We start from the raw sequence: 288,358 nt of genomic DNA, 5'->3' as shown, positions 1-288,358 counted from the left end.
TTGCCAACATCCTACTTAAATGTGTAGATCAGAAGCAGACAGAGACATCACAAAAATGATCATACTAGTTATCAGTAATCCATAACAGTAAAATTCCTTTGTTTCTGTCTGGTAGTCTTCTCCCATCCATACTTCCAGGACAGCATTTGCTGGCTCAGCCTCTGTGTTGCCCTGGGAGCTCTTGCTTGTCTGTTTGCACAGCAAAACCACTAAATCCTTTTCTGAGTCACTTTGTGCCTAAAGACCGTCGACCGTTCTGTAAAACTAATCCATATTTTTCATTCTTAATGAAAGGTCTTAATTAACCATCTCACGTGACATTTAGCAGTGATACAGGTGAGGCCAACTTACTAATCAGCCCAGATTTCTGTGCAGTGCTGGTATGTCTTCATCATTACTCATAACTACCAATTTTGGTGTCATTTGCAATGATTTTGTATCTTCTCCTATACCCTTTTAAAGAACTGAATCCTATTAAGCAACAAATCTATGCTAGAAATGTGCCTACTTAATCATTATTTATTATGTATATTCACTTTTTTAGAGATGTATTGCCTAACAGAAGGGAGGAAGAGAGAGAATAACGTATGCTATGCAGTTTTGCATAGAAATAAAATTGACTAGTCCCCAGTGTAAAAGAATGAGCCAATGAAATACACAATGAATAGTAAACTAGACCACAAAATCTCTTTCTTATTAATTAATAGTGCTGGTGGCAAGTTTTTCATCCTGAAGTTAGTTATTCATGTGAACTGCTTCAACAGTAATTATTTCCTATGGCTTTCATCACATGGTTTTCCATGAGAAAGTGAATTGTGTGATTGTGAGTGAGTTTTCCAGATTTACGGACTTTAGTTAATATCATGGAGAAGGGCTGTAAAAATTATGTGGAGATTTGAGAAACAATTGATTTTACTGCAGATCGTTGACTGAAAAGAGACAATGTGACAAGGTAAGAGATGAATTTTAGCTTAAGAAATAACTATCTCACAAGTGGCTAGATTTTAATTGCCTTTCTTAAATGTGATTATTTCCCAGCTGGCTGCTTTCCCCTTTCACTTTTTTTCTAAATTAGAATTATCGGCACGAGAAACGAAATGGACTTTTACATCGTATGTGAAAAACAGGCTCAAGCCTGACTGACTCAAGCCTATTTATGCAATCTTTCTTTAACTGCTGAATCTCATCGGCTTCGATATATGAACAGTAAAAGCTCATTACTTGGTGATATATTAAGTAGAGCGCCTCCTAAATACAACCTTGACACTTGAGAGAAAGGAGTTTTATAGTCCCCCAAGCCACTTGCCTCCTTGCACAATTTGCTTTTCCTTCTTGTGTCTGAGTTTTCAATTTATAAAACAAGAATAATAATCTTACCTTCTTTTATAAAGCGCTTTGAGATCTGCCATGGAAAAGTGCTTTGTCAGAAGCAGAGTTATTATGCAGACTCTCTGCAGCTTCAGTCTTTTCAGAAGGGGGGTTTACTTTGGGTAAGGACACCTGTGTGGAGACAGGTTACTCCGTCCTCTCTATCGGGCAACTTCTGGATGTTCCCGTGCATGTACCTCAGCCCCACAGAGGTCTAGGAGACTGGCTGCAATCTAAAAGATGAACTGAAACAGAGAAACTGCCATTTATTTCCCTTTCCGAAAGATCCAAAGGTGAGAGCGAGGGACTATGACACACTTGCCTTAGTTTTTGTACAAAACCCCCTCCATCTCTAAGCGGCTCCGTTTTCAAATAGCCATTATTATTCACCCGGGGGGAAGGAATGGGTGTGAAGTAGACGAACATCGGAGACTCAAACAATGTCCAGAGAACTTTTACTGCTGGCAGAGTGCAGGGTGGAAAGCAATAAAGATCGAGATCCTCAACTCCTACACCAAGCGTAACTTACCAAGCGATAGCTTCATCATAACCACATAACCCCAAACTCCCTCCCCGTTTCCTGCTGTTCCTACAGCCTCCAGGGTTTCGGTGTGCTTTGGGTTTTCTTTTTTTTTCTGTTTTCTTTTCTTTTTTTTTTTCAGAAACATATATCATAATGTGTTTTCTTTCTTTTTTAATATAAATATCAAAGGAATACTTATCGATGACTGAGGAGGGAGAGCTGCGGTGCAGTCTATTTTTTAACTGGAACATGCACCATGCTGTGACACACTCATCCAGGAGCAGGAGAAGATTGATGGCTAGACATGTGGAGAGAACTGCCACTGATTGAAATCAGACAACTGCAAGCTGTGAGGGAGATCCAGGGGAAACCATTTTAACCACAGTAGTCCAGTCTTAGCACACTTGGACAGGGGCTTTCCTCTGTCTGAAGTCTGCACGGCGGGACACAAAGAAACGAGGCACTACAGTGAGGCCAAAGGCAAAATATGAAACTATGACAACTTGGAAGATATATGTGTACGTCTCTATCTATCTCACCTCTGTAAATTATTTCCTTCACTAACAGATAATAGATCAGAAATTTCATTCCTCAAGTACCAGTCATCTTCTTACACCCTTCAGGTTCTTTTGCAAAGACCAGAAGAAAGGGGGGGGGGGGGGGAAGCTTTCAAGTAGGAAAAATAGAACCGGAACAGTACTAGAAACCTGATTTTCAGAAGTGCTGAGCAGCTGGAGTGTCAAGTACAGTTACCGGGAGCTGGAGCGCTTCACCACTTCTAAAGACATCAGACTCCTGCAGCACAAAATAGCGAAATATTTACTTAATTCCATTTTGGAAACGTATCTTTTATTTGCTGCAAAACAGGGAGAAGCAAAAGAAGTGATGTGGAAGGGAGCATTCTCCAGCACCCATCGCTGGGGCTGCGGGGTTGGGTGTTGGTAGCAATTGCGCAGCCATGCACTTGCACCGAGACATTTTTATTTCATTACGGGTGTCAGTTTACAGCCATTAGCTAAGCAGATTGGCCAGGACCAAAATGCCTCCTTTTTGTGTGCGTGCATGTGTCTTATCGCTAGATCTCGCTTCCATTATTCAAGTCTTTAAAAGAAAAAAAAAAAGAAAAAGGAAGGAAGGAAGGAAGGAAGGAAGGAAGGAAGGAAGGAAGGAAGGAAGGAAGGAAGGAAGGAAGGAAGGAAGGAAGGAAGGAAGGAAGGAAGGAAGGAAGGAAGGAAGGAAGGAAGGAAGGAAGGAGGGAAGGAAGGAAGGAGGGAAGGAAGGAAGGGGAAAAACGGGAAAGAAAAGAGGAGAAAAGAAAGGCTTTAAGTGCACTATGTTTTGTGGCTTGTCTCTGTCCTCTAGCCAGAACAGTCTGAAATAGGTTTTATTGGAAATCATTACTTAAATTCCAGCACTGAGGCGAATATTGATCTCTTGTGCGTAATGGTTACCAGACTGCGGAAAGTAGCAGAGAGGGCTCCAAACGGGCCGACATAATGTCAGTGACAATTCATTTTTTTTACCAGTTAGGATGCTGGTTTAATATCCTGCAAAAGGCACTTAACGCCAGCCCTTTCATAGCATCTGTCCGGCGGCGGCGGCGGGGGGCTGCTGCTGGGGCGGTGGGCTGGCAGGCGTGTTGGAGACCTGCTTGGCCAGGGGCTGCTGGCAGAGCCCCGGCATTCCCCCGGCGCCCCGCACGCGCTCTCCAGCTGTCCCAACTTTCCAAGGCGCTCCTCAATTTTCTAAATATGTGCCACATAAAAATAAAATTTCGGGCAGCGATGCGCTGAGGAGCCCCGTGCCTGCAGAGCATAATTCATTCATAGTGTCCGTAGCCCATTATTCCCACATTCCTCCCGCAGAGCTATCAATTTCATCTCTGGCCAAACTGGAATCTGAATCTTGGGAGCGCAAGCGAAGCAGCGGTGGTGTGGGTATGATGCTTTCATTTTTTTTTTTTCCCCCCACGCTTTCTTGCCTGCCTTTTTTTTTCCCTACCCTGCAAGAAATGTTACACTCATTTTTTGTTCACAGTCATGAGCCGCTTGGAAAGAGCCACGTGAGTAACCCCAGTTTCCCAGATCTGGTAGATTTCAGGGGAATAAAAATTTGCAACTGTCCATTAGATGCTGAACCACACAGAGAAAACTACAATCTTCTTCTTCCCAAAATAAAACTGCCGGTTGCTCGATGCATCTCTCACCCACCAACTCTCATGGGAAAACATGGGAAATCAGTGTTTTGCTAATGAGGTTTCTGCTCATCTCATAAAATGCATGATGATTTCTATAAGTTTCCTTGTGTTTGCCGTTTCAGTAACCGGAGGCACAAAACTTTCCACAGATATCAGTGGTATTTAATTAACATAGCGACTTGGACACCTGCCCCAGTGCCCCAATCAGCTGTGGAGAACGGTTTGTACTGCATTTAATCAAGCCGGCAGCCAGCGCGCTGTGAGAGCACTCAGAAGGGTACCAACTAACTACAGCATAAATTTGGCTTAAATCTCCTAGCGCTTTTCTTCCCTTCTGGGCTGTTTTGAAGCTACCCTCAAAAAGCTGTCAGAGAGAGAGTTGTTGTGCACTGCAACACCAAAACAACAACAAAAGGCTGCTTATATGCAGGAAATTGTGACAGATAAAAAGAGCTTTTAGGGACTAATGAAGGAGCTGGCAAAGCAATGTCATAATGGACTTCAAGTCTGTTATCTCTATCCAGATCTACTATCTGCTTGCTATGTTTACCAAATAAAATCCTTTCTTTTCCCCCCAAAACCAGAACATTCTCAGCTAAAGTTTTTGTACATTTTTTTTTTTAAATAAAACAACAAAAAGTCTTGGTAACTTAAAATAAATATTAAGTGAACAACTATGTTTAACCAGTAATAGGAAAATCAATAGCGGTGGATCTCAGATATTCAGACCCCATCTAGACACATTGCTGGGCAACCAGCTGTGGGTGACCTTGCTTGAGCAGAGGAGTTGGACCAGATGACCTCCAGAGTTGCCTTCCTCCAACATCAATCATTCTATGAGTCTGTGATTCAGATGAAAGATTTGTAAAATTTTATTTAATTGATATTAATGTGGTTGCACAGAACAGCACATTTCTAACAGGAGCACTTAAATGTCAGAGTCAAATGCTAATAATTTGAGATAGACAAAAGGTTATTGTTATTCCTGTTTTACAGTGTGAGAAGCATGTAGAGACCCGGTGTTTGAATTCATCACACCTAATATTAGCTATCTCAAAGTTAGGCGTTTAGTCTAAGACAGAGGTCTAGGCTCTTCTGTAATCACGTCTCTACAAAAATAGCAGAGGTTGCTGGTGTGGCCCATGCCTCTTGCATGGAGTGGACCCTGAGGCAAAGCTCTCTCTTCCTTCATGCTCAGGGTTTGTCTTGGAAGGAGCTTGGGAGAAAATTAACACCTATGCAGAATAGACTATCAGAGACACACAGCTAGAGGAGATTTAGTCCATGAGAATCTAGAAAGGGCAGTGAAATGTCTTCTAGCTGCAGCATGATGAAGGACGGAGTCTAAGCAACTACCTTAGCGCAGAAATCCCCCTTCTAGATGGTACAGTGAGGTGAGATGGCTCTGGGTCCTGATGACTTGCTTAAGAAAGTCAATCTTATAGAAAGTCCAGGGAAGAAATAGAAGTTGAACTACGTTTTCCAAATCCCAGTCTGGCAAGACAAGACTTTTGCTAACAATGATCCTTCACTACAGATCTCTACAGGTTCTTGCTTATCATTTTCCATTGCAGAAATTCAGCAGTTTAACACAGTCTTTCCTGTTTTTCCCTGGATATTTGTAATTTTCTTTCTGAAATCGAGAGGCGTATGGAACATGTAAATGATACAGTAATCTTGTGAAAATTCATATGCAGTTTCCAGGAACAGACATGTTACAGAATCATTACACTATTAACGTCTATCTGTAGACCTCTAAAAATCATTACAGCTTTTAAAGAATTCTAATTAGGCATGTCTGAAGCACCAAATCCAGGTGGATTTTCACCCACTTCCAATAATATGGCCGTTCTGAGCCCTCGCTGAAATAGATCATATCTCTGGAATCTAGCTGTAACGGAGATCAGGTTCTGACTTATCCCATAACCTCCCAAAATAAAGTTAAGTTGCTCTGATGCAGCCTGTTTTAAAGCTCTGTGGGGCTTACAGCTGTGTGCCTGTTAACATACCCTCCAGTCGCTTTCATTCAGTAGTTACGAAACATAGCATTAAAGCAGACAGAAGAGTGATGAGATGGGTCATTCTTCTCTTCTCTTTCCCCTGCAACTATTTTTTGAAGATTTTCTGCATTTCTTTTGTACTGTTATGGTACTTTCCTGCACACACCTGTGGAATAATGCTGTATCATCAGCATCTGCTTCTCACCTGATGCAGTATGAGACCTCAACACAAAGGGAGAAAAAAACCCATTTCTATGCAAATTTTGAACACAGTCGTTCTTTTCTTAACAACTGTCCCAAGATATATATTTTAGGGTGAGCAAAGTGCCCTTTCCATAAAAAGGCCCTGTCATCAATTTATGCAGTATCTGAATCTACATTATATCAACAAATCTCTGCTACTGTTAAATCTTTCTGATGAGCTAAACTAAAGTAATCTGTACATATCACTTCAACGTGGCCAGAGTGAAATGAATTCAATGAAAGAAGCTCTGTGGCTTTGTTTTTCATTCAGATCACATCTCCGAACTCAATGTAAAGAAGTAAAGATTTGGTGGAAATATATAATATAATATAGTACAGCTGCACCAACTTTAAACTTTCAAATTTATGCACCTACTGCCCAGTTTAAAGACAGGACTGTATGTTTATAGTAGCCTTAGATAAGTTAACAGGAAAAATACAAGGGGTTTGTTTCTCAGGCAGCTGATATAAGGACTCATTGTATTATACAGATGCATGTTAATGTATATCACCTACATAATAAGAAGGCTCAGACTCTCCTTAGAAAGTGGTAAATAAAATCCCAAATTATATTGAAGTCAATGAGCTCTTTGGGACCAGGATTTCACCAAATGTATTCCTGATCCTCCCAATTCAATAGATTTCAAACAAAAATGGCAACATAGTCTTATACCTGAAGTCACTCCTTTTTTTAAGCTTGGGTCATTTCAAAATCAAAACCGCTGCTCCTGGGCTTAAAGCTAGGCAAGTTCTAAATACCCTGCTGGTCAGTCACAGTCTGTAATGTAAAGCATGCCCCCACCTAAAAAAATCTGTGAGTACAAATGGAGTTAATCAAGACTCAGTTTGAAAGATTATTATTATTACTACTACTACTATTATATTAATGTTTTTATTATTATTATGACAAAATAATGTGAAATCTGTGTTTTGGGTTCTGTAACCAAGCGCATCTTTATATAGAAGTCCCCTCAGGTAGACAAAATGACATACGGGATTTTTTTTAGAAGCTCATTGTCTGATCTGATTCTGCTGTTGCCTTGCCAAAACTTCAGTTTCTCAATTCACCAAGGATTTTGCACTTTAGAAGAATCTGTAGTGGTTCTTCCAGACCCTCTCCCCAATGCCTTTCCTAGATTTAGAGGGGACACATTTTTAAAGCCCACAGGTATTAAAACTGATGATAAATCTGCAAAGTTATTCTCAAAGAGGCAATGAAAATTCGTAGTATATTCATAGATATTATGAACACACTCATCATTGCTTAATAAAAGCAATTCAAAGCCAGAAAAAAAAATAAATATATTAGTTCCAAATAGTTTTGGTCAGGCCATATAACCACAAATATGATCATAGCTCTTTTTTTTTTTTATAAACAATCCATTATGTTGATATATGACACTCACTGGAGGTGAATCTTAAAAATGAAATCTTCACTGATTAAATCATTCAAAGGAATGAGAGCTTATAAAAATTTTCGTGTCGCAGCAGAACTGCCTAAAAAGTGGCAAAGGCTGCATGATTGTTCACATGTGCCATTCATAGTGCTTTAATGAGGAACTACAAGTGTTTGGAGGTTGTCAAAACACCTGTTTGTGGGTCAGGAATAGACTGGCCAGTCTGGAGACACATGAGCCTTTCCCAAACAATGCTTGCAGGACTAAGAATAGTATAGGGAAATATGTCTGTTCTAACAGTGACTGAGATATGAAACTGCAGGAAAAAAAACCAAACCATGGAACTCATACCCATCTGTATGCTCCTAAAATGGCCTTGTAATACACACAGCTTAAGCAGGGATACATACTGAATCATATCGCGATTGATTTTAGAAAAATGTAGTTAAGAGTAAAGGCAATAACAATGATGATGGTCATCACAAGATCATCATATGCTAATGTTCTTGTTTCTATACTGTATAAGAGATACGTATTGAGCTAACCCCTGGTGCAGAGAGAATGAATGCTCTCATTTAGATCTGTGTGGCCAGCAGGGAAAATGGGCTTGCACTGCTGTGGGAACAGCCTGTTTCACCGGAGGAGCTGAAATATATTCCATGCATCCCTGGGCAAACCAAGACTGGAAATAATGTCAAGGCTACATGTGGAGCTGGTGTCCATGCTATAATCATTCTACCAGGTTAAACTGCACAGCCTGCAGGACTTCACGGTACGTGGGCCACGGTTTTACTCTCAGCTCTGTGACCACACTACTAAAATCCAAAAACCATTAGGAATGACAGCAATTGCAACAGGAGAAACAGTTCCCCAGTGATTCTACTAAAAAGAAAGTCTGTGTAAAGGCAAGTTAATTAGCATTTCCTGAAGATAAGGCTCAAGGAGTGAGAAAAAGATAGTCTCTAAAGGGTAAGTGCTTGAATAGGTAGAAAGAAGCCCGGTGACATAGGACCCATTTTTTTCCGAGAGAAATCAGTAATGATTGTTACAGCTGTAATGTCATCACCCTCCATTACTCCAAAACTATTAACCATTTGATACAAAAAGGTCAAAACAGCTGATAAAATATGACTTTTAGTGTCTCTAAATATCCAGCTTTATTATTGCTTTTTTATTACCACGTGACAACCACTAGCTGAACCTGCAGCACTGTATGTATGAATCTTATGAGCGGAGCACCTCAGATTCCCTTTGCTGGCTGGGTATAAAACTGGCTTAGCAATTTTTTGGAAGATCCATTGGACAGGATCAGACTGTTGGATTTCGCTAATGAAGATTATCAGGATGCAATAACCTATTGGATTTGCTATGGTTTAAAAGCGTTAGCCAGTGAAGTGTGCGGACATGGCAGCTCAGCATGGCAATTTTGCAACATGTTTCTTACGGTTTTGCAAACTAATGAAAAAGGACATTGATGAAGGTTATGCTGATTGCCATTTGCACCTGTCCACCTCCTGGTTTTTCCTTTATACTGCAGATCCATTCAGAATCAACAGCTCCTTTAAATCCAAGAAGAAAAGGAAATAGTGATGAGAAGTTAAAAATTATACAGTTATGAAATTAATATATGAAGGAAACGTTACCTCTTTTAGTCTTCCTAGATGCTGTTCCTTCAGTGTTAAGCACCTTGATGCTTATTTTGACTTGCATGTTTCCAGCGGCTTTTTAAAACACATCATCCCTCTTAAAGTGCAGTGATAGTTCAACAGCGCAAAAGGAATGTTAATGCCATAATTCTATTAAGTTGTACGGGTAGTGTTCAAATTCCTACCACTAATATAATGTCAGGGATTATACATAAGTAATTAACATTGTTACGGGCCTTATTTTCAAAAATAGCTTCTAAATTTGAACCAGTATAGCATGTGCATGCAACTGGTTTCTTGTCTCTGAAGCCGTAAATCCCGGATCCAGAAAATCCATCCACTTCAGCTTCTCTTGGAGGGCACACCTCCAACTAACCCCTGCATTTTCCTATATGTGCACGCTTACACTCATATAAATCTCACTGCAGTTCGGACTTTCTCCTGGCAGAAGAGCAGAGAATGCCGTGCTGAATGACCCGCTCTTTGGAGCCCTTTTCGGTGGGGAAAAAAGAGAACGGAGAAAAAGCCCCTGCACAAAATTCTTGTTGGTCAGAGAGCTCAGCCCAGAGAACTGCTAAAGATGACAGAGATGAATCCAGCCTAAGGTGACCACCTAAGGTGAGACTCAGTATTTGCCAGCTGTAAGAGGCTGGGTGTAATATCTTCTTCATCCCCCCATACAGAAAGAATGAGGGCCACCCTGGCAACCAGCCATATCAATACAACTCACCATTCTCTCACCACCATGACACACAGGAGAGACAATGTGACAGAAAAGTGCCGCAAGAGGAACTGATTTTTGAAACTGCTTTCAAAACATTACTCTTCTGTTTCACTCTCTTCATAGTCCCGGGTCTGAAAAAAGTGCGAAAAAAGTGTGAAAAAAGTGCAAAAAAAGTGCCTATTTCTTTCCCAAAACTGAGGTAGGCTTCTGCATATGTCATACCTGTCAATATAATGAAGCCCAAAGGATGTCAAACGAGTATTGGATCCATTTCTAATATGCCTTCGTTATGTCACACCATGAGGAAAAATGTACCGTGGCCAAGTATCATTAACCTGCTGTGTCCAAATGTTGCTCGTACAACAGCTCTTGAACCTCACAGACAAATGTATCCAGGCCACAGAAACTGACTGCCCCTTTCTGTTCATGGTGTGCCAGCTGTATCACTGAGCTCTTATATTTGGGATAAGGAAGAAGCTTCCTGGAGAGAAAACATTTAGGAGGTGTTATACTACCACTGGGGCTAATATCAGTGTACAAAGGCATGTGGTACTTTGCCACTAACACATTGCCGTAAGCATGCTTCCCATCGCAGCACTTTTGACTACACTTTTAATACACGACACTTTTACCCAGCTTGTGAGATAACACAGAAGGAAACTGTTGCCCACCTTAGCCTTTTTGACCTTTGGCACCGTCATTAAAGTCCTAAAATCTTTTAAAAAATCATGGTCAGTGCTGGGCATACCACTTCAAAAAGGATCTAACAAGTAGACAATGTTTATAAATGGAAAGCAAAGATAAGTATAGATACAGAAACTGTTTTGCATAACAAGAGACTAAAAGTTTATGACTGCTCTAGAGGAATCACACTAAAGATTTACAATGTAATGAATATGGAAGAGAAGTAAACCAGAAAAACCTGTATATCCGTTCTCAAGATGGTACAACACAAGGAGATATGCCGTGAAATTAATAGGTGCTAAAGGAGTAAAGGGCTGATTCTTCTGGCACTAAAATAGAAAGTTATATCATTTTGTTCAGTGGGAATAGAGCTGGTGCTCTATTTCCCTGTTACTCTGAGGGATACCTTGTAAAACATCACTGTGCTTATAGGAAAAGAGCATGTGGTGAAACACACTGTCTTTGCCCCTAATACTTCTTTCACTGAGAAGAACCAAGTGAAGAAATGACAAAGCACCTGCTTTCAGGTATTTTACTTCACAGACTTTGTTTCTTAGAGAAAATTAGATTAATATATTTACCAAAAAAAAAGTGTTTTCCACAACATGACAAAAAAAAAAACCATTGAGATAAAACAGTGAAAATACTGCTTCCTCTGACAAAATTGGCACAAAAAGAGTTATGTAGGAACAAAAGTGTTAAGTGAAAGCGTGCTATCTTTGAAAGGAATACCTGAATGAAACAAAAGTTAATCAATTTTTTTTTAATACAAGTGAAAAAATAAATAGCCTTCAAAAGGGAAATATACAGTTGAGTGAGAAGAGCACAGGTAATTCACACAGTTACATTAGACGAGGTAAAACTTTTATAAAGGGGAAATCCTTTACACTTTAGGGTATGATCTGGGTACTAACTTCTGCTTAAGGTTAGGGAGAAATATCTCCAGTGCATGGTTTATTTTACAGTTAGCATCACAAGACACTTACCTCTTCCTCTACCACATTTCTGGAGCTTTGGAGTCAGAAATCCAAGGTGGTGTGACCTTAGTTACGGGCGGAGTCTCAGATCTGCTGGGAATTAATCATTTGTGGTATGTTCAGGACTGCATACCCTAAAGCAGCTGGTCAGGTCCTTGCCTTGTGTCAATTACTGCTTCATACCAAATTCTGACCAAATTATTCTATGGTTGAATAAAAGGACAGTCCTGCTGTTCCTCCCCTTGTTTCACACAATACTATTTCTAGTTAGGAAACTGGCCTACCTGGAAACTCCTTCTGAAATTGATCTGTTTCTTATTTTGAATGCAGAAAATGGATGCAGTAATTAAAAAGTAGTCCTGAGTGAATTTTCTGTTCTACTTCCCTGTCTTGCCTTTTTCTCTTCAAATATATATAAAGACATGTATATCCATATATCCATATACATGTATACATATATGTATTTAGTGAGAGATCGTTAGAGACAGAAAGAGATAGAGCTGTGTTATAGGAACAAACACTAGGTGAGCACCAGCTACGTGTTCTGAAATCATGCAAATCCTTGTAAATTCCTTTTGCAAACAGATAAAAGAAAGAGAGTGAGCGTCAAAGGCTACGCACACACCTAGAAGAGCAGGGCACATATCATCCTGCTTGTAAAAAGTCTATAGGTTGATGTAAATTTTAAGGTTAGCCTTTTTCCTTTTCCAGATTTCCAGTATCTTGAACTTGAGCTAACAAGTGGAGCTTCTGCTTACATGGACGGAGTTTAATGCTGTCCAGCACAGCCCTCATTGCTGTCTTGCCACCTCTGTGTAAGAAATCATTATCGGCTGCTTCTCAAAGGCTCAAACACAAACACTGTGGCAGTTTCAAGTAAAGCCCTGTGTTCTCCTAGGTTATGTTGCTGCCTCTGCATCGTTAACTCTTTTATAGGATTTAATGGGGAGAAATAAGCCAATATCTATATTTACAAGTCTTGTAAATGGTAGAACTGTATTTTATTGCAGAGAAGCTCTGACTCAAAACCATATTGTTTAAAGAGTTTACTCCATTTGCCAAACAGCCATTTGACAAACACTTTTGGCAAATATTTTTTTCTTCCACCAAATGGTTTCTTCTGCGAGGAATGACAAGCAAATAAGTTGTATATTATTACACAATTACAATTGTATATAATTACACAAACTTAAAGCTACTATCAGAAATTGATACTTGTTTGAGTGCTTGATAAAGACTCAAAAAAGCAACACCAATGAGTACAATCAATCTTAAAAATCATGTTCTGAGCTATGTAAACAGGCATCAAACTGACAAAAAGGAAAGAGGTTCTGTCCCAAATTAACTTTTGATGCAAAGTTTCCTAAGGATTCGTATAAATCATTAATTTTCTTCTCCCTGTCTACTGGTGGGGCAAATAGGAAAATATGAGCAGTCACCAGAGCTGGAGGTGTCCTGAGGAACCAACATGGGCATGTCATCTAGGACCATGAGATTAAGTAGTCAGGTCAAGATCCTGATGAACCATAAAAATGTGCATGTACAAAAGGACCCTTTCTCTCCAGTGAACAGGTCGATCAAAAGCCTGTGGAAATTCGCCTGGCTTCAACAGGCTTGAGAGCAAGTTCTCATGGGCTTCCTAAGATATTGCCTTATAAAGCCTGTCTTGCAGGTGAGACTCTTACAGGAAAGGTACTAGGAGATTTGATCAGCAATGGCTTTCACCAGATTTCCTAGCTGCCAAAATATTCTCGTGTGAAGTGGATTACAGGATTACAGGTTTGAAGAGCTTCCATTGACATCCTTGCCTGCTTCATTATATACTATATACTTCCCATCACATGGGCTCTCAGGAGAGCAAATCACTGTCTTTGGCAACAGCATCATACAGAGAGCCTCTTATGAAATGTGAATTGAGCACAAGCAGTGAGTACTCTCAGAAGCAAGATGGTACATGGCAAATATTTGCATCCTTGCTCTTATGTAAGTCAGAATAGTCTACTCTGTTTTGCTTTTAAGATGTATTCAGTCTTCAAGTCAGAAAAAACACATCAGTTTCTAGCACTGCCCTTCTAGTGGCTTTTAATCATATGGATTTAAAACTTCTTTTTTTGTTGTTTTTAAATGGAATTCTTTACGTTTAATAGCACTACATTTGGAAGAGATTTTTTAGACAGCTGAATTGACATGCAAGTCAAAAAATAGCTCTGTCTGTTTTTAAATGGGCTGCAGGTTGGAGAAAGTACTCCATTGCCTGCCTATGAACAGAGCAGTGAAAGAATAAAAATAAAGTACTTTCTCGGTCAGCTTTGTAAGACGAATCTTGGGGGCTTCCCTGTTGCACACAGCACTGCAGCAGAAGAAGGAATAGACCATCTCTGTGTATTAGAAAGCATTTTTCATCTCATACACCTCTGTCATTTTGGTGCTGTGATTCCAGAAAGTCAGCTAATCTTCTTCTGCATTCACATCAACAGAAATAATTTAAAATAATAATTTGAGGCGTTGGGTTTTTTTTATAATTCATCTCCCTCAAAACTCATTCTGCCTCTCCTTCCGACCACAATAGATGGATAAAGCAGATGTGTCAGTAGTGAGCATTTTTAGCCAAATACCTTGTTGAGTTCAGCCCAGGTGTCTGCCTAACAACGAGCAGAGTGTTCCTTTTAGTGACTTTGGTGTGTTAGAAAAGGATTTACTGTCACCACTTGGCAAGCTTCATAACAAATCCATATAAAATATTATAGCAAATAATAAAGGGACTGTCCTGTATACACCTCGGCTCAAAAGCAGCCATACAAAAGTAAGCTGAATGGCTGAAAAGGGAAGAACCGTTGCAGAGAATAATATTATCTGAGGTTTTTTAAAAACACCAACCAATGTCCACTTGTCACTGACTGTGCAGAAACTGCTTCTTGTGGAGATTGCTGGAAGAGTAAAGTCAAAATGAATGAGAGCTACTGGCAAGAATAGTAGAGAAACAACCGGTGGCTATAGAAATCTGCTTAGGACTCCAGAAAACAAAAGGCTAGCATCTAACAGATTCAAGTAGTCAAATAGAGAGTGAAGAGGAAAGGATGGTTCAGTGCAGAGAGGGAAAGAAGGACTGAAGAGCTGGAGACAGGGAAGAGAAGAATAATCCTGGGTAGTTTATAGCTGAGAGGGGAGCTGTATGCCTAGGGGTATGAGTAGCATCGGGTTTGGCAGACAGGCAAAGACAAACCTGGATACTCGCAAGCAGAAGGCTAACAGAAGACTTTTGTAGATGGTGAATCAATGATATCAACTGGGGAGATTTAGGCAGCGAAGAGCTGGAGGAGGTGACGGAGGGATTCAGCCGTGGCAAGTTTTTATCTGTGAAGACTGAGAAGATAAAACAAGGGGTCTCATATCAGGCACTCAGTGGAATTACAGGAAGATGGGAAAAATACATGAATGGACTCCACTTAAGTACAGTCCTCTGGGCTATTTGATGCCTAAACACTGATTTCCAGAGCCCTGGTATGTTTCGCTTTGAAAAGTGCATGCATTTCTAAATGGGCAAAGTCAAAAATGAAAGCGGAAACTTGTAAAGGAGCAGCTAACTTGAACCTTTCAGGTAAGGGGGACAAACCAAACCGGGAAAAGAGCCTCACCCTTGGAGATGCTGAGGCTCCATCACTGCTGCCCTAAAAGGCACAGTGTCTTTCAGGGTTAGCTTTCTGCCTCCACTGTCGCAGGACAGCGTGGCTCTTTTGTAATTCAGAGCATGACAGGACTCCATCACATATCTAACACAGGGACGCCTCGTTCAGTCTGTGCCGGTGTGACCTGAACTGGCACCGTGATGATTAGTGAGGTTCATATTATTGAACTCCTCAAGTGCACGCTGCAGACTGCAGGGGGTAGGGAGCGTTCGGACTGCACACATCTGTCTATGTGATCAGAACAACCAATCTACTTTTATGAGATTCTTTTAAAACAAAGAAAGATCTTTGTTAGGCCCTGGGGGGCCCTTACCAGCAGCGTGAAGAGTACTTATTAACCATAAAACCATGTTTAAACTGATAATATTCAATACTCCTGCAGGGGAATGAAAATCACCAGGCTCGCCTGGGTAAAGGTAACTCTGTGATACACGACAACAGACAGACACGCACCAGAGACCGTGGCCCAGACTTTCCAGACATGACCGCTACTCCTATTTTGCTAGACTGGCTGCATCAGGAGTGGCCTCCCCATGCAATTTGGGCTAAATTTGAGTTCTGAACATTCAGTCAGTTAATTCCCTGACTTCATGGCTGCAGAACTTCACTAGCGGTATAGCTGATTTCACAATCACTTCCTTATTTCTATGCAGCCTCCACACAGACAATTACAGTTGTGTTGTATCACTAGGGCTGGCCACCTTATGTTGGCTTCCCTGTATATGAGGGGAGGAGGTTTGATCCTCTTCAGCAAATATACTTTTCTTTTTTTCTGTGCTTAGCTTTCAATGTTATCAGCATTGAAACAAAGGACTGAGACATTTTTGAAAGTTACATGAAAAATTCAGGCTTTCCCTCACCAATTTGGGACATCGCTCGCTTTGTTTCTATGTGATCAGAATCTTAGCTTTTAGTTAAGAAAAGAGTAACCTTCCAGAGCAGGGTGGGACATCGGGGAAAATATGGAGAAGAAATGTTGCATTAGGAGCAAAATGGAAACATGATAAAAGGAAGCCAGAAAGGAAATGGGGAACAAGGGATTCAGATGGAATGATTTCCAAAACCTTTCTAAATGCGTGTGTCTTTATGTCAGGCGAGTGTCAGTGTGCTTTGACACCACCCCCACAATTGTCTCTCTGCCACTCAACATTTCACAAGGTGCCTAGGCTAGAAATGCCACAGAGGAGACACTTGTGTCCGTCTCACTCCGCGTTTCCTTTTAAAAGTGATATGAACATGAAGGCATAAACCTGAGTTGGGTTTAGAGGGAAGGAAGGTGAAGCAAGGTGCACAAAATTATTTCACCCGTCCCACTTCATTTCTGATATTCAAGCCTCTTAGACCTCAAGTTCTTGCTCTGGAGGAAGTCTAATTTTAGTCCTACTCAATACATTAAGGACATGAAAAAGAGATTAAAGACATGAAAAAGCACATGATTTATCTGTATAGATAGGAACTAGAGAGAAGCCTCAGTAGCCGTCCACCACAAATCTACATGCATGGTATAACTATGCTTTTTCATACGCTTAGAATCAGAAGCATCATGATATCATTTTACAACATCTGTGAAAGTTTTGTTACAGACAGATCTGCATAAAATGATTCTGTTTAATCTGAAACAAACTTCACTGGTGGGTTGACTCCCATAGTACATTTCTCTGGGAGTTTGAGCCGACTCTGACATTTTGAATTTTCTTTCTTCACTGAGGTCACATGAAGGTAGGCAGGAGATAGCACCTAAAAACTGCCAGTGTGGTAAGGGAAATTATAGTGAAACTTTCCCTGTTGTATAACACTAGCACTGAAGAAGTATAAATGCATGGATATCTGTGAGTCCTCCCTGACAAATAAACGATTTAATCTGTACCACGATAACTAGAGCTTGCTTTTCTGTGAGACCACAATCCATGTCACAGTCAGAGTTGGAAGTGGCATGTACGGGCTTCATAGCTTATCTGCATAGTTTAAAGGGCTATTGAAGATACTTAACATCCTACAGAACATTTTAAAATATTATAGAAATCTGCGCGGAGGTACAGAATAAAATAAAAGTGTTAATACTTAAGACACCTGTTTGTATATGAGGAAGAGTGTCTACACAGTCTGATTATTAAAAAAAAATGCAGTGACTATCAAATATAAAAGTACCTATCATCATAAAATCTAAGGTCAGATATTGAAAAGAAACCACAACAGAGGTCAGGAATGAGTGCCTGAATCCTAAACAGATAAGTCATTGATAGCTACAAAAAATGACTTAAATAACCCTAGGATATCTCATTTAGTTGTCTTTGTGTAACTAGGAGATATCCATTTCAATCTCTGAAATACTGGCTACTTTTATAGCCAATTTCTGCATCAGACTTTCTTCAAAATGTGGACAATGCCTGCTATTGTGCGGTGACAACACAAAGCACACAGGAGGGTGAAGGTGCACTTTTTACGTGTGTAATTGCCAAACAAAGCCAATGGCAGTGAAGCAGCATAAATTAAAGCTATGAAATACCAAGAGTGACAAATACAAGAACTGGGACTGAAGTGAAATCGTCTATTAGTAATCACCATAATTAAAAATAGATTGGTGGTGTAGATTCCTCGGGGGGAGGCTGCTGTGGTTAGAAAAAAAAAGGAATCCCTTCATGCCTAGCTGTGAATGGAGTTCAGTTTGACAATGACTGAAGACTGTCATGTCATTAGCCCTTTATAATCCTAGCCACATGCTTCCTCTTCTAGCTCCATCACAAAAATTGCAAGCAGGATAAGTATTAACTACCTCCTTCCTTCATTCCCGGGTGCTGCAAAGAATTCAGCCTGGGAGCAGCATCCACACTGTATTTTCCTTGAACTGCTGGAGCTGGAAACTGAAATGCATGGACAGGAGATGCCGCCACTGTGGCATCTGCTGTACTGCTCCAGGAAAGACTAGAAGATCCCCTAAAGATTTGTGGGATTTATTTAGAAGAGTTTAGGGCAACCATAAACCCCTCAATCCATGGTGCTGCTGGTAGAAGCTCCACCCAGCAAGCGTTGGGCTGAGCTTCCTCCAGCTGGGGACCTGATTTTGGCTGGGGTCATGGTGGCTTTGGTGCCCCTGTTAGGGTGCAGGACCCTGTTAGTTAGCGGGGTGGGACGCGGTGGCGCTGGGATGGAGGTGCTGGCCCGGCGCCTGGCACCATGGGGAGCTCAAGCTGCCCAGGGTTGACCCTGGACCAGAGCATGGGTGCCATCGGCACAACATCACTCCTCATAGCTGACATTCAGGAGAGAGAAAGGGAACTGGGGAAACGTGTGCTCCTCGGAAATAATGGAGAAGCCAAATGTACCTACACTGCGGAGTTCCTTTTGCATTTCATTTCATTTCAATGAGGCAGAATTCAGGCGAGTCCTCATCATCCCTGGATGTTCCTAAAATCCTTTCCACAGACCTCCCCTTTCCCTCCAGTTAGTCCTGCCTCGCTTGTGTCCACATGACATAAAAACCCACCTTCCCCAGGGGAGCATTTTCAGACACCCAAAAGGTGCTTTCTCTGAGTAAATGCCTAGCATTTGGGTTAAAAATAATGAGGATTAATAATTTTATTCCTAAAGCACTCCCCCTACTGATAGACTCTGAAAGAACTGTACATGTTTAAGTATATGATTTTTTTAAAGTACATATTTAGTGTATATGATAAAATGCAGGAAAATGTAAGAATGGTCACTGAACAAACCTTGATAATCTGTAAGAGAGATAAAATAAGACAAAGAAAAGGGACTGAATCTCAAGAAAAAAAAAAGAACAAAGAACACAGTAGTGATGGATAAATACAGAATAATCATATTAAGAATTTGTTAAGAGATAACAGAAGTTTCTCACATTCCTCAGTTAGGAGAAAAAGGAACCTGTGACTTCAGCGTAGAGCAATCTCAGCAGCTTGGGTCCACTGCTGCTCGCTGCTAACTGCCAGAGATTGGCATTCCCCAAAATGGCAGTGCTTGGTAGAGGATGCTGTATGCAAAGGGCTTAGTGTGTGCTGGGCTAATTCAATGGCTACGAGTCTCAGAGAGGACATTTTAAATGGTGAGTACGATTAGGGAAGTGATCGTCCCCCTGTACTCGGCACTGGTGAGGCCACACCTCGAGTACTGTGTCCAGTTTTGAGCCACTCAGCACAAAAAAGACATTGAGGTTCTGGAGCGTGTCCAGAGAAGGGCAACAAAGCTGGTGAAGGGTCTAGAGCACAAGTCTTATGAGGAGCGGCTGAGGGAGCTGGGGTTGTTCAGCCTGGAGAAAAGGAGGCTGAGGGGAGACCTTATCACTCTCTACAACTACCTGAAAGGAGGCTGTAGCAAGGTGGGGGTCGATTTTTCTCCCAAGCAACAGGCGATGGGACAAGAGGAAATGGCCTCAAGTTGCGCCAGGGGAGGTTTAGACTGGATATTAGGAAAAAGTTTTACACTGAAAGGGTTATCAAGCATTGGAACAGGCTGCCCAGGGAAGTGGTTGAGGCACCATCTCTGGAGCTATTTAAAAGATGGGTAGACATAGTGCTTAGAGATATGTTTTAGATTAGTGATGGTTTTTGTCAGAGTTAGGTTGATGGTTGGACTAGATGATCTGAAAGGTCCCTTCCAACCTAGGCGATTCTATGATTCCGAATGCTGCCAGGGCTCAGACTGTTCCCAGCTCCTAAAAGCCCTTCCCTGCATACTCAAATCAAACTGCAGCTTCTTAGGCAGGCCATGTAAAACAATCCTGTAACGCACTAACGGCCAGAAATGGAGGCTCAAGCAAGCATGGATGTTGACAGCTCTGAAATGCAGGGAAAGGAGTGGAGAGCATGGGAGAGGTGCGGAAGGGGGGCCTTACTGACAATCATGATAAATGTTTGTGGCTTTTCCTTCACACTTGGAAGTGTAACAAACACCAGGCTAAGCATTCACAGGTAGGAATTTGGGCAATCTTTATTTAATGTTAAACTCCATGTGTAATACTATTGTGTGCCTTTATTATTACAATCTGTTCCTACCTCTCCCTCTCCTTGCCCCGGCTCCCCCCAACTCCCAGCGCAGTAAGACATTGAAACCATGGATGCCCCGTTTCTACTGAAACCTTTCTCTCAAATCTTTAGAAACAATCGTGCATTTTTAAAGGGTTGTAAAAATAGTCCTGGTAGTGTTGCTGAAAAATCTGTCCAGCTTTTATTTTCAAAGGAACTATGTTTCATAATATCCAACAGTCCTTCCTGTTTGGTAGCCTTTCCAAAAGATGGAAAAGTGTCATGATGGTAACTCATAGGAAAAAAAATAATAATCAGAAAGCTTTTCCAGGGCATTAACCGGATAATTCTGTCTGCAGATAGCTCTGCGCATGAGCGAGCAATCCCATGGACTGGAGCAGGTCTACACACTTGTGTAAATCGAGGCAGAATCGTTCTGTTTGCAAGATCTGAGCTCTGCCTCAATTCTGAAACAGAGTGAGATTCACATGGTTGTGATTCACATTGAATTTGAGCCTCAAATTTGAACATGCCAGCTTGTCATCAAACTAGCTGCCTTTTCTTTATTTCATTTTTGGCTTTTCCTTTGTCAGTGCAAGCTTCTTATGTTTCAGACATATATACATTTTGTGAGGCAGCTCAGCCTGCTGAGCCAGGATCTTTCATCAAGGAAAGAAAAGTGCGCTGCTTGGTTCTTAGAGAAAGAAGAAAAGTTTGCTTGCTTTTTGGATTACATCCAAACTGTCTGTGACACCTTTAAATACCATACAAATAGTGCAATTGGTCATAAATTAAACTATAAATGGGCTTTAAAATACACATAGTCTGATTAGCATGTGACCCAGTATAGCAGTCAATAACATATCCTTATATGATTCTACAGCTCTAGTGGTCTCTAAGGAATCTGTTCCTGAATCTTCCGTGTTTTTAAAAGTAATGGATTCACTATGTTTTACAGCATAATTCACATTTTGAGTGCAGTATTCCTCCAAATTCTGTCATCATCAAAACTCCTAAAAGCCATGATGCATTTGTTTGATGCTTTTTAGCTTCATTCCTCAGATCTTCAGAGGCAACAACACCTCCACCACCAAAAAAAATCCCCAACCCAAAACTTTGACTCTGTCATTAAGATATTAAAACAAAACAAAATAAAACCCAAATGAGCAATTCATAATTTGTCATAAGAAAACAGGTATGTCCACAGTGATGGGTGGGTAAAAAGAAAGGCAGTTACCCTTTCCAATTCTGGATCACTTCTACCCTTTGTCCTCTCACTATGGGCCAAATGATGTGGCAGACGTTAACCAATTCAGACACCATGCCACACTGTCATGACTGCATGGCTTAAGGACAAGAGTAAGATCTCATTCGACAGTCAGGATTAGAAGCTGAGAAACTTGCTACCATCTGTGATGGCTGTGAGGACACGACCAGTAAAGGAAGCTGTATTTCTACTTCTCTTCTCTATGACAGCCCTGTGGAACTAAGTTTCAATTAAGCGATGTGAACATAATGTGTGGCCTTGCTATATCCCAGAGCTGCAAACTCTGCTAGGAGAGCTGGCCCAGTTTCCTCCAGGTGGGCTTCTCCCCCCTCCCAGATCCATATTGATCATGCAAGATCAGCCCTGGGGACCATTTCAGTGAATAGAAGTCATATATTGGGATTCAAACACACATTTTTCTTCTTAAAATAACTTAAAACTTGAGTGAGGAAAACTGAAAATTCCATCATGAAGTTGCAAACTGCTTTTCTGCAGAACTGCTTCTATTAAATTTGTCCATTTCTCACAATTACAGTAGAAATAAGGAAAAGTTCATGACCATTATGTTTTATTTTATTTTACTTGAAACTTCACGAACATTCTTCATTATCACCAGTACACAGAGAACTAAGTTCTTCTTCAGGGTACACTAACACATTGATGACCATGGAAAAACAGAATAGTCAAGAGCAGAATCTGATCTGTGTGTCTCCTTGTCAACAAAAATAATACAGTAGGTACGCATTAAAACAATAGCACTTCGCTAATTTGATAATATCTATGTGAAATGTCATATGTGGTCAGCATACTCTGAACTATATAAAGTATTTTTATATGCTTAAAGGATAGAACTGCACAAGGTATTTCATGTAGAGTTTTATAGCATACCAATATATCTCATAATACATGTGCCAGAGAATCAGAGGTCTCTTGACTTCATACTATGTGATCTTTTCATTAGATGCTTTTATAATGTGGCAGTGATATTAGAACTTATCTCACCATAGTATAATTCATTGTCTGGCTTGTTTTTCTCAACAGCTTCCTTATGGCTAGGTGATGGTTTGAAAACTTGGGATTACTTCCAAAAAACATACACACAAGACAATTGTTCTAACTGAGAGAAATTTTGTTAAATAAAAAAAAGAATGTTTCTATAAATATATATTAACTCTAGACTCACATAATTTATTTGCATGTAGATTAGTTCAGTTTGTGTGTATTGAATACTGTAGTATACTGGACAAAGTTTCACCCTTTCATATGACTATATTGAAATCAACACAATGGGATAATTGAGAAGAGTTTTCAGCAAGTGGTATCAGCTTAAATTTAATAAAAAAACCACTAGGCTAAATCCAGCCCCCAACTGGATAATCCAAGCTCTTTTTTGCCTTTTTTGTCTCTTTTCTTACTTTTTTCTCCTCTTGTTCCCTTCCCTTCCCTTCCCTTCCCTTCCCTTCCCTTCCCTTCCCTTCCCTTCCCTTCCCTTCCCTTCCCTTCCCTTCCCTTCCCTTCCCTTCCCTTCCCTTCCCTTCCCTTCCCTTCCCTTCCCTTCCCTTCCCTTCCCTTCCCTTCCCTTCCCTTCCTTTTTTTTTCCTGCTACTTTATTGTAAATACCTCACCACCTCTGCAGCACTAGAAATATGACTTTTGGTCTGATGGCACGCAGTTCTATGTAGAGGATGACGATGAACCCTAAACAGTACTTAAACCCTATGCTTAAGAAGGCTGTTAGCGCTGCTAGCAGAAGCACTGTTACTTACGGCTGAGCTATTTGACTCCATCAAATTTAAAAACAATAATGTAAACAAGAGAAGGACTTGAACAGAGGAAGAGTCAGCAAAAAACACAACCACCTCACAACTTCTAACCACAGCCACCAGAGAAAACACAAATAGCAAGTCCATCCTTGGTTTGCCTTGCGTTTTGCTTTGGGAGCTTCACAGACACCAAATTTTGATTGTTCCCAACTAGGAGTATGTATACGTTCTTTTTTTAAGTGTATGGTTAGGATATTTATGGATACCGCTTCCATATCAAGTCATAACAACAAAGATCTTTCTCTGGTATGAAACGCCTGTTTCAGTGAAGAAATGTCAAGTAACACTGGTGATTTTAAAGTCAGATTTGGGATCTTTGCCACAGGTCAAACAGCTTTCACATTTATCAGCATTCCAAATCAACAGACGAAGTACACATTAGCACATCTGTTTAAACCACCAAAACAATTGTTTTGTCTTTTTTTTGCTTGCAGACTGAGGCTCAATGTGCGGTTAAGGCTCTGTGCTTGAACTGTGTCCAAACCTGTAAAATTCAAAAGCCTATCTGACAGTAAACTGAGGAAAGGTTTATAGAGATGAAAAAATAGGACACCATTTTGGTCAAGTTTGTCCTTCAGGAAGCAGAAATCTACGATATACAGCCTGGCATATGGGCTTAAACTATTGTTATTCAGTTACAAGGTTCACAGTTTTGGCACCTCTGTCTCTCATTGTTCCTTCCGAGTTTATAATGTGTAGGTTACAGCCTTTCTTGGTAGGCTCTGGAAGCCCTTTGCTATAAGGAGGCCATTCATCATCGTATCTCTGGGCAGCTTGGGGTCTCTAACTTCAGTACCTAGATGCCCTTAGAGCAAAACAGAGTGCGCCCTGTTAACTATTTAACTGTCATCCAAATGAAACTCATATATTACAGTCTTATAGTAAAAATAAAACAGAACAACACAGTTGTAATTGCTATTTCTACAATAAAATTGTGGCTTATTTATAAGTTGGGATTTTATTGCCTACTGCAATTTATACCCACTTTATCTGGAAGTTCATCGTGGGCAACAAATAACTGCTCACAATTTTTTTCGGTGATTTTTCCATGGAAACATAACTGCATCTTAAAATATGGAAAAGCAATTTATAAGTGAAATGAAAAAAGCTTACACGGAAGATTACACAAAATACATCTGTCTTTTCAAACCATTGAGGTATATAAACAACTCATTAAAAATTGAAAAAGCCAAAGAAAAGGACAAAAGACTTTTTAATGAGAAGACTTTTTGAACAGATATTTTGCTGCTTTTAAAAAGACAGGATGTTACTTCATTCCTAGGAAGACAATCTCAAATGAACAAGGAAAATACCAGAAATTTCAGTGAGCGCTGTCCCTGAGAGGGATTATGTTAAAGCTTAAAAAAAGAAAAAAGGTTGCAAGTAGAGATGTCATTTTAAATAGAATCCAGGCTCTTATTTTTCCATTGCAAAGAGTTTTCTTTTATGTCAAATGAAATTTTAAGATCACCTATGAATTTGCAACTGAACCCTTTACTGCCAAATCTGATTCCAATCCTTAAAAAAATCTGTTTCTGTAATACGGCCAGAAATGCACTAACTTCTCAAAGGTAGCCAGACATATTGGCAAAAAAATATATATGTGGTTAATCAACTAAAACTATGTAGTAGCTTGGGAACAATCAATCAAGTTCCAGAACCTTTAAGGCATGAAGCTGCTGTGAGGATATCTGTGAGTGATAGTAATACTAAAAGCTAATGTACACAGATGTTTTTGAGATGGTCTTGTCTTTATTTTTTATTTTCAAACTGCTTCTACACAAGTATAGGCTTGACTGTTAAACAAAAGTAAACCCACCACAAATAAATTCCAGATAATAATACAAATATAGAGAGACAGTAGGTGTCACTTTGCACCAAGTTAAAATAAGCACTGTCAAAAATGAGGTTTGTGTTCATTCAGTGGTGTTGTCTTGACCTGTACTCATCCACTCCCCCACAAGGACTTGGGGTCTTAAAGATGGACTTGGGCAAAAATGTAGATAACTGCATGCAATACTGGGATTCCGAAACTCCCTCTGAGTTACTGCTTGAGGCATCCTAGCTGGCAACTTGAAAGATGCCTAAGCACTTGAAAACATTTCTCCTGTCTATACACAGAAAATGTCTCATTCTTAATATGCAAAGCTGAGCTGCTCACTTCCACCTTCACACTTAAGCCTGCCTGGCATCCAGGAACCCCTGCTAAATTCCTTGAGGGGCTCATTAAAATACATTGCATAAACTCACCCCTAAGGCACAGCAGTAAGGAACAGTCAACCATAAAACACAGCAGCACTTTCTGTACATCTTTAGAATAGCTGGCGGAGGAGCCCCACCACTCTCACGTTCCCTTTATTCCATAACACTGTGGTCTGAGCGCTGACCAAAGAAATCTGTGACCCAGGTTCAGTTCCTGGCTTTAGCTCACAGGATTTTAACCCCTGTTTCCCACTTCCTAACTTGACTCTTTGTCCATCAGGTTGCTGTCTTCCACCCTGAGAGAGGTTTATGTATGTAGATTACATTAAATTCTTCTTGGGTAAATTAGCAGGTTGAGCACAGGAACGAAGAGAAACACAACAGCAGCATCCATGTGAGGACAATGTCTAATTCACTGTGTGTTCTAATGAAAATTATGGAATTGCCTTTAATCTCCTTTAAAATGCTTTCAGAAATCTCTGATCAAAGCAGATGTAATAGCCCCGTCACATGAAACGGAAGCCCACGTTTTTGTACTTAAACTACCATTGTCCTGTTTAGGTCATCTGAGAATGAAAAAGTGATTGGGTTTTACAGTTTTGCTGTCCTAGATGAAACCAGCTGCTTTTCACATCTAGAATCCTGATTCTGATGGGGACTACTTGCTCTATTGGTGACAAGGACCTCAGAGATGGTCTTGTCTTGAACGAGCACCATCTAGTTATGTTGCGTTTGTTGCTTGGTTTTTTTTTATTGGGATCAATGGGTACTAGACTGAGCCCTGCAGGCAGAGGAACTGAGGATGAACTAAGTATTTTTGTAAGTAATCGGTAAAGAAAGTGTGCCAAATAAATAGCTTTAATTTAGTCCATAAATGTGACAGGTTAGCATCATGGTTAATATGATGATTTTTTAAAATTGGATTAGGATATTTCCAAAGCTATTATGGTCACATAGATCAAGGTGAGAGGTTGGGTTAGACTTAACGCTGAGTGTATTTTGAAAACACAACTTCCAGGAGATAGAACTCAATTGGTCTTTTTCGTGAATTTTTTTTTTGCCGTAGCTCCACTTGTTTCAGAGGTCACAGTTATGAATTTTAAAGATTTTCAGGTGATTTTGGTTCATATTTTCTTGATAAACTTGAATAAAGCAAATCGGATTAGCCTGCCCTATGAGGCGGTTTGTTAGCATTTTCTACAACCACCTACATTCCTATTTACTTAGGGAGCAGTTCTTGTTTTCAGGTATGTAAAAGCATTTTATAACCTTGAATATTTTTTGTCTTTTCTCTTAAAGGTTAACAGCAATTCTCCCACACATAGAACATTTGTGATCCCAAATCATTAACAGAATCTGTGTCTAGACTAAATATTACATTTTAAAGCAAAATATTTTAAAAAACAGCTACTCCTCAATTTACATAGCCAGGCTTAAATTTTAGGGGTTTGTTTCCACTGCAGCAGATGATGATGTCATTGACACCTAAACCAGGACAGAAAAATGCCCGGTTTTAGGTGTCGGTGACATCATAACTAATTCAGGGAGCACATTGCACCCAGAACTCCTAGGCCTGGCAAGAGAAAGAACTGATGGCAAAACACACTCACTTGTGTAAAACTCTAAGATAAAAACTACCCAAGATCTCACAGTGGAGATCTTAAAAACTTTTTTAAAAAAAAGCCAAAAAAAAAAAAAAAGCCCAAGAAGATTTTGCTGTTCACATGCAAGAGAGTTGAAAATATGTGTAAAACGTATGTTTTGGTATTTTGAAGTGGTTTGCTTCTAACAATAGAACTGCATACTCATCACTGGTCATGGGATAAGTAAGTGTGGTTTGGCGATCTGTGTTATGCCAAGACTCAAAGCATTTAATATGAGCTTTGTTTCAGAAGAACGGCAACAGCAAAAGGGAGCTGACATGCAGATGGTGGTGACTTCAGCCTTCTGAAAGTTACATGATCACTTAGTATCTGATGCTTCCAAAAGTCCCTCGTGACATGAAAACGTCTGACCCACTAACCAGCTGTGAGACTTTCCCGGATTTTCATCAGCAGATGTACCTTCACAAGCTCTGGTAGCGCCCAGCAGATAGTAAACTCCCTTCCTGCACAAGTCTTTTGCAGCTCTCACTGGGCTGTGCATCACCTCTTTGTATACCGGCTGACTGGTTTATGTCCGTTGCTAGCTTTGTACAGTGTCTCCTGGGAGGAAAAAACTCAAGGGTTGCTGGTGCATGCAATGGTTAGCTGGGATAGTGTGCCAAGAGGCAAACCAGCAATAACATAAAGCAAAGACGCTGTTTTTTTTACTGCTTTTCCATTAATGCGTCAGCAGGTCTCATCTTTCTTACTATATTGCTATTTAAGATGCTTCCTGATTTATAATCCAAATTCCTCATGTCTTAAGGCTCTGCATGGGTTTAGGCATTTCACTACTCATGGCCTTTGCAGCTCACCATGGCAAGGTCGCATCTTCCCAGCTGGGATGCAGCATAACAGATAAAAATTAAGGACAACAGGCAATTAGTTTCCAAATGCAATGTACATTTTACACAGACTTAAATATCACATGGTTATGGATAGAAATCCAAACAATTACGGATGTCATCCGTCATTGGTCAATCCAGCCTAAACCATGACAATATTATACATATTCTATCCATTAATTAATATATATTCTCTGTTTTGTGTGCACATGCATACATTTGCACACTTGCAGTGCAAATATATATGTTGACATGGGTGGCTGCTGCTTTTCCCGTTCAGTTTTACCCTGTCAGGTCCCACTTCCTATTTGTTATGAGATATAACCTTCTACATGGCCACCGAGCCCTCAAGGGGGCTTGACATCTCTTAATCCAGCCACGTCTTTTGCTCTTGAAGACTCCATGCCCCTCACCCTTACACCTCACAATACCGGAAAATCCTATGGTCACAGCTACAAAGGCCAGAATAGGCAAAGGACAAGAAATTTAGGGTCATCAGAGAAAAGGAAATGAAGAGATCCAAGGTATCTCTCCTACCACTGTCCTGTGTCACCCCTTGAATGTACCCCTTGAATGTTACCTTGTTTTGCATAAGACTCATACTTTGCTTGACAGGAAATTCAGCTGAAAACAGTAGGACTGACAAGACCAGCAACGGTAGGTCATCAGCATGGTCTCACCTTGCTTGCCTTACTCAGGCAAGTAGATACCATGATGTTAATGCATATCAAAAACACATACTTCACATACACAAAGTATTTGCAGGATTGGGTCTCCCAGTGAAGACCCAAGCGCTCCACAACAAGTAAATAGTGAGGAGAGACAGGGAAGGAGAGGAAATGGAAGGAGAGGAATGGAAAAAGAGTGGCAATAACATCAATTGCTGAAGTACCAGTTATGTTTGTGATACCAGGTCTCATCCATCTGTCACTTCATTTAATGGCAGAAGGCGGGGGCAGCCCCTCCATGTCCCGTTCCCTAGTCTGCATATTTCTGTAACCTTTAAAACCACTTCTGCAATTTCTTATAAACATGGATTACCAAACTGGCAACAAACTATAAAAGTAAATGCATTTACAATATGCCCTCTAGATAGCTTTACTGCCACGGAAATAGTTTTGCTGTGACCGTGGGCTGTAGGGGTGTGAGGCTGGGGGAACTACACGCTTTGTAATGATAAAATCCAGCAGATTTTAGCACAACATTTTGCTTGTAACCTACAGCCATCTCACCTGTGAAGTGTGCTTATTAAGTTCCTTTCATGACCACAGGACCCGCAATTTATAAATGCTGCAGGTGCGAAGGCATTGTGTGGCACTTCTAGGTTAGTGAAAGAACATTGTTATTCATGGGTGAAATATTCCATTTATTCAGTGGAAGAGGAGTAATGTGTGTGGGGGTGGAGAGTGCAAAGCTGATGATAGAAAGACATAAATAGAAACAGACATCTACGGAGCACCTCAGCCATTCCATTGTATTGCTGCTTCAAGCGTTTAAATCTCCCAGTAATGGCCGGGTGCTGGGATTTTTCCTCTAGTGATGCCAGCTTGCTGTATCTCCCGTCATGAAACTATTTTTAAAAGTTTACCTGATCTTACTTAATTTTTATGGAGTAACAGTGATGGTGCCAGACCATACTAAACCAGTGGCTGCTTTTAGGTAGAGACACAAGTTCCTGTCGATGCGGATCAGTCCCTGTATCGCCCAGCCTTTTGCTGTGTTTGTACGCAGCGTTTTGCTCTGGTCATCATAGATGTCTATCCCAGAAACAAATGTCCTTCCGAAGTGGGACACTGTGATTTCCTGAAGTTAAAGGCAGGGCTTAAACTATTTAGTAACTTCTTTTTTGGAGGATTTAGAACAATTGCTGTACATTATTGTTACTGGAGAATACACCGTGTCTTACTGTGTCTTCATTCTGTGAACTGTTTTCCGTTAGCTATCCCCATTTTAGTTTTAAAGGGCTGACAAGGATCAATTTGAACACGTTATTTTAATGCAATTAACAGAATTCAGAATTTTGTGATAGTTGAAGTTTTTTTAAAGGATACACTTAGTTAATGATTTTGACTTTGAAGAAAGTTGGATAAACAGTTGACTCTAAGCTAACGCATTAGTGTGACTATAACATTTTATAGCTAACCCCACCGTGATCAGATAACCCAGAAGTTAAGGTAACTACCTGGCAGGAGGTATGATTTCATCCTGTGTTCTCCTAGCAACATCATATTTCGTCCTTGTTCCCTCCATTACAGATGTACTGGTTTCCTTGGATTTCTATATCTCCTATAGATTTTAGTATGATTAGACTGTCAGCTGCTCTTATTCACATAGGAAAACATCCCCAGAAAAGTGTTACACAAGTGATTGAGAGTAGGCTTTATAAATACATTATTTTAGAGCTATACACTTGGAGGTCGGTGGAGGACTTTTGGTGGACAAATGCATTGTTCCTCTTTAAATGAGATACTGACAGTGTCTGTGACGCATCAATACTAAGCTGTTTAGATAGAATATATGAATGTTTGCTGAATTTTTTGTCAGACCAGCAATGTAAAAAATATATTACATACAGCAAAGCATGTAGACACAGTACGGTCAACAGCACTGTTTTGATTATTTTTTAAATTTTACTTAATTCCTCATTTTTCTATTCTAATTTGGCTACAGGTATTGGAGTACCAATTTTTTAGCTCCAAGTGTGCTGCGTTTTTAAATCAACTAGGGAGGGGGGAAGCAAACAGCTGTCCTTGTCCCATTTGCAGCTGTAATAATGGCTGACGTACTGGACTATTGACACACTGCCCCCCCCAAAAAAAAAGGCATGCCAAAGTAGACATAGACAAACACCTAACATGATTTAAGTTCTAAGACAATTTTTTCTTTCGAGAGAAATTCATAAAAGTTATGGGTTAGCACTGAAACTGGTTACAAACTGAGTAACTGTAACACAGAAGATTCCCTTGCTTACATCTCTTTTCATTACTGGCAGCTGCTGAGTAGACAGAAATATTGCTTTCTCATTAAGAACATTTAATGGAGAATATTTTATCCATGTGAAGCTATGAGAAACTTGAGCAACATCTGAATTCACCTAGACCTGAAACTAAAAGGGGACTTTGAGCTGGCCAGGGCACCAGCATATTTTCTGCTAGATCATGAAACCTTTACAATTGTCAGAGCCTCAACACCTCATTCACGAGACAGGGACATGATTAAGTACCGACTCAGGGAGACTAATACCTTCCATCCAGTTACCAGCACAGCCCCCTGCAGCGTTTGCAAGATCCTAAGCATTGGTGGGAGCAAATACTGAAGAGCTTGCAAGATTTCAGCAAATCATCCACAATAGCGGTGAAGTTGGAAGCTAACAGTTATAGTAACAGCAACATCAATGGGACATACATCTGTTTTTTAAGAAAGTTTTTCTGAGCATTACATATATGTTAGAGTACGTTGCAAGCCTGAATCAAAAGACAAGTGGAAGAGAATTTTGGACCCGCGTTTCTTTCAGACACACATTACTTCAGGCATTTGAAGAAAGTGTCGAACAGCTTCCCCACCCACTTTCTCAAAGTGGAGGAGAAATTGCTCTCAAATGTTGGTTATAAACGTGTAATCTGAACTCCAGCCACTCGGCAGGGCTGCAGAAGAATTTACGATGTGCTAAATATTTCCTTTGTTCTTCCCAGTGGTAGCCTGCTGTAGCAATTAGAAAGCAACTGGCTGCACATGTAAACTGTGGCTGTTTTCGAAAGAATTGTTGATAACTGTTAAAAGCCTTCCTAAGCAGGACTTGCTCTGCTAATACTGCAATACTTTATTTTTAAATGTATGTCTACATTAATTCTCTGTATTTTTTCCCTCATCTTCTAATTTAATCATGTCCTCTAGGTACCTTACTACTGGGATAGAATGCAGACACAACTGTCAACCATTGCTGTGATTTAACCATTACTAACCTTAAAATACAGCCTCCTGAATCACTTTCTCTTAATTGAGCAGCTTCCATAAGAACGATGTGTTCATGTAAATGATCCAAGCTACTACAACAACATTTATTTCCATTTCTGCATGAAAATAATACAAAATACAATCCAACATCAGTCCAATTCTCGCTCCCAACAAAGCGAGCAGTATCCTAAGCTGCTGTGCAGCACGCTGAGAGCACAAGGCATCAGACCCCACAGTGGCAAATTTGAAGTAAGCCTGCTACGAAGGAAACTGCAAAGAAATTTGGGAAGACCGCAGGTTTTGCAAATGGGAGAGATGGCTTTAGGAGATGTCCCCCCGCCAACATCCATTGCCATGGCTACAGAGAAGGCAACAAGCAGGGCAAAGCAGACAAACTGGTACAGCTGGCATATGCAGAAGCATGGGCCATGCTGAAGGTGGAGCCCGCTAGCGAGAGGAGGCATCAATAAACAAATGCACTAAGCACTGAAACCGCTGCTCTTACGGGAATGAAAGTTCAGAGTGAAGAATATGTTAGTTATGCTGGGAGCAGCTTTAGCAAGCCTTTTGTGGTCCGTCACCTTCAGCCCATGGCTCAGTGTGCAGGTGCTGGCCAGGAGCCAAGGGCAGCCCAACAACCTTGCTGCCTCTCTTGCCTCTGCAAAAGAGGTTGAGAGCAGCGAGGAAGCCAGAGCGAAAGCTTCCCCCGCGTGCCGGCACCAGGATCCACGGGATCTGGCCTTGGAATTCCTGCAGAGTCCTAACCAATACATCAAAGTCAGCTCTTTGGCACTTGTGTGCTATTGCTTAGCCCCCTGGCTTCCCTAAACCTTGGGAGGGTATGTCACTGTTTCACTCCAAAGCCTGAGGGAAATGCAGTTCCTAGTCAAAAAACAGACACTGTCCATTGGCATGTCAGCAAAACACCACCTCTGGCAGGTGGCCTTCAAGGTAAACCACTGGATGTACAAGTTGAAAGCAAGCTTTCGGATACAGGCTTTGAGGAGAGCACACTCTCCTCTGTAGTGGCCTTCACCCTGTTGCACCACCTGGCAATGTCTGGAATGAAGTTATTTATAGTCTATACAATGAGAAGTCAAGTGAGTTGGACGGTTCAGGGTTTTGGTAATGGGATACAGAGCTTTCTGCTTTGGTCTTGCTGGGTCAGCCCCAGGCCAGGCTGGTGTGATATGTGTGAAATGGGCTTGGTTTGGGCACCCTTCCTTCTGCAGACAAATTAAGGAGGAGGGCAGACTGAACAGTCTTTCTTCACTAGTTTTGAGCCTCACCAGGCAGAATGGAGATACTCTACAGCCAGTGCTTTAACACCTTCCTAAGTCTCTGGTGACACATGTTTTCCAGAGCAGACCCAAACTGTGATGAAGTTAGTGTAATGAATCCCAACTTGTGCTACTGCCTCCTATACTACTACATTGTAAATGTAAGCATGAATGAAGAAACTCTCCGGACTGATACTTGCATTCATAGCTATGTCCATCTGCCACAACAGCAAGTCCTGTTTTTACTCTGTGCCATAGCATTGGCTCTGGTATTTCAAACACAGCCCTACCAGCCATTCTTTCATTCAGGACAGCCACCAGTGCTGCTTCAACTGACCAGCTTCTCATCACTGTTATGAACCTGCATTTCTTTGGTTTTTTAGGGCAAATGAATAACCTCTGAGACCAAATCATCACCCATGCCTGTGTGAATGCTGAATATTCTTGTGGTTTGTCCCTCTTAGGACTGAATGATTCATTGTCCTGAGAATCCAATCCCATAAGGTGCCATCCCCAGCTGCCACGCTACATGGAGAATACTGATGATCCCATCCTTTTGCAATTTTAGTAGTGAAACAAACAAGAACTCACTATTTGCCTCCTTTTGTGTCATCCACCAAATATTGGTATATGTGTCCTGGATTGATTTTAACATTCGGCAATGTTGCTTACTCTTATATATAAAAAGAAAGATACAGCAAGTAACGTGACAGGAAGAAATGAGAAGAGGGAACAAAATTCAATGGGAGCTGAAGAGAAAGGTAGCACTTAGCAGTTACGCTCATAAAGAGTGCACCCAACACAGGGATCCAATGGGATCTACTTTGATGTCATAAGTGTCCATTTATTAACTTGTTTCTTGGAGATGTATGCTTCTGTCTCAGCTTTATATTGCAGCAGCATGGACATCACACACATTCCCTCACTTTTTTTTTTTCTTGCTTTGACCTACTGAGTGGAACACTTTTCTGCAGGCTCTGCCAGTGTAAGAGGATATCACTTGTCTCCTGGACTGTAAGTTTCCATCAGACTGCAGTTGTAAATCTAAACACTAAATTGATTAATTTTTAGCGCTATGTGTTATGGCAGCGCCAATGGGGCCAAAAAAAGATTGACTCATTAGGTACCACAGCCACCTTATAATAGTCCTTGCTGCAAAGAGCTTCCAATCCAAATAGATAAGACAGACCACAGGTGCAAGGGAAAACAGAAGCAAAGTGAAAAAAGATAACACATCTAAATTCCAAAAAGAGCTCAGAGTAACATCGTGACCTCTGAGGATCTATATTTATAACCAAAAATCTAAATAAGTGCCTACATTTGGGCTTTTTTAGCAGGCATACATAAAGTTGTTTGAAAGACATTGGGAATAAAAGAAAATAAGAAAATAAAATCACTATATTTCATGTTATTTATTCCCTCTTCTAAGTAGACTGTCTATGTCTTAGCATTTATATAAGAACCTCCTTATCTAAGGATTTCAAACAATTACCCTTTAGCGGAGCCTCCCCATTCTCACTTTACAGACTGAAGCACAGAAAGTCAAGGGACTGGCTTAGCATTTCCTAACGGATCCAAGCTGAGGCAAAACTCCAGGAGCAAAGATGTGCAGTCTTGACCATTAGCTAGGTGACAGTTGCCTTGCCTTCTACTGACCTATTTAGTATTAGACACCGTTAGGGTCATCAGGCTCAAGACTTAGAGCATGTTGTTGTAGGCTCGGAGGAGCAGGAAGAGTGGATGGAGACAGCGGAAAAAGTCACTGTCACTCAAATAAAAGATAGAGCAGTGGCGAGAGGGCACAGACAGCACGAGTTAACATGACGGCAGTGATTTAACAGTTTGTGCGATGAAAGAAAAATCCTCCCCATTAGCATTTTGAGGCAGCTCTGATCAAACACGGCTGCATTGTATATTTTTAACCCACTGATCATTGCATGTAGAACATTAGGAAGAAGCACTGCAACAATGAAATTAAAGTTAGTACAGTGCTGTTAAATTTCACCCACTTGCACATCAGCTAGAGTGTCAGAAACTTGTGCCATCAGTCTCTGATTATTTTTATACTTTGTTTGACAGACACTTCTGGAAATGTCTTCTTGTTTTACGTCGTCAGCAGAGCTCCCAGGCTAAGTTCCTTACGTATCTTTAAATGCTGCTAAGCTGATTGGCATTTACTTGTACCCCCCTCACTATAAGAATCATGGGGTCTGACTTGGCAAGAATCACATCTTTTTTTTCTTTTTTTTTTTTTGTTTTTTTTTTTTTGTTTTTGAACAGAACAGCTGCCCTCCGAACTTAAGCCCATCTGGTCTTATTTGAAAAATGAAGGGGGAAAAATTAAAATCAGTTCTCACTAATTAGAGGAAAATTGTATGTAAACAATTGAAAGGTCTTTTCATACTTATGGCCTGACATTTCCACAAAGAGCTTAATTGCTTGCATGGGCCTAAAGGGTTATGTTCTTTTTTTAAGTTGCATATGCTCTCTGCCAAATACTAGCTTGGACATGCTGTGAGTGATTTTTGGATCACCAGCAGCTCTTGCTATTTTAGGCTCTGTCACAGCTTGAAGTTGTAATTAATTTTGAGGATCCTGACAATCATAATTATGACAGTCCTGGTTTCTGATAAGGCTCACTTAGTGGGTTTTTTTGGGGGAAACTTTTGGGTTTAGTATTCGGAAAAGAATGTCATACTGCAGACTATCACGCTGCAATAAAGAATAAACACCTGCCGTAGAGTTGGGCAGGAAACACACTTCTTGTCCTGTGAAACTTTTCAAGTTTTCATAAACATTCCCCCCATGTAATCAAGATTCTTTGAAGCTCTATTCATAAAATCAGGTAAAGAAAAATACAGTCAAAAGTGATCCATCATAGAAGTATACTGTTTTGCATGCTTGAGGTGCATATGAGAGACAGTTTCAGTTCCTTTTATGCTGTCCTAGTTATCTGAAAAGTGAACAGCCCTAAAGAATAGGCCACTACTTTTATGATAAGAAACCTTTCCAGCTGGAACTATCTCAGTTTATGTAATAAGTAAATACTAAGTGGAGCAGAACCTTTAGTCGGCATCTTTCTCTGTCCAAGTCAGTGTCTCATAAAGTTGCTCTTTGTTATTCTGGGGTTTCTGGCACTTTCTCTTCCCATCACTTCCTCTCATTGCTCTCTAGTTTTGATTAAGAAATCAAGTTTTCGACTAGAGAGATCCCCAAAATATTGTACTGAACTGGTGTGGTACTATGCAAAGTTTCCATTCCCCTGAATATTTTCCTGTGGGCTAAAAAAATTAAATTTTTGAAAATTTCTCATTTGTCCCTTGAAACTTAAAAAACATTTAATTCTGTTGTTGTAGGTAAAAAAGTGTGATGCTTACGGCGTCCAGTATGGCTTACCTTCCACCTTCACATCATTGAGAATTTGTAATAGCAATAATGGCAGGAGTATTTTCCCTTTCAGGTTTTTAGAGACATTGGACTAAAAATTCACTGGAGTTGGTAGCGAGACAAGTATACAGTGAAAAGAAAATGTTTGCTGAATGTTTTTATTCACTTCTGGTGGCCCTGGGAAATAATAATGTCTCCCTCAACTGTTTTTATGGCCCCTGAAGTGAGAAAAAGCATTCTGCATTCTCCTCACACCCCAAACTAAGCATATGCGTCATGCTGTAGTCACTGTTTTCTGAGATTTATCCTCTCTCTTTAGCAGCTCCCATTAATAGCAGAAGGAATTACACGGTTACAGAATGGAGGATGTCCCTTCTGAAAGAATATTGTTGTGTGTTATTTGTAATACAACACTCAAGGCCAGCTTGTCCCTTACAGATTTTGGCTGATTTAGGGTAGTGCAGGGCCTCACTCAATATAAGTAAGGAAGCAGCTCAAGGAGTTTCCTAGGGCACGTATTCCTAACCCAAGGAGCAACCCGGTTAAATAAGAGAAGACACGCAGTTCTGTGCCATCCCCTGCCCTGGGAATCACGCTGCCCGTGTGTACAGACAGCTCGGCTGGCCCAGTGTCCAAGAAAGGAAGAAAAGTGATGCCTGTCTTCTCGTCTGCTCCAGGGAGATTTCTTCTTTCACTGGGATCAGGAGAAAGCCTTCTCTGTGCTCCCCAGCACAGCAATGGCAATTTTACCTGTATTCATAGCACCCTTTTGCTTTGCCTTAAGAAAGAGGTGCCAGCCTTACCAGTTATGAGATAAAATATAGGTTTACATCACTATTTGTACCATATTTAGAGTTCTTTCAGGGACCCTAGGCCCTAAAACCATGTGAGTTTGAGAGAATCTCTCTCTTTTAATCAATAATGGGAGTTTCTAGCACCTCTTTTTTTGCCAAGAAGAGTCTGACAGTGTAAACTACGTAGGCACTAAATGATAAGGGAAAGAACCTCAAAAGCAAAGGGGCAATAAAAAGATCCCATTACTGGCTATCGTTTTTCTTAAGAGTTTCTAAAGGAACTTTGCAATTTTGGTTGTTTGAATCCAGGTTTTTCAATGCCCAGAATTGGTAATCCTGGCTAAATATTTACTAAATGAGAATTAACACATTTAAATCTACCCATGTTTTATTTGGAATGGGTAGGGGAGAGCTTGGAACTTATTCTCTTTATTCAGTGAAAAACTCAGATCTAAACATGTCCAACTTTCAGATCTAATCATGGATGTAAGAAATTCACAGATAGCACCACAGAGCCACTTTAGAGATACAGCCACATCCATGAAGTAATAGAAGGCTATCTCCACCCCCCAGGACCTCAGTCTGCCCCAGAGATTCTCAATCTCCTGGTCAGTTTTTGCCCAATCCCATGTAAATTGTTTTATTTTAAAATTTCTAAACAGCCAAAAATCTGCTGTTGGATACGCCCACAGCCATTTTTTACAGGACCAAGTAATTTGGTAATTTACTCATTCTTGAAGCTCAGTGGGATTTGCAAATTAGTCGTTGCCTCACTGAGCTCTTAAATGAGCTTTACTCTGGTAGCCAGTTTTCTAATACCCTTAAATATTCAAGCTCTAAACAATTATGGCTGCCAAAGAGGTTAGTAGTGGTTAAAATATTTACGCAACCTCAGTTCTATCCTTTATCTGCCTATCTCAGATGACAAGACTTTTGGCTATCCTGGAATATCTAATTCCCTCCTGTTGAAACAGCTCCAGTCTTTCAAACTAAGTCGTCACTAGTAGTGACTGGAATCCAGGGCTTCCTTCCTTATCTCAGGTGGCCTGTCATCACCTCTGGCTGTACTCACGCTTTCTCTTTCTTTAGACCAGTAAATTAAAATATCTCTTTTTCTCTTCCAGTATAGCATCTGGTCTGTCTGTTGTAACATTTTCCTGAGGATGCAAAGGAAGATGTTGACCTCAGAGTGTTCAAATCATTGAGTGATTAATAAGAAAGAAGGAATGAGATGCACGATACTCATCAGCTCTAAGCCTGTACTTATTGAAATGCCTCTTTAGTTATTCCAGTTTTTTTCACCTGTAATTTTTACGGTGTTCACTTGGTGAAGGAGCAAGTTTCTGAAGTTTCACAGAGGTGCTTCTGGGTCAAGTTCTGGGTACTTGTCTTCTTCTCCTCTTCCTCCCCACAGTTGCCCAGGTCCACTCAGCATAAATGTGGTATCAGCAACTCTTACTTCACTCTGTTTTATTTTGATTTCAGCCTCAAGCTATCCCACTTCAGAAAGCCTAATACACATTCCTAAATCTTTGAGAAGCTTCTAGTTCACTAAATATCACACATTGTGGATCTTCCTTTCATATATGTTTTGTCAAGCCTGCAGATTCTCCCCCACACAGCCTCTGAAAGCGACTGTGCGAAGCCTTTGGGGGCACCTCACCAGTAACAGCGATAGATGTAAGAATCTCCTACACAAACATGGCTCTGAGGGCAAACTTATTGCTCCTCCCAGCATACTGCCAGGTTTTATGATTCCTGCAACACAGGGAGTACCACCAGCTCCTTTGATGAAGTTTTCAGGAAGGATGAAACAACTAATCCTTGCTTGTCAAAAAAGAAAAAAGATACATAAACACCTCACTCCAGGAGGGGAGACTACGAATCCTGCTGCCCTGCAGTGAGTGGAAGGCATCTGTGCCCTAGAAAGTACTGACACCTAAGATACACCACATCCTCAAGGCTCGCCCGGGTCCCTGCTCAGCGTGCTGGCTGCTGTGAATTCCTCCGGGCGCCGAGGCAGGGGGGCACGCTGCGCTGCTGGAGCGAGGTGCCTGCCTTCCACTGCCATGGAAAGAATTACAAGGCCAAAGTCCCTCGTTTGGCTTTGGCCCTAGGATGCTTGAGATTAGGCAGAGCACTGCCCAGTGTTGCCCAAGAACCCTTTGCAGGCTTAGCCTTTAGAGTACAATTTCCCTCCAGATGTGAACGTATAACAGGCGACTTAGGAGGTAACGGCTTAATTGTTCCTTAGCTAGTAACCCTCTGTCCTGATCATTAAAACATTTTATGTACTGTTCAGAGTTTGTACATTGTAGTAGCAATTATACGGAAATAGATAAAATAAAACAGACTGATAAACTTGATTGTTTGTTTTCCCTTAGTTTTCTTTCCAGACCTGCTATAATTGTTTGTAATAACAGAGAGTAACGAAAATGCTGGTTAATAGGGTTCTTGTTAAGGCATGGAGTGGATTCTGCTCATAGCTCACTACTGAACTCCCATGTGTCCTGGGGCAAGTCTCCCAGTGCTTCTGTTCCCCTTTTGTAAAGGGAGAAGAACACTCCATTTTCTACCTATTTCATGCAGGTCTTGTCCTTTAAGAGGTATCGTGTTAGGGATTAATCTTCAGACCTGCCATGAAAATCTTCCTTAGATCATTATCTGATCATTGCAAGTTCTGTTTGGGCTCATAACTTAATTTTACACTGAAAAGCCCACCAGTACTCCTCTGTGGTTGCGTTGCACGTCCAAACCCCAGGTGGTACAGACCCAGGCATTACGCCTTCCCTCCTCATTAGAAGGATTCTGCTAGGTACATCCTACACCCAGTAATTGGTTATCATTTCTGTCTAAATTATGTTCAGGCTACTTGCAAAGTTGTGGAGAGATGCTAGGCAAGTAAATAACATAAAAGCATTAAAACCAATATGTATTTTATTTAAATAAATTTAAGATGCATACATGGTGCCTTCAATAAAACAAAACAAAACTCAAAACCTCAGTTGTATTAAATTTCATTTTCACAGGAATGTAACCAGTCAATAAACCATCAAATTACTATTACCCACTTTATCACAAATGTGCAAGATCTATAGACTTTAAATCCAAAAGGGACAATGAGGGATGATGACCTTAAAAGGACATAAACTATATAATTTCATGTAGTTATAACTCATAATCAAAATAATGTTTTGACTACAGAATCCAGACTTGTTTAGAAAGATGTAAGGAGATGGTGCAGGTATTACTTCTTTATTATTTCTTATTCCCTTACATTTGAAAATATGTGTTTTTCAACTTGAATGGCTTTAAATTTTACCCATTTTTTCTTCCTACTTTTTTTCCTCCTGGATGTAGTAGGTATCTAGTACTTCTTATTTCTCCCTCCCTGTGAAAGTGCCCAGGCACTGACCATTGCCAGTATGAAGCACACCATCAGCAGTCTCCACAAATGCTAAAACCCAGTTGGGTTTTCTGCTTGTGTACCTGGAAGGAGATCTGTTTCCAACTAGTTCAGACTGTACCAAAGCCCAAGGCTCTTGCAGAAAATGCTTTGCATGCGGTCAAGGATAACAAAGCAGTTCTAAGATTTGAAAAGCAAGCAATCGGAAGGGTCAAAAAGCCACGACTAAATAGGAATTAATATCTTGAATTTTATGAATAAGAAAAAATGAAGAGTAAAAAAATATTGCAAAAGAGCCTGTGAGATCATTATTAAGCTCCCTTCTCCATTTATTCCTCCTAGAAATAAATGATGTTGCCCTAACTAATGAAAATTGGTCAAGTATCCTTGAATATTTGGGAAGAAAATGAAAAGCTTATTCCTAACATAAAGCTGACACCAGAAGGCATCCAGTTTGTTCTGTGAAGATGGATCAATTACATGCTTATTTATAGCTTGTGAACTGGGATTACAAAATGTGGGCCCATGACTCCCATGGGCTCCCAGTGCTTGCTGTTGGAGTATTGCGCAACACTCATGTGTAAAGCATGTGGTCGCTACGCTTTCAGGGTAACGCTGCAACTCCTCCCGCGTGGCTGCCTCAAACAGTAAAGGCGTCCAAGCCGTCATAATGGAGCGCTTCAATGTCTCTCACCTTCTGAGAGTTAAAGGTCTAACTCGGCAGTTATTTTATCTGTTTCTCCAACTAGCTTTTTCAACTGCCCCTGGTTTTCTTTCATCTCCTTTAGTTTCCCGCCAATACACATATTTCTTTTGTTGGGCCATATAACAGCTTCTACTTTCTGAATCACCTGTATATCATGTAGTCACAGAGCAGCATGGGAGAACCCCTCTGGCTCCAAGACCCATGTTCCTGACGCTCCTGGCTGGCTTTGAGCTATGATTAGCTTCCTATTTGCACTTGGGGAATAGGGTCATGGAGAAGATGAAAGGCTGTGCTGTAGTAGGGGTGCATTGCTTAGTAAAAGGGGTCTTGACAAAGGCAAATTCCCAAACAGCACCACGGGCCCTTCCCTTTCATGTAACTTGATGTGACAAGGAGTACCTGAAGAAACCCTGAGTGGTGTTTATTTCTCATGTCACCTGATGCTACCTTACTTGGTGCCTAGGCTTTTGACACCCCTGTGGCATTGGGACCAGAGCCAGGGCTCAGCCAGCTAACATTAAGCAATGCCCCTACTAAAGCTGCTGTTTTCCAGGGAGAAAAAAGGTATGAGGTGTCACTGTGTGTTTATAGGAGCACAAATTTGCTGAGCCATGGTTTATCTAATGGAAAGAGAAACTAAATGAACTACTCATTTAGTAGTCCTCACATTACCAAAGGCTGCATACTGACAATTACCAAAATATGTTTAAACATATACACAGCAGCAACTAAAGATATAATAAAAATGCAACTGCTAAATATCACAGAAAGGACATCTGCTTAAAAAAAAAAAGAACTTGGAATATAAACTTCGAATGAGCTTATGCTGTTTTCCAACCTGGGCATGAAAAAAATATATGGTAATGAATGATCTTTGCATTCAGCCATGAAATCCTACACCATCATAGATGTTATTTTAACTCCTTTAGTCAGCTCGGACAATCCTTCTAGAGGGAAAAATGTGAAGGTCATAAAAAAGTGCATACCAGAACATTACATGTAGGTATTTAAAGCTGAATGAACTAAAGGCTTTCCCACTGGATTCATTTACCCTCCAAAGTTGCCCCTCCTAAAAGATGGGTCTGTATGATTAAAATATGGCCAGAATGTTATAGTAAGTCTTCACCATTTTACAGTAGCTAGCTCTAGGGCATATTTCAAGTCCCATTCAAACGAGTCTTTCTATTGACTTTAAGGGTAGATGGATTGAGCCTTTTAACAGCGGTCTTCTGGCCCCATGCGCGCTTATGTAAATCTACACTTATTGGATTAGATGACTTCATGGAGTCTCTTCTAGCATAATTTTTGAGTTTCTTTTGCATTAAGCTGAGGTAGTTTAATTCTCATTACAGCATTTGATTTCTCAAATCTGAAATTTCTGTTATGTAGAGCAAAATTTCATTTGGAAAGTTTTTTATTGGGACAATTTATAAAATCTTAATTCTTCATTGAAATAGTACCGCATGAAACAGAAATTTTATTTCCTATTTGACTCCAGTGCCTGTTTATATTTTGTTTTACAAGTGTATAGCAACTGAATAGTCTGAGCGCCTATAAAAACATTAGATTATCTTTTGATGCCCATAGATACTACCAGTAATGCAAAATATTCAGCCTAAATGTTATATCAAATTCAAGCAAGAAATGTGAATGCAGCCTTAGGCTTGCTTGAATCTCATTTTGAAATTAATAAAGAGTTAAGATAGTGCATTTTAGATTGATATCTTTTAAAAATAATTTAGAAAGACATACAAATTAATTCTTTATCTACATGCTGATGGATTTTTAATCTGCTTTAGATATAATAAATAATACCATTTTATTTCTTTTAAATGTCAAATTGTATTAAGCAGCACAAATTGCATACATCATAGACAACATATGAAGAAAGAGATGATTACATCTCACACGTTCTATACACGGGACCTCACTGTGATATTTAGTGCCCCTGGGTACAATCTGCCATCTAAGACAGTCATATGTTGCCATCAATGGATTTTGACTATACTAGAAATTTAGACAGTGCTAAAGACAGTTTAACTCTCAGTATAAACCAGACTGAGATATTTTCAACAATATATCAAAACCTGGTGTGGAGGTGATCCTTTCCATGAAACCTTTCCTGAGACTAAACAAAGTCCCACCCGGGGAGGGTCTGAGTGCCCCGCAGAAGTGGGCAAAGCCAACCTGTCGGGAGTCAGTCCCGTGTGCTTTGCAGCAGATAGCAGTCATTGCTCGTTGTTTCAGGGGGCCATCTCCTAACGTGCTGAGCTGGAGCTCAATGGCTATATCTGCACAAAACGGCGGCACAGCACAGGCCCAAGCATTGCCCAGCCGTGGCCCAGCATTAGCTGGCTACTTGGCATGGGTTTGACCCATGGTAGCTTGTGCTTGGATTATGTCAGGGCATATTTGGGGAGAACATCATGGTATCCCTAGGACAGCTGCTTTCCCAGTAGCTTCATGAAAACCTGTATTTTCAAAACCATTGGGTTGTAGTGAAATGTCCAGTAGATGCAGATTAACCCGGGGAAGGGACGTCAAAGGGGTTTTATTCTCCTCTCCTGTTAGCGCCAACTGCCTCTGCTTTGTGATGTACTTGCTGTAATACGGCTGTACAGCCCTCCAGTCAGACTAGACCATTGTGGTTGCTGTTCAAAATTATTTTCCTAAACATTTCTGCTCCTATAAAAGTTGAAGAAGTTTCCTGACAGGCTCTGTTTTCAGTAGTAGTAGGAAAATATTCAGAACTGATTACAGTACTTAATTTCTAAAGAAAGAGGGAAGGAAAGACCACATAGATATTTCCTCTTAAATAAGAAGTAGGCAGAACTTGTGATGGGTCCCAGCCAGGTCCTTAATAAAAGGAATGATATCTGTGTTCCCCAGAGGGCTCATGACGCCACTTTGGAGTTTGCAGTCAGCAAGAAGCGGCTCATATTGCACACCGCATGACACTGGAATATGACTAATAAACATCAGGAAGTCCCCAACGGCTGCAAATTTGGCAGCGCTGCCTGAATTGGCCCGTCATGATGTTCATGAACCTTGGGAGCATACTTGGGCCCAGTTTCAAGCGGATAGTAGATCCCTGGGTTTTGATTTAAGGCACCTCACTGTTTAAAAGAACCTGGCAACTGAAATAATAGAGGTGTTGCCCGTGAAGCCTGAGGTGCGCCAGTTTAGCAACAGGGAGCTGAAGCTTGTGCAGTGCCGACCTGTTTTAAATAAATAAGGCCGTTAACATTCCTCGCTAGCATTCATACACACACATTTGTTTAATCTAATTTAAAAATCTGATAAAAATATTCAAACCGCATCTGGGAACTTGTATTCTAGGTCGGCACCACTATTGTAAATTTTCACAGCTAAGTCACCCACTTCCCAAAAAGAGTTTCGAATGGAAATGTTGATAGGCCATTAGCTAAGGACAGTGGTGAGAGTGGCACTGCTACAGTAAGAACCACCACGAGTCAGTTTAACAAATAATAAAACGCTAGTAAACAGATGAGGCTTTAAGCCTATTCATTAGGCTCACTTTCTGATGAGTTAAAACAGATTGCTTATTTCTTGTCCATAAACACCCCCAGGCAGTGGAAATCTGTCACGGATAAGGCTGGTGTGACAAAGTTTGTTTAGTCCTAGAATACAGTAGTCAGAAAAATGCAAGAAACCACATATGGTGACATAGTGCCCCTAAGTCTGTAAAGTCAGAGGGAAATTTTCTGGTTAAAAATTCTGATATGTTATAATAATGTGTGTTATCCTACTAAAAATTAGATATCTGTGGGACCAGTTTAGAACAATGGGACTGCTAAGAATATCATTACTAAAAAAGTGAAACCATTGTCTGAAACGGTCTCCGGCTGGAGGGTTGTGTGGTGGGAAAATATTTTAACGGGTTTTCCTATTAGTGTGATTGTTCTTGAGATGTAACACCGGTATTGAAATACATTGGAATGTTCACCATGTGCGTCTCTCTAATAGATGGTAAGTACTTCATGGTGATTTTATTTTTAAAAAACCCTCTTTCCAATTTTCTCTCTGTATTGAGATTAACAAATTCACGGGCTAGTACAGTGCACACTTACATGACGAATTTATGCTAGAGTGGCAAACATGTGACAGCCCTGGATAGGCAGATCTGGGGAAGAAAGAGAAAGCCATCAGAGTTTACGATACATACCGAGCCAGCAGCCTGCATGGTAGCTCATGGGATCCAAAACCAAGCCTACCCCCTGCCAACAGATCACAGCCAAAGGGTCTTCGCCTGCAAACCCTGATAATTCGTAACTACTCACACGGGAAAGTTATTTGCAGTACTGCTCTGCAAGCAGATAAAATATAGGCAAAATCTGGCAAAAGTAGGAAGTGAAGGGAAGTTAACTGGCACATTTTTATTAGTTCCATTCTTCTGTCACTTGCCTATTGGTCATAGTATATAAGCTCATAGCAAATATATTCCATTAATAGGTTTATTTATACAGCAGTGTGTTTAAACCCAGTTTTACACAGAGTGGATTTTTATACAGATAGTGGATTTCTGTGCAACATAACAAGTATAAGCTATCATTTAGTAGTTTGGGTGTTAATGAATGCTAAGATATTTGCCCTTTACAATACTTTATAGTCCACTACAATAAGATACCTACAATTTTATGGCTAAAGCTTTTTATACTCTTGTATTTTTTCCAGCCCTGTGTTAAATACTTTTTGCTTGAATGGGAATGGCAAAACTCATTGTCTCAGTTGCCTCAGGGGAGATCTTAAATTAAGCTGTTGCCCACTTTTACCACTTGTTCTTCTTGCTAAATCTTACTTAAGTACACTTCCATGTACACTTCCATGTCAGGCAAAGTGGATGTCCTTCTTGAGAAGGAGGTCCTCCTCAAAGTGGTGGTCCCCTTTGAGATGATGAAACTGAGATGTTTCATCATCTTAGTGTCGTGTTTGTAAATGGTCCTCCTCCACTTCACCTGGTAGGGAAGTGTACTGAAGATAGCCCACAATAATGATGGGCTTCAAGTTGTCTCTCGCTCTTTCGATTACAAACATGTCACTCAGATAAGAAGACGAAACTCCTCAGTTCAGCATTGTGCAAACACCACATGTATACTGCAGTTCTGCACTTCTTTGGAGAACACAGAATTTATGCTAAGCTTTGTGTGAGTATAACCTGTTTCTGTCCTACAGTTACATTTGCCTTTGATTTCACTATTCATATAATTCATGGAAGGATCTACAGCTATCTATGTTAATTAAATACATATTGAATTTGCACTATACATATGCTGATGCATCAATGGCATGGCACTTTCACAAGTGTAAATTACAATGTCTTGGCCTAGCTAGCATACAGGTAATTTAGTTTTGCTTACTTAAAGTCCCACTGAGTGAAATTCTGATCTAACAGAAGTCAACGGGATTTCTGCTTTTGATTTTTCACTGGCACAGGACTTCCTATCCTGTGTTTCTAAATGTATACAGTGGTGGGGTTTTAATTCCTTTTTTCAGAGCTGCTGTGTTACACTACTTCCTTTTCTCAGGTGATTGCTGATCAGTGGTTCTGGCTTTTGTTGTTTATTTTCCAACTATTGTGGACTATATGTAGTGGGAAAAAATCGCTATTTAGAGTATCGGTTTCTTCCATAAACTCAGGTTTCACCAGTATTAGGGAGACTTAAAAAATCAGTGTTCCCTGGAATGTATCTAAGATTCCTCTTCCGTGCTGAGACATCCTATTCTCCCTCTGCAAGCACATAGTAATGAAATGGCCAAACGTTGTCTCTAGCACTTGTCTTCATGGTTTCAGTGTTGTTTTCTAATATGGAATCTATCTCTGTTCGCAACTCATAGCAGTTTCATACTTTCTTACTAGAAAGAGAGAAGAGCAATCTACCAGTGGTGAACCTTTGCAACACTAAGGATATGCCTTTGAAGTTTGTTCTCGCAACTCCATCATGGCAAGAACCTTCCCTTAATATAGATGTAGTCCTATGGTGTTAACATACTCTAAGAAGAAAAGGATTTAGGAATAAAGTGGAGATTTAAAAGAAATTCTCTCCTGTGCCAGATTGTGCTATGCTTCTGTAAGACAGTCTAAGGAGACCCACTGAAATCTAGGGGACTGTTCACAGAAAAAGAGATAACGTAGCTCAAGCTGTCTGGCCTGGGTTTTGGTAGAAGATCAGGCTGTCTTGCTGATCAGCATCTCCTCATCTTCCAAATGCACAGTCCACTGTTGCTTTGTAGATCTGGAGCACCCTCTTCTCCAAATAGCTGGCAGAAGATGACTGGCCATCTCAGTATGGTTTTCAGGGCAGTAGCTCACTCCAGAAAAGGCATCAGACCTTTTCAGATCTCCTGACCTTGCCGAACCTTCTGCCAGAAATAGTCCTCCGGCATCCTGGGGACTGGTGAAGGTGGTTGCTGGGGACAGAAAGTATAATGCTGGGCCCTAGTGCAAGGACAACTGTGATATGAGATGAAAGTGATCTAATTTCAGGAGAGCTGTACACCAGGAGGGCCCTGCTTATGCAACATTTTTACCAAGTTACTTAATGGGCGAAGAAGGATATCTAAGAAAAGTTCTTAGCACAGTCATGCCTTTAATCATATGCATTTTTTGTTGATACTCATACTGAAGCTAATAAAAGGCCCACTCTTTCCTATATTGCAGAATTGTTTGAAGAAGTTTAGTATCAAAGCACTTCAAGAGCCAGAGTATAATGTATACTATGCATTCAAGCATTATGTTAAAGAATCTGTCTCTGCCGTTTTGCTTTATCAAATAAATCCTTTGTCTTTGGTTTCATCTTTTTTTTCTGAGGAATAATGTCAAAACATCAAGTTAATAGTGGGTTTATACATACAAAGACAATACCAGAGGCTGTTAAACAGGAGACTTTAGCTAGTATGTGCTCTGCAGGCTTCCACAGTTCTTTGCTGACTGCAAACTTGTATACATTCACAGCTATTTACGCTATCGACAGTGAGCAAGTAACACTTTCAAGTTCTCAGTTGTTTAAAGATGAGATTCACTTTTTACATAAAAATGAAATGTAAGTGAGCAAAATAGTTTTTATTCATATTTAAACAATTCCTGGTGAGTTTACTATTTGTATTTTTTTAATTCTCTGATTTCAAAATAAAGAAGAAAAAAGAAGGAGAAGCACAAGAATTTATAAAAATCTTTTCCAGTTAGACATTTCGGTGCATGGATGAAAATTAAAAGGCTTTTTGTGTTGAAGGGCAAAATAAAAAGATGTGTTGCAGAGATGGAGACAGAAAGAAAACAAAAGGCTGAACAGTCCTAGTAGTAAAGCATCTTTGCTATATTTCATAAAAACAAAATGAAGACTTTTATGGAGGCTGAAAAACACCCTGGACCTTTGGTGTTCAGAAAATTACAAATGATTAATTCACCACATGAAAAATTAGATTAAACCAACAATTAGGTCTGTATGCTTTCAAGAGTTTTTTCCACCTTAAAAATTGTGTGTTGCTGGCTTTAAAAGGCTTTAAAAGGATTTTTAATGAGACTTTTCAAGGCGACTTTAACGGTAGAAAGCTCAGCTTCAGTAAGATTAGAAGATGTACCAAAATATTAAATATTGTACATATAGGAACCAAATATTAAATATTGTACATATAGGAACCAAACATAGCCTTTCTCAGCGCAGTCTACGTGTTAAAAACTAGGATAATTGGATACAAAATTCATTTTTAATCAGAATCAACATCAGTATTGGAGAAAATAAAATAATCTGCTACCAGCAATAATGGGGAGATAGGGACGATGTAACTGAAGACTCCAGCCAAGATTTTCAGCAAAGGCAACAATTTAGACAAGCTTTCCAGCAGGGTGGTAAAGTTATTTTGCTGCAATTCCAGAAGTGTGAGTTTAAATTATGCTGAAGACAATCTTCCAATTAACCAAGGGAAATAGGTACCTCGTCAGTTGGACCGAGGGGCTAGTTCTCACCAGCTCCTACAAAACATCTTGACCATTCAAGCTTTGTGGGCAAGTTGGTAGTGCTTTGAAAAACTAGCAAACAAACCAACCCTACTCATAAATTAACCCAGTGCAGTCATATTTTTACTCCCACTACTTTGTTTCATCCTCTACTCTCTGCAAGTCTCTATATTTTTCCCACAGCAGTGTTAACTGGACCTGTATAAATCTCTGCGATACATATGAAGCTTTGATACGGAAGCTAGGGAAAGACAGCATCCTGTTTAGCATCACTTTAGCTGCCTCTGCAGGATCATCCCATTATCCCTGCGGGGACTTTATTTGCTCACCTTTGCTTTTTCTTTCTTTAAAAACCTTTTCTCAGGACTCATGTAATATGTCACATTGTTCTAATTGATGGGAGCTGACAGGATTCTTTTCAGAGCTTGTCAGTGCTCCTCTTTAATTAGCCAGAAAGACCAGTGCTGAGTGACAGCAGTGTACCCTTCCCACAGGTTCCCCAACCCCAGCTACCACAGGGCATGTGAGAATGGGACCTGAGGCTCGCAATCAATTTCTGGTTTCCGAAAAACATTGTCAGATGATAACCACCATGAGGTCATGAAGCCAGTATTACAGTTGATGCAATTTCTTTTAAAGATAGAGACTTCCAAGGATGCAAACTTACCCTCCTCCTACGTCATTTTAGCATAAACAACACACAGGACGAAACAACCACTAAACCTGTAGACGTTTGAAAGATTCTTTTCTTTTACATATTTGTGCTTTTCTCCTTCCTCTTCTCTTGACTTTTCGCATGTGTGTTTTTTCATATATTTAGGATTTGTGACTTGCCCAAACACTAGGGCAAACACAAGCTTAGGATTCCTGTGGCAGTGGAAGAAGCCTCGCTGACAACATACACCACCTGCTTCGTCTGTAGACAGAGGATTTGTTTACAGCCTCATGCTATGAGGTACCTGGGTAACCAAAGCTCTGTTCCTCTGCAAGCTCTGTCAAACTCTGACGTCGTACGGTTCCCCAAAAAGAATCACTCATGCTTTATTTTCTTGTCTTCTGTAAAATAGTGTTAGAAATACTTACGCACATTACAAGGAATAAACTGTACATCACTGATGTATGAATAAATGCCAGGGAAATCTCAAAAAACTGTTCAGTATTCTTTTAATAGAATATAGCTTCTACAATATGACAATACTAATGGAATTATTTTAAATCGTGAGTGGGAGATGCCAGAATTCAAACTAAAAAAATCTAGAGAAACACAACAGGAAATTAATTGTCAGCTCTCAAGAGACTGAAATAAGACATAAAGAAGGGTGCCTTCATCTTCATTGAAATTCTACTAAATGTGAAGTATTATTAAGCTATCTATTAATCTTATTGAACTGCCTCAAAATTCCAATTTAACTGTAAATATATATATTAAATTTAGAGAATTAAATATAACATGGACAATAAATCTCTCAAGCATTTGTGTACAAACTACAAATGTGGTATTTGCAATACAAATATGATACATATTGAGTCACTTCAAACAGAACATGACCACAAGGGGAAAAAATACGGGCCAGTGTCAACACCTTGTTATCTCAACATTATAAATGTCACCAAACTCAGCTGTTACAAGAGTGTAATTCCTCCTTCCATGGTCATTTCTTGCAGACAATAATACAGGCTGCAACTACTGCAGAACCTCAGAAGACTTCAGACCAAGAACTCCCTCCTACTGAAGATCTTATTTAAGTCTGTTCTTTAGACCAGGTTCTCCAGCATTAAAACCTGTAAGAATTTTAATTGCCAAGTACTTCCCAGAATCAAAATTATAGAGATTATTTTTCCTTACTCTAATTTTCATCAAAATATTAGTGACGTTACAGTTAAAAAAAACAACCCACATTTCTACCTATACAGGCTAAGAAACTTCTTTTCGTGGTTCTTTTTTCTGATGGAGGAAATCTAGCTCCTCTATAGGGAACTCGCTGCACTTATCCTTCCTGGCTGTCACTTGGCTGTATGTTAGGGCAATATTGCTTTGCTTTTCCAGATTGTTCTGCTTGAGAATAATTGCTGAAACAAACCTCATGCTTCCTCCAACTCAAACCTTTCTGGTTTTTAAGAAGTTATTAATTACTTCAGCACTACCTCTCCCTTCCAGAAATCCTGTTTGATGTTACTATTCATTTACAGCACCTAACAGGACAAGTAAGAAGGTTCCTGGATACCTGAGCAAACTACTTCACTTGCCCTCTGTTAATTGTTTCCTCCTGAAACTCCTTCACCATGACAAAACATTTATTTAAACTTTCAAATAGGTGCAAACAAATCTGATACAATATTCCTGTTTTTCTCCTGGCACTATGATATAAATGCCATTAGTGTTCACCTTCAGAAGTGAAGGTACCTGGAAGGAATGTGGGAAAACATCTCTGCCACAGCATGAGGAAGGTGCACTGAACCTGGCAGAGCGAAGAAAGAGCTCCAGCACTGCCCACCTCCCTCCGTATCCGTCAATTCGTCTCTGACTTTGCATAACTAACTGCGTATTTACACAACTAACAGCAAATCTCCTCTTGCTGCCAACTATGGTAAGATCAAGCTTTAACTACTACACTGTTAGAGCAAAGCCATGATACCACATATCTGAGCATCCTAACTGTGATTTATGTTACCTAAGATATGGAACTATTCTTGTTAATTCCTCTTCCTCTCCCCCCGGGTAGATAATATTAAACTCCATCCATAATGGAGTGAAGTTACTTTCAAAGTTGTTGTTGCCTGTTTGCAAAAAAAAAAACACTAAGGAAAATAGATAAACATTAAAAAAAAAAAAAAAGAAAAACATTGGTAACAGGATACAAAAGGATGAGGATTCCTATAAGGATTTTACTATTTGTTTGCAAAGGTTGAGTAAATTGCCTGTAAATTATACAGTCTTCACAAGCTCTGAGCAGTAAAACTGTTATTACACTTCGCACACTATGTACCTCTAATACCCAATCTGAAGTTCATTTATCAACAACCGCTCTTGTATAAACAATCCACGGAGAAACCTGACTTGTTTTCACTTGTTATTGATGATCTTTCAAAACTCAGAAATTGCCTCCTCTTCAATTTCCTACCACTGAATTCTTAGGTAATCACCTCATCAATAGTCCTCAACAAAAATAATTGTTTCCAGAGCAAAACTCTCCCCAGAATTTAGGCCCTTTAAATTGGTCCCTCTCTGTGCTTCAAAAGTGTGAATAATAAAAATATATATATATAAAAAAAAAGCTCATAATGTGTATATGCTTTTATTAAGTCAGAAGTGGAGAAAAGTTTTCCCAGAACAGGATATGGGGCAGGGAAAATGAAACGCAGGTTGCCACCTTTTAGGATATGTATATATTTTTTTTTTGACATGACGTTCAATCTTCAGTTTTGTTTACATAGCAGTACAGGTCATTCAAATGCTAATAAGGTACTCACACTCACAGCCAATCCCAAGTGTAGTCAACTAATGCAAAAGGTGAAGAGGAAGAGAACTTTATGTCTTTTAATGAGGAGGTGTACCACAGGGCAAGGAGCAGAGAGTTACATTAACTGCTTTGTTCTCATCTGTGGTCCACATCCCTCGCGTCCCTTTCCTGCACCCTCTCTTTTTCACTGTAATAGCGAAGATGCTCTGAAACCAGAGCTGAAGTGACCACTTGTAGGTCTCAGAACAATTTAGGAGCTGTGGCAAAACCTACACCATTTGGTTTTAGTTCTTTTAAAAAAATTTAAACTATTTGTTACTAGGAAAAACAGAATATAATGGTAGAAGAGTGAGAAAGGATAGAGGTTCAGGAGAGCACATTTACCTTGATGACCCTCTCTGCCCCCTGTTTTAACCAACTCAGAACTGCTTTGGAGAACATTGTCAAAAATGTCTTTTTCCTGTCCCAAGAACTGCTGTTGCCCAACTTCTAACTAATGGAGAGAAAGATGTGCAGATACCATTGCACCAATACTCAGTCACACACAGCAATCTGTGTGACGAGGTCTTTTCCCCCAAAAATGGAACTGAGAAGGCACGTAAAGTCTACTTGTCCCATTTGGGAAAATCAGTTGACTGCTGCCCAGGCAGCTCTCACAGCTCTGGATGTATCAACATTGTCCAGTTAGCCAAAACAAGGCAATACGGCCTCAAATAGTTTCACATTAGCATCTTCTTACCTTGCTTATAATTCAGGGCAGATGGTTTCAGAAAGTACATCAAACTATTATCTGCTTCTCTACTGAAAGTCTGTTCCATCATGTATGCAGTCCACTGCAATTACAGTAATAACATCCACATGACAGCTACAGATACGCATCAAGGTATGTTCCAGTTAACACTAAAACTGAAGTGCCTCTTTCCACTGACTTCAACTGGTGGATGACCATGCCGGATGAAATTATCTTATTAATATCTTTTGTGCAATTTACACGGGGCTAGCTTGTAAGATCCCTGGGGCAGGGACCGCGCCTGTCTCTGTGTTTACAGGGTGCAATGCGACCTCCAAGCAGAATGTATACGTTATGACTAAACATTAATAACTACATTAATAACTAATAATACATTACATAAATAGGCTGGATCCATTGGAAGAATGCAGAAGCCATGAAAATTAATGATTCTTTCAGAGTACGTTTATTACTTCACAGCCAGAATGGAACAAACTTTCCTCTTGCTGGATGTCTTAAGATTTCAGTGCACAAAGAATGATTTAATAAGGAGCTTGCCCTCAGGATTAACTCACAGCCGGGTACAAAACAGAGCTCTACAACTGCTGTTTTAATGTCCTTAAAGTAACCGAAGCAGTGTATTTCTAATCAGTATCTCTGAGATTCGGGATGAGGTCCTCACAGAAACAAACACCTGAAGAGTCTGGTCAGGGATATCCCAACACAAGATAACATTGCAATACTTTCTGAAAATGAAGGATAATGGTCCCTAAATGCTGTGCCCGGCATTCTGCCTATTACCATACTTACAGTGCTGCAACTAAACCAGCAGCTTAAATCTATATATACATTTGGAGCTGTAATTTACAAGTTCAGAAATGTCTAAAGTCTTTGAGAAGAACATTTTAACAGGGGAAAGGAACTTGTACTTTGAAATAAAACAGGTTTTCTGAAAACACTCTTTGACATAATTTTTTGGAATCCCTGCTTTTCATTTTATAGCTTTTCTGTGTTTCCTTCCTCTACTGCACACCACCTGCAAATAAATGAGTGAAATTGCCTGAGCTTCATTTAATCTTATACTACTAGGAGAATCGAATTCAATCATGCTTCTGGAAGAAACAAAGATATTTTTAGTATGTTAGATTTTTTTAACAGTAATACATAATATCATTTGTAGAGTCATTTGGCAATGACATTTTTACTTTTATAAAAGATGTGAAAAAGCTCACGGCCAATTATTCTTTACTGAATATATGTTATTATATTATAATGCAATACAGGAACAATATGATGATACAGGGTAGTAAAAAGTTCTTGGTGTGAATCTGTATTTGAGTTTATTGCATAACGAGCTCAATCCTGCTGACAAAAACATTGATGAATGCTTTGCCGTTGGTTTCACTGGAAACCTCGACATGTCTGATAGTTGACTTAAACGTGAGTACTCTGACATAGACCACTTCTGATCAGTGACAGTAAAACAGTTATATCATGTCTTTGGTTTGTGCTACCTATAACTGAAAAATATTTTCAAAGTGCTGGGTTTTATGTCTCGCAGAGTTTGAGGATTCTTTAAATAGATTTATAGAAATAGCATGGCGGCCATCTCAAAGTTAATCTGCTGAAGAAAGTTGCAAATGGATATAAATAAGCAGAGAGAAGTCTTAAAAGATGGCCAAAATTCCTAGAAGTAATCAGAAAGTCGGGAAACTACATTTAACGTGAAACTGATAAAAAGCAAATACAAGGGCATTACACTGTGGAGCAGAACTAATGTTCAATGGTACAGATTAAAATGTTCACATTTTTATAAATCATCCAAGGATTGTTCTTTATTTTATTTGTGGTGAAATGAAATTTGAAACAAGGATCTACTGCCAGAATAAACACGGATGGGTGTGGGGCATACCCTCAGCCCTCCCCCAGTGTCAGAGGTTCTCCAGGTGAGGTAACACCAGCCCCGACATCTCCCACCTCCCAACACCCTGACACACTGGCAGGTCTGAGGGTGACTTTCAGGCTGCATCTGCCCTAGTAAATGGCCTCGGGACATCTGCCAGAGAAGGGTTTCTGTAAGGCTAAAGCTCTCATTATCAACCCTCTTTTTCTCCAGCACAGGATGGCTGGACCAGACGAAGCACCCGGAATGGTCCTTGGCCCATACCATGCCCTGAACCATGCCAGAACATTTTTAGGAGAATGCTAACTGGTGAGAGCAAAACCATGCCAAGAAGCAAGCTCACGGATCTGCGTGCTAGCCCTGATCAGTGCAGACACAGTTTTTGTGTCCCACAGTGCCACAAAAGATGTGATTAATCAAAAAAATGTGTATAGCCCAGCATTTTCTCTAGTAGGCTCCATATATTACTTAAATGAAATTTCATGAAACATCCATGAAACATGGAGAAATGGTTATCTTGCTGAAAGCAGAGTGGGTCTCTCCGAGGAAGGAAAAAAAGATCCTGGTGTAATTGTAGGATGCAAATTAAAATTATCAAGCACACCTGCTTGATTTCTGCCTGCACAGCCAGCTGAAAAACACAGGTTTTCCTTTGCACTTAGCCAGCTTTGTTTCAAGCAAGCTTTAAAGGCAAAACTAATTTCAGTGGGACTTTTGCCTGTGTATGGGATGCAGAACAGAGCCCTCTCCTGGTGAGCACTGACGATAATAGAGGACACCCCTGGCACCGCATTTGGCACTGCCCGCAGCACATATCTATGCGATGAAGTATTGAACGTAGGCACTCAAAATAAAATATTAGAAAAGCTCAGCTATTTGGAGCCACGGAACCTTATGATTGAGGTCAGATTTGTTTGGATTAAAAAAAAAATAATAAATGAAACGATGGCATACTTGAAAACTGAAACCGAAAAATAGGTTATATAAGATAGTTAAAGGCACAGTTGGCACTTCATGTTCACAATGACTCGCCAGTTGTAACCTGCTTCTGAACCCACAGCTGAACTCTGCATGTCGAATTACTGAAAAGGGTGGGTCACCTTCTTTTTAAACCTGAAATCTGATAACCAGGGCAAAAGAACCCTCATTCATTCTTTCTTTTTATGACTATAAAGCCATGAAGCACCAACAATAACCTTAAGTTTACAGATCAACAAACTTTGCCTAATTAACACACTTTGGGATTTCATACTTGAACCTGAAAATAAGAAACCAGATTTGAAAGCCCTGCTTTTGTAAAACAAAATTTACAACAAGTACCTAAACTGGATGCGGTATATGGCAAGCACTTCAATAAATCATAATAATGATACGTTGCCAAAATAGAGGCATTAGATTTTCTCAGAATAACTAAGTATAATCCCTTTGCTTATACAACAACACAATCTTATTGTCATTGAGATGCAATGTAAAAGTACATTGGCTTATTTTCAAAATCATTTATAAAGAATCTAAAGCCCATATTGTTTGTAGTAACATACGCAACCACCATTATCTGGAACCATACTACTTATGGCTGTAATTTCATTAGATTTCACAAGGTAAGTAGGGTTGGGTCTATCTTATTTGCATGGAAGACCTCCAAGGAAATTCCAAGTTACTGTATGAACTGGTATTTGTGCAGGGCAACATTCTTCTGCTGACTCAGTATTGAACCAGCATAAAGTATATGATCACAAGTGCTGCCTTTATATAAGAGGTAAAACCAAGGATACCGAGCACTTGCGGTCATTAAACACCCTATGGTAGTTTTTGCAAGTGTAGGAGTGCCTGGCCAAATACCAATCTAGATAATTACATCCTGCCTACTTACATTCCCCTGTTGCTTTAAATGGATAAGGTATTATTCTTCTATTCTTGTGTAAAAGTGGATCCTACAGCCCTTCCTTGGGCTCTGTTAGGACTATTTCTAGCATGACCTTCTCAATGCAGGGCTCTATATGGTCACACAGAGTCATTTATATGACTGTATATTGTACTAGATTTTTGGATTTGCCATCTTCTGAAATCACTTCCACTGAGCTCATTGAAATTTACTTCAGCCCAAAGGCACCGGTTTAACCAAAACAGTCATTTAATTCCTACCTGTGAAAGCCATATGTACAATAAAACACTGTGAAAAATTAGTGTTTGGTTATGAGATCAGTTTCTTCCTTTGGTACATGGGACCCAGGCCAAATGCTCGTTAGTTTTGTGCACGACCCTGATCACTCTCACCGAAACTGAGCGCAAAATAGTAACGTGGTTCAATGACAGCAAGGCCAGACCCTTTAATGGGAGACTTGCCTTGGGTCCGCATCATGTAACAGAGTGTGATTCTCCCATCTCTCCTCAATTTGAAACCTGTAACCTCAAACAAAGATCATGCGTACTCTTTTCAAGTCAGCTGTATCTTACATTTTAAGAGAGGGTGCAACAGATGGTTAAAAGCTTGCTTTCAAGTGATATGTCTATTAAAACAACCCGTGTTACTAAGGGACTGTTCCCTGTAACAGGAATTTGCTTTGCTAAAGTAAAGTGGAAGGAAAACAGACTTCAGAAAACCTTCATTATTGTTTCAAGTACCTCACCTTAGACTGCTGCCATTCACAAAAGTCCTCTCGAAAGGAAGGAGTTGTTAGCACGTGTTCCTACAGAAGGAGCCTGTTAGCAAGATGGGTCCTGGCGTTAGTCTCGACTGTTACTCTGCCGCAGGGTTGTCAATCGCAATTATTTCCTGCAAATCTGAGTTTCTTCCCCCCTGTCAGTTACTCTCTAAACTCTGTTTCAAAATTCACTTCATATTTCTGGCTAGTCCTACACTATGTCAACTTGAAGGCTGGCTTTTGGGGGCTTTTTTAGTTTAAATGTTTTTCTAGCTGTATTTGTGTAGGTCAAAAGAGTTTTCCAAGTCTGTTCTCTTTCTGAGTGGCGACTCTCCCAAGACAGCAAATACAGGGTTTTTATAGACTTGTTTTCATGAAGATTTAGTCATCTTAAGTCTGAAATTATTTAGGAGAAAGATGACCATGTTAGCACAATTTGTTGAATGCAAATTATGAAATTCCAAGGCAGAGAGTTTGAGTAAAGGTATGCTTTAAATAGTATCACCGGATGGCAAAGTAAGCAAATAGAAGGCAGGTAGGAAAGCATTTCATGTGACTTGCTGACCTCAAAAGCTTCTGACATTCAGTACTTCAGAAAACCAAGACTTTTCTCTCACATCTCTCTTCCAGCTATACGGCCCAGCTTTTGCCTCCTCTTTTGAATTTTTGACTTACAGTCTTTGGAGAGTGAAGTTACTTGACAGAAGGAGGGTGATGCAGCTGGTTGAACAAGAGTCACTAACCCAGTGAAATAATACTCAGGAGGCAATACAAGGTGAAGGACAAGAGTGTGAAATGTCACTAGGCCATTAGGGATTTTCTTCTGCTTCCCTGCACTGGGTAGAGCAAAGAGGACCAAAGGCAGAAGCTGAATTTCCAGCAGAAAAGAGCATTCAGTTTCCAAGCAGGAAAGGACTTTGTCTCCATCCACACTGACGAGCCTGAGAGGAAGGAGACAAATGCAACTTATAAAAGGGTACAGCAACAGGTCCTGTCATGTAGCGCTTGAGCGTACTTGATCATTCATATACTCCCAATCTTCCCAAAATGTCAGGATTACTTTACAGCGTTGGTTTATAGTAGAAGAAAGACAAGTAAAAAGTGAAGTGTGGACTTTGGTACCCGTACTCGAGTGGATCAGCCATTAGTCAACACAGGCTGACTTGCGACTCATGCTCTTCAGGGCCCTCTCCTGCTTTGCCCCCACCGCTACCGGCTGTGGATGCCAGGGAGCAGGGAAGGTGAGGGGTCCCGGCCTCGGGCAGGGACACTTTGGGTCCGCGGGGTGATGGGGGGCCGGGGGGGCGGCAGCGCAGGCGTGCCGAGCGGGGCGGCCCGGGGGGCGGCGGGGGGCAGCCCGGTTCCCGCACCCATCAGGGGCCGGTACAGGGCGCAGCCCCGGCGGACAAGTGCAAAGCGGAGCCCCGGGGCTGCGCCGCCTCCTGCGCTCCTCGGCCCTCACCTCCCCGCTCCCAGCACGACCTTTTTGGGAGGGAGGGGGTTACCTTTCCTTAGCAAAGTCCCGTCCCTTGCTAGGGAAACTTTCTCCGTGCCTGTGCGTGAGAGGCAACTAGTTGCACTCGCTGAAGTGCGAGGAGTGTTTGGCTTCTCCCGTACCAGCCTCCTCCTCCTCCATCTGCCCCCCCCCGCCAAGTCTCCCCTCCCGTTTTGCTCCGAGTTGCGCTTTATTTGTGTGTAGAGAAAGGGCGGGGGGGGGGGACGACTTGTAGAGGGGATGTCCTGTTTTTGCCAGAGGAACAGTGCAAAAGGGGAACCTCGGCTCGGAGAAGGGACGAGAATAAATAAATAAGGAGCAGCCCTAAAATAAAGGTAGCGGCATATCCCGGCAGCGAGAAGGTGAGTGTCTCTGACTTCCCCGTCCCCGCGTCTCCCTCCCACCCCTTCTGCTCAGAGGTGGAGGAAACCGGCTCCCTGTCGCATGTGCATGTGTCCGCGGAGATGGGGGGGGGTGTGTATGTGTGTGCTTGTGTTTAGGGCTTATTTAGCATTGTTTTCGTGTTGGTGCGATAACAACAACAAAAAGTTGCTGTAAAACAAACGTGATGGGAAGGAGCGGCGGAGCAGTGCATCGCGGGGCAGAGACGGGATTTCGCCCCCGGCCCCACGCGAGTTTAGTTGCAAAAAAACCCACAGACTGGTCTCCGGTGCGGACGGGGTGACTTTTTGCCCTCCCAGGCGAACTTTCTGCCTCTCTCCAGGTGACAGTCCCCGCTGTTGTGCCCTCACCCCCCTTCGACTAGTGGTTACCGTGGCTGCTGGGGTAAGAAGCTCCGAGAGAGGCGCAAGCCGTGCCGGCTGCTATCGCATTGTTCCCCGCTTGCGCCTCCCGCCCACCTCCGTAGCAGCGGGAATGGGGGGCCCGGGCTGCGCCCCGCCAGCAGCCGGGGGGATGCCGGCCCACCGGGGCGAGGCGGGAGGCAAGGCCGGCCGGGAGGGACGGAGGGAGGGAGGGCTTAGCCGGCCGCCGGGTCGCCCTGCCGCGCCTGGGAGGGCCGGGGCCGGAGCCGGGGCCGGCGGCGGCTCCACCGGAGGCTTGGGAGGAAAGAAGTTTTGTGGCGGCGGGGAGCCCCTCCGGCCAGAGCGGCATTAAAACAGGCGGGGACGGTAGCGAGCCCCTTGCCGAAACACCCGTTTCTGCCGGCAAGGCTGGGGTTTGGGCAGCGCGGGGTGGGGGGTCGTGAGGCAGCTCGGCCGGCACCCGCAGGCACAGGCGGCGGCGGAGGTCGGTTCCGCCGGCCACCCCCGGGCCCCCGCTCTGCCCCGGCAGCGCTCGGGGGTCTTCGCTGCCTTCCCTCCTCCGGGCGGGGCGCCGCCGGCGTGCGGCCTTCGGGGAACCGGAGGATGGGGCAGGCTGCTTCCCGGCCGGCAGCCGCCTTCCCCGGTGTCCGAGGGGAGCCGGGGCAGAGCTGCCCGTTGTTTTTGTTCCTCGCTGTTTCCTCCCCCTGAGGGATCCCTCCTGCCCTTCCCCTCCCCCGCCCCGGCTTGTTTTTCTTGTGGTTTAAAGACAAAACGGGTGCGTTTTCGGGTTGTCCCACCTCGCCCCCGCCGCGGGTCCCCGCTGCGCCGGGGGACGGAGGCGCAGGACAGCCCCGGCGCGGGGGTCCCGCCGCCCTTTCCGCCGGCGATGCGGGGTCCTGTGTTTTGGTTTGAAAGCGTTTCCACGTGGGGAAGCCTCTGTATGTGTGTGTGTACTTGATCCGTGAGGAGGTAACAGGATTCTCCGTGTTCAAACCCAGTGGGCTGTTGGCCATTAATTTGCCTCTCCGGCTGTCATTACAGACACTTCCAAAATCAGATACCCGCGGAAAAACGCCGGCTGGGTTTCACAGGGCTCCGGGCGGCGTTTCTCCCCGAGCCGCGGGGGCTCCGCGCCCTGCCCGGCCGGCGGGGGGGGGGGTGGGGGGGTGGGTTGTGGGGGTGCCCCGGGTCCGCCGCCCGGCACCCACCCGCGGGGGAGCGGCCCCGCCGCGCTTCCCACCGAGAAGCCAGAGCGGGATCCCACGGCCCAGCCGCTGCCAATCAGTAATTGGCATCTAAAGTTTCATTTACATTTATGAAACTGCCGCTGAGAGCCAAGTAGGTACGGTGCTGCCTCCCCGTTATCCCGCGGGCAGGATTTAAAGCGGAGCAGACGGAGGTATACGTTTATCTGGCGAGTAGCGATGTGAAATAGCTGGTATTTGGAAAACTCCTGGGAGGCACGCTGTACCAGACGAGGGAGAGCCTTGGCCGATTCGAGTTTAAGCGTGAAGTCATGCTAGAACAGTAAGAAACCAGTATTTTCGGTTTTCTGAATTTTGTTTTACGCGCTCCACTTGCTGAGACTACAAAGTGTGTCTAAGCTAAACTAATCAACAGTGTAGATTTAGAGTGAAGTATACAAAGCAAGCATCTTTTCTGCATAGTAAATATTTTTTTGGTCTGACCTCAGTGTTTATTTGTTATTTGAAGAGTGTACTTTACGTTAAAGCTCAGCTTATATCATTGTTTCATTTCCTTAACCCTCAAAAGAGCAGTTTCCTGGGTTTGAATTTTTTTCCTAGTAATTCTGAAAATGCTGCAGAACAACAAATGTTTGCATACCTACAACGTGTATCATACTGTGAGTAAAGTGGAAATACAGATTGACGTTTCTCTCTCTTCCCCGTGATTCTTTCTCTATATCTGACATCTAACGTCCGAAACAGCTCTTCTTGCTTTCTTTTGAAAACTCTTATATTTATGTTACCAAATGTAATCAAAATGAATCAAATGTAATAAAAATGAAAGAGGAGTATGTTGACTAATCTTTTATGCATCTTTGTTCACATAATTCATACGCAGTCATAAATTATGTGCGTATATGGTTGTGCTGCTAATAAATTCAGTTGAGGGTTACTCTTGCCGGATTTATATTTATTAATGGCTTCACAACACTTTGCAAAAGAAACTTATTCTGCTGTATAGATAATGCCAATGGGATAGATAAATTCTAAACAAAGAATTTAATGAGTAGGAAACTGGTGGGTTCCCAGTTAACTGCAGTTCCCAGTTAAAATGTTTCAAACAAGGCAACTAGAAATACGGCTATAGATAGTATCCTCCTGCATATTTTTAGCCTCTGATGCAAGCTTTGAGAGCAACTCTTTAAACTTTATGCAACTTTTACCTTTCAGTCCTAGAATTAATCAGTGTTAAACACTGGCATTTGGTATGGGAAAGGTACCTGTCTGTTTCCTTGATGACCCGGTGGTATTACATGATGTTCAATGCAATCTTCCAGTGTTAAAATTCAAACTGCTTTTTTTTCCTCTATTAAATATGAAAGTTAATTCAGAAAGAAGAAAGAAATTCCTGGAATTTCTGTCAAATGCTTTAGGACTCAACTACTAATTTTTTTCTGTGTTATCTTTTTCTTTCTTGAAAGTAGGGATTTTATGAACTCAGGGTAAAACAGGTCTCCCTTTTTATAAGGAGAGTTTATTCAGCATACTTCTATATTGCAGCTGCTGATCATATTTCATAGAGCTGTTAAAGCACTTAAAACCTAAAATTAGGTACTGTCTGGTAGTAAATATTTCAAATCACTCCTTGAAGAAATAAATAGAGAAGTGGGCTTTAAAAAAAAAAAAAAGACGTTTTGAAATACATCATTGAACAGAAGTAATCTTGCTTTACTTTTACTCAAAATAATGCAATTCCAATATAAATCACTGATTTCAACACAGTGTGTTTTTTCCTTAAGTTTTCTTCATCTCCTGCACTTTTATTGTGATTTTCTACTGACTTTATTTGATATCATAACCTGCTACTTTGTTCAAGCTATGTTTACTGCGGCAATGCTTATATTAAGAGGTATCAAATTAGCTTCTAGCATACCTGTACTTCCAGTGAGTATTCTTCTGATACTAAGAACTGAAACATAAGTTCTCTCGCTTCCTGGTATGCGTTTCTGTATGGCTTTTAATTGCAGAAGGTGTACACTTGCTTTTTTCCAGATTTATGATGAGTTAATTTAGAGAGTAGCATTCTTAATTTGTAGTTTTTGTCGTATGGTAGTTTTCTGTTTGTCTTTCAGTTGAACGTGGGAATAGGGTGACTTACTCATTATCATTCATTTTTAGTGTTGTCAGGATTTGCAAGAAGAATGCAAACACGGGGGTACCAGACTAACAGACATCTGTCACGTTTATCAAGTATTTTTAAAGCTTTTTGAAAGTTCGGCACTAAACCAGGTCTGGCAGCAGAAACACTCTGGTTTTTGGTTTTTACTTTGTACTTGAGAATCCAATGTTATTTCTACTGTCTAACGTATCTATAATCTTCTTGCCATTTTGCGTTAGAAAAGCAGTAGTTATGTAGTGCGAGTGAAAGAAGAGTTTTGCTATTTCGTCATCGATTGAGAGGTTTACAAGTAAGCTTTTAATATGTGGTATTAACTTAATATGTGCTGTTTTTCTTTTTTTTTTTTTATTTAAATATTGTGTAAATGTGTGTCCAACTTAACCTTTTCTGTCATTGAAGAGCGCTAATTGATCTTGCTGGCCCTGACATAATAGTATAGTTTGATATTTGAAACCTTTCAGCTTTGGCATGGCCCTTTTAATCACCCCTGAGATTTCAGGGCATGGTTCTACTGAAGGCATAAACTGCTACTCTTTTTAAAATGAAATAAAAATGGTTATTAAAAATAAATTATCTTTTATGGACTTTTAAAGTCAGTAAATGTTTTATCTATCGAAGCCCCAGGCTTTACAATAGACATTAAAAACTTTCTGCTTTACTTGTATGTATTAGGTGACATTTTAGATGTTGCTTTACAGAAATCAGATTTTTATGAAATAATTTTTTTGGCCAAGTCCATACTTCTGTGTTGCAATGTTATTAAATCTGTCATTAAATCAGAAGTGCTTAAAGGAACTTGGATGCACTTTGCAGTGCGAAAGCTCAGATGTGAAGAGTGCTTATCTGTCAAGTAAAGAATAAAATTTACTTGAAAAGGCAATAAAACTTACATTTTTAGTCCAGGTTGTAATACTGCCAGAAGGATTCCTTTTGGGATGCCTGTAATACGGGACCCTGGTGAAAACTATTTTAAAGCAGTTTCTTCTTTTTGTCTCTAAGCCTGAGAAGTGTGTCAAATAGCTGGCCTGCCTTTTGCTTTAATGTTAAACAGTAAAATTACTTTGATGATTGATTATCCTATATCAAAATGCATCACTGGGCAGTCTCATTCACAAGACTGTATACAGGCTAGCTGTCAGACTTTTGAGCACAATGTCAAATGCTAACGGCTGTCTGAGGAATACTAAAGTTTAAGCATTTTATTTTCAATTCGTTTAAAATTTCTTCACGATAAGGGAAGATTATAATGGGGAGTGATTCTCTTCAGAACTTTTGGAGGTCCCTATACCAGCGAGACTAGGATATATTCGGTCTTAAGCTATTAGGCTCAGGTACTGAATGCTAAACTCTGATTTAGACTGCAGTTGCCATGGATTTGAAAAGCAGGATTTTGAAGGTTTTCTGTGCTAAAATTCTTTTGGGGGTCTGTGACCCTTTCCTAGAATTAAAAAAAATAAATAAAATTATGGCAATTTTTCATTAAGCAGCTGTCCATAGAAGTACAGCGTAGTGAGTAATGTTGCAGGACTGTGTGTAGGGCTGTTTAATTGTATGTAATTTAAGTGCTGTCTCTGAAGAGCTGAGTCTGTCTGGGCTGAGTGAATACTGTGTCTTTACACCAGGGTAGCCTCCTATTGTGGCTGAACTATATATACAATTATACTAATTTCGAGCAGCAAATTGTGAAAAGACCTTCCAAGGCAACCTGCAAAATATCCACATGTAGAAGACTAATTTTCATATAGTCGATAACTTTTTACTTACATTTTTAAGTTCATATGTAATAGATTTTTGGCAACGTTAAAATTTATTACTATTGTGACATGACCCAGTATAAGTTGACATTGTCAGCAGTATAAAAAATTACTGCTGCCTTTTTTTTTTTAATTGGGTAGATGCAGCAAGTATGTATTCTGCTCTTGACACGTATATAATTAAACCACAAAACCTACATTAAAATACCATGGAGGGTCTGATTTAGACCACAAAAGTAAAAGAAATACAGAGCTGAGTTTGCAACTTCTCAAATAATTCTCCTGTATGACTATGTGTATGTAACTATTGAAATCAATGCTGGTGCATGAGGTAATTGGAAACTTAGCTTGATGTTTTGTGCCAGATCCTTAGCTGTTGCAAATTGGAGTAGGAATGTTGAAATTACTGGAGTGGTCTCACATTATGCCAGATGAGTATCTAGTCCTCTATTCTTAGTGCAGTCTGTTTTTTGGGGGGGGGTATTGAGGATATTTTATATGTGTGAGATCACATGCACAGAGGAGTGATCCTGCAATACTTAGAAAAAAACAAAGGAAAGTGAAATATAAATCTCCAAATCATATATTCATGTTTTCTTCCACTTTAAGATGTTTTCATACTCCTGTGTTAGAATATATCTTTTTATTTTTTACAGCACTTTATAAATGACCGCAGAAATGCATTCCTAAAAATGATGCCATTAGAAATATTGTTAACTGTCCATGTACTTTTAATTCCTTTCAGGCAACTTTGTTGCTCATAGGAGTGAATATTCGCCTTGGGTTTACTCAGGGACACGTCATGAGCGCCAAGCCTATTCAGTGAAAAGTGTGAAGTCCGTTTCCCTTGTTAAATCCTACTTGGATGTTCCTTTTTATTTACTGTAGTATATTTGCAGAGAATCACAGAAAATGAAGTTCACCTTACTCCCAAGTGAGAGAAGCTACACCAGCCTCTCTACACTCCTGTTTATGCATCCTGACATCATGCTATATGTGAGGTCTTTCTTCCAGCTCTCCTGAGTCTCCCAGCATAGACGTGGTTTCAGAAAACCAGGCACAGCTCAGGCAGTTTATGCACGTTTCTTCTGCCAAGTTCTAGCAATGCAACTCAGCCTCAGCCTCACGTTCCTGTTCTGGTCTTCTTAACGCAGAGAACTGGGGAGCTAGAAACTAATAAGGCCAAATGGTACAGAGGTTTTACAAATGGAATAATTATATTCTGGGAAAGGGTCTCCAAAATAAAAATTTCAGGTTACCCCAAGGCAAGATTTGGAGCTGTGGTAGGTTTTCCAAGTGGAAAGATTAAAGTACTTTTCCACTCAGCCACCTATTTTTATGTTTATTCTAATCTGGTGTGATAGAAGGAGCTCGTGTAATGTTCGTATTAATTTGGTTGAGTTGAGCGCTCTTTCAGGGAAGCAGTTTTTGTGTGCAAAGCACCATCTGAATGCTGAGCTCACTGTGCAGCAGTATGGCTGGGAGTCACCTGCAAGAAGAGGAGTAGGGTCTTTCAGCTAAAATGGCCATTTGGTGTGTTTCGTAGTCATTTCTGGTAGCTGTTTAGCTACGATTCAACTTGTTTTCCAATTTTCTGATTAAACTATAGTCTAATTTCTCAAAGGGCTAGCTGAGTAGTCAGAATTTTTTGCTTAAGACAAATGAAATGGAAGGAGTTCCTCCTTGATAGTTGCGAAACTACTCATCTTTTGGGGGTCTTGCTTAGATCTGCATTGAAGGAAGTCCAGGATTGGAACTGCAGCTCGAGAGGTTGTGTCAGATCAGGACTAAGCCTGCAGCAGTTTGATGGTGAAGTCTGTAGGAAGAGGTCCATCTAAGAGAGTTGGGGTTGTTCAGCCTGGAGAAGAGAAGGCTCCAGGGAGAACTTACAGCAGCCTTCCAGTACCTAAAGGGGGCTACAGGAAAGATGGGGAGGAACTCCTTATCAGGGAGTGTAGCAATAGGATGAGGGGTAATGGTTTTAAACTGAAAGAGGGGAGATTTAGATTATATATTTGGAAGAATTTCATTACTCTGAGGGTGGTGAAACACTGGCACAGGTTGCCCAGAGAAGCTGTGGATGCCCCATCCCTGGAAGTGTTCAAGGCCAGGCTGGATGAGGCTTTGAGCAACCTGATCTAGTGGGAGGTGTCCCTGCCCATGGCAGGGGGGTTGTAACTGGATGATCTTTAAGGTCCCTTCCAACTCTAATCATTCTATGATTCTATGATTTTGCTCTGGTTTTACATAGTTTGCTAGGTGTATTGGTCCATATTAGCAGTAAACTGTGTGTGACCCACTGCTGTGTGTGACCAACTGTATCTGAAGTTCCTACGTCCATCCCTTTTCTGTGGCAGAGGAGGGAAGAGCGCAAAGCTATGTTTTCACATTTGGTGGCAGTGCTTCTTAAGCAGCCTTTTACCCCTCCTCTGCTGGCCACTCGTTTAAGCTGGATCCGTTCCTTGCCGTGGTTCACAAACAGCTGTGCTGGCAACGCGGCAAAGGTCGGAATGAGTGGCAGCACCCGCGCTGCCGAGCCTGGCACCGGCGCTGCAGAAATAGCTGCGGAACCACAGTCTCCGTTACCTAATCTGCCACCTCTATTAACTGAAGTGCAGGGTCAAGTCTGCGGGATAGGTGGAATTTTTCAGAATGAAAACAGTGTCTACAAAAATGATCCCTTGATATTTAACCAAAAGGTTTTGTCGATGTGGTCTTTTTGAACTAAAACTGAAGGCGCTGCAAATGATTTGCAGATATATGAACAGGTTAAAACAATAGCGAAAGTTGTGGTACCTGTGGAGGGTACCACATGATGTTCTCAAAGGAAGGCAGGAGTTCAAAATGGGATACCGGATGATAGAACTTTTCCTGGTCTGTGCAACTGCTGTCCCAAAGCTGGGCTCACAGGGGACAGGCAGAGCGTAACTGCATTAGGAGGAGAACGTCACCGCCGAGGGCTGCAGCACCCATGACGGGCTGCATTCGTCTAACACTATTCCTCGGGAAAATGTGGAATAATTTCTGAAAAGTGGCCATTGCTTAGCTGTCACTGTAGACAAGTGCTCAATTTATGGCAACTATTTTTGATTAGTCTCCACTGTCACAAAGTATTAACTTACATGCTATCACATTCCAAATGCCTTTTGTATGTTGTTCCCATATAACACTGAAGTATGCATGCTATACCACACCGCGGGTTTATGAACACTTAAGCATGCCAAACCAGCAATATTATTTTTTGATGTGAGTACAAGTTTGATTTCTAGAGGTAAGAGTAGTGATGTAATAAAGTTCTGTAAGGGTTTTGAGTTGACGTGAGTTTTTGATTAATAAACTTGAAGGATACCAAATGAACTTGGCGCAAATGAAATGGATTAAACAGGAAACTAAAGCATAGATTTCAAAAGTACTTACTTGTTAATGAGTCTTTAAAGAGGACAGTACTGCAAAGAGTTTTTCAGGGGCTTGTCATCAAATCAAAAACTATTATTTTACCTGTGACACAAAGATTAGTCAGTTGTACAAGAGGTAATACCTTTGAGTAGATCAATTGCTGACATAACAAAAGAGATCTTTCTTCTTACAAAATTTCTTTCTGTTGTAGGACTGTAATGCCAGCAGTACTGCTACTACAAAGACTGAGGGAAGAGTAAATAATGAAGAGAGCAGATTGCTAAGAGTAGTCTGGCTTGTTCAGCAAACTGAGAGGAAGCAGACAGTAGGTGCTCCACTACAAGCCAGCGGTTTATTTAAAAAAAACCCAACCAAACAACTAGAGGCCATAGCAAATGATCAGGATGGTATCAGAGCCAAAAAAAGGAGTAGTTACATTACCTGTGTAGATAGTATGGGTGCAGCTACTACTGAAAAGCTGTGCCCTCTTTTAGCTTTGAAAAGGAAGCTTGAAAAATTGGAGAAGTTTCAGAGATAAGATCAGAGGAGTAATTAAACAATTGGAAAACGTGTCTTCCAGAGGATGAGCAGATGTTGGTTTACCAAAGGAGAACGTAGCATGGTTTGATCACTGCTAATAAATATCTAAATGGGGTAAAGGAAATCTGGTAAAGGATATGTTGTCAAAGCAGTTGTCATAATTAAAATCTGTGAATACCTGTTTTTCGCAGTGACTTTGTGTTGCATGCTTAGTGCGGGCTCTTAGTAAAAGAGCCTCACCTGTGGGATGGGGAACTTTTCCATGAACTTTACGGCATTTCAGTTGCGTGTGGAGGCTGCTGATGGGCCAGGAACCGCGGTGGGTGCAGATAGCTCTTGTGAAGATCAGCAGCATAAAAAAATGTGGACTACAGAGCACTTCTAACATGGGTTTCAGCGTTTTCCTTGCGCTGCCCAAAGGTGGCACATAGGAATTTTGCTATTTTTCATTCGTTGTGTTCTGGTGGTTTCAGTTTAACTTGATAGCTGTGGTGCAGCAGTGTTAGGTTTGATGGGCAATAATTGTCCTTCCGTTGTGCCAGAAACCACTTCATCTGCATGCTGGCACCAGCAGGACTTCCTTCTTCTGGGACAGTTTTGCATTCACATTTTATGTTTCCCGTTGTTCAGTAATTTCTTGAGAATGGAATCCTTTCTCAAACGCAGTATTTAGGGGTTACTGTCAACTTTAATTAAGAAAAAGGTTGCATTTCTCCTGCCAAACCAGAACGAAAGTACCCATGTTTATTTTCGGTGGCTTTATTTTTGTATTTCTTTCTGGCATTTCAAAACGTTCCATTCAAGAACTGTATGTGAAACACTTGCAGTAACAGGAATGGCAGCTGCCGGTCAGGGGTGGGCTGACAGCTGAAAAGGAAGGGCACGAGCTTCCTCCTGCATCAGGGTGTTTCTAGGAATCTTAGAGAGTATTTGGGCTTCTTCAGTAACTATCATTGCGTACTCATACTCATGAATACACTCTTCAAACTGTGGCATGGCTTTTTAAAGCAAATGGGGTGTATAGATACTGTGCTCTCACGGCTTTCTTTTTAACATGTGATTGGATTCTTTGGGTTGATTTATCCAGCCTTGTAAAACTGCTGTTTGCTTTTACTTAGAGGATGTGCTTATTTTTAGGTTCGCCTAAATTCTAAAATGATAAGTAGGGCTTCTGTTTTAGAAATAACCTTTATTATTACCTTATATTATTTTTGTTTCACAAGGTGTCTTGTTTGTTTTGGGTTTTTTTTGGGTTTTTTTTAATGTGTGAAAGGTAAACTTGACATGTCTTTTGGGGAGAGAAAATAATAAATAATTAATATTTTCATGTTGACAGTGTCTCTAAATATTTCAGCTAACCAAGCATAGTCTTTTTCTTTCTGTTTTCAGTGGCTTGTTTATAAAGAACTGACATGTTTTATTTGGTTTGTATTCAGCTATTTTCTACAATAAAGAGAAGGAAAATGTCTCAGAAATTAACGAAAATATGCCATGTAGTAAAAACCAAAATCCTTCCCCCCAAAAAAATCTAGTTGTTCAAAACATTGAAATGGCCAGCTCATAGGAAAATAAAACTAAAATTTTTATTAGAATTCTAAAAGAGCATGCTTCTCTATCTGTGGCATCTTTACATTATTTCTTTTTTTTTTCTTTTTTTTCTTTTTTTTTCCCCCCCTGGGAACCGTCTTTCTTTTTGGTAAGGATTGTATGGGTTTGATCAATCAAGAATTTGAAAAACACTGTGTTTAATTTTTTTTGCAACTCGTTTTCCCTTTATTTTTAGGGGGACACAGTGGGATTCTAGATTAGATTTGTTTACAAATCCAAGCCAGAAACAGTCTCGGCATTTGTTTTATTTATTTCTGGCTGGAATAATCTGTAATTGATTAATCTGGAATGAGTCAGAAGAGGTCTGTGTAGCTGAATGCCTTATCTAAGCGTGAGTGGAGAGGTCTCTCACAGTTGGGAAGCCCCCAAGCATCAGTGGATTCGCAGCTCTGGTTTCAATCTCGGCAATTTCACGGCGTATTGCGCAATGTTAGGATAAGGGAGGATTTGCTGAGGTTATAATTCTGTACGCTGAAATTCTTAAAGCTAATCTTTCTTGTTTGTTGCACAGGTATGGGAGGAGAGTGGTAGGAAGAGGAGGGGAGTCGGTTTTAGACATATTTGGGTACCTGTAAGATTGGGAGCCGGTTTTGCAAGAGAGATAAATGCTACATTGAAGTATTATTTTACCTGAAGTCAGTGAGATACAGTGCTTGCAGTTGTTTACAGTTTTCTAAGAAATCTTTCTGTTTTCCTGTTTTCCCGCTTGTTTTGTTGTATGATGATAATGGGATATCTCTTGTCGCAGACCCCTTCTGTTTCTTACCTGGTGTACATACCTAACCGATGCAGAGACCTCATGATCTGTGTTGCTCTGCTTTTTTGTCTTGCTGCCTGCTTTTGCCTGGTACCAAATGGTTTTGGGGTGGTGCGACTTGTTTCTAAGTTAGAAGTACCCGATGCAGAGTGGGAATATCATCTTAATTTTTCCTGAATAAAATGTCCACAAGTACCACACAAGCAATGCCACCCTTCAGGAAACGCAGTTCAAGGAAGCAAACTGCACTAAACCTACAGATATACAAGTGTTCACCAAAGACCATGCAGAATTTGCAAGACTCTGTGTAACAAATGTATAGTGACTGGCACAAAAGACAATTAGGCTTGAATTCTGTGAGATTTTCAGTGTATTACAGTTTGGTGGCATGAATTGTGTCTGTTTTCGTTGCCATATTTAATGTCTGGCATGAATTCACATGCTCAGAAGGGAAGATGGAAATAACTAATCATGTCCCAGTTATAGGTGTGTAATTTTTCAGGGGAGGGAGAAGGTAAAAGGAAACTAGATAAGCACAGAACTATAAACACCTGATGGGTATTGAAGACCCCTTCCCCGTTCTTAACATACATGATAACCCAGTATGGATAATTCTTTTGTCTCAAGATGTGGAAATGGCTGAGCTGTATTACCAGGAACAAACGCTCTTTCATCTCCAGCAGGGATAACAGGCAGACCCTAGATCTTTGTGAATCTGAGCTTTGGGGTTATCAGTGTCTTGATGATGGAATACCAGGTTTTTATTTTTAATTACTAATTTTTTATTTTTTTTTTTGTGATAATAACATCTGACATTGCACCTTGAAACGTATTCATTTCAGAAGCATGGTCTCTGTATACACTAGAATAGATATTGTATAGCCAGTATATACATTGGAATCTATACTGTATATGCAGTTTAGACATATGCATGTTCTGATGCACATCCATGCCGGGTACTGCGCTGGGATGAGAATGCCGAGTGGATCCTGAAGGGTGCCCTGCGCAGCCCCCTCCGTCTGTCTGGTACGCTCTCACCCGAGTATTTGCTATCAGGGCAAGGGCTCTTGTTATAGAGGGAGCGTCTGGGTCCGTTTGCTTTTCAGCATACCCTGGGAATTCCTCCCGTATTCCATCCCCGTAAAGGAGCAGCGGGACAGGGCGCAGGCAGGAAATTCATCCGTGCTCAGGCGCCCGCGGAAGTTGCGTGAGTTGCCGTATGAGCTCCTAAAGTAATTCCGGCAATTCAAAATATTGATGCAATTCAAAATCGCATCTTCTCTATGTAAGCAATCCCTCTGCGAGTGCCAGCTGCTGCAGGCAGGTGCCGGGCGGGCCACGGAACCCCGCGCGGCTGGTTTCCCGCCAGCAGGGGCCGCTGGCCGTGCTCACGGCCAGGGCGGGCGGCGGGCGCGCCCTGCCTCGCGGCCACGCGCCCAGCGCGCCGGCTGAGGAAGGAGCTCCGCGTTTTGGAGGCCACTAACAGACGGAGAAGTGGGTCCCCGGTGTGCTACGAAGAGTTCCAGGAAACTCTGACGCTTCTCTAAGGGTAAAATTCCCATCCTGAACAAGCTGAGAGTGGACTGAAACCAAACTGATCCGATGAGAGCCGTATCTACCCCGCTCGAAATGATGGCCTGAGGAAGAAAGGAGAGGAGGAAGGGAAAGACGGACATTCCATATTTCCCTGAATTCTCTAGACTGTGGAGCAAGATTTGAGTCTACAATGAAATATGAGTTTTTCAAGAGGCTTATTTCATTCTCCTTCGTATCAGGAGGTGAAGAACAGTTACCTCAGCTAAGCCTAAAGAGGCATGCAAGATTGCCAAGCCACTTCTACTTCCTGCAAGAATCCTTCTGATTAAAAGGAATCCAAAAAGCAAAAATTGAGAGCTAAAAAGAAATTAAAAAACAATCTGCGTGCTTTCTCTTCACCTGCCAGTTTTCCTCAGGAAAGCTGTACGTGTCCCTGACTAGGTCATGCTGTCAGGATGGCTTTGCTTGCCTTTTTAACTGTTTATGATGTTTATGGTATTTAAAATTTGTTAGTCATTTGCTCTCCCTTGAAGTTAGATATAGATGATAATGTTTCTTAGAGTTTTTTCCACTAAAGGAAGATTGTTTTTATTAGGGTTGACACTCCTTTCAAGAAAATACAGCATTTGTCTAAAAAAACACAAAAGCCAATGAGGCTAGAAATGAGTTAATATAAATGCATATAAATTTAAATTAGTTCTAAAATCAGTTAGAAATATATCAAGCAATAGCTTTTCTGAGATTATGTTGAGAGGTGAGTTTTCATTTTGCCGTACAGTATTAGAAAGCTGACATCTTCTTTTTCTGACAAAGCACAGACAGTGATCTCCTGTTTCTAGAAAGCCCTACAATTATTTTTTTATTTTTATTTTAAAAGTGTTAAATTCGTATGTTTTTCTTATTGACTTGCCTGCTAGTAGTTTCACTTGAGTTTTGAAGAAAGCTAGGTTATAAAGCACATCAATCTCATTCCTCAGCTGGGGCATGGATCTTTCTTCTTTTCCAAATATGATACAATTAGGGACTGAGAAAGCAGTATGCTTTTACCACCCAAAGAAGCAGTTTTTTTCCCCTTTTGTCTCCATTGGACAAAGACTGAAGAAGACTTTTACAAACACAAGATACAGTATTGGACTGTAGATACAGGCTAAGTTGAAATTCTAATATATCTGCATTTGGTTTCCTTTACTTTTAATTCAGGTTATATTTTATCTTTTTCACTTGAGACTCCATGTGATATGCATGCAGACAACTAGAAGAAAGTTTTCCTAAGTAAGAAAAGATTGAATGTTATGCGGTGCCCGTTTGTTACTGCCCGTACCCTCTCTCCTGCTCCTTCAAAGAAAAGGGTGTCATGGGAAACAACTAGTATGAAATCATCTAATTTAGTGAGACTGCAGTGCATACGCACTAGTTCCTTGCGCTGATTCTAGAGCAGTTCATTTTCTCATTGCCTGCCTTGCATAACCTTTCATAGTGCCTCAGATGTCACCACTTCTCACTGAACATTTTGACTCTCAACCTGTGGCTGTGGTAGAAATGAGTTCTTCCTTGTGGCTATGAATTAATTGTGTTAACCACAGCAGCATCCTTTCTGTTTATTCTCTAGGCTTCTTATCAGCGTGTTTCAAAACATAAAAAACCAGTATAGTAAATTTGACTGGGATCCTGCAGCCCCCTGTACTGTGCTGCCAGAGCATCACCATGATAGAACCTCAGTAGAAATAGGTGTTCTTCAGATGAAACAGAATAAGGAGAACCTGACAATGTGCCCAAAGGGATTATCATGTCAAAAAAAATTGTTGTGGTAGAAACTGAGGACCCCCCCCCCATAATTTCATTTAAGAAGACCAACTCCTAGTGAATCAAGAGGGGACTTTCTTCCTAAGTTTTTGGGTTGAAGTGAAAGGGAGGAAAATTTTTGTCTGATAGCCAAACTCCTCTTCCAGATGATGGATTCTTCTTGGAACTCCCATCTCTCCATCTGGCTGACTGGAGGGCCTGAAGCAGCCTCTGAAATACTCTTGGGAAACGTCAAGTGTTTTAAGGCTTTTTTTTACCTGTGGATCCCCAGGCTTCGCATTCTGCCTTGAGCTGGTGAAAATTGCAGCACAGGATCTTACTAGAAATCCCATAGAAAATGAAACTGCCTCAGTCAGTTGTTTAATTGTTGCAACCCTAATTTTCTGAAGAAATCATTGCAAGGGGAGCGGTCACATCTTAGATGTCTTACATTTTCAGTCATTTACAAAGCAGTATGCAGCAGATCCTCAAGTAGTTTTTTGTTTGGTGGTTTTTTTTTTTTTTTTTTTAAACTTATGGGTGTATCTCTGGGAGGAAACACATGTTTCTCCTCATGGTCGAGTCCTGGAAGTTGCAGTTTAAATTTGATGAAGTGTTTTATTCCCCCAGATAAAAATAAATAAATAAAAAATTAGATTTAAATGCATTTGTTGATGAGGAAAGTCAGGAATCCTCCTAATTAAGACATTTCTTAGAAAGGTAAAATTTTTATCTGGGAGCATAAAACACTTCATCAGTTTTAAAGCCACATCTGCAAGGACTGGATCAAGAGCAGAAACAGGCATTTTTCTTCATTCTGGCTTGTCTGTGAGTTTAAGACTTTTAACAACAGTTTTAAAAAATATTTAAACCCAGTTAGAAACACTTGCAATATAATAGGGATAAGAGTGCCCTCCCTCCCTCTGTTTTTAATCTGGTTCTCTTGATGGGATAAACTACAAGGTTGAATTGGTAACTGGATTATTGCCTCATAAAACAGCACGAGGTTACTATTATCCTTTAATTTTATATCTTTATTAGGGAGTAATGTTGGTCTTATTTAAATCACTGACTTCTCTAATGGTTTTTCTCCTCTTTTACAAATTTATAAAACTAAACCCTAAAGGATTTGGTCTAAGTGCAATTGGCATAACTGCCATTATAAAAATCATTGTGTTAGCAGTTGGTTATAATCAGCCGCTTTAACTGGCCTCAAAATGTAGCAGGATTTAGCTGTTGGTAGGTAGAATACTGATAAAATATTAATTCTAAATTTTATTTTAAAAAGCTCCATTTCCAGTAAGAGTATTTGAATTTTGAGGCAGTGTGAAGTTGAACAACAGAGCCCTAGAAACTAGTATGATATGGCATGTTTGTGCAAAGGATATATTTAACACATTGTGTATTTCTGCAAAGATTAAACAAGCTTCTCTTTGTCTTGCAATTCAGTAAAGTAAGTTCAAAAAATTATTGAGGGTCAGTCTTTTTTAGAAGGTGACTAATACAAGTGACATATTCAGTGATGTGTTCCAGTGGATACATCCATCTGAATTTTGGGATACAACACACACATTGTGGGTGGGTCATGGGCAGTTCTTAATAGTAAAACTCCTGTTGGACTTACATAGTCAGGATGCATTTAAAATATTGATACGCTTTGTTTTTTAAGGAAAAATGTGACACCCCTCCGTTGATTTCAGTATGCTTTGGTTAGGATCATGATGGATATGGAAAGAAACATGAATACGGGGCTGTCTGTTATGGTATGGCTCCGTAGTTGAGCTGTAGTTGAGTTTCCCACAGAAAGTGATGGATCTGTCATCTTCAGTGACTGACAGACAGAATTAGAGCATTTAATGTTTGAATGAAAGGCAGTCAGTAAACTTAGAAACTAGTCAAACAATTTGTTCGAAATCTTGTGTTTTACTGTCGGGTGCTTGACTGTTTCTTTCCGCAGGCAATCTTACTAATGCAATAACATGCACACTCTTCAAACTCTTAATTAAATTAAAGCAGATTTTGTGTTTAAGTTATTCATGGAATATTTTAGGATCAGTTGTGGAAATTCGCCTTTATGTTTGGAACTGCTGCCTTTGGCAGGGGCTGCCACAGGAAATGCCATGTAGAGCTGCTTTCTCTCAAAATACCCATTGTTCTTGGTAGGCTCCTCTCTGAAATTTGCCTGTAGTGGGTGTTTTAAAGAAGCAGTTTTTTTCCCCTTTTGTCTCCATTGGACAAAGACTGAAGAAGACTTTTACAAACACAAGGGTGCGTGCTCCACATTGACCAAAAAAACATGGGAGGTGGTTACTGTTTTGGTGAAGGCATCATGGGCAAAGTCTTGGATCCCTCTGAGCTCAAAACTGAAGCCATTTTGAAAATCAGGAATTATTTTTAGCTTTCTGATAAGGTGACATAGATGCAACACGACTTGCTTGCAATTGGTCTTTTCCTTCTGTCTCTTCCATCATGGCAAAAATTAATGAAATGCAAATGAAAATCTTTTTGAAACTTAGGGAGGGAAAACAGGGGGGGTGTAATCTTGTGGCAGGAAAAAGGGGAAATAAAGGTGAGGGTGGAGAGAAAGTAGACTGGGGCTGTAAAAGTGCGTGTGTGTATGTTCTGGGAAATACCTAATGCAAAGGAAATTTTGGGTGTTACGTTTTGGGGAGTAAATGGAGGTATGTCAAGTAAGAGGCACTTCAGACTAAGAGAGGAGGTATTCACAGGGCAATGTAAGGCACTGGATGGGGGACATGTGGGTGCAATGGCTTGTAGCTCCGGTTCCTTTCAAATGTTCTGCAAGTGCCAAGGGAGCTACACATTGTTCAACCTCAGGTAAGTAATGGTTACGTTTACGCAGGTTGGAGGTAGCGTGAGGTATAAGTGCTTGCAGGTCAAAAATTAAAACAAAGATGCATAATATGTTTATGTTATTGGGCATACTCCCAGGTAATGGTTTCTTGGGGTGCCTTGTTGATAAACAAATCCAGGTAGTGTTGATAAACAAATCCAGGTTGTTTGGGTTCCTTAATTTATGTGCTTGCATACTCGTATTTTTTTTTCTTTTGAATGTAATACTAGCTTTGATTAATGTTACTATGCTTATTATATATATGAAATAACTCCGGCACTTGTTTTGTTCTAAATTATGCAAATTTGCATAACTCCAAAGTGGATCTTTTCTGAGAATGGAGATTGTAATATAATTGTGTGGCTTTATAGTTAACGTTACCGTAATCATTGTCTGCAGAACTCTTAGAAAATAGAATTTTCTTATTGAACATCTCAATATTTTATGAGAGTGATTCACCTATGAGAGAAGGCACAGACATAGTGGATAATTAGGGTAATGTCTGTCGTTTGGCACTTTGTAGGGAGTTGCTTGTTATAAACCACTTTGTGTATTTTATTTAATCCTAAAGGAATTTAATGGACCTTAGAGAGGGGACTTCATGCTGATAATTGCATAATACCCTTTTTCTGCCAGGCACTTAATGACTAAGAGGTTATCATTAAAAGTGTATTAAGCAGTTTTGTTCAGTGTTCCATAATTGTCTTTCTAATATGTTCTCTCAAGGGTTATCTTTTGTTGTCTACTTAAACAGCTGCCCATATTAAACATTTTAGCTTTTTTATTGTTTTTTTTTCTCAACTGTTTTTTCTTGCAGGAGTGGAAGAGTTATTATTTAAATGTGTTCCTGTTTCTGCTGGTGTGTTTTAGATAGCTTCCCAAAATATTACTGGAGGCGTTGAAACATTTTATATGAAATAGGGCTACACAGAAGTCAATGGGAACTTTGCTGCAGACTTTAGTGGAACCACAGCCTCAGTTTAGGGTGTTCGTTTATTGCAGATTTGCCTGAGAAGTGACGACCATGGAATAACATGTTAATTTTCTCTCTTCTCTTTAATTTAGACTACTGAGCTGTAAATTGAAGGGAAGATAATTTCTGCTTGTGGGGAAAGAAAGGTGAATAACCTCCATGGAAGACTCTCAGGATCTAAGTGAACAGTCAGTAAGTACAAATGTTGCTAAACGGAATGAAATAAATTCAACTCTGTTCATGTTGTGTGTGAAGGGATTTGACTTAGGATTTGAGAATTATAGCAAGATCTGGGGAAAGCTTCTGAACTTTTAGATTCAAAACTTTTCTTAGTTCGTACATGAAATAAGTGGTTTTAATCTTCTTTTTTACCCATTGAAGGTAAAAGATCATAGTACTATAGGATTTTGCAGAACTAGAATTGTTGGAGGGCTGATGGATAGAATTAAGGTACACTGGAAGAATAAAATCTTAAAAACTTGCACAGTGGTACGCCTTGTTCAAATAATTGTATCAAAATGTATATCCATAGTCTGTAGGTTTTTAGCAAAGCAGGAGTTAACAGAAATGCAAACAAGAAATTTCAGATGGTCAGACTGTGTCAGATGACATACATGAGTTGTTTCAGGACTCTCTTGGATTTCAAGGGGACTGTGAGAATTGTCCATGTATCTCCCTGTCCTGTGTCAGAGAGATTCACCTGGTCACTGATGAAGTAGCTGGGAACAACACGGTGGACATTTTTTCTGCTTTTTCCTTTTTAATTTTTCCTTTCCTTTAAGGATGTGGTCTCCAGACTTCCTTACCACCAAGCTGCAGTTCTGAGGAGGCAGCATGCTCCGATCAAATTGAAAGTTGTCTGTGCTTGCCATCCAAAGTATTGGCTTTGTTTTTAACATCTAAATTTGTAGTGGTCACAGTACTGGCAGATTTTGTGAGTACCGTGATCCCCACGAGACTCAGCTTGGGCTCAGTGTACCAAAGATCAATAAAGGGATTTCATATTTCTATTTCTGACATGCTGAAAGAGGTTATCCATGTAATAAACTAGTTTTAATATCTTTTTTTTATAGCAGAGACTTTAGTACGTAACACAATTGCAAGGAACTGAGAAGAGCTTGCATGTATTTTTAAAATGTCAGTAATTTACTTTAATAAGAAGTACTTTGCTCCTGACTGGATAGTTCCTATCGGAGACTTTATCTTGGACTAGAGTTTTATTGCTGATTTAAAATGGTACAGAACTGGAAAGCCTTAACGGTGTCTTAAGTAACCGTGGTGGCACTATTTGGGACAGCTGCACGTATTTATGTATTTAAACTGTTCCCAACCAAAACTTTAGAGCATGTAAAAGCTAGATGGCTTCATAATTTAATAAAGTTTTATAAAGGTCATAAAAGATTAAACATAAGTTCTTCTCTCACAGTCTGTGAAACAATTATTCTGTGCGGTATTCATAGTATGGTTATTAATAGGAAGTAGATGAGCCAGTTTAGCTTAGTACAAAAATGTGTTTTCGTAGTAGTTAAAATGTTCTTGCACCACTGGATGCCTGATAAATGCATACTTTAGTAGCCACTTTACTGCCTTATTGTAGTTAATTACTGTAGTATTTTTCATAGTTACTACATAGCTTTATGAGAACCAGTCTTGCAGATTACAAAGTGAGGTGAAATCTGTGCCTAGGATTTGCTGTCCTTACGCTGTTGTTAGCGTCACAGAAAACTGAGATGCAACACAAGAGTTTATTCTTCTTACTCTTTGCTGAACGGTGTCAGAACTTCAATGTAATGGGTGGGAAGAGGCCCCTTTCATCACTCCCGTCATCCAGGTGTGTACCCAGACTAAGGTCTCGCCCAGGTGTTGGGCACTGTCCTGGGAAAAGGAATAGTGGAGTGAAGCCCATCTGCCTAGAGCAGATACTGGACCTTCATTTCCCCACTCCAAAAGTCTCTTCAGTATTATACCATTGTTAAACTCCTCTCACAGCCAAGTTTTAAAAAATAAGATAGTGTTTCTGGCTTATTCCTTTAAAAGCTACAGGGCAGGACTGTGGGCTAGAGATCCCAGGTAGAAGGGGGCGTTCTCTAGCTGAGGCTTTAGTGGTTTAAGCTCTAGGAAAGTATCAGATGTGTATCCTACAGCCCTTCTGCTTGTCCTGCCCTGGTGTTTTGTGGTGGTTAATGTGTTTTGCACTGGTTAGCCCTAGGCAATTTCTGCTCATCGTGCAGGATTTCTGGTTCTTGATGTGTTCAGGGAGCCTATGTACTTAATTCTGGCTTCAGGATTCCTCTCTGGGAGCTGGGTGCATAAGATTTAGATCATGGAAATTCAAGGAGCCAAAGGATCTAGCCACTGCTGCGAGTGTATTAGATTGTGTGAATAAGCATGAATGCGAGACCTGTGCTCAGACTTGCGCTGGCACCTTGCCCCGAATATTCTAGTCCTTGGTTATTTGAAAGTCTGCCTGTCTCTGCAACCGAGATGGGCTAGAAGGTGCTTGCTGTTGGAGAATGTGTTTGATGGACAGTGGGGTTTTCTGAATAGAGAGATTCCTTTACTGAATTCATTTCCCTGGGTGGTCTAAGAGCCTTTCATCCTTGGGAAAGGAGGCCAGGCACATTTACTTGGGTTAGTTAACAAGGTTAGTTTTCAAGTTTTATTTTAAAAGAAAAGAAATGATGCTAATATCTGCAAGTAGGTCATCTCATGAAGTATGATGAACTATAGTGTAGTTTTTATTGTGACAGTCTTCTCTGTAAGACTGAGATCCCTACTATTGTTCTAACTCGAGTTTTTTGTTTACTCTGTTTTATATTCTTTTAAAATACACTAATAAGAAATGATTGGTTCTATGATTCCTGTCCTTAAACTATATCACAGCCAGGTGAAACCAATATGATCATAGTTATGAGCAGTTCCACAGCATCTCTGTTGCCATACAAGAAATAAACTCTTCCACTTTGGTTTCAGAGCAGTGACTGCATGACCACATGCTGCTTCAGAAATCGAAGTGCACCCCTGTTCTCTGAGCCTCTAAAGAATCGCATTTGACTGAATTGAGCAGCTGCTGTGTTTTCTGAGATGCCAGCTTGATTAGATGTAATAGATACACCATTTATTGCATTATGTTGCTAATTTATTTATTTTCCTTATTTTTATTTGTAGTAAATTCCTTGCCCCGCTACAGTTTTTTTAATCCTTATGCACCAACTGGTTACCAGTCAGTCTCCTTGCCTGCTTGTTGTACCGTGCTGAGCTTTTTCTCAGCCTCTGTGCTGAGAAATCTCTCGTGCTTGTTTTCCTTTGCCTTCTCACCCAGTCTTGTGTGGCAGAGGTGGGGGAATCCAGTCTTAATCTAGATTATACGGTGATGAAAAGAGCCGGAATCAGAGTGGAGTTTATTACACTTCGGTTTTCCTGGCTTTACATGCAACCGCATAAGTAAATAGCTATATTTTGAAAATCAGCAAGAAAATAATGCAAGTTGCTACTTGACACAGGGGAAGGTGGGATCCATCGGGTGCAGTTGAGATCCAGGGAGTTCCTGCAGCTCCTGCAGGGAGTTCCATGCCGGCATGGAGCGGGCTGGGGCTCATCAGTGGTACGGTACCCTCTGGGGACGGGGTGTGTGTATGTGTCCTAAAGAGCTCACGACTCTCTTTTTCTTTCCCAATTCGGATGCAGAATACATCGTGCAGAGGAAGGAAGTTTGTTTATGAGTATTCTGAAAGAAACAGAAGAAAATAGTAGCACGTGTATTTCACAGGTCGAAGAAAATAACCAAACGGTCCTTTTTATATTCTGGTGTGATGTCTGTCACCATGTGCGGGCTGCTATTTATCAAGTAGAAGAATACTTAAAGCCACATAAATTGTTTTTACACGGACAGATGTAGCTAGGTAAAAATGTAATTTTAATAACTGTGATTGCCATAGATTTTATATACACTAAATAAAAAGTAGGAAATATAACGGAACATGCTAGATTTTCTATTACTATTATTGCTATCCTTCAGAATAAATATGCTGATTTCTTACTAAATTCTAACTAGAAATACTCTTTCAAAAGATGCATGTTAAAAAATCTTCTATTTAGTTTTGAAATGGGAGAGAAGGAAACTTTACAGATCTTGTATTTATGAAGAATCTAGCAATTGGGAGGCAAACTTTTTTTTAAGACTGGTCTTGGAGATGCTTAATAAAATGATAAATGTTTAGCACCTAAATAGTCCTCTGTTGTGCCTTGCTATAGCAAGCAAACATAGGAGTTTGAGAACTACAGATGATTTACACTCTTTATCTTCTTCTAGTCATTATTTGCTGTTCAATCTGTATTAGTAGACGAAAAATAATTTGGCTGCTAACTTGCTAGTTTAGGGTTTCAAAGGGCCTTATTAGAAACTGGTGTAATTTCATCCCCTGGCCCTTTTATATAACAGCGTGCATATTTAGATTACTCCATTTTAACCTAGAATTAAACAATAGATTGCAGTGCTGTAGGACAGGACACTAGCAGATGTGAGGCTAAACCTCAATGAACAGGTTTTTCATTTTTGTGACGTTTGGACAATCATCTCCATTGTGCCTTGGGTAAGTTCTTCTTGTTTGTTTTTTTTTTCATCAGATTATACAGACTGTGATATCTGTTACTTGCATTTATGCCCTACTTGCAGCTGGGCAACCTGGCAACCTTTCCGGACAGTGTTGTTTCCCCCGTTTTTGTGTTGTTTTAACATGTGAAGGTGTCAGATGTGATCCCCTCGCAGATCAGTTTTCGGGTGCAGGTACTGCCCTGTCGCTCCAGCCCGGTGCCTGCAGCCCCCACTCCGGGCTGGGCACCCCCCTCGCCCCGGGGACCCCCAGCGCTGGGCTCGGGACAGCGATCCTTTCAATGAAATGAAAACCAGTTTAAACTCTTTTTACCCAGGTTTTAAATGTCAGTCGTGCTTTAGAAGAGTGTTCCGTACTGCGGGGTAGCATGTTGTGGTTCTTATCTCTGCGCTATCAGTATTTGTAGGGGTGTGAATATTGCAGGCAATTCATCCTGTCAAATTGGCGATGCTGGTTGAAAGAGACTTCTGGAAGTTGCCTGGTCTGGCTGCTGGTCATGAAATGTTGGCAGTATGCGCAAATATTTCACTGTTATGAAATCAGTGAACTACATTAAGTATCAGTAAGCGAGCACCTTCTGAAGAAATTACGGGTTTAGCAAGCAAAAAATAGTTGCCTTAATGAGTGACTATTTGCTTTTAACTAAAAACAATCACTGAAGAAAAACGCCATAACTTGAAGTCAGTTGAAGTAAAAGAAAGCCAGCATGTCTTTTCCAAGGTATGTTTCAGAGCATTTTTTGAGAGTTGCTTAGGTATTTTACTACCCCCTTTCTATAGATAGAGAAATTGGCACAGAGAGATGGCTTGCCACAGATGATCTAAAACTATGACCCGCCTTGAATTACAGTTGATCAAGAATAAAGTGTAACACCATAATCCATTGTCTATAATCTAATTGAAAGTATAGAAAATTGACAGGGCTGAATCTGCCACATTCCCACAAGTTTGAGGTAGAAACATCGCTGTTGTTCTCTCCCTGCTGTAAACCTTTACATATGGCATAACAACCTCTGCAAACACATAAATGCTGTTTTTCTATTACTTTGCCCTCTACAGCTTCAGCATTCTGTCATTTCTATACCGTAATCCACCAGTGATAAATTTGAAGGTGCTTTTTCCAAATGACATTAGTAGTTGTGTCTATGTTTTATTTTCCCCATTTACCAAATGGAACAGACCAAATAAGACAAAACTCGGAAGCAGATAATGCATTTTGACACATGGAATAAACTGAGCTGATTCATATGTTTCATGTGTTTCATATGAATCGCATATGATTGGAGAAATACAGTTTGGCATTGGTCAAAGATAACAAATGTTCACTGTTGATATACACATAATAGAAACGTGCATTTCTTTCTGAAATAATTAAAAGTATGATTTCAAAGCACTTTTCTTTAAAAGCTAAATAGACTGTCTCTTCAAAAAAATATCCAAGAGGATGTGACAGAATAACGTTGATGGCTTGTAACCTTGCAAGGCAAGGTGTGAAGAGGGCTGGCAAACAAATGGAAACGTTCCTGTCATCGGCACCGTCACGTCTCCTCTGGTTCAGCTCTCCACCTGTCTCCTGGAAGATGTTACTAAGTCAGTATCAAAGGTTTAAATGGAAAGGCGTTGTATGGGTTGTGTTTAATAACAAGGGGAACCAATAAAAGAAATATGTTCTGTTGTCACATCCCGTCCTTGGAGTGCTGACAAGGACTGACACATAGATACTATATAGTTTGCTATGACTGGTATTCCTGGCTCCAAAGAGGCCCCAGACTGGAACTACAGGGATAAAGCTAGTTGGGAAAATTGCTACTTCCATAAGCTACATGAACCTCCCTCAAGGTAGATACTGCCTTCTGCACAGATGGCTCCAGGGTTCCTGGAGCATGGAATTTTCTATTAACAGTGATGTTATAGCTCTGATGCTATAGCAATATCAGAGGCAACTTCTATTTTGTTATAACAGATAATACCACTAGAAAAAAAAAAAAAGGAAAAACCTTGTAGGTACAAAATCTTCTTTTTGGGGCCTGAAAACTGGGCCAATGTAGATCTTCTTTGGAGCTTCAACAAGGGCTTATTCACCTAAGAAAAGGTTTGTATATATGCATGTATATGTAAGATTTGGAACATATGAGCCAGTCTAATAAAAGATATTGCCTGTCCTTATAAATGATACTTCTTTATGTTAAATCATCAGAATCTGACAGACACATTTCATGCACTGCAGATGGATTTTGCTTGTAAGATATGATACTTGTTCAAGCATTTAAAATGCCAAATTTATAAGTGCTATAATTTTAATCTTAATATTTTATTTTGACTTAGAGTTACTCACAAAATTTCCAAGGATGTCCATGTCAGTCCTATCTGTGAATGCAAAATGAAAATACAATAATTTCTGTAGGACAGTGATTGTACATCAGCTTAGGTTTCTGATTTTGACAGTGTCCAGGTGATGTTAACACATCCAGAAACACTTTCTTCTTCAGTAAAAAGAGGCCAGAGTTTTATAATGCACATAAAATATTTGACAATATGATAGTGAACCAATCTTCTCTAGCCTTTTCATTTCGTGAGGCTAAAAGCCTGGTGCTTTCCTGTCTATTAAATGACTATGTCTATATTTTCACGTGAAAAGTATGGATTACACTGAACATGTATTTGGTTTATTCTCATTTGATTATTGTAAAAAGTCCAGATGTGGCAGTGCGCTGAAGAATGTGAGGGACGTAAGGGATGTGATTAAGCCCACTGAAATCAATGGGATTTCTCATGTGCTTTACGTTAGGCATGTGCTTCAATACTTTTCTGGAAAAGACTTGGAAATACAGTACAAAATAAAAGCACAGAAATATTTTATTAGCAAATACTTCTGAATGATTTGTGGCTATGGTTAATATTTGTTCAGCATCATATAACAGTCATGGTTTCTTTTTTCTCCCTGTAGTAACTTTTCTCTGAGCCCTACCTCAGTATCTGAGTGGTTGACTTGCAAGTCAACTCCTATTAAAAAAGAGAAGAATGACAGGGAGAAGTGTTACATTTTTAAATAATAAAATGACACTGGATGAAGAATCTAATTTCATATTTTATAAAGTATGTCTTAAACACATTGAGCACATGCAGACTCATTAAACCACAGTCACATCCTTGTCCTTTTATATTAGGTTACATCTCTAGCAGCAGGAAAAGTTAAAAGTGTTAAAATGTTATGGCTATAGTGAATGGAAATAGTTTTTGCCATAATATAACTTAAGGCACAGCTTATCCCAGAGGATCCCATTGAAGAAACCATGCAAAACTTGGGTTGCTTATTTTATTATTTATTAATTAGTAAAATAATTTGTTTGAAGATTGGTTGATCCTCCATGCTCCTGAAAGCAACAGGTGATGAACGATGAGAGTATTGTTGCGGTGGCGTGCTCTGCAGCGTGCCAGCGCTTGGGCTTCAGCAGCCATCACGCTTTAGTCCAGGAGGTCCACCGACCCGAACATGGAGCAGCATTGCAGCTGAGAGACAAGAGTTTTGCGTTGGAGTGTTAGTCTTCTAAAGGCACCTTCTAGGTGAGACATTGAATTCGTTTCAGCCAAGACCAGAGCTGACTGAACAAGCCTTTTCTTAAATGTGGCAACAGACCTAGTTTATCATATCTCTCTCTTTCTTTCTGTATCTATGTTAACTGCATGCTGACACTGGTTTCGTGATATTTAAGGCAAAACCAGGCCAGAATGTTGTTGAACAGAGCCACTAATAAGCTGAGTGTTTGTCATTTGTCAACTAACAAGGGCTGAGAAATACTGTGAAAAGGTCTATAGTCCTGTTGTGTTTAAGAACCTGTACCTGAAATTGAAGGGTTTTTTTCAGAAAATTTACTTACACCTACAGTAAAATTTTTCTGTTTCAGTGGAATCAAGAGGTTTTCCCATTTTCCAGGTGCATTGCCTAAAGCAAAAACAAAAAAAAAAGGAGGAAAAAAAATAGCGGGAAAAGGAGTCTAGTGGTTTGCCTGGGTGCCTTTGAATAAGCCTGAGTCTCAAATGCAGTAGGACTTGCTGGTTCACGCACGTCTGTTCCTTTGCTGACACCAGTAGATGACAGAGCTGTACCTGGGCAATACGCAGAGAAGACATTTGTTTCTGTTTCTGAGACTGACAAAAATTCTAATCTGAAAAGATTAATGTGCTTTCCTGTAGCGAAAGAAAAAGCTGTATACAGAGCTCTCAACAATCTTCTGAATTGTCACTGGTATGCATGAGAAAAAACAAATCTTTACAGTAAATAGCAACAGTATGGTAATTATTTTTTTAATCGTTTAACAGGAATAACGATATCAGTGTAACAAGGCCCTACGTATTATGGTATTATATACGTATTACCAATGTAATACTTTACTGTGCTTACTTTGGCTTTCCTGACAAATTCTGAAAGAAGTTTATAAGATACTACTTTCTAGTGACAATTGACATGCTTTTTTAATGCTAGTGGAGAGTATGTGGGGCGTCTGCTTTTGTCCTTGTGAAAACACCTGCTGAGGTTAGAATTCGGTAGCATCAAAAGGAAGAGACTCTGTTGTGAAACAGATTTCAAAGTGACTAAACGTGGTGGTTTTATCCTTGGAATCCTTCAGGCATCCTGCTTGGACTCATTGCTAAGCTCAGGTGTACGCAGGTTGGCATTCTCATCTGTATTTTCAGTGTGCTCTTTGCTCTACATCCAACGAGCAGATGGGGTGCAGGGAAGGTACTTGGGAGAGTGTCTCTGATACAGAGGACCTGGAAGAAAGGTGCGTTTTGATCCCTAATGCTCTGCCTCCCGTCCTCAGCCCTCACAGGCCCTGGTCTGGAAAACACTGGACATAGAATTTTTGAGGCATATATGATATGATTTGATAAGGCAATGCAGAGCTGAAGTGTTAAATCTGAATCACAGATTAAATATAGAGGAATGAATGTTAACTGATCCTGATTTTTGCTTTTTAGTATTTTTCTTTTTTTTTTTTTTTTCTTAAATCAGTGACTAATGGGATTTCTGTTATTAAATATATCTTTTATAGTGCAAATCTTTAGTCATTCCTGATTCTGTGAAACAGTGTTTGGCTTTAAATTTTTAGTCTTTGGTTCTAGGCCACATGAAATTTTTGCTTATGTGATTCAGTCAAAGGATACAAGGGAAGGAGTCAAAGCAAACCTCACATTTCTGAAATGAAAAAGAATGGTTTTCTTGTTGCAGTTAGCAATGCTGTTAAAAAATTAGCCCAGGTTTTCAAGATTCATTTTGTTATGCAGTCATCTTCCTTGTGGGACTGCTCATGGCTTTGTACTGAGATGCTTTGGGGTGGCACCCGAGCATATTGGAGGTTTACATGGTAAACACCCAAAGCTTGGGAACCTCGTGTTGCTGGACACGGCAGTGTAGATGCGAAACTCCTCCTTTAAAAAAGTCCAACTGTGATTGTAGTTCAGAAACCAGCAGCGAGTAACGTGTGCTTAAACTGTTTTTGGGCATTCTTTTCACTGAGTATACATAAATCGGATTTGTGCACTTATCAGCCCAGGTAGGATTATGTGGAGGAAAGAACTTGTTCACTAAATGGTCATCCTCACAGTGGCTCCCAGGCAGTTAGTAAAATCTCTACTTGCTCTTTTTTACCCCCATCGAAAGATTCTTACTGTATTGTTAAAATTCTTCCAGTACCTTGAGTGCAGCATGTTGCTTCCCAGCAGTTCAGGCTGTTACTCCCTCTCCTCCTTTTTAGCTTGTTTTATTTTAGATATGAAGTAAACCTAATAGTGTGACAATTTTTGAAACAATGAGATTAAAATAATTCTGCAATGAAATCTGCAGAGTATTTCCATCCTTTCAGCGGGTTTTGCCATCAGAGGGAGAAATGTGTTCTATAGTTAATGGAATTAGTTTTCTTGTTATCCTATGTTTTACATCAACCATTGTTAATTGCATTTATTTAAACAGGCTGGCAGGTATTGGCCTTGAGGGACCTTGACCCATTATGGGCATCTGAGCACCACCTGCTTACCTGTTAGTCGCCATGGGCCATTCCAGGGTGCATTTAATCTCACTGATTTCAGGAACCAGATTCGCTCAGTCTTCACTGCATTGGACGCAGGAGTTTCTCTTCTCAGGGAAGTACAGCAGATAGCAAGAGGGAACGCTGTGTGCTGTCAGTTCGTTCATGTCTAACTGTCCAGGAGCTTGAATCCAACCACACTTTACCTTTATATACATTTAATCAGTTTCTTGTACACCGAGTCATACATTGAGCTACTGGCTATCATCTTCCATTACGTATCTATTATCTACTTTTCAAGTGATTAATTACTTAGACTAATCTCGAGTGCCAGTCATTAGCACATTCACATATTCAGTTTACGTTAAATAATCTTAAGAGCTGTATGTGTTTATTTCTTTCTCCATACATTCTCTTCTGTGTAGTTGCAGTGGTTCTTGTAGTGGTGCTAGAGCTTTGATGGGCTACAAACATCCAGACATCCTGCACTTTAGTCTGTTATCTCGCTCCTTGTCTGTCATGTTCTCAAATGCGTTGGCCAAGTTAAGTAGTTCTGATAGTGAGTTTTCATGTTTTTTTAGTACTTCATTGTAAAAGTAAGAAATAACTTCTAGCGTCTGTAATGTGTCACCTATATCTAGAAGATTCATAAAAATGAAACTAATTTTATCTGCATTTCCCATAGCTTTGAAGGTGCAAGGGGCCTCATATCATCTGTTTATTATTTCAAATGGAATGCATTCGTATGTTTATTAATAAATGTAGTAAATGACAATTTAAACCATACTCTTCAGGGCATCACAAGAGAAAATCATAGGCTTTCAAGGAGTTGACACCCTACTGAATTTCGCCCATGACTTGCTTTTAAGTCAAGGAATCCAGAGTTTAATTAATTGAAGGAATTTTTTCCATTTTTCTTGCAAGATGCTAAATTTAATCTGGAGATAACTGCAAAATAAAATCGGCAGAAGAAGAAATAGTCTTTGTAGGACCAAGAGCAGTTATGTGATGTGTCACTGGTTGATCGTTCATAAACTGTTCTGTTCTTTCTTGTTAGTACTAGAGTTCAATAGAACGTAATTTTCACAAAAGCAAACACAGACTGATAAGATTTCCCTTAAGAGTCAACATTGGCCTGAACTTTCCAGGTTGAAATTATGTGTAATTTTAATTTGAACAGGGTAGATTTAGCTAACATTTTGAGAGTCTTACCCTGAACTATTTACTGAAAATCTCTAAGTTCTAACTTAAACTGTATTTTAGGTTATGCCTATGGTAGCAGATGTATTACAGTAATAGTAGTACACTTCAGCTGCTTTTCTGATGCTGTTGGATGTCTTCTGTTTTGGACATTAACCTTATAAAGAGCTCTGTTGAAAGTCCTGGTGTTGAGCTGTGATAAGTAAAACTCTGAATAATTGCCTAACAGGTCATCCTGCCAAATATAATAAGGTTTGAAGAAGTGACTTACTCGTCTGCAGTTGATAGATTTGGAAAGTCTACAGACCTGCTTTATATTTTTATCTAAATGCCTGAAAAAAGAGGACTTTGAATTATTTAGAATATTGGTGGTTTACGCATTCAGTAGCCATGCAGCTATAGTTAACTGGTTGATGATTCTTTTTTAGGTCTACAAAATTTGAATACATATTTAGAGCGTGATCCGAACATAATTATTTCTGCGTCAGGCAGCTGTAAAATTGACCAGTTGTTGAAAGTCTATCAGTAGGGTGTCAAGCAGAGCTACTGTGCAAAGAGCTTATGTGAGCACTTAAAAAAGACAGGAGGAAAAAGAGGTGTGTTTAGATTGTACTAATTGCTACTTTTCATCTTCTGTGGTGTATGGGAAATTGTATATTTTGTCAGACAAGGAAATCTTGACGAGGTTTACATGGTAAAATACATAATGATAAAAAGCAGACTATAATGGTGGGTGAGCTTGTACTACATATTCTTTCATGGATGAATGAATTTTTCATGTTGATGAAAAGCCTACTGTGCATCAAAAAGATCTCTGTAAAATCTTATGTCTAAATCTACTTCCATTTATAACTGATCTTGCAATAATACTCGGTCAGTGCTGCAGATATGGCGTGATTGTGGGTCTGCAAATCGTGCTGCAAAATTCACCCAGTTTACCTGTAAGAGTGGGGAGCTAATGAATAACTATAATTATCGCAGGGGCAGTGCTTTATTCTTTGCTGTCTGGGTTCACTTGACGTGACGGGCATTGAAGAGGAAGGATGCCAGCTGGTTGTAAAAGGGCTGGAGCGTGGTTGCTTTAAAATCACCAGCTACAGAAACCCATCTGGCATGTCGTAAGAGCAGGAGCTGACCTACTAGCTGTCCTCCTCCGATTTCCAGCAGTCTCAAGGGACACTCTTGAGGCCCTTGGTGAATACGGGATGCAGCGTCTAACCAGGGACGATGCAGTATTTCAAAACGTCTGAAATTTTCAGATGAGTGCTTCTCAGTGCTCAAACATTATACTCGCTGCGAGCATAGTTTTAGAAAAAGATTAGAGAAAATATCAACATTGACAATCGAGGGTGTATTTTTTAAAAACATTGTGTATAATGAGTACACCATAAAACTCAGCAAAAAGGGAAAAAAAAAAGAAAGAAAAAAAACCAACACAGCTGATAAACCCCACTGGAAATCTCCCCTTTATTATTCTATGGAAATGGACATTTCCCTTTTTGGAGTTTGAAACTTTATTGCCGTTAGTAGTAGCCAGTGTTCTTTCTGCAGACTTTGTCTTCTTCCAAATGAACCATTCCCTGGGTAGTGAGAGGGAGAAAATACGGTAAAGTTTGTTTTTCTTCATGCGTAATATTTTAAGCTGTTGTTCAAATGAAGAGACTCAGTTTGTGAGTTTTGGCTGTGCATGGTTTGCATGGTTTCCTTTCTACATCTATGCAGCACTAGTTACCTGGCCCCTTCAACTCGGAGGATTTAACTGGAGACATCACTGTTTAAGCACGGTAATATTAAAATTCTTACTAGGCAAGGCTGTTCTGTAGCTCTTAGCTAAAATGGGGTTGTTTACAAGGTTGTTTACTGAAATACTGTGACAGCTTTGAATTTCTGTGACTTTTTCTCACCTTCTCTTTTGTAGCACGGCTCTGGTAGCAACGGCACGTGTTAGTTCCTCTAAAGAGCAGGATTGCAGTAGATAGATCAGAAACAATGTCTGAAGTGCAGAAGAATGATGCTAGCATTGACAGTTTCATGTGGAGTATCTTTCTCAACACACAGGAGGTGTGTAAAGTGTTGTCCATACCCCGTTGGTGTATGACAAATATTCTATACGCTGTACTGTTAAGACACAATGTTGTTTCTTCATTAATTACATTGAGGCATAGAACATGGTTAAGTTACATAGGTGAAAGGTGAACCCTTTTCTCTGTTTTATTTAGCATATAAATAAAACCGTACCATCTTTAATACTTTGCTCAGTTCTTTTGAAAGATTTACATTTTCACTGAGGAAATTTTTGATAGAGAGTATGCACAGAAACATGTAGATTATGTGTGATTTTCTTGCCAATTTTTAATGCTGAAAGAGGCAAAAGATGGAAAATAGCATCCATGGGGGAAAAGAGTAACCAAATGTGTAAATGACGATTGTGAGGATACTTTGACCAAGTATCTACAATAACGTAGAAATGTGAGATGCAGCATGGCTGCCTTCTGGGGTGAATAATACAGTCAAAATGTTCAGACACAGCTCTTTGTTGGTTTCGCTAAGCCGCTCTGTTAACTTCTCATGTTTTATACTTTTCAGTGCCGCTGCAGTAACAAAACATCAAAGTGCCATGACTGATAGGACAAGGGGCAATGGTTTTAAACTAGAGCAGGGTAGGTTTAGATTGGACATGAGGAAGAAGTTCTTTACAGTGAGGGTGGTGAAACACTGGAACAGGTTACCCAGAGAGGTGGTGGAGGCCCCGTCCCTGGAGACATTGAAGGCCAGGCCTGATGAGCCTCTGAGCAACCTGATCTAGTTGAAGAAGTCCCTGCTTACTGCAGGGGGGTTGGATTAGATGACGTTTAAAGGTCCCTTCCAACCCAACACATTCTGTGATTCTATGATTTCTACTTGAAAAATGGCTCATGCAACATCCCCTGATGTTTGGAGCTAACCTGGTCTGCTCCCAGTATTCAGCCATCCTTTGCTACTGGTTGCTGGGAGAGAATGGTAGAATCAGTCCCTGCTATTCTGCTGCTGCTCAGTGGTGGCTTTTGAGCTTAATATTAACAAAAATTATTTCAGACAATCAGACCATTATAAAAGTCTTGAAGCTCGTTAGGGGCACAGACATACTAGATTGTGCAGGGAATACCTCCAGCTGCTTCATTTTAGTTGGTTTGGGTTTGGTTTGGTTTTGTTTTTTCTATCCTTCCTTGTAGTTTATAAGACTGTTCTCTCTCAGTGGAGTGTAAATGGTTTCCCTTGAAATTTGTGTTTGGAAAGTGGTCTTTAGGAGATGCCACAGTACGAAGCAGGCAGCAAAGGTTTGTGTGTAAATCTGTCTGTAATAATAAGATTTTTTTATGAAGTTGATGAAGATCTCTGCAGTAATCTTGTCTCTGTTATGACTACTGCTACAGAGATAAGGCCTTTGCATTTAGCTACTAAAGAGGTTACTCTTATGTGAAGACCAGAAACATGTTTCTGCTGTTATCTTCCATTTCTTGGTCTACAGTAAGCTCAGTCCACCTGGGGGAAAAGACTAAGCTGTCTTCTTATCTATAAATGTTAACGTCACTTGGTAAGTTTTCACGTGCGACTTTTCTGCTTTCCCAGACAAAAATGCCTCCATTTAAATTAGGGGAACCCAATGAGTGAATTACCCAAGGCCAAACTAAGGTATGCTTGTGAGTTTGACATCCATGAGCTCCACTGGAACTTGGCTTCATTCCCAGGGCTTCCCGTTTGACATCATATCATACATACTGTGAGGTTATAATGCCCTGTAAGTCATAAACCTAATGATGTCAAATTAAAGGAGAGAAATGGGGAAAAGATTCATCTTAGAAATAAAGAGAAACTGTAGCTGCCTTCCAAATGGAAAGAAAATGGAATAAATCATTCTCTCATTTTGGGAGTTGACAAGACTATTCTGCATTAATAAAAAGTGAATACTAAAAGTGTAATAAAGGTATTGTACCGTGTGTAGTGTTTGGCACTGTTTTCCACTGAAAGGACACATAACTGGATAGGTGCTGTGTGGGTTTGTAACCATCTTTCAGCTTTTTTGTGCTTCTTGTACTTCTCTTAATTGCTTGAAGGAAGCTATTACTTAGACATTATTTTAATGTCAGAGTGTACTAGAACACGAGAGATAACTGCTGTGCTTGCTGTAGCCAGTACCTGTACAAGTGACATGTAATAAAGCAGATGTGCCTTTTTGGTGCAGAGAAATGTAAATCACTGTGGCACAACTAGCATTAAAGGGTTCTGTTGTAGGTGATATAATAAGAAAGTGTGGGAAATACTGTCTCTGCTCCAGCCAACTGTCTTTCTATCCCCATCTACCTTAAAAGAATAGAATAAAGTCATGTACGTAGAAGAAAAAAATTGAATTTCTTTAGTAATGCATTTAGGCTGTTGGGGATGTTGTGTCTTTCTCTTTTTTTTTTTTTTTTTTTTTTTCCTTCCTTCATTCAGTACAAGCTCACTTTGCTTGAAATATATTTGAGTAAATCTTTTGGGAGAAGGCAAAAAATTTTTCCAGAATCTAGTTTATGATGAATAGCAGTCTAAGGTTCATTAGTAGTCTCATTGTACGCCTGCATATCCTGGATCCTGTCTCCAGTCAGTACATTTTGAAAAACATCCAACATCTGTCTTACTACCAAGAGATTTATAGTATAATTCCAGTAGATCATGACATCCATTTTCTGCCCTCATAAAGAATCAAGTCCTTGAATTTTGACATTTAAATACTCTAAAGACTGAGATTTTATTCAAGTGTACAGTCCCCTCTTTTCAAAATTATAGAGAAATAACTAAGTCTTTACATGTATTGAGTATGAGCAAACTGAAAGTTTATAGTTAGGAGGAAATACGTATTAAGTGAGAAGCATAAGTGCTGTTATGCTAGCAGAGGTCTTCTAGTTGTGACAACAGTGGTCGTCATTACGTATATAATTGGCCATATATTATGAACTATTTTACACTGCCTGAGACAGTATTGTACTTTTTAAATCATTAAACTTATAGAATTTAAAACTATCCTACTTGCTATGCAATATATACAATTTGACATGACTGTGTGTTTTTAAAAAGAAATATATACATTTTTCTCCCATCAGTTAAAGATTTCCACCATTCATATTACACTAGACTCCTTTGAATAGTTGTAGTCATCTGCATTAAAATGTTATTACTATATATATTGAATGGAGGACTGAGTGCCTAAGACCAGTATTGCTTTTTGGCTTAAGAGTTATTGCTTCCCTGGGACTTTGGTAATTTGCAAACTCTCTTTAAAGGAAAGAAATCATAGATTAAAATTAGGACCACCACAGTTTTACAGCGGATCCTGCCCTTTCTTGGAGTCATCTATTCCATCTACATGTAATTTAACATTGTTTGCTTTTATGTAAGGGAAGAGCTGGCTTGAGGATTAAAAACTACACTTATTGTATGAAGAAATACATTTTTCACGCTTGCTGTCACTGTAAATATTTTATTGTATAAAATTTAGTGGAAATGATTTTAAGATTTCTTTTTATGAATCAGGTTAAACACCTGTTACATCTCCAGCAAAAAAGTCACTGTTTAAATAATGAAATATGCTAATATTTTAAATATTGAATTTTGATAAGCCAGTAGACATCTGCTAATTTAGCAGAATATTCTTGGCTCCCAAACAGCAGTAAACAAAGAAACAAAATATATGGTAACCAAAACAATCCCTACAGACCTTCCACTGTATTATGCAGTGGGAATAACTGGTGTAGGCACTTTAGGTACTGGTGTTTTGTACTTCGTACTGGAAATGCTTATCATTTGAGCAAATTTAGTCTAAGGATGAGAGAAAATCTGGTGAATTTTTGGAGATTTGATCACATTTGTTCAATTTATAATGGGGTGGTGAGGGTGTGCCCACCACCTATCTCTAAATTCCCATTATGTATGTATATTGGCTATAAGAGAAACTGATACAAAGAATGAGTTATAGAGAATCATATAGAAAAAATAAAATCCAACCCAGCTTCTACAGAGTATTTGTAATTAGTAGGGGTATAGGAGGTAATGGGTTTTGAGGGTTGCGGAGAGAAACAACCCCTGACAGAGTATTCGATTTTCATACTCAAAGAAGAGTAACTCCTGCATCCTTATTCGGCATAATAAAAGCACACAGTAAAGAAACCACTGCATGATTGCATGGGTTTGTGATTTCATATGCAATGCTTTAAAGATCCTTCAGTGATTGTCACACGATGAAAAGCAAAGCCTTCGGAAACTGTAAGTCAGTCTATGATAGCAGTGCATTAATTGGTATGCACAATTTGCTGCCCTCTGCTATTTCTCTCCTACTTATTTGTCATGTTGCTGTGGCTTGAAAAGAACCTTCCTTCCCTCCCTGAAATACCTCTGCAGCCCTGTCAGTACGCTCAGGTTCTACACACCTTTCCATTACGTAGGGTTGGGTTCACCAACAGGTTCTCAGTTCACGAATGCTGCCTATTCAAAGGCTATTCCTTTGGTTTCACTGCATGATGTTATGTTTTAGTAAGTGTAAGTAGAAAATGACCTCTCATTAGCCTGGCTATTTTAACTTTCAAGATTATTTCACAGAATTACATTTAATAACTCTGTAATTGAATTATACAAAAACCTCTGCATTTAGACAGATTGGCTGACTGCAAAATACATTAGTAATGTTGTCAGGGTTTGTGTAGCTTCTGGTTTAAGTCCAAAGTTCAGAGTAGCCGGTACTTTAACTAAAGTTTCTGCTGATTTCTAGTGTTGATAAAAATTGCCAAGGAATGAAACTGCAGTTTTTAATTTCGTTTTCCTATATTAAAATTATAGTTATCTTGCAGTGAGAGAGATTGCAGGTCTAGCCTTTATCTCTTTGATCAAAGCTCTTATGGACAGTGGAGCATTTTTAAACTTTGTGGTTCTCAGTGTAATGTTCTGAATGGTTCTGCTATTAAGTACTTTCATTCAGCTTAGTATTATTTTTAAGTGATAGAAAATTAATGTGGACTAGGTGAAAAAAGTAACTTTTTTTTAGCAAAACAGTTATTTGAAACCAAATACAGGGTCTGGTATTCCCATACATAAGCATAATTACCATTCTTAGGCTTGATTTTCTCCAGTGCAGACCGCAGGGTTGTCCTGCTGGCTGGTAATCACATGCAGATATGACAGCATAGCCAAACTCAGCATTTTTCAGACCTTGCCAGTGGTTCTGCATCCATCTGATCCATGTCTGCCCTCGGTCAGCTTCCTGCTTTGCTCAAAGCAGCCGCTGGGCAACCTTGCTTGCTGGTGGCCACCACCTTTTTCAGCTTCAGATTTCTCTGAAGAGAGCACCATTGAATGGAAGGAAAAATACAAAACTTTTGCTCCGCACAGCTGCTAGTGAAAAAGAAGGAATGACCTTCTTGAAGTCATCTTTCCTGCGCACGATTAACACGTACAGAGCTCTTTCCTTCCCTGCTCACTTTTTTTGCTAACCCTTGACTAGATACGTATCAGTATCTCCAAACCACTGTGACCAACAGCTCTTTGGCCACCTGCCATTTATCCCCATTATATCAATATACTTGAAGCTGCCCGTCTGCTGGAAAATAAAATAACGTGAAAAAAGAATACTCTGCACCTTTTGTAACACTTTCGGCAGTGGACTAGGCATGTGAGATACCGAATGGGTCCTGGGATACGGTTATACTCAGATCTCCTTTCGGCCACACTGCATTTTAGAGTTGAGTATGCCTAGCTGTGTTGTGTTTTAAGCAGTGCATCATATCTTAAAAATACAAAAGTACATAACTGAAAGTTTATGCTAGTTCTCAGTTACTTTTACTCATGCGTTTTATGTCTGTTATACCCATTTCCTATGGTACCATGGACCTGATTCAGAAAAGCATATAAGCATGTGCTTAATTAAGTGCTTTCCTGAATAGGTATGCTTTTCTGAATTGGGGCCCATAAGAATAACTGGTATGTGGGCTGTAATCTCCCACCTGGGACATTCTGGGGGTGGATATTAGAAGACAAACTAGGGTTTTTTTCTGCTATTCCTGCTTTCTGGAAATCTCCTACTACTCTAGATGATTTCAGTTTTTGATAAGCTGCGTTCATCTGTGAGCTGAATTGGGCTTTATATTTATGGTATTCATCACTTAAATCCCTTTGTTTTGAATAAATACAGGTTGTACTTGATAGAAACTATATTTGCATTTCATGTTAGAAAGCTAGATGCCATGGCAGCTGTTAAAGAAATTAAAGAAAGCCTTTTTCTCAATCTGGAAATCACTTTTGTACTCTTCGGTTTTGATATTTAGGGAGGTTTAGTTTTTATTTTTACAACAAAATTAATTTAGTTATTTCAAAGATCATGTGATCAACTGCCCAAAATGTGTTCTTTGGCACAGAACCAGATTCCTGTTCTCTTCTGGAAGTGTTACAGCTGCAATAAATTTGATTTCACCCTTGATAATTTCTATAATGTGTAGTAATAATGTATTGCTGATTTAGTGTTGTTGCCTTCCTACTAAGGAAAAAAAGGGTCACAAATCACAAAATCACAAATTTTAATATATTTATCGCACCTAAGTAGTTGTATATACATAAAATTCAAATACTTTTCAAGACTTGTTTGGTGTCTAGTTTTGGGAGGTTATTCAAATAACATAAACTCCGCCGTTTGCATGTTATTTGTCACTTCTGAGAATTCTGGTAGGTTCCAGTGTTTCCTTTGAGGTCTCTGTTGAGTATTTAGTAGAAAAACGCACAGGAATCAAGAAGCTTTGTCTCTATATTCATGAAACAAAATATTCTTTAAACTTGGCAATGTAATAAAATATTACAAAATACATATATCAAAAAGGATCTTTGGATGAGTGGAAAAAAGTTGGCTTTTTATTTTGGTGAAGTCATTTAAGTTGGTTTTTTTTTAAAGCTGTTCTGTGGTCTTCTGTGGTTATGCTCACTTCATAGTTGTACCGTTTCTTCCAAATTATCTTTTGGTCGCAAAGTTAATAGCCTTTTTAACTATTGAATTGCTCAGACAGACACATCTTAATATTGTAGGCTTGTTTTTCATTTTTTCTTGAAGAATGCTTAATACTTCATAACCTTGCTAAAGCAATTCTTTTAGGAGAGAAACTAGCCCGTGAGCAGAAGGGAAGAATATAAAAAGGAGAGTGACCAGAAACCCACCCCTAGACCCCTGTGTTCTGTGTGATAGTGTGGGACGTTCTCTGTGAACGCTAGTACTCCTTGTTGGTTGAGTGGTGCCATCTCTGTGCTTAGTCTCATTAAAGAACATTTTTGGCAGGTAAGATGGAGTATATCCTTCCCCTAGTTAGCAACTGTTAATGTACAGACACTGCTTTCCAACCCTGTGGAAAACAGGTTTTTCAAAGGGTTGACACAATCACTGGTCTGCCGGCCATGCCCATGTACCACCCCTATGTGGTCACTGACCCTTTCTTTTCATATTTACATTTATCCCCTGCTAGACGTGACTGTTTGGTAGCTCACATACTTGGTACCAAAGAAAAGGCTTTGGATTCCTCCCTTATGATTTTTCTACCTGCTGCCTGTTTTATAGCTTTTCATGAGGTGGTAACTGTAGAGATTAACGTGGTCGTAATGATGGAGATTCCCTACGCAACCTTTAGGTCATGTGGTGCTGTGACGACACTGGAGCAGTAGCCTCATTTTTGTAACCTACATCTCAAGGCACAAGAATTACTGAATATGAAGATGATTGTGAGACATTATGAATGAACAGAACCATGAAAAATAATTATTTCCTTTTGGGACGAAATTTATAACGAGATGGTAACTCTGCTGCTACTACTTCACCCATTTTTTATTACCTGCTTCTGTGACTAGAAAAATAAGGCAAAAGGCATAAAACAAAACTTTCCTCAGCTGCCCATTCAACCCTTTACATTCTATGAAACCAGAACTTTCCTTTGCTTCATCAGCTGCAAAGGAAGATGCTTCTTTTCTTTGTTGTTCAGAGCACATTTTAAATAATTTAATAAGCACAAGTGATTAAGGCATTAAGAATTAAAGTAGCTTTAGAATCAGACTGTGGTAATGGAGAAGCAGTGCCTAAGTTCCCAGCTGAGCGAAAAATGGGAAAAGCCTCACCTATTCACCTAACTCCTGTAAAAGTGGCAAGGGTTTGTTGGAAAGGACCTAACTGAAAACCTAATTTTTAGGGAAAAAAAACTTTCCAAATAACTGTAGTGAATTCAACTTTCAGGCTTACTATTCTGTAAGTTCATCGTTACAAAGTGGCACATGCATATAGCAACATATATTCTACTGAAAGATTCTGAAATAAAAATATTCGTCCTTATTTTTTAAATCTTTGGATTATCAATGTCATCCTAACAGACTTCCAACTCTTCACTAATAATTAAGTTTTTAGATCATTTGTAGAACATTGCTGAATAAATAACAGAAAGACTGCTGGTTTTATTATTCAATGGATGCAAGAAAAAGTGTATTTGAGGAGAAAATAATTACATCAAAATGTAAATGTATTATTGTTTCACTTTGTATCCAATAGATGCTGAGCTATGTTCTGCCTGTAAGATGAAATGTCAAAACTAGTAAATATCTATTAGCTCCTTGGCCTGCTAATGAACTGAGGTAATTTGTACAATTCTATGAGGTTATAATTTATGCTAAGAGAATTTCATTTATTTGCTGAACTGATAAACTTCAGGAAAGTCATTCAAAGCTAGATTGATAAGAAGCTAGTCTAATTTTTAGTGGTGTTCCCATAACTATAAACAGTATAAAATAAAATTAGCTCCAGGAAACCAATCAAAAGCAATTCTAATCAATGTCCTTAGTAGATGGAAAGCTCCTAACACAGGTGAAATAAGCTATTCTTTTTTAAATAGACAGGGGTTTGAGAGCCGAGGGCAAAATTACAGAAGCAAATGCATCCCCTTCCCGCTCCAGTCCTTTTGCTCTTCCCCTTCAGCCTCTGTCCTTTGGAGTTCGTGGGTCTAGCAGTAAATTGGTGGAAAACAGCTGTATATCTCGTTTCTGTAACAGCATTGTTTGATGTCACTGGTGAGTATTGCTCTCTTGCTTCAAAAGGGATAAGGGCAGGGAATGAGTAACAAAGCAAATTTATTCAGGTAAAGCAACCTGAATACTACATCAGCTACTGTTGTCCTCTTCTGACTGGTCCGAGAAGCCACTCTGGTGTGGCATCTAAGGTGTGGCATCTGACCACTAAGATGTGGCATCTCTCTTCCTTTTGATTTTTCTCTTATTAGTATAAAATAGTTTCTCTGCAACAGACAACAGTAATTGCAATTATCTATTTGAAGGTGGAGTAGCTGTGGGCTCTCTAGGTCTTTTCCCTGTGTCTTTGCATATTTTCTGCATATGTTCAGTTGCATTCATTTCTTGGCAGAGAAAATATTTTTTCTATAAGAAAAACATAAGTATAGATGGAATCAAGAGTGAAGGAGGTACATGTGGGAGAAAGCAAACTCAGCCCTTCTCCACCTTCGTTTGGTGACCAGAGCATGATTTCTGACACGCAGTTACACTAATGATGTGCATCCATTTTGATCCAGAATAATAGTAGAATTGACTAAATTAGAATTGCTGCTCATTTAAACTACCAGTACACGTTAGGCAAAACCCACCATTGATATATGCACTCTCAAATCAAAGGGATCAATGCATTTTCCCCTACCTGTACAGCAGTTAAGTTGGAGTGTAAGCATCATTGTGTTTAAAACTCCATGATAATGCCTCAGAATGTCTTCTCAGCTTAGTATAAGGTCATGGGGTTAAATCACCAGAAGGAACACTCTGTAATTCTTCAAGAACATAGGAAGACATAGCACTGAACACCCAATTATACATCCTTTTTTGTTTGTTTTTTTTTTTCCTATTATGCCCGAGGAAAGACAGAGGGAGGGTGTGTAGTCTGGCAAGTACAAAAGAACTTTGCTAAAGGCTTCTTTAAAAAAGAGAAGCAAGAATAGCGTTTAATCTGCTTACTAGTATATTATGTTAAAGGCAACAGTAAGATGCAGAAAATCACTTATCTGTGTGTTCTATATATATACACCTTTATTTTCAACTGCTCTGTAATAGATACTTTTTTTCTGTCTGGGTTTGCTGTCAGCCCAGAATGCCATTTTGTTTTGCCTTGGTTTTTCCCCTTGGAATTACATTTTGTCAGGAAAGGCTACCTCCTGGAAGAACTGGGCATGCCTGCACCATGCAGCGGTGCAAAGTCGGAGGACAGGGTGGTGTCTGTGCTAGTGAACAGACTGGAAGTGTGATGCTGAGCCCAGCCTGGTAAGATGTGTGGAAAGGCAGATAGTGTGGGAAAGTGGAGACACTAAGCAGCAGCTTTAACAACCAGGCAAACGGTTGGGGAAAATCCCAGAAAATTATATGTTATGTTTTTTCTATAAATCTACTAATAAAATTGTCAATAAAAATACTGAAACCATAAGAATGGTTAAGAGGAATATTTTTCCTTTCTCATTTTTCAGAGGAATAGAGCCGTGGAATTCCAGAAAATAAGAACGTATCTGACTTTTTGTCCTTTTTTTTGTGGGTAGTTTTCTCAGCAGAGAAATTCTGATTTTGATAAGGAGGTCCCTATTATACTGCTCAAAAAGTCATGGGTTACAAAGACCGTAGTAATCTTGATGAAGGATTTCAAGTGGGGAGGCTTGCTTTTTGGAAATTCTCCCTAATGGCATTAAAATAGCATGTTACTTTTTATGTATTATTTGGGGTCGTAATTTCCCCAGAAATCATAGAATCATAGAATAGTTTGGGTTGGAAGGGACCTTTAAAGGTCATCTAGTCCAGCATCCCCTGTGATGAGCAGGGACATCTTCAACTAGATCAGGCTGATCACAGATCAAATCAGAGATCAAGATAGAAAAGCAATGAAAGAACGTAGCTTCTATTTTATACTCAAATTTTGAATTGTAGCATGACATTATACTATTTTAACCACATAGCCCACATCCCTTTTAAAAGAATATAAAGCAATTAGCTCTTTGACTATAATTTTTCAGATAATCCACACATGTTTGGAAGCAGAGCAAAGCAGCTATTGAAGGAGATGGGTATTCCTCTTTCCCTCCTGCCCTCTCCGCTGTCTAGTGGAGAGGAGGGATCAGAGGCAGGTAAGTCATTAAGGAAAGGAGATGTGTTTCTTCTGCTAAATCACAGAGTTTTGTCATAAACTGTGGTTTATATGCATGGAAATACTGTTGAATCATCCCTTATATTGTATATATACATACACATACACAGCTAAATTATAGCGGTTCTAAAGTCATTGCAAAATATATTTTTTTGATGATGAGCTATTAAATAACTTAAATAATGTAAGTGAAACCAATGCTTCATGGTAATTAAACCCTACCTGTAGGAAAAGAAGATGTTACCATGTGCAGTGGAACCATGGGACTGACAAGAATAAACAGTGACTTTCTGTCTTTCACAGGTCAGGTGATAGTTTGTTGCTGGAAGCCTAGTCATATGGTGTTGAAGGACTAAGGTATTAATTTTGCAGATGGTAAGAGAGGGTTAGAACAGATTTATAGAACAAAGGTGTTTATTTCTGTAATATTTAAAAATAAATTATATATGAATGCTTTAAAAATTCACGTAGATATTCTGTGAATTAGAACATTACATATATAAGCAGTTTCCTGAATTGCACAGTAATGTAGTCATTTACCTTTTTTTTTTTTTCCAAAAAAAGTGGACCATTTACATATTTTCTACAGTTTGTATAAGGAACAAAGCAGAATCTGTGGTATTTGCAAGAATACCAAAGACGCACCATTCCATGATGCTCCATGGAAATAAAACAAGATAGGAGAGTTGTCATTGTTTCAATAGAAGACATTTCTGGCTTTATGCAAAAGCAGAGATACAATGTCAAGAAGAATTACAGTAAAGAAGAATAAGCGGGGGTTTTGAGGAGTGCAATTTTAGATGTTGACATGTACTACTCCAGTCTCACTCTAGGTACCTGTCCCAATTTTGCATATTGTCCTCAGCACTAAGTTTCTAAACAGTAAAGTAGGTAGTTAAGATATTTGGGGGATATAGAATCATAGAATCATAGAATTGTTGAGGTTGGAAGGGACCTTTAAGATCATCGAGTCCAACCTTTAGCCTACCCTGACAAGAGCCACTTCTAAACCATGTCCCTCAGTGCCCCATCTACCCTTTTTTTAAACACCTCCAGAGATGGTGAATCCACCACCTCCCTGGGCAGCCTATTCCAATGTTTAATAACCCTTTCAGTGAAAAAATGTCTCCTAATATCTAATCTAAACCTCCCCTGACGTAACTTGAACCCGTTTCCCCTCGTCCTATCACTTGTCACCAGGGAGAAGAGGTCAGCCCCCATCTCTCTACAACCTCCTTTCAGGTAGTTGTAGAGGGTGATAAGGTCTCCCCTCAGCCTCCTCTTCTCCAGGCTAAACAACCCCAGCTCCCTCAGTCGTTCTTCATAAGGTTTGTCCTCCAGGCCCCTCACCAGCTTTGTAGCCCTTCTCTGGACACGCTCCAACACCTCAATGTCCCTCTTGTAGCGAGGGGCCCAAAACTGAACGCAGTACTCGAGGTGGGGCCTCACCAGTGCCGAGTACAGGGGGATGATCACTTCCCTAGTCCGGCTCACCACACTATTCCTGATACAGGCTAGGATGCTGTTGGCCTTCTTGGCCACCTGGGCACACTGCTGGCTCATATTCAGCCGGCTGTCAACCAACACTCCCAAGTCCTTTTCTGTCGAGCTGCTTTCAAGCCATTCTGCCCCAATCCTGTAGCGCTGCATGGGGTTGTTGTGACCCAAGTGCAGGACCCGGCACTTGGCCTTGTTGAACCTCATACCATTGGTCTCAGCCCATCGGTCCAGCCTGTCCAGGTCCCTCTGCAGAGCCAACCTACCCTCAAGCAGATCAACACGCCCGCCCAGTTTAGTGTCATCTGCGAACTTACTGAGGGTGCATTCAATCCCTTCATCCAGATCATTGATAAAGATATTAAAGAGAACCGGCCCCAGCACCGAACCCTGGGGGACACCACTTGTGACTGGACACCAACTGGATTTAACTCCATTTACCACCACTCTCTGGGCACGGCCATCCAGCCAGTTTTTTACCCAGCGAAGAGTACACCTGTCCAGGCCATGAGCAGCCAGTTTCTCCAGGAGAATGCTGTGGGAAACAGTGTCAAAAGCTTTGCAAAAATCCAAGTAGATAACATCCACAGCTTTTCCCTCATCCACTAAGTGGGTCACCTTATCATAGAAGGATATTAGGTTTGATAGGCATGACCTGCCCTTCACAAACCCATGCTGACTGGGCCTGATCACCCTGTTCTCCTGCATGTGCCGTGTAATGGTACTGAGGAGGATCTGTTCCATGACCTTCCCAGGCACCGAGGTCAGACTGTATGTGTCCATCTGTGGGGTTTTTTCATTCCTCTGGGACATGGGAATTGAGCACCCTTTATGCTAAATCTTCTGCTGCGTATCAGACAGACCGAGAACTTAAATATGTGTATATCTATTGCAGGCCATTCCTTTAGTCTTTTTATTGGAGAACACCCTCCCAATAATAAAAAAGAAAGGCCAGTCTTGCCTAGGCACCTAACTGGGACAGGTGGCTCATAGTTAGAGAAGCCAAGCCACAGAGTGGTGGATCACTGATCTATCTGGTAAATAGCAGGTTATCAATCAAGCCCATTTTGTCTGCTCAGCATTTCCCACAGAATAGACTATTACAGTACGCTGACTTCTTTAGCATTGCGTTTCTCACTCAATGCATTGTACGTGGAGCCCAAAAAGTAAGTTAGGGCTCAAGATTGTACGTATGTCTAAATACCTGCATCTGTTCTTCTTAATACCTTTGCCCTTGGTACCTGGTTGGTTACAGTTTTGGTAACACTGGTAGCTGTTCAGTGAGATTATCTGGTGATCGAAACGGCCACCAGATTTATCACCCGTAAGTGAAGTGCTGCCTTGTTAGTTACTGAACAGAAACAGGAGCAATGATCTTCCTTCCACTGGGGGCTTTGTTAACAGCGGTCCCGTGGCAGAGTTTGGATGGTCTGAATGGGTCAGGTGCAGCTTCAACATTCAAAGTATTCTGGGTGGTTTCCTTTATTTTAATCCAAAGCATCAGTACTAAAGCTTTTCCATACTGATGGTGAACTTGCATCTTTACTTGGAGCAGTCTCTGGTGTGAACAGAATACTGCTTGGAGTGGGAACTCTGGCTATGCCGCCTTCTCTCTGTCTGATACATTCAAGTATCGTTTGGTGGTCATGAACTGAAGATTGTGGTGCTTTTTGTACACTAAACTGTTTGGGGAAAGCAGTAGTATGCAGCAGATCGAGAGCAGACTGCTGGTCATGCCTTAGGCAAATGTAGCTGCCTAAAAATAGCACGATTAGCCCACAAATGCGCATATTGGCATAGTGCGCTCTTATAATTCAGCTTCATACTTTTTTTCATTTTTCTTGCACTGAAGTCTTCTAAAGAGGTCTTTGAGGTTTTGTGGAATGTAACCTGTCAGTGTAAGATATGGTACACTGGAGAAATATTAGAGAAAATGCCTTTCCACTGTTTTGAGCCTTTTTGTCACAGTATTTTATGTCACTACTTGGCTTCCTCTCTGCTCTTTGTTTTGTTTGCTCTATGGCTTATGAAACACCCTCATTAGCTCTTTCTTTCTGGCCTGTTCTAATAGTGCTAATTCACTAGCGACTGATATTCCACTGCAGGCATTTTTAGTTAGCTACCAAGAGAAAACTTGCATAGCATTATGAAAAGGGTAGTGAGAAGTATGGTACAGCCAGGTTAATCTTCTCCTGCTGCCAGTGACATTTCTTCTTTTCATTCATCTGTCCCCTCTGGTTCTTTTAAGACACTGAATTTGGAAATTCCAAGTATTTTTCTGTAAACCTATCTGAAATAATTTTTTTTGCTGCTGCCTCAGCCACTTTGGGCTATGGGGAAGAAGTTCCTCAAAATACTGATATGTAGGATCCTCACAAGTATTGACACTGGAGTTCTTTTTAACAAATTTGAAGCTGACCTTCTCATCCTTCCTTATGCTATAACCCTCTGTTTATACTTGGAAGTGCCTGTCACACCATATCTGAATTATATTTCAGGTTGTGTGCCGTGCTGTGCAAAAAATTCCTATAATTCCGTTAAATAATATGGCTTTTCAGGTTAGAACTAAAACCTTGTAAATCTGTGTCATCAGCAGCATCTTTTAAAAGATGGCACAAATGGTGACATCTGGGAGCCAATTCATCATTTAATTAAATTATCCTGTAATGAAATCTGCCTTAATGAGATTAATTTTAATTATTAATCAGGAGCTGACATGGGCACAAGGCACCATAAATAATAAATGAAAGCTGTGTCTGCTCTGTTTCTAAGAAAGGACCTACTTTAGAAGAGCAGTGCTTTTCATGAAGCTGTGGTGGGTTTTTTTGTGCTATCACAATTTTTATTTTGTTGAGTTTGGTTTCTGTTTCAAACTTTAAGGCAGAATATTAGTCCTGTTTCTGTTGATGACTAACTCTTGATGTTTTAATATTTCATTTGATTCAGTCATTATATAACCAGTCACCTTAATTATTCCAGAAATAAATTCTGGTTTTGTTTGCATCTATGGTGGTTAATTATCATAAGTATATTTTAGATGTAAGTAATTTAGATATAATTTATTGAGGCTGTGCTCAAAATGTACTTTGGGCTAGTCTGTGCTCTCACACCTATGTTTATATACATACCTGAGCTCACACATGTGCAGCTTCTCCCATGTTCTGCTGTAATGTCCATCTTCATGTGGATTACATTAGCGCTTGTATTATGCATGCTGTTTAGAAGGACTTCTGTTGCTCGGCCATAACAGAAGTCTATCTGGGAAGATGGCTGGCATAGGAGAAATGATCCCTACGGATACCAGCCACAAACGCTCCGTGAGCCTTGTCATAATTCTCTTACAGGAGTGAACGCTTTTGCATTTACTTCCATTAACAAGCAGAACACCACTGTGCTCTCCGTTGCCAAATGCAGACTGGTTCCACAAGGCCAGAGATGATTATTTGCTGCTCACAGAGTGATTATTTCTTTGACCTCCTGGGCTGTGCACGTTACCTGCCATCTGTATTTGTTTTGAAGGAACTGCCATTTGTTTTAGCTCCAGCATTCCATGAATATTTGGTTTCCCTTCATTGTTTCCTGTTGAAAAAACATTTTACTTCAGATAGAATAATAGTACCAAAGTTAGAGCGAGAGCTGTTGATGCTGAGGAGTATCGGTAACAACCTGCCACGTACGGGAGTTCCCGAATTAATGCAATTTTGGTAGGCTACCGTTAGCCTGTTGGCCTGATAGCTCAGCCCATGTTTGGGCCCCATTAGATGAGGGAATGAGTAAGCACGTGAACAGACCCCTCTCTCTAAGTTGATGGAATTCCTTTTTCTGCAGCCACCATGGGCGGGACTCAAGGTCCTTTTCTTGATACATTTCCTATTGTTTTTTACTAGAATCAGAATATTGGAATTTGATGTATCATAATTTTACTAAATTTCGCAGTATATGTGACTATAGTATCTGCTTGGTATGCATAATTCAAAATAAACTTTTAATTTAGTAGGAATCTTAGCCCCCCCAAATTCCTCTTTTATGCAGGGATAAGCAAGACAGTTAAAGGTTCTCATGCCTCACTGTTGTTTTAGAATTCTCTCCAGAGACAGAGGTGTGGCTGACCAGCTCTTCATACGTTTCCAGAAGGCATGCAGTAGTGTTCTTCATAGAACGCTTCTGAGGACATTCAGCAGGCTTAGGAGGAGAGGGTAGGTTCTCACATGGATAAAGTTCTGGTTAGAAGATAGGAAACAAGGAATGAAACAGTCAAAAGGGATTGGATGACATAAAAAAAAATTACTTTGTTTTTTTTAAATAACAGTCCAAAAAGTTAACTTTTAGAGATCCCACTGTTAGCTAATGAAGTTTACTCGTTAGTGTCCCTCAGCTAATGTAGTCCAACAAGTGCTGCAAGGCTGAAGAGTAGTTTGGTCAAGTATCACTGTGTGATTTCTCTGTTCTTACACATTGTTAGTGTCTGCTGAAGGTGGTATATTGAGGCCCATGCATTTTTTGTTATTTTGAACAGATCTTCTTAAGTTCTTAAGAAAAGACTTGCAAATGTCCAAGCACCCATTTGCTGCAGTATGGTCATATATATGGCTCTAATACCAAAACAAAAGGTGTTGGTGCTTCTGCTTTTGTCTTCGGCAGAAATGAATATCCTGATTTCTGCATCAGCATACTAACTTCTTGCTGTCTGAGGTTTGGTTAGAAAATCAAGATGAATTGCTGTAGAAAAGTTTACATTAACTTGGATCATGTCTGAGAAGCTCTTTGAGCTTGGTGCAATGGTGTGATCTCCCAAGGAGGCTGCAGGGAGATCACACATTCTAGGAATGCAGTGTGACCCACTCTGCTAGCACAGGGTGTATTCATCTGGGATCTGCATGTGCCGCCAAACAGAATACCTTGTGCTTTACCAGAGGGGCACATTTCACTTGGTTTTGAGCCACTGATCTCAGTGACGTAACCCCTCCGGTGCCAGCCAGTCAGCCCTTGTGTCACTGTGTTCTGTTAAAATGCAGGATGTTCCACTGTGTGTTAGCAGCCAGGTTGTTTATTCTGTATTTGGTGGGTTCCTCCATACATCTCTGCATTGCAGTGAAACTTCAAGTTGGCTTTGTTCTCCAGGAGCTGATCCAAAATGCACTGACGCTTAGAGGAGTCTTCCAAGTAACTGCTGTAGGCTTTGGAACAAGTTGAGTATTATAATGCAGGCTGGAAACATTTAAAGAAGAGTCACCACTTCACACATGCACACACACTTAGATGTGTTCAAAGGATTTATTATCCAAGGGCTATGGAGAATATTTTGTTCAACAGCTGCACATAAAAATAATACTATCCAGTCAGAAAAGAGAAAACTCACTTCTGGCGTGGTGGCCTGGCAGATGTTGGGAAGTCTGTTTTTGAGGGTGGGTGTGCACCCACACTGGGGTGTGTATGTGTTTGCGAAGTTGTCTGCTGATCCAATTCATATCTAGCTTTCAGGGAGAATTATTGCAAGATTTCAGTGATCTGTGGATTTATTTTAAAAGGTTTAGTTTTCTGTCCAGCTTCTCCCAGATGCATTCAATAGATGACAGATTTGAGGGTAATACTGGCTGGTCTTTATATATTTAACACTCCATCCCATTCTTTCTTCAAGCACACGCTGAGATCTGGACAAATGTTTAATATCATTGTTAAGTTGCAAAATTAAACCTTGGCCAGTTGGACATGATCTACTTGGAAGAGCGCAGCTCTGTAGAACATTCTGGTAGTCTTCTCGGCCAGGACAGGCATAATATTGTGCAGTCCCCTAATTGCCTTGGCATGAAGTCAAAATAACCCCCAGGCCATTAACTTAGCCTTTTTTTAGCTGCTAAGGAGCATCTGCTCCCCACAGTTTGTAGGTGGACTTAAGCCCTGTGCATTTGGACTTGTCCCTGTAGACTTTTTTCCATGTTCCGAAGTCCTGGTTGGCTCCCACTGAGTATAAAATATGCCATTTGAAACCATGTTTTCATTAGGCTTATCGCCCTTGCATACTGATCTGCTTTTGATCTCATTGGGTCTATGTCTGTTCCATAATGGGTTTGTCCACATTTCCTAATGTATAAATGGATAAGGAGATTTTAGGTGAGATATCTAACTTGCCAAGAAATTGGAATTTGTAAGTTCAGCCAATCTAGATTTCCACCCACTTTCTGATGTATACATGTGAATGTAAATTAGTTTCAGTCACTTTAATTTGCATACCAAAGAACCAGAAGAAGGTGTAAGTTACTATAGGAGTGAATAACTAACTTATTAATGTGTGCTCCTTTTAGTTGCATTACCTGTTTAGCCTCTCTCCTGAATGTTCAGTGCATCAGCAACACCTTTATAAGTTCAAACATATTTACTAATTAGAATTTGGAGATACTACATATAAAGATGTAACCTACAATTTGCGAATGAGTGTGGATATAAATTTGCCTGTTTTATTATTCTAGATTCACTCATTTCAGTCTTAAGGCCTGTTCTGCCATCCCAAGAGTCGAGACTAAAAATCAAGCTAACAAGCAGAAAGGCTCCCCAGATTGTTTGGAGCATTGTGGGTCTGGCCTGTGAGATCTGTTGTAGACCTGCTCTTGATTTTAGTGGTGAAAGATCAGACTTCTGGAATAAAAGTCGTCTTGCTCTTGTTTAAGATTTCTTAGAATGCCTTCAAGTCATTCTACTTCCCAAGGTTGTCTGGTTTAAGTCTAAGTGATTTAAAACACCAATTATAATCATGATTTGAACTATTCATCAGGAAAAAAAGGTCTTTATCTTGCTTTTTATGAGTATTTTAAAATTATTTTTTCTTTAGAAACCTTGTCATTGACAGTAACCATGAAATGTGGACTTGTCTTGCATGACACCTGAAAAACAAGCATTAAGGGAAAAAAGGGATTTGAAAAGTAATTTTATGGGCTTACCTTCTGAATCTCAGTTCATGTTTTGTTAAACTAGGGATACCACAGTTGTTACTTTGTAGAAATTTAAATTTGAAAATTTAAATTGTTTGCATCAACTTGCAGTTTGGATGCAAATTAGAATTCCACCAAAATGCAGAAAACCAACATTTAATCTCTCTTATTGAAATAAAACATACTTAAATAAGTTGAATATATAACAAAGATATTTTCATGCAAGTCTAAAGGATTTGTTATACAAAGGAATTATTAATCACAGTTACTAAGTGAACAAGTTGTCATATTGGCAGAGATTTTCAAAGCTGTCTGGATACATAAAGGAGTTGAAAGGTATACAGAAGGATTTTCAGATGTTACAAATGAAATTAATTGCTGACCTCTGAAAAAATGAGTTTGAATTGAGAGTTAGGTTTCTTCTTGTTTAGACACCTTTGAAGTTCTGTGTACCAGAAACCTTCAAAAATTAGTTTAACTAGTAAAGCTCAGCTATTACTGTTTTATTTGCTATATGGATTGGAAATGAGAATATTTCCTGCTTTTTAATATCTTAATTGAATTCCTTTACATTAGAGGTAGAAAAACTGAATTTCCTTTGATAAGAAAACTAAAACTTAAAGTGTCTAGGAAAACTCATTTCTGTGCAGGTGAAAACGAAATATTTATCTGAAAAAATCTGCCAACATTTTATCTATTGTATATTACAATGCAAATGACCTATTTGGGATATGATGATTCAGTAGTTTACTTTCTAATCTTGAGTTATACTTACAAGTTTTTCTTAATATATTTTCTTCCTATATGTATTCTTGTTATACATTTAATAATGACTCAATAACACTATTTAAAAAAATCCTATTTGCTCAATAATTGTAGAAAGTTTTACTGTTAGTATAGAATGGTATAATTCCAAATACCATTCAATAATGCTTAAAAATTCTGTACGTTTAAAACACACAATGGATACAAATTGTTTAAATGGAAAATACATATCCTTTAAAATGTAGCTTCTCTGACAGTTTTCCATATAATGGAAACAAGTCTTTCGGAATGTTTTGGTACCTCCAATTATTTGTGTTAGTCTTTCTAGATGCTATAATAGCACTTTAAAGAATCTGTCTGTCTCTGTAGCAAGACAATTTTGTAGAAAGATAGGCATATTCCTCACACCTTTGGATAGTTTGCATGAGTGATACCAGGCCTCCTTTCCTCCTCAGCACAATCTTCAGTCTTACCCTGGTAGACTTTCAGACCTTCTTCCTAAAGTTGGAGCGGCACTGAATCACATGAATCAGCTCATTTATCAGCTCTTCATAACTTTGTAACTTTCAAATCTTGGACAACTTAAACATTGAGACAAAATCTGAAAGATGCTTCTGGGTAACAGGGTGTATGTCATAATGTTTAGTTAATTTTAATTGTGTTCTATCAAAGTATTTGATCTTTGGGGTTTTTTCTGTGTCACATTACCAGTTCTTTCATGTGGATGAAATTAATTGTATGTCCTTCTGTTTAACCCAATGAGTGTAACCAGTGACTACGAAAAACTTTGAAACAGAACTTTCAAAAACCTGCATAATTTAGTGCCCAAATTCCTGGGTAAATTCTAAGAAGCTTGTAATTTCTATTTTCTGCCTTTTTATCATTATCACAGCTCCCATTTATAGTCATTCTTCTTTTTAATTCCCTTTGACTTGAATTAGCTATCTGAAACTTCTCCAACCTTCAGAAAATGACTTCTGTTAACTTAATTTTCCAGAACAACTCCTCAACTGATTTTTTGAACCCCAGAAATCTAAGAATCTGTGTAGTATTTTGTCATAAAAATAGAGACATAATGAAAAACTCCGTCTTCTGTCTTCAGCTTTAAGGCCCCCCAATTTCATCTTTATCTGTGCTGGTAAGCTAATGAAGTTCATGTGATGAAGACACGGGAAAAGCAAGACAGAGGGTTTATTTCATGCAGTAGCTATATGATCTTTTCACATAGTGTCAAATGGAAGACATTAGTTAATGTTTTCCAAATGCTCGAGGTTAATTGTTCATTCACACATGTTCTTCTGAAACAGTCTGTCAGCTCTTTTTTATATTTTATTTCCTACGTTTTATTGAAATAGTAGATGTGTCAAGCTACTTGTCCCCCCTAGAATTCCTCTTAGAGCTGCTTAGTTTATTCTTAAACTTGGTGTACCTCCAGGTCCTATTTGTGTTCCTTTTCCAATAACCAGCTCTGAGACAATGTGTCCCTCTGAGCTGTAAAACTAACCTAGTATTCTGTGGTTGTCACTCCCTTTTTGTCTATATAGCAAATCTTATTATAGAAACCAGAAGTTTAGATTTTGTTTAACTAAAAAGTAAAGGAACAGCCTCAAGGTTCCCAGTGTTGCGTTTCTTCTTCACTAAAGCAAAATCTTTACACTACAAAATTCTTTGTCTGCTTAAATATTTAAAAAAGGAGAGATCGCACCAGTGCTTCAGGCATCTAAATTTACGTAGTTATTTAGTGAACCAAAATTCAGATTCATCCCACCAAATTGCATGTCCCCATTGAGGAGCCCAAGCTAGAAGTCAGCTGATGAAGAGGCGCTGCCTCTGCAACGGCGAATCGGGTCTTGGTTTGCTGGGTTGCGTGCTGGCAGAGTTTCAGGACTGAAGTGCTCTCCGAAGTGGGCTGTCAGTCTTTATTATTAACTGTTCAGAAAGAATGGGTGAGTAGAGTTGTATTGTAGTTCCCTAAAATGTGAGTAGACCCTTCTGCTCTGCCACTTAGGTAGGTAAGAGCTTTGGTACTCTACAGGACAGCATAAATGACCTCACACAAAATCTTTGTTAAGGTTACCCAGTGGTTGGTTTTGAGTCTATCCCAATCTTCATGTGCTGCCACAGGAGAACACGGAGGGAGGGAGGGATGGAAATCCATGCTCTCCGTTCAGTTCTGTTTGCTCAACCTGCTATGGATTTGGAAGAATTACAGAATTCAGATATGGGAAATGAAAATTAATAAAGACATTAAAAAACCCAACCCTCCTTTATGGACTGTGACATATATAGTTGACAGATGAGTGCAGTAATGCATATGCAATAATGACTAGGATAGAGACTGTAAGTCAAGTGCTGCAATTTAGGGAGTATTAAGAGAAATTGAAATGTATTTCAAACTAATAAAACCGAATATTTATCTACCAACACATAATAAAGATTTGGAATTCATTGCCACTAGAGAACAGGGAGGCTAAAAGCTTAGGTTTTGCATTACTAAGATTATTTCATGAAAAATAAGACCATCTGCAAATATTAAGTAGCTTTATTTTGGTTAAGTATAAATATGTGTATTTCACGCACCAACAATCCATAGAGTATAGAGGTAAAATGGAAGTCCCTGTCCTGGCAGCTTGTTCCATAATTTCATGAGACAGTGGCGGGACTCTTGCATCTGCTTTTTAAACCATCAGTAACATCCTTTTTTATAAATATGTCATTGTGTCCTGTATAACCCAAAGATCTAATCTGGTAATCTAATTCATAGCAGAGACTGAAGGCACAGATAGCATGGTTGATGTCTTCTAAACTGAGCTCTCAGCCAGCTCTGGAATGCAATAGTCACTGGGGAAAAAAAAAACCAAACCCAAACTCTTCCTTCTTCTCCTGCCATTGTCTCTGCTCCCCTCTCAAACAGGCCCTCTTGTCATGAGGACTTCACTTGTGACTCCCTTTCTTTCTACCCTGCCCTTCTGTGCAGGCACAGCTCAGGCGTTTATTTAATTTTTTAAAATACACTGGGGAGGTTGTTTGAAACTTCCTTTTATCCCTCAGTGCTTTTAATATAGCTCTCGGGCACTCACAGCAGGGACAGAAAGCAGAACTGCATTTCCATATAGTAACAGGGTACGAGTTGTCCAGATGTGATTGTCTTGAGGCTAAATCGGCAGAAACCTTGACTACGTGACTTTGCCGGTCAGTAATGCCATGCACCCTGAATATGTGATACAATTTTTCTTGTAGTGAAAAAGCGGTGCTTTGGTATAGCTAGATATTTTAGTTACCAGCTTGCATATTTTCTCTCTGTTGTGCATCTCAATGTATTTAAAATATTCCTTAGTATTTCCTAACATTCTCTTGAACTCATGTTGAAACTGAAGATATTTACAGTGGATTCAATTTGAATGACTATAGGTGTGACCGAATTGTTTAAAATTGCTGAAGCAATATTTTCATGCGCTATAGAGGTTTTTTTATGTAATATCTCAAGGTGTTTGTAGATCTCTAGAAGTACGTGTGAGGAGTAAGTCTCATTTCTAATTGCACATATTACAGCGTGATGTCTTCTTCGTTGAAAACAGTAAGTATTACAAATCCGGAAGAGAAAAAAGACCTGAAATACCTGCCAGAAACTTTTCAACAGTGTTTCAGTTCAGGTTCCATTCGTGTGGTGATTTACATATATGCCTGACTGCACACTGTGAATAATCTTATTAAAGCCAGTGAAACAATTCACATGTGAAGAAATAAGCACATGCATAATTTTTTAATAGGTTATGTTGAATACTCTTATTAGCATTAGAAACCTATATTCTGAAAGAAATACCTTGCTTAAAGGTGTATCTCCAAAACACTTTCTTATAGTCTAAAAATTACCAAAATACTGTTGCGTCTGTCTAAGAGAGAAGAAAAAGGTTTATCTGTACTTATTTTTTAGGGCCAATGACCAGAATCACCACTTTACCTTCAAAGCTGAGAAAAAACACTTAGGCATACTACAAGGAAATACCATTAATGTTTTTTTGTCTGTATTCCATTAGGGTTTGGTGCTTCATTCCCAGTTCAGACAGAAATTTTGTTCACCTGCAAAAGTTACCAAGTTTTCTTTCCAATTCTTTAATTTTATGTGTATTTCAGTTCATTTCTTGCTCCACAGAAAAAGTGTTGAAACTTCTACATTTTAGTCTCAGTCTTGAAAAGGTACTGTTTGGTTACTGGAAATGATCACAAGCCCAGTTGGAGAAGCAGAATACAAAGTTCCCTATTTAGGCCATAATGTAAATTTTTAGAGGTCTGTTTTAGGAAAATAAATTTATAGGTATACAAGAAAAAACATGGGCTTTTAAGATTATTGCCTTTTTTTTATGGTTATCAATTTTGCATTACGGCATAACTAATGTTGCATGAGAGTGACAGAAATCTGATTTTAATAAAGGTTCTAAATCATGTTACGAAATACTGTGATTTGTGATATTTTATTCCTCATCTCTATATGGAAATCTAAGTAGCATGTAAAAGCAACTTACCTACATTTCTGTACTTGTATCCAGAAATAGAGATCACAATGTAAACTAAGTAATTTTTCCAAAAGCTTGTGCTGGTGCTGAGAAATTGGTTACGATGATGGAGGATATTTGCTCTCCAGCACTAGTCACTTGTAAGATGATCCACCTTTGAAGTTGCAGTAAAACCTCTGAAACACTATATTTTTGAGTAGGGTGGTGTTGAAATCTGTATCCTGATCCAAATTTTGCTCTCACTTACAACAGTGCAACCCCATTGACTGTATCGGAATTCCAAGTGTGATGAGAAGAAAACCGGATACAGTGACTTAAAACTTTCTTTATACATAGAAATACTAGGTAAAAAAATACAGCAAGGGACAAATTTTGCTGCTATGTCATGGATAGCTTTAGATTGACACTGCAGTAAAGGAGGCTGTTGTCATAAGTGGACATTAATACCATTGCATTTCCAATTGTGAATCTGCATGTTTGAAAAATACTGGAGGATTCTTGCATATGAAACAATGTAGAATTTTAAGGTGGTTTACAAATTTAAAAAGCTTGTAGAGCTTAGTACAATGATATTTAATACAATGATATTTTGGCAAAACTATCTGTGGAAGCCAAACCCCACATTCTGCTCTTGATTCTTGTGGTGCATTCCACACAAAATTGATGAGCGCCTTTAGAGAACAGAATACGCCCTTACGTTTTTCTCTGTTGCAGAGGACTGAAAACTTAACTTTGGCTTGAGGATGCAACAGGTTAAAGCAAAGGGTGGATATAATAAAATTACAGAGAGGGAGGATTGTATTTTAGTTAAGCAGTAAGCTGTCACTGGAGGAAAAAGGAATAAAAGCCTATAGTGTAGCACAGCAGAAAAAGGAGCAAGCTGCTGAAAGCTGGATAATTTGGGGATATAGAGATGTCACTTCCTCCCTTTGCCAGCCTGTGAAATTCTTTGTAATTCCCAATGGTAAAGCTGCCAACACCAACAAAAGAAAAAATGGAAACTTCCGTGCAAGTCCTCCTTTGATGAGTAGAAGAACATATACATTCAAAGGAACAGATTTATCAGCATCATGTTTGATACAAGCTTTTGGTAAGCGTTATGGAAAAAGGACCGAGATCTCACCCAAATCAAGAAAGCATGTAAGAAATTTAATAAAAAATTATGTATCTAAGGAACCATTTTAGTAACTGATGCGCGCATAAAAAAATGTTACTTTCCTCACAGTTACAGAGTCATCCATAATTTTGGGGGAGAGCTGGCTAAAATATGTTTATTTCTGTGTGATACCTGAGGTTTTTTGTTAGCTATCTGTTATTCTTTTTAGATTAAAGGACTAAGAGATGAATAGTTAGTATGGTTTCGCAATACTTTCAGAGTATTGGTTCTTTATTGGTGGCTTTAAGCATAAATGTACAGAAAGAGCTATAAAAACCTTGTACTAAAAAAAGTAATCTATAAATTTATCTTTTGTCCGTATTTTTAAAAGACCTTTTTAAGAGAGTGTCATATAATTGTCTGAGAATAACTGTTTTCAGTAAAGACAAAGTTAACCAGCCCAGGTAAACTAGGTATCTCTCTGAAATACCCCTAGCCAGAAATGGAGAAGCCCAAGAATTTTCACTGTAATATCCTATATAACTCATGTATACCATTAATTTTTGCTTAAGGCTCCCTTTCAAGGTGTGTATACAGTGAAAAACATTTCTGTATAAAGTGGCTGGCTTCCCTAAATTTATGAAAGGTAAACTTCATTCACTTACAACCAGAGCTTTAATTTAGTTTTGTTTAAGGGAATTATTGTACAGGCAATTACAAAATTACAAATTCTGTAATTTCTTTTTTCTTTTGTAATTTGTTATTTTTAAAAGTTTAAAATTTATCGTGTTGCTTGAAAGTGTATATTTTTAAAACAGGACAATGGAATTTTTCCTACGTACTTACCTATCAGTCTTAGTAAAAGAGGTGACCGCAGTTAAACTGCCGATTTTGTTAATCCCTTAAAGTGATAGCCTAAAAGAGATTCTTTGCTAGAAAAGAGGCGTATATGGATGATCTCTTTCAGGGTGAGTCAGCCATTCCTTAATTCCCACGTCTCCCAAGTCAGAACCTAAACACCATCTTTTCCCTTATGCAAAAAGCACTTCCCCTACCACACTAGGCTTTGCTCCAGGCACAAATAAACAGTGTGGGTCCTAGCCCTGTGCCCAGAAAGGTCAGGATCTGTTGCTGCTGCTCCCATTTTTGCTTGCCCCAGCACAAGGGATGTGCCTTGAAGTGGTTTGCATACCACAGCTTAGGAATCCCTGCCTTGCTTCGTCTGGGGCTTGATATTGCTCTGGCTTTCTGGTGAGGAGATCCGCGGTAATTACGGAGGTGCCAGTCAGCTTGCAAAATAAACAGTAAGTTAAAGCAAGGGTAGAGCCCTTGTTTTTTATGAGAAATCTATCATGCCATTCCTCAAACCATCATTTCTCAGTACGTACAGTCGATTTGCCACGTGTGTAGGGAGGGAGGGGGAAAAGGGAGGAGGGATGGTCCTGGCGCAGAAGCGGAACAAAAGCCGAAACAAGGGCTCAGTACGAGAGTATCGTACCCCTCCGAAAAAATGAGAGCTATAAACGGACAGCGTTTTGTTTACTCAGACTGGATGTTACCTAGGATAGGAGGCTTGGCTCAGAGCAGTCGGATACTCAAATGGTCTTACTGAGTGTCTTTGAACACATAATGGTTAAAATGATTGAAAATGTGGTCTGCTGATCAGAAGTTCAAGTCAAAAACTCCCAACGGTTTGACCTCTTATTTCCCTTGCAGCTTTCAAGGTCTGTTTCAAAAATTTAAACTCCTTTCCAACTTTCACATAACTGTAATTCTCTCCTGTACTTATTTAAATAAACTTTTTATTCGGTCATAAAATAAACCTGGAAGATTATACTAGAGTTGACTCTCTAGAGCCATAAGAAAAACTAGATTTTAAGCTTTCAGTGTTGAGATCATATTTATGCCCAGCACTGAGCACTGACATCTTACTCATCTTGATTGGAGCCCTAGAAAATGTGGTAATAAAACCACATAATAGTTAGTGGGGGCTTGAATTAACACTTCAGATAATTATTTTTACCTTGAATGCTGTCAAAAGATAAGGTGTTATATGACAGCTTCCCTTTAGGAGAAATTATATGAAAACTCTTCTCACAAAGTTTGTACCTTGAACTTGACATGCATTTTGAAAAGTTCAGGATTTATTTCTTTGTTTTAAACCAGAATTAATATCAGAGACACTTAAAATGCCAGGTAAAAATGAGATGTAAATAAGTGCTTTTTGGAGAAAATTTCATTGAAACCAATGGAAGAAATCGAGGTGGAGGTGTTGAGGCAGAAAATACTGTGTTGCCAGTTCAGACAATTTTATTGTTTTTATGGCATTAATGTTTCAAGATAAAGGCTTAATATTTCAAGTTAAAGGCATGAAGATGTATACTTGGATTTTACAGTTCTGTGTAAGACTGCAGAAATAAGCTGGAAAATATTGGTGCTGAGAGAACATAAGGCAAATTAAGAATACCTCAAAACTTTTTTTTAAAAAAGTGATGTTTTAAAGCTCTTTCAGGAGTGTGATTTGTAAATATGTGTAGTTTGTTGCTTTTATTAATTTATGTTTACAATATGTAATTCTCATTTATGTTTATAAACTTTTTCAGTTATTGCTGTTTGAAATTCTGATATACTCAGATGTTGGTTGTTTTTCTTTGAACTTGGAATTTAGCTAGCTTCCATCTGTTTTTCAACATTTTTTTCAAGATTTAATCATACAGCTCTTAGGTTTTGGTAGCAGATTCAATAATGAAAAAAAAGTGCACATCCTGAAATCCAGCTGGCATCCGCTGTTTTGTTGTTGTTGTTGCTGTTTTCTGTATTCGAGAAGTGACCCTCTGCAGGGCTGAGGGGAAAAAGGAGAGGGAAGGTGATGGGGACTGTGATGAAACCACACACTTTCCTCTAAGGACCTGCACGCTGGTGAGTGCCCAAGCAGAATATAACACAGCGTTCAACATTAGTGGTGGCCGGAGAGTCTAATAAATACAGTATCGCATATTGATGGCAGTATTATAATGGTAATGGTTTTATTTGTCTCACTCCTTCGGCTTTACAGACAAGCCATGGAGCAGGTAGGAGGCACTCATGAAGTGAAAGGATGGTTTGTCTTCCCATAAGGTCTATGGGATTGCCAAAGATACAGATCAGGGAAAACAAACAAACCAAACAAAAAATACAAGACAACAAAGCCATCTTAGAGGAGGGGGTGTGTTTGTAAATTTAAATTTAATTTTAAATTTCTTGAAAAAGCAGAGCAGTTTGGATCTGGGAATTTATTCTTTCTGACAGTTTTGTAACTAAAAAGACAAACTAACAAAAAAAACGTAAAAGCAGTTGAGTGAGTTATTTTTTTTGACAAAGCTGCGTTGGTTGGAGGCACCATTATACCATTATCCATTATGTGGATGAAGGTTGATACCCCCAGGGCCTGCCGTGACCCGTCAGAGCCAGTCAGCCACCGGGGAAACACCGAGAGGCCCCAGGGGGAGAGTCAGGGGCTGGCGCGGTCCCCTTGATCAAAGCACCTTCAAACCCTCTTTGAATGCAAGATCAGAGTCCACTGAAATATTTATTTGGCATTGAATTTGATCGCCAGTTATGAAACTCTTGACCAACCCAAAATCTCCCAAGCAGCTCTTTCTCAAAAAGTGTCTCTACTTCTTACACTTTTTTGTCAGTTTTATCACTGTATTGCTTAAAAAACGCTATTGACTCTAAACGTGGAGTGGTTGTGGTGGCACTCAGAATGTATTAGATAAGGTTGCTCAACAGCAACAAAATCTGCTGCTACTGTGTGTTCTTTCCTCTAATGTACCTTGAGAAGTGCTTCATGCCGTGCGATGAAACCAGAAGGAATAGTAAAAAAATAGCGACTGCAAATATGCATTCAAGGGAAGCCTATATTCCCATTAGTATCTTAAAAAGAGATTACCGCTTATATAAATATAGAGCATTTTGCTCCTCTCCAATTTCTCCACCTAGAGGAAAAAGAAAAAAAAAAAAGGTAGAGAAATCTTTCATACCTCCACTACTATTTTTATTAGTCTGCAAAGCTGTTGGTAGAACAGTAACTGTAGCTTATGTGGTCCTGCGTAGTTTGTTTGTGACAATACTTAAAAGGTAAATGCCTGCTGGTAAGTTTTTCTTTTGGGTGTGATATTCTCTGTATTGCAGGCAAACTGAACAACAAGGTATAAAGCAGACTGTAGAACAGGAAAAATAGCGTATGAAGTAATTTTCACTACTGTGGTCCTAAACCAAACACTTTTGGTTGCAGAACTAATGGAGTAATTCACAATATTTAACATTTCATGCTTTCGTATTTTATCAAATGAGTAAAATTTTTATTCACTAATGTCTGCTATTTTCCTTTCTGTCACATTTGTGTCCTTAGGACGGTGGTGCATGAAGAAAAGGGCATGAAGAAAATTCAGATTTATGTGTACGTAGAAAACATCTCCTCTTTGGTAATCTCAGTTTGCAGACAGAGCAGTTCATCAGTCACAGGGATGCTGGGACAGTGGTTTCCCCTGTCAGCCTGAGAAAGGAGCTCATGCTTTAGATGTAGTAATTTTCTCTGATCATCTCTTGACACTACTGCTGTGTACACAGAATTATACTGTAGAATTTTTTTTTATTGCCACTATATGATAAACTCCTTTAAAAGTGTATGGGAGTGTACTTCACCTCCAGGTATCTAGGCCTGAGAAACAATAAAACCATCTTGTTTTACTGAGAAAAGAAGGAAGGCTGATGACGTTTGCTGTGGCAGGATGCAGGAGGACAGAGGTGACGTGGTGGCAGAGGGTGGCAAATGAGTCTGCTCTGGTTTGGAGCTGCTGCGTGAAGACCTCCTGCGTACGGAGGTGTGCAAAGGGGGTGATGGCGTGCTCCTTAACTGCTTGTGGAGTCTAAAACCAGGCTGTTTTTCCTCTGCCTGATGCCTGGTAGAAGATGAGGCAAATTTTGTTCCTCATCTGCTACTGTGACGCCTCTCTGCAGCTCATTGAGCAGTGTCTGAGGATTTGAGCCTTAGAGCTCATAGTTCATGTATGTACCGTGGCTTTCAGTCTTCTCTTGGAAGCATTTTCTGTGATAACTTTTTCCCTTTTTCCTTTGTTTCCCTTTTTTTTGGTGGTGAAAAAACCAATTGCTTGCAAGCAGTCTTGCATTAGCCACCTTCCCCATCTGACGTATTAGTTGTTTCAGCAGCTAAGAATGAGGTTGTGCCCAATGCTAATGTCAAAAACAACATCTGAAAGCTGATTATGCCCTCCCCAGTACTTTATATATGCTCCAGTGGGTTTTCATTGTCAAAGAGGTGGGCCTTTATTATGCCACATAATGCAGTAAAATGAGGATTACTTGGATTTCAGTGCATGAGATAATAGCAGCTGACAGGCACCTGCTTAAGGTAGTATATTGTATTCCTAAACACAAGTATTTTTCAAAAATTAAGTGAGTTTTCATCTGAAAAAACGTTTGTGCTTAAACTTCATAAATAGGTTTAAGTACCAAAAAAGGCATCAGGGAACTTGGATGGATGTATTTATTAGTGGCCCTTACAGTCCTGACAGTCCATTCTAATAATAAAGTGTGGGACCTGTCAAATGATGGCACAAATAACCTAATCTGAACTGACATGGCTTTCTAGCCCAGTTCATCAATCATGTTTTATTAGCTTTAGCAGAGCCAAGCTGCTATCTGTCATTTTGATGCTACAGTGGTGACAAAAGCTGGTGCCGAAAATGTTCTGCAGGTGTAACTTTCACTCAAAGAGCATTTCGGAGCAGCAGTCGAGTTTGCGTTTGCATGGGGAGAGAGTGCCATCTTCAGTTTCACATCTCCACGTGAAACAAGCCTGAACCCTTAATGCTGCCCGATGGCTAAGAAGTGAGGAAAAAAGTATCGGTAGAAATTTAGAAACAGTTCTCAATTCTTATGAGACTTTGGACTTGGGAAGAAAAATGCTAAACACCATGTTCTTGTTCCTGTTTTAAGATATAGTTAATTTAGATATGTCTGTTGTGATGAGTAATTTCCAGTAGAGTAAAGAAAACTAAGGTTGGGCTTTGTCCTTTTGGTTTGCAACGCTATATGAAGGAAATAACAATTGCCAGTTGGATCGCAAACCCTTCGTAACCGGTAGCAGATTGTACGCATAAAACCCGCGAGCTAGGAGTCTGTAGGCTGCTGCCTCTTTACTGTGTTTTGTAAGAGCCATCAGTTCCATGTATTCTTTCAGCCCAGAATTGGCTTGGGGTTTGCACTGGGGTCCTGGCACTTGACCCTTGTTTTTCTTGGCTCTGTGTCATTTTGCAGCAGAGCTCGAGGACACTCCTCATCTCTTGTTTCCAGCATGTTAACATAGTCAAGTAAATACTATCTGGCACAGGCACATGCATTATCCTTTGGGGGAGTATTTGTAAAAGTTTTAAAGTCCAGATCAAACAATGGCATCCATCTTCCTTCCTCCTGAATTTCTTTTATTCGCAAGATGAATGTTGCTGGCAAAATTCTTTCTTTGATCTTTAAAAAGACTTTATTTTGTCAATATTCACAGACAAGGTTCGCGCCCATAAAAATCCGTATTACTTGCAGAATATATGCCCAGGTACATCTTTTCTGTATATTTTAACACTTAATAGGACTTTGCACAATAAGGAGCAGATGTGTCACAGCGACAGCAGGCGAGCAGGGACCAGGAAGGTGGTTTCATTAAAAGAGCCTTGGGATAAATGCAGCACATTAGATACCCACTGAAAGACAGGAGCTGTTGATGGGGTGACCTCTGAATGCAAGTCATCCAACTATAAACAGAAGGGTGTGGAAAGCCATTGGACAGACCCAAGCTTGTTTACTATCCACATCTCCTCTTAGTTAACGTAAGTAACCGGGCTGTGCGAGGCTCCCTGTGACAGTCCAAGGAAGAACAAAGTGTCTTCAGTATTTGCGAGTTTAAAAAATCCCAGCTCACTGGTGCAAGAGTTTTTTGGTCCCGAAAATCTATCTGCGCTCCATAGCTGCTGTACAGTGGAAGTTAATTAGTGCTAAGCATAACAGGTACTAATTTTATTATTTTTTTTCCCTGGAAACTGACTTTGGACAATTGGGGAACTCGTTTCTGTTCTTCGGAGACAACTGAGGTAAGGTTATGATGGATTTTAATTTGCAATATTGATGCAAACGCCGTTTAGTGATAAAATGGGAACTATAAGTGGATATTAGTTGCACAGTCAGCTTCTATTCTGAAAAGGTTTTGTTTTCATTTCTGTAGTAGCAGTTTCGAACTTGTTTTTGGAAAAACGCGTTTGTCCACAGTGGCTCTAGAGGACAGGAATCTAGGTAGGTCATAGGACTGAATCCGTCATGTTCTTTCAGGAGCAGCTTTTTCTTGAGAGAGGAGGTTACTTGTTAAGTGCTGTAAGAAATAAAATGTATCATTCTGTAATATGCTGTGAATGTTATATTTTGTCAGATCTGTGAGCAGTTCGGTGGTGTGTTACTCAATACATTATTGTTAGAGACACTTAAAGGCCAGTATGCTGAGACAGGTGTCTAGACGTAAATTGAGTTCAAATTAATTAGCCCTAAGCTACAAAAACAGTGGATACAAATAAAGTTAATTTAATTTTCTAATACTTCATTTGAGCCCATTTAGGCCATTTCTAAGTTGATTAGACATTGGTTTGGAACAAAAGCCACTGAAGTGCAATTGCGCTAAAGCATCAGTCCTACCCCCTCAAAGTTCGCTTTAACTTTCTCTGTAATGTTATCCGTCAGTTGGCACGAAGAGTTTGTGTTCAAGTCTTACTTCATTGCGAAGTCGTTTCAAACTGTGTGATGCATTTTGCAATTGCACGGGCCGTTTTCGGAGAATAAATGCCGATTAAAACCTTGCTGCTGCAGGCAGTGGGTGCGGGTGTGCTGCTGTTGCACTCAGATGCTTTTCTCTGCCTTGGGCTGCGTGTAGCCAGCGAGTGCAGCGATGCCGCTGTCGTGCCGGGTTCAGAGGGCTGCGATGGGAGCTGGCATACGGATGATTCCTTCTTAAATGTCCCTTTCAGTCAGGGAAACGCATGAGGGGTTTACTCTGGAAGTGCTGCTTTATTATCCTGACGCAGCAAGCGAAGTCCCAGGGACGAAGCAGCGGCCCTGGGTCATCTGTGAACAGCGATGCATTGCTATAGGGGACTGTAATGTGTAGGGAACCTGTTTGGGAGAAAGGTACCGTAAATTATCACAGCCAATGAGTTCTTCGATTTTGTGCCTGGGGTCTGGTGAGCAGCAAGCAGCAGGATCCAGTTACAAGTTTCTTTTCTTGGACTGTTCACTGTTTTCTGAAATGCACTTCAGCTAAACAGCTTTTAACTGTCTCGCTGCCTTTTGAGCCATTATAGTTCCTTTATCTTCTGAAGTAAATCAAATGTAGATTTGAAAAAGTTATATAAGGCAAGTAATATTTTAAACTCATGAATTAAAAATATAGTTCTTGCCAAAGCATTTTTCCAAGGTAATTTTAGATTTATAAAAGTGCTTTGTACAGCTTGTTAAATGGTACAACAAATCAGGCAGCCTCACCCGTGTATGAAGGTGGATAATATCAAGCAAAAGAACCTGAATTTGGCTGTGGGGAAACATCTGTATGTTTGTGTGATCATGCAAGCACGTATACGCATGTTAGAGTGTCCATGCAGGGAAGAGAATTCATCTGTTAGAGAAATTAGAGGTCGAGGTTATTTTCTAAACTTAAATAGATTGTGTTTCGATAAAATGTCTGAGTATACTGTAAAATAGAGGAAGCAAGTGAAAAACTACACTATATACCATCTCTCTCATTCACGTACTTGCCTGTCTTTCTAATCCTTTGTTTTCTGTTGTTTTCTTTGCAAGCTATACTTAAATTTTGTTGAAGTTACATTTACTTTGGGAGAATATAGGAAATAAGTCGCACCTTGTTAAGTTTTAAACTTTGAATTTTAAAATTTATTTAGTAAATGTTACTTACAAGGGATTAAAATTTTAGCATGATATGTCATTTCAGTACCTTTAAACAGGAGAGCATGGCTGTATTACATTTACATATAAAAGGTATGTGAGTAGTTCATAGAATTGAATGCTCTAGCAAATATGCTACTTATTTACCTTTTGTATTTTATGAACTCTATTTTCAATTATACTGCTGGAAAAATAAAAAAAATAAATTTTGTAATAGCTTAACACAAAATATAATATCTTCGTATCATATGTGGTTTATTTCTCTATGCAATATTTAAAGGTTGCCCTGAATTAATACACAATTAAACAGTTATCAGTCGTAAGTAAAGATCTGAAGAAAATGTGAAGATTTCTCAAAAAGCTAATTTTAAAATGAATCCCATTTTAGTCCCAAAAGGATTCATTTAAAAATACATATTGAAGAACCTGGATTGATTTAAAAAGCATGATTATTTTATTGTTTGCGTTGGGTTGAACAGAAAGTGGTAGGCAGTATCCCAAAACAGTAGAATTTATGTATTATTTTAGTTAATTGAAGGTTTGCTTCCTAAATATCAAAGCAAATTTCTCTGTATGTTCTCATAGTAAATCTCTTAACTGTTCTCCAAAATTAATTTCAGGAATATTTAAAGGTCATTAACTGAGCTTTACAATTACATAATTGTGGCTGATCATCTGGTATAACTGAGAATAAAACCTTCGAAGGGTAAAATAATCTGAAGTGATTTCACATAAACAGAGATTCTGTGTGTATTATACATATTCATTTGCACACATGCACAAAAGCATATTCTTGTGTGTTTCCATGAATGTTTGAACAGCTCTTTCTATCAAGGGTGTTCTTCTAGATAAAATTAATTATCTCACGATTAGGTTTTTGCCGTACTTAAAGTATTTGTACTGCTATTCCAGGTGAGTTCTGCATTCAATTAGAGTCACAGCTAAGAACCAAATGTACATGTTGCTCTGAACATTCAAAATGTTAGCTCCACTGAAGCACAGTTTAACTTGATTGATACTTGGATTTTAAAGCAAATAAGGACTAATTTTTGCCTGTGGCTAAAAATCTTTGAAGTTTCATGCCTGTGCCGAGGCTGGATTAGTTAAGCGGTAGGACTGGGGCTGGGACTGTGACCCTGTTGTGCTTGGCAGGTTGTGATAAATGGGGGAATCTTTCTTAACCTCCTGGCCAAAACATTCCAGGATCAGGTTGGGGAGGCAGGAGAGAAGGGAGGAGGGGGTCGAAAGATGCAGGAGACTTGGCACGTTAAAGCCGGAGACAAAGAACACTTGCTTGTTTGTCTCAAACTGGGGAACGCATAGACTCTTGCGGGAGAAAGCACTGCGGATGCGTCGCAATATACTTCATTGTTATTTCTGACCGTTGACCTTGGTAGATGAAATTCCTCCTTCGCTGTGAAGCTGTCTCTTTTTATTTTTGTTTTGAATGCTTTCAGAGTTTACAGAATCTTGGTTGTTACATTTTCCTAAACTAAAGAGGTGCTTGAGATGTTTGTATAAAACCATCCAAAAATACATTGGAAGAACTCCTTATTCCAAGTAATTGCCCGTTGGTTAAGGAATTTACTGGAGGACTGCAAATATAAACAAAATGCTATGAGTTGGGGAAAAAAAAAACCAACCCTAACCAGTTAATTAATTGCTTCTGGAAAGCTAGTTCAACTACTTTGTTTATAGAACATTTTTAAAAGTAAAACATACTTTTAAATATTTAAAAAATATATATTTTAATATAGCGGTATTAATAAAAAATCTGGAAAAATTATTTGGATCTGATAAAGTTGCTTTCTGGGATAAACCAGTCAAATTTACAAACCTGAAAAAAGAGGCAAAATGTGAGCTGAAATATGATCTATCAAGTGGTTCTTTCTTGTGGCATTTTAAGAGCTGTACTGCCTCTGATGTTGTCCCCATTGACTAATAATGAAAAATATATTATTAGATGACGGTTTGAGATTTATTTACGTACTTTATACTGTAAATACAGCTATTCTGGCTAGAGTTAAGAAGTATTGCATAAAGCAAAATGAAAAAAGAATGGTAAATATGTTTAATGTGCTTTCTGATTGTAGCTTTTGTTATTACCAGTATACAAGCAAACATATGTTGTATCCCTGGGTGTAGGTGAAATTAATCATTTATCCTTTTATGATTAATTTCCCTGAATGGCATTTTAACACTATGATATTAATAGGATTTTTAATGAGTGTTGTACTGTAAATGTTCCTGGATTTTACCTGTTCATTAATACTTGAATAATTAAATGTAAATCATATATATAAAAAGCAGTCTCACTAAATAGGATTTTGCGTGTGTGCTACTTACTAGCATTTATTAGAAAGTATTTTGTCTGTGGTTTGCCTCTGATAAATTATTTTTTTCCTACTTTTTCTTTTAAAGAAAAACGACTTATTTCTTAGCAGCATTTTCTTCACTTTTATTGACGTGTTCTAGAGACACTGAAAACTAAACTAACCAGAAACAAACTAAATTTGGTTGCATGATGATACAAATGCATATGAATAGGTCTTTAGGTTATATCCACTTGTTTGTGAGATTTTATATTGCAACATAGTGTGTCATTTTATCTTTCCTCTAACAAATTACTTTTTCACGAGTTAGACAACAGAGGGGCCATAAAGAACTGATTCTTTCATTTTAAGCAGCAAGTAGTTTGAGCTACAAAAAATCTTTTGCATCCTTCCTCTAAAAGAAGTAGGTTGCCAAAGTTTTTGGTTATCTAATGTAGTTTATTAATGTTACAACAGCTGCTAGAAATTATTGCTACAATGCTAAACAAATTAGCTTCAGTAATGAGGAAGAACAGAAATGTATGAAACTGAAGAAAAAGGACAGCTGTTCACTGTAAATGTAAAGGCGATTTCCTTGGTAAATTTCAAGGTGGAATATAATGAGCAATTGCTTATTACCTTCTCCTTCTACTTCCATTTTTTCCCGGTTTTGAACTTCTTTGGTTTTAATTTGCAACATAGTCATTTGTATACATTTTAAGTAGGTGGTTTTAATTAGAATAGCCTCAGTGCATTGTACAAAAAAATATTGGTGTTGTACAATTAGCTCATGACTTCAGCTTGGGCTATGTTCATAGACCAAATAATTTGTTCATGGTCAGATTCATAGATATCATCTGTTGAAAAGTCAGATATTTATGGCTGATTGTCTTCAGTCTACTACCAGGAGAAAAACTACCGTGGAATAAGAGACCAGGAGTTTTTGTTGTTGTTTTTGTTTGGGGTTTTTTGGTTTGTTTTTTTTTTCTTTAATTCTATTTTATTTTAATACTGTTTTAAAGTGGTCTCCATCTAATTCCCACCTTCTACAATGCCTACAGGACTCTGCCAGCTGATAATGGGTAGGCAGGTGCCGAGCTAAAGTCATGTTCATATTACCTGCTCATATTACCTTGTTCATCCTCCCTACAACCTGTCTCCTTGCTCTGTCCACCTGTTGCTTTCTGGCATTAATTGAGCCCCCCATCCTACAAAAGCGTATTCGCACACTTACCTTCTTTATTCTGGATCGTTTCATTGAAGATAATGGGCCTAACCACCTTGATCCTGTTTAGACTTAAGCTTAAATCTTTGTAGGCTTGTTCCAAGCTTGGCAACTCTTAAGCTCAGGGAGTGTTTTGCTGAAGGACCGCACAGAACAGAGCCTCAGTTAGCTGTTGCTGTTACCCTCATTGCTGCTGAAGTGAGGTGAAGGCACCAGTGAACCCCATGCAAGCCTAGGTGGGACTGGGTCATTTTCTGCAGCTACAGCAGTTTGTCATGAACAGCCTGTTTCCATTCCCAGCTCTCGGTACATGTACTCAACACGGAGGTAGTCCTGCCTTTCAGGGTTGTGAAGGAGAGCAGTGAACAACTGCTTATATGATCGACAACGGTTGATTATTTTAGTCAGAAAGGGCAAAATTGTCCTGACAACATCCAGAGCAGGAATTTTCCTTTTTTCTGTCAAACACGCTGGAGTCCAACTGGAGCTGAAGAAGCCAATGTTCTGGAGTGATCCTTGCCTGCAGCGACAGTCAGGCCTCTCCTTTCCTGAGCCTGATCACAGTAAAACTACCCAACGGCAAGTTGCAAGATCATTTAATTGAAGTTGACATTTCAGAGCATGCACACTCTGACTTCAGGTCAGGATGTGGAACTGAATTGCTTTAATAAAGAAGTCAGATGATCTTTTTTGATCTGTGAGTAACGGTCAGTTACATTTTCTCATCGTTTTGGTGCTCTGTGTCACACAACGACACTGTCCACTGAATACAGTCATCTGTCTTGAGAGATGAAGGTGGATCCAGCAGACACAGAAGTGAGTTGAGTCCTTCTTAATAGGTACATGCTAAAAATCATAAGGAAAAGCTGCAGTACAGCACTAGTTTTCCTCTTTTTCTGAAGTACATCTGCTGTGATCAACGTCTCTTCTGATTGTGGGTGACATGCATGTGCTGCACTAGTCACACAGCATGGATTGTGCTGTCAGACACTGCAGGTAATACGCTGATCTGCTACCATTACCTCTGGCTCGTATAGCTATGGCTATGTATGCTTGGGATAAGACCAGCAGTGGAGAGAAGTTGGCCAACAGTGTATCTGCGCAAGAGTAAAATTGGTACTGATGAACAAGTGGCTACACGTAGAAGAGCTTGTATCTACCACGTTGTTTTCAATAGTTCAAGTGTTAACCTAGAAACTGTCTTGTCAATAAACCAAGTTGTCATGTAGCTGAATCCATATACAGTGCTTTCAATGCACCCAAACTATTCCATCCCATTCTGTCAGACCATGATACGAGTCAGGTATTCATTCATTATGAAATGAGATAGACTTCTATGAAGACTTTGGTGCTTGAAAACTAATTAGTACAAAGCTCAAATCAAGTCAGGGTATTGTGAACACATTAGAGCTGTCTTTTTTTTCCACCAAACGACATTTCCTGAACTTTTGAATATAGTTCAAAACCACAATTCTTGTTTTTAAAGTCCCTTTAGCTCTGGGATGAAGAATGCAGCTGACGAGTATGCTCCTCCGAGACAGAGAGGACAGTGAAACTGGTGGTGTTGTAGACATTTCTTCCTGAAGGCTGACCCAGCACCTGGGAGTGAACTCTCAGTGGAGCTCAGAAACTGGACATTATTGACCAAGCCTAGGGCACATCCTTTAACCTTAGCACATAGCAATACTTTTATTACAAATATGGAAGACAAACAACAGAGTACAAGGAGAGAAAAAGGACTTCTCTGCTAAAACAGAATATTTTACATATATGCTTTTCACCATCTGTGATGAGGAGGAGTATTTGACAGATGTGTGATCATGTTGTTTACTGCACTTGGGTATCGGTATGCTTCTAGGTAGAAACCAGGATAGTGAAGAGCAGGAAGGAGGAGATGATCGACAAGGCCATTTGTTTAAATTTCCTCTAAGTGAGGGATGGAAAAGCTGTGACAAGTGTTCTTTGATCTTAAGGCGGAAAGACACATTATTTTCTGGTGAGGCAAAAGACTCGGGAGAGACTGGCCTTTGTTACTCGGGAGGTCAGTATGTAAGCTCTTGGGTGAGCTAAGAGAAAGCTAGGTCCTAATGAGGCACCAGCATCTTCAGAACAGAGGCGCCTTGTGGCAGAGACACTTGACTTGTGGTAGAGAAATCAGCATTAGTAACAGAAATGCACTGTACTGTTGCTCATACAAGATGGTTTCCACATGAAAAGAAAACAGCATGTTTTATTATGCTTTATGGAGCAGTACTATATGCCTTTAGCAAAATAGCTTGAAGTATTTGCATGATGTATTTGCAACATGGCCAAGTTAACACAGCCGTAGGAGCATTAACTTTTGAACTTCCTGACTTTCATGGCTTTAAATTTCAGCTTCAAAGTTGACTTTTTTTTTCTTTGCGTTTTTTGGCCCTGGTTAGTTTTGAAAAGCGGGAGGAAAGAAAATAAGTTCAGGTTTTCTGAGGGGGCACTGAATGTTATGCATATAAGGGGAGATGACTTGCTATTCCTTTGAATATTAAATGATAACTCCAAAGCAGTTTTGATACACCTAGGTTGCTTATGATATTTCTGTGGAGCTGGGGAATCACGAGATTAAATCTAGAAAGCATTGCACAGCGTGGCTCTTTTCCTGCATCTCAGTATGTTTTTCTCCTGAAAAGAGATCAATGGTGTCTGGGAATGCTGAGATTTAAAAAGCAAACACTTAAGACTGATAAAAATGGTGTGATCACAACAAAGCTGGGGGAGATCATGGGACCATATCAGACCTAAAAACAGGACGCATTTTTCCATGTCTAGATTAAGAACAGTAACTTCTAGTTGATTTCCAGTTTGGAAATACCGGGGAGACACCAAGGGTATACTTGCAGATTCAGCTGTGATGACACATTTGAAAAGGCAAAAAAAAGGCCACAGGTTTGTCTTTAGTGTTTTTTTAAATAGAGAAAGAGAGGGAGTGAAAGAGAGAAAAAGACCGTGTGAGAGAAGAAGAAAGAGGACGAGGTATTTCCAGTGCTAGTGCTTTTGCATTTCTTCCTGAATCTGACTTGGACAATAAATGAGCTGCTCCCAGCTCCAGACTGGTGGAGCTTCCCTGCCTTTGCAACTGCTGAATGGGGAGCTAGCTCCTTTTCTTTCTTTTTTTTTTTTTTCTTTCTGGGAAGGGAGCCAGCCTGATGGCCCATCCTCCCAGCAGGGCAGGGGAAAGTGTTCTGTGAGCTCTGAGCTATTAGGTAACCCAGGCTGAAACAAAAAGTGCTATTGTGGTGTGGCATTTGCCCTGCCTGCCCCACCAGTTAAGGGAAGGCATATTTCCTTCTTTCATCTAACACAAACAAACAAAAAGAAAACAAGAATGCCATTTTTTCCCACAGTGCATGTATAAATGCATTTCAAAATGTAGAAGATGGTACTTTATAGGTTGCAATCACTTACCTTATGACTTGACCATCACACCCTCTGATATTTTTTAAAATGTACTTGTGCCAAAGGCAACTTAAAATGTGTTTTAGAAATGTTTGCAGGTATAAAAAAAACTTTAAAGAAGCTTAGAGCTCTGAACTGAGTGAACCCATTAATCAGGCTGCAAAAACAAACACTTAGGAAATCCCTCCACGAGTAAGAAAGTACCAAGGAAGGTAAGTTTTGACCCGAAAGATAGCCTGCGAATGAGAAAATTGAGGAGTTAAGGTTGTCTCAGATTTTATCAATTTATGCTACAAATACACCTTAATGAGTCCTCCTTCTGTAAAACTTTTCAATAGAAACACAGTTTTATATTGGATAAATCTTTCTGATTTAAGTAGCACAAAGGCTCGTGTCAATGCTAAGACTGTGCAGTGCTCCTGAAAGAAACAATCATTATGGTCTCCTTGTAAGTATGAAAAAGACATTTACCTGGATTGATTAAATCCCTATTTACTTTATTTTCTGTGCACTGTGCACACCAGCAAGGTCTCTCGTGTGTGTCACTACTCATCATCCCTGCCTGGTGAAATAAATAGGATCCAGGGGAAACGTAGCGTGGCTTTGCAGAATTTTCGCCTGTCGGTGGGCTGGTTCCTGTAGAAGTTTCATCCACGCTGTTCTCTGTGGAGGTTTATACAGAAAATCTGAAATGTTGTGACAGTGATGAAGGGTGTAATCTCAAAAAGTGGAAGCATTTAGCAAATTAGTGTATGCTTTGTAAGTGATAGCTCCTTCTTAAAATGATTAGAGTCAATGACTGGTTCAAAGAAGCTGAGGCTCTAAAACATGAAACTTTAGCAGGAGGCGTCTCTCTTCATTGCTGTAGTCAGTGTTGCAGACGAAGAGGATTTCATGGAGGATATAATGAAACACACAAGCTGTGTGGGGACAGTGGGCACTCCCTCGCTCTCTGCCAGCACTGTTTGTTCCCCTTCCTCAATGTTTTCCCCGCTACCTGTCCCCTTCAGCAGTCAGTGGAGAGTAGAAACCGTTATTCACAGTTTGGTTGTGAGTCAAAGCTGGTGAACTTTCACCAGGGTAATTTGCTGTCGGGAAGCATGAAGGCAGCAGAAGTGCGCTTGCTCTGCCCGCGCTGCAGACCAGTCAGAAGTGGCATTAGCACAGGCTGAGCAGGCACATACATGTGCTTTGAGATGTCTTTGGGTCTGCAAAGAGTGCTTTTCCCTCCTCATTCTTGTCTCCTTGATGTTAGAGCTTCCATAGCTCCCACCATGCAGAGCTGCTCCAGACCCAAAGCATTGCAGACGCTACTCAGCCCAATTGCACAGCTACCAATTTGGGAGGGGTGCTCAAGACCATATTTGATGCAGTAGATGAGGGAGCTCAGCAGATTCATTGCCAGAATTATTTACTGCTGATGTTGCAACATTTTTCAGCAGTGCTTATTGTAAGTGTTACAAGGGATTTGTCACCTGTGTTGCATTATGAGTTTAATACCATGAGTGCGTGTGCGAGAACACCTCACAGAGCAGGACCAGTTCATGGTTTAACATGTAGTGTAATGAGGTCCAATAAAGTAATGTTAAAAGGATGTTAACGTTGCAAAGGAAAACATCAGAAGCAAGGAAATGCCAGAATTAATATGGTCTGTGGAAATCCAGTCTCTCATGCATTATGGGGCAGCTCTTATTACATGACATACTAGGCTTTCCAAAGGATGTCTCATTTTTTCAGTGTATGTGTAGTTAGATTTTTCTTTTGATGTTCCTCAGCCTATATTTGTTAAACATGAAGCATCCAAAGTCCATACTTACTGTAAAATCATTCATCATGTAAATATTTCTCTTATACATTAAATTAAGAACTTCAGTGTTTAATAAATGCACCTCTTTTTCACAGTGCTCTCGTAGTATCAGACACTTAAAACAGTGTTCATATTTGAAATCTGATGAACCAGGGCAGAGATGAAGACAGAAGCTGCATAAAGTATTGACTGTTTTTTTTCCCCAGCTTGAATCAAATTAGACCTTAATTTTTCTGGATAAACATAACATTTGTACACCATCTTGTAATTTCAAGTATAGTTTCCCAGCTTGGGTCATTAATTAGGTCTGCAGTGCAGCTGGTGTAGCAGAACCAGACTGTAACTCTGGGCAGACTGGTCGCTAAAGACTTTACTAGTGAGTTTCACAGATATTTGATGAATGCTCAGGCTTGTGTTTATGGTGTTAGTCCCAAATCTAATTAGAGGAAAGGAGAGCAAACTGCGCTGTGCTGGCCCGTCCCAGCCAGCCCCAGTACTCTTCCACTGTCCCCACCCCACCCCCTACATCTGCCACAGTTTTTTCACCTAGCTTCTGCTCTCCTCTAGTTTTGCCCCCTGCAGACCCCGTTCTCCTTTTCTCCCCCGGTTTCCATTCCCTCTCCCTGTTCCTGTTTTTCCTCTCTTCCTCCCTGTGTTTGGGCCTACAGGGTTTTTGTGTTTCAGGTTATTGCCCGGGGACCTGCACGGCAGGAGATGGGACTGACAGAGCCAAGAGGGACAGTTTTGCTAATGTTGGTCCCTTTCCTGATGTCAGGCACTCAGGAGCAGTAATCCCAGGTTTTACTCAGCACCAGCATCTCTGAGACTATTCAGTGCAGATAGAGTCTTCAGAAACTCCGGAGCCAGACTAACACAGGAGTCCACTAACGGTGTGAAAACAGGGCTTTTAGAAGCTTATACACTGAAACAACTTTGGGCACCATTTCACGTAGATGTGATTCCCGGGTACCGGTACACCTTGGACTCCCCCCACTTCCAGTTTTGGGATTCTGACTCCAAACTTGCAGGCACTAAAGCTGCTCAGCAGCATACTGGTGTGATTTTAAAAATATGAACGCAAGAGCACGTTTTCTCAAAAATTGCAATTTTAGGATTTTTAGCTGAAACATTTCAAACGTTTTTTAGCAGGCAGCCAGGGTAGGAGATTTCAGCACAGCTTGGCAAAATTCAAAACAAACTGGAACTGATATCTTACTACTCTTGTGAATGATTCTCAACGTGCATGTAACTAAAATGGTGAGAAAACCTGTATAAACAGAGAGGGGGGGAAAAAAGGAAAACAGAGGAGTAAAGAAAAAAGGTTCTTTTTATAGCATTTAGCACATGAGAATGTAAATAAATGTGGTGTTAGTGAAAGTTAATTATTTTGAAAACAGTCAGCAAGGCAGATTAGGAATAAAAACAGTGCAGCTGAAGACAAAGGAAATGATATTTAGTCTTTGATCAGAAGTTTTCACAGTGATTTTCTGTTCACCTTCAAGGGTGGCATAATTTTATGAATAACAAAATGTGTTTTGCCACTTGAGTAGCCCTGAAGAGAAATGGTGTTCATTCCATATGGCCACTTGAAAGAAAATCACATTCGTACTCCTCCTTTAAGAAATAACACTTTTAGTTATTAAATCTTTTCTCTCAAAGAGGGACCCTCAAGATACATAGTGAAATTTACATTTAGTCTCACAAAAGAAGATAAGTCTATATTGTGTGCTTATGCTGCACATTTCCTTAGAGGATGATCATAGACTAACTGCATCATCTATATACCAAGCTGAAAACCTGAAATGTTCTTACTTTTAAAAATATTTTGTTTTCATTGCAATATTCTTGACTATAAAATAGTTTTTTCTTCCGAAGTTTGTTCCATCTCACAGGAGGTGAGTCTTGTTGATAACAATTGGTCCGTGGCTTTTCTGCTACTCCCTTTTAAGGTGTACCAAACTTTGTCTTCTTTTTTTTTTTTTTTTTAATATTCACCACACAGAGCATAATCTTTCAATCATTTCAGTTACTTGGTAATGCAGTTACTTGGTAATGTTGGTCGAAGCAAGATGCAGTAGGAGTGTGAGCAGGGGTAGGACAACTCATCTGTGAGTACCCAGCTATTGCTTAACTGAGAGAAGCAGCACTTCTCATCCCTGCCCAGGAAAACCAGGGCTCTTAATATATTGTGAATCTTAAAAGTGCTGGGATAGTGTTAGTGTATGTTTGAATTATCTTTGGGCTTCTGTGGTAATTGCCCACCAAAGGACCTGCCATCACTTTGCAAACGCGGGGTGTTGGGATGTGCTGGGTGACGGTCAGACTCTCCAGCAACTGCTTAAAGTCGCTGGTTGAACTTTCCTGACCTGGGGAGTGAGATCTGAGCCCCAGTGCAAATGTGACAGACAGTGCTCCTGGTGGCAACCACATGGACGGCAAAGGAATTGGAAAGGAATGTATAAATGCCAGTAAATTTAACAGGATGGAGATAGCAAAAATAGCCTGCAAGTGAGTATATGCGAAAGGGAAGAGGTTTTTAACAAATGAGATGCATTTATATTTGTGATTAATTTTAATTATGTTATGTTATTATATTTTATATTTTATAGTTTTAAATACATTATCTTTTTAATTCTTTGTAATTATATCTTACATGTATAATGAAAATATTCTTTTTCTGGCCCAGTCCCTCTGTAATTCGTTTGAGACAATCTGCTTCTGAATGTACACACTTCCTCTCAACAAAGGGCTGTTTCAGTTTCAGTGTCTTTGAATGATTTTGAATTTATTTTTTGAACAGTTGTCTGTGATGTTGGCACTCAGTACACTAATTTGAATTAATATTTCTCATGTTTGTATATTATCGCACACTGCAGGCATTTTTCTTAGTACTCGATCACGTGCTTGTATCTCAACTCTTTTACCGCATTTCAAATCTAAGGTTACTTTAATAACAACATAGTGTACATAAAACCATAGCAATGATGTTTGCATCTGATTGTTTATGAGATAGTGCCTGTGAGTTGTGGGTTTACATGAGCTTTCGCTGTCTCTCATGCTGAGCCGCTGCACCCCGGCATGTCTCCGTGATACACTGTGACTCCCAAGTCCATGGAATAGCACAGTAGGGACAGTGAAGAAACAATCCAAAAGGAGGAAAATTAGTGGTGATAAAACTGAATAACTGGATAGGTTGAAAAAAGTTTCGTAGTAAAAAATCAAGCAAAACATAATATTTAGAAGATCCTCAGTGTTTGCTATTTTTTTAGTGTTTCAGGTAACGCTTATTACAATAACAAAGGCTGTTTTAAGTTATCATCATGGGGAAATTTTTTTTATTGCTACCGAAAACTGATTTCGAAGAATAACTGTGTATGCAACCATATTGGGTTTTTTCGTATCTAGAACACAAATGAATAAAAATAACCATCTATAGAACCATGCTTGTACTCCCACATCTATGAGTGATGTTACATGGCATTCAGTTGAGGTATTTAGGGAAAATACTTAGCACTAGCCTAATCCTTTTTTTGTTGGAGTTGATGAGTATTTTACCAATGGCTTCAATAGAAGTGAGTCACATTCACAATTTTTTTTGTCCGAAATGCTTCTATAGTAGCAAAAAAGTACAGAGGAATCTCTTGACGCAAGGTATTCCCGAAAACTGTCATTGAACGCTTGCTGGTTGTAATGGGAATGTTCTTTGTATTGTGTCAGTCACATCAAGTGGGTCTGAGTGACCGTGATGTTTCTGTGTGGCTTAAAAAATGGAGTTTTGAAACCTCCCACACAGCCCTGGATTCTGCATTAGCACACAAGCAAGCAAAATGTTTTTTTTTCTGTGATGAAAGTACGAGAAATTTAGGTTACCAGAAGGTGCAATTAAATTTTTGCAGGAAATCCTGAAGATCCCAAAGAGATACCTAGTCTGCAAGAGAACAGTTTTCTATTTTTATTTGAAAGTGATTAACTTTTTTCCCTTCAATTAGCTAACAGCAATGTGTTGCAGAGATTAATACGGAAGTTGAAATAGCTTCTATGTAGTTATATATTGCAATTATGTGTGGAAATGGTGTATGTGTTCTTTGATGCATTAGGAAAACACAGTTAACATACAGTTAGCAGATTCACAAAATGAAAATTAATGTTTGAATTATTTAGCTAACGCTGCGCTTTGCCCCAGAATCTGGTGTTTATTATTGTGAGCTTTAGCAGGAAACAGAAGCAGCATCAATTGGGAAAACATTTCTTTACCGAGCTGAGAACAGTATGGCTTTCTCGTTGCAAAGTGGGGAACCTGGCTCTTAGCTTTCTTTGTTCCTAGTTAGACTACTCCCAAGCTATTTTAGCTGAACGTTTTACGTACTAATGGAGCCTGGGGAAGTGCAGTTGGCAGCTGTTCACGGGATAATAATGAAACACACTGTTTAGTACTGCATACTGCTGCTGTAAAATGCGGGAAGTATTTTATAGCGATCATGGTGAGCAGAGCTGGGTCCACTTTAAGCACTGTAAGTGCGTGAACCGTGGGCGAGGAAGTTGTGTTTCACGTGAGAGTAACTGGTACTCGTTTGCTTTTGCAGGTAAAGAAACCGTGTACAGAGTCAGATGGTTCAGAGCCGCAGAATCCCAGGTACGGTACCGGGGGGGCAAGCACCAACTGCCCGCAGCACGGTTCCCCACTGGGAACCATTCCCAGTGGGATGCGAGGCGGAGCTGTGCTGGGGATATGTAGCATCAGAGCACAAGAGACCTGTTTTGCAGAGAAGGAATGGTTGGATAAATATTAATGGTTTTCACTCTGGAAGACTTTTTTTTCCCTTTTCCCAGTTAAAGATGTGAGCTAGCATCTAGGTTGTCGAGTTTAGATGGTGCCACAACGTCATAATTGCCATTGTCATCCTCAGTTATCACCCTCAATTGCCATAATTTTCATCCTCAATTTAAAGAAAAATAAATCCTATTAATTAGTTTAGGGAAGTCTGTGTAAACAAATGTCACTTTCTTTGTTAATCCTTTTTCTGCATACCTGAGTCTTGAAGTTTACCGATAATATTGTTTATTTGGGAAAATTCACCTTTATCAAACCTTCTTTGTTTTCACTTATACAAAACATGCCACTGTGTTCCTAAGTTGGGAAGGGGCCATATGTTCTTTATAAAGAAACTCTTCCAATTAGCCTTTGCTAATTTCATGTACGTGGAAAAATGGATTTAATTTCCATGTTTTGCACTTATATGGACATGTAAGTGTAATTTTGAGCAGGTGAAGTAGTAATTGTTTTAGGTGTGCCATCAAGTGCACATCTTCTTGCTGATTAGTAATCTGTTGGGCAACAGTGGATGATCTTCAAGTTTTGTGGCTTGAAGTGCTTTTGTCCCTGTCTTGCTTCTGTTTTGAAGACCTATTTCAGTTTCACAAAAACTCAGGAGCTTTCATTGGGAGGGGAGAGCCACAAAACAACCCTGATGTCACACTAATATTGTGATTAAAACGCAGAAAAGCAAAGTAATTCAAGGTTTGCCCCCAGATCCCATCCATAACTATGTCTTTGTGGCACTATTGCGGCAGGATCCTCTGGTGTCACCTGCAATATCCAAGGCCAATATAATACCCGTGGCTTGAGCCGTACTGTGCCCCATCTGAATTTCTCTTATTAGCTTTTCATGTCAGTTATTAATACATCCTTTCATTTAGTTTGGTAAGAACTGAATGTATGTAAGGGAATACAGAATTCAATGTCCAGATACGCTTCCAGTGAAGTCAGTAGCAGTTTTGCCCCAGACCTCAGTGGAGGCATGTTTTGCCCTTCAGTCATGGTGTAATGACTTCTAAATGAAAAATGTATCTGCTGTGCTGCTGCTTTGGATTAAAATTTATTATAAATGTCAAGCTCTTTACAAGTACTTTGACAGCATGGAGAATCCCAACTTAGCAAAACACTTGAGTATGTGCATAGTTTTAAGCGTCTTTCTTGTCCAAATGAGACTGCTATGTCTCAAATCTTTAAAAATTGTGAAGTCCATAGTCTGATGTAGTATCATCACACTATAATATTGCAACAAACCTGAGGACCCAGAATACGAAGTACTGTCATTACCTGTGCACGTCAGGAAATTTCTTATGAGCTGTGGTTAAATCACAGAATCACAGAATGGTAGGGGTTGGAAGGGACCGTTGGAGATCATCTAGTCCGCCCCCCCGACAAAGCAGGTTCACCCACAGCAGGTTGCACAGGAACGCATCCAGGTGGATTTTGAATATTGAAATTCTTCATACCAAGCCTGAGGAACAGGATACTTTTTTTGTCCCAAGTGCAAAGGGAACCCATGTTACAAATAGTCAATCTGGAGGCTACATTTGTCAGTTTCATTTTTTTAAGCTGCATTTTCAAATAAAAATGCTTTTCATTTCGAGCTTCGCGGCAGCACTTTGAGTGTATATCAGATACAGTTGGGATTAATGCTCCTGGCCTGAGTGTGTGCAATGCTCTGTATCCAGCCTGGAGTGGGATTTTTTGGTCAGATCTCGATATGCGGTGCGACTTTGGTCTTGCAGGGGAATCTCTGACTAGACCTTTAGCTGGAGCGGCGCTAGAGGGCACCGCGCGGCACGTAAAACTTTAGAGCCTGGAGCAAGGTAATTCTTCTCTAAACAAGGCTTAAGTGAAAACATTGCACATAAAATGAAACATCAGCATAAAAATGAATGCTGGAGACACGCAGCCTTACAGAATAGCTCCTGGCTTGGGACCTAAGGCCAATATCATTCATTTATTTAGCTAGCTTTATAGTCTGTTGGTTTTGGATTTGAAACTATTACAATAAATGCAGATGGAAAGTGTTTTTACAGTAGGGAAGTAATTAAATTGGGTGTGGGAACTTTGTCAGGAGAATTCTTGGAGTGACATGTGTGTATCAGCAGATTCTTTGTCTTGCTTGGCCTTGGTTTGTCTTTTAGAAAGAAACATTCAAACTGCAGATGTGACTAGTAAATTTTTTTAAGGGAATTTACTAACCTGTGCAGCATATAAAAAAAAAATGCTTTCCAGAAGTGTCCAGCTATACATCCAGTAAAAATCAACCATTGCCAGTATTTATTTATAGAAAATGGTTGTTATTTTGACAGGCAGGTAAACTGCACAGGTGGAGAGGGAACTGTAGTTAAGAATTGAAGTCGTGGTGGTCAGGTGAGTTGTAAACAGCAAAGGAAACATGCATAACTTCAGTATCTCTGTCACAAATTTTGATTCACAAACGACTTTGTCTTACAAATTCTGTCAAAGTTTCTTGGGAGTTATTTTGCCAAATCCCTATGAACTGGTTGTGAATACTTCCTTTTATCCCCAAATGTTTAGATATTATACCTAAATGGTGGTATTATACCTAATCATGGTGGTATTGTGGCAGTATCAATATTATGGCATTCTTTCTTCATAATTTTATAGTAAAAACCAAGTTCCCCCTGGATAGCCATTCAGTCATTCAAAATGCTTACAACTTTCTGGAACTTTTGGTACGTGAGACAGAGGCAGTAATTGGATGGGACTCGCCAACCGTTGTACTAAAGGTCTGGATGAGATGGGAGTAACACACATGGGTGACAACTCCGGCACGCTGGCCCTGTGTCAAATTCACTAGCCAGGTTAGGAAGAGAAGTTCCTGTCTTCAGAGCCTACAAACATACATTGCTCTTAATTTTCTTACATGGTGGGTGTAAGTTAAAAGGGTACCAATCCCAAGTATGCTGAACAGCTCCTACTTTGACTTTAATGTCATACAAAAATCGCTGAAGTGCATGAAAGTTAACTTGTTTGCAGTTATCAACGAGCTTCCTTCTTACATAGATAATCAAATAAGTAATTTTAATAAGGGAGCATTTTGTTGCCTTAAAACTTGTAAGCTACACTTACAGCCTCATACCCCAAGACTTTGCTGTGGAAATGAGTTCAACACTATAATATGTGTGATTCCGAAGTCTGGTAAAATGATAAATACTGAATCCCAGACTTCTGCTCACACTCAGCTACAGCACGTTCAGTTTGGCCATACATCCCAGGGCAGCATCTTTCTTTGAGACAACAGATGTTTGTGAGACAAAACACGTCTGTCACCCCCAAGTTTTCCCTTCCCTTCCCCTTCCCCTTCCCCTTCCCCTTCCCCTTCCCCTTCCCCTTCCCCTTCCCCTTCCCCTTCCCCTTCCCCTTCCCCTTCCCCTTCCCCTTCCCCTTCCCCTTCCCCTTCCCCTTCCCCTTCCCCTTCCCCTTCCCCTTCCCCCCCAGAGATTCCACTGTAAGACCAGTGGAATATTGAGTGTGGTGGGCTGTAAAATGAAATAGGGAGAAGAGAAATGAGGGGAGGGAGAGGAAGTCCCTGCAAATGGAAATTTAGCAGGGTCTGCTGCTGCTTCCTCAGAAAAAAAGGAAATTTTTTTCCATAAGAAAATAATCATGCTTTTTTACTCTCTGGAGAGGATAGAAGAGTCTGCAGAAGAATGAGACGATTTTTCTGACAGCTGAGACATAGTTTCTTTTTCTTCCTGGAAGGGTAAAGGAAAATGGTCATATGTTTCATATACTTTCCCTCTTTAAACCATGATCTTTATATTGTGAAGACAATATCTATGGGGACAAAAGGGACGAGCAGTTTTGTAAGCTTTGGATGAAAGTTAGCTGACAAATTAGCTTGTGAAAATACATAGTAGTGTGAAAAAGACCTTACTTGTATGTTCAAAGAAGGGCAATGGATCTTTATGTTGGTAAATTAAAGCTACACCCTATGGAATAAGCAGCGCTCCGTTCTGATTGCATAATTGTTACTACAAACCTGTGGATCCAATATCTCAGCTATATTAATTCTTCCTGACTTGTCTTTTCCCTTAAATAGGTTTTTTTTTTATATATTTATAAAAGCAAAAGAAAGGGAAAACAAGCTACTCTTAAGCAAATCCTCCCTTTCAAAACTTTATCAGATGCTGTAAGAAGAGTGTAATCCGAGGCATTATAGCTATTACATTAGTACCAGCTAGACAAAGTTCATTCTTGTGTATTACTGAACTACAAATTCACCGATGGTGATCACTGGTAAATACCGAATCATATGCACAGACACAGTTGCCGGATAAACAGGCTGTCCAAAAAAGCACAGAGGGATTTTTTTAATGTGTTTAAAAAAGGTCTCCAATATTTCAATTTAATACGGGTTTCAGTGAGGCTCTTAGCATAGATTGCAGCTGTTCATCAGATGATTGCTGTTCTGTTCTTGCACACCACACTGCTTAAAAGTGCGCCACATAGTAAGATTTAAAAGAGATGAATTCCTGTTTCTGGTTCTTCATCTTAAAAGTCTCTCTTAAAACTTCTGAATGAGAAACGGGCTTTCACATTTTCTCACTGGTCTCATTTTGGTACCTACTCATGGTTTTTCATTGGTCAGGTTATAGAGTGTATGTACGTGTCCAGAGACAATTACTCTCATCAATGTATTCGCAAGTTAATTGATGGTATTGAATGCCAGGGAGAGCTGCCTCAGTTTTCACCTTCAGGTCACTCCACCGAAGTTTGTTTCCTCTGCAGTTTGGGGCACTGTTGTGCATATGATGTTCACTATACTTACTGTACCTGCGCTATGCTAATACTGCATGAGCGCGTTACTGAACAGTGTTTCCATGGCCATCTGTGTATTTAACAAAAAATGAAATGGAAAATAACGTGCATCTTCTGTATCTTATTCTGGACAACGAGATCATCAAAAATGTTTCATTCTCAGCAGTTTGGACTGTGTGAAATACATCTGAGATTTCTCTTTCACTGACTAATTCCCTTAACAAGACCTTCACATCTCAGGATGACGATGGTGGTTGATTCTTTCAGTCAGGTATTGGCTTTATTTTAACACCATGTAGTTGTCCATATTTAGCAGATCTAACATTGTAGCTCCTCAACTCAAATCCAAGCTTTTCAGGTCATCTGACAGATTCTGTGATGAAGCTGTCGTGCCTTTCCATGACTGTTTGTACACAGTTGACCCTCTTCATTCCCGTTCCTAGGAGAGTGAGACCAGTAGTCCAGTGAGACCATTCATTTGCAGTTCAAGAGATGAACAACACAATGTTTATTGTTACATGGTGAAGAGGAGCTTTACAATTGAGCTGCCAAGCAAGAAAAGCCAGCAATAGCTATGGAAATTGTCATTAATGTTTCGGCAATTATAACAGAAAAAAAAAAAATATTGGTTGTGCAGTAAAAATAGGCAAGCTGAGACTACCACACTTTCATATGGGTTGTTTAGCCACATTATGCTCACTCATTTTCTTCTCATCCATGCCTTAAAAGGTTTTTTAGAAGGTAAGGGTCTGTTGTCTGTAAACCAGATGTAGCTTACCTTGGCTAGAGGGTAATTTAAATGCTTTTCTGAGTCAGGAGTAGTGTGCCTCGACTGTATCTCACACTGAATAATCTGCAGATCATAATGGCATGATAAATGGGCATCATTTGTGGAAATGAGATGCTGAGAGGACTCTGATTCAGCCTCTGGAGGTGATATTCATCTCACCCTGAAGCAGATGTGTAACGTAGGTGCTTCCCAGATGATGCCATTTATCTGATCTGCTTTCTATTGACTGTGAAGACAGCTTACTGCATCCCTCTTCTGAGCAACCATGCAGACTCCACCAGCAATCACCTGTTACACGACTGGCTTACTACAAGACCAGCTAGATACATAATATGAGCAAAGGCAATGAAAGCATTTATTTTTATTTTACAGATTCTGCTTTTCTGCAAAACTCTTCCGTTCCAGAAGGGAATACTTGCAATGGTAAAATTATTCCTGAGCTAGGAAAAAACACTTTGTAACTAGCTGCTAGTATTTCTTGTGTTTGGGGGAAACTGTAAAAAGGAACAGGTAGAGCAACACGAATTTGCTATGAAAAGACAGAATAAATAAAGTTGAAATTGAAGGATTGCCATAAGTAATTTTGGGAACTGGAAGAAAAAATCCAATCAGCAGCAGGGACAGTATATGTCTGCCAGAATAGAGCATTCATGTCGGTGAGGGCACTATAGTTATAAACACTTCACCTAGGAGAAATGTTTGGCAGGATCAAGCCCAGACTTCTCCGTCAAGACAGTGGCTGGCAAAAAACATATCACAATTTTCCAATTTTAAAATAACTACGTTGTGGAGTAAGATTTCTCATAAAGGCTACATTCTGGGACAGACAGGCTTAGCTTGCAGTTGAAAGAATGTTTTATACAAATCTGTTACTTATTAAAGGTTCGGTGCACGTATTTAGTCTGTGTGCCACTTAAGCGGTTTGAGTCAATCAAAATAATGTAGTTATTGAGATGACTGTGCAGATACATGTAGCTGAATGACATACAGCATCCACGACAATTGCACGACAGTCGCTACAAGGAGTATGTTGCCTTGCGATGTACGATGTCTTTTCGGGCATGTAGTTTTCAGGCAGTGCAACTCTTTCCTATTTTTAGAGCAGCCTGTGTGGTGTCTCTCTGCCTGCTCTACGCTGATGTTCTCGTTCGTTAACTTTGGAAATTCAGTCTTCTGATTACTCGAGGCCTATTGAAGCTGGTCACTGTCTGCCCATTGGTTTTTGTTGGCTCTGGATCAAGCCGCCAAAGAGTTCTAAAAATATATTGGATATGTTTACAGAAATTACAATAATCTATTTAGAGTGCAAACACATGGTAACTGATGACATCACAGGGAAGTATTTGAATGGTTTATATTAACAGATCCCTATGGCTTTAACAATAAAATTAATGTATTTTTCATATTTTAGGTCTGTTACATGTTCCTGGTTGGGTTTTTGTGGTGTTTTGTTTTTTGTTTTTTTTTTTTTTAATCAGGCATAAAATATTTTCTGTTATATTAGTAATAATTTATCTGGGTGATCCCAAGACAGATCATGTCAGTGTTAAGAATTCCATTAACCTGAATCAGTGGTGGGTCAGGCTTTGGAATAAATGAAAGCAACAAAACCCAAGAAGTTTTGAACACTTCTTGGAAATCTATATCACCTTATTGAAAAAAAAAATAATAGGATAAGCAAGATTTTAACAGAGGTGTTAACAGAAGTAATGTGGAGATTTTGGAGTTACTCTTAAGTGCAAGTACATAGTCTTTTTGTCTAACGTCACATGCTTTGAAAGATAAGAGATTTCTAGTATGGATTCGTGCCACTGGAATGCAAGAACCAACCACTGCTAATGTTTTAAAACCTATTTTAAAGATAGAAAAAAATCTAGTACATCTGGAAGAGAGATAAAGTTCTCTCAGAAAGTGAGAAACATGCTATTCTAACAGGTCTGAGTTTATTGTTATCTGTTGGTAGGAATATGTCCTATTTATGAAATAGAGGAGATAATACAAAATACTGTGCAAATGATGCTGCAATGTGCTAATTTAAATGTAGAGGTTTTATTTTATTTGCTGTCTCCTTAGAAATATGCTGTCATTCCTGTTTGCTTAGGTGTATTTTGAAAATTATTTAAATCCTATTGAATAATGGCTTGAACCACCTATTCCTAAAATATTTCATGACTCCTATTTTTTCCCAGTTTTCACTCACCAAATACACAAATATAGGCATTAAAAAGCAGTTGATACTTTATATATATATATGTTCATTGGATATGACCTTATGTTTTACGTATCTTAAGTAAATGTCCTGAATATTAGGCTGTTATGAAATCTATTCCACTTCGTACAAGTATTACATATTTTTTGGAGTGAGGATTTGAACCAGAATATCCTGTAACCAGCACACATAAATCTAGTCACTTTTGCTATCCCAGATTGACCTGCGAGAAAATTTTCTATCATCTTGAGTAATTCCTAGCTTACGCACTGCTATTACATGAACAATGGCGATAACTCTCAAGATACTGCTATGTCCACATCTCTGTTTTAAAGTCTTCTCATCATTCCTTCTTCCACATGCCCTTCTTCACAGAAAGGAAGTTTTTTTAATGTGAATTTTTGTGGTTAATTGTGAGGAGGACTGGAACCACCCCATATATTTGTATAATTAATTGTTTTGACATAATTGTGGCTTCTGAAGTGCCTTGTGAGTTTTGAGCCTGCTCAAGAGTGCAAGTTCCAGCCATGAAACCACCCTTACACATGCTGAACTACTGTTATCTGCGTTCTGCCATCCTAGGCAATGGGATGGTGAGTCCCCTTCAACCCAAATGCGTGTTAGTGCTCTTTATAAGGTCTGGGATAAGCTGGCAAAAATGAAGCTCTGGAGCTGTGTCAGTAATTAAGTATTATGGCAGTTAAGAACCAAGAAAACCCCTGGCCACTAAAACCAGAAAAGGGACTACTAAGGAACTGAAAAGAAAGCAACAAAAATTTCCAAAATTTCATATATAAGCAGCACACTGAAAACAACTTGCTCATAGTCGTAACTTCCAACCAGGAATGGCAGCCTATAAACAAAAAAGGAAAACGGACAATTTAACAATGTTATAAGCAAAGACTCTTGAAAGCACATTGAAATAATCAGTGTGATCCATTAGTCACCATTTCAGAACAACTTGTTAGGAGCACAGGTACAGCAGTGCACGGTGCAGTTCTTCCATCAGTATCTCCCCTCCCTTTTGTCATCCCTTTTGTACATGGGTGCTGTTGCACCTCATAACTTGGGCTACTATGGCAGCTATTTTTACACCAGGCAGAAACGATAACAATATATGGACTAGAATGGTCTCCAGAGGTCCCTTCCAACCCCTATCATTCTGTGACTCTGTGGTATGTTTTATGGCTTTTACTAGTGGATGAACAGGTGTCACAATGTAACCTATATGCTGATGGCAGCAGTTAGATGCAATTTTGAGTCCATTTGGGAGGCCACTGTTGCTCTCCCCCATCCACTTTCTGTGCCTGGAGCTCCAGGTGGATGGAGGAGGCAGGACCAAAGCCATGCCAGGGGCTTAGCGTGCCCCTGGTTGTTAATCATCGATTTTGGATGGATCAGATACCAGAGCGGGTGAGCGGGCCAGTGTCCTCCCCTCCTGTGTGCGACACAGCTGGCTTCTGTCAGATCAGGTGTGGGCACTGGTAGCCCAACATACAGCCTGAGCTACTACCAGTTGCATACATAGATGGTATTTAAGTTCACTTTTATGTGTGTTCTTCACGCTGCATCATAGACCAGCCAGCATTCATTAGCTCGCTGCGAAGTGCCCTTGGATTGCCAACAGTTCCAAGATGTCAGCCTGGCAGTCAGTGGCCTGGCTGAAATTGATTTCTAATTAAGGTGAATGTATTGCTGCTCTGCAGAGCAGGTGGGCAAGGTCCAAGTGATTGGCCTTTTTTCGGCCAAGAGAGATATCGAGGTGCTGGAGCGAGTGCAGAGGAGGGCAACGAAGCTGGTGAAGGGCCTGGAGAATAAATCTTATGAGGAACGACTGAAGGAGCTGGGACTGTTTAGTTTGAGGAAGAGGAGGCTGAGGGGAGACCTCATCGCTCTCTACAACTACTTGAAAGGACACTGTAGAGAGGTTGGTGCTGGTCTCTTCTCACAGGTAATTAGTGATAGAACAACAGGCAATGGGTTCCAGCTGCAGCAGGGTAGGTTTAGACCGGACATTAGGAAAAAAATTCTGTTCTACAATTCTCTGAGCATTCTTGCACTTCCCTCTCCCTCTCTGTTTTTCCTCCCTACCCACCCCCGCATTTTGACTAGTTTATACTGAATCTGTTGATCTGCTAAGCCACGGTACTTTTTGATATACCTAGTCTTCTCGGATTTCAAAGAGAGGGAGAATGAGTGCATGTATTTCTGTATTAAATAATGTAGTAATCATAATTTAACATTTTTGAATCTTCAGGAAAATATTGGGGTAGGGTAAATACTATTCTTGAGTGAAAGAAAATAACCTAAGATTATGCCTGCAAGTACTTTTACTGAATCCAGTAGTTTCTTAGAACTTTATCCTAAAATTGAACTGAGTTTTGAGCCATAAAATGACAACGTTGGTTCTTCAAGTGCAGCACATGCAATCACAATGAGAAGGAGCTCTGTTTCTTTCTTTCTCCCTCGGTCTATTTTTTGCTCTGTCATATCGCATTACAGCAGTACACAGGAGAACTAATTCAGACTCTGTTCCAGCTTCTTTGACCTCTTGGATACGCCAAATATATTTTACCATTGGTGAGTCTGAACAGTAAAAGTATTTCGTTCCACCTACTTTGCACTTCAAATCCAGTTGAATAGATTCCTAGAAGAATGCAGACATTAAAAAAAATTGGCCAGGACTATTCTGAGATTGGTAGGGGTTACTTCTTAAATGAATCGCTTTTTTCCTCAAATATTTTTAAGTGTAAGTTCTTGCCTAGATATTTCACAACCTGTTCAGACACATTTTAAATACCATCAGTCAGTCTATGTACTCGGTAAGCATTTAACTAATGCTATGCAGTTAGTATGCTGTGCTAGTACTTAGCGTTCCAAAAATCACCTCTTTCCCATCCTACTAGATCCTGGTCAGTCATTAGGAAAAAAAAAAAGAGGAAACAAAAATAGAATGAACCAAAAAAAACCCATATAAAAAGAGACCACATACAAATAAACTAATTGCAAGTTTTCTTTCTGTTTTCTAATATCTGCATCTTTCACATGTGGCATACGTACTTGTTAAAGCTCCCTTCCTTTCAGTATTTCAGACTTGGTGTCTTCTATTTATGTTAAGATACCCTTGTCAGAGAGTGATTCTGTGCCTCAGCTCTCTCCACACACGTCTGAGTCTGAGCACTGGTCGTCTTTGTCCTCCTCTGGGAACAGAAGTCAGAGGATCCAGATGACAACTAGGGAAAGAGACTCCTCCATAAGCAGCATCTGGCTCTTTGGCAGATTTGTCAAGCACTTCTGCTAATGGGTTTGGATTTGCCCAGGGGTCTTTTATGTGGTTACATTGCAGATGGTCTGTCTGTTCTATCTTCTCCTTCTGAATGCTTTTATTTAAAAAAAAAAAAAAAAGGCAAAAAACTTTCATCTGATCCTCAGAATTTACGCACTCCTTTCCAGCTGATAAGGTTCTTTATGAGTCTCATAAGATGCCTGTGCAGGCTCCTTTCTTTTAGAAATCGCAAAGCTTTCCATATATCCAAACGTGTGTCTTGAGCTTTGTTGGCAATTCTGGACTTAGTTCTCCAGTTTAGCTGCCAAGTGTTATAATTTACTGTGATCTGAGTCTGTATTATTGTCAAATTTCTTTGGGAATTACTTTATGTCATTTGTAGAGCAAAGGTAACTTTACCTCCCCTTGAAGCATGAAATATACTTGCCTTCCGCTAGCCTTCCACCTTTGAAAACCTAAGTTCAAATCTGGATTTATTTAAATGTGAAAATGAGTATGATGGTCTCAATCTAATTCGTAGGGGATTCTTGTCTGTCATTTAAGAGGGGCCCAGGACTGACGCAGCGAGTCTGTGGGAAGGTATGTTTGGCAGATTTGGCATACCCAGTGCCCAAATAAATAAAGCAATTCCACGGATCGACTTTTCAGCAGAATTATTTATTGTGTGGCATGAGTGCAGAAGAGGGAAGAGAGGGAGAACGTCCTGTTTGCTGAATTTCATTTTAGTTCTGTTTCAATTTACAATTGAAACTCTGTCACTTTAATTTTTAAGGGGTTTGGGCATTTTATTTGCTTTTCAGTGTAGAAGTAATTGGCAGGTGACTAGACATAAGATCATGTTTTATTCCTGTGTTATTTCAGGCTTATGTCTTATTTTCCTTCTAATTATGTAAATTAAATTAAACAGAAAAAAACCCCTGTGCTCTCAAAGATGCAGTGCTTTTCATGACTTTCTCAAAATAGTACTAGAGAAGCATATTCATCCCCCTTAGCATTTCATTATTATACCGTGTTTCCCAACAGTAATATTTTAAAATGTGCTGAGAAAGAGGAGTAATTGAATTATAAAAAGCAATCATGTTGTTATTAATGTCTCCTGCCTCAGTGCCCTGTCTCGCAAACCTGGTTCTTAAGCACTGGGGAACCTGTGCTAAATGCAGCAAAGTTGCAGCCTTAAGTCTGCACTATGGATGTGCGTGAACTTAAAAACCAGCAACACTGCAGGAGTTTTTTCCTTTCTGCTGTGCTTTTTCCTGATTTCCTGCCCCATCCCTGGAAGTGTTCAAGGCCAGGCTGGATGGCGCTTTGAGCAGCCTGGTCTAGTGGGAGGTGTCCCTGCCCATGGCAGGGGGGTTGGAACTAGAAGATCTTTAAGGTCCCTCCCAACCCAAACCATTCTATGATTCCTCAGGACTTTGACAGAAATGGGTATTTAATGATTTTTAAAGGCTAGGTGCTCTGTCAGAAGTCACAGCGAGGTCAAACCATTTGGTGTAAGCCAGGCTTTTAGCAGAGGGATCTATAAAGGAGGGTTTCCACCGGACAGGCTGGTGTCCGGTGCTGCCGTGCGTGCGCGGGGACAGTGAGGGGCTGGAGCCGTGGCTCTGCCTGTGCCCCGCTCCCACCTCCCTGCCCGGGCAGGCAGGTGTCCCCCGGCCTGGCTGGGGTGTCAGCATGCAGGCTGAGCTGGAACGGGAGGCGTTACAGATTTGTAGCCGGTACTTGCCCCTTCTTGTGGCTCAAGGGGATAATTCGGGGGTGGGGGATTGTGCCCTAGAGTCCTCAACGACACGTCTTTATTGACTCTTAGAAAAATCACCTACTTCACCCCAAATTAAAACGGTGCATAAAAACTGCGTGTATGCTTTAAGTCTCAAATTATAAAATGACTTGGGGAAATCAAACAGCAAAGCGAAATGAAATGTAATCACTTGATATCAATTGTAAAGGTCAGCCAGCGTGAGCACATTTAGCAGGGCATCATTTTCTCTCTTGCTCAGAATAATAGAATTTGTTTTGAATGTCCTTAGTTATTAAAAGTAAATGCAATAATCTCCCTGTTCTTTTAAGTGTACAAGTAACAAGGTCTCCTGGACAAAACGAAAAGGGATGTGTGCAGCACATCTAACATACCTTGCCACCCAGAATGGTTACACCCAGCTACACCTTATTACTTAACAGGAACAATCAGATGCTGAAGCAGTTAAAGCATCAGGCAGTCGGAAAGTTGCATGTATTTGTTTTCTATTCTAAACCTAGCTCGTTGTTGTGACTGCGATTAGAGAACAGAAATAATTGCTTTTGACACAAACTGTTTTGGAGCCAAACATAATGTGCTCCACATGAGGTAAGCTACAGAATATTTGTCTTGGGAGCCAAAGTTCAGATCAGGTTTAACTTTTAAGGGGAACTTCACTGTTAAAAGTGTGATGCGTTAATGTTTCCCATGTTAAGACTGCTTGCCAATAACTCTCTGTATTCTATATTTACAAAAAAAAAAAAAAAAGATTCAGAATGTTTGCATTAAAACGTAAAGTTAGAATGGAGCATGAAAACTACAAGTTTTTGGCAACTCCTGTATTCTGCCCAGTCTGTCATCATAACTCATCCGTTCTGGAGATGGATGAAGTTCTTGCAGGCCCCTGTACTGGTGGCTAAAGAAACTACTTTGAAATGAGGTATGGTCACTCTGATACAGCAAACCTGAAAGAGCTTCTTCTCCCTTGGCTAATCCCTGACGAAGAAGAACCACGTTTCAATAACTACTTTGAAATTTATCAGACATTTCAATTCAGGGTAAGTTAGACACCACCCACGTTCTGCTATCTCGTTATGCAAATGTGAATTCAGTGAAATGTGGCTTCCCCATCCCTGGAGGTGTTCAAGGCCAGGCTGGATGGGGCTTTGAGCAACCTGGTCTGGTGGGAGGTGTCCCTGCCCATGGCAGGGGGGTTGGAACTGGATGATCTTTAAGGTCCTTCCAACTCTAACCACTATATGATTCTATGATTCATACTTACATCATGCAGTCCAGGATCCACTGAAGCCAGCAGCAAAATTCCCATCCTTTCATGCTTGATTTCCCAATTTTCAATGTGTTTAAATATTGTCTTACATGAGTAAAATTGACATTATTATATTGCAGTTAATGATGTTATTACTTTATTGCAATTAATAAATACAGATATGGATCAGACACCAATATCTGGACCCAGGTATCGCAGCTGTCTCATCTTTGGTGGTGGTGGTTATGCGGCAGGTCAAGGGAATGAGTACATTCCCCCTTGCTGAGAGTGTATCTCCATCTACTGCACAGAGAAGCCCAGAATGAGAGGTACCAAAAAGGTATATCAGATCTAAAGGGAAGAGCTCCCCCATTGCAAAAGCAGGTCTCCAGCACGCTAGCACAGGGTTTGAGGAATTAATATCCCTTTTTCTCTGAAAAAGGTAGTTGGAAGATAAGATAGTGATGAAGTTATCCCTAGAAATTCCTTTTTCTCAGGTGTGGGTGAGTACCAGGGATTTGGAGGACCTTCTGTGCTTTGGTGCTTCTTTCTGTCTCAGTCTGCCATTTACATGTGGTTTGGAAGAGGGCATTTCCTCCCATTCAAGAGCGAAGGTGCTAGAGCACCTCCATACTCATTGTCCATAGGAATCAAGGCTTCAAACAGCCCTTACAAAAGTCCTCTCATCATTCCACGTAAAAGCAGACTGTCATGCCATGAGGAACTCTGCCTTGTGTTTCTCCTGAGATGTTTTAAAGTTCTGTGCAGTAAGCAGTGTGGCTTCGAAGGCTGTGTCTTATAAAGGACAGATTAGCAACAGGCTAGTAATTGGCAGAGCTGATCATCTCCACGCTCCTCTGTATATATGAGAAATAGTCTTTGTTGCTCAAATTAGACTTAAAAACACCAAAGAAAGACTTAGTGAGATTCTCCAGTCGTTGGGTTTGTTACCTGTTCCTTACCTGCGACCAGGTCACCTGTCAGAGATGCAGAAAGGACTCTGAAATTCCCAGCAGATTTTTCGGATGGGGCTCTGGACAGTTATTCTGTTCTGCAGGAGTTGTGGCGCAGGAGGGAAGGCCACAGGCTTGCTGCTTGCGTTCCAGCCATCCCCACAGAAGTGTTTGTTATTTGTTTATGACACAGCTCATCATGTTGTAAGAACCACAGAATTTGCAAGTGCCGATCACATCTGGAAGTGATCAGAAGTGGAAAAGGGAGCTGTTGGGTGAACTGCTCTTTGAAAATGTGGCCCTGTGATCCAAAAACCTGCATTTAGGTCTTACGTATCTGTAAACTGGTAGTCTGTATTTCATGTAAGTTGGATACTTGACAGCTCCCCATGGAACTGCAGTGTCATTATCGCTTTTGATTTATGTAAATGCTCACATAATGACTTCAAAATCTACTTTAGTCACCTTTTTTTAAGTAGCCAGTTAAACATGAGTTTAACCTCTGGTGTACCTTCACATATTTTCTGTTGACAGCGGGACCAGGAACCGCGTAACGCAGCCTGTGGTCTGCGTGGCCAAGCTGGTGGCAGTGTGTGAAAGATGCCCCAGCCCGAGCTGTGGCAGGGATCCGTGGTGCCGTTGGGGCCACGCTGGGCACGGGTTTGGTGTGTGCCAGCTGGTGCTAAACCGTGCTCATCTACAGCCCAGGTCCAGGAGGGGCCAGCCTGTATGTGGATTGAGAGAACTGAGCTCCCTACTGTCCTCTCTGCTGTTCCATCAGTGCCAGGTCCTCACCGCTTATTAGTTTAGATGTTTTCTGTCTGGCTTCTGGAGTGGTTTTCTCCAACCAGCTGCCTTTTTCTTTGAGAGGACGGGAAATATCTGTTCAGACACCACATTACTTCTTGCCAGATACTTCCTCCAGCGCCTGGAGCATAGACCCTGAGCTAAAATCGTATCACATCAAACCTGTGGCTGTCACATTAGAAAAGCCCAGAAAAGAGATCTCAAAGGCTGGGATCCAGCTGGCCAGGAGGTGTTGCTCTGTGTAGCTTTGCTTTTTGTGTGTGCATCCATTTATTACATCAGAATATAATAATTTCCTATAAAAAACTATCATTTGCCTTTGTCAAATCAAAGCAGTCCCAAACTGCAGGGTGGAGAGGTGAGCCATATGGGAAAAAAGGCTTCCCATTATCTACCTTTTCAGTGACAGCCTGCCATTTCGCTAGTGTAGATCTGTGTTTTGTAACTCAAGAAATCTCCTGAGCATAGAGAGGGTGAGCTGGAAGTTTATGCTGAGGTAAATTATTTAAGAAGTTCCCCTCCCCTGCCCCCAGTTTGTCTTGATTTTTATCTATTAATTTTAATACTTGTTGGGTTTTGGACAAATGGACTACATGTCTAACAGGAGAATTCAGAAATGGTTCCTAGAAGTTACTCTATGTGTTACCCACAAGTGTCGAAATCCAAATTAATTTTACATTGTCTTTTAATTGTGTCAGGGTAATTATATTCATTCCCAATAAAAGTCAGAAAGCAGTGAGAAAATAATTTAACGTGGATTTGTGGCCAACTGAATTGCACTGGAGTAGACAGTTTTCTGTGGTTTTCTGGAAACCACATTAAATGACATTAAACTGAAATAAAATGTCTCAGTCAATCAGAAACCAGGGAAACCATACAGTTACTGACTTTTAGGCAAATAATAGCTTTCAACAATTATACAGCATGACAATGCAAGCCTTCTAAATTCGTTGCTGTGTTTGGTCATTACCGGAGCAAACCTAACCTTTTCACTTTCATTTTATTCCTCAGGTAGGAAAAGAAAATGTCAGTTTTTCTTTTCTGGCAAAAATAAACTTGAATTTGTAATCAATTATTTTTCACAGCGTTTAGTCATATTTTCTCACTAACCCATGAAGAAGAAATGCATATATCCCTTTCAGTAAAGCAACATCTGCTTATTACTGCAGCAATATCCATATGCTAGATTGACAAAAGCTATGGCCTTTGGCGTTTGCTCATGTGGTGAGAAAAGAGGGAAGCATAGATTTAAGGAAGACAAAAAATGTCTTGACACTTGTCAGGAAGCACAGAGAATCTCAAGGTGGCACAGGGTCAAAAAGGGAGGGTGATAGCAAAAGCTTAACTGGGGAAACGGGGAAGAGGGGCTGGGGAAGAATCTGCAGTGCTGTTAAAAGAAGCATCCTTTCATGCATGCCATTCACTCTGTCTAGCTGTGAATGGCATGAGGAGGCACACCACAATGCTGGCCTTTGTCACCGAGCCTGCTTGCCCACGTTCTCAGCCCAGCCCTCTGCACCAAGTGCAGCCCCGGCACTGACACTGGCTGCCTGTCAGACAGCTCTGTAAAGTAATACTGTCTGCATGATGGTTGTTTTTTTTTCTCCTGGAATTAGAGCTTGAATAACGGCGAGAAAGACAATAGGCATGGAAGCAAAACTGAGAAACAATCACAACCAGTGCCACTTCATGCCCCAAAGGATCAGCTGAGGAGTCCATCCTCTGCAAGATAAGCAGTATTGTTGAGACCCAAAAGGCTATTAAACAAAACAGTCAGTTTTGAGTTTTCCTCAAATTAGTGTCACTTCTTACTAAGAAGGATCCTCATTGCGCTTATTGCGGTCCCTGGGTAGAGGTGATTTCCCTGTGAGCTTGAACTCACGCACTGGGAAGCTGCCTGATGATATTCAAACTTACAATGAATCATCCGTGTTCATAAAAAGTCTACTACAGTACTTACTGTACACTTAGAGTTCCACAAAGCTGGACCTCATGATATTTTTATTATTTATTACCAATGTGGTACTTTTTTATCATGGTAGAAAAACGTTGATGTTTTAATTCTTTGTTTCACTAAGGTGCTCTCCCTTTGACGCCCTTTATCTGAGGCTGGTTGTAGATTGGCAGAGGAGAGGTATTTATTTATTTTTTTAATATCAAGGTGGCATTAGTTTTGCTTCTTTTTCTTACTTTTTTAATATGAAAGTTGACACCCAGCTTACAAAACCATGAGAAATAGAAATTATACAGCTAGAATCCCACCTTCCATCCCCAAATGGTTGCAAAAAGTTTAACGCTTGTTTTCTGGATTGTTAAAAAAAAAGTAATAAAATAAAACTCTGAAGAGCATTTGCTGGTGGTATCCCTATAACATGACATTTTTTACTGCTTCTTAGCACTGTATCAGATCACTTTATAAGTTAAGAAATGAGGCCTCGAGGAGAGTGGGAAGGAGGGCTTGCGAGTGTCCCGCACTAGTATTTGTTTTTAACTCTCTGGCAAGCTCCCAGGACTCGCGTGGTGGAGGGGCATGTTTTTGCGAGATTGTGCCTAGAATAGCAAAAGATCTGCTATTTTGGCCATCATTTCAGCTTGAGAAGATACACAGCGGGGGTGGGTGAGCCTGGGAAAACATGAGAGACAGTCATCTCAATGGAGAGAATTTCTCTCATTGGTTTCGCCGTTTCTTCACTACCTTTTACAGTGGCAAAAGATGACAAAGGCTGCTGTACACAGCATAAAAGCACCTGGAAAAGGAAACATTATTAACCTGTATTTAGGGTTCGTGTTGGAAATGTTACTCATTTTGAGGAGTGTTCTTAGGCTGTGTGTTGTATTACACTATTTGTCGAAGTCTTTGGTGGAAAGATGTTGGAAAGTTTTTTGTTGTGTATTTACACATTTATACACATGTATGTTTGGATATTTAGCACCAAAGAATTATTAAAAGCTTGCATGTTGATGTGTGTTAGTGTACATGTATTTGTATGCATCTGTGTATTCCCTGGAAACCTGTCCGTCACCCAGAATCCCTCTCTTCCCACCTTCTTTCTTACTGCCCACTGTAGTCTTGTAGGGCTGTTAAAGGATTGGTGTAACTTCTTTTTAATTGTGCTATTTACGGTTTGTGTAGGTGCAAGTAAACATGAAAAATCACTGGCTTAACTGTGAACGTAATGTGTAAAATACAGTTTTCTAAAAAAGAAAAAAAAAGTTGGAAAAAACCTCAAGAAATATGATGTAGCTATTGTTATTGATTGTTTTAAACTTCATTGCAGATTCATGTAGATTGTAGTGGACCGATGAGATTTCTGTATGGGCACCCATTCTGATTTCTTTGTTGGAGTGAAAGGCTTGTGTAAGCTAGTTCGGACTGCGTACGGAAGAGAGGTGGGCTTGCTAGTCATGTTCAGAACATGGCTGAATGATGTGGCTAAAAACATTTCTGTGGGAGATGGAAAAAAACCCCACCCGACTTGTCTTCAAAACTGTGTGGTTGGTCAGAGCACTGAGCTGACAGCACTGGGAAACAGATCTAGAGGAGTTTGCACCGCTCTGTTACCCAGCTTTCGTATTGTTCTAAAAGTTAATTTTAAATAAAGGGAAATTCCCTGTTTGGTTTTTTTCCAGAAGCTCCAAGGTAGCTGACATCTTAATTGGGCAAGGCTCCAGGTGTCCGTGAGAAAGTTTGGGATATGCAAGAACTGGGGTTTCAACAGGAGGGATGTAAGAAAAGCAGGGGGGAAACTAACCAGAAAAACCCAGATAACGTGGATTTTTGCCACAGTGAAGTTTAGTAAAGATTCTGGTAAAGAAAATTATGTAGAGAATTTTCCTATCAAAGAATTTTAAAAAGAAAAGTGTTTTGAAATCCTTTTAAAAAAAGTTGTTCTGATTAATTTATAAACTAAATGAAATTATTCAATGTTAAATAGCCTTTAGGTAGTCCATCTTTCAGTTCTCTTTTATTTTGGTTTTTCTGCAAATTCTGCACAGTGAGGAATTGGTATTTTTAAAATGATCTCATTATACTAGGATTTGAAGTACTTTGTTTTCAAATTAGAATATTTATTCTTTTATAAATCTTTGATAAATGATTTCATACTTTCAAACTTGTTAGTAAAAAACTTTGAAATATAGTAAAAGTAGATTATGTAGCAAATAGTTTACATTTTAAGGCATGATCTCTTCAAATAAGAAAATTACCTAAATATGATCTACTCGTAGAATTCATGAATAATCAATGGAATTTTGAGTTGTGCAAGGACATAGCTCTTAGTCCATATTTATAGTAGTTTAATTTGGAATGCAAACAGAGTTATAACAACCCAGGTTTTCTGGAAATAGACTTCAGTTCTGCTGAAGAAAAGCAGTGCACAAATGGGTATGTGAGTGTAATGAGAGAAAAAAAAAAAAACAAAACCAACCAGGACTTTCAAAAATGCAACCCTAGAATCAAGGCCTGAACTTTTTACCTTTAAGTTAATGCAAACAAAAGCTATACAGAAATACAGTGATGCAGCTCGAAATTGGGCAATCATAATTAGCCACACTTAGACCTTCCTAGGCAAGGTTGGGTTATGCTGCTGGGCTGTGCACTTCGGTGGTCTGGGATGCATCACCAGTTCTGTTCGGCTGCCCTTGTAAAGATGGGGGGCGGGGGGAAATTTTTGTCTTTGGATATCGTTCCTTAAGCAGCTTCTGAATATAGGTTAACCCTTGAAAAGTTGTCCCTTCAAACCAGGGAAGGAAATGTGGAAGGCCCAGGATTCATTCTCAGCCATCTTCCTGATACAAACCCGCTTTGATTTGCTGGGGCTGTCCACATCCAGGTTGGAGTTAAAGCCTACAAGGATCTGGGAGGCTGTTCTGTGCAAATGGGATTTTTTAGGGACTTTTCCAGTAAGCCTCTAAAATGATCCACTAAGCACGTGCAAATACCAACTTTCAAAGATTTAAAGTGTAGCCAAAGCAGAATAAAAGACAAATCCGTCTTGCCAGATTTCCGATTTTTGCTGAGGAGCTTGGAAACATGCTATCCTTCTTCAAACAAACAGTCAAGAGAAAATTAAAACATTTTACCAAGTAATCTTGTTCCTCTCAACATTTATCTTTTGATACAATTTAGCATTTTACTTAATTACTCTAAAAAATAGCCTGAGACAATGCAAGAGAGGGAAACGTAAAGCTCAGTTATGTGCCTGGCAGAGAAACAAAAAATGGAAAACAAAGTTATACGATGTAGGTTTTTAAGCAGCTTTAACAATAGGCTTTATTCTGTCTAAATTGAAACACACTGCATTTACTAAAAAACAGTCTTTAATAAATAACTGCATAAACTTAGAAGTATTAATTGGTCCTTCAGAGATCACTCTTTTTTACTTTTTTTTAGTGCAGGAAAGCACATACTGAACCTGAACCTGCTTCTGATTAAGTCAGTGAAAGCAGGACTCTGATAAACATTTAGTTTGACAAAATGAATTCAAGATGTTGGAATTATTTCATCCATTTTATTAAGCATTTTTTCTGAATTCCTCCATTCACTGAAACTGTAAGATTTCAGTAGGTCTGTTACATCTTTCCGAGAATTTTTTAGGCTAAAGGTAAACTAAATGCATCCGTAAAGGTGAATTGAATGACATCTGTTACACAGAAGGTAACGTGCACTTAAATAAATATATCACACAGGGATATATTAAAAATAATCCCTTTACTTGTTCACACAGTGTGGAGCACCCAGGATAAGTATAATGTATACACATGGTTTTGTGAAACTTTTTATTGGATTGGATATCCTTTTTATCCTTAATAGACTACCCATAAGTGCAAGATGTCTTTTACTCACCAAGAGAAAACGTCTATTTGTAAATGTACTACTTTTAAAATAGTATTAATTAATTAACTTGCCATTGCTGGCATGCTGTGGACCAGCATGCCTTTCGCTTTAGAAAACGAATATAAGGCGAATATAATACAGTTCTGCACAAAAAGTTTCATACTTTTCATACGTAAAAGACTACTCCTTTTACGAAGTCAAATTGTTTATGTTCTTTGCCAAGCAAAGGAAAACCAGTGGACTTAGTTTTCTGATTAAGAAAATCTGATTCATTTGAGTGTGAAAAGTGCGTAAGTTGGATACTTCTTAAATACACTAGTCCGGTAAATCAGTGATTTTGCTGATGAAATGTTGCTGAAGCATTTACATGTGTGGCCATGATATATGCCTGTCTGAAAAGAAATTATTGGGATGTTTATGCTAAACAAGAGAAAAAGCACATGTGAACTGTCTAAGCCTATTGTCTAAGCCTGTGAACTGCTTATTAGATATCTCCAGACTGATCATACTTGAAGAGGAAATCATGACACTTAAACTGCTAAGTGAACACGTGGGGAGTATTACACTGTATATGCAATGGAACACACATTGTTTATTTTGTGTAGCATTCTTCTGCTCCCTTAAATACATACAAGATGGAAACTCACAGACTTTTTTTAACCTTTAGCTGCCATCCTTGTACAGAAACTACTAAACAAAAACCAACGGACTAGTAAACCACTTGGGTTCGTTTTATTTCATCTAACACTGATCACATTTCCAGTAGACAGTAAATATAATGCGCTGCTGACAGATGTGTAGAAATGTATATACAATTAGATGAAGAAATCCGGGTCAAGGCAGTTCCAATCTCAGTTTATGCCTTCGCATTTCCTTGAATATGGCTATAAAATTCTTACCTGCTGATGCATGGCCTCCTGCAATATCAGCTTTCCCTTGCTCATCCAGACTGCTGCTGGGGAGGCTGCCCTGCCAGCAGAGTATCGGTGCATCTCAGGCTTCATTGGAGCATTTACTGGAGTAAACGAGATCCTTTGCTTCATGTGCCTTTGGGTGAGGCCTTGGTGCATTTTCCCAGTTGAGCTGTAGCATTTCCTACATTTCCTGGAAGAGATTCAAGACATGAGAGCTCGCAATCTGTGTCTTGGGTTAAATGAATGCAATGAGAGTCAAGCTAAAGCAGCCAGAGAGCACCGGAATTAGGAGCACAAAATGGGAGACACTTTTGTTCTGTGGGTTTTTTTAATTTTCCTTATCTTGGAGAAAAAAAAAAATAGATTCAGAGAGCAGACCCATATTTGATGGGAAGGTGGGGGGGTTTTGTTTGCTTTTTTATTTTTCCCTCTGAGGAGGATGTGTGGAGCACAGAAGATAGGCAATTTCAAAGTGAACCTTGCAATAAATACTTAAGGTGCCGGGTGTTGCCTTAACGGTTTGCCACTGATTTTCCTGGTCAGAATATAAAATACAGGAACAGTTATTCTTACTGAACTATCCTAACTGTTCATCTCTGTCCTTGCCATTTCAGTCTTCTGCAATGTAATTGGGTGTTCACAGCTCTGTAAGACAATCTTTCTGTTGGCCTTTGTAGTATACATATGGTAGATGGTTCTCCTGTTGCAGATGGGCTGGCACCTTTGCTTATACGCAGCAAAAATGTTTCTTTGGGGAAGAAATCTGTGTAATTAATTTATAAATGAAGCAAGGAATAGGCGAGAACACACTGCAAACTGGATTGCAGTTACCGGTCTAACAAGAAATGCTCCTTGTCTGCTTTGTCTGCTTTGTCTGAGAAAGGCAGGTGTGTTGTCTCTGACTGAAAGCCATCCACAGTCCCCCAGTAGAACTGTGACGCTGAAATCCTTTGCGGTCTCAATTCACTTGAAATTTTGCAATTTTCCTAGAAATGACTCAGAAGAAATAAAATGCCAAGTGAGCTAGTACGAATATATGCATTTGTAAGAGTGAAGAATCTTCCAGATGTATGTGAAAGTTCTGTTCATTCACTGGTATGGTCTCTTCCTATGATTTAGTGTGGATGCAGCGACTGCTGGTGGTTGGAATACACATAATGGGAGGCAGAAGTACCTATTCAGATTTTTTGTGTAATGGCTGACTTTTAATTTCTCTGTTTTCTTCTAAGAAATGCATTTATCCATTTATCCCTCCATCTGTCCATCCATATATATGCACTCCCTTATCCACATCTTTTACAAGCTCTTTGAGCAGTTTCATAAGCCTATGTCGTTTACTTCATAGTACGTAAAGGAGAAGTGAAAAGTGCTGGCATTGTTGCTCCCATCAAATTATTAGCTGCTTTCCTAGGTTTGGTAAAAAGCAAAGAAGACCTTAAAGGAACCTGTATTGATTTGTTAATCTGGCTGCATTACAAACTTTCCATGTAAAAAAAAAAAAAAAAAAAAAAAGTTGTTGTAGAAAAAGTAGATTATTATAGATAGTATCAAATGGCCTTTAAATTCTGTCACCTTCTTCTTTAACAGGTCTATGGAAATGCAAGATCTAGCAAGTCCTCATAATCTTGTTGGAAGTAGTGATGCGCCGGGTAGTTCCAAACTGGATAAACCTAATCTCAGTAGCACATCAGTTACAACAAATGGAACAGGAGGTAAGTATAAGACACTGCTGGCACATAGAAAGTTTTGGCTAGCTTTCAGTCTTACACATTTTTGAACATAATTTCAAGGATGAGCATAAACCCATTTATAAACCCAGCAAGAATTATGAAAAAATGACAGTCATACCAGCGTAAATCTACTAATTCCAACAGCACTTCTTTGATTTCCACCCGTTGAAGTGAGGGACAGAACTGTTCGAAGCTGAAACAAGGAAAATCTTGGAATGGTTGATTTGAACAAAGTGTTAAAGGTTTGGTTATACCTGTTGATGATAAGTTGAAATAGTTGGCATTTTCTGCATCATATACTTCATTGCTGAGTACTCGTATACCCTGAGCTACACCCATTTAGATTAATTTAAAAGCTCTGTAAAAAGAAGTGCATCAAAATTAGGCTTAGGTAATTTTTTTTACATGATGAACATGCTAATTCCATTTGTTGGCAGGTAATGAAAGTTTATCATAAAGAGATTTTTAGATTTTCCTCAAAATTTACTGGTTATTATTGCTGCGTCTGTTACTGTAGGGACAGCACTACCATGCAGCTACAACACAGATGTTCCAATGCTTTCAGATAATAGGTTCTGCCATCGCCGAACTGGAGCAGTGGGAGGCAGGGTACCACATTCTGAGATGGAGTCCTCTTCCCATTAGTGCTCATGAGAGCGACACCATGGATATGAGTCAAGCTAGAGTTTCAGCCCTCTTTTTTGGAGTTTATATGTTGTTGTCCATTTTAAGAGTTGGAACCAAGAATTTTTTTTTTGTTTGTTTGTTCTTTATGGCCACAATGTAAAGCATTTTATTCACTTATCCCTATTGTAAAAAAATATGTCAATGTCAATAAAAAGTGTGAGGCCTGTGAGGGTAACAGAGCTCTGCAGAGAAGGGCTGAACCATTAAGGTTCAACCTAGTTGTATTTCAAAATAGAATCCTTATTGTGGCATAAAGAGAAGGGAAAACTTCAAGCATACCATTAAAAGAACACTAATAACTAGATGCCTCTATATTACTCTTGCATAAATAAACCAGTTAAAATAATACTCATAAAAACAGTACCATGCAGTTAAAAGACGTGGCGCCAAGTGCAAAAACACTTACTTGCCTTGAAGATTATTCAGGTACACTAAGCAGACGCTGGGAGAATGAACCGTTGTACCCTTCCTGTTCTCAGGAGACAACATGACTGTGTTAAATACTGCAGACTGGTTGCTGAGTTGCAGTACCCCCTCTTCTGCAACAAGTATGAGAGACCCTGGTACAGTGCATGTGTGTGGTGCTGTGTCTCCGTTGACTGCTGTGTAACATCTCTCTCGGTTTGCTCTGTTCTTTTGTAATGCAGCTTGAACATTTTCATGGGGTTCCCCCTCCCCCCTCCCTTTTTGTTTTCCACCCCTGCTCAAAGGCCTTTCCCACAGACAGAAAACTGGTAGGAAGTTGCAATAAGTAATTATCTTACCAAACTTTGAAAGTCATCAGATGAGCAAGGAGAATTTAACCTACTTGAAATTAGCTTAACCGTCTACATGCTCTGAGAGACTGGGAGACCCCCGTGGTGATCAGCATTGCTGGGAACTGCCAGTAGTCAGCACTGCTGGAAGTCAGGCCAGCGGATTTTCCACAGAATGCCCATTTGTTTTTCTTTTATTTTTAGGTACAACATTGCATGATTACCTGAGCACAAATCAAGGTTGACATTATTGTTGCTACTCCTACTCCTACTTTCATTATTAATTAATTAACGCTTATGTCTAGGGTGCTACTACATGTAACTTGCCACTTTACAAACATTTGGCCAAATTTTCCAAGTTGTTGTTTTCATTTATGAGTTTCCTCTCGTGCATTTTTGTTATGAGTTATAATGAGTAATAATAATTATATATGTGACACTGTTGCAGTACACATGGGATTAATCATAGGTGTAAACATGTGTCACCATGACTCTCTATAAGCCATTACAGAAGTGCTTAAGCTAAGCAGGTTTGGACTAAAGTTAGGAAGACCTCAAAAACTTTCCTTTTAAAAAAACACTCAGAATTAGCTTGCCATTCATATCACATATCCAGAGAGACTTTACTCTCCAAAAAAGTTCAGACTTGAGCACAAAAGATCATTTGCACTAGAATAACTGATTCCATGTGAATGTTCCTGCTCACTTACAAGAATTTCAGTTTAAGGAAGGACTGAGCTAACTGTCTGTCACTCAGTTAACTCTTCAGCATGTTCAGATAAAAGTGGAAGGTAGTAATTTACATACTAATTATCAGTACTGAGGAAATGTAATTTGAAAGTCCTTGCATTAAATCTGGTTTTCCGTAAGCGGTAGAACATTTAGATCTGTGCTTCTAGTTGAGTATATTCCTGGGAAAGTCCTTAAGGCTTGCTAAAAGAAAGAGAAAAATCATTCCAATGACAAGCTGTGTGGCTTATTGTTTTACGTGAGCTTTTAGCCAGACTTGTTTGCTCTGATCGCTATTACACTTGCTTGTCCTGCTTCATGCATAGTAGTAGAATCTCTTGCCCCTAAGACTCTGTGTTAGTTATTAGTCCTTAACATGGAGAGGTTTTTTAGGAAAAAAAGAGGTTGGCAGAGCAGTAGTCATGTTGGTCGGCTAAATCCTTTAATCAAGTAAAGAACTTACATTGTAGAAGCTGTTGCCTGTTGGGAGCTGTGTTCTGAGTTCAGAGAATTAAATTTGGAAGGGATCCCTGGAGGTCAGCTGTGCCAGCCCCTGCTCAGAGCAGAGCCAACTTTGCTGTTAGATCGTGTTGCTCAAGGCAGTGTCTAGTTGAGTGTTGAATGTCTCCAAGGTGGAGGTGCCACAGCCTCTCTGGGCATCTGGGCCTCTCAGGGCCTGACTACTTTCACAGTGAAGAATTTTCCTCTTACATCTAACTGGATTTTTCCCTTGCTCTAGCACAAGGCACTTTTTGAGAAGAGTGTGCCTTTGTTCTTTGTCATCTTTGCACCTTCCCGTTAGATAGCTGCAGGCAGCAATTAGCTGTCCCCTCAGCCTTCTCTTCACAGGACAGAACAAGCCCAGCTTCTTCTGTCTATCCTTGTACACCGTATGTCCCAGCCCCTGACCATCATGGTAGCTCTGCTCTGTTAATACATGCGGTCTTCACCGTTAGCAACACTCAAATGTTTATTTTCAGCTTGAGATTGCTTTTCATTTTATTTTTACACTTTCAATGTGTTAAAAAAAATTAAAACTAATCCACACTTTAAAAAATAGAATATTAAATATATAGTCTTTAAAGCATTCAAAGTGCTGGTTCAAACTCTTAGTCTTTGTGTTACGTCTAAAGCAGTTGCCATAGTATCAGAACCACGCTTCATCTCATATGTGGGAAACATAGGGATGTTTCTGTGCTTTTAATTTTATTTCAGCTGTTCCTGGGTTTTTGATTTGATGTTAGAATTCTTTTTTTTTTTTTAAGTTAGCTTTATTCTTTTTCCCCTCTTGGTTTAATGACATGCAACATAAAGAAAGAAAGGTAATAGTCCAAATGTCTAGCTACACTGAGGAAAGACCTTGATGAATTCCTTTCTGTGATAAAATCTGAACGTAAAAAAGTAGAGCTGTTTAAAATCAAGCACATATAAAAATACTTTCTACATGTATTTTTGAACAAAACACAGTGCCAATGTGATGTTTTTCCTCAAGTTAAGTACATGAGAGAGTTTCTTTTGGTTTAGATCCTTTTCTGCTTGACAGGGAGAGAAAAAGATGGTGACTGTTGGTGCTGATGGAAGTGCACTGCAGCTGGCATTAACCAGAACTAGACCCAACTCTAAAGTAAACAATTCATTACTGAAGTTTTTGTTAAATAAAACAGTTAGGCACATACTGGATTGTCTTTCTGGATGCAATCCTGAGCATAGGTTTGTAGCTCGGTATGGTCAATAGTGGAATACCTTCTTGAATAGAAACAGATAAAGGTACTAAAAAGTAGGTTTTTCCATGTAGGTAAATGTAGATACTCCACAGAGAAGAGAAACATGCATCTTATAAAGTAAAACATGACCAAAGATCTTCAGAGGGGAAAATACAAATCTTTCCAACTTAGTATGATTTTTCATTCTCCTACTGAAGTACATGCAGACATCTGTATATAGTAATCAGAAAAGAAATAAATTTAGTTACTTTTAATTCTTCAGGCAAGAATACATGTTCCACATAATTGAGAGGCCTGAGGTTCAGTGGAGGCAATGGTTTTGTGACAGATGACCCTTACGCTTTTTCTTGATGTATATTTTATTGATCTAACAAAAATAAAATCACGTCTTTCTCATCTAAATAGAGAAATGGGAATGGTTGATTACTCTTATGAATTACTTTGTTAATTTTTTTGTAATATTTGTCACAGCTTTTTTTAAAAAAAATCAGAAGATAATAGCCTGCAAAATGACAAGGGGTGCACAACAGCTTGAAAAAAATGTGGCTAAAATTCTTCCCTGATGATTTCATATTGAATTAATATCCTGCTGTTTGCAGGGAGAATATATGGGTGTGGCAGTTTTATTAAAGAGAAACGATAATGAAAAGAAGTCTACATTTAAAAGACACGCATTCAAATATTTTTTAATTATTTTTTAATCTTGCACCGTAAATGGAAAGACACAACGGTGTAGCTTGTCTAAGAAAGTGCTGCTTGGTTTCCTTAGCATTGGAGCACCGAGGGCGCTCTCCCGGTCACAGAGACAAAGACATCCCGATTTCTCAAATGTCCCCTGCTTGACAGGAGTCCCTTTGAATTCAGCATAGGTCACTTGTGCAATTGTAGACATCAGCAGCACCCCATGTGACTTACCAAAGTAAGACGCCTTAAGCAGTGTGACTGGAAGCGGGGTGTGATGTCGCAGGAGAGGTGACCCGCGCAGGGCCTGCCACAGGCGGCCGTCCTGACAGCTGTGCAGCTGCGGTGAGCTCCTCGTGCTGCTCACGGACACAGGGAGGAGCAGCAGTACGGTTCTGTGGGTGATGTTTCCCGTGAGAAAACCAAACCCTTTATTTAGCTCATCCACTGCCTTTTCATCTACAGACTGTAAGCGGCGTGGTGAGGGCAGCTCAGGCTGTGTTTGGACTGAGTCGCCCTCTGGAAGTACCTCTTTCTCGACTGGACATCAAAGGAGATTATTACGCACCTAATTTATGTGCTTAAGTTAGGTGACTTGAATCTGAGCCGTAGTTTGTAAATACATTGCCAGCTCAGAAATATGAAACTCCCCTCCTCCCCTTACTATTGCCAGTGAAGTCCACCGTGGATGCGGGGGTGTTGACAGATGAGGGCTTTGGTCAGTTTAGCTGATGGCCCTCAGAAGCGTCAGGTAACTAGCTGGCAGAAAATGCCTTTGCTTGGCATATGTTAGACCTGCTGGGGGTGCTCTGCCAGCCTAGCTGTCACAGAAAAGGCTTCTCCACGAATCCCAGACTTGGAATTTCCATACCTGGCGTCCGACCACAGTAGCGGCCCGTACAGGCCCTCATTGCCGCTTCGCTCTGCACCCTCAGGCAGCGACCGGTCCTGTGGTTGCTGATGTGTATGTGATAAATGCTCTCACACACGCACACCTAACTGACCTTCGCAAAGCAATTGTGATATATGTCGATGGTTTCTACATTTGCCAGCCAAATATCTAATAAAAGCTGCAGTGTATTCTGCGCTGCTGTTTCCTACCACATCGATTAGAAGGGTGATTCCCAAACTCCATTACAAAAGTCCATGTGAGATGGTCTGTTCAGGTAACGTATTAAAGTATAAAATCTAGATTGCCTCTGTGGTGCTTTCAGTTATAGCTTGGATGGTAAGAGTGCATGATGATCTGTAAGAAATAATTTGAGTTCAGAGTGGACCCAAATGTATGGTAGCCTCTGAGTTAGAAGCTGACTTGTGGCTGTCGTTTGTGTCCTAATCTAGTTCTTTTGCTTTTTTTTCTTTTAAACTTCTCTCTTCATTTATGGAAAATTGCTTGCTGGTGACCTAGCTCAAAAAGCCCCCCACAGACTCTGTAAAAGGGGAAGGGGAAAGGCAGAATGCTGGCACTGTGAAAGTAATTTGCTGCTATATGAGCATGAAACCATATTATTGTTATTGTTTCACTTGTCAGGCAAAACTATTTTTGTTATGTGCTACATCCCTTGACAGCTAATGTTTCCTTCCTCTCTGCTACTCTTAGGGAATTGTTAGAATCAATTAGATTTAGGTTGAAATCTCCCCAGAAGATATTCCAGTTGCTAAAACCAATAGATGGAGGATTGCACAGATAAAAAGCTATGTAGATGCATGGCGATTCCAGACGGAGCAAGTGTTTATTGTCTCAATACGGTGGTAGAGCGAAGGTAGAAGCTGTTGCACCGCATGCTTGTTCTAGCTGGACTACCCCTAGTGAGACTGGCATGAAGACTCCAGTGTAAATTTAGAAGTAAAATCTCATGTCTACTTATTCTTCTATGTAGTGTCTCTTCTTGCAGTCAAAACAGAGCCCATGAACAGCAGTGAAACAACAACAACAACTGGAGATGGATCGCTTGACACTTTTACTGGGTCAGGTAAAGCCATAATAAGATCACGTATTGTTAGATGCACATTAACGTAGCATTTAATAGCTTTCACTAACAAGCATTGCACTGCATGGAAGCAATCTTTAAAAAACTGCAATAAAGTAACATTTTAATACATAATAATAACAATAGCTTTTTCATTTTTGTAAATTAAAATCTACAATTTTCATGAGCTATGATCCTAAAGAAGCTTTAATGATGCCTAAAATGATTAGTGTATGCAAAAATCTTAGAGTAATAATGTTTTATTATACTGTAGATTTTTCTCAGTCGTGTAGGATCTTAGGCAGAAAAAAATGGATTGTGATGGTAACAGCCATTCTAATATGTAAAATTTAAAATCTTGAGGGTTATATTTCAGTGCTAATCTTTTTATTCCTGTGAGCAATGTGTTAGTTTTAACCGTGACCAGATGCCATAAGCTACTTTATTTTCATGAAAATGAAGTCTGTATTTTAGTTACTGTTCTTCTATCTACTTCTAGAAGAAGTAACTATTCTGTTACTTCTTCTTAAAAAATTCAAACAAACAGCAATTTTTAAGTAGATTCCTATAAATTATTAAAAGGTGACGAACCATGGAAAAGTACAGATTATCTGCCTTCTAATCATTAAGCTGAATCCTGCTAATAATCATATTAACAAGGAGAGGAGGGAGAATAAATTTTGCGTCTGAAAATACCAGTTCAGTGATGGCCTGACTGAAATGTCTCTGAATCGCCACTCCACATTGATAGTACTATTACTTTGGTAGACTTAGGTAGTTAAGCCCTATTTAAAATATTTTGGAAATCACAATGTTTGAGTGGAATGAAAATGTTTTAAAAATTGAGTTTATGTTTCTGGAATTGTTTTTTAGGCATCAGTAAATGCAAATATCCTCTGAAGCCGGTTATTCAGAAAAGTATTTATAACAAATGTATTGCCTGAAGAGAAGGTCTCTTGTGAGATGTAAAGCAAGCGTATAACATTTCTAATTAGAAAAAAATGAAAACATTGCCCTCGTTATGATTATAATGAAAGGAACACCATCAACTTAAAGTCTAACAAGTTCCATAAGAAAAAGTAATGGTCTTGGCTAAAAAGTAGCTTTTCTTTTTTAACTCAGTTGTTATTCTATCCTAAAATTGTGTTAGTAATGACTACGTGTTATAAAACGTCCAACCATATATATATGATTTTGTCATTGCTGGTGAAATTTCATCAGGTTCTGCCATGTATTTAAGACATCTGAGTTGGATTCTATATGTAAAAGATGTCTAAGGCAATATTTTCATGAAGGGGTGCCAAAAATTGCAGCCTCCGGTTCTGATTTAGGTAGCTAAGTAACACCTTGATTTCCCCAGGTGCCACTTACCCGTTAGCTTCCACTGACTTCAAAAGAAGTGTTGCCATCTCCACACTTGGCAGATTTGGAAACAATTGGTGCCTCCAAAAAAAAGGCAGGAATTTGAGCCTTACACAATAATTTTTGTCTGTTAGCCACCTGCAAACTCAAAAGAAATACAAACCTGATTCTCAGTTTAGGCCACAAATTCAAGTATTAAATGAGTGTGGTCATTCACGGTGGGAAATCAATAGTCTGCCTGTCTGGGTGACATGCAGTCTTCATCATCAGAGCAAGACACAGAGCTGCCTTGATAACGCACTGAGCCTTCCATAAAGAGTAAATCCGTTACTTTCACACTTGCCTTTTACTGGCACTTGCAAACTGGACAATTTGGTTGGCTCACTTCTGTGGAAGAAGTGCTAAAGGACAATAAAAACTCACCAAAAAATTATTTCTCTGACTTTTTAACCTAACTGGTTATTTGGGAAGTTTAATGGGTTGCCAAAGACAATAAATACTGACTAGTAGAAAGATGTCATTTCAGACAAACCAGCTGCAATTGAAAATAATGCATAACAAAGCCGAACACTGAACCGTTTGGTTTTTCCTAATAATCAGTTACATAGGTGTGTTATCCCCAACTGTGACAAGGTGATAATGCTAGTACTTTCCCACAGCTTTCAGAGCACCTGTGAGCTCATTTCATGAGGATGCCTAGACATGCAGGCCACTAGCAAGGATATCACCTATTCTGTCTTATACAAGAATAGGTCAGAAGGACTCAAGCATCCTTTGTTGAGTAGGGAAGAATTTAGATATGTTATTGAATATTTTATGAAATGAGACATGGGTGAAAAGAGAACTCCTGGTGCTGAGACCCATTGGAGAGTCTGCCATGCAGAAACCCTCTCCTTCAAATATTCCACCCATTAAAATTGATTTCCGTGCTCCAAGGGCAATCAAAACCTGTGGCATGTGCTGGAGCTGAGCAGAAGGCTGAGCAAGCCCTGTGGGGTGTAAGGTAGCCAGCTCTGTCCCTAATAACCAGCTGTAACACAGAAAGTGATGGTCAGACACAGGAGAGACAGATTAGGCTTCACAGAGAACTTTGACGAACCCCAATCTTTGATTGAGAAGTTGAAAAATAAAGCACGTAGATCTCTTGAATGTAGAGTGACAGTTGCCACAGTGGCCTTGCCCAGGCCATTGGGCTAGCTCCTGCTCAGGGATGCAGCTCACGTGTTGCAGCTCATGCTCAGGGCTACGGTTCCTCCATCCTGCAGACCTGCCCCTGGGAGAAACTGTGTGCCTCTCAGCAAGGGTTAGCCAGGTGGAGAGTCACATTGCGCACCCCTCTTCCTTCTCCTTTTTTCTTCAAAGGGTGACAGTTGGTAATTAATCTCGGTATACTCCATTTGAAGCTTCGTGGTCCCGCAGCAGACCCCCGTGGGGGTGGGTATTCACAGGATGTGGGGAGCTGCACAACAGCCTTGAACTGAGCATTTTCATACTCTGTGAATTTGCTGCAACTGCTGTAGTGTGAGTGCATGCATTCTTGGGTTTATATTGCTTACAATACTGGATTAATTTGAGAACTGTTTAACCTTTTTAATGGAGCAGAGAGAGAGACATTTGAAGTTCTCATCATCCTTTTTACTTAGAATTTATTACACAAAAAGGATATAGAAAAGAATTTCTGAAGGCTATAAAGGCAAAGTTAGGAAACGCCACTGCTGTATAACCTACATTTGGTCCCCTTGTGTGTAGGTATTGTGATCTGTTATTTAAATGAGATCCTTTTAACCTAATGCCTTTGCACAGAATTTTCCAGATGCGTAATGAAAAAAACCCAAAATTTCAGCCTGTGTTAATATACTGAGCCCAACACATGCTATCGGAACAGTTTATGGTCATTCAAATTCTCCACAGCCACCTTGGCCAGTTGAGCTAACAGGGTAACGGGTAAGAGCTGTCTGTCAGATTCTTGTCCCCTCTGTGAATCAACGTTAGTGGGGACTAGAACATGCCCTCAGCACCGTAGTGATACTTGAGAAATCAAGGGTCTTATACCTGCCCTAAAGAGCATTCCTCAAGTAGTGAAGGCTTAGAAATATTTAAGTTTTTCAGAGAAGAAGCAGTTTTGATTTTTTTCCTTAATATAAGTAACATAAAACAGTGTTTAACACCATTTATATAAATGACTATATAAAGTGAAGCAGTTATAAAAACTGTAACAACCTGCCTCCATGATTTCGTCCATTGCTAACAGTCCTCAGAAGTAGGGTTAGGAGGCTATCCAGCAGTGAAAGTTGTTTAAGTTTGATAACCCTTAGAATTACCAATCTGATCTATGAGATACAAGCGTAGTCCAGTCCATAGTCAGTCATAATGTTCTCTTATGGTAGGTCTTATACCCTGTGTTTCTCAAACATCTCACAGTCTAAAAGATAGTGCACAAATCAAAGCCACCAGAGAAAGAGCAAAAGGAACAGACGTTTTAGTTTGAAAGGTACACAATTTACTTTGGGGGCACCTGCATGTTTTTTCTCTCTTCCCTACAACCGATAGTATCATCAGGGAAATTGGGAAAAAAAAAATATTTTCTTGTCTGAATTTATGAAATAAGGAATATACAGAAAGAATAAAAAAGCAGGCAGGACACTTTTTGCTGAAAAACATTAACTTTTGATAGCTCAAGGGTTTTAAATGAACAGTCATTCGTTTTTTGTAGTTTACATCAGGTGTGGTGAAACAGTAAATGTGCTTTAACCAAACTGATTAATCAAATGAGCAAATGATCAGACAAAAAGTGGAGCAGTACAGGCAAAAAAAGATCTGATAAGCTGAAAATGGATCACAAAAGTTCCTTGCCCTGAGAATCACAAAGGTCACTCTGTTAGCTGTTGTTTGTCTTTAGAAAGGTCACAGGGATATGACAGGGATTACTCTTCAAGCCTTAATTAAATGAGAGCATCCTGTAGAGTTCTGTGGACTGGTTCTGTTGATATATACAGCTATAGATCCGTCTGACTCTGGGAACAGCTGTATGCACACCTAGTGGATGACTCTGCGGATTGGGTTTAAAGCACGGAAAGGCATTCTCAACGTCAAAAAAAAAGAATATCCATACAAAATTAAATTCAGCAGATTTCCATCACAGGCAAACCCTCAATATCTTTTCAATCAGCAACTCTTTTATGAAATCTGGTGGCACATGTTCCAACAATTATTATCCAGTTGTTCTTTATTTTCAAGCCATACGCGACTGCACATTTAAAAAAGCAGCTAATTGTTTTTCTTCTACTGTACTTTCCTTTTAAGTCGTACATGTTCTAAATGTGTTTAAACTAGCTTTAAAAATATGAAGTTCTGCGTATGTTCAAAGCAATAGATCTCAAAGACGTTAATTAGGCTTGGTTGTAGAAATAGATCATGTTTCATAAAATAGTTAGGAACCTAAACCAATTTGTCACTTATATAATTCTGAAAGTTCATTTCTCCTACCATTACGAACAACTCAGGAAGAGGGTACACTTTGAAGTACAACTATGATTGATTAGACTGAAGAAATTCCAGTGCTTCGTTGTGTACTACTTTAATCTTTTGAAAAGTGAATGAACAGCAGATGGCCTAATAAAGACACTCTGTGTGTTTGCCCAGTATGGATATGCTCTGAAGGGACTGGTTCAACACTTTAGAGTACATATATTTGGAATACATCTGTCTTAGTCAAGACAGATGGCTAAAGGAAAGAGAAACTTCCAAACACTTGGAATTAATCCAGCGTGAGCACCGCTTCTGAATGAAATTTTAATGGGATATGACTATTGTTCTGTCAGCTTGCTTGGAAGAATGCGGCTGTGAGTAGTAGAGACATACACAATTTTGATGGCTACTGGACAGGACTGTTTATGCTTACTTTGGAAATAGAAACATTGCTGTTAGTGGCTATGTTCTAATTGGCCTGTTGTTAAAGAGTGGTATTCATTTTCTAGTAGTCAGTCTGGTATCTTCCATCACCTAAGCTGACAAAAATTAACCGCACCCACATAAAATGTATTTTTCCTACACAGTATTAAAATTAGACTTGTTAAGATGAGACTTTCAAAGTATTTGCATGTTATTGCAATCCTGTGCAATACCATACATTAAATCACAAGATTCTTTTTAACTACCAATTTTAATACAACTTGCAAATTTGAAAGATCTATGTTGTGTGGATCACAGATAATGTGTGAAATCTATGCCTCTGCGATATACTTAGAAACACGTCAGTCAAGCTAAAAAAGCACAACACACCCATACCAACTAAAGAGTTCTGTACAACGATGAACGATCTGGGAGTTTTTTAATTTTTATATTAATATGTCGCAGTTCAGGTGCCCATCTACTTTGCTGAAACGCTGTCCGTTCCAATCGGCTTCTCTGCTAATGTTGCTTCCTTAGTATTCAGACTGTTTGGCTGCATTGGTCTCATGATGATTCTAACTGCTCTACTCTTGTTTTCTGTTTTGCAGTAATAACAAGTAGTGGCTACAGCCCAAGATCAGCGCACCAGTACTCTCCGCAGCTATATCCCTCCAAGTTAGTGTCTGCACCTCTTCTAGTCTGTTATAGGGAATTGACCTTGGCTGTAGGCAATTCTGTGGTTTGTTGCAAACAAGGGTTCATCAGCAGAAGAAGCAGAGAGAAAGGAAAATACTTAAGCCTCAGCACTGACTCCATTCTAGCGCGCTCTCCAACTTTTTTTTCCGTATGTGGCTGCAGAGTAAGATCCTGTTCTGTGCAGTATTGCTGCACAACAAATACCCTTGAATATCTGCACACAATAGAAGGAAAAAATTCGACTATTAAGTTCTCAGACATCAGCACCTTAACAGTGCTGGCAGTGTGTACAGACATATTCTGAAGAAGACAGTTTATATTTAGAAATCACAATTGCACGTGCGAGATGCATACTGAGGGGTAACCCTGTCACAGACTCTCCCAGCACCAGCATTGCCAAACACTTCCAAACATTCCACAGTCGTGAACCACCCTTTCCGCCTCCTTCTCCAGTATCATAAGATTTAAAAATCAAATAAATTGGATTAGCTTTTAATCTCATATTTTTATTTTTAAGCCAATGGGCGTTGTTAGGAATAGAAAATTTCTTTCACTTTTTTTTTTGAGGAAAACAGACTCTTGGGCAGTCACATGAACCCAGGAGTGGAAACTTTAGGAAAAAGCACCGAAGATGTTATATGAAACTGCTGCGGTTGGCAGGATATTAGTCTGCTTGTGTTACGATCAGCGTTGTGCACGAGAATGCTTGATTCCAGTATGCCATCTATTTGTTTCTGTGTATTTGGTACAACTACCTATGTGACTTCGATACAGAGGAAACATTGAAACTGTAGCAGCTGATTAGGCTTTTTCAAGTTTCTTTAAAAAGTTTGCATTCGTATCATGATAGACAATATTTATTGATAGAGAAAGTAGGTGCCTGAACTAAGAACAGCCCTCATTCCACTTAAAACAGGTTTTGGCAAACTATATCAGATACTTTTGGCCAAATACATTACAAGGTTTAATAGAATTTTTAATCTACTATTATAATTTATTGGCATCTACATTAATGAGTAATCCTTTTCTGATAGTTACTGCTGCCAACTGTACTGAACTAATTAGAAAGAAAAAATAAAAAAAAATTAGAATCTGAAATTTAGTCATGGATTTTAATGGCCAGGTTTCAGTTAGCGTAATTCTGCAGAGTGTGTTTATTCAACTCTTGCTCCATAAAGTCTTATTTGACTTACAAAACAATCCAAGACAAATGTTTCTCTGTATGTTTTTGCAACTCTGGAGGGCAAAAATTTTAACTTGATTTTATTCAATCTCTCTATAAAACCCCAGTATTCATAAATAAAAGACCATTTTTATTTCCATTCTATTTCCCTAGCCCATATTTTCCAAACATTTAAAGCCCATCTGGTTACCAAAGTATTGCCGTCGATATTTTTCATGCTGCTCTCAATGGGCACGATCCATGTCCCGTTGAAGCCAGAGGCTAGATGTCTGTTGAAGCACAACCATACACAGAGGACATAATGTAGTAGCTTTAACATTCACCTCTGTATTTCCTTTATTCTTCTAGTCCGAATTTCCCTCCACTGGATTAAAAAAGCATGAGGGCTTTTCTAATTTAAGCAGGCTGATCTTGGCTCGGAGGGATCAAATCCCGATAAAGCCATATGGCGGTGGCACAGTCCACCCAGAGCTGGGCGCAGTAGCTCGAGAATTAAATTGTAGTGATGGGGCAGCACAAAATATTCACCGTGTCCTGGGGAATGTGAGCCAGAGTGGTTTTCAGCTTATTTCAGTGGGGAATGGAATAAATCCCAGAAGAGGAACAGTTGGCAGAATAATGAACTGCCTTTGGACATCTTTAAACCTTTTTTCTTTACTTTATTGCTTGAATCAACATACAAAGTATTTGTTGCCACAGTAATGCTATTTTTCCTGATATTTAGGCCCTATCCACACATTCTTTCTACACCAGCAGCTCAAACAATGTCTGCCTACGCCGGACAAACCCAGTATTCAGGAATGCAGCAACCAGCGGTCTATACAGCCTACTCACAGACAGGACAGCCGTACAGCTTACCCACTTACGGTATTTGAGCTCTTATTACTTCACCTTACGTAGAAGTTAGAGCAATGCCGACGTGACTGGTTTTTTGCTTTCTTTTTTATTTTCCCGACTGTAAGAAAATATTTTAAAGAATCGGTTGAAAATTAATTTCTTATACAGATTTGGGTGTAATGTTGCCAGGCATCAAGACGGAAAGTGGGCTCTCGCAGACCCAATCACCACTGCAGAGCGGGTGCCTCAGTTACAGCCCCGGGTTTTCCACCCCACAGCCAGGCCAAACACCCTACTCTTACCAGATGCCAGGTAAGTAGCCACCACCATCAGGGCTCACCCCATCCCACTGCTGCCAACGTCCCCCTCTTCCCTCATATTTATGATACATTTTCCATTAATTTTTGTGAACTCCAGCAAGTACGCTTATCACTGACAACTACTTTTAGCTCTGAAATTTAAAGCTAAGTATTGTTTTCCTGTACTGGTAGGCATATATGTATTAATTTTGGTCATCTGTTAATTTAGATCTCTTCATGTAATGCAGTCCCAATTTGCACCTTCAATTTTTTTATGGGGTGAAGTCACATGGCAGGACTGGAAGCATTTGTTCTATTTGTTAAAGGACGCAAGTCGCTTTTCCTTGTTTCCATGTTTCTGAGTATGACACATCTGAGTATGATACTTGTTTCTCATTGAATTAACATAATTTATTAGAATTTCTCCTTATTTCATATTTATTCTTTCATTTATTATTCAATTATTAATTCACTTATTACCCTTTGATCATTGATAACCTGTTTTATTTGGATAATTTTTAAGCTTCATATACAATGGTAAATCTTTTAAATATTACGAATTACCATATGAGTCATCCGATGTTGAAAACAAGGACATGCCTCATTACAGATCGATTAAGAACACCTGGATCATTAAAATACTTGTTGAAATTTTTTTTTTGTTGCACAAGTGAACATCCACTTAAGCATTAGGACTTAGAAATGAAGGCAAAAGGGAAAAACAATATTTGAGGGGAGGTGAGACACTGCAATAAATTGAAAAATGTTTTCTCGATCAGTGTAATGACTTACTGCCAATACCTTCCTTGCATGGTGTGAAGAGGAATGTATGCCTATATGCGTGGAAGTAGCATTTCATTTATTTTAAAGTTTCATTCCAATTTTTTATTGTTTAAACAGAAAATAAAAGTTGTGTAATCTGCTGATTCATCTGTATCTTAACATGGAATACTGTATTTAGAATTTTATTTTGATTCACGAGTAATTTCTCACAGTTAATTGTATTTTTTAATTTTAGGTTCTAGTTTTACACCATCATCCACTATTTATGCAAACAATTCTGTTTCAAATTCTACAAATTTCAGTAGTTCACAACAGGTATGAGTATTAACATATTTGTTTGTCAATTACAAAAGGATGTCATGTTATTTCAATTTAGATCTGTTATGCTGAATTAGATTCACTGTGGTCCAATACGATTTTGTGTGGAAAACAATCAAAATCCCAGTGGAAGCCGAGTTGCATCTTTTGGCACTTAAATACTTCAGCAACCTCCCTGTAGTCTTTTAGTAAATATCCTTGAATTGAAAAATGTTAAATATCCTTAAATTAAAAAAAAATCTAAACTAAACCCCCAAAACTCTTGCAAAAGTCATATGACTGCACACTTAGAAGTACTTAATGGAAAAATCACTCATTACTCTACTTAATTAAGTATTCTGCTGCATTTGCTGTTTTAGGATTATCCATCATACACAGCTTTTGGCCAAAACCAATATGCACAGTATTACTCAGCATCAACGTATGGTGCATATATGACCTCAAACAACACAGCTGATGGCACTTCATCATCATCAACCTACCAGTTACAGGACTCTCTCCCTGGCCTGACTAGTCAACCAGGTACAGAACTACATTCAGGTGAAAACAATTTTTGTATTTTATTCTGTACTTGTATAAAGACAAGATTTCCGTAGCCACCTTCTTTGAATGTTGACATTTTAAGCTCATGCCTTTCAGAAAACTTTACCGTGCAAACCAGCCACAATAAGCTTTTTATTTGTTTTTTTGTTTGCTTATTTAGGAAACCTGTCTAGTTTGTTTGTTAGTTAAATAAAGCTCTAAATAAAGCAGACTGAGATGGTTGTCTGTGGAAAGAGAAGGCCTGAAAAATGTTAAAACAGTCTGGTAGGGATCTGTTAGTACTGAAAACAACCGTACGGAAACAAACCTTTAGTAAATTTTGAAACTAAAATTCAATGAGCTCTCCTGTTACTGGCAGTGGAACATTCCTATATCCACCTACATGTTCTGAAGTATTGCTATGAAGAATTTAAAACAAGGTACTGTTGTTCATTTAATTATGTCTCAATCATGCTAGCAAGAGTACATGGGTTTTATTCAAATGTATACAAGCTGTGCTTGCTAATTCGTTAATTTTGGTAACTAAGGATAGAGCAATCGGTTATTAGCACAAGTCTTTTTTAAAAAATAGCATTGAAGTAGTTGAAGTTGCAAAGAAAAAGTTCTCAGGAGACATCAAGAGACTCAGTTTGCCTGCCCAACTCTGCCCCCTTGTGCACATCCCCTACAGAACAGTATTTTCTTACACAATTGTATTCCTGGGCTAGTGGCAGCTCTTCATTTTTTCTCATTATCCTTATAATCCAGTTCACAGTCATTTACCTGCCCCATTCTATATGTTCTGCAAACACAAATGTTAATATGAATTTCCTTCTTTTTTTTTTTTCCCCATGCCAGATTTCTAAGTTCCTGAACAACTCACCAATGTATTTTCCCCCACTTAATGTAAATGGGACTAAAGTAAAGTTAAGATTATGTATTTGAAATTACGCATAGTATAGTGCAGAGCTACGAAGATCTTGGTGGGCGAGTTTAGGAATTTGCAGTCACAGTCAGATGAGGGTGGTAGCCTTACTGGGTGAAGAGAGCCTGCTTTTTCGTGCTCACTTTCCTATATTGTTTCTATTGTATAGGAAGTTCTTAAAGATCTAGCCACAGTATTATGTCATATATTCATAACCTCGGAAGCCCACTAATGCTGTGTGGAGCATCTATGGGAGAGGTTATCAACTACCAGCCGTCTGGCCCAGGGCTCTTAGAGCAATCGTCTCTTCCGGGGACACGGGCTTCACTCGTGGAGCCTGGGTTGCGCCTGCCTTACCCACTGGACTAACAAATTGGGTTTTGGATTAGGTTCTGAATAGGGGGAAAATGTGCTTTAATCACAAAATCAACTCATTGCATAAATCTTCCTAATTCTCATCCTAACAACTGCAACATCTCACTGAAAAGTATAGTAGAAAAACTAATGTATTATAATAATGACTTTTTACAAAGCATGTGTAATACTGTGTAGAAAAGTATAAGCAAGGCCTCATACTTCATATAAGCTGCTTAAATTTACTAGAAACATTGGAATTTTAGTTGAACGACTTTATATTTTTCCTTGTCAAATGTATTCCTCAAGTTGATCTTTAAAAGAGTGTGTGTGTGTGTATGTGCGCATACGTGCGTTTGTGGTATGGAATCGATATGGGGAGATACGCATTCCGTTAGTTTTTGATCAACATATAAAATGTTATTCAGTAGTCTCAGAATGAAAATTTAGGAAGAAACAGCTAAGAGGTAACTTGAAATCAAGTGAAATTTCAACAGTTGCAGGACATGCATAACAGATGCAAATCATATGTGAAGTATTTGTAAAAGAGTGTGAAGAGTACTCACAAATCATGTTTTGATAATTGTGCATGTCCTGTGTACTTTTCCTTGTTACTTTGTTATTCCTCCATATTCTTATTTGAGAAAATCAGACAGTGTTTCCCCTATTGTCTCTCCCTTGTGTATCCGTGTTTCCTAGAAATGCTGTATAAATGTATCATGTATTACAAACTCCCTTAGTATTGAATAGGATTGACAAAGAAAAAGAATCTTACGTAGCTTGAACAGGTTCAAAAAATATCGAAGGCTTCACATCTATGAAACAGTAAGGATTTTTCTTGTTTGTGGATCGTTTAAGCATATGAACTTGTTTTCCTGTTAGGTAGGTTGTGCATCTGAACTTACAAATCTGCCCACGTAGTCCTTATTTCTGCGAAGTGTTGCATCGATCACGCGACCCTCCACTGAGAGCGCAACACCCACTGTGAGAATACATGGCATGCCTTCTGTGTCACTGTAAAAATAAAATTGCATCGGTGAGGTGCAGTGTCTTGGAGATCACTTTGGATACGGTAGATCATACTGTAATCAGAACAGAATGTGCACTTGCTGTCTAACAGGCCATTATCGCTCGGTCCTTAAGACTTACTCCAACTAAATCCTAAGATTAAACACAGCAAGGCACTTCACTCTTCTGCCATGTCTGCTAGCTATTAATTCAAATAATGAATCAAAGCCTCTAGTACTCTCCCCATATACAGGATTTCTTGTTTTCGTAATAAAGCCCCATCAGATCAAGAGCTAATATCGGTCACAATTTTATTTATTGACCAAGACAGAAAATTAGATGAAAATTGAAATAGACTTTACTCTTTATGCTGCTCGTAACAAGCAATAACACATTACAAGCCAGAAAAAAAAAAAAAGAGGTTTGTAATGTTGAAGACATCTTCTGGATGCTCTTTCTGCTAAGAATACGCAGCAAAAGTCAATCCATCAGGAGAGCATGAAAGGGCTCAAAACTTCACCCATCCCACATCGATGTAAGGCTCAGCACCTTACCTGTCCCATGGACTTCTCTTCTGTGTTTGCACTCTGCCTGCTCTACATTAAGATTTTTCAAATGCACTCGTTACCACAGAGTATCTGTGAGACAAATAGGGGCAATTCATCTCATATTGGGATGTCAGGAGAATCCTTAAGGGATTCTGCCTCAGGAGATGTGTACATTTGAGTATATTCGGTGAGTACATGAGTACTTTTAATCTAGGGTGGATAAAATTCTGTAGAGAGCCTGGGTAAAAGCTTCATGTTTCGGCATCTCACTTTCATATGTCCAGAGTTAGGTGAAGTGAATCACACGTAGGATATTATCTCCAGTTCGGTTACTGGAATGCAGCAGAGCTCGGTCTCTCATAATTTGGTACCCATAGTGAAGTTACCCTTTGGAACTTCTCCAGGAGATGGCATTAGGTCTGTATGCAGACTGTGCCCACACCTCTTTTCTCCTGCTTAAGTGGCACAACGGTGTTTTAACAGGGAGGAGGGAATGTTCACATCAAACTAGAGGTAGGGAACAATGTTTGGGATATGAAAGACCGCCTTCATTTGTAACAGTGGTGCTGTAACTCCCTGTCATCTAACTGGAGCTGCTGCAACGTCTCCACAGGCTGGAAGGCTTCATGCTGGACATGAACCAGCGTATGTGTATGAACGTCTGTGATAAAGTGGTCATTCCATGTTCTGGTTTTAACATTTTCCTCTTGCTTTATTGGATCTCTGATGCTGCTCATAGTTCCAGTGGGAGGAGGCTATGAAGTATATTTATTAGACGTGTGTTGAATATTGGAAAAGCTAAAAAATTTCAAACATTGCAATAAGAATTTTGGTCTATTATGAGCTGCGTAGGAACTCATATGCATGAAGGAATTCTTCACGAGGGTAAGGTTTTCAGTACTCCTTGGTACTAGAATTTCTCACATTCTTTCATGTTAAATGCTGAATTTTTAATAAGTTTTCCTTTTATCAGGATTGACCTAATTTCTAAAGCAAATGGAGGAAAAGAAAATGCAGTTGCTCCTTTACCAACAGCCTGCTGTTAGTAAAAAGCAAATCAAGTAATTAAGCCTACAGTTGTTCGAAAAAACATGCTCTACTGACTTCTGCAGTTCTAAAATAGATGCATACCTTGCATTCAAGTTAGAGACAGCTGCTTATTCTGATTTAGAGATTAGTGTAATGAAATAAAGTTGGCTTTAAATATCCAGAAGTTACAAGGTACAGTGATTAGTTACAGTACCGATTAACAGATAATTATGCAATCATGTACAGCGCTGACCCAAGCAGAAGCCTGGAGCAACTGGTAATGGCTAATGCTAAATGAAAATTGAAGTTATTTACTTCAGTTGTTGGATACTTTCTGAGAAGATTTATAACAGGTTTTTTGGGGTGGGTTTTTTTGGTAGATTAGAGTAAACACAGTCATTGAGAACAGATGTTTTAATAAATTAGTATAGAAATGTGTCTTGATTGTGTTGTAAAATTTTGAAATGTTATAAATATGAAAACTTTTGTGGTAAGAATGGGAACATTCATCTTTACTTATTTAATTTTTGCCTTTTCATTTCTGGGGTTTTCTTTTGGGATATTTTTTCCACTCAGTCAGAAAAATCAAGGAAATTATATTTTTGTACTGAAGTCTTGCACACTCACAACTTCTTTTGAAGCCAGTGTAGATTTTTGCTGCATTAGGATTCTGGCTATGAAGCATCTTTTTGTACATTTGTACATTTACCAAAGTATATTTTGCTGTTCTTCTTATGGGGAAAGAACTAAGAAAATATGACCTTATTGATTGCTGCACTGCCTGCGGTGTCCTTACTGACATCAACACCATGCTGGGAATAGAAATGATTAGTCAACAAGAACTCTCTCTCCGTTCTGAAGGGACAGAGTAAAAACAGCATAGGAACATTATTCATTAGATATTAGTATTGCTGCTCCATTTTTCCATCATTTCTTGGCAAATAAGAGTTTCAGCTGAAACTACTATAGAATGCATATGATCCTTATCCAAATCAGGACAGACCTATCCAAAATGGTATCTGGAATAAATTCTCAAATTGCAGTTCTGGAAATCTCTTCTTAGCTGCTGCCGGAAAGTTTGGCTCTGTTCTGCGTATGCAGAGAAGCACATTGGTTTTGTGACATTGAAGTAGTCACCACCTAGTTTGAGAAAAAAATGGCAGTATCTTCTTCCAGGCAGCAGCAGAATAATTTGAGTACTTTCCCAGGAAGTGAGAGAGGCAGATTTTATTTCCTTCTTTTTCATGGAGGATTCATCACCTTCTATTTGGTGGTACAGGGATGTGGATTCTGCATTGTGAAAATACGTCTTTTTACTTCATATATATATCAGTCATTCAGTCAAATAAACCAGTGTGCCTTGGAGGAGGCAGTGGAACGTAGATATGTCCTTCTCCAGGCAAACGTCCTAACCAATAGGCTCGGAAACTAACTTTCTTCTTGTTCTCCCCTTTCCTTGAATCTTGAATTCTTTCCTCACAATGTCTAGAGCTCCTATTCAGGAATGTGACATTATGGGCTTAAATCTTATTCTTCCAAGAAATACAACAGTATTTTTCCAGTCAAGATGTATAAATATATCTTCCCAGTGTATTTATTTTAACAATCTTCTGTATGTCGTTCACTGGAAGGTATAAATAAGTGATGGAAGAGATTAAGAATTTAACTATTGTGTTACATGACGCATAGACTCTTAATTGAGACTGCAGTCTCTATCTTCTTCTGTTAGATCTCTTAGATCCTGTTAGACTAGATTTGTTTTCTTCTTTGTTGTGGAGGGAGAATGAGGTGAATGACTCATGGAAGATCACAGAAACATTCGATCATTCACATTGGAAAAGACCTCTGCGGGTCTTTTCGTCCAACCTATCATGGACGAGCCAACTTAGATCATGCTGCTTAGCACTGAATTTTGAGTATCTCCAAGGACGGAGAATGCTCAGCCTCTCTGGGAACCTGTCCCAGAGCCTGACCACTCTCACGGTGAAGGATTTTTATCTTTTATTTAACAGGAATATCCCTTGCTGTGATTGCTGTCTGTTGCTTCTTGTCCTTACTCTGTATACCTCGGTGAAGAGTCACTCAGCCTTTCCTCCTATGTGCTCAGCCCCTTAACTGTCTTGGTGACTCTCACCTGGACTAAATCCAGTTTGTCAAAGTCTCGTGTGTTTGGGGGCCCAACACCAGACATTTTTCCAGACATGGTCTTGCAAGTTCATAACAGAGCAGGAACAACACTCTCCTTGATCAGCTGGCCAGTTTCTGTGTTACCTGGTGGACTTTGGTGACTTTAGTGATGCTCCTTTGTAAAAATGAATAATGTTCAGATTCCAGCCCAAAATCAGATACATCATAGGTGATTCTTGCAAAATGTTTGTACCAAGTGTTATTTTCTTCTGCAGCTGTGCCATCCTGAGCACTTTTAACAAATATTACCAAAGTGGCCCAGAAACACACAATTACTTGCAGCACAAGGACTCTCTTGAATCAAACTCTGTAGTAAATGTCAGATCTAAGCTGTACCCTTTCATTCTTTTCACGGAGAAAAATCAAATCATTAATCGGATAGATGATGAAGGAGGGTTTATGTCATTTAGCACTCAGGAACCTAGCCAAACTGCATTTATTGCTAACGATTTTAAAGGGACACTGGAGGTGCTGTGTTATGAAGAATAGGATATTTTCTCAGTACTTTGTATTGGGAAGTTCCACGCCATCCTTCCTGGAGATACCTTCTTCACTCTTACGTAGCTACTCGTTTGTGATCACCTCTAAAGTCCTTTGTTACCAGCAGAGGCAAAGTAGATTAAATGGATAAGTCAGGGATAGGCCTGAGTGTTAAGAACAACTCTGCCATGCCAGATCAAAGGTCCTTCTAGCACACCTTCTCTCTGACAAAGATGGTCAGAATACAAGTATGACTTCACTGTCTTTCTGGTCATAATTGGAATATTGCATTTAACGTTATGACTTTCCTCTGACAATTTATGGGCAGAGGTAAGGTTAAAAAAAAAAAAAAAGTGAACTCTACTAAAGAGCAGGTGACCTAGGAGGAGGAGGAGATGAAGCAGGAAGCTGACCGGCTCTCCTGGTGCGTGGATGAGTGCCAAAGGGTGTTCTGGTAAAAGTAATGCAGGACTTGGAAATAAGTCTAGCTGAACTCCAAACATGGGAAATTAACTAAAAGACATGTAATGATTTGAGAAGTCATTAGCGTGACTTCTAAAATACATCTTCCTTGGATATATTAATATTTTGCATATGCTCATGTGTGTTTGGATATATATGGCTGCACATGTGTATGTGTCATTTTAATTTTTCTCTTATTCTGCTAAGGTTTATAATGTTTCCTTGGTAAAGTCAAAAGTGTATGTGGCATCTGCAGATTCCATCTACATAAGACAAACCACGTTATCACTCATTTTATACAACTTTTTTAGGTGCATCTTGTGGTTGAGTTTTCATAGAGACATGTCTAGGTATGAGGAAGAAAAAAAAACTTTTTTTCTTTAAAAATCCATCACTAATTTTGCCATGAATGGTTGACTTTACAGGGGAGTTTGACACAGTGCAGAGCCCCTCCACACCAATCAAAGATCTTGATGAGAGAACATGTAGGAGTTCTGGGTCAAAGTCTCGGGGTAGAGGGCGGAAGAATAATCCATCACCCCCTCCGGACAGTGACTTGGAGGTATGCCTGCAGTAATTGATGAATGGTAATGTGAAGGTTTCTTCTGATGAAAAGTAAATTCTGAAAACTACAGCTGTGGAAATAGCTTAAAGCATTTTAGAAAACATCATAGACTTGGTCTCACTAACTGAATATAACAGATATTAGTTGCTATTTAACATACGTGTACAACGAGACATTTCTGTATGACAAAATTAGGCAGAATAGGAAATCTTAAATATATTGCTCAGCTTAACTACCATGTATTTACGAATATGGTGTAAATATGCGGGATCATCTGGCCATAGCCTTTCAAATAGTTATGCCCAGGTCTGTCCTTGTGCTTATAAGTAATGTCAGTGGATTTCAATGAGGCAGCTTACATCAGTGAAGTTATGGTGGTGCTTAAGTATGTGCAAGATCAGTGCCTTAGTGAAGAAATATATCTGCCTAATATATGGGGTGATGATTTAAAACACAGGTGATCTCTTAGCAACGGAGTAATTATAGTCTTAGTACTCCCGTGTTAGCAGTGTGCTGCCTTGCAGTGACAAGGAGGAGGAGGAGAAGGAAGCGGAGTGCCTGGGTATGTGTGAAACACGCCAGCTCTGGCATCAGGGGAACGTGCTACCCGCTGGTGCCGTGTGTCCCCTGCTGCCACCAGACCGGCACCAGGAGCGAGCAGCCCTGGCCATCCCCACTGCTCTGCCATCACTGACCAGCTCTGGGGACAGCAGAAGACAAGACTGTTGCTGGGACTTGGCTGGCCACACAATTGCTCCTGGGGTGGCAGGGTGGGCTGCAGTGCCAGGCACTGAATGTAAATGCCATTGCTTTTGTACTGAAATGGTCACACATTTTTTGCTTTTCAAAGGATTTAATCTTTCCAGCAAAAAATGCTCTTGACTTTTTACATTTCAGTTTTCCCTTTTCTCTTATTGTTTACCAACGAAAATGAGCTTAAACCCCTTATCAATAAAAGGAGTTTCTTTCAGCTTTTTTTGTGTCGGAATTACCCATTTTATTCTATAATATTACTTAAATTCTGCATGACATTATATGGGGCATATAGCACTTTACCCAAGGCGTAATTTTAGCTATGCAAGAGAAATAAAGAACCTTGAATCAGTAAGACTTACAGAAAAGTATCTGAGAATGCTGTTTATCCTTAAGTTATCAATTATGTTTGACCTCCATGACGTTTCTGAATTCTGTGTTATGTAGCTGTTTTGAAAACCTTTTTAGGGGACAAATAAGAAATGTCTGAAGAGTTCAAAAGTTACTCTTCTTCTGACTTTTTACCATGCGTGATACCCTGTTCCTATTGTTTTTCAGAGGAAACCTGCTTGCTTAAGCAATTAGTGGAAATTTAGGACTGAGTTGACTTTTAGCCTGCTGGGTGGGATGGTGGTGGGACTTTGATGTTATTTGTTTAACAATACTGTCCCCGCTTCTTTTTTTCAGCGTGTATTTGTTTGGGATTTGGATGAAACAATCATAGTTTTTCATTCACTGCTCACAGGATCCTACGCACAGAAGTATGGCAAGGTAGGTGAGCCATGAGTTCTGCGTTGATTCACTGTGTCAGAGCTATCTGACTTGCACATGTGTGTGTTTTTCACCTTCTGTGTTCATCATGGCTTGGGTGAAGGTAGAGAGAAAGTGTACAGTAAACTTCATTTTGAGAGGGTTAATGTGAAAAAGTCAAGGAGAGAAGTGAGACACAGACCCTAAGCACAATATACGAGGCAAGGCTGAATCAGAGGCTGCAAATGAGGGAAGAGTTTATAGAGGAACACGGATGAATTCCTGAGGTACATTGGAAGAGACATTGCAGGGAGATAATAGAGGTAGTGGGCAAATGGAAATAACCGACTGTTTGGGTGTGTAGAGGAAGAAATAAGAAATAAACTGGAGCAATGGGTGAATTTACAGGGAAACTGATGAATCAGAATGAGCAAGTAAGAGACAGACCTGCTTCAACACCAGCTGCAGATGTTATTCTTTGACTCCCCAGCTTTTCCATTGAATCTTTGGTTCCCTTGGCTGGCTCTGGGGTGAGTAATGCTGGGGAGTGAATCCCTCTCACAAGCAGACAGTTGCATGCATCCTCTCCCTTCTGATGAGATCCAAAAGGAGTTCAGGTCACGGAGCAGCGAGCGGGAAAGCAGGAGGAAGAGCGACGGAGGCAGAGAGAGGCAGTTGCAGCCTGCAGGAGCAGGAGCTCCCCTGGGAGCTCATCCGTGAGTGCTGCTGGGGTGGCAGTGGGCACCCAGGGAATGGTGCTCAGGCAAGGGGAGAAGGCACTGGTGGGAAGTCCAGTGTGTAGCAGCAGGAGCGGACTGCTGTGAGGGGCAGAGCTAAAGGCCTGCATAAAACAAAAAATTAGGGCAAATGTATGGAAGGGGAGAAAATAGAGAGGGAGAATATTGGCATGTACATACCATGTACATACCCTACATACGGATGTAGATTTTCTAGTGTTGTGCCATTCAGGTGTAATTAACGCAAAGAACATAATCATGTCCATACTATGTCAGACAAAGGGTTTGTTTAGCATTAAGTTTCATGCCTCTCTATTCCAGCCAGAATCAGGCGCTCAAGAAAAGCATGTGAGACGCAGTACGTTACAGAAATGCTTTCCACACACACACCCCCCTTCCCAGCCAGTGGGTTAGAAATGTCCAAAGCCTGACCTGTGGGTTATAACTACTGATGGGCCAGTCCTCCGTGTTTTGAGACAGCTGTTTGCGGTCATTAAAAGAGAAAGCTAATATGAAAACTCACAGGCCCAGACAAAAATATGAATTTTTTGAATGCTATGATAATGGTAGTTATTAATGTCTTATAAAAAACAGCCTTGCTTGTTTTGCAGCTTCTCAGTGCCAAGTCAGTGCACGTTTCAGTATTTTGTCAAAAACTCCTCTTCTGCTGTTTTTCAAACACTGTAGTGACAGTGACTTTTTCAGAACCATTTCTAACTTGTAGTTATCAAAACAAGAAAGAGAGAAACCTGGCTGAACATGAACATTTATGTCACTTTTGAGTGTAGCCCATAGACTGCCACAAAACTTGCTGAATTGCCACAGTGGTATAGTCATTCCTTTCGTCCTTTTTTGGCTGTGCCCTTAGGGTGTTTACATCTCATATGCCATCTCACATAATATATGAGTAAAGTCTAAGTCAACTTTAATACAAAGTTTTAAAAATCAGAGCACATTTTGTAGCACACAAACATCTGTGAGTAACTTTGAAAAGTGTCTTAGAGACAGCGACAGAAACGTAGTTCCTCTTGGTTTCTCACTTTGTTATAAGTAAGGATATTTGAAAAAATCCCAGTACCATTGTTCTTAAAGAACATATCTGCTGCCCTAATTGACTCTCCGTACAGCGTCCTTAGAAACAGTATTGGCATATTACAGCCAGTAGTACTGACAGCAAAGTTGGCTTGTATAAACCAAGAGTATCTCAAGGGCAAGTGAAATTAATGTAGTTATACTGCTGAGATCAGCATCAGTAAAAAAATGTCTTGAACAACCATGAAGCAAAAGGAGAGGAATTTTAAAGTAGAATCCTTTTTCTTTTGTACTGATGTGTGGCATCCATACAAGTTCCTTTCCAGAGATGTAGACGTTTTCCCTCCTGCAGTGACTATGTTTGCCATATTTACAGAGAACTCGTTGGGAAAGTAATGAGTAATTGCCAATGAAATCCAAATATATATATTATTGGCTGCAAGGAGGCTAGAGCAGTAGGAAAGGGAATACAGGGAGAGCTAATGATGAGTAGGCTTTAACTTTTGCGTGTCATGGAAGCGTTGCCTAAATTTGAGATGGGATGTATCTAAGCCTAAGTGCCTCAGAGGTTAGCCATGGGAGAAGGGAAAGGTAGCACAGCTGGACCTCAGTCAGCCGCTGGTGCATGCATCTCTTCAGCAGATGTGGCCTTTATCTTTTCTGCATATGATTTTCATCTGTAAACAAGGCCTTAATCCAGACTGAAGTCTGCATTGTTATGAGAATTGAGTTGCTACGAGAATAAATAGTCCATGAATTACGAGGTTCTCAGCAGAAGTCTTGTGAGCACATAGGTCTTTCAAAGGTGTTGAGAGACCTGTATATCTTGAAAAGGTGGTATAAAATTGTTAGTTCACAAAAAAAAGAAAATCAGGGTAGTGTAAAATAATGGTGGTACTAATTGCAGTGATTGCTGTCTGATTTTAAAAAACAAAGGCATGTAATGTTACACAGATGCTTAGCTGAGCATACTGTGTTCATCCATATGTTTATTGTGAGCCCATTGTGTATAACATAATCAGGTTACTCCCAAAAACGAAACAAAAAAAAAAATTCACAGGAAAAGTAGAGTTTTCCCCGTTCCCCCATATTTAAATATTCTAGATGAGATTAGTGAGTCTTAGTGAGTGAACATTGCTTTAAGGGAAGGCAGCTTCTTATACCAAGTGTCCTCACTTCATACTTCCAAGAGGCAAGATGCTGAGTTTAGAGCTGGGGTGAATGTACAGACAGGCAAGAATATTCACCTTCAGTTCTTTTCCATCTACTCCTCGACATGTAAACTTTCATTCCTCTTTTCCAGTAGCTCTTTACCCTATTTCTTGCAGTAACCGGGCAAAAACAAAACATTCAGAAATTAGTCTTTTAATCTTTCTGCTCTGCTGCAATTCGGGCTGTGCAGGGAATGCAGCGAGGGGAGGTGCAGCATGTGGAGGTGGCCGTCAGGCTGTTATGGCCAGGCAGAAGGAGCAGCATATGGGTACAGGAGCACTTGAGAGCTGCAGTGGTACCAGGAGGCAGTTTCTCTTTCAGAAGATTTCTACAGTTTAACAAGTGGTTGGAGTAGGAACAAAAAAGGAAAAGCAAACCAACATCACCATAGGCAATGGAGGCATTTGTTGGCAGAGATCATGTGGGAACCAGTAGGCAAGCTTCAGGTCATATATTTGTCAAGAGAACAACAGATGACTTATGCCTGAGGATTTCTGACGGTGAGAATGGACACTGTCCTTGGTATATACTTGTTCAGCACTTTGCATGGTGTGATAATTATTTGATTTCAGAATTATATAGGGCTGTTAGAATAACCATGTTAAAAACAATACTAGTAATTTGACGAAGGATTTAACTTGTTGTATGCAGGTGTAAGCATCTCATTCAAGACACAGGGCAAATTGCTGCTTCCTGTCTGGGCACCAGTAGAGTATAGCTTTAAACTCCACTGAAGTGGGAGAGATTTGGCCAGAGGTTGGTCAATGCATCACTTACCCAGAGGAGTATTCTGTGGCTTGCTGTTTTCTACCTGTGGGTGTTTCCGTCTGACTTTTGGTGTAGTTATTTTGCTGGGCTGGTCAGAGCTAACATAAAAAGAGAATAAAAACTACCCTACACCTCTGTTAGTTCTCAGGGAAGCCATGGTACCTCCCAGCAGTAAGAAAACCTCTTGTTCAGCTCATTTGCTCATCTACTTCGTACTTCGTAAAACTAATACATGTCTATTTTTAATTATTTACTGCAGTAGCAAATTATGAACATTGGCATTTGAGCTGTTCTATTATGACTTGTGTGGCTGATGATGGTTTTTGCAGCTGAGCAGCAGTTGGCAGATACTGTTTTCTACAATGCTGAGCTCTTAAGTGAGGATTTGTTGATGTGACAGGACATGTGTTAGGAGATGTCATCATCTGTTAAAAGTTTATGAGGTACATTCTTATTCCCTGTGAACAGTGTGTATTCTTTGTTCCATTGCATTCCAGTTATTCTTGCTGATTTAAGACTGATTAAGCTGGAGTTTTATCTATCTCTGAGCATTTATATTTCATTCATTTCTCCCAGGTCAATCCAGAGGGCAAGGATGCACAGATAAATGCTGTGACTCAAGGTGCAACTGGTTAAAATAGAATGAAGGTCCCTTGTGACCTCAGAAGGGGGAGAATGTCATTTCCAAGTGCAAAACTCAAAACAGATCCACATTGTTGATCACATTTGGATATTTTTGATAGCATTGCCAATGACAAAAAGCTGTCGAGGAGGCCACATTAACCTTGTATGCTTCTTTGTAAAGGGCTCAGAAGCTTTTTGTTGCTCAGTCTCTGCTTGTCCAGTCACTAAACAGAAAAACTTTGTTACTATTAGCACCCGTGATGACATTCCCAAATTCACTTATAAATATGCTTTTATCTGCCTGTATTAATAGTGTTTCTCTGATGACCTCCAGTTGTCCTCTCCATTCACTCCTTCATTGTCTGAGACCGCTGAGTCCATTTTCCTACTGCCTTATAGAGAGCGTGGAACAGAAACTCCATATGGAGTACGTGAGTTTTCCTTCACCAGCCACCAGATACATTATTAAGAAGAGATGTATTCTCTTCTTGCGTTGCCACCCACATGAAGCTCTCCTGGGAACAAGTGTCCCCTATGAGAGAGTGAGAGCTGAACTTGCAGCTGAGATTCCTACATAATCTAGGGAAGTGTCTTTAAGCTAAAAATATTGGTACTGTACTTAAGCATTTCCACTTTCTCCAGAGGTCGATTTTGTGTAAGTCTGTTCAGGACAGCCACCCACTGAAAATCTATTCTTACAATATTATTTGTATATTTTGCTTCTTTTTGTGCTTATTTTTAATGCTTCATGTATACAAATTCCTGTCAAAATGAATCTAGCTGACAATCTATTTATCTATTTGTTTTCTGAGATTTTATAAAAAAGCTTGGTGTGTTTGTATTATTTTTCCATGAAGTGAAATTATCTTGAACATCTTGTGTTGAAACCTGGCCTTCCAAGAAAATATTAAGTAGTTTTATTCCACTAATGGGCACTGAGCTTTGGGGGCTTTATTCCAGTCACTTGTCTCTTGGTCAAAACATTTAAATATTGGTCCTCCCATGATATTTTTACCTAGTCTCCCAGGAGGCATTCCAGTGGATGGACCAGTGTAGTGCAGAAGTCCACAGACAGACAGTCTGGCTCCAGTTTAGTGCCTTCATACTAACGTAACTAAAGTCATTTGTATTTTGGTATACAGAAGTGCTGTAGCTGGTCTTGACCCTTTTGCACGCTAATGATATCTGGCTAAAATCAGGCCTCTGAGGGCCAGAGAGTTGTGCTTCTTTATTCTGCAAATTATCTGGGGAAAACTTCCAGATAATTTTTTTCTTTTTATTGTTTCCTCTTTTGTGTATGCTTGTGCAGAGTAGCACAAAATACCATTTTGGCAGAAGTTCAATCTGCCTTCTATTCTGTTTCTCAATTGGCTCTGCTCAAATCCGTATCAGCTGCACATGTTTCTTGCTTTCTTTTCAACACTCAGTTCTTTGTACCACTTGAGTCAGCCTGCTACTTCTGCTTCGAGTTGAAAGACAGTAAAATGATGATTAGGATGTTCCTCCACATTGTGCAAACATTATAAAACCACAGGACCCTGGCAACACTGCTTTCTCAGTCTATTCTTGTATGTGAAGGAATGAACTTAACATGGCAAGAGCTGGAGCATAATGTTTAATTCTTGTTAAACAGTTGCAGTGCAAGTTTTTGCCAATTTATTAAAGGAACAATTGTTCACGTCTTGAGAATTCAATTCCAGTGACTCTTCTTAGCAGAAGTTGTTATGGGGAGATCCCAGGCTGATTTCATGCTAAGCTGAAATGAATTCTCTTTGCTTTATTTTATTTTACATATAGTACTTAGCAATATCCTACATACGCCTTTGTCAAAACAGGAACACAGGAAACCTCATTTTAACAGTAATAAAGTCAGGCATAGTTGGTTACAAAAATACTACTAATAAGAAAATCATAAAAGCTTTGTCACATTTATGTCTTTCAACTATACTAGGCAAGGCAGGAAATTGTGATACATAGTTGGTAGTTTCTGTTAAAATAAATTGGATTATAATGGAATATGTTATAGCAAATTTCCGCATTTAAGTCTGCTTCTACCCAGGAAGGGGAAAAAGGAGGCTGAGAATCAAAAGTCTGAGATTCCAGTCTTGGAAGCACTCCAGTGAATAACTTAACTCACATAAATAATAATGAGTTACCACCTGTGCATAAAGTTATGCACATGCCTTAGTGTTCATAGGATTGAGGTAAAGAAGCATATTGCAAATACTCGTTATAATATTGTATCTAGGAAGAAAAATTTATAATTTACTGTGCACAGAAAAAAACGCTAGAGAAAGGAGAGAGAAACACATGTTTATATGTGATGACATTTTGATAAAAGCATTATGGCTTGATGAGGAATCTCATGAGTCCAGAGTATTTTGATGATTTGTGTTCAAAGTATCTTACATGAGTTTTTGCAAATCTGTTAACGTGTGTTCCTTAATCATCCCCTTGGAAAACTGACCTTTTGCACTTGCTGCTGCCTTCAGCCACGTGACTTTCAGATCCAGTGAACATGATTGCAGAAGGCGTAGGGGATGAAGTTATGTTACTAAGCACTGCATTTGATTTTGACTTCTGAAAGGTAGTCTAGACCAGTTCAAGGGTCAACATAAAAATATTTCCTCTCGCTGCCAGATAATTGGGTCTAACTTTGGATCATTACAATTTCTGGTACACCATTCCCCCCTTCAAGTCTGACTTTCGTATGAGCAAGGGTCAAAATATGTCTATGTTTCAGATTTTACCATTAGTTTTTAAGTGCTTGAGGGCAGAAGCCATCTTTTATTCTGTCGTTGCGAAGCCCTGGAGTAGCGGACGTCTGATCCTGATTGGGAAGCCTTTGATCCTCGTACTAACAAATGATCATTTGAGGTTTTGTGTGATTTTGTTGCCAGATGCTGGTAAACTTTTAGACTTTTAATCTCAGGGTATTTAAGAAAGGATTTCTGAAAACTTGCTAGTGTCAATGAGAGTTTAAATGATGATATATAGATATTTTTTTTTTCTTATTTTAATGAGAGGAGGATCCCATCTATTTTAAAAGTCCATTGCAGTACATTAAGCATAAAAAAATTAACCCCACAAGCTCAGGCAGATGATTAAACAATAAAACTAGTTACAAGGTGTCAGCTGAGCATCAGGAACTGTCCGTGTGCATTCTTATTCCAAAGCAAACGTAAGGTAATGCAAATTGGCTTAATCTATTTCCTACCAAGCCTAGCAAAGTTAAATTCATCATCTCACCTTTACCATACACTAGTTGCTCTCAGAAAAACTGTTACTGCAGATCGGTAGATTTGTGGTATCTTGCTGAGGTGTGGTGATTTGATAGTGTGGAAGCTGCCCTATGAACAGAGGCAACATTTTGAATGAATCTCATCCAGGGACAGGACTCCTGTGTTTCATCAGAAATGATGAGCTCTAGCAAACAAACAAACTTACATATGTTTTTCCATTCGTGTCGACCACCTAAAGAATCATGCCATAGATTTTAGGCACGCTGCAGCACACTTACAAGAACACTTACAGGCACTTTGTTGATTGAATACCTGCAATAAAATCGTAAAGGAGAGCCTGGAAGTTCATTAGTGAGTGCCTGCATGGAAGCATGGTAAAGACTGAGATGGAGAAGGACTAAGCGCAGGGTTTGAGGATACATACTGGAGCAGCAGAAGTGTGGGAAATAAGTGAGATAGGCCTAAGCATAGGCAAGGCAGTGATGTTTTATCCCAAGTGAAACTCAGTTTGGGAAAGCGGCCATAGGTTCTGACTACTTTTTGTATTTTTATAAAGCAGAGACATCAGAAATTGAAAAGGCCTGTTAAATCACTCTTTCTTATCACCGTGTAGGATAATTGCTTACAAAGTAATCATTTGGTAGAGATGACTACCTTTCCTAGTCCAGTTTAGCATGAGCTTGATGAGGACTTCTGTATGCCCAAAAGTTGGGAAGAAAAGCCAACAAATTAGAGGAATTGTGCAGTGGAGTGGGCGTCATGTGGAGTAACTTCATTCCTAACTCTGCTGCTGACTCGGTGCGTTGGGTCAGAAAAATTAATTACTGCTCCACGACTCAGCCTTTTCCTGCCCAAAAATTGACAGGCTTATGTATTTATAAAATACGTAAATACTTATGTATTTTTATTAAAGGCTTAGGGATGAAAAATATTGTGTGTTCTTAATATAATAAATATTGGGTTTTTTACATATAGCTTTTGTGAGAAGTTGCTTCCCTGTTTACCGCCTTCTTTATGCAGGTTTACATATGGCCAACAAGTTTTCCCCTGTCAGTTTAGCCAGGTTAAAAATGCCTTGACTTTAAAAAACCTTGATGTTTTAACATCCCCAGGTCCCCAAATGTTCTCACACAGGTTCAGCAGTCTCTTCTTGTAGTGTTGTGTTAAAATAGCTTAAAATCCTTGAAAGGATTTTAGAGACGTTTCTTGCAGCGTTAATTTTTCAAAACACTTTGTATACAGCAGTTTTTAAAGTAATTCTGATATAACTTAAAGGTATTTAAGTAGTTAACCTTGCTTTCTGTTTTTTAAGGATCCACCAATGGCAGTGACCCTTGGACTGCGAATGGAAGAAATGATCTTTAATCTTGCTGACACACATTTATTTTTTAACGATTTAGAGGTAAGAATCAAAGGAACATAAACACCATTACGCCTGGGGTTTTAACATAGTGGTTTTACTGTGCAGTAGTGTCTGTTGTGTGTGACATATTCTGCCTATTAGACTTTAGGTTTGTCATACTCTAATCAGAGAGAGGTTAGCCAGGTGGCACTGACTTCCTGCGGCACCAGCGTCCTTCCATGAAACTGGATGAGAAAGGGAATCTGCTGCAAACTACCCTTTCCTCTCTTTGTGCTATGGCCATCTTTTCAGGTTCCATTAACTTAGAGCTGTCTGCAGTCATTTCCAGAAGGGGGACATACGTGCCTCCCATTCTTTCTCTTGAAGTTCTCTACATTCGCTTTCAGTGGGTGCCATCATTTGACCACAAAAGACTGTGTTCTTCTCTTCACATACCTGAGTATACTTTTGGCCACAGTCCCCTCCTTTCTTGCTCACAGGTAGAATATTCTTCATGTGCCTCAAAGGCTGCAGCATCAGAGGGCTGGGTCTATGGCAGATATACGTGTCAGGGATGTCTCTTCCCGAGGTAACGAGGAGACCGCATGTTTTATCACGGTGTGCCCAGGGGCGTGCAATTTGGCATTCGGTCAGAAAAAGGAGAGACCTCTTCCTAAGGAGTGGACTGTGGACCACTCACCTGTCGGAAGCACACAGATGGACTGCCACAGGGACAGCAGTCTGGGAAGCAGGCTCGTCAACTGGGCTTCACACACTTTTCATTTCATTCCAGGAGTCTAGATCTGTTAACGTGGAAAGTGACAGTCTTACAACCATGTGTGTCAGGAGACAGGGCATGAAGAACAGTTCTCGAATTAAACTATGGTCTTTTCAGACCTTCACCTGGTCTAAATCAGTTATTTTCTCACTCGGAGTTGATTCCAGAGTTCCCTCCATGGACAGATATTTTGCCACTAATGGCAGTTGGAAGACTTTGAGGTTTTGTTTAAAATGCCAGAGAAAGGTCTCTGGTGAGTGAGTAGAAAAAAATTAGGATAAGTGAGATCTTTTCAGTCACTGGGACGTTGATTTTTCTAGTGTGTGCTCTTCTTTTGTTCCTTTGTTGACTGTAGGCTGTAAGAAAAGCAGAAAGTAGCAGGCTGCGGTTGTCTGTGTTGTCCCTTGCAGACCTCATTTATTGTTAGCTCTTTTCAAGTCAAGAAATTGGAATCTACTTCACCCTATCCCTGAGCTGCACTTACTTCTTCCAGCAGCAGAAATGTAAGAAAGCCCTGGCCATGCCTTCACCAGTCGGTGTTTCACTGCAGTCCTAGTGAGTCAGCACTCGACAATGCAAATGCATTCAGTGAACGTTCTCCTTCTGGTGCCCTGCTCTGGGGATAGTTTCCAAATCAATTTTTCAAAGCATTGCTTAAATTTCTTATTAGCAAACCTTTGCCCCTGTGTGTTCAGATTGCACGTGGCACCCAGTGAACTTTAAGATGTTTGGTAGCATATGCCCAGAGTTCTTCAATCTTGTGCTGAATTCAAGTGGAAGAGTTCAGAAGAATGGAGCTTTGTCCTCTTTCCATACCTCTTTATTCTTATTTATAGCCATGGAATCTTCATTCCTTTCTCTTATTGTTTACTTTCTTTGTAGTCTCAGGTTCAGCTGTCATAGGTGTATCATCACATTTTGTATATTCTCCATAGGGTGGTTTTAATATCCTGTACTCCATCTCATTCCAGAGCTTCAACAGTATTCAGTGTTTAGTTTTAGATAAATCAAAATATACTACCTGGGGCCTGCCTTGGAGAATCTCATAACTCAATCCATTTGATTTGATTAAACCAATTTCTATATGCAATTAAGTATTTTCTAGCCTAGAATGTACCTTTGTTTCAAAACCAACTCTCTTATAAGACTACCAAAATTCCAAACTTCTTATTCTGAAATAAGCTGTATGCACACATTCTAGAATATGCAAGAAGATCAATAATTTTCTGTTGTCTTAGCAAATAAGATATAATTAGATGGCATCCTGCATCAAAGTACCTAGAGGCATCCTTTAATATGCAGATGAATAAATCTGTCTGTTTAAATATGTTTCCAGAGCATATGGCCATTACTGAATGTTACAGTACATCTGCGTGATGACAGTGTAATGAATTCTGACCTGAGGTCTCTCCTCATCTCCCCCTCTCTCCATCTCTCTTTCTCTGTCTTCCTCTCTCCATCCTCCCCCAGGAGAGGGGAGGTGAGTGCTGAGCTGCTGATGGTCATGGCCATCAAGACACAAGACCTTCAGTTCTTACGGAAGGAAGTGATATAGGCCTTTGTTCACTAGACAGGTAACTTATCCTTTCATCTTCTCACTTTATTAATGCTGAGCCGTCAGATCCCATACCTTCTGTCTTGCTTTCATCTTCGTCCCACAATAAACCTCGTGGCTCCAAACATGACAACTGTAACGTACTAATGAACCTGTATTCCTGTAATACTGACTCCAGTCATTACATCCTCTAAACTCTCTTTTTTCCATGTCTTTCTTGGTTGCAAACACCACATACCAGAGTCCAGTAATAATAACCAAGTTATTGAAAGCTATCATATACAAAAATAAAGTTTTCCTTCCTCTATGCAAATCTGTCTCACTACAATGACTGCTGATGCAGAAATTCCGATCTGCTGAGACATTCCCCGCTGACCCAGTAACCCATGTTCTAATCAGCCAAGCTACACTTTTATTTCAGGCTAGGCTGTTCTCCAGCTATTTCATTCTCACTGTATAAATTTTAGTTAGCTTGAGAAGTATCACTTGGGAGGGCAGTTGGTGTTTTGCCATGAAAATAGGAGTCTGGTGCTCTAGAAAGTTCATATGCCTAAACAGTGCTTAGAGATGGGTCTCAGTGCTGTAATAATATCCAGACTAATGCATTCTGATCTCAACCAGGTAAGGAATAAATTGAAGTTTTTCTCCCTATCTCAGTATTAATTTTAAGACAGCTTTAGAAATATTGGTAGGGCATACTATGCAGACAAAAAACCCAATTTCCACAAATTGCAGGGAAGAATTTGAACATGAACCATCCAACTCCGTTATCCCCCTCCACTCCCAGGACAATGAAGAAAAAAGAGTATTTATTTCAAACAAACTGAATTACATTTCCATTTTTATGGTACTCCTACCATATTTTAAATAAGATTTTGTCAGCATTTTTTTCTCATTAGAAATGGAAATGCGAAATAAAAAATAGGATTTAGATAATTCTTAGAACTTGGGAGTCAGGTCAAACTATTTTTAACAGAGACTGAAACATATGCATGAAAAGCTGTGTTCTGCGTAGCCTGAGAAAGCATAGCACTGAATATCCCCTCAGTAATAACATTTTTGTGTTCAGTGTGGTGAGTCAGTGTTTTTACTGGATAATGAAATTACTGTCCATTCCAGGAGGATAATTTTTATGGATGATTTGTTGATTCTGTACTCTCAAATTTTCAGGCTCTAAAAATTGCTGCAGAGAATTGACTGTACTCAGATATAATTTAAATTAGCATTGCTTCAAGCAAAAGCCAGTTATGGTACCTAGATTCCTTTTCCTGTACTCTCAGTAAGAGGAAATACATTTTTTTCTTTCTTAGTTTTGACCTTGCACTGACAGTGAGCCACTATGACTTGAGTGTAGCGAGTACTGTAGCTGATGGGAAAAGTATTTTACCTTAACATTTAAAGTGACAGAGAGCTTGCGTTCTTTCCTTCCTCCCTGCAACTGTTCGGTGTCTTTTACAAGCAAACTCAGATCTGGTGTTGTGCCACCGCTTTCTTGTTTCTTTTGGGAAAAAGTAGAGAACTATCTCAAACCTGCTCAACCCGCCTGCTTTTTCTTTTTTTCCGGACATTTTTTCCACACCGTATAAGTGAATTTGTAAAATGTAAAATTTTAGTTGAATTAGACAAATAAACGAGAAAGCAGAATAAAACAAAGCAAGGAGTGGTGGGCACATGAGTTGGTTGTTGGTCAGCAAATGTGTATTGCCCGTGTCAGATGAGCTGCAGATCTGAGCGGGGAAGAGGAAGAAGGAAAAGGAGGAGGCTGGAAAATGCTGTTGGGTTTGATCCTCTTATGTGGCTGGAAACTTAACAACCTTCTTGCAGGCACAAGGAGCAAGTAATCAGAAAATGGCATGTTCCCCTCATCTCCTGTCCCTGAAGTCAATGAACAAACTGTGAGATAAAAGCATAAAAGTAAACAGCCGAGGCTTTGCCATCCACTTATATTTAACTTAATAATGAAATTATCAGCATAACAGTTATCTGGAATTTTCAAGGCTGCAGCTGAAAGGCTTAACAAAACCCAAACAGCAGCAGACACTCCTCCTTATCCATCCGGGCTTCTGTGTGCCCTCCATTTAATTAGTACACCTTCAAATCCACAGGACTGATTTTTAAAATTTTTAAATTAACTTACGCTTGGACCAGTTCCAGGGAAATCTATAAAGGTGATTATGAAGCCAGATAATGCAAAATACAGAGTTAGAATTTGTCCCAGTGGGGCTTTTTTGTCTTATTTTTGAGTTCCTGTCCTACACTGGGTGGAGTATAGTTGCATTTTTTTTCTGGAGTGTAAATAATAAATAAGGATAAAGAAATGAATCTTCTATTTCAGCTGCCACTTCCCCTTTTCTTTCTCTTTTCATCTGATATTTGCAGCCAAAAGCAGCTTCTTTAAAATATTCTACGGCTCAAGATAATCTCCTCAGACAGAACCAAAAAATTTTGTTTCTCCACTGGGAAGAAGAATGCTTCATTTCTGTTCCTTGCATGAAGTTCTTTCATGCCTGTCTTAATGGATTAAGCCGGATAAGCGGAGTTTGGCCACTTATTCTTTTAGTCTTGACACAGAATTTAAAATTATGATTGCTTGTGTGATGCAATGAAATTATGTATTTGAAAATGAAATCATATGTATTTATTTTATACAAAAATTGCTTCTTTTTTTTTTTAACCATTTACTTCATGTGGGTAAAAGTCTGTTAAGTTTTCATTCAGTGCAAAGCAAACAAAACAGAAAGAAGAAATGGTAATTCCCCAAATTCACACTCTAGGAACTTGAGGCATACACATTTGGAAATCACCCCCCTGTTCAGATTTATTCTTTATCTGGGCACCTTAGCACTGGTGCAAGACTGAGATTGGAAAGTGAGAACTGTGTACTCCTGCATGTCACGGAGAGTCAGAATTAAGTGCTGCTTGTCAGCAACTTTATTTGAAGTGGGTGACTCAGCCAGCTCCTTATTTGAGGCACAGAACTGTGCATTTTGAAAGTTCAGCCTCATATTATCTTAGTGTTGAGATTAAAGTATCTGAAAACATTAGCTGGGGAGTAATTTTTAAGTAGTCCTTGAACTTTGTCATGAATTGTATCAGGATTATATTAACAACAGCTATTTTAAATATTAAAAAAAATACATACAGGAAAGTAAAATCTCTGGATACTGAATTTCAGATGTGTTTTTGGGTTAAGAAGTTAATTCTAGCAACTGCAGAAAACAGTAATACGATGCCTGTTCATATTTACTGTTGCTTGGTGGCATGAGTTATTTATTTGAGCTTCCCCCACATTTTCCTATCTTTCTGCTGTAACCACTGTGCAGAAGAGGATATTTGATAGCTATCCAATTATAAAACCAGCTTGGAGAGGAGTTCAGTTTTCCAGTGTACCTCAGTTCCCTGGAGTTACTTCCATCCCTTCTGAAACCAGGAAACAATGAAATTCTCCAGGACTGCTTGATTATCCAGCCAGTGATTTTCCAGCCAAAGTCATTTGGATAAATCAAGCAAAGAATCTGATAAGCATCCAAACTCCTAGAGACTTAACAGAAATTACGTGCCTCTGGATGTTCCTTGTCTATAGCTTTTAGGAAGTGGGGAAATAAGGTTTAGGTGATTTTGGAATACTGGTGTGCTAGAGAGACTAGAAATTGTTGTGGGTTTTCAATTAAAATAATTTTAATCTAAAATCACACTAAAATTACATGTGCTTTTCTAAAGGCCTATTTTAACTAATAATTTATACAGTGTAGAAGGAGTTGAAGGTTGTATTATTTTAAAGACATTGGTGGTAATAGGAAGCTGTAGGTGTACGTACGCTGCCATCTTCTGGTGCACTTAGTGGCCTGCACCAATCATTTCTCCAACATCTGTACTAAGCATATGGACAGCGTACTCTTTTATAAGATAATTTATCACTTGATTTTTTTTTTTTTCAACAGGAGTGTGATCAAGTTCACATAGATGATGTTTCTTCTGATGATAATGGACAAGACCTAAGGTAAGATAGAGCATTTGTTTCTTTTTTTTTTCTTCAAAGATTAAATAAATTGAGCATTTACAGGAATACATTGTATTTATTTTTACTGTATTTTGGGTGTTTGCAGTACCTACAGTTTTGCAACTGATGGCTTCCATGCAGCTGCAAGTAGTGCAAACCTTTGTCTGCCAACAGGTGTAAGAGGAGGGGTTGACTGGATGAGGAAGCTGGCTTTCCGTTATAGAAGAGTAAAAGAGTTGTATAATACTTACAAGAACAACATAGGAGGTGAGTTTAATTGTCAAAACCAATTTAGAATGCTGATCAGGTTAAAATACATGGCGATGAACTCCCACCTTGGAAGCTGCAGACTGAATGGAAAGTGATGTGACTGGGCCTTGGGCTATTGAAAGCTATGGCGTGCATTGGCAGAGCCAACGTTGTGCTGTTGTGCAGGAGAACCAGAGGTGTGGAAGCAGATGAGGTTCCCATTTAGCTTCCACAGAGCCCCTTTTTCTCCTTCAGACCCAGCTGAGTTATACCTACCTTACTGAGCCACTTACTCTGCCTCAAATATGCTTTTATTCTAGGAAAGAGGTCGTATAGTTTCCACAGCATAAATTGGTTGTGGCTGGCCTATTCCATCCTACGTTTTCATGACGTAGTTGGTAACAACGCAATGTTTGCTAAAATCTCTGCTGGGTACCAGCTAGTCTGTTTTCACCAGTGGGTGCGAGAAAACCTAGCACTGCCATACCACTAGCCCCTTCTGTGGGCTCTGCAGCCTACGCAGTTAATTGTGTCAGCTAGAAATCCAAGTCTCATTTGGGCTTTCTTATTGCTGTTTTCATTCATGGACTCACTCATGTCCATGCCATCAGGCTTGTAGGAAATCAAGCAGCAGAACTGAAAGAATCTGTTCTGGAGAGCCCTGCGTGACTTGCAGAGGCAGACAGCCCTCTTCTGAGGAGGGGAGTATGTCAGCTGAATCCCTCAAGAAGAGCCTGCGAGAACAGGGAGTACTTCCAAGTCTTCAAGCATTGCTACAGCCACAGTTGAGGATGAGATGAGGCCAACCCAACCAGGAAGGAGGCCAAGTGAACACTCTGCCATTCTATAGCATGGGCTTTTTCAATTCATCTGATATTTGTTTCAGAGGAACACGAAATTTAAAGTAAAGCTCACCTGTGGCAAAGCCAGACAGTTCACTTCCTGCAGTCTCTCAAAAATGAGTAACAGTACTACTAAGATGGATAGTGAATTAGTCATTACCTTAATAATTTTCTAAACTATGTAAACTTGAAATATGTATTTTCTCTTAGAAGTTCGGAGTCTTTACTTGCTGCAGGATGAAACAGTAGGAGTAAAGGGTAGTAGTAAATGATGGGCTTTCACTTGCCCTACCTTGCCCTTCATTGGTGTCATGAATGGAGTTTTTATGTATTAAAAATACACAAAACACTATTATCCAAAAGTTTACTGGGTTTTCTTATATCTCCGAATGCATCTAAGGTTCTAAAGCTGTTGCATTTCATAAAACTTTTAACATTAGGAAGAGGTTAAGTCCAAGAGCACAGCACAGGGAAAGACACTAAGAGGAACAATCGTTGCAAAGGCAGAGTGCAGATATGTGGTGCGTTGTATTAACGTTTTTATTCTTTCCCACCAATCCTGCTTCTGAAATATGTTCCATCCTTAGTGGGTGTCCATCCTCTTCATAGCTTTTTAAATAATCTTTTTATCACATGTGTATCTATTTATTTCAAAACAGCTGTTAAAAGGCAACAGAAGGCTAGATCAAAGTAGGAATTTTTAGATTGCTTCATTTCAGATTTTTGAAGGCAGGCATCACCACTTCTTGGGAACGTGGGGTGTGAAAGAGAAGAGGGATACTAAAGGTCATGAAGCCTGCTTCCCTGCTCTTCCAGGACGAAATCTAAATTTAAAATACCTTGGTTCCAAAGAACTCCTGTCTCAACATCCAATAGGCTGGGTATTTTTTAAAATCTGATCATTCACAACCAGAAGGGGATTCTAAGGTGCTTTTAAGGAATAATTTAGATATGAGAACATAAGATGTGCGGCCGTTCAGGGGCTGTAGATGCTATAAAAGGAGCTATCATTGCTAACTACATCAGGACATGAAGAGCAAGCCATTGCCAAACAAATGTATTTCCGTATGTGTAACCTGAGGTTCACCTATATACAGAATCATAAGCAGGGCAGTTTTAAACATCTGCAGATACTGCAGGGCAAGTTTGTTCTAAGGCCTCTTCTTGTGTGAGTGACTCTGCCTATGATCCCGATGGCATGGATCTCCTTGTCACTGCCTCTGATAATGAGAGTGTGAGATATATGTGAGGAGCTGTTTTTAAAAATATGTATTTCTGAGAGGTATGCTTTGAAACGTAGTAAAGTAGCCTGAATAGATGAAAAAAACACAGACAACTAATGATTAATATCTGCGATACTCTCTGACATTTCTTGATATAGTGGAGTGCAAATAAAAACAGAGAGCAATTTGCTGAGCTTTGAAGACAATGGATTTTCTCTTTGATGCTTTTTCAAGTTCTAGTGGCATTTAAAAAAGAAACAATGACTATAAAATCTATACATTCAAGCTAATACAGTATTTAATTTGTTATTTTCTTACTTTTTTACATCGAAGGACTCCTGGGTCCGGCTAAAAGAGATGCATGGTTGCAATTAAGAGCAGAGATTGAAGCTCTGACAGACTCCTGGCTAACAAACGCACTTAAATCATTATCAATTATCAGCACAAGGTATGTATTTGAGTCTACTGTAAAGAAGTTTATTGTTTTGGACCTGTAAGGGATATTTTTTTTACATTTCAGGTTACAATAAATTAGTGCCTTTAAAGAACGGAACAGGTCTAATACGAAACTTGAATAGGACATAGGAAAAATTCCATGGAAAGTGATTTCATTTTCAGAATTTCCAGCGTTTACTAAAGATAGTATGGAGTGACTTCTAAAATGTGATTAATTTCCTTGTGTACATTGAAAGGGCATTGTAGAATTCTGATTATTAAATTTGTTATTAAAATTTCATCAGAAATCCTCAAAAATTCTGGTTTTAAATCATAAAAAAGAACAATGTTAAGCCATCTTGCCTTCTGAACATGTCTGGGAAAAGATAGCATCAGGCAGAAAGCTTATTTCAAATGCAGCAACTTCTGCAATGTGTTTCTCTCTTAACTGTTGTTTATTTGACAGTGTCTGAAGCATCTCAAGAGAAAAAAAGTAAAAAATGTGTGTAAGCCATTGTGTTTATCCCTGCGTTTCTTTCCAAATTGATACTCTTCAAAAAGATACTTGGAAATGAAGGCCAGTTGAGCATTGGTGTATGAGCCTGGAAAACTGTTATCAGTTACTCAGGACTGTTAAATAATAGTCTATAGTCTTGCCTTCAAAGAACTGTACAGCTATAAATCTTCAGAACATTACCTGTACCATACTGACAGGAAACTGAGATACACTAAGGCAGAAATAGTAGCCTAAGATCTTGCTTGGAATTTGTTGAAGAACCAGGAGGAAAAACTCACAACTGTTTGCTGTCAGCTCCGTGTTCACACCGTGGTCACGCTCATGTTCCAGCCTGTCGGTGCCTAAAGTAGCCTGGCTCTGATTTTTCTGTTGTGTAACTGCTCGCACAACTTCTCCAGTCGAGTTTTCCTCCTCACCATTCGATGCCAGCTTATTAACACAATTATTCTTATCTCCCCCTCTTCTCAGAAATATTCTTACTCTTGAAACATGAAGAAAGTGATGTCATTGGGCAGAAATGTGTATTGGCTGTTTAGTTCCTCTCAAGAAAGGAGTAAAAAATGATGGTTTTGCGTTCTTCTAACTCTTTTATTTGGCTGGTAGCTACTGCCAGTTAATGCCAACATGAAATGATGCTTTCAAAGCATTCAAATGCCTATTTTCAGACGTAGTTGGTGATCTTAAATGTCTGCATTTTAGCGGGCCAATCTTCAAGGACCTGTTTTTTATAAACCAGCGTGGAACATTTCCTACAAATCAGGCCTGCATATTTTTTTAAAGGGTTTTGCCAAAAGTTTTATGTGCCTTTTTCTGGAAGTGATGGTGCTGAGCAGCGCTGCTGCGTGAGTGAAAGTAAATGTTGAGGAATCCTGAATATGCTCTCCACAGCTGGTTCACTTCATCAGCATTTGGGTAATGGTTTTAAGCTATTTAAACTTAAACTCTTTCTCTCCTTTTAGGAGTAACTGTGTAAACGTGTTGGTAACAACAACCCAGCTTATCCCAGCACTTGCAAAAGTTCTACTATACAGCTTAGGAGGAGCTTTTCCTATTGAAAATATTTACAGTGCAACCAAAATAGGTAAGAAAATTATTCTTTTGTCCGTTCTGACTACACTGCATTACCAGGTTTTTTTCCCAGTAATGGATGGATTCCAAGCCACTTCCCTGATACTTACAGTGTTAGTTATAAGACTTAGGCATTGCATATGTTCAGATGTGTTTATGTCAATAAATTCCAAGTTCCCGTTATTTTCAATGATGCCTGAAGGAATAAAGGTCCCCATACTGATCATACTGATTAAAAGCCTCAGAAACTCCTAAGTATGGTGCAGAAAAACAAAAAATGTGTGGAAAAGAATGAAGAAAAGTGCTTTGTGAATTCAAATCTAAGCAGAACTTCTGTTAAAATAGTGTGTGTTCTGACCTTCGGCTCTATGTAAGCCAGGCCACCGCTTCACAAGCTTTTTCTGGAAGCATAGTAGCTCAGTGATGGTAATGACAACTGTTACCAACAGAAGCTGTGTTGATGGATGCCACAAGGGCACTTCCCTATTCTGTTGATAACTCTGTACCTCTTGTGTATTACAGTTTGGAAATTCATGGTTTTGGGAAATTGCATCCAAAATTTTCTTGTAAGCCAAGAAAAGTTATCATTCATGTGAAATGGGACGCAGCCTACAATGACTGATAATTTTGGCAGATTTCATGATTTACCATTTATTAATTCAGGAATGCTTAATTTCTATACCTATGACACCTTATATAACATGGATTGTGACACTTAAGTGACAGAAGCATTACAATATGTTTCCTATATTATTTTCACAAGTGAAAATACAGGGCATATTCTAACAATGTCAGGAAAAACTATTATCTCAATCACCCTTAAATTAGCTGTAGCTGTCCTCTAGAGAGAATGCCTCAAATACTTTAAAAACTTAAGTCAAGGAATGAAGTATCCCAAATGCCACATGGTATTGAGCAGCCTCTGGAACGAACATCATCTGCCATACAGCCCGTACGTGTTGGATTCAGTCACTGAAATTGCACTCGGACCAAAGGAAGAAGCATTAAGAAATAGAGCCGACAGCACAGAAGGGGGTGGTGAAGTGGAGCGCAGTCTCCGGAGTCTCTGTCGAAGTAATTCCGCACCAGGAATTCCTTCTGGGAACAGCCTGGCCGCTGTTACACTCCTGTCGGGAGCAGAGCAAACTCTGGGGTACAAGATCTCTCTCTACTTTCCATCTCAGTGATCTCTGAGCACAGGACTGTAACTGCAGCTGTTGCTTGCACACACTGAAATCTGGTCCTCACTCAACAATGAATACACACGCTGCTTTTCCTAATCATAAGCCCTTTTTTGTGGGCCAGTTGAAAAAAGGCAAAAGAAGGGCATAAGAATCGGAGATCTAGAAATCATGAGCTTGTGAGAAGAGACTGAAAAACCTGGGGCGGGGATAGACCTAACGACAAACAAGGTAAAAAGCTATTGCAGAGAGGGAAGAAATAATCTTTATATTGATGGGATACCTCCCAACAGGTGATGATTCTTTGCAATAGGGCACACGGAAAGAATTCATTAAATATGGAGATTGCCTGTGTAAACAGTGAAATCATCATATTCGGACAGTTTTGGGATCGATAGCACAATCATTTGTTGGTAAAACTGAACCTGCAGTACAATGAGAAGAACGGTAGATGACTTTTGCTTGGTCCCTTTCAATCCTGTTTATTGTTGTTACTGGCCTAGCCTGCTTGCGTCCACATTTCTCAAAAAAAGCCAAATGATTCGTGGAAGTCCTCCCAGGAAGGAATTTTATTTTGCTTGTCCATTGCTTTTTGAGCACTTTTTCCCTTGCTACATCATTCATTGTTGCAGATGCTCTAGAATTAATATTTCTGCTTTCCGTGAAAAAATATTACTACAATAATAGGGAAATATTTTAATTCAATTATTCATTCAAGGACCTATTCATTTTTGCAGTGCTGCTAATTCCTTTATCTTAGTGGCTTTCCTGCAACTCTTAAGAGATTTAGTTTTACCTGCAACAGCTTAGTGTCATGAAGGGAATCAATTGTTTCTTACCCGTTTTGTCTCTAAATCCCAAGGCTGGGAATTTTCAAAAAGTAGTAGTAACCATGTCTTACCACTGGAATAATCCTTTGTAGGGCTTCACCATAACTCTTTTGATAGCTTGAATAAACAGTGCATTGTTTTTCAGGCAAAGAGAGCTGTTTTGAGCGTATAGTGTCCAGATTTGGCACTAACATAACTTATGTTGTGATTGGAGATGGCCGAGATGAGGAACATGCAGCTAATCAGGTAACTTCACTCTGAACTCTTATCTCATTTATCTTCCAGGAAAAGAAAGTTGCTTTGAACGAATAATGCAAAGGTTTGGCAGAAAAGTAGTATATGTTGTAATTGGGGATGGTGTAGAAGAAGAACAGGCAGCAAAAAAGGTAACCTGTCTCCTGAAATGTTGGTGTGATACATAGCTACTAATGCAAGCCTTTCTGTTTGCATTTCTGTCAGTGTTGCGCAATGGCAGAATGACAAATAATTTCAGTCCATAGATGCAAGGCAACAAGAGCATGATGAGATCAATACTTAGAGTAAAATGAACCATTTGGATTCTAGCATTTGATTCACTTCAGTTTGGAAAGAAAAAAAAATTCAAAATTATTTTAAAAATACATGAAAACTGATTGCAATAAAAATGTCTGACTAGCTTCAAGCAAATGAAAGATAAGCAGAAGAGATAGAAAGGGCTATGCCATGAAGGTTGGGTGGTGTTTTTCTTTAAATGGTGAAATCAGAGAGGTTTCAAGAGAAGTGTTACAGAGAATGTGGAAAAACATCTAAAGGACTATGCAAATTTTTCACTAACATAGATGAACATCTGTAGTTTACTGGAGCAAATATGATGAATGTATCATTTGCTTCAATAAAGACATACCTGCAAAAGGAAAAAGAACACAACATAGAGATTGTGCACCAAATCTGTGTCTCTGAAAAAGAACTGTTTGTTTAGAAATATTCAATTTACTCATGATAATAATTCAAGTCTGAATTTCACCAGATAAATTTTCTATGTTCAGAAACAGTTCAAATTAGTAATTTGCACCACACTTCCCGGTATAACCCTGGAAGTGTGCAGAAACTGAAAAATTTTGCCTCACAATGTCTGCGTAGGACGAGTGATGTAAATATCATTGTGCTAGGAGTCGCAAAATAAACTGTCCTTTTAGTGTTGTAGCTGGAATGGGAACAAAATGAAAATAACCAAAATGCTCATTCCAAATGGTTCCTTAATATAGGTACAGTACTGGTGATGGGTCTTTTATAGTTTGTGCTAAACAAAGGTGGTTGGATTGTATACTTTCCAGTTTGGCATGCTTTTTTCTTAACGTTGGCTATATTGCATGAATAGATGCAGAATTCAGAGATCAATACAGCAAATAGATCTGAACAGAATATGAAAGTATGGGGTTTTTTTCTATTCTGATTAATTGCTGAAAGGAGAATAGTGCATATATCTGCATCTCTCAAGGACACTGATGCTTTCTGCAACACAAATTTTCTTTTTGGAACCAGAAATGCATGATTTGTTTTTTTCCCCCTAGATGGACAAAAATGTAGTTCAGCTCTGTTGCAGAGTGTTGTGTGTGAAGCCTCTTTTAATGAAAGTCTTGCAGCCCTTGAAATGATCATTCGGTCTTTTGCAAAATGTAATAAGTGGAGCAGAAATGGATTTGCTATTAATGCTCCTTTGTATGGGTTTGCATGCTAACAATAGGCAAGTAACCCTTAGTAAATAACTGTCTTTCTACAAAGAAAGTATTAAGAAGGACTATGTAAGTAAAGTACTCTACCTTCCGTTGTACTATTAAGCTCAGATCTATTTTGGTCTGATTTTTGTCAGTACTTTACTAGCAAAAATCAATCCAGAACCATGGTGGTGTAAAATACGTGGTGATAACCTGACTAGCCTCGTGTGTCATATACCGCCCTGTGTCACAGTGTTCATCTTTCCTGACCTTTTCCCCCCTCTAACAAACACAGCACAACATGCCTTTCTGGAGGATATCCAGTCATTCGGACCTCTTGGCTCTCCATCAAGCACTGGAACTAGAGTATTTGTAACTGTGTTCTAAAGTTGGCGATCCTTTTTTTTTTTTTTTTTATATATATATATATTTCAAGTACACTGAATTTTTATGTGTGATTCAATGCCTCTGGCTTTACACATATGAATTGTCTTAAGAAGGGAAGAAATATGTGGAATTAAAAATTCCAAATTGAAGAATTCAGATTGCTGAATGGAGTTAAAAAGTTAGCGCTACGTAAGGAAGCTCTATGGTCTTATATATGCAACGTTTTTAAACGAATGAGAACTGTGGAGGTTGCTGGTACACACCAAGTGAGCCCTGACAGGAGTGAACAAAGGACTCGAACTGGCAAAGCACCAACATGCGTTTTCCAGCCGACAAGGTGGTGTTCAACAACATTCCTCAAAATGGGATATATTCTCAGCACTGAGGTTTGAACCAGACTTTAGCCTACCTAACCCAGAAAATCTGAATTGGAATGCACTCAGACTGTATAATGACAATCCTGTCTAGACCTGTAATTTGTGTAAATTATTGATGAAAATAATTTACTGTGACTTTATTAGCAGCTGATTTTGGAAGTGGATGCAATTTTTCTTTCTTTTGGGAGGGGCAGGGGAGGGAGAGGGTTATATAATATTGTCTCTTTTATAAGTTTGGCGAACAGAATGTGCATAATGATGTGTTGTGCCTTAAAGAGAAGACTGTGTTCGTGTGTTATAATGTAATTTTGGTTAAAAACTATGTAGATAAACAAAAAAAAAAAAAACTTTGTGATAATTTTTGACATGACCAAATTTGAAATTCAAAGAAATCAAAGAGCAAGGCTGCACCAAAGCATTTAAGTATTTGTTGCAGTAAGCAAAAAAAATAAAGGAAAGTTTGTGTTTTTATTTGGGTTCTGAATAATTCCACTGATTGTTTGAGGAAAGTTAAGAGTACGTTGGGAGGTTGATACTGGGGACCGCTATCTTGAAAGCTAAAAAAAAGTGTTTAACACCCTCATCATCATTTCTTGATTCTCCGACAAGAGAACTAAGAGCCATATTCATGAATTATTTAGTTCACCGAAAGCCATACAGTGAGTGCATCTGCTGTGTATAAAAGAACAAATTCCTACCCAGCAGACAAAGTGTGCAGTTGGCATTATTGGAAGGTAAAAATGTGGAGTTAAGCCCAAACAGGGAATAAAATACAAGTTCATTAGGAATGAAAAATTACTTAAGGAATCTCTCACCAGTGGGATGCACAAATGATGCCACTTTTAGCATATTCAGGATCAACACAAGCTGCTGAAATTGCTGGCAGGGTGACATTGGCCACTTCACCGTTCACTTGGGTAAATCCAACAGCATTTTGGTAGCTTTTCCATTCTGTTCCACAGTAATGTGTCTTCTGGTTTGGGTCAACGTGATTTTCCTCACCCATTTCTGATTGCACAACAATATCACACAGGAGCAACCCTAAATGGTTTTGAATCAGGAATTCCAATAGCCTGTCAGGCATCTGAGGAGAGGGTAAAGAGGGGATTTTTATGAAGAAATACTGAGAAATAGATTACCTTAGTTTTCATCATTTCTATTAAAAATTACGCTCCATACAATGATAATTACCTTGCAAAATTTGAGGATGTTACCTTTCAGCTTTGGAAAATGAGCAAGGTCCGTATTGCGCACAGGGTCCCTAGTGCTCCGCGTGCAGCTTGAGCGCTCTGGAGCAACAGCAAGTGGTTTGTCTCTCACGGCAGAAGAGGGAGATTGCTTTTTGATTTTTAGCACTGTACGTGGAGAAGTTGCCTGTGCTCTGACCGCGTGAAGAGGTGTGTGCAAGAGAAGATGTTAAATGTAAACTCCAGGATGCCTACTCGAGCATGGTAGTCAGCGCTGAGGTGAAGATCTTCCCTCTCTGTGCTGTGAAGCCACCCGATGTCTAGTTACAAGGGAGTGATTTTGGTGATTTAAACTTTGTAGGTTATATGAAAGTTAGTTGGTAGGTGAAAGCCTGGAGCCACTAAAAGTTCAAGGCAAAACTCCTCTATAAATTCATAAAAATGGGATTTCTTTGCTGTGTTGGAATTGGATATACAAGCCACCACACAACAAACTAATGATAATTTGTTATCACCGGGCAGTTTAAAGCCATCGTCACATAAGTCTTGCCACGTATAAAATCATTATACACTAGCTATTTGGGTGATAGATTTGTGTGGCCAAAAGGTAAAAATGATGCTTACTTTCTTTATATTTACAGTATCTGTCTAGTCAGATTTGGCCTGGGAGTACATTTTTCATGAAAAGCTGTAATACAAGCTTTTTGTAGTTTTTCAGGTGGGAAAAAAGTGTTTCTACCGGAATAGGAAAAAAGTTCAAACAAAGCCCTCCTCAAGTTCCAAAATTGCATGAGGATCTCAACGTAAAAGCCTTTATAAAACAAAAAATTGGTATGGTGAACTAGCTTCTTTTTCTTTTTCTTTTCTTTTTTTTTTCTTGGACAAGTCATAGCGTTACTTAAATGCATGAATAGTATTTCTCAAGTTACTTGTTCAGCGTTTTAGTGTTCTTTTCCTAATCGGATGTAAGAACAAAAAATAGCCCAGAAACAACCATTTGTTGTTATAAAAGGTTTGCAGTGCTTTCAATGGAGTTGTGCGTAGTTCTCTGTGGCAGGTATGGCTCAATTAATGCACTGGACTTCTAGAGAGGAGATGGAGGCAAAAGGAGGGAAGTTTTACAGAGCACAACAGAGTTCTGATTTTAACTTGGATTCTGTGTGCTACCGTGGCAGAAGCTAGTTATAAAAATAAATAATCCACAAAAACATACATCCAAAGAAGGAAATTCAAGGATTTAGCTCAAAAGCCTTTGCAATACTGAAATTCTAAAACTAAATTTCAGAGCACAAATGCTCTCTTGCTAAGGAAAAATTGTTATATCTCTTTGAATAAACGTGTATAGTACACGCCTGCCTTGTAGAGAGAAATTACTCTGATACATTTTCCTGCATGAACAATACAGAGGAGGAGATAACCAAGGCAGAGACATAGTCACGCCAGACGGTTCCAGATGAGCCTAAGTAGATTAAACCGAAGGCTGGTCATTTTGACATTCAACAGCGTATTAATCAGAAACTGCCTTCCCTTCAGCCGCTCCTCAACAACCAAGACTGAGCACAGTGTCATGTTTGCAAGTATTTTGGGCAAATGAAGTATAGCGTACAATGCCTTTTGCTGATACTCTAGCGGTTCTCAATCAGTACAGAACTTGAACGTTCATCAGGCGTTCGAGTCGTCAGCTTGCAGAATACAAATACAGTGTGATTGCAGTCACAAAATAGTCACTTAAATAGATATAACTCTCTGCAGTTCAGTATATCAGTAAAAGAGGACAGGAAAAATGAAAAATGATGCTTAGTTTTAGGTGCCTATGGAGTTTGTGGACAAATATATAGGTGGCAGCTAGCTCCCAGATCTGTTTTGCTTAGAATCCGGTGTGAGCAGCAGTGTTTGCGTCTAAAGCAGATGCAGAGTATGTTCCAGTGCACGCGCTGACAAGGGAGACGAGGCCAAACCCAAAGCCTGTGTACAGGCACACTTCATCTTGGGGCAGATGAAATCCTGCAGCCAGTTGGAATTGCAGAGTTTATGGAAAATATGGACTTGGCCCACGATAGCAAGACTGGCTTTTGGCTGTGAGGTTGTATCCAGACCCAGGGTTTCGGTTCAAAAGTCATCTCTGCTTTACAGGACTGACACCAGGCATATGCTCTAAATGAATATGGTATTTAGTATCTCTGAAGAGGAGCTGAAGTGACATGAGCCAGAATCCCAGCAATAGCAGCATTTTGGAGATAGAATTGAAGCCAAGGGTCTCTGTCATGTATTAGCAGATTGGAGTTTATTAGGGCCTTACGTAATTTAAGAAAATGTAAATTAAAATTAAAAGCTTGTAAAATTATGTACATCTTTACTATTTCTCAATAAATACACTTGGAGATGTCATTTTCTGCACTATACCATGTTGTAAGATGCTTGGTTTGTGGTTGAAACCCTCCGTACACAACATCTCTTACAGAAACTGAGTGTGACCTTGGACTCTTTTTAAGTATGTCTGCGCTGCCTTTGTGGTTCGTGCCTGGAGCAGCGCTGTGTCCATGTGGTCTGGTAAAGACTGGCTCAGCTGCACTCTGCTTGCAGAACCTCCCTCTGCTCGGCGCCACGTTCTCCTCACCAAGAACGCTAGGTGCCTTGCTCCAGATGCAGCCTGAGCAACACTGACACCTTTGTTGCGGTGTCCCTGGGGCAAAATACACACCAAACCAATTTGATGGTTTAGACACATAGTATATGCATTGAAATTCCCTTAGCAAATCACTTACTCAAGTCATGCTAACATCCTTCTTACGAACATGGGTTGTTCAGGAGACCGACTGGGCTACTGAAGGGAAGCAGCCATTCCAGTGGAAGCTGAGCCTCGTGAAGCTTTGGAAATGTCTTTGGCAGCAGCGCTTCGTGTCTGAGTGAGGTGCTGACCTTGGTTTGAAGGAGGCAGTCCACCCACAGTCTGGTTGCACAGACTTCAAGGCCAAAGTGGGACTGCAGGGCTGTCAGCGCACACAGGCGTGACATTATGATCTTGGGAACACCGTAGCAAGTGGCAGAGCCTTGGTAACCGCAGCGCTTCAACCGCAAGAGACAGCTCGGAAACGGTATTTTTTTTTCCCAGACGTTAGTTTAAAGCATGTCTGTTACAAAGGTAACTGTTCTGTATGTAAAGATTCCCAACTGATGACAAAGACATCATTTTCTCTAATAAACTGTTCCAATGTTTAATTTTAATGGCTACAGTCTCCCACTGCCCATCATTAGATACGGCAAAATTTATGTCCCATTTGCAACATCATAAAGATGACTATGGCCACCTGGACATCACACGGGATGTTACACAATACCGGAAGCACATATTGACAAGCTAAAACCTTGTAAGATTGTACATCTTTTCAAACGTACTAAAAATTTGTAATAAGTTTACTGGGAACACAGGAATGCAATTTGCAGTGTTTGTGGTGACATGGTAACATTTGCCTTCTACTCCAATTTTAGGAACAAAAAGGAAGATACATCAAAACCAGCGTGGGCAAAATATAAAGCAAGCCCATCTACTGGGCAGACTGACCCATAGCCAACAGAAGTTTTAACGCTGTGTCTCCCAGATAGGTTTGCATGTAACTGTAGAGAAGGGAAGCCAATATTCAGGACCACTTCAGGGGAGTGAGATAAAAGGCAGTCAGAAAATTATTTTCCTCCCCATTATAACTGTGGGAGGTTTCGGAACTTTTCTACATCAGGATAAAAATGAGATATTGGGGACTTTTACTTAAAAAGCTTTGTTTCTCATTGCTTTGTTCTCATTTAGCGTTGTTTCTCATTGCTGAGAAATACAACACTCTAAATGGCTGTCAACTGTGTCCTGCACACGATGCTTCAAAGCATTGAACTATAGTAAAAACATTATCTTGAGAGCAGTTATGGGTTCCTCATTTGGGTGCAGACATACCTCTTCCTCATCAGCTGTATTCATTACTTATAGTTAATACCAAAGGAAAACCAAGCAGAAATTCAGAATGGAATTACTGGTTACGTGCCTCTTCCGTTGTTTGCCGATGTATTATTATCTCTAGGGGATGCACGTGTAGAGTTCACTTATTTGATCCATTTTCTTTTTTCCAAACAAATAATGGATTCGGAAACGTTTTGCAAATGTTTATAAATTTGGGGGGATTGTTTCAGTTGCGAAAAGCCCAGGCAGTAGGAGGAATGCTAAGAAAGCCAAAACATCTCGATAGTTTGTTTTTGCATGTAAGATTCTTTACTAGTTTCATGGCTTGATTTTCCAAGAACTGAGTCTCTGACTTGAAACCACTAATAAAAAATGAAGAAGGATTTTTTTTTTCCAGCTGGGAAGAAAAGAGAGAAAGGGAGAAAACACCAGGAAGGTTCACAAATTCATTTTTAAGTGGACAAGCAAAGAAAATCCTGTGTTGCACAAAGCACCATTTCTCAAATTTGCCAGATGAATTACTCATCAGACATCCATCTAAACATGGGTTATTAGAAACTCACATAAGCACTTCAATAAACATGAAGCAAGGGAGCAGAGAAGCATGAAGGACAGGATTTAAATGAACTATATCATATTGAGGAGTCAGGCAGAGAATGGAGGTTAATTAGACTTGATTTCTGTGCTCTGCTCTCGGTGTCTGGGAAAATGAAGTGCTGCAGAGGAGCGGCAAATGGAAAGTGATTCATGTTTCCTAGGCTACTATACAACCTACTGTGCCCTGCACCAGGAAGCACACGCTTTTTCTACATGAAAAAAAACCCAACTGGAGCTATGTGGAAAATATTAGAAATTGTTGACTCATTGAAACCAAAATGTATTTGGGGACTGCACACACCAGCACTGATGAATGGAACATTTCTAGTCCTGTTTAGAGAAAGAGTGAATCAGGAGCCCACCAGATCTGCCAGAAAAAAAAAGTCTGAGCCATTGCAGGACTCCGGTGGCTGTGGCTCTCAGCTGGCATGTCAAGCCTCTGTTCTTTGCTTTCAGCTTGTCTGGGTTAGGATCTTGGTTTCTAGCTTTCTGACTCAAAAAGGTCCTAGTTTGGTCCAATAGTGAAGAGGAATGTTTCTGAAATCAGAAAAAAAAAAAAAAAGAAAAAGAAAAGGAGGGGGAAAGATAAGGGAAAGATAAGGGAAGAAGAAATGCAAACAAAGAATCTCCCTCCTTACCCAGCACTAAAACCACTATGCCCATTGTGAAGGGGACTGAAAAAAGAAATCTTCCCGGAAAAGATTTAGCAACTGAGAAGCTGTGGTTAGTTGGTCAGTTGGCTGCGGGGGGGTGGAGGGAGCAGACAAGACATGAGAAAAGACCAGCAACCAGAAAGGGCATTTTCCCTGGGCAGTGTGTGTGGATCTCGCCTGTTTTACATCACGGCCTCATTTGTGGTCTTTGTGCTCTGAACTCCCACCCCATACAGCTATCCCCTCCAACCGTCCCACCAGCTCTGGTCCACGGGTTTTTGCAGGCTGAGCTTGTTGCTGCCTTGCTTCTCTCTAGTTTTACACCTTTCTGTGACCTCGTTGCAGCTGCAGCCCTTTGCTGCCTGTGAATTTGCTAGGATCCCAAATAGCCTTTCAAGTGTAGCAGCTCCGTACAGCTTGTTGCAGGAAAAAGAAAGAGGGCTCCAGCGGTGTTATGCTACACGGGCCCCAGCGAGTCCCTGCAGCCCTGCTTCCCTGCCCACGCCGGGTACCGGGGCTGCAGGAGAAGGGGACGCACACATGGCACCAGGCGTAAGCAGCAGCCCAGCCAGATGTGCCGCTCTCCCTTTGGTGGGCAGGGCTGCAGACGCTTCCCTCTGCCACCGCTGACAGCCAGCGTGATGGGGAGCACCCGGCGCTCTTGTAAGAGCGGGCAGGTGGGAGATGCTCTCCTGCAGAGCAGCAGGACGCAAGGCATGCGGAGTTGTCCTTCCAGGGTGGGAGCAGAAGCAGAAAACTGGCAGCAAAGGCTTGCGCACAAAGGTTAAACGTAAGGGTTTTGTGGAAGAAGCACACAGAATGGATGTGTACCTTCGTGGAGTTGTGGGCTGATGCATTGAGTACAGCTTGCTGGGTTAGTGTAAGGAGATCGTGTCTAGTATCGTGAGCCTCCTGGCTAGCTGAGCAAACTCCTGGCACTTAGCAGCAGGACTGCTTTGCATAGGGGATTTTTGGGGGAGGGGTAATGGTGCGTTAACCTTGGCTGGCAGACAAACCCCCACCCAGCTGCTCACTCACTCCTTCCCTCGGTGGGATGGGGGAAATGGGAAGAACGGTACCAAGAAAGCTTGCGGGTGGACATGAAGACAGGGAGATTGCTTAGCAATTGCTGTCACGGGGAAAACAGGCTTCACCTGGAGAAAATTTAATTTATTGCCAATTGAAATAAATATTTAATCACTGCATTGGGAAACAAAAAAGTCAAACATTAAAACAGCAGCTTTCCTCCCCCCATTCCCATGCCCCGCTTCACTCCTTCACTCCCAACTCCTCTACACCTACCCAGACGCACAGGCAGGATGGGGGAGTATCGCGGCTACAGTCAGTCCTCTCTGCTGCTCCTTCCTTCTCATGCTCCTCCTCTGCTCCAGTGTGGGCTCCTCTCCACAGGCCACATTTCCTTCAGGGAATGTCCACCTGCCCCAGCACAGTGTCCTCCACGGGCTGCAGCGTGGACATCTGCTCTGCCATGGAGCTCCTCCTCCTCTCCTCATCTGGCCTTGGCATTGCCTCTGCTGCTTCTCACTCTTTTTTTCCCCTCCTCCTCTGCCTGTGTGGTCTTTTCTGCCCTTTCTTGCACACGCTTTCCCCGAGGCACCGCCACCTTGGCTGCAGGGCTCAGTTGTGCCCTGCGTTGGGTCCACTGGAGCCGACTGGAACTGGCTGTGTCCTTCATGGGGCAGCCCCAGACGCTCCTCACAGAGGCCACCCTACAGCCCCCCTGCTGCCAGCTTCTGGACACCTGCACCCAAAATGGGGTGGGAGGACAGTTGTATCTCAAAAAAACCCAACACAGTATCAAATCTCTAGTTCTGCACGGTTTTCATTAATGGTAAAAGCTCACTAGAAGAGTACAAGTCTTGGCAGGAGGAGAAATACAGACCTAAGTGCAGGCAGATGAGCAAAGACATGGGGTGTTCTTTGCTGCTCAAATTACCCGGAGCCTATGAAGATGCCCCAGCATGTCTTAAACCTGCTGCTGGAGAACTGCCAGATTAGGTCCCAGCAGGTCTAACTCCTGATCTCCGGCTGAGACAGGCATGGCCATACCTTTTTGCCTCCTCCCCATCGCACATGCCTTCTACCCGCAAGCTCCATCCTCATCCCATCTCTGTCCCATCTCCAGCCCCTACCCCAGCCCCATTCCCTTCGTCGCCAGCTTGCAGAGGAGCACTTTGCCTGCCCCAAGACACCAGGCACACCTGAGGTCCCATGGAAATGCCCCTGTGCTCAAGACGCTCCTCATGCCCTGCCCTGCACCACCTCTGGGGCATCAGGATCCAAATGTTTAGCAGAGAACCTAGCAGGCTGTTTGAAAAGTGCCACCTGAGTGCGGTAAGAGCCATCCCAGACATTTGGCAACTGAGCTGTTTGCTTTTAGCAACCCATGAAGGCATGGCAATTCACAGCCTCACGATGTCTGCCACATGCAGACAGTTAAATAAATTAATTCTCCAGGAAATAGTTAGCTGTTATGGTGAAACCTTAGCAACAATCAGCTGCAATTGATTTAATCCATTGCCATTGCAACACACTAATGGGCTAAAAAGATGGTTTTCATTTATTTATCTGTGTATATATATATTCTTTTTCTCCTGGAATAAACATTTGATTTGGTGGGAATGGGCAGTAGTGAACCGGGACTGAAACAGATATCTTCTGAGTGTGGTTTTTAACAATGTACGAATATTCTCTTCCGCCCAGGCAGTGCTGTCCCAGAGATGACAAATGCATCCGTATCGCTCGGTGAAACTTGCTTCAGCATAAAAGCTGTTGCTGCTGGTGGCAGGGTCACTCCTTGTCCTGCGTAGCTCTCTTTGTGCTGCCTCCTTCGGACAGCCCTGACCTGTCACCCTGGGACTGTGCTTTGCACAGGAAAGGTTTCAGATGTGGCTGGGGGTGCTGGTCAAGCTGACAGCTTAGTCCCTCCATACACAGCTCAATGCTGCTGGCAGGGAAGGAGGTAGCAACAGTGAAATGCTATTTTATTCCTGTTTTCGCCACCGGGTGTAGGAGCTGCTGGACTAGCTGTATCCCTATGGTAGTGTATCCCATCCCCTTTATTCAGGAGCCCCGTTCAGGGTGGGCAACATCTTCATGGGCTGTCCCTGCGCGTGCCCCAGAGCAGCTCTCCTGCCACAGCAAGGCTGCATGTCTCCATGCCGGGGAGGTTTGGTGTCTCCGCCTGCATTTGACCAGCGTAGCCCATGAGCAGTCTATAACGCTATCTTTACACGAGTCCATCAGCTTCGAATGCTATATTTCTCACATGAAAAGCTTTTAGTTTGATTTGATTTTATGGTACAAACCATGACTGGAGCATGTATTACACTTCTGCAGCCCACGCAAAGGGGCATTTACCAGAAAACCTTAATGACATCCGTGTCTCACAATCACTCATACCTAAAGCAAAACAAAACAAGGAAAAAGAAAATGGGGGAGGGAGGAGAACGGAGCCAAGTGTGGGGGGCTGCTCTGCTCAAACAGCATATGCACACTGATTTATGAAATGTGATCCTATTCTCAGCAATCACCACAGGCCACTGACACATGGCAGCTGATGGAGGTAAGGTAATTAGCAGAGCCCAACTTCTCCTGTTACTCACTAGGAGCTAAAATGAGGGTTTTATCGCAAGCCCTGAATAGTCTTGATGAAGAACATATTCATATTCAACACTGAACTGCCTGGTGGCCGAAACAGAGGCTGTGTAGCCACCTGCTCCCCACGGCCACTTGTGAGGGGAAAAAGCTGAACCTGCCCAGGTCCCTTCTCAAGGTGGGTGCCCGTCCCACTCACCTGGACCCTCGCCTTGCCCACTGCAACCTCACTTAACCACCACCCTGGTGGGAAGAAGGCAATGGTCTGGGCAGCATCGTCCCTGGTGTCAGCCCCCGGGGAGCAAGGAGTGCAGCTCCCAGTGCTTTACTGATGATCCCCGAGTTGTTTTTGCACCCTTCCTACACTAAGTTGGTTCTCGGTGGAATAGAGGTCCTAGTTGGGGGGAGCCTTTTCACAGACGAAGAAAACCAACACCTAGTTTGGGCCCTCAAGAAGCCAAGAACCGCTCAGCCGAAAGGGTATCCAAGCACTTGCTAGTGGTTTTATTTTTTCACTTTACCTAAATGCTCAGAGTGAGTTCTCTTCTCCAGTTAAACTGCCGTTCCTTAAAAGCAGTTTATTTATAACGGAAAGGCTGACTCAACCTTAACTCTAATAACCAGGAAAACACAACACTAAAATGAAACAACAAATCATTGCTCTGACAGTAATGAGGCGCTTGCTTAGACATTTATCTGTCCTTTTACAGGGCAGTAATTTTATGGTTGAAAAGACTTGTTTTTAAACTTCATGTCCGGGAAGAAATTGCCAAGCCCTGGCCAAAATTGCCTTGTTTAGCAGATGGTAACATTGTACATAATTAACGCATTCATTTTCATTCTTAAAAACTAGTAAATGCAGCTTATTTGAATTTCCTCCTGAAAGCTAAATTTATTAGCTACAAAACATAGAGACTGTGCCAACTCTTTCAAGGAGATTATATCCTGTATTTCCTCTACTTTCTAAACATTTTCCACCAATATCACCTGGGTGGCTCTTCCTCTCTCTATAGGAAGCTTCAGAGCAGGCTACAGCTTTCTCCTGTCCCTTTTATTCCTTCATATGTTTGCATGTAAAGGTTTTTTTCCTTCACCTCCATTTAAATAGCAGGAAGGCCGCCACTTGTTTGCTGAAAATGACTTTAAATTCATCAGCTCTCCCAGACCTAATAAAGTGACATGTTTACAATGTTAAAGGAAATCAGGTGTTTTAATGTTAAATGAAAAAAAACATATTTATGTAGTGTTATAATAATACCGTTTGCCTGGCCTTTCTCAGGCTATTCATCACGCAGCAATCCCCCCACAAGATGCTGTGGAGTCTGCGTGCAGGAATGCCGTGCAATAATAAGCCCAAATTCACCGTAAATAATGGATCGCAGTGGCCTCCCCCTTGCTGCTGGTAGCCGTGGCAGTGAGGCACATGTAGGGAAAGAGCCGCTCCTAACGCGGCGGCGCGGATGGAGCGAAGGAAACCCACTGGCAGGCAGGTACCGCTGCTACAGGCTCCTTGTGCGGCTCAGGCAAATCCCATTCATGCTACTGGTCCCACCACAGAAGTGCTGCTGGGCCCTTTTGTGCTACTGGTCCCTTTCGTGCTGCTGGTCACAGTGCAGAGAGCTGGAATCAGAAAGCCTGGACTCTTGCTGGGCTCCTGGGCCACAGCTGCTGATGCCCTCTTCACTTTGAAGGCCAGCCTCCGGTGCCGCCGCTGAAGCGGGGACAGTGCACATAGGTGGACCATCACATTTTTTCTGGCGTTCAGCGGTGCCGTTCCCAACTCCATGTGCCCTGCTAACTGTTTTGTTACCTAAGTCCACAGTGCTAATTAGCATTACTTCCCCAAGTGATAAGTACCAGCCAAACCGCTTGATGTTCTTCCTTTAAAGGACAGAAACCTGTCCCATCCTGGACAGTGATGTCAGTGATGGATACCTCCAGTTTTACGATGGTTTCTTCTTGAGAAGAAAGTTTTTTAATTTCCTAATCTAGTTTGTAAATTCAGTGGTTATGTATGCACCTCTCAGCAAGAAAACAGGAGAATTCAGTCATTTCCATTAAAACGGATAGCAGCAAAGTCCCTTTGGCGAGTAATGCTTGCCAGGCTGTGGTTTATACACGGTCCCCCAAGCGAGTTCCTACCTCACTGCAGCTGGGCTGAACACGCTGCACTCTGGATGTAGCGCCGCAAGAGAAGTACCTTGTTTAACTCTTACACGTCACTTGTTCCCACACTCTGAAATACACCATCACTCGTCACCACGTTCACAGAGGTCTGCTCAGAGGTGTTAATGGCATGGGCAAGTTTAGCCTTCTCCTGGCACGTTTACTTACTGCTGGGTCCCCGCATGGTTATTCTCACAAAACCCACAGAAAAGAGCAGTCAGGGTAGGCAGGTAGAATCTTAATGGTTGGTTATTTAACAACTAGAATTTTTCCTTTCTTTTCTTCCCATTTGTATTGAATTACCCTAAAAAGGAAATCCTCCAGGTTCCCAACAAGGTGAAGCCCTTCATGGGACTCCCCACCAAGAGACGTGGTGCTCTATTACTGAGCGTGCCTAGGGAGAGAGCTTTCCGGGAGAGACGCATAGCTTGCTTCTTCCCTACTGAATGGAAAGGCGCTATTATTTTGTTCTAACACATGGGTAACTGGGGCACTAAGTGATTTATGGTGGCACAGCATGGCAGGATATGAATCACACGTCCCAGACTAACCTCACCTTTCTGCCCCTACCTGTTGCTAAATCAAATATCTATTCTGCTCTGGCCAAGGACTCATGTGACTTCTTTTATCCTTGGTGAACTTTTCTATTCTGCTCAATGTGCAGAGATCGGCGTAGGTCTATAATAAAAACATGCTGTTTTTTAAGAGGAATTGCTGAAGGAGGTACTGAATTTCTATCTAGTAATTCAACCACTTTCATAGAGACAGGTAGAATATATACCTTTAATTGGTAGCCATCTCTTTTCCCCCCTCCTGCTGAACTACCATCAGATTTTACTCTGTGGTTTTACGCTAGAAAGCATCTGGAGAACATGTGGTCCCTCACTTACTTCAGCTGGCTGTCTTTGCCGAAGGCTATTTCAACCTTCCTTGTAACTCCACTGGTAGTCCTGACCTTAATACCTTTTCTTGCACCTGTAGATAGACCTCAGAGCCAGCAGCTCCTGCATTCAAGTATCGCAAAGCTACAGACACCCAACACTCGAACCGACTGCTGGGGTTAATAAAGGAATCTTGTCTCTGTTATGAAGACTCTGCAATACTGACCTCTGCAGTGATGCAATAGCAGTCATCTCTGCGGTGGCACAATAACACCACAGAACAAAACATCTGGCTGTAGAAAGCAGTCACTGGACCCTATAACAATAGCTCCTTTTAAATGGCTTTAACAGGGTGAGGTCTGTAAAGAAGTGGATGACATTGTTTTGGCATATTTCTGAATTAAAAGAGGGTGAACCTCTTTATCGCTGGTAACCATGGATTTCAATATTGAGATGTATTACAAGAAAAATTTTGTCATGATAAATCATCGCATTATACTCCTAGCCCTGTAACTGGAAATCTTTTTTGCCATTAAACTGTCTTTCTTGACTTTCACAGTAGTAAATTGACAAGCAGTCTCCATGTTGCTTTTATATGGAGAGGCGATGCTTTCAGAGCTTTTGTCATTGTGGATTTCAGGATAACGTAATGAATGGAAGAAGCCGGAACTCTTGTCACACGGTTGGGATTTATTAGAACAGTCAGGAAGAAAACAAAAGTGTTGATATTTGCTTCATTAAAAACAGCAAACTGAATAACAGAGCGTGCAGACTTTGTAACGTGATCATGGCTGATATGCTGCTTTCCTGTTTTTCCACCTTTGTGCTTAATCTGGAGTTTCTCGGTGGTTTTCAGTGTGTAGATTACTTCCCAATGCAGAGCTTTTCTCACAATCCAGCTTACCTTTCCATGGCTGATCACATACCTCCCCTTTCACAGCAGCTCACTGCCATGTAACATTAATGCCTGGTTTGGAAAAGCCATGTTCAGTCATGTATTTTTAGTTTCTTCGGTGTAATAAGGCTGACCAAAGGAAAGAAACTGCCTTGTTCTTTACAGATGTAAGCAGATGCTCCCTCGCCAGCTCTTTGGAGTCTGCTGTGGCCCAGATGTTCAAAGCTTGTCCCACCTCGGGAGTTTTCCTTCTTCAAGGCTCTCTGGATGCTTTCACAAGTGGAATTAATTTCAGTCTTTCTTCCAAAGTTTTTCAGAACCTAGGTAGGTACCATGTGTTTTACGAAAAGCTGTATCAGGTCTTATTAGACCAACTCTCCATCAGGTCTAGCCTGTCTCTGACAGGGACAAGCAGCAGGTATTTCAAGGAAAAAGAAAATCCTTCAGGAAGGATGAAGAGGCTGTGCCCCATCCTGAACAAGTTTCTTCTGGTCTTTCAGCAGTGACTGGTTTAAGCAAGCAGGCTGGCAGCCTGTATAACTATCCCCACTGGTGGAATTGATGGTATTATTTAGTCATCATCTAAACCCCCAGTCGTTTCTGAAACTTGTCATGCTCTTTCCCTCAAAACTTCACTTGGCAGTCAAAATTACAGGTCAGCTATAACTGTTTTGAAAACATATATCTTTCTGTTATGAATTTGATCTCTCAGTTTTATTTGGTATTGCCTGCACAATGTTACGGGGAAGGAAGAATTGTGGAATACAGGGAAAGTGGAATAACAGTAATTATTGTCTATATCTATCAAGTGGACATGGTATGTCAGAAAGGGGTAGTAGTACTTGGCAGTGACACTGTATTTTTTCTGGCCCCTTCTTCCTACTCCCACCTTTCATGGGGTTAATTATCTTGCATACTCTGTAGCGCATAGCTGTGCATTCAGCAAAGATGCCTGGGATAGCTGAAAAAACATTTAGGTATTTCACTGTTTCTCGCCCCTGGAATATCTCTGTTCATACAGTATTTTTACAATTTATTTTGTTGCTAATCCCTAACACACTTTCTAATCTGTTTTGTAACTATTGTGCATTAAAAATTATCCTTCTCCTACTTAATTCTAATCAAGCACAAGCACTTGCATCATTCCAGGATTATTGTTTTCCTTTTAAAAAAAATGCTAACCATTTTTTTCTATTGATACGTGCACTAGCTGCTTCCAGTCAATAGAGAACATTGGATGCAGGGATTTAAACACAATTCCAGCTGTCTGACGATGGCCCTTACAGACTAAGTTTGAGGGATGCCAAGGAATAACCTTTTCACGACGGTTGAGCAAGTTCAGGGGTTGAGGGATTAAAAATCCATTTTGCCTCAGAATTAGTCCACCTTTGGGACTAATGGGACATCTCCCTAGGATGTGGCAATAATGTTTTGGAGGCCATTTGAAGATAAGATTTCGCTGCATGGCCCATTACTGAGAAGTAACTCTCAGTACCTGAGAGAGTTACTTGAGTAAACCTCCTGGAATTGCTATCTCCAAAGCTGACCGTCATCCAATAAACTGAGATCGCACACGTGTAACATTACAGAAGTGTCAGCTCCATAGCATGCTATCTGCGGCGAAGTTTTCTCAGAGTTGTGTAAGCGGTCTTGTGATTTGCTTGAGAGATGAGGGGAGACATGTGCACCGTAACATTTGGCCTCGGCCGGAAGACGATGACTTCAGTGAGGGTCGACAATCCAATAAGTACATTTGTTGTTACAGTACGCCTCTCGGCCAGGCAAACACTTCTGCTGTAAGCCAAACTTATGTCTCAGACGAATCGCATGATTTATCAGCAAAACAGACCGGACCTATTGTTGCCTACAGAAATAACAGAAAGAGCCTTCAGAAATGACAGGAGTGTGGTCCAAAGAGTTTTCACTGCAGTGTGTGGGGCTTTTCCAGCTCTCAACGTGTTAGAACAGGCAGAGATAAACGGGCAGATTGGGATCTCTGTAACTTTATCTCCTCGTGCTTAACAAGGCAACGAATTGGACATAGAGACATTCCCAGGAGACATTCTGTAAGATCTCTGGAGCCAGGACTGGATTTTCAAAGAAGCCAGGAGAAAAACACAGTATTTTCACTGAATGAGTTTCCTTTCTACTGAGGTCATAGCATACTGAGAGCGGGTAATTCAGCTATCTGCAAAATGTTCCTGCACTCTCCCTGGCTTAAAAAAAAGAACCAGCATTCCCATGCCCTTCTTCGTAGAGAGTCTTTGTGCAAAACAGATTGCCAGCAACCTCAAGCACGCTGTGGCCCTGTCTGCTTTTAGATGCCTGATTGAGGTCACAAATTTTCTCTGTATTGATTCATTCTAGGAGAAGCAAGTGAAATGGAACTGGTGGGCCAATCTCATAGGTATCTGATACCCTCAAATTCCTTGGACCTCAGCCATTTAAATAGTAGGCTGTCATAGCATTATTCACAGTAGTTGATGGTCTCCAAAAGGCTTTGCCAGTGCTATTACATCTTTCAGCATACTTCAGTTCAATTGATCGAGAGCATCTGTTGGGCTGAGGAGAGATGTGAGGCTAGATATATCCATCTCTTTCCTGAAAAATAAGGTACTACTGAATGCCTCTCTTCTCCAAAGGTTTCTAGCTATTGTGACTTCTTGAAGTCTTTTCTACTACTCAGCATTTTGGTAAAACTGGTGGAAAGAACAGCAAACCAACGTGGGCTGCATTGGCTGCATTGTTGCAATGGAAATCCTTCCAGAGCTCCTTTAAAAAATTCATAGTTGTTGCCATGCTTTTTCATTGCCCATTTTATCCCAGAATCTGACTGAAACTTACTGGTAATAGCAGAAATCTGAATGTTTTGAAACATAGGTTAGAATCCGTGTTTGTGGGATATAACAAACTTTTTAACAACTGCCTCAATGGAAGACATCCATGCAAGTTTGGGATGAACGTTTTACAGGTCCCTAGGTCCTTTGGCCTCACCACTGTTCAGCCCCTGACACAAACAGGTTGACAAAAATGGCAAGCAGATTACAGCTTTTCATTTTGGAAGTAGAACTGATCTTAATCACATAATGCTCCGGCACGGGATTTTGTGAAATGCTTCACCATCTCAGACACCAAAAAACATTAACAGAAGCACTGACTAATGCACCCATTCGCTTTCTGAGCAGACTAGTAGTCTCAGATAGACACACGTTACTAATGTTGGACAGAAAACGCCAGTTCTTTTTCTCAAAAGTGATTTGGACTGTCTGTGGAAGAGACCTGAAAAGTCTGGGGAGATAAAAAGGACTGATAAAAAAGACAAATACAGAGATAAATTTCCTGCTTTTGAAGACTAATTCTGGGAAGGAAGGAAACACCTTTATATTAACATTTTTTTTGTTGTTAAAGAGAAACTAGAGGCTCCCAGGAACACTCCCGCCTTCACCCTGGGAGTCCCTGGGACCTGGGGGGGTGCAGGGAGGGGATGTGACATGGGATAGGCTAAAGGGAGGAGAGATGCTGAGGGGGACGAAGAGGTTAGGAAGAGTGGCCCCTCCTCACTGCTGAATTGAACTAGGTGCACAAAGAGCTCTGGGGATGAAACTGGGATAGGAGAAGCCTGGAGCAGAGCTGGGACACGGCTGGCGGCAGGTTCAGATCAGGGCTTGAGATCCGTACAGTGGTTATTGCAGCAGCACTCAGCGTAGGAGCTGCTGTGCTGCTGGAAAATAGTTGTCTTCTCCAGCCATGGGCTGCTATTGAGATGGAGAACGCCAGCCTCCCTTTCTGCCTCACATGGAACCCTCTTGGAAAAATATGAGCTATTTCTCCTGTCACTCAGCCCTTGGTAGCAGAGATAAACCATTATGGGTGATGGGTGAATAGCTATGTGATTGGTCTTGCCTGGAATAGTGAAGCCCATGAATATTTACAGTATGCTATTTTTCCACATTTCCCCTTTTTTTATATGCTGATCCCAGGCAGATATTGCTGTGATCGCTGCAACTGTGACTCTCAATACCTGAACTATGGGAAGGTTTCGATGGGAATGTGAAACTTCTGCTGCTCGAGTGTCTATCTGGTTGTTTGTAGCATTTATAACCAGTTGCATTTTGCCCGCTGCAAAAGACAGGAGGTACTGCCTGTGTGCCCACCTGCTTTGCACCACCTTCTCGTTTCTCTGTGCCCTGGGCAGGAGCAACCACTGCCTTCAGCTCACCAGCTGAAGGGAAGTTCCAAAGTTCCCTGCAGTGGTCTGACGAGACCTTGGGGAGACCAGCGTCACCAGCGCAGAGCTCAGGAGGTGTTTCAGCATGGTTTTGGGCCCGTCTAGTGACTAGTAAGCGTAGCAGGCTGGTAAGTGTAAGGAGCAGGGAGCTGAGGGTCCCTGTGCTCCAGCAACCAGCCCTCGTCCCCATCCCGTGGGCAGTGGCAGCAGGGTGAGCAGGCAGCCTGTGGGTTGGAGGAGAGGGAGAGACGCCTTTTTGCGTGGCAAAGCACAGACTGATGACCCCAGCACAGCATGTGCCACAGGCTGGTCCCGCTGCTGTTCCTCAGCCTCCAGCCACCGAGTTTCCCCCCCAGTGCCGCCTTATCAAGCACGGGTTGTACAAACACACAGCTGAGCCTATTTCAGGGGAGAACAAGACGAGGGCTCCCTGTGGCCGTGGTTTCTGCAGGTAGGGCCATGTCTGCTCCAGCTGCTGGTTGAGCCGCGGCACAGCTGGAGGCCGCGGGGCAGCGGTCGGCGGGGAGACACTGCCATCTCCCGACACCGGGCTCCCGGTGGATGGAGCGCTCTGTACCCGCATCTCCTGGCGATGCCACGGTGGGTATAAGGTACCTGGGGCCCCTAGGCTGATTCGTGCTCATGTTCTGGTTACAGGGGGGGTTTGGGGACCTGGCCGCAGGCAACCTAGCAGCCAGCAGTGGGAAGTCATGCTTCAGGCTGCCAAAGCGGTCACGGGCTGATGTAAAAGTGAGCGGAGTGAGCCAGAGGTGATACAGGGAGATAAGCCCAAATGCAGCGGGGAGCTTGGGAGGCACGCAGAAGGTCTGGCAGCTGAAAAGTGAGTAGGCTGTCACAGGCTGTGTCAGGCACCAGTGTTAACAGCAGGGTAGACAGGAACCAGTAAATTGCCCGTGTCTCTTCCCCGTCTGCACCCTCTAACCGCACACCTGGACCGCTTTCCTGAAGGAGGAAGGCATTTAAAAGACGCAATGGCATCCTTTTCTCCTCTAAAACAACCCTAATAGGTACTGGAAATCAGCAGAAATCCACGCACCTTTTCCGTTTAGCTGTTAAAAATATCACTCCCAACCAAGCAAACCAAAGCTTGTAAATATTCTCACTTTTTTTCCAAGTGAATTTGGGGGGGAGAGAGAGGGAGATGCGAAAGCACGTCTGCTTTGCCTGTGCAGGCAGGCTCTGCGCCGGCCGCGGCTCCAGCGCACCGGACCGTCTGCGGGACGCCGGTGGAAGCGCAGTTTGGTGCTCCGCTGAAGGCCAGTAATTCCCAGCCAAAGCACCAGGGGTCATTCCACTCTCTATCTCCACCTTAGCCCAGATTCTAAGGACAAACTAGCGCTAGCAACATCTCTCCCCTTCTCCTCTCCCTTCCGACTGCCTACGATAAACCTGAACTGCAAACAAGGTTGTGTTTAGACAGGAAAGTGGTGGGAATTTTGTCTGAGTAAAGACAGGAGGATCTGTCCCGGTGGAAAGGCTTTTGAGTGGTTTACAGTATTTGCCTGTAATTGTACACATTCCTTGAACAAATCACATCCACTCATTTATTATCCGTGCTAAGCAACGCAGTAGGTCTAGGACACAGGTGTGTCACTCACCCTGTTTCAGGCTAGAGACATCCGCGATGGAATGTAATTTTTCCACCCAGAGATTAGTTATGTTAGTGCAACGTCAGAGGCGACTGGTTTGGGGAGACAGGGAGAGAAGGGAATACACTAGGAAAAATTAGCTGAACAAAATGTTCGCACAAACTTGGAATAAAATTACTTAGAACAGGTGTTTGCTTTCTCCCCTGACATGTACAAAACAGTGATGGATTTTTGGTTTTAATAATAATTCTTATTTAAAATTTAAGTAATTCTGTAGCCGGTGGAAGTTTGATCTAAAAGTCATGGAAAGCAATGAGAACTTTCTCTGGTCTTCGAATCATGCCACATGTGTCAGCTGGATTTATTTGTCACGGGAGTAGTAATGAGGAGTAGATCGTTTGAGGCTAGAATACCTAGCTTTGCTTCTGGTTAAAGCAGGTTGCACATCTAATAAATGCACATCTCCTGTCAACTACTGGGAGTGTTTTCCATGTTCAATGCAAAGTGTCTGAGGCCCCGAATCCCACAGGAACAGAGGTGCAAGTTTAGGGGCAGGTAAAAGCTGTGTGCGTGGTGCACACACACACACACGCACACATGTTGTGTGCCACTTTTCTTTGGCTGAGGATTTCATTTCATACATGAGAAACACAGTACATAGGATTATGTGCTTTGGACAAAAAACTGAGCCCTAAAGCCCAACCATACCCACCAGAAAGTTAACCCCTTCCTTCCTGACCTTCCTCTGCACTCCGCCAGGAAAGGGCAGGTCACTCTTCCATGCATCTTCTTTTTTTCTTTTTTTTCTTTTTTTTTTTTTTTTCCGGGGAGAATGGTTTGGGAAGAGAGAGATCCTCAGTTCCCAATGTATATCAACGCATGAGTTTTGCTGTTTTCACAGCCTTAACATTTATTTTCTGTAACAGACTCTGGTGCCTCAATCCATGTCTGTCCAGCACTTACACAGATAATGTAGCCTGAAACCTTTAATGGATGCCTGAGATTACACCATGTCGGCACTCACTCCCTGGCTCGTCTGAAAGTTTTTCATCATCTTGGCCAAGAGTTTCCATTCTCTTTAGCCCCCAGAAACATCAGGCAACCCCTGTGCAATTTATTGCAGTTTATAGTTTCTCCACATGGACATCACTTCCAAAATATTCATTAGAAAAATTAGTCATTTACAATAAATGTTACATTTTTACAAGAAAATGCAGCGATTATTTATCAAGCATCTGGATTTTTTCAGCACCACTTCATAATGGGGATGAGCCTGAACTGGAACACCTGATCTAAACCCTTTTCTGACTTTTGGAGAATTTCAGATCCAAGTTCTTGAGGGCTGGGATTCTCTTCACTTCGAGCCTTCTACAGCTCTGAGCACATTGTTGGCGCTTAACAAATAAACAATAGTAATCCAAATTTGGACCAGAAATTAATGGCTAGGGTGTATCTGTACTTTATGAAGAATGTATACATCTTCCACCTTACCCATACTACATCAAATGCAATGCCCTTTTTTTCTTTTGTAATTGTAAATGATCGTGATTAGAAAATACAGCCGCCAGCCCACAGCTCCCTGGGTTGTCTGGGAGGGACACCATCGTACATGGTAGCTGTAGCCATAACCCAGAGGTGTGAATTGGGGTGAGGAAGTGGCTTTTGGACAAGCACCACAGGACAACGATGCTTGAACTATGGCAGCACCAGCAGCAAAGGCCACCAGGGCTGGAGCCCAGGCTCTGGCCGGCAGGCACACCTCGCAGGGAAGGAGTGAGCTGCACGTGATGGTGTGAGAGGAACGTGAACTAGTGGCTGTGTCTCATCACAGAAGCTGAACCAATTGCCTCAGTCATTCCCAGCTCACGGAGAGGAGAGAGAAGGTGGCTTACCCAGGCTGGATTTACAGGGATATAGCTTCACATCAGCGCTCCTGTGATAATAAGCACTTCGTATACGGAAAGGGATCTGGGGGAGCTTCCCCTCACGGTTGTCATCTGCCAAAGCCTTCCTGCTAACATCACCTCTGCTTTACATGAGCAGTGGACCTGGGGTTTAGGCCACTGTTTGGAAGTGTTCGGTTTTGTAAGCTAAAAAAAGAATGACTGAAGAGCATCTCACATTGTCCTCCGTTAGGAAGGAGAAGTGCCCATATTTAACAGGGACAGGCCCAAATGCAGCAGTACAGTAGCATTTATTATGATCCGTATTGCTTTGCTCCAAAAGCTATACTATATTTTTCTGTTTTTGGATATTTGGCCTTCTGTGTGCTTCACAGTGGAAATGAAGAAACGGTGAAAACTTCTGGCAGTTTGCAGAGAACAGAAGGAGAGAACATAGATGGAAAAGCGCTCCAGCAGAGGTGGAGTAATGGCAACTGATATGCAAAGGGAAGTCATAGGAAACAATGCAATCTAACTTGTTCCAGCTGCCTGAGCAATCACAGGGACCGTGCCAGATGTAATATAGCTCTGGTTAGCATGAGCTGAAATACGGGATAGCCTCCAAAAACAAGGACAGGGAGAAGAGAAGCAGCAGCTTGTTTGTGAACAAAAGACTAAACTATTTGCTTGCTAAAATACACGCAAAGGAGGTGTCCCCTCCCTTTGCCCCATTTGAAAATCGCATCTCATCTGGGGAAAAGACAAAGGAGGAAAAAAACCCAACCAATTTGTGGTTGTGCTGAATTTGTACGATAAACACTGGAGGCTGTGCTAAATGGGGAGGAGAGCTTGGGGAGGGTTATTTTGGCTGTGCAGCAATTGAGTCCAATGTTTTAACAAACTACTGCTGCTCTGTTTGAGAAACTGCATTTTTAAAATGTGAATCAACCGGCACAATTCACAACAAGAGAGCAGCTCTGAGAGACCCTCCGTTAGGTGTAGGGTACATCGATGGTCAATTCGTCCCATGATGATGCTGTAGGATGGAAGGGCCTGAGTTACCTTGGGACTAGTTACCTGAGGTACAAATGGCCAAGGACTATGGTAACTGCGACCCGCCTGCGTGGCCAAGAAAGAGAACAAACAATCTTATTCTGAACTCCCTTCTACTGACATTTAATCGAAATCTGTCTCGAATCACTTTATACTATGTTCAGTCGTGTCCATGACTGTTGAGTTTACCTTTCTCCCAGGCTATTTAGATGATGAAGGAAACCCAGAAGGACCACGTAGATCAGATTGCCTCATCCGTCCCATCACCTGCTTGCGACTGTTCCCCAACCTGCGAGAGCACGGGCAAAGTGGGCAGGACAGGCAGCAGTTTGAGTGCTTCTCCAGAAGTGTTTTGCAAAAAAGCCCTGCTGTAAGGAAGGATGGGATCATTCTGCTTTGGTTTCCAGAGCCCACTGAGAAATACCTTAAAGATGTCTTTCCATTTTTAACTTGGTTGTGTTGTCCCCATGAGGGTCGGATCCAGCTGTCCAATTTGCTTGAAGTAGCAAAGTAGTCGACCTGTATAATGTGGTTTGAAGGAAATGATGCTGGTTTGGCTCCACTAAATTTCAAAGCGACTTGGCAATGATTGTCATTATTGGTCTTTATTAAAGTGACAACGTAGCAAAAGATAGGAAGCATTATTATCCCCACTTTATGGAAAGAAAGGAAGACACGGGGAACTTAGACAATTTGCTTATTCCAGGGTCTCGGTCCTGCTCAGTTCTTTCTCTGACACAGAAGTCACAGCTCCGAGGAGGGCGGCAGGCGCTGCACTGGTGTGGGTCTGCCGCTCATCACCGTGTCATCATTCTCAGCTAGGAAAACAGGGCAGGACCAGATCGCTCAGCTTTGCAAGACAGTGAAAAAAACCTGAAAAGCAGAGTTAATCCTTCAATGTAACAACAGAGTGGCCTTCAACAGCAAAATCTCTACTCTGTTTGCAGTTTCTGAGCACTGCTGTGGTTATTCTTCCTGCAAATATGATCAATTATCATATACTTGTTAACATTTATAGATGTTGCCACATAATGTAGATATGGCTGTTCCTTCCCCCACAGCCACAGTCTATTTGAGGGATAAAAGCTGTTGCTTTCTTACAATCAAAATGCAATCAGTCTTACGAGTATCAGATCTGCGTTGAGTTCTTGTCACAGAAACGCTTTACATTTATCACCTGGCATGTGCCACCTTCGTGCCCTTTTTCCCAGGGACACCACTTCTGTGGAAATATTAATAAATGACAAATTGCATTTGTGTAATCTTGTGAAATGTTTTGACTACTAAAGTTGTTCCATAGCAGTTCATTAAAGGACACATAAAGTATTTAAGTTTACATTTTATAAAAAGATCAGGAATGCTCTGGCTGATAGCTTTCTTTCTATTGAGCATCTGTTTCCTATTTTTTTAACGGCTTACAGCAGTGGTTGGCCAGTTCTGTACTAATAGTTGATCTTAACTGGATCAAAACATTGTAATTTCTTAACAAAGGTTAGAGAGTGTCCTTCTAACACAGCTTCCTATGGCTGCAACCAGCAACGTCTGTGCATCAACATCTGGTTTCAAAATATTAAAAATGATAAACACTTCCAGATACAATCCATCTGGCCTCCCAAAATTCTACATCTGCATAATTTTGCTTTCCTTTTAAAAACCAAACACAGACTTAGTTTGGCCCTGCTACACTACTGAAGAATCCTCTCCTTCTAAGTGTGGGGCAAAGCCCACAGTCTAATTTTGCTGGAAGCGGCCATCTGTATCTGGCCGACTGTTGTGTCTAACGTTAGCTGTGTTAGTATGTGATAAGCGGAAATTCTTTGCTTGGTTAGCATACGGTATCTGATTGAATCAGAAGGGAGGCTGCAGTGAAGAAATCATGGTGAACTGAAGGAGCAGTGAAGTTTGCAGAGCTGGCTGCGATCGAGGTTTTTGGAAGCTGTTTGCTTGCTGCCCATCTGCATCGTGTCAGTCCCCTCCAAGAGAGCACCAAGGCTGCAGGATGGCTGCCCGGGGCAAATGCAATCACGGCGTGTGATTCCCTGCCTCGCTCCAATGTCTCGGGCTTTCTTCAGCAGCATATTCCTTGGCTCTAACAGGCCTGCAACACTGCAAGGGTCAGAGCAGTGGAAGGGGGACCACCCCTCTCCCTTTTGGCCAGAGATACTTCCTGTGGGATGGCTGCTGCCGCTGTGACTAAACAACACCGAACAACTTCCTCTGGCCTCTCTCCCTTTCCTTTTCATTTTCCATGCCAATTCAAGGAGCTCTGTACTGTCGAGTCCCTGACTGCTTTACCCAGATGGAAAGATGATTTGCATTTCATAGGCATAGAGAAACAGCAAGTCACTCTTACGCAGATAACTCTGTGCAGAGTATGAAATGTCATTGGTTTCATTAGCTTTTAATTAATGATGCTACTTAGTGTTCAACGTTATGTATATAAAGGGGTGCTGAAATTAATAATAACATATGAAAATTAATAGAGGTGTGGGAGGTAAGTATTCCAAGTTCAGTCAAAGTCAGAAGTTCATCTTATCGTTTTTGCGTCCCTCAATGGTCTAATTTGCAACAAAACAGTATTTTTCCCTGAGCTTTTCAAAAACTGAACAGGTTCCAGTAAGCTCTGAAGGCAGGACACTGAACAGGCCTTTCACTACAGATGCAGAGCTCCAGCTTAAAGCTGAAGAGGTAATCAAGATGGGAATTAACACTTCTTTCACTCTTCCAAGATTTTACTGGCTCTAATGAGAACATCTTTATGTTAAAGACAGGAACAGGCAGCAACTTTCAGACTAGGGAAGTCACCGCAAGGATCCATACTAGGACTCAGCTCTTGGTTCATACGTACGTAGTACCCCATGGTCTGTTGCACAATACCCCAACCAAAAATTGACCGAGGATCATGGCCATACCCTGGATGGGATGGCTGATAACAGCAGCCATGAAAATTTGAACCACGAAGATAACAAAACCAATTACAGATATTCATTTCATTATGGGAAAAAAAAAAATCCAATTAGGTCAGCCAGTCTAAATGTTTCATTCCACTCTCATGCTCATTAGTTGCATATACTTCTAAATTTGGTTTGGGACCAACTTTCCTGCATAAACCAGAAAGGGCAAACACCATCCTAACACCATACCTAATCTCTCGTGACTGATGTGGCTGTTGCTAATGTTTCCTGTAGTGATGATGGCTTGCTAGGTGCTGAGAAACAAAAGCACAGTCGGACCACATAGTAAGCTGAGTAAAAGAAAGGTCTATGGTTGGACTAGTTATATACGTTGCTGTTGTTATCTCTTAAATGTAACTGCATCCGTAAGTATGTGCCAAGTGCATCAGCCAGAAGATGCCCTAAAAGGTTTGGGAATGACAAATCAATGATAAAACCCCACGGCAAACTACCAGCAGTTAGTGTCAAACAACGCCCCACTCACCTGCAGCAGACACTAGAAAGCCAAAATGGAGAAGGCAACTCTTCCTTTCCTGAGTGAGATCTGAGGCAGCTCCTTGTTTCACTGTTCACACTGTTCACACTGAGCTTCCTTCCCTTTCCATCCATATTTTGAAAGCAATTCGAGCAAAGCTTACCTTCATTCTGAAAGATGTGACAGTTCGATCTTGATAATAATTCTTTTATTTTCAATCTAAGCAGTCAAAATACTTTGCTCACCAGTGAATGAATTTCTCAGGAAAATATAGGTGGTGTCTTCAATTTGCTAATGACCCTGAGCTGCCAAAGTCACAAAACACAACCATCCCAGCAGTATCCCTGTGCCGCATTTGAGTTTAATTAATTCAATCATTTTTATAGCCAAATAATTTGATCATCATAACCATACATCATTCTTAGGGTGGGAAGTAACATCACCATATGCGTCATCCCTGTTTTTCAACTCCTAAAATGAACATTTTTTTAATGTTAGTCTTCAAAGTCCCTCTTTCCTTCTATCCTCCTCTTCCTTACTTTCATCTCCTCCTCTTCCTTACTTTCATCTCCCCCAAATTCTTTTTGTTTCCCTTTTCTCAAAAAGAACACTGTCCTCCATTGCAAAACCAATACTTTTACTGCGATAAGGGCAAGTGGTTAGACAGAGATGGTCATGACCCTTTTGTTTCACATCGTCAGCTGAGGAAAAAGAGCTCTGAAGATGATCTTAAAGGTCCTTTCCAACCATGAAGATTCTATGATTCTATGTCTGGATTAATTTATTTAAAGTCGTCTGTAAAGGAAATCAGAACCAAATTCTCTGTTTGTTTTGTTGTTTTTTTTTAGGAGGAGGGAGTAGGTGCCCGGCATGCTCTTAAGTTGTGACTGCTGCTCCTGAACACCTGCTATCCTGCCTCAATCCCACTGCTCGGAGGTGCCCAGGGCTCCACTCTCCCTGGCTTGGCTCAGCAGCTATTTCAATGTAAGGGAAATTTCTTTTCCTGAGCAAACCCCCTGTGGGTATGAGAGGCTAGCGAGGAGCGCGGTGGCTCTCGTCAGCCCTGTCGGGGGGGATGCTTAGAGTCCCTGCAAAGGAGATACTGAGGGCTGAAAGTGGGGATCAGGCTGCGAGACGAGCCAGGGTTCAGGATTCAGAAGAAACCAGAATTTTAAGCAGTTATTTAATTATTGGCTCCAGGCTGCAGAGCCTGTCCTCCCAGGCAGAAAGCAAAGGTTTCACCCTGTGATTCCTGAGAAATACCATTGCAGTGGCGAAGCAGTTCTGGCCCTTACTTTAAGACAGTCACTCACGGGAAAGAAAAGATTTGGAGAAGGCATTTCGGGAATCCTAATACTTCTATCTGCTTCAAAATTTAGGTAGAACTATTAAAAATAAAATAAATAAAAGATGAAATTGAATAATGTACTCTTACCCCTAAAGTCTGCCTCATAGATAACTTTATCTATTTGGCATGACTTCAACAAAACATGATTGACCCGCATAGAGGCATATGCCCTGTGTTGAGACAGAGGGAGTACTGCCTGCAGTTACAGACTTACTACCAATTATTTTGCTTGTGCAGACACTTAGATAAAACTGAATTAATTTGAGATTAAGTCTGGCCAACATTATGGTCATGATTTCCCCTGCTGAATAAATTTACTACCATCCATGTTCACCAAGAAAAGGATGTAAAGGCAATATTAGATGTTTTATTTGGTATCAGAGAATAATCAAGTACACTGCATATTTGATTGTATCAACCTTGGAAATAGGAGTCTGAGAGTTATTCATTGAAACAAGACACTGAAACTTTGGCATGATCTCTGGAAGAATAAATGTTATCAACACAGCCTAAATACTTCAAAGAAGCTCTATATGAGGTGTAAATAATTGCACAATTCAATGCAGCAAACAAGCTAAGAAAATAAAATAGCATCAGCAAATAATTTGTTTTTCTTAGGCTCACAAAAAGGAAAAGAACCAAATCAGATGATTTGCTGTTACTTATTCTCTAGATCTTGAAAGGTTTTTTTGCTTTATTAAACAGAAATAGTTAAGTCAGAATCTGGTTTTGTTTCTGTTGAGACTACTAGCAATAGCGTGATTTCCGTAGTAAGGAAGCAAATCCATTTTACCGGAGCAATGCTGTAAGAACTTATCCATGCTCTCTGACGTGTAGATAACATTAGCATTTACTTTTCCTATCTGATAGCCTTGTTTTAGTATGAACTTCTTATTGCTTTGGAAGGTTTCTTGGTCTGACCTCAAGATCCCTGAAGAGTGATGGCTAAAATTATTTCAAATAAGGCTATCTGAAAATAAGAGCAAGCAATAAGAAAATTATACTGGGTTCAAATTCATCTGCTCAAGTGTCCAGGTTCCCACAAATCACTTTTAAATTGTGCAGAAGCATTTAAAAAATAAATAAATTGCCTCTTTAGCTGTAATTTCCACAGTCTGACTTCACTCACACTTTAGTCAATAACTAAAGGCTGGGAGGCAGAATAATATTAATATAGATCAGAAAAAAATATTTCCAAGCGGTAACTCAGAGGAACAGGTTATATATGCAAATATATAATCCAGTTGCTGGGAGACTTTATGGATGCTCACGGGTACAAACACGCAAACCAATATTAGGAACTAAAGGCCTTAGTTGTTCAGTGATGCACTTAATTAAGCTCTTCAGTTCCCATTTAGTAACAGATTTCTGTCCATTCCATTTGTATTACAAGTTCCTTCAATTGTACGAGTTCAGTCATATAATAAAGGAATGTATTTCCTCCTCTGGGTAAATACGTAACCTCTTAGGCATCATTTACACTTGAAAATTAGCTTGGAAAAAATCCAGGTGGGAAACTAAACACAGTAACTATTTCTGTGTAATTCCACATGTAGATATTTTTATTACTCATTATAAGTGTCTGCTTATGGGATTATTCAGGAATTGCTGCTCCAGAAAAACTCTTTAGGTGCAATAGCACATTTGGAAAAGTCCTTCTGATGTATATTCAAGCCACATAAACCAGAAGAGGAGTCAAGACAGGCAGAAGAAATAGCGATGCCCACATTGGCTAGGCTGGCAGAAAATCATTACCAGAGATGTCCAACTCCCAGCCAAGCCTTGATGTTTTAATTCCAAAGGATTTCACTCATTTTTGCAGATTTACTGCAGCAAGCATGTACCAGTGATGAGATCAGAACTCCGATTCCTTGAAACCAGCTCTGCCCTCATCTATTTGCATGTTACCTCTCCTCAGGATAGCTAACAGAGCCAGATGAGAAGGTAAAGTGCTTGTACCTCTGCCGTGGTTTGGGCCGGGCTGGCCACTAAAGTGAACTTTCACCTCTCTCCCCTTCAGAGAAGGAAGAGCATCTCCCTTCAGAGGAGAGGAGAGAGAATGAGAGAAGAGAGAACTTGTGGGTTGAAAAAGAAACTAAACTACTTTAATGAAATATTAATAATAAAAACATAAAAATAAAAAGATAATTTTAATAAGAAAATAATGAAGTATATACAATATACACAAACCCGTAATGAGCTCCCAGGAAGACAGTCACATCACCGGCAGGCACTGGAAAAGTCCCATACTGGACTCAGCAACGGATGGAAACTGGATTCCGGATCTGGATTCAAAAACGCACGGATTGGGATCAAAGGCAGATGAACAGACAGAGTCCTCCTTGGACGCCGGCCATTGAAGAAAGAGGGCTGACCCTTTGATCCCTCAGCTTTATACTGAGCATGATGCAGATGGGATGGAATACCCTGCTGGTCAGTTTTGGGTCACCTGTCCTGTCTGCTCCTCCCTGCAGGTGGGACCCCTCTATGCACTTCTGCTTCTGACCCTGCAACTTGGTACATAACAAAGTTAGCTGACCTTTGTTGTTAGAGCAATAAGTATAAGCAAGAGCCTCTCTGCATAGTTAATACCTTGGTATTAAGTATAAACATCCGACCTTATCTGCTAGAAGCGGACACTCTGAAAAATATGCCGTTAATTTCAGAGAGTTAGTTAGAAGAGGCTTAGCTGAAAAGTGAAATTGTTGAAATGAAAATTGGTTCTGTTTTACCTCAAACCAGGACAACCTCACACACAGAAATTATATTGACCATTCTATTAAAGTAATAAAGGGCTGCAATTTAATCTCACATTTAGAGGCAATTGCTTAGAGAGTTGAGGAGGGAATCCCTTTGCAACACTCAACTGATACCAGTTGCCTCTTGTCTTGTCCAGAGGGAGGGCTGCCTGTTCCTTCCACCCCAAACATTGGAGAATGATCTTGCCTGAGGACAGGACAGCTGAATTAGATCTGCTCTCTGTGGTGTGAAAAGGGTTACTGAGATTTCACGTTGATGAATCTCAATCGTGCACTTGTGGTCAACCCCTGGACCAGACAAATTAATGATCACTTCTGGCCTTAACCACTGGGAAACTATGCAGCTCTCAAAATGCTCCTTTCTTACAGGGCCTGCGAAGGATGGTGTGTTGCACAGTGTCTTCTGCGGCTTGTAGCCATTCCGAAATGCTAACACAGACTTTGGGCTGCCCTGGTAACTGCATTGTCTGCAGACATCTAGGTAACATCTCTTCAGGAGAAGTCCTGAAGAGTTGCAGGACTGTGACAGTTGTGGAGAAACAAGCGTTGAATTGAATGTGTTACAAGATCTTAAAGTAACTACTGGCAGTTAAGGCTTTCAACTTATTGCTGGTCACGTGTACCCTTCTTCTGCCCATTTCAGGCAGGAATTGTAACAGGAACATTTGTGTGTTTGCTTGCCTAAAGACAAAAAACTCTTTGTAAAAATATAAAATCTGGAAACAAGCTGGCTGGTGAGGTCCTAAAATACTGGCTGCAAATCAAACACACGAAAGGTACTGGTGAAGGCCATGTCACACACAAAGAAGAATGCAGTGATATTCAGCTTTGGAACCTTCCTTGGGCTGTGGAAACAAATCAAGCTTCATTTAGTCAAAATATCTTCACAACTAGACAGATTCTGCTTTGTTTTTGTATCTTAATTGTAAGCATCAATGTAAAAGGGCACCAATGACTAAATGAAGCTGTACATTTGCTTTTTGTGCAAAAAGACTATTTTCCTAAGGCCGCATCACTCAACAACACCCTTTACAAATACTATCTCCTCTTAAAAATAAAAAAAGGATCTAATAATATTCATATGGACATTCTTGCTTAAGATGCTACTTGCCCCTACAAAGTACAAAGCGATAGACTTATAAAACCGAGTTGTACAATAAATTGACCTTGACCTCTAAAGGTCAAATTCATCATTAGCTTAACTTCTCTGGAGAACATGCTCACAGCAGCTATTGTTTTTCTTGCTGAGTGCTTGCCTAGGCTGAAACTGTGGCAAATCTTTAGATCTCAATGAGGTGACTCTAGGATTATCACGTAGGTAAATATATGCCCAAAATGTCATCTTTACTCTCCATTAAGAAAGAGTTAAACAAAATGTTTGAATAGAAAGTTTAATAACAAAAGACATTTATGATGTTTACTTAAATTTTCTGGACCATTAAGTCTAAATGACATGAGTTATTGGATGCTATATCTGGCCAAAAAATCTTTTTGACCAGTCTAAGTTTTACTACATGTTGAGCTGCCAGCATCCCTATTGGAAAAAAAATAAAAAACCCCTGTGGTCAAATCCTAGTTTTCTCAGTGAAATCTGGATTCAGAATAGCCATTCATGCCAGAAAGTACCTTTTGAAGTTTACATTAACATGGATATTTATTTATTTTCCCTTTTTAACAATGACAGTGGTTGAGATAAACTGTTTAATTCTAAATAGAAAACACATCTGCTGTTTCTGCATTGTTTGTGGTTGCTGGAGGGGTGACAATTTAAACCAAGTAGCACACATGACATTTTAAGTGAGATGTTGTATGAGGATTTGCAGCTGCTGCACTTTCCTATTTTCCTTTCGCCTGACGGCACTGCTCTGTTGCAGGGCCTGTAAACCTTTCCATCCCCAACACAGCTCTCAGAGGGAAAATTTATACATACCTTTACATACATGCATGTCTACGTGCATACATGTGATATTTTTGATACACTCTTTTTTATTTCTTTTGAGCAGAAGAGCATTTTCTACACTGATCAGGATTTCAGTGGCCAGCACAGCCCTGAGATGATTGAATTAGGCCAGACTTTGCTAATGGCTCAGTGACAAGCAGGCGTCTCAGAGCTCTGAAAGCACCCTGTAGTTGAGTCCTGACCCGCCGGCTTTGGACACCGTGGACCAGTTGGGGATCCAGGGTGTCTGGAGCGCCCCTGAGATGCAGTTTGTTTGGCGCTGGAGAGCCGTGAGGCTGGCCCCGAGCTGGCCCCGTTCTCTCCGGCAACATCCCCGTTATCTCAAGGCTGCTGGACAGTGTTAAACAAACAGAAAGTGCCGTGGGATTGGACTGAGAAAGGTAGTGGGAGGTTAGGAAGGCTGGCCCCGCTCCAGCCAGGGGAGCTGTGAGGATGGACACAAGTGCTGCCCCGGCTCTCCATTAGCATCTCCCCCTCTTTGCAGAGGCTTTAGCGCCAGGCGTTATCTATTCCCCCGCCCCAGGTGAACGCTGGCTCAGTAACTTCAGTAGAGCCCAATCAACTCAGGAGTACCAGCCCTATGTGCAAAGGTGGGCGCCTCTGGACAGCATCCTGCAGTGCTGATGCCTAAGCTCGGGTTAAATTTTTTTTTTTGGGGTGCCTGAAGTGATTTAGTCACAGGGACACACTGCTCCTTTCAGGTTAATCGACTTGGCCCCCAAATAAATGGGGGTTACGTTTCTAAATCATTTTGATAGTTTGGAAATTTTGCCTGCTCAGTAGGCTGAGACAGTGAAACTCCCCGTTTCCTTCACTCTGGTGTTTCTACACTGCTTTAAGCTATAAAAAACCCTGGGGTTTGACAGTGCAGTAGTGCAATCCGCTAACCATAAAAGCAGTGTAGGATGATATTTGACTCCTATATTATGGATGGAGAGACTAAAAAGTGCCTGAGCAGTGTGAAAAGCTTGGGCAAACGTCTGAAGGAGGGACAGGGCCCATGAGCTGCCGGTACACAGCCTCCATGGCATTTCTGCTGATTTTTTCTCTGCAGTTCAAAGGAAGGTGTTGGTATTTTATTTTGCCATAGCTTGCAGAGCAGAGGCTGCCTCTTTCCCGTCTTGGAAAATCCTGCCTTGGATCTGAAGGGGAAGTTGTGACGTTTTCTTCGCCGTGGTGGGATATTGCTGTTCCTCCTCTCCGTCATCCCAGCAAAACAAGAGCTTCTCTTTGGAGCTTATAAAATGCATCAAGTAGAGCAAAGTCGTTTCCCTTGGGAGGGACCAGATTACAACAAACTGCAAATATTAAAGGAAAAAAATTCCAGGGAGGAGCCTTGGCATCGACCTCCAGGTCATCTTCCCCCACAGCCCTCGTTGCATAGCAAAAACTGAACTTTGTCCCGCGCTACTCATGTGCCCAGTCCCGTTTTCAGAAACAAAGCATAAACACACCCAGCCGAGTGCAAGCTTAAGATAAGCGTGCTGCCTCTTACTCTGGTTACCCTTGTGAGAAATTGCTTGTATTTTAAGAGGGAGGATGGGGAAATGGGTTCCCAGATGAGTCCTCGCCGCAGCGGGGCAGGAGGGGAGGAGAGAGGCCAGCGCCAGCACAGAGTGCAGGAGCATCCTCGCCTTCAAGCACCGATAGTGAGACACATGCCGAGGGGATGCACAGGCCTGTGTGCTTTTGCAGGGTCATGGCATGTTTGGGGTTTTTTTTTTGAAATGCTGGCTCCCGTGCAGCAGCCACGGAGAGCAGGGCCATGGTTTTCTGTCAGTTCAGGGAATCACTGGTCTGCTAAAGAAACCACATAACAGCTATTCAACAGATGAACTCAAATAATGCCACAGCACTTGGGTGGCCATATTTATACTGGGCTAGCCAGGAATGTCAGGATTTCAGCATTCACAAAAAATGCACTTCTGGCACAAACTATCTCTGTCATTTCAGCTCCGCTCCTCAGTCTCAAATGATCCATATTGTTAGGAGAGCTTCAGTGTTTGGACTAGCATGTGTCTCCCCGCTCCATAGGTTTCAGGAGTAAGGAAATGAGCTCTTGCCCAGCCATCCTCTTCGGCAGTTCTGCTTTCCTCTAAGTAAGCAATGGCAAACACAAGATGGGAGAGAGACACATCTGAACTCATGCAATCCGTCACAGCGCAGCATCTCCAAGCACAGGCTTTTTACCCTTGGATCTAGCCCATTTCTGTCTGCACAGCCATATTTCAAGGTTTTGTCCTGGGTCACATCTGCCAGCAATCATGTGGAAGAAACATGGAAAAAGAGCAACGCGCATTAGCTCCACTCTCTTCCTCTGCAGCCTTCTCAAACAGACAAACTCCCATGCCGAAGACAACTAGCCTAATCCCCACCCCAGAGAAGTGGCTGGGAAGCTGCCACAAGCTTCAGCGGACTTTGTCCCACAGGATCAGAAAGCTGCAAACCCCACTCACGAACCGCAAACCTCCCTCCTATATCACCGCTTCGTGCTTCAGATCCCTGGGCCTCCTTGGCAGTGCAAGAGCAGATCAGCTGCACCAGTCCTCCCTGTGATTCCAACGGCTCCCAGCAGTATCAGTTTAATTGCACTTGAGCTATACAGCTCATTTATGCTTAAGCACAAAGTGTGGTATACTTTGAAAGCCTCATATTAAGTGCACGTGTGCAATCTACCTGCAGATCAGACATCTCCTGAGAGAAGCATGTTCTTCTGTACATGATTTCTAGGCCAGGAAATCCCAGGTAGGAATATAGGTTATAATATATATAAAACATAGGTTAAAATGGACAAGAAAATTAAAAGAGGAGCGGCATCAGCCGTTCAGAAGCAAAGGTAGATGAGAGTATTCTTGTGGATCTTCCAATCTCAATGCCCTGTCCAGCTGGACTATGGTCCTGGGATTGCTTTGTCAGAATTATTCCACTTCTCTGTGCTGTCCATACTCTAGCACTAAGGGACAAAATAACCAAGGAAGATTTTTTAAAAAATAAATAATTCTAAAATCCTAGTTTAAAAGAACTACAAACTTAAACTTCAATATCGGAATACCAAAATCAAACACTTCCAAGTTAGGATGAATTTAGTCTTTGTAAGCGAAGTTCTACTATCACATAATACCAGCTCCATAAAATAGTACTGATGTTCCCTCCGATCATTTAGGAGCATTAAACATATCTGGAGAAATCTCTCACTGCAAAGTTTTCTAAAGTATTGGAGGACTTCTTCGACTATGTGTGATCAATGAACCACAAAAAACAGCTGGTGCTGACACAGACATATTTTGAAACCTGGAGGCCTGACACACAAAAACACGTCTCTCCAGCCAAGGCAGTGGGCCAGGTGTTTAAGACACAGGATTTGCCAAAGTGCTTGGAGTTGAAACGGGAACAGGACCAGTGAAACATTCAATCCGTTTGCCGTACTCTAGTGTCTCTTTCACAGGTTTTCTGTAAAAAAGCAGGTTGTGGGTTTTTGTCCTTTGATTCAGCAAATTCAGTGCAGAAGAGAGGCTTGCACAATTTCCTTGAACATCTTCCTCAAAACAAGGAACATTATCTTGAAGAAAGCACTAAAGCTTATTGAAAGATTCATACCAAGATGTTATGTTTTATTACTATGTTCCATAAATACACTATGAACAGGAAGCATTGAACACAAGTAATATACAAACAAACAAACAAACAAAAACCCCTCAAAATCCCAGCAATGGGAAACTTATCCCAGCTTTATTCAAGTTAATGGAAACTTTGCCAGACATTTCCAGGGGAATCTACATTTCATTTGTCTCAGGAGGAGTCAGTCCTGAACTACGAAAGATAATTCACTAAACATTGTGGACATGATGAATGACAAATGAAAATCAGGACAACCCATACACTGTTCATTGTCGTGTTTACAGGTGTTATTCTAGAAATAGGGCAGAGCTGGTGGGCAGATGTTAAAAATAGGGACAGAAACACATCGCACACATCAGGAAGTCCCTTAAAAATCAATCCCCAAGAGCATTCAGTGGCTTAACACGCTACCCAGCCCCATTGGCTTCTTCACCTGCCTAATTCAAAGTTGCTCTGAACAGAGCTGCATCACTAGTAATGCATGTGGTATGCGAAGCTGGAAAATTTTGAAACTTTTGAACTGCTACTAAATCTCTGATAATATTTAGATTAAAACCACTTTGAGGTACGGACAATCTCCTGCTGTATTTATGTGGTGCCTAGGAAAACTTGGGAGGGAGTGGAGAGAAGACTGAGGCTACGATGACTTCCCCGGGTCTATTTCAGTGAGAACTTCTGTTTCTATTTCTGTTGCTCCTACATCTAATGAGGGTGACTCAGACTATGCTGAAAAAAGCCTATGAGCAAAACTGGTTATCCATGGCCCTTTTCCATATATAGGTAGGATACTAATATGACCTACATTTTACAAACTCCTCTGAATAAAAAGGTATCAAATAGAGTGGCTGCATTGCACCAGGATTAGCCACAGGAGCTGCCTCCGCGTGCTACTTTTCTTTTCCCAGGGCCCTGTAAATCTGGGCCTAAGCCAGAAGTAACTATTGGCTCTTTGCACTGGATCCACGGTGCTGGTGAGAGCAGAGAAAGCCTTGGACCTTCTTCGTACTGCTGCTCTGGTGTAAGCAGATTTCATGCTGGACTGCAGTCAGTGACCCTGGCATCTTGTCCAGGATCCAAGAAAACTTCAGCTTCCACACTCGCTCTCCCTGGTTTGGTACTGTGAATGTGAATTGCTGCTCCTTGTTACAGAGGGTGGAAAGAGTGGGTGCAATGCAGTCTCAGAAACTCCTCCATGCCTGCTGCTATGTCTCATGAAGAGAGCCTTGCTGAAGGGATGCAGCAGTTATTTGCAGCCCCAAATAAATGAGAGCTCAGGGCACACTATGAAGCAGTCAGTGCTCCTTCGCCCTCAGCCTTTCAGCTTCACACGGAGGGCTACAAGAATTATTCCAATAAATTCAAATGCTTGTAATCTCTTCTCACACTAGTACCTCCTCCTTCAGAGCATGTCTTCTTCTGTGCCAGCGGCATGGACATACAATCCTCAAAGTCACGTCAGTTGTTCTAGTGATTTCATAATTGTCACTGAAGTGGTAATCCCCTCTCTTACAGATGACGAAATGTCTGAGTGGTATTATATGATTGGGAGGATTACAGCATTCAAGAAGTTTGTGAGCCTCAGATTTTCTAAAGCCCTTCAGTTTTACCTATGTCTGCCTCTATCCATTTCAGATGATAGTGCATTTTTAGGCTTGAGATGGGATTCATGGACAGTTGCAGTACTGTTTGATCAGATTATCCCCAGGCCTGTCCACTTGTCCCTTGTTCTGAGTTTTTACACGGTACATTACACTACAGAGACTGTAGAGTCAGTGAGACTCCCAAGGTGCATGCAATTGTTTGGATATTATTTTCTTGGATGTGTGTATGCAATTGGATAGATACAGATCAAAACCCGGTTTTCAATTTGTAGCGATGTAAGGAGGGTGGTTAGCAAAACCTCCACCTTGGACTTACGGAGGGCGGACTTTGCCTTGTTCAGGACACTGGTTGAGAGAGTCCCTTAGGAGACAGTCCTGAAGGGCAAAGGGGTCCAGGAAGGCTGGACGCTCTTCAAGGAGGAAATCTTAAAGGCCCAGGAGTAGGCTGTCCCCAAGTGTCACAAGTCTAAAGGGCGGGGAAAATGGCCAGTCTGGATGAATAAGGAACTTCTGATGGGATTTAGGAATAAAAGGAAGGTTTACCACCTTTGGAAGAAGGGACAGGCAACTCAGGAGGAGTACAGAGATCTCGTTAGGTTATACAGAGAGAAAATTAGGAAGGCAAAAGCCCAGCTGGAGCTCAACTTGGCCACTAACATTAAGGACAACAAAAAAAGCTTTTATAAATACATCAACAAAAAGAAAGCCAGGGAGAATCTCCATCCCTTACTGGATGTGGGGGGAAAAGTTGCAACCAATGACGAGGAGAAGGCTGAGATACTTAATGCCTTCTTTGCCTCCGTCTTCAATGGTCAGACCAGCTATCCCCAGGGTGTTCAGCCTCCTGAGCTGGAAGATAAGGATGGAGAGCAGAACAACCCACCCATAATCCAGGAGGAACTAGTCAATGATCTGCTTCTGCACCTAGACGCACATAAGTCTATGGGGCCGGATGGGATTCACCCAAGAGTACTCAGGGAGCTGGCGGGAGAGCTCACCAAGCCTCCCTCCATCATTTATCAACAGTCCTGGTCAACAGGGCAGGTGCCAGATGACTGGAGGGTGGCTAATATGATGCCCATCTACAAGAAGGGTCAGAAGGAGGATCCGGGGAACTACAGGCCTGTCAGCCTGACCTTGGTGCCAGGAAAGATCATGGAAAGGATCATCTTGAGTGAGCTCTCACGGCAAGTGCAGGGCAGCCAAGGGATCAGGGCCAGCCAGCATGGGTTTAGGAAAGGGAGCTCCTGCTTAACCAACCTGATCTCCTTCTATGACCACGTGACCCGCCTTCTGGATGCGGGGAAGGCTGTGGACTTTGTCTATCTGGACTTTGGTAAGGCCTTTGACAGCGTCCCCCACAGCATTCTCCTGGAGAAGCTGGCGAATCATGGCATAGACAAGTGTACTCTTTGCTGGGTTAAAAACTGGCTGGATGGCCGTGCCCAGAGAGTTGTGATTAATGGGGTGAAATCCTCTTGGCGGCCGGTCACCAGTGGTGTCCCTCAGGGCTCAGTTTTGGGGCCGGTTTTGTTTAATATCTTTATCAATGATCTGGATGAGGGGATTGAGTGCACCCTCAGTAAGTTTGCAGATGACACCAAGCTAGGTGGGAGTGTTGATCCGCTTGAGGGTAGGAAGGCTCTACAGAGGGACCTGGACAGGCTGGATCGATGGGCCAAGGCCAACTGTATGAGGTTTAATAAGGCCAAGTGCCGGGTCCTGCATTTTGGTCACAATAACCCCAAGCAACGCTACAGGCTTGGGGAAGAGTGGCTGGAAAGCTGCCCGGCAGAAAAGGACCTGGGGGTGCTGGTGGACGGCCAGCTTAACATGAGCCAGCAGTGTGCCCAGGTGGCCAAGAAGGCCAACAGCATTCTGGCTTGTATCAGGAATAGCGTGGCCAGCAGGAGCAGGGAAGTGATCGTGCCTCTGTACTCGGCACTGGTGAGGCCTCACCTCGAGTGCTGTGTTCAGTTCTGGGCCCCTCTGTACAAGAGGGACATTGAAGTGCTGGAGCGTGTCCAGAGGAGAGCTACCAGGCTGGTGAGGGGTCTGGAGACCAGGTCGTATGAGGAGAGGCTGAGGGAACTGGGCATGTTTAGCTTGGAGAAGAGGAGGCTGAGGGGAGACCTCATTGCCCTCTACAGCTACCTGAAAGGAGGTTGGAGAGAGGCGGGTGTTGGCCTCTTCTCCCAGGTGAATAAGGACAGGACCAGAAGAAATGGTCTGAAGTTGCGGCAGCGGAAGTTCGGATTAGGTATTAGGAAGAATTACTTTACTGAAAGAGTGGTCAGGCACTGGAACAGCCTGCCCAGGGAGGTGGTTGAGTCACCATCCCTAGAGGTGTTTGAGAAATGTCTAGATGTGGCACTTCAGGGCATGCTCTAGTGGCAGAGATTGTAGGTTGTTTGGTTGGACTCGATGATCTCAAAGGTCCTTTCCAACCATGAAGATTCTGTGATTCTATTCTATGATTCTATGATCTAAGCACTGTCAGGATGATTAAAGGGAAGACAAGACTCTCAATGGTGGAGTTAGCTACCCATCCTTTTTTTGCCTGATCTGAATTACATCATGGCAAAACCAAGAAAATTCCTTCGCACCAAGGTATTTTCTCGGGTAACTGTAGCAATTTTACTGTACAATATACATCTCCAGTAAATGGAAAACATTTGCTCCTGGATGGATGCAGCTGCCAGAGAGAAACAATGATACATGAAGGTCCAGGAGAAGACTTTAAATCCTAACAGAACATGCCCAGGAAATACCAATCAATTCATATGGTAACTGATCATCTTCACCCTTAAAAAATCAAGCTAACAGCTGTGCACTGTCTCTTCTTCCAGAAATGAGTCCAGATCCCTTTTGACCTGGTGTACACTATTCATTTCTATTGTAGATTTTGGCAGTTTGCTTCATACTCTTAATTATACCCTCTGAGCAATGAAAGTCATCCTGAATAGTTTACAGCCCGTGCCTCATCTGCAAGCTGTAACCTCTTTCTTTGGAATTAGCAACAAGTCACACAACTTTTTATTTGAAACAATCCATTCCTTTTCTGGTGTATACTGTACTGTATTTCCTGCAAATTCCTATCCCTTCCAGCTGCAGTAGAACTTCACTCTCCATTGACTTGAGCCCAATGCAGTCATTTACTCCACGGTTCCTAAATTTTTAAGATTTGAAGAAGCAATTGCATCGTCTAGTCTAACTTCCTGTAAAATTAAAGCCATAAAATTTCATTTAGCTACTGCAATGCGAAGCCTAGTACATTGCACTGTCTACAATGTATATTCTTCTATTTTTACTAAAAGTAAATTTGAAATACATCAGTCATGATTGCATTCCTCAGTTTCATATTCCCTATACATGCCTGTAAATGTCTCCACAAGGTATTAAGCAACAAAGCAGCAGACCAAAATGGTCAAATGGCTGCAACCTTTACTGATCAGTTTTCGTCTATCCCTATGCATAATGATTTAATTGTCTCTTGGTTCAGGTTTCAGTAGTGTTTTAGTGCAATGGGTATGCACTTTCTAGAACAGAAAATAAAATAGTTACGTGATAAATACTATTATATTGTCTACAGAGCTTGGACAGGATCTTGCTAAACCTCATTTTCAATAAAAAAGATTCTAGATGGAAGTTATTTTTCTGATTCCTTGGTTAAACAAATTGGTGTTTATCAATGAAAATATTCACCTTCAGATAGCAGAAAGCATATGAAAAGATTCATTTCTTGGGAGTGAAAAAAATTTAAAAATAGTTCCAAAATGGGAAAAAGGTGTATTGCAGTTGCTTCTGAGGACGAGTTTCATGTCTCTCATCTGAGACCTTGCACTGTGAACAGCAGCTACGAGGGTGGCAGCTTCAGGTTCTTGGGCTTACATTACAGACATCACAAGAAATTTCAGAGTGGCTTTTGAAAAGCTGTCTCAATGCGAGATATCTTTTCCTAAAAATGCAGAGCCAGTTTATGTTGAAGACAGACATGAAATACAAGAATGATCACTCTTGTCCTGTATTTAGGTCACAGTTCTCAAGTGTCCAGCTTGAGTGAGAGAAGCAAGTCAGAGGAAAACAGTCAAAAGCAGGTTCTTGTAGAACCTGGTATGTTTGCAATATTTACCATAGAATTAGAACATAAAATATTCTTCATCCTCCTCTATCTCCCACTCCCAGGTTACATGTCCTACTTTTGCCTAAAAACCAAATGCTTAGATATCTGTTGAAGTTTAAGTTTGATTTTAAAAGCAACTTCCATTTTAAATAATTCTCAGGGCTTGATAAAGTTGTCCCACCTAGCTGGAACTAGGTGGCACAACTTTGAGAGGTTTTCTCCAGCACAATTTAATAAACAGAACCACAGCACAAAAAACTGCTTACATCTGTAAGAGAAGTAAACACACCATTCTAGCTGAGGCACCCAGGGGGCTCATGGGATATGATCAAATGAGCGTATTGCACAATCTATTTCTATATCTGAAAGACATGCTTGTCCTAATTTATTTAAGAACTTGGAGCAAGCAGGAAGCATTTTGGTATTGATTGAGGCATAAAAGTCTTTACAATTCTCTATCCAAAGCCGTAGAAATCTGACGCAGGAGTGGCTTAGTCATGCAGTATTAGAACATTTTCTTCCCCAGGGGGAGCATCAAACACAACATAATCCCGTACAAAGATTCTGTAGAACAACCATTTGCAATCCTGTTATTTTTCTTCTTTTCTAGTACTGATATAAATCGGTCCCCCCCCAAATTACTATGTGATTAAAAGAGAAATGTAAAGAATTATGTTGTATTAAATGATTATAGACTGACTCTTGCTCTCTATCCTACTTGTAAGCTCTGTTATGCAACCAAGCGTAGTGACATAAATAGGATATAGGCTCTCTTTATCTTTTTGGAAGAAGTTATAGTGTATTCAAAAGATTTTTGGTATGCGTATTACTTTATCTTCATTATAAAAACAACTTGGATGTGGGCTCTGGGGGAAATTTATAGCCTCTCCATGACACAATTAAATTACAAATGTCTCATTAGAGACTGCCAGTTTACCTCAGATAATGACTCTAACGCATTCATCTCAAAGCTCATTTCCAGACTCTTTTTCTTTTGAACTCGTTATGCTTGAGGATTGTACTAACTTTTATGAATACATTTTTAAGGAGCACTGTCCTTTAGGGCACACCATAAATACTGGTGTGCTTGGAGTAAAAGTTGTTAGAAGTCCAGAGAACAGAATAAGGAGAGAGGCTGCAGAAGGGAAGGATAAAACCAAACAAACTAGCTAAGCCCAGTTATGAAAGCTTTTATCAAGCACATGATCAAGAGAAAGAAGTCTTGAATACACGGATAGTTTATCCATTGCAAACTACAATTAAACCACAATTTCAGATGATGAAACAAGTACAAGAGAATATATTTCCTGTGATTCACTTCACAAAGGAAGTTCGACACCAGTTATTTCCGATACTGGCCAAGCTTTCCAAAATACCCCCTTTGGTTTACGCTTTCTTATATTTTGGCTTTTTGCCTTTGGCATCAATAACCCACTTGATTACGGAAACAGTATATATTAATGAATTGGAAGTTAGCTCTTTTCCCCCAATTCTGACATGATGTAATGAGTCTAAACATCTAACTGAATACTTACATTACTTGTTGGTAATTTTTTTTTTTTTAGTTTTTACAAAATAATACAAAGCTATATTATTCTGTCTTTCATGAATTCCAGAAAATTGATAAATCAGATCAATGCAACCTTTGTATGAGAGCACAAGAAAGAGTTTCTAGTCCTCTTCATGTAAAACATCATTTTTACAAAAACTCATGCCTTGTTTGTAAGGAATGAACTACTGTTCAACATTAAGTATAGGTAACCTACTAAAATTTCGTTCTCTTTAATGACTGCACTGGCGAGGGAAGATCATCCTGAGCTGCTTTGCCTTCATGTCTCTCTCCAAAGGGAACATAACATATCATTTGTGTAGAAAGGAAGAAAGTGGTTCTAGCTTCTGTAGTTCACCTGGCAAGTGGAAGAGGCTCTTTATGTTCTAATGCCTCTGTTCCCTTCCTCCTGGCATCAAAGACTTCAGCCCAGTAGCAGTAAAAAGCTGCAAACACAGAGATGAAAGGTTTTTTCTATTAACTCCAAGAGAGAAAACCTAGCAGTCTGCAAGCATGTAAATGAGCCTTCTGCCTCAGTCTTCCAAACAAGTGGTCCCCCTTTACTTCTGTCATGGTCTCTCACGAGGTACAAACAAACAGAAGAGTGTCTGGCTCTTCTCCTGCCTCTGACTTTCTCTCTTAAACTGGATGATACCATGCACACTTTCTGCTTCGGAAGAATTGGTTGTAGCACAATCTATGTCATCATTCATTTCTTGAAACAGTGATAAATGAACATGAGGAACACTATGTATTTAAAAAATGAGGGCACATACAGTTGTTGAGGTTATGATGTCTCAATTTTGTTTGAAATTTTCCCTGAGTTCATACACTCTTCAGAACTCACAGGTTGGCAATTTTAGTAAAATTTCCTTCTTTCTTTTAACGCCAGGTATCAGTTATTTTCTGAAGAAAGATTAACCATAGCTGTGAAAGAGCAGGCACTGCTTTTTGCAGTGGCTTATGACCTCTATTTTTCATCCATCCTTTCCATTTCCAGGAACGCAACAGGACACAAATGTTCAACCAGTGTGCCAGGAGAGAGCGTCACCATTGCTTAAACTTATCCAGAGTGCACAGATATGAAAACAGAAACTCAGATACTGATACGTGTGAGTGGGGAAATGATTCATGAATAGCTAATATGCAGCACTCCGCTATCCAGTAACTGTTCATTTCTGGTGCACTCAAGCCACATGGCTGTGGAGAAGAGCTGACACATATGAGCATTAAAATCTGAGAAATCAGCAGGCAAACGGAAGGAAACAAAGGTATTCCAGTCTCATAGTCATCTGTGAGCCTGACGCATGAATGCTAGAAGTCAGCAATACTGTATCATTATCTCTTAACAAAAAGATAGCTTTTCCTCCCTTCCCTTACATTTGGTAATTCCAAGGGAGGTTGCATGTGCTATATCAGATTGTGGCTAGTAGTGACAAGTGTGATATAGCAGTAGGCTTTAGTAAGGAAGTTAGGAATGTTTAAAAGTGCTAAGTAAGCCAAAAAGCCATTTAAAATATCCTAAAGGCAAGCTAAGAGAAATGGCCTTTTGGATGCTTCAGAGCAGATGCTCCAAACAGCTAAATATCTAACAGCTCCTTCTTAGGCACTTAGCGGCAAGGCTGGGCTTTCAAGAGTCCTAAGCTCCCCAGCGCAGTCACTGTGATTAGGAGACCAGCCCAGATGGAAGCAGAACTTTAATTTTTCAGCCCTGGATCTCTTTGCAAGTCCAATCCTGAAATCTCAGGGAAATCTTTTCCTGATTTGTTTTGATTAAAAACCCCCACTGTATTTCCTGGAAGTCTGGCAGGCCTCACACTACAACAGTAGATAGCTAACATCCCTACAGATGAGGTCTTTCACTGTAAAGTGAAACCAGGTGAGGTGAGAGCTACCTGAGCTACCTTAATATTGTATTTAAACATTCAGATACAAGCAAAAAAACCCCATCATTTAAGTAAAGGAAAGATTTATACGGCTGTAAGTGAAACCATTCTTCTGGAATGAATATGATCCTAAAGTTTAGAAATCCTCAGGCTATTCTCTAAACAAAGATGTGGGAAACTATTGCTGTTTATATTAAATATTCCCATGTGGATCTTTTGGTCCTTGTGGAATATGAATGGCAATCTCTTGTAAAATCCCTACTGGAGCTGTCAACACTTTTTAGATGAGGCATCCCAGATACAGAGAGGAGTGGAGCATGCATACGGGTGGGACGTACCTGCTTCCTTAGGAATTGCTCACCCCTCTGGTGGCAGACAGGTTTTCTGAGGCTACCCAGATATCAAAGTGAAGTCACTAAAGTGATATTTGACAGGGGAAGAGATGATACACTCTTCCTTACCACCAGCTTTGTGAACCAGGGTCTTCAGCAGAACTAGTCACCATTTAGAGCAGAGGAATATAGACTAAAAGGATGGTCCTGTGCCACAGAGTGACAACAAGCACCATCTCCTACAGTCAGTGCACACACTTGCCAGGCTCCACCTTGAAAGTGCCCAATTTTATCTGCTGTTTTCATGAAAACCTGATCCAGAAAACACCTTCTGCCTTGAAGCCTAAATTAATTCCTGGACTGTTTATAACCATTTCTCATTGTGACGATATTTTCCACCTGTTTAAATTTCTCCTCTTCCTCATATTTCTTCCTCTATTCCTCCTTAGTGTATTTGTGGAAAGTAACCTTGTCCTCCCTCAGGTTTCGTCGTATTGCTGAACCATGCCAAGCTCTTCTGGTCTCTTCTTCTAAGGCAGGATCCCCAGTGGGCCCTTGGGTAGACCTATTTAATGAGCTCTTAATAACTCCGTGAGCTCTTCTCTGGTGTTATCCCCTGTGTGTGAATCTGGTCACAGACAGTCAAAAAAAGATGGGTTCAAAGTACACCAGAGAATCTCCTGCCACTACCTTGGAGAAGGCCAGTCCCTAGCAGAAAGGCTTCAACTGATAAAATGCAAGCTTGCGTTCTCATGGTCAAGACCCCATTACAATTTCCACAGTATTTTTTCATTCTTCTATTATTTCCAGATGATGAGATCTGACTTTATCGCTTATAGCACTTATACAATTAAGTGAGAGGTGAATCAGGGCCAGGTTGTTTGCCAAAAAACAAGTAAAACCCAAACACTTCAGGTCACTGTTTATTTTCACACTCCTCTTGAAGAAATCTCTAGGTCAGCTACACCAAAATTTGACTTCAGGATGCCTTGGATAAGGCTCATGCTCAAGCTACCTTGTTTATACCTCTTTGAATGATTTCTTCAGAAGTATTTGCGTCCAAAGTATACTTACCAGTGAGAATTTAAACAAAAATCAAGATTAAAAAGTTCTCTGCTATTTTCTGTATATGCAGAAATTAAGCAGTATTTATACTGTGCATATCTGGTCACTATATCTGAGATAATAACTTTACTTTACACCTACACAAAAAAAAGTTATTATTTTATAGAGCTACAGTGAAAATGTTGGTCTCTTGAAATCAGTGGCAGAATTCCTACTGAGTTCAAAGGACTAGGATTTCTTCCACAGAGTCTGATTTACTACTTCACTGCATCAGTTGTATGCTAGGGTAACTTTACTGAAATCACTGGAATTCCCTTGGCATGAAAGCAGTGAAATCAGAAAAAAATCTGCGTACAGAGAATCATAATAATTTTTACTGGAATAAAAGGATTAAAATTGAGGGATAACTGTTTCGGTAAACATCAATTAACTGAGATGTTCGCGACTCGGTTGTTAGACAGTTGCATACTGCTATAAAAGCCAAATATAAATACATTTCATATATTCATACCATTTTATAAAACTGGATTCTTTCATAGACAAAACAGGGAAACTGCAGAGACTTACATCACTGCTAAATGAGTTTCTCTTTAAAAAGTGCTCAACTTGTTTTAGACCAAAAGCCAAACTCTACCCCTTGATATACACATGCAAATTCCATTAAAGTAGCTGGAACTGCACATTCATACTTGTGGGAATGATTTGGCTGTTTAAAGGCAATTCTGGGAGCATTGACTGCTAAGGCTGCTCATGAATTTGCCAGTAAAAATGCCTTTTTGTTTTCTTTTGTTGTCAAAAACTGTTGATTTGTCAAAACTAATCATTTCTGCAGGAATATATATAGCGTGTTTAACAATGATCACATTTCTGGTCAAGGAAAAAGAGAAAGTTAATGTCCACAGCACAGCCAAGAAGCACTTATGCCAAACTGAGGGTTGGTGTTCATATTTATGCTTTCCCAGAGCTACTCCTTTCTCTCCTAGTCCGTGATGAATCCCTTGACCAGGATAAGTCATCATGGGGTTGTCACAACAACCCCATGCAGCGCTACAGGATTGGGGCAGAATGGTTTGAAAGCAGCTCGACTGAAAAGGACTTGGGAGTGTTGGTTGACAGCCGGCTGAATATGAGCCAGCAGTGTGCCCAGGTGGCCAAGAAGGCCAACAGCATCCTAGCCTGTATCAGGAATAGTGTGGTGAGCCGGACTAGGGAAGTGATCATCCCCCTGTACTCGGCACTGGTGAGGCCCCACCTCGAGTACTGCGTTCAGTTTTGGGCCCCTCGCTACAGGAGGGACATTGAGGTGTTGGAGCGTGTCCAGAGAAGGGCTACAAAGCTGGTGGGGGGCCTGGAGGACAAACCTTATGAGGAACGACTGAGGGAGCTGGGGTTGTTTAGCCTGGAGAAGAGGAGGCTGAGGGGAGACCTTATCACCCTCTACAACTACCTGAAAGGAGGTTGTAGAGAGATGGGGGCTGACCTCTTCTCCCTGGTGACAAGTGATAGGACGAGGGGAAACGGGTTCAAGTTACGTCAGGGGAGGTTTAGATTAGATATTAGGAGACATTTTTACACTGAAAGGGTTATTAAACATTGGAATAGGCTGCCCAGGGAGGTGGTGGATTCACCATCTCTGGAGGTGTTTAAAAAAAGGGTAGATGGGGCACTGAGGGACATGGTTTAGAAGTGGCTCTTGTCAGGGTAGGCTAAAGGTTGGACTCGATGATCTTAAAGGTCCCTTCCAACCTCAACAATTCTATGATTCTATGATTCTATGATCATCAGTCTCCCTCACTGGAGCTATTTCACACAGTTCTATAAATTCAGTATTAACCGGGCAAAGAGACTGCCTAATGATCACTTCCCCGTCTGGTAGCTTTGTGTTCCTGTCAGAAAAAGCAATTACTTCAACCCCTCCTCCCTTCCAGGGGACTGTCCTCTTAACAGACACTGTTGTTCTTGATTGAACAAGGCATTGGCTTATCCAACGGCTGCCATGAAAGGAGTAGTGGGAAAACTTCTGACTCATCAGAAATGGTCATGAGATGGGATATTTGTTTTCCTGCAAATTCCACCCACCTCATAAAATACTAATGAAATAATACTTGGTTTTGGTTTTACTTTGAAAATGCATATTTTTGTCTATATCAATAATTTTTGAAATGCTTCTTTCCCACCTCTAGTATTTCAGAATGGAATTAATATTTCATTATTAGTAGAGGAGAGGCTGAGGGAGCTGGGCATGTTTAGCTTGGAGAAGAGGAGGCTGAGGGGAGACCTCATTGCCCTCTACAGCTACCTGAAAGGAGGTTGGAGAGAGGCGGGTGTTGGCCTCTTCTCCCAGGTGAATAAGGACAGGACCAGAAGAAATGGTCTGAAGTTGCGGCAGCGGAAGTTCAGATTAGATATTAGGAAGAATTACTTTACTGAAAGAGTGGTCAGGCACTGGAACAGCCTGCCCAGGGAGGTGGTTGAGTCACCATCCCTAGAGGTGTTTAAGAAACGTCTAGATGTGGCACTTCAGGGCACGCTCTAGTGGCAGAGATTGTAGGGGGGCTTTTTTTTGTGTGTGTATGGTTGGACTCGATGATCTCAAAGGTCCTTTCCAACCATGAAGATTCTATGATTCTATGATTAAGCACTTGGCTTTCATGGTACTTGGGGATAAAAAACTAAGCGACAAACTTTTTACATGCATACGTGTAAGACCAATAGCAGAAGAAACACCACGCTTCTACTGTGCAGTTTGCCAAAGCAGCTGACAACTTAGGCAGGGGGAAGAGTTGGGAAGAGGGGAACTTAACACTAATACTGCATATTATGGATGACTTATCTGGCTGGCCTTTGGAAGGCAGCATGATAGAGTAGAACACAAATTGTCAGAAGTTCAGCCAGTGGCTTGGGATCTAAGTCCATCCCCATGCAGGGAGTGAGGCTAAAACAACGACTACATGCCAGTCCTGCCTAGTCCTTTCTGTGGGACTTTTCCAGCATGTGAGCCCCAAGGTGGTGATTTCAAGCCCCCGCAGGTGGGAACCCCCTCGAGAGAAGTGCAGCAGAGGTTGTTATGGGACATGAATATAATTGCACATTGCAATACTTCTTTGGCATGAGAAATAGTGGTGCATCAAACCTGCCTCCCATTTCCCACTTCTGTCAGGCCAGAAAGGAAGTCTTGGGCCCTGTGAGCGGCTTCTGCTGGCTGGCAAACAGAGGGGACAGGGCTTACAACGTGAACAAGCGCAGTGCTAGCTCTTTGCACAGGCTGAATTTCACTCCATGCTATTGGAAGTAGCACTGGTGACTTTTGACCACCATTAACCCGTTTAGCCGTCACTCCTTAACCGGTTTTCAACAAATTCTTACTGCTTGTAAATGAAGTTCAAACAAAACATTTTTCCCCTCTCTATTTTTTTCAACACTTGCTCTGGAGTGATGGAGCTGCTTTTTTGTACTTTGAAGTTCATTTATTCTTCTTTCATTGTGTCTTTCTTTCTCTATCTTTCACCTTCTGCTTGCTTGCTTGCTTGCTTTCCTCCTTTCTTTCTTTCTTTCTTTCCTCCTTTCTTTCTTTTTCTTCTCCTTTTTTCCTTATTTATTTCTTTCTTTATATTTCTTTATGTCTTTTTAGTTTTGACGGTTTCACTTCTAACCGAAGTCCAGAGCCTGTAGGGAAATGCTTTCCCTTCAACTGGGCCTCTTCCTATCTTATCAAATAATAATAGCTTGCACTCCATTAATACCACATAGAGCCTTAGAAACTCTCATAGCTTTTAACCTGTCATGCAGATTAAGACCTCATTAAATTTCATACTACCTTCAGCATGATCGTGTTACCTAATGCTAAAGATTTTGGGGCAACATAATCAGTACTGATACAGAATGAAAGCAGAGGGATCTTTCATCACATGGCTGTTTGTGGCTTCGTTTGCTAGAAAGAGAATTTACTGCCTGGCAAATTCAGTTCAGTCTGGTCTGCGTTTCTGCATGTGCCCTGTCGGGACAAAGCATTCCTTGCGTCTTCCCTCACAAACTGATTGCATGACCTATGCTTCTGAATTTGAATGGACGTGTCCATGCTAATAAATTAAACAGGGATATGTGAGAATCAGTAAAGTGTGTGTGAGTGTGTACATATACAGACATGCATACACACATACATATTTACTTTATAAACAGGTATGGGATGAATGAGCATGAATAGGTACAGCAATAACGTTCACCTACATTTTTTTCTGGCACTTCTCACATGTTTGCAGAAAAAGCTGTTCAGAGAGGAATAACTGGAACAAAAAGGGGGAATACACTCTTCTCCTGCTTCAGTGTTTGCAGCATGATAGCAGCTATAGGTGACTATTTCCAGAGACTGGAAATTTTCGGTGTAAGCGCTGTATACACAGTGTAAAAGACCAGCCCTGCTGCAGGAACTTTACAGTTGAAGCAGGTTAAGCAAGATAAAATGCTGTTACTCCGGTTTTATTGGTAAGAAACAGAAATACCAAATGACTTGTTCTCAGTCATGCAGGAGAGCAGTGACAAACTCCTATCTCAGCTACTAGTCCTGTCTTTGAGCTGTACTGTCCTGGCAACATTTCTAGTCCCCTTTCACAGATACAGAAAATCCCGAGAAAGAGAGAAAAAAAAAAGGGGTCGGTCTTATGCAGCACACGTCCCTCGAGAATATGAGCGTCTCACAAGAGTTTTGCGTTTGCCCTAATAACAAGCCCCTTAACTGAGATGTAACCGACTGCGGATGCGCAGCCGCGGAGCAGAGGCAGAGAGGGCGCGCAGGAGCTGCCCACGGCAGCTGAGGGAGCGCAGAAGTTGAACGCAAGTTTCCCCCGGGTGTGACCTGAAGCTCCAGCATTTGGTTCCCCTTTTCTTGCCAGGATGCTTGGCTAATTACCCAGAAGTCCTTGTCAAGGCATTACAAGACCTCCCTACAGGAGAGCATCAATTAGCAATCACTTTGATGAATTTCTCCACTTAGTTTCTTTCACTTTTAAAATTACCCTTGCCGTTCTAACGGATTAGGCTACATAACACCACCATATCATTTTCCTCTTGAAAGTGCACCTTGTTGGGTTGAGGGACTTGTTTGGGGAGCAGGAAGGGTGGGAGAGGAAGAGGAGCACCACCAGCTCTCTCCCAGCGCTCGGTGCAATCCCCTTGCTGGTGGAGGCTAGGGGCGGGGGGGCTGCCCCTCTCAATCCATCCCCCTCCGAGCCCCGACTCCTTCCCCGTTGCCTGCCCGGCATCAGCAGCCTTTTAGACCGGGCAGGATGCGGCCCTCCCTCGGCCGAGCCGATAGCCACTCGAAGGACTTCCCCGTGTCACGTCTGTTGTAAACTCCGCCATGCTTTTCCTGTGTCTGCACAACATCTCAGCTCATTAGGAAGACATGAGATAGCAGAAGGCCCGATACAGTGTGTTTCGGATCCCCTGAGCCCGGGAGATCCTCCTTCCCGTACCACGCATGGGACCCTTAACTTTAACCCAGCCGTGCCTTTTGTCTGAAGGGGAGAGACTATTTATGAGGAGTCATACAAAATAAACACGAAGAGTTCACCATAAAATATGACAACCACTTTAAATAATGTTGACTTAATTAAACTTTAAACTTTATTTATATATTTTATGGCCGTAGTGTGAGCTCTTCTCGGATGTTTACTTCAGTGAAAAATCCATCATGTGAGGGCCTTGAAAGGAATTAATCCCCTTACCCCTGGCACAGAACTCAGCTCCAACAATTCAGATCTAAATATTTAGTGATGGATGATACATGTTTATAGAACAGAGGGCAGCATGACATTTAAATGGGATCCGGGGTTGCTATAGTGAGCGGACGTTGTTGAAAAGAAACTGGAAGCTGAAGCCATGACAATTATTGGAAGCCGATAAGTCAGCCCCTTTTTGCCTGATTTTTCCTTTCCATCTATCCCGTCTGGGTTTTCGAAGGCTTCTTCACGGAGGGTTATGAGCAATTTTCAGAAGGAAAAGTTCTGCTGACTCTTGTACATTTGGTAGTGCATCCCATGGTTAAACTAATAGCCTCGTTGGGTGTCAGCCAAAGGTTACAGGCCTCTCAAAATATTCTTGGAAAAAAAAAGAGTTTATCACTGAACTGAAGTTTCTCATTAGTAACCCTGTGTTGTCTAATCTGTGAAATTACATGATTAACTCTTTTGCAGAGACAGCTTCAGCCAGAGTTTGCAATCCCACAGGAAGTTATTAAAAGTATCACCGAGATAATTTCCCTGCTTTGTACTTGGCCCTTAGGGTAAAGGAAATACATCATTAGATGAGTACTTTATAATAAAGCTATAGATCACTAACAATTATTAAATGGCTGTCAAGAATGATTATTATTTTAAAAGTTGAGCGCCGTGCAATTTGAAAAACAAATAAAAAACCTTGAAAGAAATTACTTCCTTTGTTTTTGTATAGAAATTAGAAACATGCCTCCCCCCCCCCCATTCTCTTTGAAGTGATTATTGGAATATAATCTTTCTCTGTACTGTGTACAGCCATCTTACCTTCAACATTTCTTTTTGCAACTCTAAAAATGCTTTTAGGGAAAGCAGCCACTCGCTATTGAGAGAATATTCCTCGGTGACCCAGATGATAGCAGGGTCCTTTTGCATGCTCTGAGAATGACACTTTAATGCATGAGCATTAAACCCCTGATGCTTCAAGTCACTGAAGCAGAGGTGGTGGTCTTCACCCAGGAGCAATCCTTGCTTTTGGTGAAAGTTGAACTCAGGGCTGGGACACAGAAGAACCTCCCATCATGTATTTTAGCTGAAGTCACTTGCAGATGTTTTCCATGATTTGTTGCGCTTGTTTTTGGCTTCCTAATGAGTTCCTCCCAGATCAATGGGTGGTTTAGTTTGCATCTTTTGGGAGGAGAGGTAACAGTTCAGATCTTTGTTAGCTTCCCCAGCTAGTCACCAAGGCTTTCTTTTCCTTTTTCTTTTTTTTTTCTTTTTTTTAACTGTTAGTGAAAACGTGGAGTGGTGAGAAGAAGGAGATGCTGGCAATGCCCATGCAATCAGCCAGGCTGTGAGTCTCAGCTGGTGACACAGTTACTCTGCAGGGATGGCGGTGGAGCATCTGGCTGGACTGTGTAAAAGACAAGTAGTCGTGAGAGGTCTGACAGAGGTGAAGCGTGTGGAAGCAAGAGGCAACAAGCCATCTGTTGGTCCTCAAATCGTATCAAGCCAAACGGTTTTGCATTTTGGAGTTCAGCTATATGCCAGCAGAAAACTGAGCTGGAATTTAAAAAATATCGTCAGATTGTTCCTCTGTGCATCCAGAAAAGGAAGACTGCTACCAGACACCTGTAAGAAACCTTATTCGTGTTCCTGTAAGAAAGCCAGATCTTTCAAACAAGTTGTTTTTTAGGAATTAACCACACAGGTCTAAAGGCCCAGCCCTAAAGTACACTGTAGGACCACCCTCTCAACACAGCTTTTGTGATTTCACCTCATCACAGTGCCTCAATGTGACTAATGCACCCATTTGGTACAATCTAGGAGTTAAGAAACAGTGCTTTGAAGCAGGAGAGCTGGAATCTGCTCTCAGCTGCAGTAACGTCCTACCAGGTCAAGAGATTTGCTCTGTCTAGGATGATTTTTTTTTTCTTTCCCTAATAACTTCTTCCTGACCTTAAATAAGCCATGATCTCCTAGGAGAGAAGTCATTTGACTGTATAAACACAATATATGTTTACACATTTTAAATATAAGTGCAGTTTCTGAAGACAGAACTAAGAGCTACCTTGTTGCTCACTGACGTTTTTCATTCTGTATCACTTGCACTGGTTATAACTGGTATCCTCTTTGAGTGTTTAGAATAAAATTCACTCCAATCTGCTCATTCTTATTTTTGAAAAGTGATCTGAGAATGGCCTGGATTTATCCTTAATCCATTTAATGCTTAACCTAAGATCTACATGTCTAAGTCTTTTTGAAAAGCTTAAAAAGGGGAGGAGTTTGTCTAAATTGGTGTATACATATGGTAATATTCTTTTATTCTAGTTCTAGTTTCTAAAAATAAATGACTGGAAGCCGTTCTGAATTGCAAGACAGGATAACTCAGTGTCTGCAACTTTCCATGATCTGCAAGTGACAGAGAAATATTTTTTATTCTATTTTGTAGTTAAAAAAAAAAAAAAAGACTGACAGCATTTTCCCTAATGCTTGCTAACCAATTAAAAAGTGACAGCCCATTCTTTCCTCAAAAACTTCAGACACAAAAGGTTCTGGAATATATTTGGATTCATGATGCTTAAATAAATGCAACCTAAATTTTTTGAAGTTTGTTTGTTACCAGTGTAAGACCTGTGTTTTAACATGAGGTCATGTTAAAATTCTTGAAGCTCCATGGAGAAGAAAGTTACTGGGGGATCTGCAAAAGGTAGCTATGAAAAACAAACCTATAGCCAAATAGGACTAGTTTAAGCTGTTTGTGTGGGTATCCATATTTCCCTAGGAAAACTTTCAGAGGTCCACAGACTGGAAAACATTGACAATATTGAGGTACATGTTACATGCATGCCTTCAGAACAGAAAGGCATTACAAAACAAAAGCCACAAATGCTAATAGAAAAATCTCTTACTCATGCCTCTTACTTTGAACTGAGATTTTATAACAGAGATCTCTGAATTTGTAGAAAATAACCAAGCATGCATGCCAGAGCTGATCAGAAGAACAATATCAACACAATTCTGACTTGGGAGATGAAGGCAGAGTGCAATTTTCTTCCTGTAGTTTCCCATTCTCAGGAGATGTATTCTGGCTGATGTTAATGATAAAAAACCGATTTATACAACTAGAGAGATCTGCAACTGTATATAACAGAATGAATGCAATTACTGACCAATAAAATGCCAGTTCTTGCAGAGACTGGTTTGCCATCATTGCGCAGAATGGCGACCACCTAATTTTGCCATTCATTTCTGCTGTGTATGGGGTATCTCCAGGAGGTATATGAGTCTTCTTTTGGTTTTACTGTGGATTACGCTTTCACACCTCCGGGAGCAGCTGTCATTTGGTTTTCATTTGAAAACCAGCTTGTCACAGATGAGAACTGAGCAATATGCTCCTTTACGCAGTATTGACTCATTTTCCTTCTTGCACTACGGATTTTTCTTATTTCTGTCATCCAAGAAAGAGATTACTCTTTACACATAGAAAATATAACTCCAACATCCGATCAAAGTTGTATTTTAAATCACAACTGTTCCTTTTTCAGAAGTCTTGTACAACGGTCCTTTCACTAAATAAAATATACAGCCCTATTAATTTTAAATTGCTTTTGCTGGTCCCCATTCTATCTATTTTGAGAGATGCTGGCCCTGACTACTCTTGTCCTAAATGCAATTTTATCAGCCAGTGAAGGATCACGCTCCGCATGTATGCATGGCATTTGCAAAAACTGATACGATCTCTGTTGCTTCTGCTGGAAAAGGCGGAGGAGAGCTCTCCTCTGACAGGGATGGATGTTTCCAAGAGCATCTCCTTTCCCTGTCACCAAGTGGCTGTTTCGCATCGCTGGAGGCAGCAGGAACACAGCAGATCCCATCTCAGGGTGAAACTCCTGTCTTCTAATCAGACTGCTTCAGGTCAAGGCAAAAATGTTGTCATCACACCAAAGGCTCATTCCCTAAAGCGGTAACATCCTCACTCCCAGCGAGGTAGGCGTGGAGGGCCTTCCTTCTCTGCTAGTGGGTGCTCAGCACTTTTTAATGCCATAATTTGAGTGAAATGTCGGAGATGAAGAGCAGTGGAGGAGGAAGATTCAAAGAAATAACAGCTAGAACAGATGTGCAAAAAAACCCCTTCACCAAGAACTTGTTTTACACTTTTTGGCTTTACAGGCTAACCGATTTTTAAAGCAAAAGTATCAGTTTATTTCCGCACTTCATTGCCAAACCAGAAAACAGAATCACACAAAATATTATCATTGCTTGTATTCATATTTGTAATTTATTCTTACACTTCAGATGTGGGGAAAATCCATTATTCATAATACTATGTTTTAGTTGGTAGAGCACCAGACTCACAGATGATTAGTGATAGCTGATGAAATGAACTTTCTCTAAAGTTCAGGGGTCTTGCATTATATAAAATTGAATTTCTGAAATCAGTGCCTTTGATGTCTTCCCAGTACAAATATTTTACTCACAATTAAGTACTTGGGACAAAAGTCTGGGAGAAGGGGGAGAGAGAAAGGGGAGTGGAGATGTGGTTAAAGGCAATCCTCAGCAGGACAACTTAAAAATATGACTATGATTTCTCAATAGCTGCTACTGACTTTCCGGTTTACATGAATTTGCCAAACGTATTTTCTTTGGGTCAGATCTTACTTGTCTTGCTCACACAAGTATTTCTTATTGACTACCCCTGAGAATAAAGCAACCCAAATTTTGCTTACTCTTTCTGTTTTGCTAATTCCCTTAGGATCAGTTCAAATAAACTAGGGTCCTATGTTACTGGATCAGTTAATGGGCTGTGAAACTATACTAACGTTCATGTTAGCTAAAATTTTTCAGGGGAAATACTTGTGTTATTTTCCTTGGTTCTCAGAATGAAAACAAGAAAAGAAGAAACGCTTGTCTGCATTTACAGAGGAAGCCTTGCTACCCATGGGCCAGGCTGAGCCGCACGCCGTGATTAGCCTAGCTCTAAACAGATGCTGCCTTTGCAGTTCCTGCTGCTTTTGCTGCCATAATTTTGTTTGGAGTTTAATAGATTAATTTTTTTCTCTTTTGTTTAGTCTTTGGCCAAATTTTTCATTTTCAGCGCAAAAGCCAACAGTGGTCTGTCTGAAGGCTAACTCTTTATGCTGACAGCCACAAAGCTGCAAGGAACCGAGCTTTTGCAAATGCCAGCCCTGATACAGCCTCACAGTGCACCAAACAGCTATCACTTGCATTTATACCTGAATCTGTATGTGTACCTGCATGTCTATCTGTACCTGTATTAGCAAAGCTCTTTTTCTACCTCTGTATGTTCTATTTCACACATAACACCACTCACAGATAATTCAGGCTATACTGCTGAATCTATTTGGGGTAAAAAAATGATTTGTAAGGACATAATGTATAGCCTTCATTGCAAAGTAAACTAGGAGCAAGCATGATGGATGAGTGGGAGTGTAAGACTGCAGAAAGCTGTGAGTCTGGTCAGGAGAGAGCTGGGTTGAGATTCCTGGCACGTGGGTGCTATTTCTAGTGCTTCTGGCAGCCTCCTTGGGGAGGCTGGGTAAGTGTCTTCCCACAATGTTTCAAATCTTACTTTGCATGGAGCTTGGACAATCTCTCACTCTATAAGCCTAAAGGAGTGTCATGAACACCCAGCTTCCAATGCCTGTCTTAAGTGATACTATGATGCAATTTTTTCCCCTCAATATCACCATCTTTCCAATGCACTGTACAGTGTTTTCAGCCCCTGCTGTTTGTTTACTAAAAACTTCTGATTTTTTTACTAAAACTTGGTTGTTTTCCATGGGTTCTAAAAACTCATTAGCAGGAACTTTTCCTCCTTAGGTAGCTATAATGCTGAACTAGTTAAGACATCAATTTATATTCAAGGATATTCATCACTACCTGCAGTTAGATCAGACCGAGGACTTTGACCTTTACTCGAATGTGCTGCCTTGCCCTTGTCCCCCCTGGCTAGTGAGTAGGTCTGCTGCAGACAAGTGCCTGTCTGGAAGAAGGCCTCTTTTCCTTGGGTGGTAGCAGGTTTCCCCCTGACATCACACAAGTGGCCACATGGACATTGCCAAAATCCCACAAAATTTGTCCTGTGGAAGAAATGAGTTCAACTCCCAATCTTTCTCCTGGAGAGCTCTTACTGAGCTCAGGGCAAAATAGTTTTCAGTCTATAAACAGAAAGTTTGACCTGCTCATCTTAGCCAGCTTGTGTAAACAGATCAATTCCTCAGCGAAGGGATGCAGGTTTCAGTAGGAAATGGGACACCCTCTGCACATGTGGGACAGATCCTGCCTTGCTGCGCTGCTCCCCACCAAGCAAGTGACAAAGCCCTTGAGATGCCTCCTCCTTCAGGTCACCCGCTGCACAGTGGGAGGGGAGAAAAGGGGACTCCCTTATGGGTGTCTCTGGATCAGTAGGCACCAACTGACTAATGGCAGGGCAGGGGAATAAACTCAGGGTACTTGGCTTTCAGCACACTCAGAGGGAAATGGTCACAGAAGATGGAAGAGGGGGAGTACCTGTTGCCAAATGGCTGTGATTATAGTGGTGGCAAACTTCCAGGGAAACGGAGCCTCATTTCTGTTTTATCAGGATCCTTTGTAAATTGCTATTAAGAAGTATTTTTCAACAATCTCATTTTTATTAGCCGTTTGTGCCCATTATAGTTTTCTAGTTGCTAGTTTGTTATGGCTGTAACATAAATAAAGTTCTAAAAATGTCTCATTTGAGGAATTGCAGAGCTGGGCATGCCATTTAGACACAGATAAAAGCAGATGTAAAGGGCTTTCTTTGTAATAGGTCTATTTTACATTTAATAGAACTGTCATATAAACCTATACTAGCATTTAAAATGCAGTTTCTAGGCTATAAAATAAACACCATTTCTAATATTGCTGTTGGCTTTCACCTATGGGACACAGTTCATTAAAAGCTCTATAAGGCATTTACGTGGGGTTGCTGTATGATTTACAACCTAGGAGCCACCCCAGGCAACAAATGTGTTTCTCTCCCACCTTAGGAACCAGTTCTTCAAAAATATCAGTGACACCTGCAGGATCACCCAGCCAGGCGGCACTGGTGTGATCAGTGGTGCAAGTGCTGGTGGAAAGGGGCACACCACCTATGGCAGGAGCTCTGCTAGGTACAAATGCCTTCTTCAGGAAAAGCAAGCCTGAGAAACACTTTTGCATTTGGTTCTCTTTACTGAAGTTTCTAAGACCACAAAAAGAAACGTAGCTGTGCCAGATCTCTGCCTGCGCTGGGCTGATGGATTAGCTTGTTTGCTTGCCCGAGTTGGGCTGAATTACCCTCTCGAAGAGCCCACTTCTCCTCTTTGGCTACAGAAATAGGCATCCAGGTGAGATAGCTAAAATAAGGTAGAAGCACCTGAACACAAGTTATGCATTACGGATCTAATGTGAAGTTGGAAGATAGCTTAGGGACATTGCCTCTGACATGGTTCCCAGTTTTGCCCCAGGATGAGATGCACTTTTCCTACTGGACTTGTGATTCAGAAACCCTAAAGCAGTGAGGATGCTTAGATTCTGTTGGACTCCAGTGTCCTTTTGAGCCAGGCCAAGAGTGTGCAGTTCCTCCTCTTTGAACTTCTGCTACTAACAATGTTTCCTCAAGTCTTCTGGGGGAGGAAGCCTGGGGAAGAGGAGAAGCAATCTGCGTCCCCACTCTGTATGGAGTGCCCTGATTGATCCCCAATGACTGTGAGCTGGCATGCACTGACACCGTGCTGCTGCTCATTACACAGCAGCAAGCAAATACCTACACTGAGACACACCTGGAAGTTGCTGTCCCCTGTGGGGACAGCCCACTTGTTTACTGGCCTTAAGGGGAGCATTACTGTTATCAGAGGCAAAGCTTGGCATCTCCTGTGAAAGTTCCCGGGAACTCTAACTCTGTCTCTGTCTGCTTATAGCTTTGTCAGACTTTAACTGGGTGTACTGTTATTTTCTATGCCTCAAGCTGATCTTTATTTGTTGAATGGAGCAAGATAATTCAGCCATTTCTGAGCCAGGAACCGGGGAAAAAAATATATTCCTTCATTCTTTCTTTCTTTTTTTTAATGTTGGCAACCTCTTCTCAAATGTCCCGATGCTTTCCAGAAGGTACTTCAGACTTGGTAGGGAAGAGATCCTTTGTGCTGATCAGGTGTGTACCATTTTCTGTTTCAACTCAAATCTAACCAGATTCTATTGCTCTGAAAAAAATCAGACTAAGTGTACTGAATAGAGACTTTTATTTTAGCAGCTAATTTTCTCAGAAATCCATTCTCATAAGTATTCTTGACCTCTTCACAGCAAAATGGTCACTACCGACTAGCTGACCCGTGCACCTTGCCCAGTAATACCAGGAACCTGCCCAGCAAAGCTGCTCCATGCCTGGTGTGACCTGAGCCACAGGTGGGACCCAGATCTGCAGGGTGTCACTCAGTGTCTCAGGCCCCCACTGTCACAGGACTGAACAAGGATCTTGAAATGTCACCTGAGACTCAATGGACAGAAAATTGGTTGGGGAGGTGTGGGGAGCAGGGGCTGACACAGTGCATGAGGACTATCTAAGCAAAGAAACTGGGAAGAGAAAGGAAGATCTGAGAGATCTGGACCAGGCAGGTGTGCAGAATAAGGATGCAGACTCCTGAGAAAGGAGTGTCTAGCAGGAGGGAAGCAGCAGACAGGAGGAGGGGACTTCAGCAGCTGGGGTGGAACCCAAGCGAACTGAGGTTTACTATCCTACTGCCTTAGATAAATATTTCTGAAACCCACTGGCAAGGCACTTGTCTCATCCTCTGTTAATAGTGGTCCACAAAGAAAATAAAAAGCAGAAAGTTCTCTCTGTTCTTCTGTTAACACAAATAGCTTAAGTACACACAGTGAAAGCAGTCTCCAAAAAAAGCAGCCACACGTCAAACTATATTGGTCTCAGTGTGGTATTTCAGAGGTTTTGCAACCTGAGGTAGGAATGCCTCCCTACTTGAACTTTATAAAAAGACTTGTAAAATTGTTACTGTATCAAGCAGTCAGCAGGTAGAAAATGCTAGAAATAATGTGGTCCATGGGACTTCAGCTAGGTTCCCCTGTGCTTGCACCTTCTAACAGCTTGCTAAATACATGGTAGTGTTTTATCAAGGCTTTCTGAGTAAATGAAGAGTGGTAGGTGAGTGCTACATCCATGTGCATATGTGTGCACATGTGCATCTGTCTGTCTTTATGCAGGTCAATTACCTCATTACCCAGTAACTTTCCAGTCCCGTGGCTTATTTGAGCCACATTTGACTAAGGGACAGTACACCTGAAGTACAGCTTCACACACACTTTGTGGTAGCGTGTGGCTTCTTCCCTAGCCTCTAGCACAGGGCTGCTTGAGGAGACACCGCAGGTCCATCTACCAGTGGGCTGAGCAATTTCAGTCAGAGGGAACTCCGCTGTGACAGCAAAAATAAAAAAAAGTCAGAAAAATTAGGACTTGGATATTTCACACTAGGCCCTGAAGATGAGTGAAAAATTGTGAGTTTCATCTGCTTGAGCCTCAGTTCCTGATCTGTCCATTAGGTCCTGTCACTGAACAGGAGTGTTGCAAGAATAATTTAATATTTGTGGGACAGTAAACAATCAAGACAATAAACATTTAAGTTAATTCACAAAGGAAGTCACAGGGGGAAATCCATCATTATCTTTCTGTAAGAGTATTCAGTGTATTCGGACGGGGAGATGAATAGTTAAAAAGCCCATTCACTTAACCTTAGACACTTCACAGCAACCCATATGTTAGGATCCAAGTTGTTTTCTGCTCCCTTTAAAGTAGGTGATGATCCCAAGCGGCCAGAGTCGCCCTCTGGACATCTGTTTCTCCTCCAACTACAGAAGGAGCCCATGGTGACCAGACACCTCTCTGGAGTGCCTGAAGTGGGTGGGATGAGCTCAGGATGCAGCGGCCTCTCTCCAGGCTCTTTTCCTAACACCCTGCACTTGTATGGGAAAAGCCTGGGCAGTGATACTCGCTACCAAGCAAGAAGGAGGCAAAAAGGGTTTCCAGCAGTGGTATCCATCCTGCCATAACTTTTAACCTTTTATCTTGGGAAGGATCTTCCAATGCCATTTCTTTACAAGTGATATTTATATTACAGAAGTTCCCGAAAGCCTCCAGCTCGGTTGTGCCAAGCATTGAACAAACAGAGTTGTGAATTATTTTCCATCACAGATGACTTCATATAATTCTGAATCTGTATCTGGATTAAGGATCTTCATCAAAAATGGCCTAAATTTTACTATATTGCACACCATGAAGGCTCAGAAAACTTAGATGTCAGGATTAACAATTGTATATGCCAGGAAAAGAAGCATGTGCCACAGTTTTGGCATATCCTTAAGTCACATTGAAGTTAATGCATCATTAAGACCCTCACTTAAGGTCTAACGTAGGACTGCCTGGCAACCAGGAGAAATCGTGCGGAGGCCAGGAGCGCTCATGAAACCGGGGAGAGCTGTAATGACTTCCTTATGACCCATCTCCAAACTGCACTGAGTGGAGCTCTGGCACAGGAGAGAGTCTGGCCTATAGTGCGTAAATAAATAACAAATGAGCAAGTCAAAACGAAGGCAGAGATGAATGAAGTGGTTCATGCAGCACGGCTATAGTTTCACGCTGTCTCCAGGCTATGGGAGGCAAGCCATCATACTTTGGTTCAGGTTCTCAAAATTGTTTGTAGTGCCATAAAGGGTGACTTCTTTTTTTTTTTTAATGAAAGCTCATATTCTGGAACTGTCTCTGTAGATAAATAGAGCCAAGAGGGATAGTACTTTTCAAAAAAATCATTAATAAGCGACCATCACTACATGGATAAATGTAGTTTTGTACTGAAAGCAAAGTATAATTAATTTTAAATTAATAGGTTAATCTTTAAATTGATTCATAAACTTCAAAACCAGCCTGCACATTGTATTTTTCTAAAAATTACATGAAAGCCTATTTTCTATCTAAAGAGATCAGGAATACAATTGTCAGCAGGACTAAAGCAACATTTATAAAAGGGCAGGTTTTAAAGCAATTACAAATCAAAGTTGGCAATTTGTTCTCACGGATTGCATGAATTGAACGCCATATTCAAAAACTAAATTCTCAGATTAATGCAGTTGGGGCATTTAACTTTTGCCTGCCAGCAACGGACAAAGTAGGTCCATTACCTGCTGTAATCTCACCAGCATGTCCAGGGAGGGGTGATGGTCAAGAAATACACTTCAAAATGTTATCAGCAGGCTGAAAAAGATGGTTGGGGACAGATGGCAGACAGCTCAGCTAGCAGATGCCTGGTAACCTTCAGTCTGAAAAGAGGGAATATGTGTTAGAGCCTAGGAAGGTGGGTGGTGGGTTCCTCTGCATAATAAAAAGTGAATTTAATTCTGTATTACCTCAGTAAAAAAACTACTGAGAGAACATGTCATGTCTTTTAGTTATAGCTGAAAGAGCACCAGGAGGATATGATGGTCCATTGAGCATCTAGAAATTTCTAACAGCCTGTGAAAAAAAGGATTGACTAAATCTGTCTGGAAGCTTGCAAGAAAGGATCACGATGAGAAGACGAAATGAAGGAAGTTGCGTATCTGTAGCAGAAGCTGAGCAGCAACAGCTATCTACAGCAGCAAGAAGAGCAAGCCTAGATACTTCACCTAGAGCTTTTGGGCTTTGTCAAGCCCTGTGTGCTGGGATATGTGCTCAGGACAAGGGGTAATGGGAACAAATTTGAGCACAGGAAGTTCCATCTAAACATGAGGAGGAACTTCGTTACTTTGCGGGTGTCAGAGCACTGGAACAGGCTGCCCAGAGAGATGGTGGGGTCTCCTTCTCTGGAGACATTCAAAACCCACCTGGACACGTTCCTGTGCAACCTGCTCTAGGTGAACCTGCTCTGGCAGGGGGGTTGGACTAGATGATCTCCAGAGGTCCCTTCCAACCCCTATCATTCTGTGATTGTGATGTACTACTACAGGGCCAGGGATCTGGACTCCAGCTCCTCCACTGGGGAGTTCACTTTGGTGCCCCTCTGGGTTGTCACTCCACGTCTCCTTGCTGTGGAAAACTGGCATGCACATGGAAGACTACAAAGACGGGGCTGATCCTGTCCAGGCCTGGCCATCCCAACTGGGAAACAAACTGTCAGGGAGTGGACCCAGCCCTTGAATTTTGAACTGACCCAATAACACACAAATAGCTGCACAGAACCACAGAAAGCAAAAATGTGTGTCATCCAGTAGTCAACAGACCCCAAGTAACTGAGACCCCTGAAATGCAGCAGATCGTGATGCCCAAAAGAGACCTCCCAGCTGTTCCCTCAGCTCCTCCAATCTAATGGCAGCTGGGTGGCAGCAGCTTCCATGGGGAAGCTTCCACGGCTTCCATGGCTGCAGGATCACTTAGGAAGGAAGGAACCTCAGGAAGGCTCTGGTCCCACTTGTTGCTCAGAGCTGGCTCAGCCAAGATGCTGACCCAGACCAGGCTGCTGGGTCTGCTCAGACCACAGAAAGGACTGTCTCTTTCTAGAGGGAGGACAAGCAAACTGCTTTCACCAGGGAAGGCTGCAGATAGTCTGGACAAGAAGAGGAAAGCATAGGCAGCAGCTATCAAGGGGGTGCCGATGGCTGGACTAGTAATTTCAGGGGGAAAGGGAGGCACATCTTTTGTGTGTTTACCAAAGTGTTACAATCTCCTTTCCCGGGCTGAGTGGAAGGTAGAGAGTTTAAATTTTTCACCCGGGTGGTTTTTTTTTTGAGGAAGACTAAGAGAAATTAGGAAGAAATTCTGAGCTGAGAGTGAGCTCAGATTTTGTGAGCTCAGAAATTGTGAGCTGAGGAGTGAGGATGACTGAAAGGCTGGGCTGGGAGATGATGTCTGCTTACCAGAAATAATGAGAATAATGAAACAGTAATCTGACTTGTCTGTACAGATGGATTTCCAGCATAACAGAGCAATGAAATAGCACGTCCCCCCAAGGGGAGCTCCTGAGAAGTCAAGCATAATTCTTGCCTGAGAGTTAAATCTCAGTATGTGTCTTTGCTGGGAAATCACCGCACTGCTGAAAATACACACACAGACACACATGCATACTGACACTGGAAGAAAGCTGTGTTGGCATTTATAAGATTGTAAGGTCAAAGTTAATTTTGTCAGATTTACTAATTGTTTTCAAACTGTGTCTTTTGTTTAAGCTGATTTAAAAGTAAACTCTGACTTACTGTGATTTGGTTTTAAATACCTTTTGGTAACAGTCATTCTGAATTATAAATAGCTTCATCCTTCTTCCTTCTTATCAAACTTTGACATATGCAAGATAATAAGAGGGATTTTAGAAATATTGATGCAAACCAGCCACCCCTGAATCATGTTAAGTCAATAGTCCCTAAGAGTTAATGTTCAGATCACAGAGGGAGTGTGTAGTAAGGGGTTGAGGAAGGGAGAGAGACTTCTATGGCTTTTGAGCCTGAGCTGATTCGTTATTCACTCCATTTAAAATTGTCAAAGACAATTTTTGTAAGCATGCATCCGTTTTCCTGCTGTTCAGAGAGGTGTATGACTACAAGTGACCACAGTTAGAAGAAGATAGTCATGACTTAGTGCACGCTGTAAGTGGATTGCTGTCATCACTGAAGCTGAACTAGGGGGACTAGGGAGAAGATGAGATTTCATGCTAGCATTTGTCCACATTTGTGTTCCTGCAGGTGTTTCTGTGTTCTGCTTTGTTCCTTGAGACAATAATGTTTTAATTCTCTAAATAAAGATTTGCTAGATTTGCTTTCCTGAAAGAAATCTTCCCAGAACTGGATCAGGGCCTCCCTGTCAGCTCCTCTCCTTGTCCTTAGAAATACTACACCAGATTAACAGGACAGTGGTGGCACAAGAGGCAGGAGAATTCCAGACTCCCATTTGGTTTTTTTCATTGTGTTTTCTCTGAAATAACTTGGCCTCAATCCTTCAATCATTAGTTATGCAACCAAATTTCGTACACGTAAGCATGATCATTGACTTCAATGGGAATGCTCCCATTGGTAAAATAGTGTTGGAAGGCCTGATCCAGTGCAAAACGGTTGCATTTTCCACAACTTCTCTGTCCCCTGGGTGTTTTCAAGTCATGGCCTGTCATTTTATTGGCATGTCAAGCTTTTCGTTGGAGAACCAATAGAGCTGGGAGACAGCAAGTTGGTTGTTGTCTGTTGTTGCAAAAAGATGTGACGTATCTGCAGAAGTGCAGTCTCCAAGACATGTAAAATAATCCTCCTATTTTACCTCAGCACTGATACAGTCTCAGCTGGACTACTGCATCCCGTTCAAGAAGGCTACAAATCAAGTAAATAGAGTCCAGAGGTGAGCACGTAGAATAATCAGAAGTCTAGAAGACATCACTATGGATGCAGAGGATGTGGATATGGCATAAAAGGGTTTTGTTTAATCTAGAAAAGGCAGAGGGAGACATGACAACAGTCTGCAAGTATGCAAGTAGCTATCACAAAGAGGAAAGGCTTAATCTGTTCTCCATGTGCCTCATGGAGATGAGCATCACTTGCAAAATGGAAGACTGATATCTCTTAGTGTTTTAATAACTTTTTAGTTTTAGAAATAGGACAACCGATAGCTTTTTTTGCCTGGAGAAGGAGGATGGAGATGGTGGAATCTTCTTCACTGAAGGCCTTCAGACAAACATGTCCAGCTATGAATAGGTGAACCTGTGTACTGGCAAAGGAATGGTTAGAAAACTGCATGAGGTCCTCTCCAGCCCTATCTTCTGTTAATGTAATCAACAAAATTCACAGCTGCAGGGCTAAGGGCAGCAGTCTTATTACTGGGCGTAGAAAAAAGGCACAAAGGACCAAAACATAGTTTTCAGACGTCAAAAGGAGCTTGTAAAGCACCAATAATATTCTCTTTACTTTCTATTACTGAAAGATGAAGAAACAACTTGAAAAGAATAATCACAAAACTGTAATATGGCCCTTTTTGGAAAGGGGAAATATGGAAAATCTTTCCATTTATGGAAAGATTTTCTTATTGCTCCAGCAAACCTTTAGCATTTTTCCTCCTGATCTTTGGATTTTATCTCAAGGTGCAAAAATGGAAATGACATCACCAAGATGACATTAAAGCAGCCTCTTACTTCAAACCTGTTCTGCCAAAGTAATTTAAAAACAATTATTTGTAACAATGATGTTTATAATGATGACATCTATATTCTTTGCCATGTCGAAAACACAAGTAGCAGAACTGAGAACAAGCAATACCCACTTTCACGCTACACCAATTTGTCAGGAATAAAATCTTGCAAATTGTAGTGGACCTCTTTTCAAAAGTGAATGGAAATGGGATCTAATGACATTCAAGTACTGCACTCAGGTTGCTGAGGCTGAGCGGAAGACACTGTTGATGGAAATCTGAGACTGAGCGGGTACATAAAAACACAGAATTGAAAATGTAATTTTCATTTGTTATCACATGAAACAGCAGCCCCACATTGCTAATGGAAGAAGAAAGCTGCAAAAAACTAGAGAGAGAAATTAATGCAAAAGACTATAAAGAAATGGAGCTGTCTTGCTGCTTAAAAAAAAAAAAAAAAGGAAAAAAAAGTAGTTCAGCATGGATCCATATGGTGTGAGATTTCTCTTCTGTGACATTTTTATTAAGGTTATGTATATGACCGTTCATCTTCATTCTGCTGGTGCTAATTGCTGTCTATTGGACCCTTCGCTACTGTGTACAGAGAACACATGCTTCCCCTCGACACTGCCATCGCCGCGAGTGCATTGGATTGTTCTGCTGTCCTCAGATAGGAACCTGCTGCTGCTGCCTGACCGCAACAGCTGGGAATATTCTGCTTTTAAAAGCTTATCTTGTTGATACTTGAGTTGAGCTATTACACAGTGGAACAAGCAAACAGAATGAATGGACCCTCTGCGGGCAACTTATGGTAACAAAAAAAGCTTCCATGTGCTTTTGAATGTGTCTCTTGTCTTGGAATTGACAGTGATGTTTAGCATAGATGTTTCCTGCGGAGAAAACGTGATGGTATAGAGCCAGGAACAGGCTAAAAAAGAAACATGCACAGAAGACATGTTCAGCACTTAAGCTTCTTTGCAACTCTAAGCAACATTTAGAGACCAGTTTTGCAAAGGTTTACTCACGTGAACAGCCCCGTTGAAAGGCAAAGGGCTGTTTTTTTCTCTAGAATGGCTAATTTGGTTAAGAATTACTTTTATGAACAAAATAAGTATGTAAAGCATATCCCTTCAATCTTCTATGGAGCTTTTAAGCAATCAGCCTGAGAATAAGGTTATTTATTTATCAGCATTAGGTTCCATGCACACACATATATATTGCATGTACAAGGAGATCAGAGCACAGAAATACAAATATTCCCATGTTACAGATGGACCACCCAGAGAAATACAGAAATCTATTAATTTTGCTTATCACTTAGACCCCAATTTAACAAAACATCTAATAGTGTCATGAATTTTTCTGTCATGAAGGAAGTGTTACAATCATCTAATCTGACTTCCTACACAATGCAGACTGTAGGATTTCCCCAAGCAATTTTGACTTGCACGTCCATGCATTGTAATGCAAACTGTAAAAGTTAGTAGCAGTAATAAGAATAATTATCAGACTTAGGTTCATGCAATTAGTGATTCTTAAACTGTTACCTTCTTCACACATTGCCTTTTATGAATGGTGCTGCGCTTAGCCGTGCCCGAACGGCACACCAGTCTGACTACAGACTCCACATGACCTCTAGGCAGGAAAATCTCTCCTCTGAAGCCTTAATGGAGGTGTTGTCTGAGCAAGCACAGACCCTGAGTGACATGTGCATTATTCTGTGTGTGGACGAACATCTGAAAATTTGGCTCTCAGACCACACTGGGCAATCTGTGAGAGCTGAACTTGACACCTAACAGCCAGACTTGCTTGTAACTTTGCTCTCACAGCGATGGTGACTCTTGCTATACGACCGCTGTTTTAACCCATTAACCTCACTTAAGTGGCCGGTTCTTGTTTGCGTAGGTGACCTGTGGGTACACAGTTCCTTTTCCTGCATTCTTGGTGGCAATTTGGGCTTAAGGAAAAGCTATTCTTTTCCCCTTCCCCACCACTTCTGCGTCGTGCCACTTTCTCATTTGTGCTTATGCAACTGTTTACAGGGTTATGAAATAAACTGGATGAAGCTTAGAAGTAAATCCATCTATTTTCCTGTTCTGTTAAAGAAGGGAGACACTTTCTTTATGGGGCATTGATACATTCAGAAAAAGAATGATAATTTGGAGTCAATACAAAAGGAATTCCTATTTTCTGCTTTTATCACTGTGATGCAAAATTGAAAACGGTTTGCATCTGAAAAAAAATAATTTCAATAGGTGTAGAGGCTACTTTCACTCCCTGGCACTATTTAATTGTTCTCTAATTATTATATTTAGTTCATGTTTAAAATGAAACTGTTTCCAAGGAGTGCACTGAGAACACAGGATTTTGAAAATGGAACATCCCAATTATCCCGCAATTTCTTTTCTTAGCTAAAAAAATTACTTTAATTCAATTAAAAATTATTTTTGACACCTTTTCTGAAAATAGCCCATTTGCATAATTTATATGATTATTATTATTCCTTTCATTTGCCTAGACCTCATTAAAGGTAAGTAGTATCTCAAGAGGTTAGCCAGCAGTAACAAACTGCACGTGCATATATATAGTTAGGCTGGAGATGGCTTAACAGGTTACTCTGAGGAGGATCTCTCACTTGCTGGTCAGACAGATAAATTTGTGAATGACACCAAGGTTACTAACAACTCCAGGAATCATTACCAAAACAAAACAAAACAAAAACAACAAAAAAAACCCAACAACAAAAAATAACATACTATCCATTTTAACTGGTCAAAAGACTCCCTTGTCACTTCCTAAGCGTTGCTCTAGGGTTCTGGCCAAATTCCTTGTGGCACATTTTGATTTTGGGGATGTGATGCTGCCTGGATGGGGCTAGGGGGTTTTTTTGCACATTTTTTTGCCAAAACCAGTTGTTTTGTGTGCTGTCCATCTTCAGGTTTGTCCTAGAGTTGTCTGCATTTTAGATGACCAGGGAAAGTTGTTCTTGTGTTCACATTTTTATTTAACTGGGCAAAATTGTTTGCTGTTTCTCTAGGACAATGATATATAATCTTCAAATTTTTGTGGCTACAGATGCACCTAAAATTTACTCGAGTAATATTTTACTATCCTTTTCTTCATCTTCTCCTTTTCTTTCTTGTTCCTACTGTAATTCTGTCTTTTGTTCTTATTTGAACACTTCTTGCTCCACAGGCTACTGGCATGACAAGTCAAATTATTACCTCTCTTTGGTCCCATGTACAAGAAAACAAGGATGCTGTCCTTACTTGGGGAAGGAAGCACCAGACAACACATTTGGATAAATACATTGCCAGCTTTGAAACGTCTTGTAAAATTCTGTTAATGTTTCTCTGCCATGCATGAGGCTTGCATCAAGTGCCTTTTTCAACAGCATCACTGTAGACAACCATTTATCAGGTGTATATTGTATGGCAGCGCCGTGTTTGGAAATTCCATTTGCCATATGTTATTCATGATCCTTGCTCACAGCCTTCATTTGTCAGGGGATTTAGATCTCAGCTGTGTTTAGTTTTTGGGGCTTGAGAACAAGTTGACCCACAGGCAGACACCTAATGATATAATTTGTTCAGTGCAAAAGGTTTGACTGCCCTCTATCAACCTTTACGCAGACAACTCCTTTGAATACAGTAATGGATGACAATATCAAAAGCATAAATCTCGGCAAACTTCAAGGTTTCCTGGAAAACATGACTCTTAAACTTTAGGCACATAGACATTTGGCACAATGTCAGAAACTTTCTGGACTATTCATTTATCCAACTCTGGCCAAAAATAACCAAAGACTCTATGTGTCTGTTGATTTGTTTTGAAATCCATTCAAAACGGCAAAGAAGTTAAAAAGTAAGAGGCCGGCAATTGAGAAACAGGACTTCTGAAGTATGAAAGATCCTTTTCTATATCTTACAACATGTGGTGCTAACAAGCCAGGTCATGTCCCTCGTACAAAATGCTTTCTGTGAACTTAGTGTGGTTAAATTAGCAAGCAGAAATGACATAGTTCAGGTTCCTTATGGTTTTAGAGAGTGGTAAATAAAGGCCTTGCCAGAGGAGCTGCTTCGGGGGAGAAGAACACGCTGATGACCCCCATGGGCAGGACAGCACAGTCAAGGTAATGGTTGTCTTCTTAAGCCCTGTTGACTTCAAGGGTGGTGGTTTCCCTTTTTTAAAATCTGTCCCACTCTTAACTTTATGCCTCCTGTGTGACATCCCCTGACTTTTTATTCTTCCTCTTCTACGTATGCTGCTTCTGCTTTCTCCTGAACTACCCCTACTAGTGGGAGGAGGAGAAACCCATCCTCCTGTTCTCTACTCAGCCTCCCCTTGTCTTCCCCCTTGGCACTGCCCTCTCCGAAGCAGAGGGGGTGGTCAAGAGACACTGCAACGATGCACTGCACTTTCTCCTCTCATTTTGTCTTGTCATTCAGGCCTTTTATTGCCCTGCCTGGGAGGAGCTTTTGCTGTGCCAATGAACATCCCTAGCTCCACACTGGAGCCGTGCCCTTGAAAGCGTAAGATGTGTTGTTACTGTTTGGTTGGACCTCAACCCTTCCATCACTATTAGGTTTAATTCTAAATTATGAGGAAATGGGAGAAAATTATGCTTTTTTTGGTGGTTTGGTTTTTTTTGTTTTGGTTTGTTTTTTTTTTAAATTTTGACAACACAGTCTCTTTAGGAAACTTTAATAGCAACATAGACACATGAAGCTGGCTGCACTGTTCCTCATCTTTCCTGCTGCATACGCAGCATCTCTTTTAACAGCTTGAGGATTTCTTCATTAAGTCCTTCTTTACTCTCATTCATGTCAGAATGCTTATATATCCCAACAGGAATGATCAGAAAAGAAGGACAATTATAATTTATGAAAAAGTAATTTGCTTTGTTACTGCTTCATGCTATTCCTCTTGTTACTAAGTAGATGCAGAAGTTACAGTATTTTGTATCTGCAACAGCCTTTTTGATTTTTATCTATGCAACGTCTACTGGGAAAAGAAAGCTGGGGAGGGGCAAGGGTATGTAGCGATAGGACAAGGGGCAATGGTTTTAAACTGGAGCAGGGTAGGTTTAGATTAGACATTAGGATGAAGTTCTTTACAATGAGGGTGGTGAGACACTGGAACAGGTTGCCCAGAGAGGTGGTGGAGACCCCATCCCTGGAGACATTCAAGGTCAGGCTTGATGAGGCTCTGAGCAACCTGATCTAGTTGAAGAAGTCCCTGCTTGCTGCAGGGGGGTTGGACTAGATGACCTTTAAAGGTCCCTTCCAACCCAACACATTCGATGATTCTATGATTCTAAAAAAAAAAAAAAAGTCCTTATTTCTCTTTGGAGCCCTTGGATGCACTGTATAATACCTGTAATAGTGCCAATAGCAGTAATAATACAACAAAACATAGAGCAGTTTTCCAAAAAACACACTGCACGGACTGCACAAGTTCTTGCAAGGGATTTGTGGCAAACT

The 288,358-nt window shown here is 40.5% G+C and overlaps 1 protein-coding gene across 8 annotated transcripts; it reads left to right on the top strand.

Annotated features, from left to right (window-relative positions):
- The first annotated feature begins 60,005 nt into the window (after positions 1-60,005).
- EYA4 (EYA transcriptional coactivator and phosphatase 4) lies at positions 60,006-216,085 on the top strand. Of its 8 annotated transcripts, none has more exons than XM_063329562.1 (20): positions 60,006-60,302; positions 79,363-79,462; positions 141,473-141,522; positions 165,881-166,005; positions 167,190-167,258; positions 172,480-172,572; positions 178,431-178,497; positions 180,426-180,568; positions 180,707-180,850; positions 181,856-181,935; positions 182,298-182,460; positions 189,879-190,015; positions 191,459-191,542; positions 200,449-200,538; positions 206,753-206,811; positions 206,918-207,078; positions 209,459-209,573; positions 211,037-211,158; positions 213,442-213,542; positions 215,146-216,085. In XM_063329562.1, exons 2-20 carry the CDS (start codon positions 79,430-79,432, stop codon positions 215,224-215,226), a joined length of 1,917 nt encoding a protein of 638 aa, XP_063185632.1. In that variant the 5' UTR covers positions 60,006-60,302; positions 79,363-79,429; the 3' UTR covers positions 215,227-216,085. The 8 variants fall into 8 exon arrangements, with proteins under 8 accessions (XP_063185632.1, XP_063185628.1, XP_063185630.1 ...); XM_063329558.1 differs by having other exon boundaries at positions 182,298-182,478; XM_063329560.1 differs by having other exon boundaries at positions 167,190-167,273; positions 180,728-180,850; positions 182,298-182,478.
- Positions 216,086-288,358: the final 72,273 nt, after the last annotated feature.

The sequence above is a fragment of the Chroicocephalus ridibundus genome, chromosome 3 (assembly GCF_963924245.1).
Source record: "Chroicocephalus ridibundus chromosome 3, bChrRid1.1, whole genome shotgun sequence".
NCBI lineage: Eukaryota > Metazoa > Chordata > Aves > Charadriiformes > Laridae > Chroicocephalus > Chroicocephalus ridibundus.
Note: the sequence above shows the minus strand (reverse complement) of the source record. Positions and strands in the feature narration are given on the sequence as shown.

Coding starts and splice junctions, on each gene's coding strand:
- EYA4 (XM_063329554.1), top strand. CDS start 79,430: ATGGAAGACTCTCAGGATCTAAGTGAACAGTCA. Junction 200,539..206,752: donor TATTTTTTAACGATTTAGAG/GTAAGAATCAAA, acceptor TTTTTTCAACAG/GAGTGTGATCAAGTTCACAT. Junction 211,159..213,441: donor TTACAGTGCAACCAAAATAG/GTAAGAAAATTA, acceptor TTTATCTTCCAG/GAAAAGAAAGTTGCTTTGAA.